Source organism: Ciconia boyciana, chromosome 2, assembly GCF_034638445.1.
Source record: "Ciconia boyciana chromosome 2, ASM3463844v1, whole genome shotgun sequence".
NCBI classification, from domain to species: domain Eukaryota; kingdom Metazoa; phylum Chordata; class Aves; order Ciconiiformes; family Ciconiidae; genus Ciconia; species Ciconia boyciana.
Genome location: NC_132935.1, coordinates 163,929,514 through 164,217,871, shown reverse-complemented (window position 1 = coordinate 164,217,871; position 288,358 = coordinate 163,929,514). Strand labels below are relative to the sequence as shown.

The window sequence follows — 288,358 nt, the reverse complement described above, 5'->3', positions numbered from 1 at the left end:
CTTTCCCACTTCTCTCCCATGCCCTTAATTTGACATTCCAGTGTGGGAAGTCACTGCCTGTGGTTAGGACTCCAGATTGTTGTATCTTGCTACCATTCAAACCTTTCTCCATTTTTAACTGCTTTTTAACAGAATTGGTTTTCAGACAATACACACAAAAAACAAGTCTCAGACCTGCCGATTAGTCCCTTCCATCTAGTTCACCTTTGTTCCACCAGATACCAAAAGAGCTCTCTGCTCTCCTGGTTTTGGGGCTGGAGCCTGGGGACTTTACACTCATTCTAGTCTTGTCCACCAGGCTTACACATGGCTGCTGCAATAAAGTCCCATACTGTGTTTCTTGATATTCAGCATTGAATCACCTTTCTGAGTTTTATTCTATATCGTGAGACCCTCAGACTAATTCCTTCCCCTGCCTTTGGGTTAAACACTCCTGCTGTGTCCCAGCTAATGTCACACTTCAGTGGCAGCAGAGGCACAGCCAAGCTGTACATATTTAGGTCTTTTTGCCTGTGCCTGTGAGTTTCTGACTTTCTCTGGTGCTCTCATTTCGGGCATCCCCCCATGCAGGGAGCTGAGTGCTCAGGATAAAGCATGATATAGAGTCAGACAGAGAACAGGCGCTGTCTTCATGTGGTGAGATGTCTCTGGATTCACGGTGGTTTTGGTAACCATCTGTTCTGCTCCCACCTACATTCCCAGTTCTCTTCTAGCATTACCAGTCCTGAGATCTGTTTTTGTTTTTCCTCGCCATCTCCTTTCAGATCTGCTTTTTGTGCAGACATCAGTTCGGATTTCCCTGAGGAAAATCCCATTTTCCTCACTTTACTGACAGGACACATCTATCCAGAATTACTCTAAGTGTTCTAACAGTGGCCATCTGTATCAGATGGTAGTTGTAGCTATCCTCACACCACCTTTATTATGTCCCATTTACAATACCTTCCCCAATTTCCTTCCATCTTTCAGGGGATATTGTGACTTGCAGACTAGCACAGTAGCCAGGATCTGGGACAAGGGAAAGGCAACTGTCACAGGGAGCAAACTCTCCCACAGATCTCACTTATTTCTTCAGTCTGATGGCTTCTTGCACATCTTCCAGGAAGGAACTCTGGAGTCCAGACACTGCTAGATCTGCACTCAGAGACCACCTCTATCCGTCTCACAGTAGTCCCCTTACATAGCTCATCGGTTAGACTTTTCCTCTGTGCCAACATGCTGATCCGACCCAAAAGCATCTTCTCCAAGACCAAGAGTTAATTTAATTGATCTGAGGTATAAAGCAATGGGAAACAAATGTTAAAGTGAGGGGAAGTGAATGCACAAGGTTTTATTACCTACTCTTCCTTAAACGCATGCAAGTTATGATAGGTTGCACTGGTGCTGTTGATTCCCTTTCTGCAGACTCTTCTCTGTCATAGCTTGTGCCAGAGACCCAGAGGTTACTCTCAGTACAGTCTTCCTCTGCCTTCTTGGAGGAGCATTTCAGATGTCCTTGGTCTTCCTAAATTTTTGGGTTTCAACTTGTTAACACAGCCTAATGGCCAAAAACCTCCATCCTCCCAGGCTGTGACCTCCGTTAATGTGCCATGGAGTCTCGCAGGAGCAGCAGTCAGGCACACTGACACACATGCTGGTCAGAGGTAACACAAGGCTGTCCTTCACTTTTTCTGCCACCCTGGCAGAACAGCCACCGGCTTTGTGGCACACTGAAGCCTTTTTGGTAAACAGTCCTTTAGGAGCACCTTGTGCATTTGGGATGTAATCTGCCCATGTGGTGGTAAATCCCAGTTAATTTTTCTGCCGATGATGTTTTTTTGTGATTTTGCCCATCACCTTGCACCTGGCAGAGACATCTAGTTATTCTGCAGTGGTTATATAGTTCCATGACACCACCTGAATCTCAAGCTGCTGCCAGTGCTTTCCGTACAACCCTTCAGCTGGGTTTTTCAGACCACAATGTAAGATTGAGATTAGGCCAATTTAAATACAAGTTGTGTGCAGGACTCCATTATGTGGATCACAAATACGCTGCTGAAGTGCTTGTATATTAGACCTGCTGCACTTTCTTTAAGTATTCATCTTATTGTGCTATATTGAAACGTAATCGCATTTTTAAATGGGTCTGCATTTAAAAAACCTGCCTGACAGCCTTTATTCTCCTTCACTATGTGTCTCAGCACACCCTGCATGCATGGCATTTCAGTGTAATCAAAAAGGTAAAATGTATAAAAACCTTCCTGAAAATAATGGAACATCTTATTTTTCACGATGGCAATAAGTAACTTAAACAAGTTGCTACTTACAAATTGATTTTAAACATTCTTTTACTTTTTTCAGTGTTTATTTGTGGCATATATTTGAGTCAAAAAGCTCCCAGAAGAAATGGCCTGGTGTGCTGAAAAATTTAACTAACAATATTCAATACTCAGCCCAGCCTTGCTGTGGCAGATTGCTGTCACGTTTAATCACCCAGCCCCATGCAAAACAGCTGTTTGGATGTTTTGTTTTAGTGCAAATTTGTTCCCACATCCAGCCTTCCCCAGAGAGAGGAGCAGTGGTCCCCGCAAGCAGGACTCATGCCATCCTTGTGAGCAACTTGCAGTCATAGTGCTTACCAACCATGGACATGAGCCAAGGGCTCTCTCTGGTGTTGAGGTTTGCAGGAAAGCCACCATCCCTTTGGAAAAAAAAAGATCCAAGTAGCCTTAGACACCTAAACCAATTTCCTTATGCTTCTTTTAGAGTGAGTGGGCAAAGAAATCGTTAGAGCAATATTTATATCTGACCTGGTTTAGACATCTACTTTAATATAAGCTGAGCTATGCTTGCAGCCAAGGGGAGAGCATGTAACTGTGTGTTTATGCTCATTGAAATTTCCCGACAGCCATCAAGTGAGCCACCTCATCACAGAGGAGACTGTTGGGGAGGCTGGTCCAGCCCAGACTTGAAGTGTCTCAAACATGAGTACTCCACTACCAACTGGGAATGGGTGAGAAGAAGCAGTGGACAATGCCTTTTCTCCATTGCTGGGACTGGAAACCATGGGAAGATAGCTCCTGAGACACCATCTACCTGTGATGAGGACTACAGTGAATAAAGAGAAATTTTGAGGGAGGAACTGGGGTAAAAAGTCATGGATGGGTATGTCGGTCTGGGAAAGAGCAGAATATCTACAGCATGGGTTGATCGGGGAAGGAGCAGACTATCTGCAGCAAGGCTGAGCAGGGCTTCCTAGGGCTTTGGGGTTAGTCCTCTTACCTGCAATTTCTAGATATACCCTGCCTATTCTGGGTTTATCTGACCACAGCATGGGCTCTGGTATAGAGAAAGATTTGCCCACAGGCACGCGAGTGACACCAGAGAGTGCAGTCACGTCACTGCAACATCTGGATCAAGATGGGAGTCCAGGGGAGCCCCTGCTTACCCTGCCTGGGGCCAGACCAGGGTCTGCCTCACTGAGGGGGAGCTCTGGAAGACCTGGGAAAATGCCAGACGAGAGGCAGCAAGAGTCCCTGGACATGCAGATCCATGACCAGCCCCTAGACTCTGCTTTTTGGGAAGCCCAGGAGAACTAACTCAGAAGCACTGCTCCCTTAGAGATGCCTATATTTAGTCAGATGAATTTCTGTTTAAGAGCAGAGAGTTGTCACTAGCTGAGCTGAAAGCAAAACAGATGCTCAGCCCAGCCAGGAGGCCATTACGCTGTGATTATTATTACCGTATGCTTAATTTCCAGCTCTCTAGTGCTTGTCAGTGATGGATGCTGTGACAAAAAAGTCCTCAATCCTGCAGATAACTGAAAGCATACAGAAACATAATTCTCTCCCTTTATTCTAGTAAATCTCTATTGTTCAGGTAAACCATCTGGTCATTATCACATATCCACGCTTAGGTCCTGGAGGCTTAAACCCAAGTTAAGATAGTCCACTGCTGAGCTGACAATGAGGGGTGACGTGGTAAAATTATTTTTTTTTATAGTTAGAGGTATTAAAAAGCCAGTCAGTGAAATGAAGTTGTTGTTATCACAAATAAATTACAGTTCAGCAGGAAAGAATTATATTGAAAACTGATTGGCTGTAAAATTAATAATGTTTTGGGCAATGTGCCTGCTTCTGGCACTTCAGGGAAGTGTCAGGCTGTGGCAGTGATCACACCAGTCCCAGATAGTTCTCTACATCTCACCTTCTAGGAGTGATGTGTTAAGTCTTGCTCCTGGGTATCTGGCATGGATCCCCATATATTGTGGAAGAAAAAGGCACGGTGCTTGTGTGCTGCCTGGGCAGATCTCTACGGGGGACATTTGCCCATGTGGATGGCTGGCAGAGTGCCCACACACCTTTTCCATTCTCAAAACAGGGAGAAGTAGACCCTGTATGAGGTATTTCCACATCGACTGTTTCTATTTTAATGTGTGGGTGTATGACAGGAGGAGAGGAGTATTTTGATTACCCAAAGGTGAATATTAGCTTGAGAGTCTGGTATTTCAGTTGTAGTGATGGCTCTGAAACAGTTGCCAATAATTTGAATAGTAGTGGCCACATCTCCCTTATGCCAACAAGTGCCCTTATATAAACAATTACAGCAGCAAATTAGAGCCAGCACAACTTTCTTCACTTGGAGAACTGGGAGAAGCTATCTCAGATCCTTTCTGTTGGTATACGATGTGTCTTCATCCAAGGAAGAGCCAATTTTTTTATATAGACCCTAGTCTCTTTGGAAAAACTCATGCATGAATTATTAGTGGAAGAGCCATGTACATCTTATTTGCTGAAAAGTCGGTCCTACTCAGAGTTGTGCCTCTGTCATATCTGTGTGTAGACAAAAGTTCCTTATGGTTGACATTGGAGCTGATTGCTCGAGGACAGCTTGTCATTACATCTTCCCTGTGCTCTAGATAGGGAAACTGTATTATTTGGTATGCTTCAATGAGATGATAAAAGACAAGTGTGTTGCACGTGCTCAGTTTTTTTTGTCCCCCTGTTCCATCAGCCTGTGCCCATTTAGGATAATGTGAGCAGGGTTTTTGCAAGAAAATTTCTTTTCATGATGAACTCCCATTTCCCAGCACTGAGAATGGGTGGGAGGTCAGCCACGGACAGTAGTCTTGTTAGGAGGGGATGGAGACAACCAATATCCTGCCCCAGATTCAACATTGATAGGTTATCTCAAAAATTTGGTTGCTTCCAGTCTCTCTCTCTCTGTCAGCTCTATCTTGCTGCCCATCCCATTAAGCAGGAGTGATTTTAACAAAAAGTCCCCAGTGGACTTCCTGATGTCAGAAAATCCTGTTACGAATCCAGATTGCATAGATATAGCAGATAGATACCATGGTTATAGCCTCATTAAAATTGCATAGAGAATGAATGGGTTCTAACGAGACTCTTTGGAATACATGTAACTGTGTCAGTTGATTGTCTTTCAGCAAATATCAAGTCATAAAAATGTCATTGAAGGTTATATATAGACAAGAAAGAAACACTAAGTACCTTCTGAGTTCACAAATCCTGTCCTTCACAATAAAAGTCTTATCTGTAGTGATCACTCATTTTTAAAGTTGTCCAAATCTAAAGTTGACTTGAAGTTCTTGCTTGTTTCTTTCACTTTGAGAACCAGCTGCAAGAGATTTCTCTACTTTAAAAATGTCTTTGCAAAGTATCAGTCCCCAAAAGCAATTAAACTAAAGCTCAGTGAGACATGATGAAATAAAAAATAATTAGAAAATGCATGTTCCAAAAAAAGAGTTTTCTGGCAAAAATGCATCTGTCTTTAAATTCAGATGTGGTGCAGCAATAGAGCTGAACTGTTTAACTCCACTTGTGATATTCTGATGAGAAGAATACCACAGTATGAGACAGTAACATGGTGGGCAGGTGGTAGCTGATCATGTATTCTGGAAAGTCCATCTCCTTAATTTGCCTCTGTAGTCAGTGGAGCAGAAGGCAGCTTCTGTGGGGCACCAGCTTTGAACTACGTGTTGCGGGAACTCCTCTTCCTTCACTGGCACTTGAGGGAGTCTGGAGAGAGGAGTCTTGGGTCTTACACATCAAATACCAAACACAGACTAGAGTAGGGATTTAGCATGATGGAAGTAGTACAACAAAGTGCATTTCAATGGCAATTGTTTCAGTGGTATCAAGGCACATCTTTTTAGAATCACCATTTCAATTTGGAGAGAAATTTGCAATTTTATTCCCCAAATCTGAAAGAAGAAAAAAATAAATGATGGAGCAGGCATAATGGTTCCCAAGCCACTCCAAGAAAACCCCACTCGTAGGACATTTCTTGTTCGTAGGTTTCAATGTGGATCTGGGATTGTAGAGAGGAATTCGGGGCAGAGCACCTAGCTGAGCTAGGAGTGGACCCTGAGTCTGTGAGTCCTTGCCTGGCATGTTATCCGCTGAGATGGACCTCCCTCATTAAACCCATGACACCAAATGATACAGGGTCTAGCTTGCAACTCTGTTCCCTACTACTTATTTCAGTACTGCAGGGAGGCCTGTAAGTCCAGGTTATATATCAGATTTACAACATCTGGAGCTGAAGTGCATCTTCTCAACTTCTAGAAGGACACAGCCTTCCATGGCTCCAGTTGTGTGTAAGAACGGTAAGAAAACCAAAACTGAACAGGCTTTCCAAATACTTTATAAATATAAATGTATCCTCAAGCTGACATGTTGTGTGTGGTGAATGTGCATATGCTGTGTGTGACTAGACATACAAATTTTTAAGCTGTTGATGCTATTACATAAAATCCAATCCAGGCTATTTTAGGTGCTGACAGCATGGGCAAAGTGTTTTTCCCCTAGCCTGCTGATTTTAGGTCCAGCCTTCTCAGCAGACACCTCTTTTCTTGAAAAGGTAATAAATATCAAATTATGGGACTGCACACATGTCTACGAGGTAAGGAAGGAAGACAGCATGATGCATCACCTTGACTAGGTTAGACTGGATTATATTCTTGAGGACACTGGTGTTTTCTCGATGTCATTTCAGGCTCACCGTAATTGCAGATTCAAGAAGCTCTGAAGGAGACTAGAGTGAGGATCTGCCTTCGGATAGTGCATACATCTGCATGGCAATGGAAAATTACCTCAGCAAAATGTGTTGTCACTGAGCAGCAGGGTGTTGATGTCAAAACAGAGCTAATTGCTGTCCCAGCTGACTTACATCAGCAGCGTGCTCACCTCCCTCCCTGCATTTTCCTTCTCCCTGTACCAGCGTCAAGGCAGAGGAATGAATCTTTCCAACGCATCATTACAGCTGCAGTGGGACTGGGAACAGCACACACCAGTGATGCGGGAGGAGAAGTGACTGTCAGGGCTGACATCACACCATTGTTCTCATGACATATTGTTCCCTGCTTCATGTGCACTGGGGTCTGTGAAATCCCCGGTGCTGTTCCTCCCAAGAGGTTGTGGTTTCAATGGGACTGAAGGGATTCATGCAAAGAACATTAAGTCCTTTGGGACCGCTCAACACCAAAGGGTGGTGAAAATAGCAATGACTGATATCTCTGTTTCAGTACTATAACAGTTTATTTTGCATGTGTTACCCAGTCCCTAGAGTCTTACACATTTATAGCCAGAGGCAAGACTGGCTGTTGGCAGAGGGAGGGAATAAAATACCATAGACTGCTGCTCTTTCAGCAGCGTACTTAGATTGCTCATTTGTACAGGGCTGGTGCTAATGCCAGAGTCAGATCTACCTCTGTTTGTGTGCTTCCCTGAAGTTAGCAGTTGGTGTGTCATCCCCTCATTTTGCACAAATGCAAATGTGCAAATGCAAACTCAACCCCTAATTTTGCACAAAAACCAGACAGACCCTATGTCTTCCCAATCCTGTCTGCTTTGCTCACTCTTTCTGGAGCTCTTTGCTCCTTTCTCTTTTGGGTTTATTGACTATGTGATCTCTCATATCTCGAACCCCAGAGTTTAGGGCTCTGACCACTGTCTCGTGCTTCCCTCCAGATATGCCATGGCTCATGCTTTGCCTTTCAGCTTATGGTCCCGTAGCCTGTCTTTTGCTTGCTCCCATCCACACTCAGTGGTTTGGGTTTTTTATTCCCTACCTTATCCTTGATATAAAGATGTCTAGTGATTAAAAGATCCCAACTTCAGCCTGTAAAGTGATCATCAGACTGCTAGCTCTGAAGTTACATTGGTTCAGTTCCCCTCACATGAGAAATCTTGGCATCTTTGTGAGAGGGCTTTGGTACATGTATCTGCACACATGTATATTGTATATAAGGTGTATATTCACACATGAGTTGTCATGAGGGGAGAATAGGGAGGCTCCAGAGCTGACAGATTATCATGGAGAAGAGGCATAGTGAGACAGGTGTTGGGACCCACACTCAAGTCCTCTAAAATCAAAAGATTTGCAAAAAAGATATGCAATTACCCTAATTATTCCCATATTCAGAACTATATTTGTAGAAGGAAAAGGATCGAGCTGTGACAGCAGCAGGGCTGTAGTCAAATGTGCCGTCCTGGGTTCCTGATCCATGCACAGCATATCTTGGTTTTGGCTGTCCTTGGTTTGCTCTGTCTCTACAGACTGTCTGGAAGTGTTAAAGTGGGACAGTAGTGAAGAATATTTGCTGTGACCAGCAGCAAACCATGTGGCAAGAGGAAACACTGAAAAAAAATTCTGCCTGGTGTTATGAGTGGGATCAACACAACCATGATAGATAGTTTCTGTTTGGGAACCCCAGCAAGCAGGTCAGTGTCCTGTGTGCTGGAAATTTAGCTAACATCTCTCAGTCTCTGGCTTAGACCTGTGTATCCTGTTGCTGCTTACACCTAAACTGCATCCATATGTACTGAACAGTGATGGGAGGATCCCAGGGTCTTCGATGGAGATGCTTTACATGAGCTGGGCCACTCTTCTTGGCATGCCATTTATTTTTCTTTGTTGACTTTATAAAATCTGTTCATTTCTCACAGGGAATTTGTATTGGATTATTTGTGTTTAGGATGCTGTCCTTAGGCTGGAAACGCCCTTTTGAGCAGCAATGCTGTACAGCCTTTTCCATCTGTACTGTGTTCAGTGAGGAGGCTGAGCTCATATGTTACACTGAATTAAAAGCAAGAGCCTCCTTATAGCTATATCATCGCTGTCTCGCTGCCACGTAGCGGGTGAGATGGAAACACACTGCGGGCAGCTTGTGGTCTGACAGAGACCATCTGTGTGACCACTGATACAAAATTTAAGCACTTTTTCACTGTTCCCAAGTTATGTTGCAAGAAAAGACATGCAGAAGATGTTGAGGAACTCTAATACAGCACAATGATAGGGGCTCTACAAGCACGTGCTGTCTGGGCAAGAAATTTGCATCTCCCATGCTGCAGGTTTATTATAAAAGGTACCTTCATGGCTTCTTGAAACGCCCTGTCCTCTCCATGTGCCAGTTATTTTTAATGAACTGTCAGCATTTGGCACAGCAAGCAAATCCAGGATTAATAATAACCTGGTGCACAGGCTGATTTGAAGAACTCTGCTAAACGTCAAACATCAGGAATAGGCAATATGAAATAGAGTCACTACCAGGGTGGGCTGCTTTCAAGCACAAAGCCAAGCATGAAATGCTGAGCTGGCTATACTTTCTGTGTTTGTTTAAAATACAGCTTTTAAAACCCTTCTACCTCAGAGGCCATTTTCCCCTCCAATATCCTTCTTGGGATAAGGGATACAGTCACATTCTTAAAATGCTGTTAGTGACAGATGGAGCGGTGGAGTTGTTTCTGGCAACCTTACAACTGACAAATGCCTGGAGAATATATACAGTACCTTGCTGCTGTCCCTTATGGTAATTCTTCTTCCCCTTTCATGGAAGCAAATGATGGGCAAATGACAGTCTGTCTTGTTGCATAAGCACTGATCTGCAGAGCCTTTCCACAGCGATATATGCAGGACTACAAATTTAAGGTCTCCATCCTGCAAGCTGCTCAGAGCCCTGCCAGCATGAGGAGTGGAAGGAGTTCGGTCTTGTTGTATGTCTAGGACAGACAGCAGATTGGTGACATAGCTGGCGTGTGCACAGATTTTCCTAGCTTTTCAGACTCATGTCAAGAAAGCTCTTCCAGTGCCCCTGCGGAGTCCACTGTGTCAGTGACATTGTGTCATCCAGATAAATGCCAAACATTCACTTTCACCTTTTCACAGCAATAACAGCCTTACCCCATGACATCTCTAGGATTAATAACTGTCTAATTTGCAAGATAGCAGAAAAATCCATAAATTACCGATGGGACTCACACAAGGTTGCATAAAAAGACTTGGTCCTTCAGAATGACCAGGGAGGCAACTCTGTCCCACAGTGTCCAAAGCCAATCCTCACTGACATCACCAGCTGTGCAGCCAGCTGTTGGGCAGGTGGAAGCACCTCTTCCAGGCTGAGCCTGCCACTGTGAGCAGAAGGAACACCATACTTCACTGGCTTAGGTCCCAGCTGCCTACCACCTAACAGAGCTCAGCACACCAACAGACTAGCCAAAAACCCACCTAATTTTACACACCTCAGGATGCGGCAACATGTACAGGTAACCATCAGCAGATGCCTAAGCAGGCCCTGTACCCATACTAAAGTTTTGGTGACGTGAACAAATAAAAAACTTTTTGATTCTCCCATTCCATCATGACACAGCTAAAGCTGAGGCATGCACTGATTGCAGAGAAAGAAGTCATGCATGCTGACAGCCAGCTTTGGGAGGATTTGGGATAATATTCCATGTTGTGTAAATTGCTGCCTCAGGACACTTTTCCATCAGTGCGTCTCAAAGGAGGAGGAGGTCCTAGGAAAAGAGAAAGAAGCAGCTTTCTATTTTGGCAACATCTGGTACCAGCATGATCTTATGGTCGTAACACTTTATTAGTTGTGTTCAGATCAAGACTGCCCAGTGCTGTGTAAAGACAAAGGAAAGGAGCCCTCCTTCAAAGAGTGTAGGCTAATGGATGTCCATCTCCTTGAGGAGCAGCTAAGCATATTCGGGGACGTTCTCTCTGTAGCATTTTGGAGGCAGGAGTGAACTGTGCATATGTAGTCAGGACCTTGGTGTTGAACCTGAGTTAACCTGGTGTTGAACCTGAGTTAATCAGACTTCTCCTGGGTGTGGGTTGGAAGCCATACAGCCAAACCATTTTGTGTTGGGCCACAGCAGAGCTTTAGTGTTAGGTTGTGTGATCAAGGGTTAATCACCATAAATGCAAAGGCCTGGTAAGGAGCCAGACTATCTGGCAAGCAGGATAAGAGGTCCAGGAGCTGGGTATGGGAGAGACCGTGGCCCAGGGGCCAAATACTGGAGGAACCAGAGGGTCTGTGAGTCGGCTACTGGAGGGACTCTAGGTCTGAGCCAGCTACTGGAGAGACTGTTTGCATTTGTATCTGTATAGGTCTGAGTACCAGCAGCTGGACTGGAGCTGCAGACCTCGGGGGCTCATAGGTCCAGGTACCAGCAACAGGGGAGACTGGGATCCAGGGATCAGCTGCTGGGTAGACTTAGTGTCTGAGTCCAGTTACTGGAGGGATCCACGTTATGTGTATGTATTCCACTAACTAAATATATATATGAATATATGTATTCCACTATTTTTATGTATATATTTGTGTATATATATTGCACTAACAGACTTTCATCCTGATTAGCAAGAGGAGGAACAAGGTGAGGCCACTGGTGCTTACGGTATTTGTGCGAGTGCCGTGTTTTCTGTCTGCACTGACCTGTGTGACCAGCTGTGTGTATATATATGTATGTATATATGTATGTATACATGTAGTATACATGTGTTTGTGTGTGTACCTGTGGGGAATACATGCTCAGCCTCACTACTGGCTGGATCTGGGGACTTGAAGCTGCAGCAGCCTTGCCTCTGCTAGGCTACTGGATTTGGCAGCTCCCAGTAATCAGCACAGCAACTCATGTCTTCCTAAAAACCACACATACAGTCTGGTCTCTGCAGAATGGCTTTTTGTTTGCTTATTATCTTTTTACTTAGATAACTCTTTTCTTTCTTGCTTTCTTCCTCCCATTGCTGTGGTATTTGCCTTGCAGTGTCACCCTGTGCATGAGGGATGGTTAGACCCAGTTCCCTTCTCATTCTTCCAGACAAATCTTGCTGGGCTGTCAATTCACAAGGTCTTTTCCCATAGTATTTTCTGCTTACCAGAGTTAGAGGGATCTAAGTTAGCACTGATAACTACTACTTTTGATATAAAGGCAGGCAGTCTGCCCTCATTTGTACATGCTACTTATACCAAATTGCATAAACTAAAAATCAAACTGATTTACAAGTTATGATGACAACTTAATCATGAGAACAAACTGCAACTTTAAAACCCTGTGATTTAAATCTTCTCTAAGTAGGATTTGGATCTAATCATCTTCCATTCAAGGCTGAACAGCTCAGTAATTGCAGCAGTACACAGAATACAATAAACCACCAGGGAAAAAAAAAAGAAAAGCCTTATTCAAGACAACAATGCCAGAAGAAGTAATTACCATTGCAGCTCAGGCACTCCTAGGTGTTAGGCACTTCTGTAGCAACATAAGCTCTTCCCAGATGACTGTGCTTAGCAGAGCTAAAATTGGGAAGAACAAAAACCAAACCAAAATAGGAATAGGAAGAAGCAGCAATCCTCTTCATTCGATCGAAGCAGTAGAAACTGGTGGTTGAGGCAGAATAGCACATACTTTATGAATTTGTCTGGCTTTGGAAGGCTGTTTTCTGAATTGGTGTTTGAAGGCAAAGATAGTCAGTGCAGATTTAACTTCTCCAGTGCAAGAATGAAGTGAACAATCTCACTGTAACCTGACGATCTCTGCTTTGCCTTGCATTTCTGCGCATACATTTCTGGTGCTTAGTTAGTTCAGAGATCATTTTATGGCATGGCTTCTTTCCTCTTGGATTTGACGTATTCTCCACATATTGCTACTCCAGTGGTCCACAAATGAAAGTGATATAAGATTTAGTAGTTACTCTTTTTTGCAGGACATAAGTTAACGTTTTCTCCCGAGCTAAGTGCTGTACAGCTAGAGTTCAGTCCTGCTTCTACTGAAGCTGAAGACACTTTGCCAGTTTTCCTTCAGTGAGACCAATCTTTCTGTGGTTTTGTTCACACTATGGTCACTTTAATTGCATTGGAGATGTTATATTTCAAGAAGCAGCCTCTTGCTTGGGGCATAAACTTAAAACCGGCTTTCCACAGTACTTATGGCAAAAAATGTTTTAGGCTGTGCATGAAAATGTTAATACTTCTGATTTTCTAGATTGCTAAGAAAGGATGCACTAGGTCATGCAGACTGATCTGCTGAATGCCATGTTGTGTATCCTCCAAGTCCAGGACCAAGGGTAAAACTGAAACATTTCAGTCACCAGGAGAGAGAGAGACATTAAGAAGAGAGACAGACATTATTTGTGCAGTATATGACAAGAGGAAAGACTTCAGTACAGCCAGATCTGAAGAGGAGAGATTAAATGACAGGCCTAGGGATAATCAGAAGGTTATCCCACCAGGTGAGTAATCTTCTGATCATAAGCCTGGATAAAAACACACCAAAAGAGAAGCTATGTCTTATGGGGAAGAAGAGTGGATGTTTCCAGTATCAGGGCACAGCAGAAAACAGTATTAACAGATTAAGGATATGCAACAGAGAAGCATGAAAATGAGGACAGGGCAGTTGTTTTGATATTCAAGGACTACATAGATACAGCAACAGAGAAAAGTCTAACAGAGAAGAGCTTATAGAAACACAGGACCAGGGAAAGAGAAGTTTAGCAGCAGCATTTGAAATCTGGAATCAACGAAATGTAGGGATGACAGTGACCACTCTGTGCTGTCATCCACCCCTGCATACAGAGGCAGGACCAAATACATCAAGGGAATCCCTGATATGTTTGCCCAACTGTGAAGGAACTCCCGGCCTCCTCAGTGCCATTAATCACTTCAAAACTTTCCTCTGACTCCAATCCAAATGTTCACATGGCATTTTCCTTCCATTTTTTTAGTTCAGTGAATTTGCCTTCCCCCTCTCTACTGTAGCAAAGGGTTTCACATTGACACATGGGTCAGAAAAATGCCAAACACACAAGCCCAAAGGTATTTGAAATGGTTGGGTTCCACTTGGACTTGTTCAGATATGTTGAAATTGCAGACTTTGTCATCATCTGAAACCAGGTAAATTCAATGTATTTTAGGGGTCCAGAATGAAAGTGGTATTTAAGCTGAGTCTCTAAACAAACTCAGCCTCTTAAGGTTGTGTGTCCATCTGTCCACAAGTCTGTCAGTCTTCCTTCCAATAATTTTTTAATATAAAGAAACCAAGTTTGAGAGAGCATTTTGAAGTTTAATAGATAATTTATTTCAAGTGTTGTAAAAATTATCACCTGGCTGAGTGTCAGAAACCCAAATTAATGGTCACTAAGAAAAAAGCAGGAACTGCTCAGCTTTATACTTTATTTTCAGTGACTTTCCAGTTGGCACGTGTGTAGCTCCACATCAGCCAGAGTACTTGCAGTCTTGGGGCTGGTGGGGAGGACTGGGGCATCTGGCTTGGTTGTGGTGGGTTGTGGTGGGATGGTGTAAGAGCAACAGGCTGCAAATCTGGAGGAACTTGGGCTTCACAGATACCACTTCTTGATTTTCATTCTCAGGACATCTGCCCGTCAGAGAGGCATGTGGCTGCCGGAGGAACAAATCTGCTTTGAAAAGCAGAAGAACAGTGGAAACATTTGGAAATAATTCTGTTGATTTCAGGAGGCAGAAACAGCTCCTTTGCACCCTGGGACTACTCATGTTTCTGAGAAGACAGTGGGCAGAGGTTTGGCAGGCTCCCCTGACAGTGATGTGAGGGTACTTTGAACACTGTGAAATGCACATCCTTGGGCAAGTGATACAGAGAAACTGATGCTGAAGGGGAAAAGCTTATGCAGTTTGCCAAGTTGAAGGTCAAGCCTGATATTTGGTTGAAAATAATCCCTTTTCGGATCATTTCTGGTGGAGGGTTTATCAGCATGGTTTTATTTCAGTTCCGTTCTTTCAGCCTGTGGAAATAATGCTTCCAGCCTCTACTTACCACTTTTTAAGCATGAATTAAAAATCTGACAGCTTTTCTTGTATCAGCACTTCCCTCTGCATTGCCAGAGTGAAGTAAAAGAAGGCACAAAGGGTACTTAAGAGAGTGAAGGACTGTTGTGCAGTGAGAGGAAATAGTTTGCTGCTAATGCACATGACAAACTGAAACATTAAAAGTAAAGGTCATTTTGGGGGTTGTCTTGAAAAGAAATCAGTGCATTTCTAACTCATTGACTAGTATGCCTTAATACAACTGAATATCCCAAGAGACAAAAGGCATCTGGAGTATTTTCTAAAGGTCTGTGGGAGAGCCTCATGGGTGGAGCCGGGTAATGAAGCTATCTTTCTACTCCAGCCATCCTGGCTTGTGTTGGAGACTAAAAAGGACCCTACAAATGTGTCTCTGCCCAGACAGCCACCTCTTCAAGTGGCCTCGGAGCCACAGCACTGCCTGGATTATACATGATGGCAGTGTTACTGTTTGGCCAGAGTGGTCTGAGGTAAGCAAGGCTTTTAGGGAAAGAGGCTATCTTTTACTGGACTTTTTTTGGGAAAAATGGACAAGGTTTCAAGTTCAGAGTCTTTTCATTGCATCTGACAAGAAGCAAAGAGTCTATGTGGTCTGACTGGAAGATGGTTTCATGTTAAGCATCATGAAAGCAGCTCTTGGGATAGAAAATGATGAAGACTTCAAGGAATTTTTTAAGAGAGGAGCTGGCAAAGGTTATCCAATTATGAAGAGCATTTGAATAAGTAACTAAAAGGCAGTTCTGCAATGCCAATAAACTAAAGATGAGAAACTATAGCTGGAAGAGAGGGGAAGGGGAGCTTTTAGAACACACACTGTGCAGCATCCATGAAGCAGAGCACAGTGGTTCAATGTAGTCCTGAGTGATGAGACCAGACCTTAAAAGAGAGCTCCAGGTGGATGGGAATCCTGAGCAGGAGGATTTTGACTTGTCAGAGAGAAGGACCTGAGGGGAAGACCCCAAGATGTACTCAATTTGTGGGTTATCTTTTATCATATTTGGGAAGCATTCCTTCTTAAAAAAGGAGACAAAAGACAGATGCAGTAAAGCAACATGTAAAAGTTTAGAGAACTGACTATGCAGAAGTGAGACCAGGCTGTGGTCAACCTAGCTACAGCTGTAGTTTGCTGCCTTAAGGTAAACAGGACTTGAAAAACACGGTCCTCACTGGGTAGCATGGGCTGTGTCTTCTATGTGGCCTTTTTAGCACAGAAGCCAGTAAACAGTGGATGAGTTAGTGGAGGGTCTCGGTGGCATTGACCATGGGCATCTCATGCTGTTATGTCAGCTGAGTCTTCACTGAAGGTCTCCTATCCAGCAGGGTTGATTGGATCAGGGACAGGGACTTGCCAACTGGGAATGCTGAGTTACTACAAGAGGAGGGCAGTAGCCTGTGGGCTGGCAGTTGCTTCACCTAAAAATGAGAGGAGAGCTTTAAAGAAGTACGATTGTACTCTGGAAAATGCTTGGTGGTTGTCACATATTTGCCTGCTTGTCTTCCTGTTGGCCTTTTCTTCCCTCAATAAAGCATTGTTTTGTTCAGCCATTTGATTTACTGTTTTGCAAGTAGGAACTGCACCTCAACCAGCATCCAGATGGCTCAGGGTGGGACCCCAAGATGGTATTTGTTAGTGACACCTAAGAATTGAACCCAGGCCCTTTTTGCTGTCCACCTACATCTGCCTGCATAACATTTTACATTAATTAAGGTCAAGCATAAGGGGGCTATTAAGAGTGAAAAATTTTCTGTTAAGTAAGAAATACGTAGATCCTCACTTGGGTATTATTTTCTTTGTTTTATATGAAGGTTAGTGAAATTTCTTTGCATTTGTAGAGGTAAAGTGGAATTTATCTGCAATCTGCTGCTTCTATTTCAATCTCTTTTGTCAAGGCTTCTCATTTTTATGCTCTGGTTAGTGTGTTTGACACTCGCTTGGAGCAATACGCCCACACCCTTCATTTTGACCTTGTGTTCTTACAAATTGAGTCCACTGGCAGCACAAGAAATTGAGTGTTAGTGTTAAACAGGGAGTGTGGAATCATTTATTTCTATCTCAGGTAAAAATTCTGAACTGTGTATGCAGGCAGGCTGGCGCTGAATTAATTGGACATGTAGATTTGTTCACACAGAGCAGCGTGAAACTGCTGCCTTTCCAAGCAAGCCCCAGCCTAGCCACCATTGTGCTCCCTTTCTCACCAGCGTTCCCCGCTACCACCACTCGTATGATTAAAGATTACCTCTCTGCTAAATTTACAAGGCTCTAAATCTTCCTCTATAACTTGCCTAAGGTTGGTTGGAAAGTTTGCTAGCAAAACAACGTGACTTTTGGACAATAATTAAAAACACATAGGTTCATTCTCCTCCCCCTGATTATACTGGGGCAAAGGATGATGATGGGCTGAGCTCAGCTCTGCAGTCTGCTGCTGTCCTTTTCACAAGTGTTAGATGACTGAGACCCGGCACAGTCCCTGAGTGCACTCTTATCTCTATTTCTAGTAAACTCTTCTTTCAGTGCAAGCCCAACACTTGACCCTGGAGCTCCTCTGGGGCTCTGCCCTGTTGGCTCAGGAGGTCTTGGTGCAGGACCAGACCTGCTGTCCACTCATCCCCTAAGCATGAACTAGGAATTAACTAGGAATATTTTTTTTATTTATTTATTTTTTTAAATTGAGGAAGCCATCTCCAAGTGCCAGACCTCAAACCTGCGGAGGAATGTCCTCCAGCCACCTATATGATTTTCCTAGAGTCCCATATACTGCCTTTGAGGGTCTCATAGTAAAACAACATTTTTATTTTTAGTTTAGAGTGTTTCTGATTATTTTGGTTCTTTTGAATATATTAATATAGTAGTGCTTCAAATCGATAAATATAAAGTATGTCCCATACATGAAGCATTTCATGATTTATCTGCCATTAGAGGTTCCAGTCCATTATGAAAAGTACAATTTAAATACACATTAGCAGCTGACAAAGGAATCTCCAGAGTAAGACTTCCCTTAATATACTTTTTAAATCACTTAAAAAAAAAATACATTCTTCTCAAAGGTTTTGTTCAGCACAGTGGAAAGTAGGTCTGGGCAAATACAAGATATGAATAGCTCTGAAGAGAGATCCTTTATTCATAAAAAGAAACTAACATGGGAATCTACTTGCTAATAAACAAGTATTCTGCCCCTCTCACATAAAATATGGGACCAGTTAAAGGAAAAAAAAAAGCAGCAAATTTCAAGAAACAATGAGATCCTCTTTAGAAGTGTTCCACTTAACTGGGTCAAGCTATTTTGAGGCTTAAAGGGTGCTAGGTTTTACTAGGAACATGAAACATTGATATGGCCAGATTAGCAAACATCATTGATTTAGAGAATTCACAGGCCAGGAGTTGGAGATGCAGTGTAAAATTCTGTTTATGGCCATCTGGCCAATCACTTGCTTTCCTTGGAGGGTGCAGCTATTTCAGGAAGTTTTGATGTATTGGGAATAAGATATCTAGTATTAGATATTAGCATTTAACATCCTCCTATTTTAGACATCTTTATGATAATTTCAGAGGGCTGATTAAGGATGCTTGCTAGACGGGAAATCCATGATATTGCAGGATTAGGGATTTGAAGAGGAGGTGAGGAGGGGCCAGTGCTGCAGGGTCTGAGACTGTACTCAGAATGGAGGGCTGAGAGATAGGAGATGGGAGAAGGAACATCAATTAAAGCATTTGTTTCCTTTTTGATATTTAACTTTCTCCCACTTGCAAAAACTGCCATGCTCCAGCTTCTGCTAAATATGAAAGGCTGGGTGCCTCAGGCACCCACAGCTTAAGCGGCTGCTTAAATATTGAGTTTTTACTTCATCCATTTACCTTTAGGAACCCAAAGATTGAACATTTGGCCTGAAGTTCAGCCTAATACATGGTGCTATGCATGGGACATATATGCAATAGATCTTTGAAGAAAACAGATATCTATTTACTAGCAAGTATATGTATTTGAAAGTAATCTGTGATTGACTGGAATTATGTTTGTGTTAGGCTTTATAGTTAAATATTATAATAACACTGTCCTGCCTTAATTGATGTCCTCACCAAAAACTGCTGAAAATGTATCATGTTTACAGCTCTTGGTTGTATCTCCAAGGAAATTTGAAAGCTCTTTTTACAAGAGGCTTGGAAGTTGTTCGTTTAAAGAGACAAAAATGGTTATGTTACATCTCTCTTGTCAGACACTGTGATTTGACCAAGAATAGCTGAGATGTGTAACTTTGCTTTAGCCCAGCATGCCTTCTCCTTGGATATCATCCTTGGTATTTCCCATCTGATTTTCCCATGGCATCCAGCCTCTACAAACTGAGTCATGTTCTCTTTATGCAATAGTATTACCTACTCACACAGACAGACAAAATCTGACAGAGAACCTTTCTGTTGTGGTTTGTTCACATTCTGGTAGCGTCCTTGGCCAAGAGCTGGGTCCTAAGTATATATTGATGAGATAATAGCCAGATTATGCCTTAGATGACTGAAGCCTCAAGCCTCAGCCTTGCAGCTACTTAGATAGAGGTCATCACTAGGAACAGAGACCATGAATCCTTTTTTCATTTTGTTTTGTTTTTTGTGTATCCAAGACAGACTGGAGTGGAAGATAGGAATGGTCTCTCTCTCTGTTTCACAGTTTGAAAACTACTGTGTTCGTAGACATCTAGACAGACAGCAGCTGGGTTAAAAAATGATCTAGATATGACAGACATAGAAATTAAATTATTTGTCTGAGGTTACGGATTATGTCTGTGGAAGAGCCATGGTTTGAACTGATTCTGATGCTAACAGTTTAACTGAATGTCTCTATCTGTTCCATAATCCCTTCTCCCAAGTAAGTTTTTTGAGCTGCTTTTTTTAACTAGCTTTCAGTGAATACCACATCTTAGCTCCCACTAAAGCTTTCTTTCATTCTGATATACCTGTTATTTGTAGTTGTACAACATTTATATTAAGAACAAGAACTGTGGCAAACAAGCCATTTGCAGCATGCATGATTAGGCATGTGGTACTGCTTCAGGTCCCCAAAAGGTTTATGAAGTAATGAGTAGTTACTGGGTACCACGGATGTGGGGAAAATCTTATTTTATGGTGTTTTTTAGAAATCCTCCCTTACAGAAGTCTTGTGATTGTGTGTGTTCTCCATTCTTATCAGGAAAAAAGAGGCAACTTATAAGGTTGCTAGATGAGTAGAGATGCTAGGTTCCTAAAATGGACTAAGAGGTGAATGACTTATGTTTCCTGAACATGTTCCCTGATAAAGGTTTTTCTGTTCTTTGACATTCACATACATTTTTCACTCTTGAATTTTATTCTTGGTGAGAATTGCCGGCATTTGGGGATTGCATTTTACATTTCATAAATCTCGAAATATCCAGAAATGACAACAGCACACATGGATATATGTGAGAGTACATGCACACATTATTCATGGCACTAGCTGGATAGAGAGCTTTACTTTTCACTCCCAGTAATTCTTAGCTAAGGCAATCTCACAGCCATAAATTCACTACAGAAAACATGCTAAAACTTAGGCGAGAAATGAGAAGTGTTTAATTCTGAAAGTGTAAATGTATTCAACTTTAACTGTGTGAGCAAAACATGTCTTTTAAATTTTTTTCTCTGTCTCATTTTATTGCAACCACAGTTAAAAGTGGTAGGTGCTTCTGAATATAGGGTTTTTAATTGTTACAAGAAGGCAATACTGCAGGTTTCAGCTCTTACTAAATCATTTTGGTTGAGGCTTGGCTGACCCACAGGACCCCATGTAGCCATCCTTGTGCCAGTCAAATGTTCTGTCCCCACCACCCTGTTTCTATGCTGGTGTGACTCTACAGATGCTACTGTTGACTCCACGGCAATGATGCTGTTTGAAATGCCAGGTAACGTGCCAGTGATTCAGGTGAAAGAGCTCTTTGGAAGAGCTCTTATTTTGATCCTCATCATGTTGCTTTTTGCCTTCATTTTATTATCCTGATGTATTACATTAATAGATCATAACAGGGCCCTCACTTGCCAGGTGCATCACTCTACACACATGCTTAAAATGCATAATAAAGTCATTATCCTTATTTTCATAGAAAAGTTGCGTGGTTCAGAGAGAAAATGGCAATTTCCACCATTATTTCATTTGCCAGATGTTTTTAATGAGTTTTTTACTGCTTTTCCTATAGCTTATCTGCAAAGCATGTTGTTTCTTTCATTTGTCTCCCAAGACCATGATCTCACTGCAGGTAGGCATGGTTTCAACCTGGTTAGCATTTATACAGGAGCAGGTGAATTTCAACACAGCTTCACCATTTTCAAGGCCAAAATAGACAGTTATATTTGTCCTGTGCTGCTCCCTGATGACACAGACAAGCTTTCTTCCTCCACTCCCTCAGAACAGAAATCTTCAGAAGTTTGATTTAGAATCAGCTCTGTCTGACATGAAAAATAGGGATACATGGTGCTTTTAAGACAAGTGCACAAACCTTTCCCATATAGTTTGGAGGAAGTCTTGCATGCTTTTGGTCCGTCAAACCCCACACTAGGCAGTGTGACACAGTTGTCTGAAGGTCTTTTTTGTAGCAAAGGAGGAAACAAGTGGTACTGAATGAAGTAGAAAATTTTATTTCCTGAAAAATAATCAGTGCAAATATCACTGAGAAAAATGTGGTTTTGCAAAACACATTTCCCAGTTAGGAAAAACCATTACAATGTGACTTCAGGCAGCTCTATTAATTGCCTTATAGTTATGAACTGATTTTATATTTAATAATTGAACTTGTCTGTTTTCACTTGCTGGCATCAGGAGATCTGTGATGGCATAAAATGCCATTCACTGTCAGATATCTTCTTCAGAGCAAGTCCACGTAGTCAGTCCTCTCTGATAAGCTGAATGGATGGATGTCATTAATCCAGGCATCCCAGTGTCTTCTTCAGCCCCTAAACTTCACATGGCCGCTCTTCTTTCTGTGATAAGATTTTATTTCAGTGAGAGCAGGAATGACCCAAATCTCACTGAGGTTTTAAAATCACCTATGTATTGTTCAGCCAGCAGTAATCCCTTTGGCTTTACAGACTTGGCAGCAATTGCTGCATTAGCTGATTCAGAACAAATCACTGATATTAATTAGGAAAACCTCCATGGGCAATTGTCTAATTTAGACACCATTTCTATTTCCTTTCATACCTTTATGAAAACACTGGGGCATCCTCTTCCTATTGCCTGCACTGGTGTTCATTAAAGTATTTCAGAAAGGAATCAAAATATATTTTGCCTCTCCGTGATTGTTCTCATCAATAACAAGAAAGACATTGCTTGGATTCCAGCACATCACCGTGAGCCACAGAAACGCTCCTCGGTGATGCATAAGAAGGAGAGGGAGCAGATGGAATTATGATATTTAAAACCAATTCTATGGGGAGTTCTCAAATGATAGCAACCTTTGCTACTGCCGTTCATTATAGATACTTATTGTTGAATGTGTAAAGAGACATAATTATTGATTGCTCAGCAGGCTGCAGATGACAGCTAGTAAGTAGTATTAATACCTCGTATAAAGTAGTGAATAAGAAATCATTTTTCTCAGAGGTTAGGTTTATTCTGGAGATGAATTGCAATTTTATAGCCCTTGAGAAAATGAAGCATAGGAACAAAAAGGTCAGCTCACACTTTCTGCCTGAAGAAACACCGAGATACAGCATATTGCTTGTAAGTTAACATTCATCAGTGAATGCTGAGCGTTAACATAGAGCTGTTTTGGTTTTTTCTTTCACTTATCCCAAGCCATTGGCTTCAGTGAATTTACAGCTGATTTATGTCTTCATAAACAACTTTTTAGTGCTCTTGTAACCCTCTGTACAAACTATAATTATTGCAAGCATCGGGAAAGAGACCCATGGCTTTAGGTCTTGCAAATATTTCAGTAAACTATGCAGTAAATTTATTGGAAAATAAAGTTTAGAGAGACTAACGCTATGTCTGGCTCTTGGTCAAATTTGGCAAATATCTTCGGCTTGAAAAATGTTAAAAAAAAAAGTGAATAGCGAAGTGTGGCACTCAGATTTGCTAAACAAAACATTTTGCTATTTCATTTTGAGAACAGTGTCTTGAATTGAAAATTGACCATAAAAAAAATTGTTTTAATCCCCTTAAATTCATGGAACTTTTAATTTCAGTTCAAATAAAATGATTCAAAATGAGCTCAAATGATTCTTCTTCCTGTCCATTTCCTTTTCATTTCAGCTGGTTAGAAAAAAAAAAAATCCTGTCTCGTTGTGCTCAGCCCCTGAGCTGAAACATCCACACTCCTGCCAGCCCTGCGTAAATCCTTGTGCATTAGATTCCCCATGTAATCAGTTGGGTTGCCCTGGGATGGTATGAACAGCACTACAGGATCTGGCCCATAGCATCAGCGGAAAAGGTTGACAAATTGCAACAGTAGAAACAATTATGAATTTACAGTAGGATATTGTGGATATAAACCGGATTAATGTCCTGCAATTCCAGGACTGTGGTCTGATTTGCCTCTCTAGGCTCTCTGTGGCCAACTGGAGAATGACAGATGCACATCCTGAAGGCATCTCACATGGCTTAGCCCTCACATGGGGTAAGATGGCTGCAGAGGGAATGAGCAGGCGGACAAGTCGATACTTAACATTTAGATGGCTAACAGTAGCTGTGGGGGGAGCCCATCCTTTATGGTTGCTTTATGCCACAACCTCAGTGAACTCCCTGAATCTCAAACTTAGAAAGTGTAGGTCTTTACAGAGTTATTTTTAGCTCTGCTCAGGTCTCACCTGTCAGTTTGTCATTACTGGATATCTGATTTATTTTCATTGAGCTAAATGCAAACCAAAATTCAGATAACTTAAGCATTAAGTGTTAATTGGCATTCAGCACCTTGGGGGGTGTGATGTGACAACAAAGCAAACAGCTTGTTCATCAGTAAATAAGGACTAATACAGATGGTTTTCTTACTGCTGCAGTTCCTTTTACTTTGAAAAATTAATTATTTATTCTATTACAACATCTATCTGGAAGTACACTTTATTGAGTTATTGGCTGGCATTTTGATTTCCCTCACCAGGGGGAAATGAAATTTAACACATAAACACTTACTAAAACATTTCCTTTTGCATTCAGCAGTATATCATGAAGGTCAAAATGCAGTTGCTATAGTTTTTTCAGTCTGGTATTACATTGTTTAAATAATGTCATAATATTATTTCTACATAGTTTGCTGTTTATGGGTTCTTTGTACTCAGGCTGTGATTTTTGTATTTCCTGCTATGCTTGATCATTATTTTAATACTTTGATGTCAGTAATCAACTAGTGTTTTTTTAAAAGCACATGAATCTGAACACATGCAGCCCAATTCTGTAGCATTTATCCATACAGAATAGTTCCTCACTGCATCTATAACAACTGGGTCTTGCTGTGAATGCTCCCAGAGCAAGACATAACCCCAAGAATGTAAGTAAGTGGTAGAATTAAAGCCATAAAGTATGGCTTTAAAATTAAGCATTAAAGTGTGTTGAAGTGGTTCTGGAGTCTTATATCTTTTCGATATTCAGTGGAACTCAGATTCTTAAATGCCTGCCTGACTTTTAAAAAATGAGACTTACTCACAAGATTTCCAGAAAATATATATTTGTCAGGTATTTTGAAGCAATTTGCTGTATAATATAGGACCATTCCAAAGGGGAAAAAATAAAGTAATGGGTGCTATTAAATAGGTATGAAGGTCATGAGTTGTTCTCCTGCCACACAGCAACATCTAGTCTGCCTCCACCTCCCAACCCCGATGTAAAAAAATGCTGAAAAGTTCAAACCTTTCTCCTCTAGGTGCTTGAAAGGTGTCACAAGGCTCGAATATTGAACATCAAAATGGGAAATGTGGGTTCTCTTGCAGTCATTAGAGAAAACCATCCCCAGAGGCTGCCATGAGTTTGGTCATGGGAAGCTCTAAGGACCATTTCCCATCTGACTGAAACTGGGGTGCCTAGTCAAACTGCATCTTGTGTCTTGCAAGACTCTGTCTTGTTAGTAAGTTAAGCAGAGCCAAGGGTTGCTCTTTCTCCTTGAAGACAAATGGTGTGGCACGGCTTTCATCCTTAAACAAAACTCTGCCCTGTCCCTTCTCCCCAGAATATGGTGGCCTCATCCATATTGATTATTCATCTGTTGTCTCTAAAAGCTCGGGAAAGGAAGAGCCATCTGTGCTTATCATCCTGCTCTTTGGGAAAGGAGGAAGGTCTGACTTCCCACATGGAGTGTCCTTACCTTGGGCTTTTTGACTCTGCCTCTTGTGGTGCTGGCTTTTATAAATTGCTGTCTGCCTAATATTGAACACAGATGCACCCAATTCATCCTCCTCTGGCTCAGGGCCTTCTTCAATAGATGACAATGGTGTTTCTGTTTGCCTGATTCCTTAATCTCCATTTTTGCATGTGTTGCTGCACAGTGAGCTGTTTAATGGGAGGAGAAATTCCTCTTTGCCAAATACCTTGTAGCCTGTTTGATTTTAGGGGTTGTGGGTCTCCCAGAATTTTTTGGTGGAGGGCTTTTTAGTCATCCATGCAATCTCTGATTGACTTTGGAAGCACTGGACCATCTCTGTTTGTTCCTTAGTTCCTGACAGAACGGTGTCGCTGGGTAGGTGAAAATAAACGTCCAGGACAGCTGTCATCAGCTGACAAAGCATCAGCTACAAAAAGAAAGGAAACAAAAAAAAGATTTATTTAGCATTGCTGTCATTTTTGAGATATTTGACTATTCTATGCTCAAAAAAATGAAATGGTTTGTTGTACTAAAGAGAACCAAAGCCCTTTGTCAATCAGCACGTCTTATGCCTGGATGCCCCATTTTAGTGACTTAATACACTTATTTTTCACAGGTTTCTAGAGGAAGTTTCTTTTAGCTTTCCGCAAGGAGTGAATTCTTGTTGTATTTTCTGTCTTCTTTAATTTGATAAAATAAGAATAGATCAAATCAATCATCAGAAAGGATGTCATACATAAAAGCTCAAAATGAGATGGTGGGGGAAACAGAAAAGGTGGAATATTAGATGTGTGAGTTGCCTGGAAAAACAGGAGGGTACTGAGTCACACTGCTGCACCTTGCTGCATGTTGGATGCTCTCTTTGCTATCTGTTATCCCATGGTTTGACACAACCCCTGCCTTGAGTTTCGTGCTCTACCACCATGCAACAATGGACACGATGGGCAGAGAGAGTACAAAGCCTTAGTGTTGAATTCAAGACTGGTGTCAGACTCAGCACCTCCTTCCATGATAGACTCGCCACCTTGCCCCAGATGCTCTCTCAGGATCTCCTGCTCTGACAAGTTGCTTTGCAAGGCACCTGGCACCCTGGAAGATATGGTTTGCAGGTTAGCATTTTCCTCCCTCTAAATAGTCTTCTGTGACTGACAGTTTAATTTTGAACCTAAATGAGCAATTTCAGGTTCTTGCTGAGATATGATCCTGCAAGTTAAATGACTCTGATTAGCATCCAAGTGAATCCTTAGGATTCAGTTAGACACTACTGCAGCCCTAGCACACGAATCCCAGAATTGCTGTGGGACTCAAAGAGCCCTCTCAGATACTGAGCATGCGTGAAGACTTTCTGCTTCTACCCAGCTATGAGAAGGCCCTTGGCACCATGGAGGTGAACATGGAAGGGAAGGAGCAAGCTCTGCCATGGCTACTGCATGCTTATGGGCAAGAGAAAATGGGGGAACTGAGTAGTTTGGGCTGTGAGCTGTTATCCCCAACTCCAGAAGCCCGTCTCAAAGACTATCACCAGTTGTTTTATGAGTAGGGCCCAAGGGTTGTCCTGGGGTAAGCAGGTGTCAGATAATCTGCCCACATCCTGTTATCCCTCTCCTCAAATTTGCTGTATTGGCTTAAAAAAAGATAGTAATAGCTATAATACTGCAGGATACCCATGTTATCTTTGTACCTCCTTGAATCTTCCTTTATTCCTGGCCTGTGTGTATCCTGTTACAACTGGTTTCCTGCACCTACGTGTTCATCAAGTGGAAAACTATTCCTTTCTCTCACTTCTCAATTTGATCTTTTGGCTATTTTTTGTATAGGTCTTCTCCACAGCAAGAGAGAAGTGATGTGTCTGAGATGTATTTCCTTTCTTTCTGAGTAAACACAGTTTAATGCTGGCCAGTATTCATACTTTACATTTGACAATTCATGTCTGGCAATGGAGTTCTACTGAAATCACTAGGGATCCATTAAGGAGATGGCCCCTTTTGTGTGAAAACACCATGTGTCCATTTCTGGGGCTGGAGCAAAGGGTCCTCCTGCCTTGAATAACACCCAGGCAACAAAGTAAAACTTCTTTCTTAAAGCTATGTGAGCAATTATTTGGGTGATCATAGGTGACTTCAACCCCTCCTCTGTTGTAGAGCCCCAGAACCAGAGGAGGATCCTACTGCTCTGCCTGAATGGGGCAACTGCAAATCCTGAAAATCAGCTCTTTGGATGCATGTTTCCAATGCAGGCCAGCTAAGCTTAGTTTGAGACAGATGCCTGCCACTTGCAACTGATGTGGGTGATTTATCTGGAAAGCAACCTAGGCTTTTTTATTCTGCCAACACTGGGCACATGACATCATTGACATTGCTGTGAAGACAGCAATGGGTGGCTGAAAGTTAGTAGGTCAGGAACAGGGAAGGGGCCCATCCATGTGACAGATGCTGCTTAAGAAGACCCCTGGGCAGCCTCCCATGCTCACAGCCATATCCTAGAGCCAGGCCCACCTTCTCTAACCAAACTAGGGATGCCAGAGTCTTGTTGACATCTTACCTCTGTAAGCAAGTTCTCTCTAACAGCAGGTGCATGTGGCCTGAGAAAATTCAGTAAACACCACCAAAATGTCAGATAGTAACCTGTGCCTTAATTTTACCACACTGTACCTGTTTTTTGACTGAATGACGAAAGCCCTCTGACCAGGAAATAAAAAATGGCAAGTGATGTGTAATGAATAGCCACACTCTAACTAATCTTTTTTTTTTTTTTACAGCTCCATGACTGTGTCCCTGAAGAACAGAGGTGCCTACATTTCTGTTTGACACTCGGATATGAAGAACAGTAAAGTATCTAATCAGAGACCTGATGCTCACGTTACAGCCTGTAAATTCTGTTTAATATGAGCTGAATCCAAATAACTAGTGTGCTTCAGCTCCATTTACATAAGAAATAACCAGGAAGATACTGGGCTATTCCCGTTAGGAATAACAAGGGTGAGATGTAGTCTAGGGCAACAAGGAAACCATCCTGGATGACCTTTGAGGTTTTTTTTCAAGGTCATTCTGGAGTCTTCAAGTTGCTATAATTTCTTTCTTTTTTTTTTTTTTTCATAATTACTGGGAAACTATTTGTACTCTGGCCTCAGAGACAGGGAGCACTGGGAAAGCTTGGCAACTTATTATTCAGTGAAGGAGACTTTCAAAGGAAGTTTGAATGTATAATGAACTGTGAACATGTACAGGGATTTCTCCTTCTCTCTCACTCTTTTTGTGAATTCCCAGCCCTTTGTGGATTAAATGCAAAATATGGGGTCAAGACAAATGTGGCTGTTAAACTGTGCAAGTAATAACTGTGATCCCTTATAATAAGGCCACATTCCTGAACTGCATCTTCTTAGCACAAAATAATTATTTCTGCAATAGGGTGTCCCTTCATGCAAGCTCTGGAATATGGTATTCTCTTAAACTACTGTTTTCTTGCTTGCATTGTCTTCTTAGGTCGACACATGTCCTGAAATGGAAAGATATGAGAACAGGCATGTTAAAAAATACAGGGGCAAGAGCAAGTCTAAATATGAGGGGATTCAGGGTAGTGACCTCAACAGTAACTTCTGCACCAAGAGTGTAAATCATATGCCAGCCTCACACCAGATCAGAGGTGGATTAGTTTTAAAAATTAAAATTCACCTTTTATAGTCCCCTGATGCTCGAGCTCCCATCCATAGTGAAAGAGGATTATTAGCTGCCGGAGGAGAAGGCAGGGAAGATTTAGAATAAACCTATTAATCTCCAGCAGCTCTCTACAGGAGGGAATTTACAGATCCCTGAAAAAATGCTTACTCAGCCTGCCAGAGTCACAGCAAACAGCTTACCTGTGTGTAGAATCAGGCATCATACGCGCTCATGTAAAGGGGAAAGAGTTTATCTTTGGTGATCTCAATGCCACCCCTAAAAAGCAGTGTCTGGAATAAGCATGGTCAGGTCTGCCTCACCCTGACTTGATTCAAGCATTGCCTTGCAGAGCATCCTGTATGGAGCTTGTCTGGGTGGTCCTGATGAGGGACCTCTCTCCCTCTGTGTCCAGGCACACAGGACATCTTGAGTTTTGGAAAATTTCCTTTGGCTGGGATAGGTGCAAACCCAAAGCGTTACCATTCTGTTCCTCTTAACAAACACAGGAGCTTAGCTAATTAGGCAAACTTCAGTATTGAGGCTAAAACCTGCTTTAAAAGACACATCTCCAGTTATAGGTTGAGGTGATGTATAAAGTACAAGCAGCTTGGTGATTAGCTAGTATTCTATGATCTGGAAGTAAATTTTAATAAAAAATGTAAGACTGCAAGTAATCATGCAAATTAAGGAATGAGGCATGTACATCTAATTTTAATGCTTACAAAATAATAAAGCTGAAAAATACAAATCTACCATAATAATATACATCTGTATGCATAGACACAGACTCAACGCACAGTGATCCCATATATCTTGAATGTGCGGTGATGAATGTAACATAGAATGGTAAAGGAAATGCTAATTTGACTTTGTAACAAAGGAGGAAGGCAAAATAGAGGAATATAAAGTACAGGGCTTCATTAAAGGATATAAAGGACAGATTTGGTATTTTAATGGAGAAGGGCAACTCACCTTAGGCTAGCGTCCATCTGCAGCTCAGTGAAGCTGTAAAAATGTGCATAGTTGATAAGATCTGTAATTTTGTATTGCCTCATTATTTGTACATGATGATTTATCTTTGGCTTTGTTGCATCTATACTAAAAGAAGCACTGGTATCTCCTAGATTGCACTCTTCTCTGCTTCATGACTTCTCCCAGTCTTCATCTTCAGGTTTCGTGTGTCTCTAATTGAAGGAGACAAACCTCATAAATTATGGAACCTAAAATCAGGTTTTAATTAAACTCAGTGGTCTAGCTAACAAAAAGTTCAGTCCTGAGGCGGGGGGTGGAGGGGGAGGTTGATGTCCTCCCTTGTGAGTAGTGTCAGCTCTCACTTTCAAACAAAGGTCTTTCAAACATGGTTGAGTCACTTCCCTAGCATCAAAAGAGCTAATAATACTGGAAATTCAGGGAGTGCATAACTCCTATAGACTCTCTTCACAGTCCTAATCTCAGGACATCTGTGGTCCCATGGAAAATGGACAGCCCTCATATTTCCCTCTGAGAAAGTGTTAGGAAAAAGGTCCAATATCCCTTCCAAATCCTCCTCTATGTCAGAGGAAATCCAAAATGACTTTTCAGTTCCTGACCTGTGTAATGTTATCTCCAAAAGAGATAAATGACCCAAGGAAAATGGCTTGAGTTATTCAACCTGAGGAGACCATCTGCACCCTTAGGCTACCAGCCACCAGCTCTCACTGGTGTAGAAAATTTATTTTGTGCACTACAGGAGTTGGTCAAGCTTCTTATCAGGGGTCATGGCCTCACGTGCTGCTGAAAAGCAGTGAGAGATGGCTTCTGTCTCACAGAGTTTGTAATCATAGCCAACAGAGCTGATAAAGGAAAAGTGTCACAGAAAAGCTGAGAGATCTGTCAAGCTTGCACAGCAAGTCAGGAGCAGAGCCTTGAGCTGAGCCCAGATGGGTTTCAGTGCTGGGTCAGGCTGGTCTGGTACTTTTTAGAAGCAGTAAATTCAAACCAAATTTGCATTAGCCTAGTACAGAGTCGACAGCAGAGTGCACAAGGAGAGAAGTCCAGAAAGGAGGGCAAACCAAAGGCAATGGGGATCTGCAGCCGACGTAATGCAAACACAGTAAATCCTGGCTATTTGCATCCTCTGGAATCAGAGACATTTGGTTTTTGGTTGCATTTGATGGGGTAGTAAGTAGCTGGTTTTACTCCAGTCTTGAAAAGAGCAAAACCAGGACACTGTGTCGGCATTTTGTCCTGCTGCAAACTTTGGTAGGGTGGATGACTCTGTATAGGGGGAGGCAGCTCCATCCCTTGCTTAGCCTGGGTAGTGCTGTTGGACCTCTGTTGGGACATTGCAGTTCAAAACAGACAACATTCTTGTCCACCAGCAAGTAGCCTAACAGAGAGGGGATACGTACCCTCCTCCTTCCCTCCACCTGCCTCACCCTACTTTAGCTTCCCTTGAGCTACAATAACGACTTGTCTTTGGTGGCAGGTGCCAAGTCCCAATTTTTAACAAAGAATTTGGCAGGAACCAGGTGAGAAAAGGTTCAAAAGCTTAAGCAGAATGACCATGAGTCGTAGTAGTCAGTTTATTTTTATTTATAACTCCCCCTAAAAGTCCAGCTGTTTGATACAAAGGCAGCCCGGGGATTACACTGTGTTGCCCCAAGTTCATCTCTTTGGTAGCTGGTGAGACTATGGAGCTGTGGGTAAGCAGCATGAGGAAGGGTTGTATATCAAACCTTGACAAACCACTTCAAACCTCCTGAGGTGTCTCATTTCAATTATCAATTTAAAAATAGAATTGTGTTTCATTCCCTGATCCACCGATTCCTGCTTGGGTTATTTTAGAATCACTTTGATGCTTAGGAGTAGAAAGCATCTAATGAGGATTTAGCTAAACGGATGCTTATCTGGCTATGTGTCTTCTGTTCTTGAAATGCCATAAGCTATCCTACACTGGCTGAACTTTTAAAAATATGTCACCACGTTGCTAGTCAGTAGGTAAAGGGTTAAAAAAAAAAAAAGCCAGAACATATAACAGTGCTTAAAGCTTGGTCAGAAGTTATTTTACCCAAGGTTTATACTCAGTCCCAAATTCTGCAAGTTGTAGATGCTCTGTCTTTTTTTTCCAAGATCATTTCAAGAGCTGCCTTCCTTCAGGAAGAAAGGGTCAAGACTTTCCTTGGAAATTTGGCTTTGATGGTGTCTGACCCTCACAGCTCAGGTACCGTGTCATGGTCACCCCCAGCCACTTCTGTATGTGGCCTCGGCCATCCACTTTATTTGCCTGTTCCCATAGTCCCAGTCTCTACCAGAAAAGATTTTAGGAAGCAACAACACCATCTTGGCTTTCTATGTGGGAAGTGAGATCGATAACTGCATCAATTATACATTTCCCAGCCTCTTCCCACTGGCAACAGCATGTGCAAGAACAAGTGGTTATGTAGGGCCAAGGGGGTGCAAGTTTGAGGCTGTTGCAACCTAAGAAGGAATCGCTACGAAGACAATCAGGAGATGACTGTTTCTCCGGGAAGTGACTGGGGGGATTTCTGATGCATGTAAAAGACAAGTCAACAAATATGCATGTGCTGACGAATACAGTAATTTAAAGCCTCATCAGAAATGAAGCTTTCTGTAAACATGGAGGACAACATGAAGGAATTTAATAGCCATGTGGTGTTTGTCTGCAGACCAAGGAGAATATGTGGAAAATAATATTATTTCTGAGAGCAGGAGGTCTGAGGTGTTTGGTAATTGGGAGGGTTTTTGGTTTGGTTTGGTTCGGTTTCATTTTTTGAAGCAGTTTTCAGGCGATTCATTCAGAGAAGTCTGCAATACAGATCTCTCAAGAATGTTAAGTCTCCATGTGAAACTGAACCGGGTTTAATGTGTTTCTCTGGCAGTCAATAAAATGGGAGGGAGAGACATAGAGAAATTGTGATGTTGAAAAACCTCACAAAACTGAAGAGCCAGGGCTGTAATTTTAATAACTGAGGGCAGATAAGGAGACCATCACTTTTAAGGAGCCTCGTTAGATTATGTGATTAATGGCTTTTTCCATACACACAAAGGCGCACAGAGACACATTGGAGGGTGACAGACCCCAATAACCTACACAGAGAAACAATCCCTGGACCCCGCTGGTCCCAGGGCTGCCCCAAGAGAGCATGAGGACAAGACGCTCCTTATGGGATATTTAGGGGAGGAATTAAAGGAGGGGAAAGGGAGCGATCTGGCTGGCTTGGGAAGGAACAAGCATGGGAAAATAGTGGTATAAAGGGGCAGATCACATGTAAACAGTTTGCTGGCCTGGCCATGCTTGTCTGGCCATGCTCTGCTCCAGATCAGTGCAGCCTGTCCTGTCTCCTCATTAAACTCCATTTCTAACTACTGCCCTGGGTGAGGGGCTCCCTGCATGCATATGTGTCCATGGGGAGTCTGGAGTCACTGGAGTCACACCACGGGCTGGAGGACCTGTGTGTCTGTGGTGCCAGCAACGAGAGAGACCAGAGTGCGTGCATGTTGTGGGAGCATGTATGTTGGTGTGCAACCGTTAGTGAACACAAGCCAGACTAGCTGGTGAGAGGGACATGAGACTTGGGAGCCAGGTGTTGGGGTGGCCATTAGTCTGGGCCAGATACTGGAGAGGCACAAGACTGGCGAGTTGGCTGCTGGAGGGACAAAGGGGTCCAAGCCAGCTACTGGGGAGACCATGAGGTCTGGGGGCCTCCTGAGAGACCTCTTTGCATGCATATGTGCCTGTGCATGAAGCAACTGGAGATGAGAGGATCCAAAGGCCAGCTACTGGGTGGGCAGTGTCTAAGGCCAGTTACTGGAGGGATCTATTTTGTATATATGTATCGCTATAGGAGTCATCTTGCTCTTGGAAATCTGTTTCATATACTGGAGGGACTGGTCTTTTCCTGATTTTCGTCTCCAGTCACATTCTCCAATTGCCATCACCCGATGGTCTCCTTTCAGACTAAAATCCATCCCCTTTCAATTTCCTAGAACTGTCTTAACAACTAATGCCTTGTCTTCTGCTGCTGGCCCCCACCCAGTAGTGAAAGTCCATTCAGAAATATCACACCAGTGACACCAGGTATCACTGGATTATTTCCTAGTTGTTGGCTCATCCTGATCCTCCAAAAACTGTTTGCCACAGCTTGCTTGATCCAAAGAAAGTTTTAAACAACAAACTTGAAATAACTCCCCACAGACATCCATCTAAAAGTAAAATTACTGTTTCTGAACTCTGAATATCCATTTGCAGTTTTTAAGGATCATTTTGAGATTTGGAGGCAGGCACAGTTTAAGAAGGAATTAGACAGGCAGATGTTTATCTGGCTGTCTCTGTCTAATTTCATTCCTGAAAGCTAATGCTCTTTGTTGTCTGGATATGGGTCTTTTAAATGAAGAATTTAATATCGCTATCGTTTACTCTTTTTTTCCTTTTTTTTTTTTATGAAGTCAAACCAGTTATTATTTCACAGTGCATTACTGAGCTTTTCTGTCATATTTTTCAGTTTCTTACCCTAAATTAAGCTTAACTGACTGGTGGGTAAGTCCAAATTCCATACAATGGGGCAGGATCCATTTCTTTATTACACTAGTGTAGGCAGACTGTTGTATGTATAGTTTCAGGTTATTATTTCTGATTCAACAAAGGTTTTGAGCACTTCTTTACGTGCTTTACTACATTGGATTTATGATGGTTATGCATCTTTTATACACGAAATGCTGTCTGGAGTTTGGGACAGCAACCCAAGAGTCAAAACTGCTAGATGGGTCATCTAAGGGTTAAGGCAACTTCTGGTAAATTGCTGTAGATGACTTCTGTCTTCCTTTCTTCTGATTCCTGCTATGGAAACAGGGAAGATAATGGAAGCACTTTCCAAGGAAAGCCATGGCTGGTTAGACAGCTATCGGTATTTATAGTCTACATATTAGTTGAGTGCTTGGAGATCTTTGGTGAAGAACACGAAACACAAGGTCAATAACATATTCATGGTGTGTGAACTGTTTCAGTTCTGAGACAAAGGTTTGTCTACACCTGAGTGCCCAATGTTTCTATTGCCTAGTTCAAACAAGTCAATGATAAATTCATAGCTTGGAAGCGAGCAGTATTAGGCATCTGCTGGGGAGAAAGGGACCCAACTGGAAATGATCACTAATCTGGCCTGAAACATGAAAATCACCGTCCTTGGAGATATTCAAAACTCAGCTAGATAATGTTCTGGGCAACCTGACCTGACTTTGAAGCTATCTCTGCTTTCAGCGGGAGGTCACACTAGAGACTTCCAGAGGTCCTTTCCAACCTAAATTATTCTAAATTATTATGATTCTCTGTTCAATTTATCTTTTATATTTTATTATGTTTTGTGACATTTCTGATATTTTTCTTAATGAAATTTGGAAACTGTATAACTTTAATAATCCATTAAACTGGGGTACACCCACAATACTGATCTGTGTTTGTGATGGGTAATGTCTGTAATCTAATACCATAGCCTATAGCCCTGGGTACAAAAAGGTCTAGATGAAAAAGAAGAGCTTCTCTCTGAGATGTCTCTCTTGGGCAGCAAAGTCTGCATGTGGTCTTGAAGATCACGGTGCCTCCTCAGGGGAGAACAAATCTCTGAGGAACAGGAGTGCCTGCTAGGACTGAAGAGTGAAGACACTCATATTGTTGGGTCAAATGAAGTTTGGATGAAGCTTGCCTGCTAGCCGTAAAAGGTAATAAAGGCCCCAGAAAATATGACTATTATGGGACTACAAAAGAGATGAAGCAGATATTTGTTCCCCTCCAGAAAGTAAGAAGTAAGCTTTCAAATTGTGATAGAAGTACTTTGGTGTGGTGGGTTGACCTTGGCTGGCTGCTGGGTGTCCACCAAGCTGCTCTCTTACTCCCCCTCCTCAGCAAGACAGGGGGAGAAAATAAGATGAAAAACTAATGGGTCGAGATAAAGGCAATTTAAAGGGGGAAAAAAAAAAAAGAAAAAAAGAAAAAAGCAAAGGGTGCACGCAGAAGCAAAGCAAAATAAAAGATTTATTCTCTACTTCCCATTAGCAGGTGATGTCCAGCCACTTCCTGGGAAGTAGGGCCTCAGTATGTGTTGCAGTTGCTTCAGAAGGCAAACACCTTAATAACGAATGCCTCCTCCCTCCCCCTCTCCTTTCTCTTACCTTTTATTGCTGAGCATGATGTCGTATGGAATGGAATATCCTTTTGGTCAGTTTGGGTCGCCTGTGTCCCCTCCCAACCTGTTGCCCACCCCTAGGCTACTGACCTTTGGGGCTGTACGTGGATGCTGTGCGAGCACTGCTTAGCAACAGCCAAAACATTGTTGTGTTACCAACACCTTCTAGCTACAAATACAAAGTGCATGGGGAAAGTTAACTCCATACCAGCTAAACTCAATACATTTGGAAATGGGGGACTTGTTTCATTTAATTTATTTTATCTTCCCCTTCTCATTTTCTTTTCTTCCTTCATAAAGTACTATTTTCTGAAGCTATTTAATTAATTGCTTTAATAAACAAGGAGGTGTCAGTCACTAAGCAACATCCTGGCAGTTTACATAATTTTTCCCAGGTTTCTCAATTGGAACATGGGTTGGTGCTTTAAAATGATCCCTTTAAGTTCGATTTTGCAAAAAGACCACATAGATGAGAATGTATTAGCAAAACATTTCATACAGAAATTGCTAGAACAGGATGTTTCCACAGTGTTAAATCACCTTTTCTTCTCTCTGTTTTATTTTGAAAAAGCAAGATTTTTGGTAAATCTACCTAGCTTCTCAGGAAGTTTCAGTTTTGTTCTAACAGCGTATTTTCATGGAACATGCATCAGTTTAAAAAAGAGCTGGTCTACTGATGGTGCATTAATGAGTGTGACAGGCCCAGCTGTCTTCCAACAACTCAAATAGAGCAGAATAAGTTGTTCCCATGCCACAAACTTTTGTGATCTTCACCTGTTCTCTGGTAAACCATGTAAAGGTGAAGACTTAGATTCAAAGGCAAAGTGTGGTTTTCCTCCACATATATTTGAAACCAAGATCAGCTTTCTGCAAATCCTGTAATCTTTAAGAGCTCAGAACAGATAGGAGCCTTCCTGAAAAATGTTCCTGAAAAAAACAACCTGCCTGTTGTTTCATGCAGTTTTTTCCATGTCAGTCTCATGACTAGGAGAAATTTAAGTTGGCCCTGCGCTCAGGGAGAAGTTTGAACTCAGTCCTAGACGTGAGAACATCTCTGCTGTTCTAGATCCCCAGCTACAAGCACAGCGTGTGCTGCTAAAATTCTTTCACACTGGGCTGCAAAAGTCTGTGACAAAGTATACACCTCTCAAGGAATGATTTAATTTCTCTTCCTTTTATAAAATCTTTTTCTGCCTAAAGATAAACATGAAAACACTAGAAATGAGGAGAGGGCCACAGGTCCACGTGAAGTAGCCATGCTGGAGGAAAACTCCTTTAGAAACCTAAGAGACTCAGACACTACAGCCCTAAATGCAGGAGCTGAAGAAAATCTCTTATTCACTAGGAATGTTTCCTTACCCCTTGCATGCCTACTTTGCTATATGCTTTGCCTGTCTTGTATTAGAACTGTAAGCACGTGCTGACTCTTTATAAAATTCATGCAGCGATCTTGAGAAAGGCTCCAGTCCCTCATCACAGCCCTTCAGCCCTCCTGAAGTAGGAATAGCAATGAGGTAAGGAATGCCAGACTGCAGGAAGCAAGTCTTCACTATAATGCACTTTTTATCCTCGGGTTTTATTTTTAATGCTGTGGAAGAATCTGCTCTGGGTTTAAAGGTTTGAGAGGATTTTGTTTAAAGACTACAGATAGATATTTAAGGGCTTGGGCCAGGTAATATTCAAGCAAACTGTTGCAGTTGGTGAGATCTGGGCTGGACTCTTGCCTCATGACAATGGTAGAGATGAATTTTGTGTATGTTGGTGATGCTTTTCTGAATACAGAGGAGAGTTAAAAATGGACCAGGTTTCCTGGTCTCTTAACTTACTTGCTAGAAGAAAACATCCATGAAGCCTGTGAAGCCCAGTCAAGATGCAGATGCAAAAAAGCAATAACAGGGGTTTATTTTTTCCTTCTTTCCTACTACTTCTTTAATTGGTATTAGTGTGTTTCTCAGACACAAGAAAAGATCTGAGATTTTAAAGGGCTATTCTTCTTTCATTGAAGTTCACCATTAAGTGCATTTTGCAGATCTTATTATGCAGTAAAACCAAGAGCAAAAAGATTCTGGCTTCCTAGTTTGTCCAGGTGACAGTATCAGTGCTTCAAAGGAGAAACAAAACTCTGGAGTCAGAAGCCAGCAGATAAATATACCTGCAAATTTGAGCTTTAATGAGAAAAGTGCTTTATTTCCCTAGTAATTACCATACAGCAAGAAATGATCTCACCTTGCATGTTCAATGAAAAGACCTGGGTTTTCAAGTGAGCAGCACCACTCTGCTTATCAGCATTAAGTTGCAGATGAGTTTGCAAGTGTTTAGCATGCAGTAACCTCCTATTCTCGTATGGGGAGGGACAGAAAAGACTTAGGCCCACAGACCTGTCTTTGCTTAGGGAGAAAGTATTCCACCCAGCAGTATTTATTTACACAGACACCGTAATCTTCCAGCTGACTCTCCTGTCTTCGCCAGCCTCTGTTTATTGCTCAGCTCCAGAGAACATTTTGTACCTCTTGGTCATTCCTGGAGTATCTTTTGAGGGCAGATGATTCCTCTCTAGCCCTGCACCAAACCAGTGCATTGTGTTATCAGGTTGCCCTGACTTTGGGGATTAAATGGAGATGTTCTCTGAAATGCTCTGTTGTGCATCAAAGGTGACTGACCATCTGGTTTTTACAAGGTGTGGAAATCCTGGAGAAGAGCAGTGCAGTGTGTCAGGAAATAGGATTTGGCAAAGTTCTTCACTGAGACGCTGTCTGGTGCTCATGGACAGCAAAGCTGCGTGGTCTGGGAAAGACTGATGGCTTTCACTCCTGCAGTAGAGGGGACAGTCTACCAGAGAACGAAAAATTTAGCAAATAGAGACTTAGGTACAGAGACCTTGCGGAAAAATAAACAAACTGTTTCATTTTGCTTGCTTAGAGCAAGTGCTTGATTTTGTCCCCCAGACCCCAAAGAGCATTCCTGTCCCTGAAGACGGTTAATCAGGAATGAATCCCAGTATGCTGTTCAGTCCATACTAGCTTCAGGCCCCGAACTGGATACCGAAGCTGGAGCCAAGTAGGCTGTTGTTGGCTGCAGGGCTCAGGCGAGTGTAATGTGAATGGCTCCAAGGAAACCATGCCAAAGTCAACAGCTGTCTCTGATCATCTTTTCCCACCTACGGGTCTTAGAACGAACACACGTTACTCATGATCGGGGAAGCTGTCCTTCCTAGCTTTTGCTGTGACAGACAGAGCACGCTTTGCACCGAAATGTCATTGTGAAAGTCTGCAGACTGAAAGTAGTTTGTGCGAGCGGGTTCTGTTTCCCATTCCTGAGCATGGTGTTGAAAACATAATACTTGCTGGGTTGAAAATTCTGATTTGTCAGGAAAGCTTCCATCAGTTCGTAGTGGTATAGCGGGGGGGTGGACAACACGGACAACACCTACACAAAAAAACAGTATCAAGTGTCCACGTGGCTTTCTCTGTGGAAATTTCAGCTAGGATAATGAGTGAGTAACCTATTTTATCAGCAGAGGGCATTTTGGGAATTTAATGGCATATAACCTCCTTGTTCCTGGCAGGTGTCCCTGTCTTAGAAATTAAGTGATAAGAAGCAGAGAGGGACATAAATCCTGCAAAACAGAACATCAGGGACTTCAGCTAGGTGCATGTGATCAACACATGGAATCCGATTATCTTTGGACCCAGTAGGCTTCATTTTAATAGAGTAAATCTGGAGAGGAGCATGTACAAGAGTAGAAATTCCGTCAGGAGACTGAAAAATATAGTAGGTGTCCTCTCGTCTGAGACAGAAACTGAGCCCAAGACATGCAGACAGAGATAATTTTTTGTTGATGGAATGTACAGAACACATGGTGCAAGTACAAGGAAATTAAGTCTTAGTTGGGATATTCGTGCAAGAACAGGGTAGAATCTGGAGACTGAGTTATATTGGCTCTCACACCTGACATGAATTTCAGTAAAGGTTATTTACAATTGCAAGAGTACAGAGAGAACAGCACCAACATAGTTTTTTAAAAGGTCTGGTATTTAAATTAATCCAGTGGGAATGGGTTTCATTTCGTAAACTTCAATTTAGAACTTGATTGCGGTCTCTTGCTGAAGGGTTATTCCAGCTCCTGTACAGCATGTCCAAGTCATCTTCACAAGGCAAAGTTTCTCAGACAACAGGGTTTTGTCAAGCTGAATGGCAACTTAATTATTTTTAATTGTTTATAAATTTGTTATTCTCCAGAACTTGAAACTGGAACAAAACTGAGGCACTGAATGGGCATGTGTTGCTCAAACTTGAGGAATATCAGTTTGCATTTGTATCTGCTGAGAAGCAGGTAAAACTAGCAACCCAGGACCTCAAACCACTGCAGAAAGACTCTTTCTGGGACCCAAATTAGCATGTTTTAAGCTAAGTCAGGCACATCTGACACCATTGCAAGTATAACCTAAGGTGAATATGAGAGAGGGGAAAAAAATAAATATTAAGAACTATTTCTACACATTTTTAATTTAGTAAGACATTATTAGCAGAAAAATAGTGTAGGAAAACATTGGTTTTGGCTTTGTCATCCCATTTGACCAAGCTAAGAGCATTTTAAAAAAAGAGCTTATTTTCTCTTTGATGCATTTTCATTATATTTTTAGGTAGTCCTGCCTGTACTTTTCTTCTAAAGAGACCATAATACAAACACCAAAAGCATTTTGAATTCTCCTTTTCTATATTTATATAATAAAAGAGAAACTGGAAAAAGCAACCTTTTAAACAGAGAAAACAGAGTGTGTCTGCTCCCAGCTCTTCCCAGTCATGCTCCAGCTGCAGGCAACAGGCTTCCTGGGCTCTCACTGTTTCTGTCCACTGCAATTAACCCTCCAAGAATTACCTGGGAATATTTGGTTGCTCTCAGGGACTGAGCAGTCTCCTCTCCAGGAAATTTGGCCTGGCCCAGAGAGATGCACAGAAGGAAACAATAATTGCTCTAGAGAATACCAACTTTAGAGAATCTTGATTTATTAATTTAATTTTTATTTTACCTTTAGCAGTTGGCTCTTCACTGCCCTTCCGTGTAAATCTCTATAATGGCAAGGAATGGTTTGAGTTTGTCTCCTTTCTTTGTTGCAGACTGGTATTCTTCAATATTCATTTATCTTCCATTTTTATTTCTGCTATATGTAAGATATATGAAGATTGTCTTGTCTGGTCACATGCAATTGAGAGGCTGAACTTTTGATGGACCTGTTAATATGAATTTCAGTGGCTGGAGGTGAAGTGTATGTATGTGAATTCCCTAGTGTTTATTTAGCTTTTTTATTTTGTAAGTGAAGGAACAAATAGGCTATGAAATCCTCCAGACAATTTGAAGCAAGGACTTACATGCACTGCAGACACCATAATGGCACCAGATTATGTCTGGTGTCTGGAGCAGAGCTGGTTCTCGATCAAGAACAGACCTTTTGTGGAGTGCACCAGGGCACTCCCATGGTTGCATGTGCAGGGATCTTGACTGTTGGAGACCAGTGGTTACACTAGGCATAGTAGAGAGAGGCTTCCACACAAGACGCAAAGTGGAGAACAGCCACCAAGAGTCTGAAAGAGAACTAAGTAATAACCAAAGGCTGATGCAAATATATGTCTAAATCTATGCTTCTGAAGATGTTGTGCTTTGCAAGAATTGTTGACATTTGAGTGGCAGTTATGTCATACATCAGGGTGGAGTTAATTTTCGGAGGAGGGATGGCAGGGACAGAGAACTGTTGTCAGGGACTCTGCCATACCTAGCAGCCCAGGACAGGAGAGCTGGGGTTGATTTCCTGCTTTGAATGAGGCACAGTGGGAAAGTGAAAAATGATCCACAAGCCGATGGACAGAAAATTAACAGAAATAAACAGGAAAAACAAAGTGGATTTACGCTGGGTTAAAATTACCTTGTAACTACAATGAGTGCATCTCTGTCCTAGGTACACGTTCGGAGGGGGGGGGTGTGGAAGGGGGGAGGGAGGTATCGTAATGGAGGGAAGGTGAATAGATAGTCATATTTACCCACTGTTTGAGACTTCAGAAAGAATCCTCGTCCATATGTACTGGAATGATGCATGGGTTTAAAACCTCCTGTTCCACCTAGAATGGCCCCAAGAATTACCCATAAAAAGGGGTTTGACTACCTCAAGCCAAATCATTATAGGAACAGAAAACATTTTTTCACAGTGAGATTGCCAGATATTGGAACAGGTTTCTTGCAAGTTTTCACAGCTTGACTGGACAAAGCCATAGGCAACCTACCATAACTTCAAAATGATTCCTGCAGCCAGTTCAGAGATGTCAAGACATCTCTTCCAATATAAATTTTTCTGTGATTCTAGAATAATAGCTTGTTGGTATTTTCCTCAAGGCTTTCATAACGCCTTTTTAAAACAGAACAGGATTTTTTTTCCTAAATAGCTGGTGGTCTTTTCTGCAATTTGCATAAAAAACCCAGAAGTTTCAAGGGATTTGGGTATGTATTTAATGGTGAACTTGATGCCTATCTGTAGTAGTTCATACCCCAACACTGCCTCATGCTGCCTAGCAGCCTTCCCTTTAGATAAGGGTTACCTCTGCGCCTGCTATTGGACATAGAAGATCTGGCTGAAGCTGTTGGCTTAGTCAGTGGCTTTAAGATCTTTTCCTTTAATATCCTGGATAAATCACAGGAAGTTTTCTAAGTGAATCCTAAAAATCACTTAGAAACTTTGGGAAAGGCTATCTTCTATCCCTTCATCTGCAGCTACAGATGATAATAATTTTCCATGTTGCAGGAAGAATTGTGGGAATTCATGCACCTGTGTTTGTATGCCATGCAGCTTGTGGTGATAAGTGGCTTTATAAGAGTGCGTATAATTCAATTAAGTCTATTCAGTTTTGAGTGTAATGTTACATGCTCCATAAACTCAGCCATGTGGAGATGCCAGCATTTAAAAATATATGCTCACTTCAGAAATATATCCAGTATTAAAAGTGGATTAAAAAAATTTAAAGCTTGCTCAGAAATTCTGTACACAGGATAGGGAAGGATTCATCATCCTCTGTAACTCCCATCAAGAGGTCACCTCTCAAAAGCAGCACAAATATCATTGGCATGGCACCAGAACTCACTCAAAAAAACTTAGTCCTGGCTCAGCAGGAAGGGCAGAAAAGATATGTTTGTTCATTATCAGCCCCTCTTCAAAGCAGACAGAGAAAAACTTGTAACCCTCAGTCTTGACAAGAAGTCACTCCAGTACAAGCTCCCATCAGTGGAAGCTTGTAAAGCACACATGGAGAAGGAGAGAAACATGCCATTTGCTGGGGTAGGCTGGGGTAGACCTTTGAAATACTGATCTCAGCAAAGGGGGTGTATAAAGACATGATAGAAATTAAAAACTCCAAATGGGTCCAAACAGAGTCAGCTTGAAAGATCTCCTTCATTCTGACCATGTCTCTCTGGTGGCACATTGTTAGCACTGCTGTTCAAACTGTGACTGATGGGAAGCAGCAGAAAGGAGTTTTGTTCTGTCTGTACTACAGTGTGGATGCAGAGCAGCTAAAGGGCATCAGTGGTTGGAGCCCAGTGACTGTCAGGTCGGTTGTGCTGTGACTTTGGGAATAGTTATAGCCAAGCTGACAAAGGTGTTCCTGACCAGCATGGGACAGAGAGTTGTCACAGTCCTCAACTGATCAGAAAACCTGCAGATCCTGCAGCTTGGCTTCCAGCCAAAGTGACACTTGGGTCCTCAGGGAGAAAGGCCTCAACAAATACAAAACTGATCACATTAAAGACCTGTACAGAAATGTCAGCATTCATGTGGAACTGTGGCAGGAGAACTGATTAACATCAAGGTCAAGGTCGGTCAAGGAAACTGAATGTCATTGTTGCTTTTTAACATGGCAAACAAGCCTTTAATCTTCCTGGAGTCAGATGGCAGCTGCAACTAGCAGAGTAAAACAAACCACTGCAATGGCATTTGCAGAAGGGTTGGTCCTGCTCAGTGACTCCTGGGAAGGAAGGAGTAGGAACATCTGGATCATGGAGTCATTCTGTAAACTTACTGACCAGAAGAGCCAGATTAAATAGGGCTATGGGTTTCAGGTCAAACCTATCTACCAGTCATGCTCAGTCCATGACTGTGAGGCCTGGGAAGTATGCACTGAAAGTCTGTGGTCACGCCAGGTGAGATGGTCTGGCAGTAAAAATGGGTCCTTGTATAAGAACACCAAGGCCAGATCTAGCTGAAACATGAAAGACTTGGTTGACCAGAAACAGATCATGTTAATGTACATTAAAAATTATGTAGAATTTCTTTCTGTGTAGTATATTCTTTGTGCCAAGCATCATGTTTAGCAGAAAAGTCAGGCATGAAGGAAACCTATCACTGCAGCAAGGATGCCAGCATTCAGAAGGTCATTAAGGAATGTCTCTTTTCTTCCTTTCACATACAGCAGTTCACTAAACAACAGTACTAGAGATGGAGTGCAGGGTGTGATGAGATTCATTAGCTCCATCCCCATATGAAGGTTTGCTGTCAGCACAAGATCACCCTCTTCAGTAACATCACAGTCGGCCAGATATCTTTGATGGGGGAGTAGGGAAGGAACTTGAGATACTGTTGCTGGAAGCAAAAAAAGAGGAGGAGAGACCTGGCACTGAAAGTGAGATGCAGAGATACGGGAGTCAAACTCTTCTTGGCACTGGCAGTGGATGTAACAAGGGCAACAACCACAAATTGTGACTTGGGCAGTTCATGCTGGGCACTGAGTATGACATTTCCATTAGCAGGGAAGGGTAGCAGCAGAATAAGTTGCTAAGAGAAGTTGTCAGATCTCCATCCTTGACTCACCACCCAAGACTCGCCTAGAAAAGACCACATCTGAGTTAATCTAGTGTTTGTGATAGTCCTGCTTCAAGCAGGAGGTCAGACTGGAGGCATACAGAGGCCTCTTCCAACCAAGGAGGAGAGACTTAAGGCAACAGATGTTCATGAAATTTGATAGATTTCATTGACCGTAGTTCCATCTTCACACTCTACAATCATTACAAAGTTCTCCATATCTCTTCTCCCCTTGTTTATTGCTTATCTTTTTGTTTGTAGACTATGCATGGTAAGATATTCTTGGAAAAGCAGTGTTCAGCATATCAAGATTTGTTGCAAGAAACTCCTAGAAAACCTTGCAAACATAGTTTCCTGACAACCTGGAGAACAGAACAGAGACATTAACAGATTCCTCACTGCCTGCCACGTGCCTCCTGTAGAACCAACAACTTCAGTGATGGAGCCCAGCTCTCAGCTCACGAAATCTCACATGGCACCATTACAGCCCACAGAGCTGTTGCTATGACTATTTTTTATCTCCAGTGTACATTAACATATCTCCTTAGTCATGAATTATTGGGGAAGGATGTTATTTTTTTCTGGAGAAGGGATGAATGTGTTCTTCAGTTGGTGTGATTTTGGACAAGAAAAATCAGCTGCAAATGTGTTCTTTTATCTTGCTGGCTGACACTGTACTTGTGTTGTCTTTCCTTCTGTACAGCTCATATAGAGGTGTGAGTCTTGTTGGAGAGAATACAGGACACTTCATCTTTGTTTGTATTCCCTTCTTATGACTATCCTGAGGACTTAAAATGCAATCAAGTTACCAAGGCCTAATAGGTTATCAAACTTCAGCTGAGTTGTCCGTGCACTTGTTCTTATCCCAGGGCAAATGGCAGACAATACAAATTATTCCAGACTCCCTTCATTGACAGCTGTGCACCAAAATAAATTACTTCCTTTTTCCCACGGGCTCTGAGCGTGCACCATTACCACACAGCTAAAATGGGCAAGGTTGTAGATATCTGCAGCTGAGCACGTTACTTGGTGCTTCATTTGTCAATGCAGAGAAATGGGAAATTTTAGGGCACAAGTCACCTGTCATGTTTTAAAAGTCTGTTTAGGGTAAGATGAATAACACCCAGCAAGCACCTATTCCTTCCCATTATCTATGCAGAGAATCTAGGCAAAAGCTCAAATGTGGCACTGTGGTCATCTGTATCTGGCTTCGTGAATCCTACTCACTGTCACTTTTTAAGTCAACTTAATTGTATGTCTGACATCTAAGCTTGTGAAGAAATAGGAGAAAAAGAGGTAACACATCTACTGTACACGGCCTGTGCCAAGTGTTAATACCCTGGCAAGGACTGGGTAGACAATCTGAATGGTTTCATTATCAAGTTACTGTTCCAAGTTTGGTTTATAAATACAGCCATATGGTATAATCGACATATATTTCAAGGTGCTGAGTTGATACTACATGACATTCTAACTGAACAAAATGGCACTGTACAGGACCCATAGGACACATCTCACAAATGAAGAACAAGTTAAATGTCAGAATTTGGAAGTCTCTGTCAATAAAGAATCACTATTATTTATAGGATATTTGTAGAGTTTTTCAGGAATTCGTGTTGGTCCTGATGCTGCTGAAGATTTTCTGCCATTTTCTGGCTATAGATAAAATGATGGCTGACAATAAGGAAAGATTAAGACAGGACAACAGTGCCCAGACTTGTCCTTTTGATGCTTGTTACAGAAGATCATCTTCCTTTCCATCTCTGGGCCTGTGCTCTACCACCAAATCTGAGGTGCATTGCCCGTATACCACAGCTCTATCCATCTGAGGTGGGGGCGTGGAGAGGATATTTGGCTCATTTCCATCAGCCTTTCACAAAGTGGATCCCATGAATGCAGTCCAAGCAAAGCAGGACTCTTTCCAGAGCGGCATGGAGTGCAGTCTGGCTTCCCTGATGGGAACAGCCAATATCTGGTCTAGCAGCGCTGGTTTCTTGGCAGGGCTGTAACAGAAGACAATTTTGCATCATGGACAGAAAATATATTGAGGGCTTTTTCCTCCACTCTTCTGCTCAAGGAAAGATCATGGTCAATTCAGTTTTCCATTAAACTGTTTCTTTGGTAATAAATGTTGACAATTAAATTTTAACACCCAAAATATATTGTCTTCTCTCTGGTATCTAGTTGAGGGACCCTCTTACCTAGTCCATGCTGTTGCCTGATGTCCACAAACCTTAGAAAAAGCTGAGATTTATGTCAGTTCTTCAAGACTTGTTCCTATGCCTGCTGTAGTACCCTTAACAAATTGAAATCTTCAGAAGGACCTTGCTGATCATTCTGCCAATGAGTAGAGAAATCTCCTAATGCTTTCTAGCAGACAACTTTTCTTCAGTCCAGTTCCAGTTATTTTTGCCAAGTGAAGCTGATTTAAATATTGAATTGGCCATAGTGGCAGTGGTGTACAGAGGGAAAAAGAAGCTGTGACGAGGCCTTGTTTGAAGCATGGAGTGCCTGGGGAGTGGGAGACCTAGCTTGCACTGAAGTTTGTGGCAAGTTTTCCTTGTGGCATAAATTGAAATTTGATTGACCTTAACCTGAACAGTCTGAATAACTGACATGAAATATTTTCTATAGTCTGTCTCTTAGGGAAGATGACAGGTTATAAACTATTTCTTGCTTCTGTAACTAGCTCCTACAAGAAGGTGGGGAAGTAAGGTAGTGTAGTTGTGAAAAAGGAGGGGCTAATTGGGCAGTCCAATGTCAAAGAGGAAGATAAAATCATCTGCTATGCTTGTGGGAACAAAACAATTTAGGTTAGTACTCAAGCGTATTTGCAGAGAGCATATTTGAAATTTGTAAACATAATTATTCCCTGAGGAAATGCAATTCTAATAGCTCTGTTCCCCATGCAAAGAACCAAAACGCACAGCAGCTACCCAACACATCCTGAACTTTGAATCCCTGTGTTCAAACCTACGTAATGAATGCTTGTAAAGAAAGTACGGACCAAAAAATCACTCACAGATGTGATCTGACAAATAAATTCTTTCTCTGGACTGTTGCGCAAAGCAAATATGGCAGGAATATCAGGATAAGCCAAGGTTAATTTAAAACCAGGAGCAAATATTTGCTGAACATCTCTTGAATATTCGTAGTTTAAATTACGGAAAATAAAAAGTATACATACTCAGTCTGCTCTGCTGTTTAAAGATTCTTCATATTAACAAATCTACTGTATTTTTGGTATTGCCTAAAAAAATTGATTTACATCACAGTCAGTCACATCCATAGCTACATGTACGCTGAAATAAAATAGTTCTAACCTTTGGTTTATGCATCATTCCTGCAGGGGAATAAAGGTTTTCTCAGCATAGCAGGCTCAACTTTTTCACTATTCCTGAAGTACTTCACAATTGAGGCTTGTCAACTGTTGACACTGAGGCAGCAAAATGCTACTGTTGTGGGTGGGTGTGGAATTTGAGCCAGCTGTCTCCCACATCCACTTTTTAAAATGATGAATAGGGAGGAAAACAACCCCAACAGGGCTGGAGAACCTACAGATCTGTACAATCACTCCCGCTCAGCATGAGCTGGAGCATGTGAGGTGGACCCTTTCTGCAGCTGTGCACCTGGTGAATGAGTACACAGGATGTTAGGCTGTATTGATACGGGGGCTTTGTTGCAAGCCTTGTTTTCAGATGTCAGCATTGGATTATGGAAGAGAATTATGAATATCCTTACCTTTCAGCATTGCCAGAAACACTGTAATTCAACAAACATAAGAGCCCCCAGATTTAAGTACAAGATTATATTCTTTCATGCTATAGCCCATTGGCGTCACACACAGTAGTTAGATGACCAGAAACTGTAACTTCTCTTGGATTCGATTTTTTCATGTGGCCTCTTGTGTTTTTTTGTTATGGGTGAGTAAATGCCATTGGGTTCTTTGGTAGTGCCCAGTACCCTGGCATCACACCACATACCTCTCTACACCAGTGCCATGCCAGACACCATCAACCTCATGAATACATATTACTGTCTTAATCCTGGATTTCATGGTATCCCAGAAGTTTCATTAACCTGTCACTAGAACGTTCAGTGAGGAGAGAGTGATGGATTGCATATGTAAATTACCTCTTGACTGCAGGAAACAAGCAATTTCTGGTACATTTACATATCTATTTGGAGGACTCTGGTTTGTGCTGCAGCTTCACTAATGCTTACATGTGGGACCAAATCATATCAGAACCCTTCTCATTTGTTAACTGACACCAGCAAACAAATTAGATTGAGAAAAGACCTACAGACGAGATTACTCTGATAGAGGCTAATGGGATCCTAAGAAGGTCTGGTCAAGAAATTCCTGGCAATTTTTTTTTTATTTTCCCCGCAAAAGTATCGGGTTTTTATGGAAATGAGCGTAGCATTTCAACAGGGTTGTTAGGTCTGGTCAAGGAAGGATCTAACTAAAGGAGCAGTAGTTCACTGTTTATTCCAGTAGCTTTGGGACTGCAATTCAAGTATCTCTCCTGTCAGATTTAGACCAGGGACTTGCACTCAGACGCCTGTCTCACTGAAGGGTGCTGGTGCTGAGTGTAAGATTTAGTCTTTAATCAGTCAGTACGATCTAAGAGCACTTTAGTATAATAATTCTTTTTTCTCCAATCCATTCACTGTCGTCTAGACACTATTTGCTTTAGCTTTCTGCTTGTTTTCAACCACCCAGTTTTCATTTTAGCTGAATAACAATAATAAAACAATTATCAGAAATAAAAGAACAGCTGTACCATTGCCCAGGAGAGAGCATTGTGTGGGTATGTGTGTGTCTGAACAGGCTAGCAGTAATAGACAAATGACAGCTCTTCTCCCAGTCAGTCACAGTTCTTAGAAATATAAAGACTCAATACACGGAAAACAACATCCTGGTTTCATAAACACATACGCACAATATAAGAAAGCTCTCTGGAAGGAAGCAGAATCAGACTGCCACAGGCAGTTACTTATGAACTAGCTGCTGTTGTTAGTATTACTACTGCAGGACCCTGTTGGTACCTGAAAAACCCTGGAGGGAAATTTGTCAGGAGATATGGTGCAATAATACTGCTTGAATAATGGTCAGGTTTGATTACCAGTCCCTCTGGCCTGTCCAACAAGGCCAAAAATTGCCAGCTCTGTAAATTGCATAGCGTTCCTGCCTGTCTGAATGTAAGGAAAACCACAGCAGGAGGAGAACTGCACCTGCTCAGGGGAGTGCTGTGAGCAAGCATTTACCCTCCACAAAAGCATGTGGGGCAGGAGAAGGATTGGCTACAGCAGAGCAAAATCCTGTGTCTGGTGTCGACAGCTTGTGGTCACTGCTGTTCCAAATCCTTCACCCAGCACATCTCAGCACTCATGGGGTCCCCCCAGTAGTTGCTGGTTACCCTCCAGATGCTACAGCAAGTGTGGAGGCCACCTCAGTCACATCACTCTGCTGACATCTCTGGGGCCCTTGTAACCCAGTGCTGTAGTAAAGAGAAGAGTTATATATAGCTGCCCAAACAGGTCTATTTTTTTGTCTGCTGATGTCTATAGCAGTGTTACTAAATATAAGAAGGGTTGGAATAGCCCATTTTTTAATGAATATTGCAAAACAATCCCAACAACAACAACAAAAATTAATGACTGGTATTAGCCAAGTAAACGCATCTGACAGGAAACCTTACACAAGAACTGATATAAAACATCACGCAAAAAAACTCCTCCCTCCTCAGCAGGCTCCAGTAGCTTGGAGGACAAAACAACTGCTTGTTCTTCAATTAAGCCTAGTTCTTAGAAGCATAAAAGCTCATTACGCAGAAGAGACTATTTACTGCTAGTTGTTCCTTTCAGATTTGTAAACATGGCTCTTCACAATACAAGGATAACACATCTGAAGAGTTATCCTCTTCCAAGGAGGACACAGAAAGCTACCGCAACAACTTGTCCAAACAAGCTGATTCATCAATATCGTACATTGCATTCTGGCAATAAACTGCTTGTGAGCAGGCTAGAGAGCATGGATTACTTCCTTAAATGTTTTGATAGGAATTTCAGGGAGGGGGAAGGGGGAGAAGGGAAAGGAGTAATAACTGTTGGACCAGGACAATTTACAAACAGAAACAGGATAATAAATCACTCATTTAAGGTTATTGGTTCATTTGTGATGAATATGTTACAATTCCCTTTGTGCTCTCTTTCCCTGAATTGCCCTGATCAAGTTATGGTTGACCTTCTTTGTCTTTTTAAACAAGGCATTGACTTTGTTTCTATTTTTATTGAACTATATAATCCCTTTATGGACTTGGTGACATTAATATCCTCAGGGGAATGTCTCCATTCCAAGTCAGTGAGCTGTTTTGCTTTCCTTTTCCCATCTATAGACAGCAATGGCATTACTACTGACAATTAATTCAATAATCCACTGGATTGAGGAGCACCTTTCCAAGAATCTTGTGTGAAGTGTCTTGTGAAAATGTCAGGCTTGATTAGTCTTTTAAAGTGAGCATTCAGAACTGACAGTAAGATTTGTGGTTTAGCAAGCATAAACAAATATGCAGATTTCATCTGCCTTAATTTAGAGTTAAAGGATTGTTATGAAACTATGAAAGAAACTAGAAAGATATCACATGGTTTTTATTCCAATAATTGGGAAGATTATTTAGTTAAAAAGATCAGTCTACTGGTGCACAGCATAATTTAGTGACAAAGGGACAAATCCAAGGTTGGGACAAGTGTTGGGACATTGAGATTATTCAAACTTCCCATGCTGACTTGCATAACAGTTGCAATTCAGACTACTCACTGAGCTGACCAGTAGGAAACGCTGAAGAGCATAACACATCAGAAACACTTTCTCCTCTTGATTCAAGCACTTCTAGCTGTAGTTAAGTACTGCCACAAAAATAGGGTTCAGAGCCCAGAGGATTCCTGGGGACAGATGTCTGAATCTTACATGGCAAGGGGAGACAGAGGAATATTTCCTTGGATTGCTTCTAGGATTTGCATTAAATATTGAGTGGAAAACCGCCCACTGACTTCAAGGTCTGTCAAGGTTTTCACCCCAAGCACTGCACAGTGGTTGGCTTGTAAGGCAATTTAAGCAACATCTGGGGCAGAGCTGTATGCCTGAACCATCCTGACTGTTCCTTGCTCTGCTCCAGTTTCTTAGAGAACTCATCCCTTGTCATTGGGCTCTTTCCTGATGTTCAGATGAAAACAACCTGACTTTACCCCTGGTGAAGCCAATGCAAAAGGTCTGACCTTCAGTGCTGCATCCTTACCTCCTTTAGTTTCTCCTACACTAAGAAATTAAAGCATGCCAGGAAACAGTTTTGGAAATATAATGGTTTATCCTGTCAAAGGAGAGTTTGCTGCTGAGCACAGCTGAGGCCTGAGCCAACAAGCATCTTCTGGACAGGTCAGAAATTAACAGCCCAGTGTCTGTTCCCAACAGGCTCTTTGGCTGTGGGCCACTTATTTAATACAATAGATTTGGGGTGTTCTATGCTGGTTGCTCCCCAGAGCCACAGAATAAATTTAACTTATGGATATAGATGCCTGCTTGGACTCCATTGTACTGATACAATGCAGTTTGGAAACGATGACCACAGGTATCCCAAAAAGAAAGGCACCAAATGAGTGGCAGAGAGCTGCTTTCTTACCTGCCATATCACACTCAACTAGCCAACAGCCTTGTTTAGCACTCCCTGGAGGTCATTACACACAATCATTGTTTTAGACTATGCTAATGTGTTAGACAAATTGCTTTGGAGCACCTGCATGATTACAGCAATCATGTATAACCAATCCTTCTCTTTTCCCCAAATTTTCTGTCCAAGTGACCTCCATTGTCAATGGAGTGTAATTTGTCTACCTAGTTTTATTTTGTGCTACTCTCTGTCACCACAGCAGCAAAACATCCTCTGTATAAAATCAATAGCAGTGGTAAAATCTGACTTCGACTTGAGCTGGAAAGGAATTGTGATGCCTGGATCTGCTGTTGCACAGACTAGTTTAGTGTCTTCATCTTCCTTTACTTAGCAGAATTTACCTCAAGTTACTCCTGGGTAAAGGATGACAGACTTAGACTTTAAAGCAGCCTTTCTAAAAATAAATTGACTAAAGCACTCACCATGAGGGTCGTGCAGCTGCTGGGATTTCAGTGAAGAATTTGAAAGTCTGGCTCCACCTCCAGGGTCAAAAGCCTCATGCTGACACAATCGGGAAATGCAATGGTGAGTATCCTATGGCAGGGACAGGCAGGCATTGTTCCCAAACACACACTGCTATTTTTAAAGGAGAGTTGTCTTATGAAACATATGACTTAGTGCTGCAGTTTTAAACAGGAAATGTGCATATTTGTTCTGTTAACTGGGAAAGTAGAAAGATTGCAGTAATTAGTGTATTTGTGAATGTTTGAAATGGAGAGACAGTGGAGTGGACACAGTACACCAGGCTAGAAAGGGTCGCTGGGATAGAACAGAATCAAGTCAATGCATGAATATCCTGGATGAAAAAATGTCCCTAAATCTCCTCAAATTTTCATGGCTATTATATTTCCATTACAAACTCTGAAAACCTGATCGAATAAGCTTTCTGGCTTTCCCTGGCTGGCACACTGTAGAAAGCCATCAGTGACTCACGATTTGTTACATAAAGTCTTTGATAACTCTGTGCTACCCACCGATATGGAAGAGCACATTAATTTCATGCACAATTCAGTGCTGCCAGCTCACACCCTTCACTGTGAGTATCCTACTAGTTCACACTTCACTTATTTCTCCAGCTTCTGCAGCAAAGCCATTGGAAAGGTACTTAGTGAAGAAAACCTATAGAGCCCTCCAAATTTTTTCTGCCCTGACTGGTTATGGAGAGACTCCTGAACATTTGATGCAAAGAAACCATATAATCCCTATATATACAGGGAAAGGCTTGTAAATAAGCATCTTCAAAACCCCCCTTTTGGAGGACTTCGTATGATTTCTAAAAATTTAGCATTAGCAACACCAATTTTTAAAATCACTTCTGATCTGTGTACTTACCAGAAACTGCCCAAGAACCAGGTCAGATGAGAGTGTGCTAAAGCACAGTGCTGGCTTAGCGGGCTGTTTCTAACAATATTAGTTCTGGGATAACATTTCATCAGATCTTAGTAATTACAGTCAAGATTAGCTAACCCTAATAATTAAGACTTTTTGTTTGTTTGGGTTTTTTTTGGTTTGGTTTGGTTTGGTTTGGGGGGGGGACACGACACGTTGGTTTGTTTTTTCAAAAAAAGTCTTTCAAGGCTCTTCAGTGATGAATGCAAACCCTGATTTATGATGCACAATGGAAGAAGGAGGAAAAAATCCCAACCTATCTTTTCTTTTTTGGAGTTGATTCATTACCTGCTGGGTATCCAGTAACCTTGACAGTGATCAGTATTTCAGAAGCGTGATAGTTATATCTAAGCAGAAATCATGGTTCCATATGGCATTTTCTGCAGCAGCAAAGATGGTTCATGCTCCCTCACTATTCACGTCCATCTTTATGTAAGTTCACCTGCACCCTCATTGAGCTGTTATAACTCTTTGTGAGCCAAGCTGCAAGCCAGGTCATTAAATCAATTGAGGTGAGAAAAAAGCACCAAATACAGGTAAACCCTTTTACTGACTATTTCTACCACTTAGCATTTCAAAAATACCACCTAAAAGCTCCTCAGGTGTACTGTCTTTCAGGACGATCATATAAATGTCTTTTTTGACCATAAACTCTAAATGCTTTGGGATTTAATGTGGAAAATACTATTGCCATGGTTCAGGCTGATTTGGCAAACATTCTTCAGCTCCATGATCAGTTCAGCCTTTGAAAGAAAAATACATGAAGTTAGAGACCATAAACTCTTCTTCCAGTAAGTGCTAAGCAATTCAAGCTTCACTCATCTTGTTACAGAACTAAACAGCTGTTTATTGGAATAAAGGAATTACAGTCCCCTGCTAAGCTCACTTCTTGCATTTGCTGGATATATAAGTATATCCAAACCTGATCAGCCTGGGTTCATTCAGTTAATGTTGCCTGGCTGAAGCAAGAGAGGGGAAAAAAATACCTGTTAATGAATAACGATATTAAAAAAATCCATTTTAACCTACTGGTAGAGTAATGCTTGACTTAAACATCAAAAACTTATCAATATCACTTATAAGTATATAGGCATAAGTACTTCATAGGGGATCTTCTAATTACTCATTTGAATATATGCTCCTTTTCAACCTATTCTACAATTTTGTTCTTGCTGCTATCCAGTGGCACAAGATAATTTTTGTTTCCTTCATTTATAAAGGTCTCTCTCTCTGTCTCCCCACAGATGAGGTTATGTCTGCAGTGGGATTGGTCGCCTTAGGGCTTTGGTGCTATGAGCTGTTCAACATGGCTGCTGATTAAGCCGCATCTCAAGTAATGAAAAATTTCTCACCACTTTGTGGGGGTTTGGCAGTCTTTGTAAAGAGTTGGTGCTGTTCCAGGTTATAGTAGACAGCTGTCATGCAACAGCACGAGCTATAAAATGCCTTTGTCAGGGAGCAGCAATGGCCAGCTGCTCCCTGAGGTGCAGGGAGCCAGGAACTAAGAGTGATAAACCAGCCAGCAGGGCTAGGGCCTCACTGGCCAAGATCCTGCCTTACAGTGCCCCAAAGTGAGGCAAATCCAGAGATGGCACCAAGGTTCAGCCAGAAGTCCAAATCATTGGGCAAGTCCAAGGTTAAGCCAGGAAGTCAAGGTTAGGATCAGGTCTAGCAATAATAACCAGAGTCAGACATAGTCCTGTGATTGCCACACAGGTCCATGGTGACAAGGTAGGTCCAAGGTCAAGCTGGGAAGTCAGCCTGTGGGTCAGAGTCTAGATCAATGGTGTCTATGTCCAGACACAGCTATGACTGAGCACAAGACAAATATTCCTACAACATAACTCAGGCCAAGGCTGAAGGACCAGGACTGAACTTAAATGGAGCCCATGAGCAGGGGGTGTGCACAGAGGCCCCAGGAGAGGTTAGTCAAGATTGATAAGGCCCATTAGTGCTCTCAGGACCCTGTCAGCCTGTTTCTGTCCACTGATTATAAAGGGAACAGAAAGAACAAGCTCAGACATCTGCAGCTGATCAGATGAATCTCACATCAGATCTAACATCGGTGTTTTCCTGAGTCTGTCTTGATTTTTGGTGGACCATAGCCTACAATCAGGTCCTGCTTCAGACAAAACTTTTCATCCCAGTCAGAAGCAGGGCACATTTGAAAACTGGAATTTAAGTTATTGAGTACTATGTAGTTTCCATAGGAGGAATATACTGGTTTCTGTATGCAGAAGAGAGTAACCGAATTAGGTAATGCCTCCTTAAGAACTCTTAAGATCAGTTTGGTCTTGCCTGAAGGGTGGGAAGCAAGTTGAGTCTGAAGAAACCCAACTTGATGCTGCTGAAATACTAGAATCAGAGAGTCAAACAAGAAACCGTCTCCCTGAAAAACATAACAAGCCTTATTTATGAAGGTGGTATGAAGCCTTCCAGCATAGTCTGACTCCTCAGTCTTGGATGATCCAGATTTTCATATTGTGGTACTTCATTCTTACTGAGGATTGCCATCTTTTCTCCTGATAAGCCTTGTAATCCATGCATTTATCACCTTCAGGCTATGCTACAGGGACTCACCCATTGTTACCTGGACACCAGCTAGTACAGAACATGACTATTTGTATCCCCATGGCTCTGTCAATTCAGCAGTTCTCAAACCAAGGTATGTAAAAGCCTAGGAAAAACTCCTGTGTGCCACTGATATCTGTCTATGGGACAATCTGCTCAAGAAGTTCAAGCAGCTCCATTTCCTCATTTTCTTCAGGAAAGATTTCAACACCTCAGTCTTGGAAAAGATCTCTTCCATTCTGAAATTCTCCCACACCTTCTGTCACCACCACAAAACAAAATAACTGAGCCAAAAAAACATTGTAGCCTTAAATACATTCTGAATCTAAGAAGGAGAAATGCCAGAAAATCTGTACGATACTGCTGTTGCTCTTGATCATATATGGAAAGCAATAACATATTATTGTGGTAGCTGACAGCATCTGTCTCCAAAGCAGATAGATTATGGGTATGTCTCCTGGGAAATATCTATGTTCTGCAATGTGCTGCCAAGGCTGAGATATTCAGTCTAGTCCCAACCAAGCTAATTCTGGACATGGAAACAATATAGTTGTGGTAGTAGGATGTTCCACTCAGATAAATTAGCCTTGCTAATTGACCCATCATAGCTCCATTTTGAGAGGGATACGGCCTGTGACAGAATGAGTTTCCATGACTGTCATCCAAAGCTTCCCACAGAAAGGAGAGCACACATTACTTTAGGAGACAACAATGGTAGACCCATAGGTAAAACAAACTAGTCTCAGGAGTGAAATATGCCAAATTACAAAGAGATTAGTTGTGGCTTCTTGTTTCATTGCTAGAATCAACCTAAGTTTATGCTGATCATTGCACTGGAGTAAGCCCTGGTAGCAGTCCACACCTGCTAAGGTTAAAGTGTTCATGTCCATGAAGATTTTTGTGGAGTCAGCCAGATTCCCAAGATCAGATATGTCTTTGTATTTAAAAACCCTTATAAACTTTTTCTTCTATCAATTTGACCATTTTTTTCCATATATATTCCAATATTCCATATTTAATTCTATTTATCTGTGTTTTCTACAGTTTCCTCTTCCTTTCTGGGAGTGTATAATGATGAAGAAAATATACTTCTATCCATTCTCCCCAGGTTAAGGGGGGAATAAGAGTCTGATTTGTCTGCCCCTTTCCTTAGCTAAGAATCTCTTGCCACAGCAACACGCTGAGTCCTCAACACCTCCCTGAGGGGGAGTGGGAAAAGATCTGGAATTTTAGGCCATGGTGATGTTATGTCATTCCTGAGAACAAATGTGCTTCTTCTAAATCAGTCTTATTTTTGACCTTAACTGTAGCTATTGAGTTGCAGGTAAGGAGAGCAGGGAACTGAGCATAGCATAAGCAGTTCCTGCCTTCAGTAGACTACACAGCAAGACACTGAGAAGCACAGTAAATGTGAAAATCCATGGCAATTACACAGGGGTGCACTTATGGATAAAATCCACCTGGGAGAATGATTTGGAGGGATGTGGACCCAAAGGCACAGTTTATGGAGGGAATGCTGTCATCCTCATTTGGACTATTTTTCTTCTTTTTTTTTCTTCTTCTTTCCAGCCCTGTATTCCTACCACAACTTCACAGTACCTGTTTTTACCCAATTTAAGAATGCTTGCAGAAATTTAATCATTCCACTTCTGATCAAATCTTTGGGAAACACATGGCTTAATTAAAACTGGAGACAGAAATAGATTTTCTTTTTCGCTTGAAATTGTGACAAGTGAAAACAAAATTAAACTTTAAATGGATAATAGAAAAACAAATTTCCCCATGAAATGAAATCAACAGTAACACTGAATGCTGTTTGTTTGGGGGCATTAAAAATGATTCATTATGATTTCTGATCTCTTTTTTTCATGGGAAATAAAGTAAAGTAAAAAAAAAGCTGTTTTAAAACGGAAAACAAACCCTGCTGCTCCTGAAAGACTGACAAGAGAATATTTCTATGGATGTGTTCTATTCTGATTTTTCAATACAGTGTTTTATGAAACTTGACATATTCCCATCATACTTTTTTTTTTGACAGGTTGACATTTCCCAGTGGGAAAACATTCCCTAGGAATGTTTCTGATGGGTTGTTTCAGAAGATCTGCAGTTCTTAAAGTAAAGGCACAACTTGTGGGACACTGAAAAGAGTTATAATTCCATGGGGGGTTTTGGAAGCAGACAGATCACTGCATTTTGTGTTCTGCCTTAATGAATCGCATAAACAAATACTAGGGCTTAATGAAGCAGGTAACCTGATGCTTCTCTATCATGAGAACACAGCCACTGTAGAAAATCCTTAATGTGAGACTTAATGTCTTGACTTTTAATAAGCATTCCCCTACTAATCTCTTAAGACTCCAGATTTAAATAGCTGCTCAGAAGCTCAGCAGACTGAATTTACTATTAGTGAAAAGCACACTTATTGAAAGGCATTTATTTCTTGAAAACAAATGAGCAGGATTGGGACTCAGCTTTTAAGCAGAGATGCCCACTGAGACTGATGAGAATTACTGCCTTTTACATGTAACGATGGCAAAATCTGGCTCAGTAGTTAGACCATTTTAAACCTATGAAGCCATATTCTCACTGGCACTAGTATGAAACCAGAATAATTTCAGCAAAGCTGACTGCTCCACATTATCTCTTTTCTGCTTCAGATTATGTTCTCACAAAGGCCTGTATTTTTTCATAATTTAAAAAACCCACAAACTTATGTGCAAACTTTTTTGTCCTCTACAAAATGACTACTTGTTTGTGCTATTGCTTGTACCAACAACCTGTCTTTAGACATTGAACTTTTTACTTAAATGCATGAACCTGGGAATCATTATGTCCTCAATTCTGAGACTAGTAGAATTATTGATCTTAGATCTTGAACTATCAGAGAAGGACAGGAGAGGTTGTTAGCCAGTGGACTACAAATGTGCATGGCAAATACAAAAAAAAGTGGTTATTTATTTGCTATGTTATCCTATTTTCACTTCACAACAGTATTCTGTGAATTTACAATGGGCTATATTGCAAACAACATGGTGTCTGAAAGATTTGGAGCCTGGAGAAGGTGGTCAGAGAATGATTGTTTACTGTTTCTTTCAATTCAAGAACTAAGAGTTGTAAAGCAAAACTACCAAGGGTCAGTTTCAAAACCAATGGTAGAAAATGATTCTTCACACTGCATGAACTGTGAAACTCCTTGACACAGCATGTTGTGAAAAGTAAGAGTTTACATGGGTGCAAAATAATGGGCATAGATAGAAATAAATATGGAATATGGAACATATGTTGAATAGACAAATTAATAAAAAAGCTATTTTTAAAAATAGTTTTTAAATGCAAAGACATACAACCTGACCTAGGAAATTGCTGGGACAGAAATTGCCAGAGGCTGGGTAAATACTCCAGGAAAGTACTATCTGCCTGTCCCATTTTGATGGTAGTCATCCAGTCCTAGCCCATGAAATGGAGCTAGGCAGCCCTTTGTTTTGACTAGGCACAGCCATAGTTACACAGTTATATAGCCTATGGAGCTTTGACAACGTTGCAATTTCAAGGAGGCTACTCCTCCTTTAACCTGGGGGTCACTGCTGTGCTCACATAGACCTGTCCAGGAGTCAGTGGCATCTGCACTTTCTGTTCATTGCAGTCATTTTTTTTTTCATAAACATTTATGCCTTCTCACAGTTGAGGAGCCAGGTACCTAATTTCAGACTTCAGTTCTGGAAAGAGAGTGTGTGTTTACTTGTGGAGGTTTGTGAAATTGAGGTGAGTGGAGCAGATGTGCTTGAAGGATGAATCTGAGATACAAATGTTTACTTAACACATTTATCCTTATCCATTTTCCATTGTTGTGTTTCCTCAAGCTCTTGGAAAGTTTATCAACATGTTTGTTATTGAAGTTTCCACTTACTTAAAACACCACTGCCTGTTTCTACATGAAATTAATCCAAAGACTGCAGACCTATTCACCTGACTGCAGACCTATTAATAACATTCTTTGCATGCTTCAGTAATTACAGACAAGCCATACATCTAAGAAGTGCTTTTGAACTACTGTCAAGCTCCTTTTTAAACCTCATTAAGATTGGATTACTTGGTTATATTAATCCTGGTGGTCTTATGCCAGTGGTCCTGACTCACACTGGTTATTGTAACATATTGGTCATAAGAATACAGGAAATGGCAAATTCAAAACTGAGGCTGAAAGAAAGAGAAAAGCAAGAAGCTGCCTCCATGGCACTTCTTGTTTCGTAGTACTGTCCACAGGTCAGATGAAGTTAGAAGCCAGCATCCTGTGCTTTCAGCATTAAATTATTACATAGTTGAGACACATAAAGAGTTGCCTTTAGTTCACTTCCAATAAAGTCAGTAATCGGTGCACCCACCATGCAGTGGAGGTGAGCTTTCTGCCTGCCATCCAAGCACAAAACTATTTCTTGTCGATATAAACACCACATTCTCCACGCTTTGCTTACTGATGCTGCATTTTATGGTAACCACAAAAACAATTTGGGTCTTTCCAACTTTACAGGTAAAGAAAACAAAGAAGAGAAGATTTGACTTAAAACACAACTTGTCAGCAGTGGAATGTGTGAGATTTGACTTCCTGGCTCTCATGCCCTTGCCCAAGCCAGTAGACCAAGGCAGTCTTGTGTTTTATGTTTTGTGTTTTTTTCTGAATCCAAGAATTAAGACATCTGATACTTGGTTATTTTCTGATTATTGTGGGAACTACACATCCCAGAAAGCCTCATACTGTAAGTCTTGCTGTATGGAAAGAGAAAGGTTAGAGGAGGCTGAGAATCAATGGGCTTCCTACACAGAAAGACTGGTGTAGTGTGAGAATGCAGAGTATTATATGCTAATGCTTGGCAAATTTGAGATAATCTACCATTCGCATTCTGACAGTCACCTATCATAGGCTTAGCATGGTAAGTCTCCTTTACTGAACAGAGGAAGGAGAAATGGGCATTCCCAAATATTGCTCTGAGTCCCCTTGGATATCACTGAGGAGACATGCTGTTCAAAATGAACCCTTCTTGAAGACAGCACCACAGGGGAGAGGTACTGCTGAGATGGCTCATCTGCTGCACTCGCCACCTCAGTGGCAGATTAACAAGAGGCAGATGTCAGGCTTATTTAAGGTTGCCTTTTCTTGTTTTTAAGCTTTACTTCTGTAACCTAGAGTCTTATTCTGTAAAGGACTTCCCCACTGGGCTCACTAGACTAAAGCCTGCTGTCTTTGTTTTAATCCTGATTGCTGCTTAAAGTAGATGAACATGATTCAGAACTCTGCTACAGAAGTTATTTAGATGGCAGGTATGGTCCCATGCCAGAAAAGGGGATAAATCCTCTAAAGCAGGCAGTGCTCTGGAGACAGTCACTCAGCTATGGGAAACTCCCTGTGCCATAAATGCCTTTTCCTTTCTTTCAGTAAAAATATTTTTGTCTGTGTTTCACTCTGTGGCCTTGTGAGCTCTGTTTATCTTCTCCACAATTTTATTTGTGAGCCAGATCAGACTATTGACTCACTCAGCTTTCTCCTAATTCCATTTGGTTGATACCACCCATGGCAGGGATGTATGTGGAAAGCAAGTCCAAGTATTCGAGGCAGCAGGATGTGAAGCACATCTATGCAACATCTGGCTCCTACTGTAAATGACATAGGTAAATGACAGGTAGAGCATAGCCTGACAATGACTGCAATCTACTGATGGTAACTAAGGTTCACCCTTTTCCCCCTCAGGAGTTCTACAAAGATTTTTCCCAAAGGAAAAATGCTGCCTCTGTATGTAAATTAAATGGCAATGAAATACAGAATCATAGAAAAACTTGGGTTGTAAGAAACCTCTGGAGATGTCTAGTCTAACTGCTGCTCAAAGCAGGGCTGACTTCAAAGTCAGGCTCAGGGACTTGTCCAGTGAGGTGTGGAAAATCCCCAAGCTTATTTTCTAAATAGATTAGTTCCCTGCAGCACTGATAGAAATTCTTTGAACCTCTTTTCCTTAAATAATGAATATATTGGAGTTCTTTCCAATTTGGATCAGAAGAGGTGTGTTAGCATGGTACGAGACAATGTTGGTTTCGTTCTGCTGCTTGCTTTCTGCTTCCATATAGGGAAATTTCTAGATTTTTAATTTTTATGAAATATTTTGGTGTTCAGTAGGTCACTGCAAAACTTAGAATTCTTGTGGAGCACCTGCACTCATATCTAAATTTTAATTCAAGCTTTATAAGGATGATGTGATTTTGCAATCCAGCTGCACTTTATCGTCATACCTATCACTGATTCACAGGTTGGTATGCAGGAATCAATGTTTTCAGGACATGTTTGTATTTGTACATTTCACCAGCATCCTGAATTTTTTCGTGTGGACTGAAATAAAGGTCTGTGGGGTCTGTCTGCCATTCAGCCAGTATTATTGACAGCTGCGGGTACTTGGGGGAATATTATTCTGTCCATCCTTGCATGCTTCACCCAGCTGTTGCAAAGATTTCAAATGAGAATGAATAAAGCCTTTGTTAAGTCTGTCAGACACCTTCTGCGTCTGTTCTTGGAGTCGAAGAAAAGTTGAACTATTTTATACATAAAATTTCAGTCTTTCACAGACTAGAACTTGTTTTTTCCTGGAAAGTGCAACATTCAGTCAATTGCTCTCATCAGCTTATCTGGAAAAAGAGTGTCTTGCTTGCTTTCCACCTGAAAAAGAAGACAAACAAGACAGAAATTACACACCCTTAAGCATTTCAACTGCAGGTGCCTTTAGCTCAATCTCTCTACCTCTGTTTTCATTACAGTGTAAATTGCATTAGCCCTGACAATAATCTTTTCCTTTCTTTTTCATATCTTAGTGTGTAATGCAGCATTTATGGACAAACAGCCAATACCCAGGGAACTCAATTTTTGAGCAAAAAGAAATTCTTTATTACCAGTTCTCTGATAAATAAGCATGAAATGATGCATGCCTTTTCTGCTCTCATAACTCATTCTTTAATATCTTCATAGTAGAATTAGCTACTTTCACCAATACTTCAGCATGACTTTAAATGAAAACCTTCCTTTCATGAAGGTTTTGCCTTCCTTTCATGAAGGTTTTACCAGCTGGTTCTTCACCTTCACACTTTATGGTGGGAAGATGAAAACCTGAATACATATTAATTCTCCACTTAGAATAAACAAGGCCAGGGTTCCCCTTCCATTGCCAGATAGTGTGGTACATTATGTTCTTCAAGTTTTTCTTAAAAAAAAGGATGGAAAAAGTCATTGATAGGAACATGTTACAACTCTGTACTCCATTTTGAGAAGATTACTGTCTTTCTTACAGAGTGGTCTCTGTGGTAGAGAATGACAGTTATGGAAAAGGTGAAAGTGGAGGCAGTGCAAAGGGAAATGGATGGGTCTCTGAGCAAGCAACAAGTCCTGCTGAATGATTTCCAGTACCAACCAGTGTGGTGTTGTGCTCTGATGTATCATTTGCTTGTCATCATTGAATGCTATGCCCTTTTTTCCTATAGACAACACATTTTCCAATTGTGTTTGTAACCCTAGTTTCAGCCATCTGGTGAGACAACCGCTTTTTGTTATTACTTACCAACGTGGCTGCTCCTTTAGCTCCTGTGATAGAGGTCTGGGATGTGATGCTGAAAGACCAAGGATCCGAATCTGAGCCCACTGGTAACTTTACAGAGGACAGGTAAGAGGATCAGGGAAAGTAAAAAGTGGCTGTGGAGGGAGGGATCACCATTTGCTTATGTTCCACAGCTTTTCAGCCTGAGATCTGCAGAGCCCAGACATGCTAGAGGAAGACAGGGCTTGGATGGCTCAGTTTCTCCCTACAGATTCTCTAGAATCAAAATGCTGCTGTGCAAAGGACAGTTTTCAGCTGAGACAGCAGCTCAGCACTGTTTGGATTGGAGAATTAGGAGACTAGATGGATGAAAAGATGGTTAAGAAATGCAGAGTGGTGAGCAACCAGCATAAAAATCTTTTCTCTGCCTTAAAGAGCTGGAAGGAAAAGTCTGTAAGTGATTCGATAGCTTCATCTCTGCTAAGATGAATAAAGTGTTGGAATTTTACAGGAATGCCTTTACATTTTGATGAGATGTTTCCCTTGGTAATCTACAGGCTGCGTCCACCCACTTTGCCACCTTTTCTGCAGTGTCCATGGAAACATCAGGGTAGAGCTAGTAACGAAGTACGTGGACACCAAAAGCCAAATCTTTTTTATTGATGATGTGCACAGCCTTGTCCTTTGGAGGACATTGGAGGATCCACTGCTAGCTTCATCTGACCCTTCAGGTGGGAGGTTTCAATACTGACATATGATATCTAGCCTAGAAAAGGTTAAACCATCCTAATCTAAGGTAGCATAAATAAGGCCATTATTTTTTTGTAAAATAAGTTGTGAGCCCCCCAAAATGACTCTTAGTGAAAATGGAAGCTGTGGGAGCTAAAGACATCTGATGCAAAGAACTCCTGTGGAAAGGGATTATGACTGATTGTCAGAAGGGCTAAAGGAAATGAACACAAGCAATCCTGGCTGAGCCACAGTAAGCCCGCCAGCATGTATTTTAATTAGATACTGACTGAGTGCATGAAGCATTACTCTGTAAATTTCATACTCGAAGCTATCAAATTTGAAACTGCTGTAGCTGATTGCTGAAATATTTAGGAGTGAATTAACATGAATGACTAAAAGGTCCTACAGCTCTCCTGCCTATAAGAGCTCTCCTATAAAATGAGGCAACACATGCAGCTTTGATTCAGATTCTGGGAGACAGATGTTCATCATAGGGAAGTATTGCCAAAGGTGACACTAATTAATTGCTGTGAACAAGATGGGCGTCAGAAATCAAATACTCTCGTGCCTAAAGATGATGCCTCTCAGGATTTAAGCATGTTGGACCAGATCTTCAGTCACTGTAAACTGTCATAATACTGTGGCAATGAAGAACAGCTAAGTATATAGCAAGTAATAAAACTTGCAGTGTAATTTCTTCTCTCGTGAAATATTGGATGGAATTCATCTCATCTAACTTCAGTTCTCTACAATGCAGCTGTTCCCATCTGAACTCACTGATCTCAGCTCTTTTCATAGTCAAGGGAAGAAACAGACAGAACTGGGATGTGAGTCAACAGACTGACTGTAGACATTGAGTTTAGGGTGTTTTGAAGTGAAGCTGGACTTCTCTGACTGTATTGATTAGATGTCCACTAACTATAAAGGGACAGTGGAGAAACCAGATCCTCTGTAGGTACATTATAAATAATGACTTTTATTCAGCCCAGTCTTACTTATGATGGCAGTTTGTCAAGGCAGAAAATTTCCTAGGAACCAATGTCTCATTTTCTATGTGCTTTTTTAAAAGTTCAGTGTCCTATACTGGACATGTTATGAATGTCTTGCGCAGAGACTGAATTATTAACAGGAACCTCTGCTTAGTCTGCAGTCTGTCTGCCTGCATTTATTTCTATTTATCAGCATAATTTCTAGACCTATTGTTTACCAAATGGAGTATTGTACTGCTGCTGACTGTAGTAACTAGCAAAACTGAGATGACTGAAGGGCAAGAAGTAAAATGAAAAAAACATTATGTACAAGTTCCTTGTTTTTCTTTCCTAACAGAAGATGTCATTTGTTTGACTATCAGTTTGTTGGCAGTTAGATTTCTGCAAGCAATTTATATACTAATGCAGATGTTGCAAAAGCAAACTCTATGGTAACATTCAGTAACTTCAGGATAAGTTTTATAATTATGCATCCAGTCTGAGAGTCCTAACTCACAGAGATGATACCTAATTCTAATTTATTTTGCATGGATACTTAGCTCACTGAAGTAAGGCTAGTCCTTATACACAAATGCATATGCTTACATGCCCAATATGGATTCAAGTGGCTAAATTTAGGCACCTAGAATGGAAAAAATGCAGCAAGCAGAATTCAAAATAGAAGTCAGTTATTCTTGGGAAAAGAGTGATGCTTTTCTTCAGGGATGACACAGCACTATTAGGCTACAGAGATGAAAAGAGATAAATTATGTTGACAGCTGAATTATAGGCAAATGTATGTAGAAAATCCCCATTTTATGCATTCTTCCACTCTCTAAGCCTGGTTCTCCTGTATATACCTCCAGTATTACTTCACTGAAATCCACATGGATACAAAGTGTAAAACTGGAGTATTATTGCTGTGACTGACAAACAAATATTTATAAAATTGCTTCAGATTCATTTACCTGCCAACTCCTGAGTAAAATTTTAGAAGCTCCTGCACTAAAGCTGACAGTGTCAGGCAACTATGTGAAGAAATATCATGAACATTTTTTGCTTGTTTGTTTGTTTGCTGTGCTGTGAGCTCCCAGAGAGCTTGCAAACAGTTCTCGGGGAAAAAGAAAAAAATAAGTGATTTTCAAGTATTTCACTAAATGTTAAATGAGCAGTGTTGTCAGATGATGGCAAAAAAATAAAACAAACATTGCATCAGCAAAAAGTTTTTCTAAGGAAATTCCTGACATGCTGAGTGTGGTGCTGTGATAACCCCCCACAAGGAAATCCTAAAGTGACTTGGCAGTTCTGGGGCCAGAAATTGCTGGCAACTCAGCTACTAAAATAATTGAGACCTCAAAGAATTCAGAGCAGCCTGCTCAAGGGAAGGATCCTCTCAAAACTTCATCTGGTGAAACTGCACTTCAGCAAGGAAGCTTTCAAAGGCAATGATGAAGCTTGTCAGAAATGACAGACTGAAATGTAGGGAAATCAGTGAAGACCTAATCAAACTACCATGTTCTGGCTGCAGTCACCTGCCATGTGCGTACACTCAATCCACAGCAAACAGAGAGTAAGCACCTTAACCTGTCTGTTTCCCTGAGACTTGTGAAGGGCTGGGAATTGCAAACTGTGAAAACATGGGTCAGCTGACATGCAGTGCGGGATTCAGTACAAATATTAAGACACGCTGTATTTAGGTGTCTCCACGTGAGCTAGGTGCCTCACTCTAGTTAAAGGAGATCTACTCTATCCAGCCAGTGGAACATAGAGAGTGAGACCCAAAGAGATATCTCTATTAGACAGAAAAGTACTTCCCAGCTTTCATTGGGTTCACTAGATCTCCACTCTCTATTATATGAGCCCAGCATTAAAATATGGAGACACCTACATTTATTTTTCTCAGTCCACGAGAGAAGTCCTGTCCATAGTAACGCATTTAAACTGCAAGACTTAGTTGGGTGTCTAAGCCTCAGTTCAGAATGGAAGCTACTATAACATGAAAGGTGACATTGAAAGCCACAGGTGAACAAGTTATTTCAGCCAAACACATATCTTGCAGAAAACAAAAACCAAGACAGATTAATTGAATCAGAAAGATCCAAAGAGAAAGGAGAAATGGGAGAGGAGAGAAATAAGTTATATGAATTTCTTTGCAAACCTGTCTCTCAATTGTATGCTGCATGTTCCCAAAGGTATTGTAATAAGAGTTCTTCCTATTAAGGCCTTAACAGTAACCTATAAAAATATTTCAAGTTAAAAGTATTGGGGGTTTGGCCCTCAAGCTTTGTTATTTATTTTTCTTTAAGACTGCTGATACAAAAAATTCACACCTTGGAGAATGAGCATTGTTTGAAGACATTGCTTGTGAAGTGGGAAAACAAACAAAATTTAGGAAACAGCACTGAAAGCTACATTCTGCAGAAAGCACTACAATAGAAAAAAGATGAGTCAGATTCAAGTGTAATCAAGGGATTAAAGTTGTATGCAGAAAGTGTGGGTCTCAGTCTTCATTTGATTGTCTACAGTCAGATCTCTTTCAGCATCAGTGAAAATACAGTTTAACACTGCAATCTAAATGGAAAATGCACAATATATTTCTGATAAAAGAGTGAAAGAGAGAGGCTAAATAGACATTCCTTTCTGCTATGTGAAAATCCAAAATTTACTCCCATAGAAGTAACTGGAAAGTTATTTGGAAATAATCAGGTTGTACTGAGGATCCATCAAAATGTCAGATCTACTTAGAGGGTATCAGTGTGGCTTGAACTTCTGAAGCCAAATTAGGCAGTTGCTCTCATGACACATTTTCCTCCTCCCCCATTTGTAAAGGGAAACATTTCCTGATAATACATTTAACCATATTTTTAAGTCCCACTGTTTTAATTGCAACTATGGCACAGGTTTATAGAGGTTTCACTACTTATCTAAGTATGGATGGGCCAAAGCAAGTGCAACTAATGATTTCCTGAATTGGGATCTGTGTTGTCATTTGTGTAATCAGTAGTTCCTCCTCCTTCATGTGATCCATGCGGAAAGGAGTAATTTATCCTTCTAGTGAGACACAGGAATAATTTCTTGGATAATGTAAGAAACCATGGGAGGAGGACACCTTGAGACTTGAAATACAAAGATAGCTGTATCAATAAGTACGTGCCACAGATCTCTGGATGATGGGAGTATCACTCCACGTTTGCCCTGTCCTTGTAATCATCTCTCTGCAGTAGATACTGGTCCAACTATCTTTTTTAGCCTCTTCCTGACAAGTCCAACTACCCCTCCCATCACATATGATACGGACCAGCTAGGAGTGCATTGACCTAGGTACTTTTTCACCTAGAGAAAGGTGAAGGAAAAAGTGTTGTCCTGTAGTCAATACACTCAGATTTTTGCACAAGATGTCTGCCAGGCACTGATGTCTAAAGTCCCTTCCACAGGACAAGGACAGAACAGGGCTAGTAACAGTGATGATTTAATGACAATTGTGGTCTGTGATAGGATCTTCTCCCTCCCCTTGCCCCAGGGTGGGACATCTGATCTTAAAACCTTGCCGGGATGTATTGCCTGTGTTTTCCCTCCAGGAAGGTCCTGGGCTGAGAGGAGGCTCCATGCCTGCTTGTTTGGACAGGAAATTTGTCTCTGAAACTGCTTTGCCAGGGACCTTTGGGATCGCCTCAGAGCAATGGTGTCCAGGCTGCCAGTTGTCCTTCACAGCCTGACTGTCAGCTGGAGCAAGGCACCTGAAAGTCAGACTGCAAGGCACCCAGATCAACATCCCCTGATGTGGCAGCTTTGCTGTCCCCCAGCCAGCTAGGGAAAGAGGAGCATCTGGCAGTGCCTGCAGCCACCAGAACAATTCGCCCAGACTATATGAGCTTGGTGCTAGCTTAGGTTTGTGGGGCTCTAGGGAACCGGTGAGCTGATTGCATTGCCTTGGCAATAGGATGTGCAAAACACTGAACTGGGGATACTGTCACAAGGAAAAGCCCTGTGTTATTGCATGAGAATACTGTGTCTGCATGAGTTCCACGGTAAAGAAAGCCAGAAAATCTATTTTATGCCTAAGGGGTGATGCTTCCACCTCATTTTCCTCCTCTGCCCCCAATCCTAAGGTTTATACTACACCCCAGAGACTCACTATTATGAACCATTTCAAACAATGGAACTTTCTTTAAATATCACAATTTTCTCCTCCATCCGACTTACATTCCTCATTCAAGTGTAATTGCAAGTACTAGCTTGCTGAAGAGGAAGAAAGTATGTGCCTTTACTTTGTCAGAGTGATTTCTGTTATCCTGAGCTGTGCTCGTTACCAACTCTGACCCACCATTATTTAAGGAAACCATTACATTCATTATTAATAAGAGCCTTCCAGCTAACTTTCCTCCCTTGCAGACATTATTCTGGTTTCAAATGTCATCGTGTGCTCTTTTCCCTATGGCATTCACTCACTCTGCAAGAAGCAGGGGGGACTCCTCCCATTCCTTTCCCAGCCTGACCTTTTTCAGATCTGGCATACCTAGATCAATTCACCTGCCTCTTTGAAACAGAGCTGAAACTGATGCAGTCAAAAGGGGACAGGGCAGTACAACATGTTCAGAGATTTGTAGCTGTTTTGAGCTGTCACAACATCTCTGGAAGGAGTTTAACTTTATTAGCTTAGGGGATGAATAAAACCTCCGATACGTACTTAAAATTGGATCCACTCAGATCCTGCACAAGAGACCTAAAACCTACCTGAGGTCCCAAATGGGGATCCAGTCTGTCCACCTTCCCCAAAAGCCTGCATCATTTGATTGATGACAATAGGAGTAAACCCTGCATTTTGCACGGAGTATAGAGAAAGCCTAGGTAGAGGTTGAGGCTAGGGTCAGAAACAGAACCTAGGCTTTTTGAGTGTTTTGATCCACTGAAGTCCTAGCAAAAAGTGCAAGCACCACTCTGCATCCAACCATATGTCTGTGATCGCCACATACTCATCTCTTCCTGATACCAGAGTTTTTTCAGTCCAGGTTCAACTTCAAGAGGTGATAGAGAGTGTGCTCATTCAAGATACTCATAGGACAGATGCAGCAGCTGGAGCTCAGCCCCAATAAACTGACCTTAAGACTCGTGGTGTCCCACTTAGCAGATGAGCAGTCCAGTCATCATCCCTGCCATTGCTCTGCTGGTAACACATCCATAGAAGAGGGCTCTGGATCTCAACCTGGAGGGACGTATTTGATATTTTCTGTTGGTTCCCTTTACTCTAACTGAAAGACATCTCATCCCTCTGAGAGGTGATGCAATATTTCAGAGAGACAAAGTTGGCACCTGATTCAGTCCGATTCCACCCTTTGGGTACTTATGTCTTGTGTGACGTTTGTTATTATTATTAAAACTGTTTATCAAGTTACTTAGTTACTTAGTTGTATTGTAGAAACTCCTCAGGGTTCCAGACATGGCAAGGACCTTACTGTGTTAGATGTTACACCAAGAGCTGGCCATGCCTTTCCTCCAGCGAGGATGCTTTCTGTACAGTTTCACCACTGAGAGCAGTGGGAATACTTGCAGGCTTAGAGTTGAAGATATGTCTAAGTCCTTTCAGGAGCTTTAAAAAGAAAAAAAACACACCACCAAACAAGCAAGAGGGAGTCATCCTTGTATGGGCATGGTTGCAAGCAGTATCTGAAAGTCATTCGGGCAAGAACTGAACAATTGGATCCATGCCATGATCCCATATGGAGACTCGCTCCATCCAATTGATCAGAATTGTCACATTCTTCTCCTGCATTCCTGAATATCTGCGTATCGATCTCATGGGTCTTAGTCTGTTTCCTAAAAGAACAAGGCTTATGTTTCATATGCCATATCCACATGCACGAGTGTGTGTGTATATCTGTGTCTGTATATGTCTCTCTGTCTCCATTTTAAGTCTTTGACCAATTTCACCCATAAAGCCAGACAGTATGATGAATGATCCTACAAGTTTTATAGAAGGAGATGACGGGGAGAAGAGTCCCCAGGCACACCATGACTGAGCGAAAAGCTGCAACATGAGCTCAGCCCTTAAAGAACACAGGGATCTGAAGGGGAGTGACCTTATAAGCAACACAGCCAACGAAAAGCTTTGGTTGGACTTTGCAGTCAGCTGTAAGGGGAAAAGCCCTGGAAACAAGACTGAGGGAATGATTTGTTTAATCCTTAGATAGTCACAATTTGGGGTTGGTTTGTTCTGTTTCAATACAGCTTTTAACATTATGAGGCTTGGGTTCTGGACAGTGCAATAAACACAGATAAATTATATCAGAAAGCCATGGAGCAGCATGCTGGAAAACCTTTCTGGTTTCAGGGCAAATGACCTATGTCTGTGCACATGCAGCTTCAGGCTTCCTTTACCAATTCTCATGAGTTCATGTAATCCTGTTGCATGTGAGTTTCCAGTCCTGGAGGTGGACGTTTAAATGCAGTAAAAGATTGTGCTGGATTTATTCCTCCTTTTGCATTTTCATGAAAGCATTCATATTAATTGGAAGCATGCAACTTTGGGTTATGGTTTTGTTTTCTTTTAATAATGAAAGGAAACAAATGTTGGTGTGCAACTGACAGGAGAAAAAACTAGGCAAGCTTAAATATTTAAATGCATTCAAACCGTTGAATAGCCAGAGGAAAAAAGAAAATGCTGCGTTGTGAAAACTTTTGCTGGTGTGTGAGGCGGATTCCAGGTCTACTAGTGTATATAAGTGCCCATCTCCTTGCTGTGATATTCACGCTATATTAAGTGGGTTTCCTGCATGGGATTAGGGATGTAAGCCTCCTTGTAGGTGTTTTAGAGAGGGGGAGAAGCTGTTGTTTTAAGCCTTTCTGAGCAAATGACAAAAGGCAAAATAATTCAGCAAGGCCCCAGAGAAAGATGTCCACATACTTCTGCTTCGAAGTAAGGCTTGCTAAGCTTTTGCAGACCCTGAGAATTTGTTGGGACTCTTTCCTCTGTGCCACCATGACCTTTATGCCAATCGATTTTGATTTAAAAAAGAACCAAGGAGGGTGGTGGAAAGGCAGCATCTCAGGGAGGAAGAGGCACCACTTCCCTGAAAGGAGACCACTGGCAACAAGTGACTAGGGCAGGCTTTGCCTCTCAGAGGTGATGGGCAGTTATGACACTGCTCCCTGTGGAAATCCATCATCTGGGCTGGGAAGGAAGAGGTCATGTCTGCTACTGCTCCAGAATTGTGACTGAGGCTTGTGTGTCCCAGAACATGGCTGGCCTTTTGGGAACAGCCCCAGTTGCAGCTGTGGGCAGGTACCAACTGTGATTCACAACACAGCTGGCTGTCCTCTGAGCAGATGGGATGAAGCAGAGGAGAAAAAAAAAATCTTATGCTCATTGCTGGCACTGGAAAGACCAGGGCTTGGCGTGATGCCCACAGTCTAACAATACCACAAACACATCCATTGTATGGAGAGGCCTAGCTGGATGCAGAAGGCAGGAAGTAATTAGACTCTGTTAGGCCCAGGAGCTTATGGGCCCCAACAGGGTCAGGTGTCCAAATCTGTAAGACTTCAATTCCCTTAGCACCAACAGCCACCCTAAGGCAAAAGAGCAGAGGGCCAGAAGCCCCTTGGGCAAGTGTGTCAGTGTGCGTATAGCATGAAGATATGGGATGACCTTGTTTAGCCTTCACTTGCATAGGGGTCCAGTCTGGCAAGTATCCATAGATGAGAAGAGCAGGACAAACGTCTCTTGTTTCAGAGACCAAGAACACAAGAAACAGCCACGCAGGCTGCTTTTGGGTTGCCTGGCTAGGAGGCTGTACATTCCCAGCTGAGGCATGCTGTTGGGAAGTCTTACAAGGCTTGGTGCTGTTGAGGAGAAAGGGCTTCCCGTGGCAGCAGGGGAATAGCAAAGAGGAGGCCCCACAGGCTTGGAGATTTGGAGGAAGGTGTGCTGATGAATTTGGTGACCAGCAGGCTGGAACCCTTTTGCCTCTGGGGTACCCAGGAAGCCTGGAGACTTATTCCTCATTATCTTGGAGGTGGAGGTCCTCATTGCACCTAGTAATATTGCATCTAGGGGTGGGGGATGTCCCCTTACTCCTGGAGGACTGGCAAAGTGGTTCACATTGCACATAGTGTCAGAGAGGATTCCCCCTTCCTTCCTGAGGCTTGTAGGGAGTCCACAATGCACTTTGTGCCTGGGCAGTGGGGGAAACCCATTGTTCCTGAAAGTTTACGGGCAATTGAGTTAACATTGCACCTAATGCCTGGCGGGAGGGGGTGGTGGTGAAGGGAGGATTGCTTCTGGAGGATTGTGGGGGGTGTCTGCATTGCACCTAATTTTGGAAAGGGGTACCCATTACACCTAGAGCCTGGGCAGTGTGAATCCTCTTGTTCCTGGAAACTTTGAGGCAGTGGAGTCCCCAGTACATGGGGGGGAGTGGGGGCAGAGGAGGATCCCCATTATTTCTGGAGGCTCGCGTGGAAGGTATCCCCACTGCACCCAGCGCCTGGGGAAAGGGATCGCCATTGCACTTAGTGCTTAGGAAGGGGGTGACCCCATTGCTTCTGGAGGATTGTGGGCAGTGAAGTCCTTATTGCACTCAGTGCCTGGTGGAAGGGGGAATCCCTCTTGCATTCACTGTAGGGGCAGAGGAAGGTCCCCCTTGCTTCTGGAGGCTTTGAGGGTCGCGCTCCCCCGGGGAGTCCCCAGCCGCCTCCATCCCCCAGGCGTCCTGGGCGGAGGGCGGGCTTGGCTCCCCCGCCCGGCTCCCTCCCTCCCTCCCGGGGGTTTGCCCTGGGACGCGCCGGCGGCGCCGGGGCTGGCTCCTCGGCGGCGGGCAGGGGTCAAGGGCAGCAGCGGGGGGGAGATGCCAGCGCCGGGGCAGCGCGGAGGCTCCGGCTGAGCGGGCAGCGCCAGCGCCGGGAGGACCCCCCCACCAGCCTCGCCGGCCCCATGGCGGGGCGGGCGCCGCAGCGCAGCCTCCCGGTGGCGGCCGCCGCCGCGCTCCTGCTCTTGCCCGTAAGTGCCGAGGCCGGGGAAGGGGTGGCGCGGGGGCAGGGAGGGAGGGCGGGGAACGCCCCACGACCGCGGGGAACCCACTCGGTCTGTGAGGGAACGGGGGCTGTGCCCCCGGTCCCTCACAGGTCCCGCCCGCCTCCGGGTGCTGAGGGACCCGTCCCGGTGACCGTTACCCGCTCCCTCACAGATCCCGCCCGTTCCCGGGCTCCGAGAGACCCCGTCCGGGAACCGTTACCCGCTCCCTCACAGATCCCGCCCGTTCCCGGGCTCTGAGAGACCCCGTCCGGGGACCGTTACCTGCTCCCTCACAGATCCCGCCCGCCCCCGGGTGCTGAGGGACCCGTCCCGGTGGCTGTTACTCGCTCCCTCACAAGTCTCGCCTGTCTCCAGGTGCTGAAACACCCCATGGCCGCTCACCTCTGGATCTCCTCAGATCCCCTGGGCTGAACCATGGCCCTTCTTGATCTCCCCTTCTCTGTGAAGTAGCTGTCTCCCCGTCCCCTTTCCTTGCCAGAAAAGGTCCAGCACAGGGACCCCACTGGGATCGGAGCTCCCTGCCCCAGAGGAAAGGGGTTTTTCTGCCACCACCCAGTTCAGTGAGGCAGTGGGTGGCCATGTCTGGTGCCTGTTGCCCCCAGCCTCTCGCCCTGGTCCCTCTCCTCGCAGCATGTGCTCAGCATCCATCGCTCTTTCACCGCAGGCATCAGCAAACAGCGGTGGCGAAGGGCAGGGCTCAGCCCGCACATCCATCCAAGTGTTTGCTCCAAGTCTCTCTTGAGCAAAATGTAAGAGAGGCTTTTGCTCATGGTCCTTCTTCATCACCAGCTTCCCCCTGGGTGATGCTGGGATGAGGTGGAGATAAGATTGGCCTGTGTCAGACTGGACTTAAAACAGCTTTCCAGCCCACGCTCCTAAATCAGACTGTCTTCTTTGGTGGCTTGTTTTAAGTGATGGTGTGGTATTAAGTTTTAAGTGTGGTAAGTGATAACTTGGAAAGCAAATGTGAGAGATTAAGCAGGAGGTGCATTGGTCTTGCACAGAATTTGTAAAGGCTGTTCCCACCGCATTAAAAAAGTGTCAGTGACCCTTCTGGACCATAGTGTAATTGGCCCATCTTTAATATTTCCTTAGATAAAGAAAGAAAAGCTGTTCTATTTCCTTATGTTCTGTCTTCCCCCCTCCCCCCCCCCCCCCTTTTTTTTTCTCTCTGTCTAATTTACAAAGAAAGATAGAGGGACGCCAGGTCAGGAAAAGCAACAGGCTCCAAAGGCAAGCAACAATTTAATCTTAAAACCTTTGTGGTAGCTTTCTTAGAAGACAGAGAATATTTTATCAGCTCCGCCAATGTCTTTTTTTCCCCAGTCCGAGATCAGTGCACAGGGGATCAGAGTGGCATGGGTCTACACCCTTGCCGTTTTAAATCCCAAGCCAGTTCTTACTGATCTTCGTTTTAGTCCCTCTTCTCTTCCAGGCTGTTTTCTCTTGATTTCTTAATGGGTTTCTTGATCATCCCTTGGTGATTTCTTTTGGTCCATAAAAATATTTCAGTTTACATTTAGAGAGGGGGACTTCTTGCCAGTGAGGTTATCAAAAGTACCTAGGTACCAAGAACTGCCAGACAAATTCTTTTTCAATGAGTCAAAAAATGTCATGCGCTTCCCCTGAAGATGTGATCTATGGACAGTTTTCCAGTTCCCCTGTAGATTTTGGTAGTTGGGTTGCTGCTTTAAAAACAAAACAGCTGCCTTAAAGAAAGAAAGAAAGAAAAAAAGTTGCACAGACTAAGAATCAAAATGTAAAGTTTCTATAAAATGCATTTAGACTGAGAGAAATGTGTACTTGGAGTGTATTCTGAGTGTGCTTATATGGAGGAGCCTGTTTGGATGTAGCATACTTGTGTCTGATACAGACTCATGTGTACGCCTGTGCGGTATGTGGAAATAATGTGTTGGAAGACAATCTTCAGCCTTCTGTATAGAACAGCTCTTGTTGCTCCAGTTGTAGCAAAAGCAGAGCTTTTACTGTTCCTTTTGACGTGTGTTTTCATCTGCAAATGTTGTTGGTAAATCTGTATCTCTGCTTTACAGCTGGATGAAACTCGGCACCAAGAAGCTTAAGAGAAACGTTTTAAAACTTTAGCTCAAATCCAAAGCTCTTAAGTTCCTGTTTAACTTGAAAACACTTCAAAGTTGACTCGAAGTCAATGGCTCTATTCACATTTGTGGATTTGAGAAAAGGCATAGCTACTTGTGGGAGCAGGCCCTTATGCGATTAAGGAAGCTTAAGTTTTCACAGCAGCTGAGCAGTTGTGTTTTATGGGAACTGCAGGTTTGCAACACTTATGAAATGAGGCAACTTTCTAGTACAGAATTAGATCTGCCACATGAAAATGCTGGTGCAAATGACCTGTCAGATTTCACAGGGCTGGTCAGCAAAAGGGTGAAGACTTGTACAGCAGGCACTGAGATTTATGTTCTCTTAAAGGGTTTCTGTACATACGATACACTGGAAAATGCATTTACTTGAATGTGAAAAACAAACAAACAAACAAACCATAAAACAAAGGCAAATTAATCTTTTGACATCTTGATATAGAATCCTTGCTGAGTTCACATAATTTGGAGGAGGGGGGATTATTCATCAAAAACAAAAGCAAAGCTTGCTGTAATTCATGTGCTCTCCTGAAGCTGTTAAAACAGCTGAGCAGTTTGAGTATATCAGCCAGCGGGGACAAGTTAAATAATATTCCTGGTCTGAGACTGCCAAAATTCAGTCCTACTGTGAATTAATGCAGTATAAGCATCTCATCATGAGAAGCCTTTCCTGGGGTAGTACTTTGGCAGGGTTTAAATCTGTAGCCATCTTGTGGTAATTACTGGCTGTTTGAAGGAGGTAGTTGTATGCAAGGAAGAACGGCTGATGTTGGCTGACTGGTAGTTTTGCTATGAAACAGTTCAGTGATATTCATAGCTGCCTTTAGCTAGAAAGAAAGCAGCCTTTAGCTTTTGTTCATATAAGGCATCTGTTTACATATTATTATCCTGTCAAGAGTGGATGAGAAATAACGATTAAGTCCTCTAAACTCTGTGGTCTTCATATTGCAAACCAGAGTACAGTTGTGCCTGCCCTGCTTCTTGCATGCCTCTGCTGAAGCTGGTGGAGGAAGACAGTGCAGGGATCTCATTGCAGGGTATGCACTATCAGGTGCATACTTGTTTAGTTTCAGTCTCATAGGTTATATCTCTACTCATACATTAGGATTGCCAGGACAGCTCTTCAGCCTTCAGGCCAAATGCCAGAGAGTGGCTTGTGCCCATACTATTAAGCTCCTTCAGCTTCTAAAATGGGGAGACTGTGTGCAAACTGCCCATTGAGAATGGTCCATGGTGCAGCCTAACTCCCAGATCATTCCCGGGAACTGTTTGAGATACCGCTAGATTGCTTGGGGCAAAAACGTGGCCAGGAACCATTCTAAAAATTTAACAGTATAAATGATTAAGTACTTAAAACAGACCTTTGCACTGTTTGATTTATTAGCTTAGATGGAGTATGCTGTACTCCCATTGCTCAGGGCTCTCAATGAGTGCCTGAGGGAGGCATTTTCCTCTAAGGCAAACTCTTCATTGCTATGAATTCAGCAATCAGCTTTCTTTGTGTTAGAGATTACTGTGGGATCCTGCTGGTGATGTGATGATCTGAGAGATTCAGGACGAGAAAAACAGGGTAGTGGATAATATCAACTTTTTAAAGAAGAGTGTTTCTGTTTTCTTTTTATTTTCATTTTGCCCTATATATTAGTAAACCAAGTATTTAAAAAAAATTATATTAGAACAAACATTTGCACACTTCTAGAATTTTTTAATAGTTCTGCAGATTCTATTTTTTTGAGGGGGGGGTGTGAGGAAGTGTGGGTGGTAAAAACAGGCTACACACACTGCTGAATTTGATCATTTTTAGTTTATGGCACTTTCAGGTTTGCAGCACTGCAAACACAAGAAGGAGGCTTTGGAGAAAAGATGGTTTAATTTAGATAAAAATTTTATCCAGTAAATGACATTTCTGCAGGAATTTACTTTTCCACTCTGTCTATAAATTGAAACAGATAGATCAAATCTTGATCACGTACATGTCCTTCTTTCTTTCAAACTACAGCGGTTTTAATCCCAAATGTAGTCTGTTCTCCCTTAAATTCCTTTCCAACCTAGATGATTCTATGATTCTATGAAAGTGCAAACATTAATTCTTGGATGTAAAGCTGGAGCTGTCCAGCGAGCCACATGGCACCTCCTTGCCTCCTGTAGATACGCAATGATATGTATCAAAGCACTGCATAAACATTGCCTTTGCCTCCTTATCTTCCTATTCATAACAACCAGCCTTGAGAACTAAACACTTCCTGCTGGTTTGCTTTATCAAACTATTTCTTCATACAGAATTACTTTATTTTACTGCTAATCCTTTTTTTAATAGCTTTGAAAATAGTGATTTTTGATTTGAGCTGGCTACTGTTGGGTGAAGAGCTTTATGTGGGGTTTTTTTTCTCTGAAGAGCTGGCTAAATTTTGCTATGGCCCTTATTACAAGAGAAGACAAATAGAAACTAGTCATTTACCATCGCAATCAGTCAGCTAACAAGTAATGTCCTTCAGATGAACGGCTGCTTGAATTTCATCAATCATGTCCAAATGTATGAAAATTTCTGGTTTCTGGTGCCAGTGTGGGGATAATTGTTAGATGCTTCCTGCAGTGCTCTTTGACATATAGTGCGTCATGCTTTCGTAAGTACTGATCAGTTCTCTGGGTCTGGGATCCTTTGGATTGGCTCTCACCAGCAGAAGTTCTGCTGGCTCTACATGATCTTGACAAAGGCTGTGCCATTTGGGAAAGTGCTGTGGCAGTGACAGTGGCGTTCTGAGAAAGCCAGTTCACAGAGATGTGTTTCGACATCCTGTCCTGACCTCTGGCTCACGAGTACCTCATTGCTGTGCAAGTGAGCCCACGTTGAGAGTCAGGTGCTGGGAGCGTGCTGCTCCTGCCCGTGCATGTCTTGTTCCCCAGATTGACAGCTCTATTGTGGAGCTTAATGGGTGGAGAACTTGGAAGCTGTCCTTCTCTGGGAATGATCAATTAAATGGCATGTGTTTGTACAGAAACGCAGCTTGTTTTCACTAAATAAGAAAGAAAATCCATTTGGTATTTCAAGAGCTGAAAAGTACTTCTTTAACAGAGCTGGAAGAAAGTGAAACTAATTAAAGCTCTATAAAATTTTGCGTAATCCTGGCTGAATAACTATCCACTCCGGGTTGTGTATGCCGGGAAAGTAAATAGTGAGCAATGCAGCTGGAGATTAAAATACATTAGCTGTCCCCACTGCAATGCTAAACCCTTGCCCTGGTAATAGTAGCTGAAGTGCCAGAGAACTGGAAGGGAGCCATCTGCCTCTGGGGTCTATGGGATAATCTCTCTTGCTGTGACCCAGGTCCTGGGACGTGAGAGGCTTTCTGAGTGCTGTTATCTCTGTGCTGCCTTAGTTTTGGGAGTGCTGTCCTCCAGCAGGGGTGGCTTTTCCTGTGGAAAGGAAGTTCTGGGAGGAAGGAGGAAAGAAGGCGAAACCGAATAAAAGGAAGTGTGCTGATGAGTTTGAACAGGTTGCCTGCAGGGCTGCCAGCCAGGCTCTGCTAGCAGGTCTCCCAGTACATGGACTAAAGTATCAATTCCCTTTGAGTGGCAGTAGCAGACTCCCACAGCCCAGACATAGCTTGGGTTTCAGGAGGCTCATGCCAGCAGAAGCAGAGAGATGGCCCGTGCCCCAGCACCAGTGGCTGTACTTTGTAGTGTGGCCACCACAGGCATAACCTTTCTGCTTTCTCAGTTCCAGTCCACAGGGCTACTCAGAGGAGTGCTGTGCTCCTGCTGTTTCCTTGTTTTGGGGGTAAGGAGGTCCAGGGACCAGTCTGCTCCTTCTGTTATTGACTGACTCAAAGCAGAGAGGAAGGCCAGGAATTCTCTGGCTGACGAGAATGATGTCTCAGAGCACATGACAGGATTTTGACTAGGTGAGTTCCAAATCAGATGGAATGAGGATCTTTCCTCATCATGGCTCATGTTCTAACTGCTGGGAGATCAGCTATTTAGTCCATCTTGAACTTGAGAGACCGTCCCAGGTGTAACAAACTCCTACTTGCTCAAAACAAGTGTCTTTTCATGAATATTTTCAAGTCTTGTCAGACTTTCAATGTTTCTTTCTTTTGGACAGAAAAAAAGTTTAAAAGAAAATTCTATCTTTAAATGTAAAAATAATTTAAAAATACCTTTTCATAGTATTTGGCATAATATTTTAATTACGATTATGTGAACAGAGTCCAAAATATTAGAAACATGAGTGAAAAAAACCTCAAAGCCTCTAGATTTCTGGTTATTGTTCAAGATACAGTCTGTAAACTGTTAATTACAGCATTGCCAATAGGAAGGGTTTGGTAGTAACTGTTACGTATTATTATTTTTACCATAGGGTCTATATGTCCTAGAATCAAGGAAAGAAAAAATAATTTATGCTGGAAGGGACTGCTAGAGGTCTCTTGTCCAGCCTCCTTCTCAAAGCAGGGCTAATTCCAAAACCAGATCATGTTGCTCAGGGCCTCATCCAGTTCAGTTGTGAAAATCTGAAAAGATGGAGATTTCACAACATCTCTGAACCTCTTTTCCAATGCTCAGCTCTTGTCATGGTGCATAATTTTTTCTTCACGTCCTGTGTGATTTTCCCTTGCTGCAACTTGTGAATGATGCCTGCCTCTTGTCCTTTTGCTGTAAACTTCTGAGAAGAGTCTGACCCCTCTGTAATTCCCCTTCAGGTAGTGAAAGATTGTTGTTAGAACTTCTCTTGTTCCAGTCTTGGAATTAAATTTCACTGTGATATGTGCTTTTCAAATACTAAAGGTGGGCTCCAGCCCAAGAGTTAGCAGTTTAAGGAAGAAGCAATGGATGGAGAGAAAGGCAATTAAGAATGAGCCAGTGAGGTGACACTGGTCATCAGCAGTGAACTATCATGAAGTTTTGGGTCAAACGAACATTTTATGGAGGATATAGAGGTACCATTGTTGACATTCCATGGACAGTGAGAGCAGATATCACTAGCTGATTGAAGTTTTGATCCAGAATGGGAGATGAGTTTTTACCTTTTTTAGGTGGGAGCATTCTGGCAGAGACCTGAAAAACAAAGATTAGGAGCTCACATTTGATGATCTAGTATTGGGAGAGCCTGTGAAGGGAGGCCTTGAAGTGTAGTGGCAGTGTGATAATGATGGATGGGTGAATGATCTTTGCAGAGACTATTAAGGTAGATAAGAGTTTGCCTGGGAGAGCTAGCCAAGATACTGCCATTCATTTGGGTAAATGTGACTTTTAAACTTTTGCTACTCTGGTTTCCCTGTGTGTTTTGTCTCCAGTGCTTAAGTCATCTCATCCTAAAGTACATGTTTAAAGCAGAAGTGATGGATTGTTCCTTGATAGTGCTTCCTTCTTCCACTGAATATTAGGGAGCCTAAAGCAATGCCTTCTGAAACAGGTGAGGTGAATCACATTTGAGCTGCGGAGGAGATTCATAGTAATGGGATTTGGGTGGAAAGGGTGGGGAAGAATTAGTCACAGGTTTGGTGTGAAGACCTAGCAAAAGGGCAGACATGAAGGCAGGAGTGCTGTGAAGGGCTTGCTCCCCTTCCAGATTCTGAATATGATATCCATAGATATGGGGAATGAAGAACAAAACTCCTCAAGACTGTGAAATTGGAAAGTCTTTCCATTAAACAGTTTTATTTGAAGACAGCTGTAGCCTGTGATTCAAATGCTATTTTGCTCCTTTTTAATATCTCATGTTCCTTTCAGAGGGCATGGAGGCTTGGTGGGACAAGTCCAGCTCATGGGTGGTCTTAAACAGTTTTGCTTTTTATGCTGTGACTCAGAAAGGCACTTAGCACATGCATGGTTTTCAGTGGATGAAGAACCTTCCCTCTGCACCCTTATTCAGCAGAGCACGTAGGCAAATGCTTAATGAAGGCAAATCTCCAAGTTTCAAAGACAACAGTGAAGTTCAGTGGTGGACTCAGTGTAGCAGATGCTTGAGTTTTTAAAATTTGTTTCTGAATAAAGAATTTAATTGCATGCTTAGAACTGAGATGTGTTTAGTTGCTTTATTGAACTGAGGTCCTACTACCCTTCCATGCAGACTTATATTGTCTTTCTCCAGACTTCCTGGAAGAGCTGCAGAATATATGCTGGCCTCTAAAATCATAGAGCAATGTCTCCTGGATCATTTGGGGTTCATTAGCTAGTAGCACTATTTTATCTAGCCGCTTGGATTAACTTAGAGACAAGTAACGACAGGGAGTTGAAAGAGCTGAAGGATGACTTGAAAAGGAGACTGTTTTTCTTGAACTGTGCTAGCAGTCTTTCCTTCTACTGTAACCTTAGCTGTCTTAGGTTTCAGGTTGCAGGTTGCTGTGAAAACTTGTATTTAGACCTTGTATCACAAATGGAAATTATTTTTCTAGTGAAGCAGAGCCAAACAATTGTATACTGCCAAATGCCACTGCACTAGCAAAGTTAAGTTACTGAGTTGGAAAAGGCCAAAGATATCTTGAAGCAGAGGATTGGACCTTTTTTGGTTCTTCAACAAGCAAAGTATTTCCACCATGCTGGCTCTCTTAGCACTGTCCTTTAATAAGCATCTCTTTTGCATACATCTTGTGTACAAAGTAGCAACATGACAGTGTATATAAATCTATCCTGGCCACAGAAAAGACTGCCTTCCCCTCCTCTCCTAGGCTGTTCTCTCTTTTCCTAAGTAGCATTCTTCACTTTCCTGGTTGTGCATATTCCTTCAGGTGATTAGTAGTCAGCAAATATTCTGGCTCTCCTCACTCTCTCCCATGTATTGTCATCTCTTGTTAGAGAGAAAGAGCTGCTCAGATTAATGTTGGCATTTGTTATAAGTGCATTCCACTGAATACCTGGTGTTTTTCCCAAAGCATCTGTTTTCACACACAAGTACTGGTGATGGCAGGAACCCCTGCAAAACTTGCCAGATGCTCACCAGCCCTAGAAACCCCCTAGCTGTATTCAAACAGAGTATGGGTTTTGTCAAGTGTGGGGTTTGCTTTGATTTTTCTGCATCAGGCTCTTTCACTAATTATATTTTCATGGTGAAGTTAGATTCATGTGTTTCCTTAAACTGAGCTTCTGTGGACACAAACTAACAGTTGTTGCATTTAATTGGACCACTGCTCTGAGACAGTCCTTCCCAAACGTTCAGGTGAACACTCAGTCTCATTGTAGAAATGGTGCATTTGGAGAGCTTAACTTAGTAAGGTTACCTTTGAGCCAGGAGTATTTCTCAAACTAATTTATTTGACTTTTCTAATTGAAGAAATAAAAATTAAATACAGATTTTCCTTTTTTTTCTTTTTTTTTTTTTTTTAGTTCTAGGGCAAAACTACAAAGTAGCAGCATTCTTTGTGCTGAAGGCAATTTCACTCCACTGTTGATGTTAAAATGAGGTAGAATATTAAGGCCTCAGCACTCCCAGATGTTTTACAGAAACCCCTGGGAGGAGGTGCAGCAGGAGTCTTAACAGCAGTGCTGCTTCACAGAAATGAAGGGTAGGAACAAGCATCCTCCTCACGTGATCCATGCCATCACCATAGATGTCTACTCAGGAGGGGAAAGTGCTTTGACTTTATAAGGAGCACAGATGTCTGTTTTAGACTGAGACTTCACTTTTATGTGGCAATGGAGACATGAGATGGATCCTTCTCTTGTCAACTGTGGACTGAGCACATGTTTTGTGGTTGATAACTACAAAATTGTTTGGTGTTGGAAGGTCACTTCATCTTGCTCAGAAAAAGAAAGAAAACAGTAGCACTCCAGATAATTTTATAAGATGGTGATGTGTTCCTGTCTTCTGTAGCCATCACCTCTAAGAATGTTTTTATCTCTCCTTTTGTATATAGTGTCTAAAGAAAATTTAGGAAGGATTCATCTAAGTTACTCTGTCCTTATAGTGGGTGAGACCCAGCTAATGCAGTCAGTGGACGTCAGGGACTGATTCATTTCAACTTAAAGATTTAAAATATGGGACATGAACTGCACCTGAAAAAATCCTACTTCTCTTCCTGAATTGCAAAGGAATCCCCAGATGATCAGCTCAGCTGTTGCTCTCTTTATTTTGAAGTCTGAGCTATTTGAGATAAATCCCACTGCTTTTCTGTGAGTGGCTTTCTGATGAGATGCTGTTATAGTTCCACAGGATGGATTTCTCTAGGACCTTGTAAGTACTAGACACTACATTTTTTTGAAAGGGAGAATTTTTGCTCTGTTGCTTTGAGACCATGTCTCAGATGTCAGCACCTTTGCTTTTGTTCAGCATGCCACCAGTAGCTGTTTTACAGGGAGGCGTAACAGCTTTTTCTAAAAAGCTGGCTTTTATTAGACAACTAGAATATGGTATCTGGGAATTCTTCTGTGAGAATGGGACAGCAGAGTGTATGCATCTGTCCATGTTTGGCAGCATTCACTGCCTCCGAGCTCACCTGCCACATCTTGGCAACAAGTGTTGCGCTGTCATGTGTCATCCTTTTCCACTTCAACTCTTCCCTTCAGTTTTCAGTCATGCTGACTTCATCCGCTCTGCTACTTCTTATTGCTAGATATTTAAACTTACAAGATGCTGTCCATTGTATCTCTGTGGTAGCCCCATGCCTATATTGACACTTTTGGATCATAGCTTTGGGGGCTTGTTTATATTACTGTAGCCATTTCTTACATGTTTGAGAGAAGAAAACAACCTCTCCAATGCAGGTGAATTACAGTACCAGTGTTTATTTGTTATATATATCTATATATCAGTACTTAGTGGAACACAATAATCTTTCAAACCAGGGCTCTACGTTAGCTGTTTTTAAAATGAAGTTACAAGTCCTCTCTAATCTGCATAAAATAACCACAAATTCTGGCAGGAACTGGGAGGAGGAAACACTATAATGGGTCAGATATTTTTCTATGCCCAGAGCATAGACATGGAGACCATATGGATCCACTGAGGCATGTTACATACATCATATAATGTTGCATATGTGTTTTTATGACTTCATGTTAGTAATTTATGAGAGTACTTGTGTGACAAAGAACAAATTCTGTATAAATAAATGTTTGCAAGATTGGAACCCTTCCATTTGCAGAGGAGCACACACTACTATTAGTGTCTTGCAACTTCTAACAACTTAACAGAGCAGTATGTTACTCTCTGTTAGGTTGTTGGCCTTTTCATCAGCCCTTCCCATAACTAGAAGTGATCTTATGGTGAGTTCCTCTGATTGTGTCTCATAGTTGTATGCCCTCTGACAGAGATGAAGACCTTTCATGGATTAATGAAGAGCAGTGACCATGGCCAAGGGGAAAGGTCTAACAAAATGACCATGAGAGACACAGACAGTGATGCGCTAAAACAATTCATCCACTCCTTTCCTGAAAGTCCTCTCACATGTGAACAGGACGTTGACCAAAGGCTCCATATATTGTTCTGAAGAGTCAGAACTGGCCTGCAGACTATTACTTGGTGCCCCTGCTTTAGAAAGTAAGGGACTCCTTTTCACCTTAATCTCTGGCTCAGTGCATTGTTTTTATAAATGTCCACAGTGGCTCAGAGAAATTAAGATAGACATTTCTGTGCATGTTTCAGGTGAATGTGAAAGACAACATAGAACTGATTTGGTGGGAAGAGGTCATGGAATAGTAGCTGTCTTCTTAGGAGAAAAACAGTTTGAGTAAAGTAGTGCATTAGTTACTCAAAGCAACTAATATTTCAAAATATATACACAGTCACAGGCCCAATTATTTATCTTTAAAATTCCACATTACTTAAATTATTTTTTTTTTGCTGTTCTTTATTATTCTTAAGAGGATTTTTTAGGCTTTTAGGCTTGTCTGCTTTAAATAATACAATTTTTCAAAAGTATCACACACAAGAAAGCTGTTCACTGTGGTTAGTGGAGAGAAAATGAAAGCAAAAGTAACATAATATGTGGAAGGCACTCTTCCCTCTAGCCAAATGAACCTAGGTTGACCCTAAAGCAAATGTGACATTTAACCTTTCTTGTTCCTACACATGCTGTACTAAGCTTGACCTCTGTCTGTTCTTTCCCATCATCTTACGAAGCGGACAGCTGAACATGCAGTGTATTTACAGTACATGGAGATGTCTCAAGTTTCTTCTTTGAAGTGAGACAGTGCTTTGGCCTGTGAGGTAGCAGAGGGGTGGAGGGATAGAAGGGAAGAAATGCCTCTGCTATGTCAGCTCACGTGACTGGGTCTGACATGGGACATGACCACTACAGAGTCTGCTTTCTGGCAGGCTTGGCTGGAGTTCTGTGTCTTGTAAGATGGCATCTGCCCTGGCTACAGAACAGAGCTGCTGCCTTTCTCTATCTCCTTGACCTGACCATGCATGGTCAGTACCCTGGAAGGCTTTGCTATGGAAGGCAGGAGTTCGAGTCTCCCTGGAGGAGAAACAGCAGCTTCATGGTGTTTATTTGAAAAGAATGAAGTCTGAGAAAGGCTTTCTGTTTGTATTTCAAGACTTCCTATTTTGTAAAATAACAGCAAAGTGAGAAATAGATAGAAACAGTATTGTACAAAGAACAGTTGTTCTTTAGAGACCAACATTGCTCATGAATTCTATTGTCATGATCATTTGCTCCACTTCTTATTAAGTGACAAGGAATTCAGTGATATAAAAAGGGTTCTGCAATCACTTAACGCATCTTAAAGCACTGAAATGTAACGTCAACATTCATGGAGTATGGTTGTGTCCCTGAGTAAAAGCTGTCTCTATTATGTTAGAGTCATTCTGTGTAAATAGAAAAGCAAAGGCATTTTGTGTGTTACCACGGCTTTATATCCCCTCAGAAATAGTCAGGAAGATTTTGTTTCATAGTTTGAAAATGGAAGTTTCTGTCATTGATGTGTCACTCCTGAATTTTCTCACCACATTTAGTTCTGCCTTTCTTAAAGGGCTTTTCAAGAGCTTCTCTTGCTCCAAGCAAGATGTACAGTTCTGAGATGTACAGTTCTGTGGGCTTCTCTCCTATTATCTAAACCTGCAGCTTTCTTGAAGTGCCCATGTTGATACTACTGCTCCCTTTCTTGCTAGGATTTGCCCTCAGTGGAGGGCTCAGCGCTCTGAATTCTGAGGGTCAGAAACTTGTGGCTTTTTTACTGGCTAAAAAGAGCCAAGGATCACCTTACAGGGATGCCTACTTTTCCTATATAGTCAATGGAAGCACTTTCCTCAAGCCTTCTGAATTGCTCTTTGCCAATTGCTGTCTCTCTTGAATGTGTAAGGACCTTTAGCACCCATGTAACCGTTAAAAGTTAGTTGAAAAAATTCCACGTGTGATCTTTAATGGGATGTGATTAATCTTCTCTATTTTAGGCATCTACTTTTAGGTGAGATAAATTGTGTCCTGAGCTTTGTTAATGCTATTGACTAGCTCCCACAAGAAGAGGTCCAGGATAGGCGGTTCATTTGTAGATGCCTACATTTAATCAGATGAATGCCACCTGATGTCATGGAGCTAAGCAAGTATAACCGTATCTTCTCTGTCATGAGGGGATATCTGTACCTGAACCAATTATGAATAGGAATGGCTATAAAAGTGCTGGGGATTGTTGTACTCATGAATAAGAAAATCTATCTTGTGCTGCTGCTTTACTGTTTGTTTTGTTTCTGTCTATTCATCCAGATAGTTCTTCACTGTGAATCTTCTGTGAATCTGCCATTGTCTGTTCTGCTGGAAAAGTACTGTGAAGCTTTGTCAGCCCACACCAATGTCACAGGTATTTATTTCTCCATTTCTTGTTGGCTTCTTGTTACTGTAGGATCTGTTTTCAAAGTGTCCTTGCTCCAGGAACATCTTTTCCTGCTGAGATAAACATAGTGCCTCCAGCCTTGGGTTTTCATTGGCAACAAAGTACAGTGGTGTGACATGGAAAGAAAACTTTGAATTTTGCACACCTGGAAAGAGCTTCAGGTGAACTAATAATGACAGCCCATTTTCATAATTTAATCTGTTAAACTGACTATACTCACCAACTGATATGACAGTTGAAGGTCAATACAGTTGAAGTGTCTGTATGCAGGCTGGTCCAGACTCGTTGCCAAAGGCTGTCTGCAATTCTCCAAGTGCAGCATGGGACATGCAGGTTGGGCAGGCAAAGACAGGTGGATGTGCTAGTAAAATCCAGCCCTTGTGTGGCATTCACTGTAGAAACCGGGGTGCTCTGGCCAGACTGTCATCTCATATAAGCTAGGGATGAACCTTGCACCAATTCAGTCAGATCAATGGAGTATTTACCATGAAAAACACCAGTCCTTCAAATCAGAACACAGTACATATGTTTAACCTCAAAACGTTATCATTTCTGTTTTCTGATCCCACCATCAAGTCTCCAAAGCCTGATTCTAACGTTTTAGGTAAGGACAGAAGGCTTTTGTGACAGAGAGGTAGGGCAGGGGCACTTAGGGGCACTGGGGTAAAGGGAATTCCACGTACTCTCTAGAAGACTAAGGGCAGACAGCAGGAAGGAGTAGGGGGAACATGGTGCCTTTGCTTTCCTCATACCAGTTTTTGAAAGCAGGGCAAAGCACTGATTCTTGTGTTTGATTCTTGGCTAAAACGCACCAGCACAAAAATGATACTGTAAGAGATATGAAACTGGATCCAGCTTTGCTTCAGAAGTGGGAGAGGCACACTCACAGCCACTCCTCTGTGCTGCAATGAGTGATGCTACTAGGGGAAAAAGTAAGTTTGTTTCTTTCCCCTTCACTTCTCTTTCCCCCTTGTAAATCTTCATGGAGGGAGAAGTTTAAAATGTCTTGTAATAATGTAGATATTATAATTCAGCCAATTCTTCAGCCCTGAGAAATGACAAAGGAAATGAGGCTCAAGGAAGAAAAAATCTTTCAGTATAATATATCAGATCAATTATGTTTTATTCTGACTGTATCAATTCCTTAAGGACAATAAGCTGATCTAGATAAGCTGATCAGACTGAAGTCTGAAAGTTGTGTTGCCTTAACTGCCTCTTAATTTGCATATAAATGGGTGTGTTGACCTGTATTATGAATCTAGCCTGAGCTCTGCAACTTGTGCCATTGTGTTCCAGGGAGCAACTCTGCCTCATGTGGTATATTTGCTTGTATAAATTTTAATGACCATCTATTCCATTCTGTAGCTGGAAGCAAAGGAAAGATAGATGAGGTTCTGTGAAACCTTCCCCAATTTTGGACCTTTCTTTCAGGTTTTCTTTGCCTTTTGAATATTTTTGTGAATATTATTGTAAAACTTGCCATTAATTTATAATGTATTTTTCCTTGTCCAGAGCTTCTATTGCAAAAGAACCAAATTTCACACCAGGCTGTCTTAGAAGCTGGAAAACAATTTACTTCTCAATTGTTGGCAAAAAATAATTTTCTGGGCTATTTACATCATACATGAACACAGGGCATCTTCTCAGGCTGAGTGCAACTACTATAATAGAATTTTAATATGAAAAGGGAAGAGAGAAGTCACAGAAGCCTCTCTCCTATTGCACTATCATTGTAAGGTATCACTGATCAAAAAGGTAAAGCACTGCTCTGAAATTAATGAAACTTGATTGTTATATGGAGACAATCCAATATGCAGCTTTTCTAGAACATACCTTCCCATGATGCTTGTGACCATAGGCCTTTCTGCAGCATGCTTCAAAATGAACCTGTACTCTGCTTTGAGCATGGGCTTATACATATAGTAAAACCCAAAGCTGCTTCATGTTCGGACCTGTTGGACATAAGCCCAGACTCAGCCATAAGCATGAAGTGAACTTTGGGACATACTAGGGACAAAAGTTCACTTTTTTTCTTAGCATGGGCCGATGTACTTTTCTCAATGTGGTGGATCATCAGCATGGTGCTTCTAACCACTACATGTTCTTTTTGTCTTCCATGACAATTGCAGGATCTTCACAATGGTCTGGACTATTCGGCTATGAGTCTTCTCATTAAAAATGGAGGTCTGCAATATAGTGATATCCTCTTCATAGTCAGTAAAGTTCTAGTTGATACGGTTAAAATCCAAAGCATGATTTCATCCTAAACCAGGATCTAAAATGGAGCAGAAATGAAATGCTTTTTCTTTAAAGGGATCCAAGGATAACAAGCTCCTGTGACTAAGTCTACTCTAAGTTTTTGATGTCCGAAATTAGGTGAGCTGTGTGCATCCTTCCTTTTGAATCCTCATACCAATAAGGATGTATCACATTGAAACATTGGTGTGCTCCATTCAGCAGCATCGATGTATAGAACCAGACCATAGAGTCTGCAATAGCTGAGTCTTTTCTCTGGCTCATGTTCTTTGACACGGTGCAGATATCATATTTTATAAGGGAAAAAAATCAACAAAAAAACCCCAAGGAGAGCCATATTGAACAATCTTTATTTATAGCTGGGAGAACAGTAAACATTAAAGTTTTGTAATTGGTTATCTTCCCTGTCTCTTTTCCAGAAGATGCTGTTAATTAGTCCAATATGTTAATTTCCTCCCCTATAATTACTAACTTCACCCCCCAAATATGTTCGCACTAAGTATCCCAAACAGATGGCATAAAATGCTTTTGAGAATTTCATGTATGTGTAATTTCACTGAATTGCTGAGTGAGTGACATTGTAAATTCAGTCTGAAGTTATTTAAACCAAGCAATACTTTTTTCAGAGTTGGAAGGCAATGTAACTTACTCTCTCTTTTGGGCATTGTTTGCTTGAAAAATCCCTGGATGACACCTTCATGATTGCTTGGGTGCAGCTTTTGAGCTTGATTGGAATGTATGTTTGTATTTGTGGACCTGAAGAAGAATTTTATTTAATTATTAGTTTGCTTTCATGTATGAGAGGAATTGGTTGAAATGGCAGGATTTTTCTACACTGACTCAGCTGAAGATGTTTCTGATGTTGTAATCTCCTGATATGGTTTGGCTAGAATTACAGTAATCCAGGATGACCGGGTGACTGTAATTCTATATATCTGTGTGATATATGCACTGAGTTACAGCTTAAATTTCTACAGGAACTTAGAGGACGTGGGTCCTCAGTTCACACTGATATTCCATGGGTTTTTTCATGCTTCCCTTCACATCCTTTGACTTTCCAATCTTATATGTTTCCACTAGAGACTACAAGTCTTGGCTTACATCTGATCCTACTCAACTTTGATCTCCATGGAAACCTCTTGATCCCACTTTTTGATCCATTGACATCTTTGGCCACACCATCTTTTTAAGACCTTGTCAAAAGACAATTCATCTGAAAACAGGAATTCTGTCCAAAAATTAAATGAGAAGGTGGATGACCAGTGCCTCTGTGCTGATTGTATCAGTATAAGAATTACGTTCTCTGTTTTCCTTCTCTTTCTTACCCTTCAGTCACTTTGAAGGTTGTAATTTGCATTTATGGTGTTTAAGGCTATTCGGACAACCCAATAAAGGAGAGAAAGTAGATTAGTTGTCATGCATTTCATTTCATGAAGTCCTGGGATACACTGAAAGGAAAAATGATTTGTTCCCCCCCTGGTGACTGGATCCTCTTGAGGTGGGGGTTGGTTCCTTGCCCTCATTCTGGTCACTTTCTAATACGGTGAAAGACTGTTGTCTCCCAGAAACGGTGTAAACCTCCTGATTCTGAGTGGTGCAGGATTCTACCTGTACCAATTCTGGCTTATACTGGCTTATACAACAACTACTCTGATGTTGTTTTCTCAAGTCTCTGGGGAAGCTCTGGTTTAAGGAACATGTTGGTGGGTGTGGGAGGAATGTATCCAGGGATGGATTACAACACACAACTCTTCAAAAATGTTCGTCAAGTCTCCAACTAACCTGACATCACTTGGAGGCTGACATGATTTCCCCTGTTGCTGGGACACACTAGAGCTTCTCCAGTACTTACAATAGCACAAAACTGGGAAGGTATGAAAAGTGGTCTTCTCCTTCTTTGTTGAACCTCATTGTCATGGTATAACCCTGGTGGGCGGCTCAGCACCACACAGCCACTCGCTCACTCCCTCCCAGTGGGATGGGGGAGAGAATCAGAAGAGTAAAAGTGAGAAAACTCGTGGGTTGAGATAAAGACAGCTTAATAGGTAAAGCAAAAGCCACGCACACAAGCAAAGCAAAACGAGGAATTCATTCACTACCTCCCATCATCAGGCAGATGTTCAGCCATCTCCAGGAAAGCAGGACTCCATCATGCATAACGGTTACTTGGGAAGACAAACGCCATCACTCCAAACATCCCCTCCGTCCTCCTTCTTCCCCCAGCTTTCTATGCTGAGCATGACGCCATATGGTATGGAATAGCCCTTTGGTCAGTTGGGGTCAGCTGTCCCGGCTGTGTCTCCTCCGAGCTTCTGGTGCACCCCCAGCCTACTCGCTGGTGGGGTGTGGTGAGAAGCAGAAAAGGCCTTGACTCTTTGTAAGCACTGCTCAGCAGTAATGAAAACATCCCTATGTTATCAACCAACACTGTTTTCATCACAAATCCAAAACATAGCCCCAGACTAGCTACTATGAAGAAATTTAACTCTCCTAGCCAAAACCAGCACACTCTTATAGATCCCACACCAAATCTCATCCAACACATCTGACATAAGTTTGCACTATTTGTCCTGGACAGGCATTGGTGTCAGAGTCCAGTACCTTCTGACTAGGCTCTTTGAAATATTCCACATGTGGGGGGTATGAAGTTTAATGACAAATTTACTTATTTCAAGATATTTGATATTCTGATTTAGAAGAGTATACTCTTCTTTTATGTCATTTCAAAATATACTGAAAGGACAATACAAATGTAAGTTACACTTAGATTTATACACTTAGAAAAATATAACAATTGCAATACACAGTTCAGTCACAATACCAATGTGATCCTCATTACTGGTCTCTATAATATGCTCACCATCAGAACACTGGGTATCCCCAGTAACTGAGAAGGAATATGTGGGTTGAAGCCAGCTCAAGCCCATTGCACTCTTCAATGTTAGCTGTTTAGGTTTTATACTCTCTGTTGGGCTGAGCCATGTATACACTCCGCCCCATGCTGGTCTGGCTAACTCTGGGAGACATTCACGCTCTTTTAATGAACTCAGGGAGAAACATTTACACCACCAGTTGATCCACTCAACTGTTGATAGCTGTTTATCTAAAACAAAGGCCACTCTCCAGTCCCCTTTGTGTTGAAATAAAGTCAGCTTCTTTGTAACAGCTGTGGTCAGTCACACCCTACCTTATTCCCTGAGCTTCATGGGCACAGCACTTCTGCCTGTCTCCTCTGAGCTTTCTTCCATTGTAGGGGTTTATTGGTCAGTCACAACTGGCCAAAGCAAGGTTCATTTGCGAGAAGGATTTATGAAATCTTATGCCATTCTGAAGCATGAATCAAACTTCCTCTCTGGTCACTGTCAGATTTCAATTAACTTCTTAATATGGCTATCAATGTTGAGCTACCAAAGACTTCTAGCCTAGAGGTCTCATGTAAATGAACTTCAGATAGCCTTATGCTCAAGTGCTGTGCAATAAGTTATTATCACTTTTCAGAGGAAACTGTTCACAAGTATGCTAGACAGCAGTAAAAGCAACTTAGGAGAAGGGGAGAGAGCATGTGTACTCGTGTCTTTGCAGGTTACTTTTTAAAGTGTATCTTGAAAGATAGTAGCTGATAGCTGTGTGTTTGCTGCATGATCTTTGTCATTCAAGCCTAAATTAATGAGATTAAGATGCAAAAGTGCTCCCTCTGTGACAAAAAAATATGTGTATGTAAGGGTTACTTCAGTCCTTTGAGTACTGCTTCAATGTCATGGATCTGGTTCTGTTTCCAGCTATGAAAAGTACATATCTACAAAGTAAATAAGAGTGTGAGTGTGTGTGTGTGTGTCTGTTGGGGGAGTATATGGATGTGTTTGTGTTTTTGTATAGTGGTGACAAAACTACACAAATTGGGGAAAAGTAGCATCCTAAAATGTGGGTTTCTTGTTGAAATGAAAATTTGACATTTCTTTGGAGAACTAATTAAATATGTAACTTAATTTTATCACTTTTTTATAGATATTTATCTTAACTTTAATTTGAAATACTCATGCACAAAAAAAGTAAAAGATTGTAAAGCTTCATTTCAAACATTAAAAACTGTCAAATTAATTTTTCAGAAAATTATTCCCCATCATTTTGATAAGAAAGAGTTTGAAGGCTTGATGCTCTGTTTGTGCAGTGTTTCTGCCACCTTGAAGCTGACCATTCATTAGAATGTTTTTATTGCCATCATTTTTTGTTTTGATGTTGTCCCCAGACAGATTTGCCTCTGTGAACGTGGCACAAGTGCAAGTGTCTCTAAACAAGGTTTTGTAACTATTGTGAGATAGTGGACCTTGCAGACTTTGTGAATTATTTCATTTTAAAATGATTCCTGTTTTCTTGGAGCTTTATTCAAACAAAATATGAGATTTCTAGGTTTTGTTTATGGAGGATTTATCTGTGCTACTTTACTGGAAAGGGTTCTCTCATCTGTGGCTAGAAGACTTTCTCTTTCATCCAGATTCTTTGTACTGTGTTCGTTTCTAACCCAGAAGCAACACAGGCCTTTTCTCAAGGCAATCTCCATGCCTATTGTAAGGGTAGTGATCCTGTGTATGGCCTTTTTGTCTGTGGGAAGGATATTCAGTGTTAAGTTGTTCAGTTCAAAACTTGGTAAACAGGAGTTTACTACGGGGTTAGATTTTTCCCTTGGTTCACTCTTTGTATCTGATTGGGTCTTCTACTGATCATGAATCTCTGCAGATCAGACAGGTGTGACCATCTTGGGCTTGCAGATGTTTCAGTATGGCTTTGTGTGCTGGTCATAATACCACCATCCTGATTTGCTGTTAATACAGGCTTGATTGGGTCATTTCTGCTTAATGTGTGTATGGAGGTCACCTCTGTGAACGAGGCAGGTGGGACTGAACCTGGAGTTTCAGAGCAAAAGCTAATAGCTGAAATTGCTGAATAATAGCACAAATAGCTGAAGTGCTTAGGAGCCATTGCACTGTTACTGGGGGTCTCGTGGATTCATAGGTTGGGACTCATCTCACACATAACACATCTAAATATTTGTGTCTACATGTAAGTCTGAGCTCCCATTATTGCCAGTGGAATGGGATTTAGTTGCCCTCATATCAGTGCCCAGTGCCCTTCGAGGTGCTTTAGGGTAACCAAGACCTGCAGGGCTGGCAGATATGACACAGAATCTACAAGAGTCTTGTAGAATAGCTGCTGCTGGCTGGAGGGATATCTCAGGGCACTAGTGGCACGAGGTGTCTATGTGTGGCCATAGGAATCCTTCCTTAGATCTCTGTTGACTGCACTAGATGAACTAGATGAGTTGAACTAGATGTTCAACTCAATCTAGACATCCCTATACAGGCACTTCCACATGGGAGTTTCATAGAAATCTGCAAATTGAATGCCATATAGCATGTAGTCTGCAAGATGGGAGTTAAATCCACATTTATAGCTCAAATGCATATATGAAATCTTCTCTGACAATGTGATTTAATCACAGATGCTTTGGCTATCCAAAAAAAAAAAAAAGTCATGAGTGTTTTGCCTTGATGCCTCTGCTGCTGAGTGCACATAGGCTGTAGACTTTTCTTGGCTGACTGTTGTTAATTTTTAGTAGTCAAATTCAATCAATCATTCTTTTAGTAGATGAAAGTTTCATGACAGACAACCATATTTGATAACTTGCTTTCTATCCAGAACTGCAAAGGTGAGGCAGTCACCACTCCAGGGGTTATTTATTTCTGTACATTGCACTGTTGTGTTTCTTGGAAACAGAAGATTTGGCCTCATTACATCTCTAAATATCCCTCCACAGTAATGGCATGGCAGCAATTCTCACTGTTTCCCTTCTGATTTTCCCAGTAGGTCACATCAATGAGCACTTCCATTTATAATGACACTTGGATGAGCTATTCATTTTAATGTATGCTTTGCACTCTCTTGGCGTCAGCCTGCTGGCTGAAGCTACGTATGCTGCTCCTGCAGCTGCCTGTGGGGCACTTAGGAATGTGCTTTCATCACATCCACACAACCCAGTTACTGCTCACAGGCATAAAGTTAACTATGAGCATCAGCATTTGCATGATCAAAGCTCGAGCTAAAGACACAGGCAATCTTCCTAGCGCTTCCTATTTTCAGATGTTGCAATAACACTATTTAAATAGAGGTGACGATGTTGGTTTACTTTCCCACTGCCTCAAATGACATACCAGGCAGTCTAGCACCGCTTTCTTGTACTTCCCAAAATAAAACTGGCTGTGTTGTATGTTGTTGCACAATTTGTATTACTGATACTGGTCCTTATAATTTAAAAAGTTGCATTTCTTAAGTCTGGTGCAGTTCTAAGCTGAGGATATGGAAAAACTCTCATGTATTAAGAAACTCTGTAGACAGTCCAACAAGTTCTGTGGTCCACAAGAGAAGATTATTTAGAATCATAGGATTGTAGAATCATTTAGGTTGGAAAAGACCCTTAAGATCATTGAGTCCAACCGTTAACACTACCATGTCCACTACTAAACCATGTCCCTAAGTGCCACGTCTACTTTGTATGTTTGCTGTACAAAGAAAGTATTTATGGTGGTTTGGGGTTTTTTTGGGGGGTGGGGTTGTTTTTGTTTTGTTTTGTTTTGTTTTTGTAAATGGTTTATGGATGAGATTTATAAACATATCTAAAGGTTCCTACATTTACCCTAGGTGTCCAGAGGCTGACAAGTTCTTCCAAAATTTACAGCGAAAAATCTCTTAGCTGTGTAAATGAGGCTTTAAAGTGCTCAGCTATTATAGTGATGAGAGCCACACAGAGTTTTGGGGTTTTTTGGGGGTGGTGGTGGTGGGTTTTTTTCACATGAGTAGCTATCATTTGTGATCTGGCTTTGTGTTCTGATTCTGCATGTGAAATGTTTCAGTAAGAAGTTGCTCCAGTGCCTTGATCCCATGAATGGGTGCTTTTGCAGAACCTCAGGAAACTACTAAATGAAGTAATGTTGGCTTAGAAGAGGGACCAGCTACACTGGAAGTGGTGCTAGTGATGAAATATCAACTCCCCTGATATCAGTAATCACTTTCCTCAGACTTTACATTATACAGGAAGGTAACAACTCTCTGAACATCTTCATTAAAACAGTCTCTCAATGGCATCAGCTCTGAACTGAATGAAAAGAAAATCTGTAGCACGTCTGCCTGTAGTCACTAAGATGTTGGGTATGTGGGTCTGAGGGCGGACTGTAGAACAGAGTTGCTGATGGTATGAAGTCAGGGCAGATCCCATGCTCCTGTTAGATAATAGAAGCATTTAGAATGATCAACCTGATGGCATTGCTGTGGTGGTTCCATGCTGCCAGGCTGGGATGCTGTGAAGAGTAAGGAAAGGAAAAAGAGAACAGTGTAAAATTTTAGAGGAATGCAAATAAGACAGGCATAGCTCATAAACAAAAACATGTTACAGTGGGAACATGCTATTGAGTTTTGTTTCATATTTCAGAAGAGTGGCACACCTCAATCCTGGATCTGTCACTTCTGCATGATATGTTCTCAGCAGACTTTTGGTAATGACTGTTACAATGCCACAATTCATCAAATATACTTAAATTTTTGAATTTATACAGTTGGTACAATAAATACCATTTGCTGAATGTGGGTTCTAAATTAGATATAATTTTTTGTACACTTGGCAGATAAAAATATACTCTGTAGAACCTCTCATTTTGTCAAGTTCTACTAAACAGATGGAGTGCCTTTTCTGTTCACATGGAATCACGTCAGTGAATCTGGTCTTAAATGAAAACACCTCCTGTCCTTTAAATCAACATTTCTCTCTAGGTTTGTGGGTTGATGAGCCCTTCAAGCAGTGAAATAATGCTGTGGCAAATCTACAGAGTAAACCCACGTAACAATAGTGATACTGCAAACTGCACTATTTGGAAGGATGGGTGGTTCAAGAGGATGTCTAAAATATATAGTGCTGGAGGATAACTATTATTAGGAAATGGGAGAGGTGGGCTAGAACGGGAATTTTTTGTTGTGGTTGTTTCTGATTTCAATAAAATGCTCAAGACCTTGTGACCCCATGACTAAGTTGGCTCTCCAGTTTAGGAATGAGCCTCTAGATGTGCTCTTGCTGACATGCAGTAGTTGTCTTGCCTTTTATCTCCCTGCTTTTGACAAAATGGATGTTTCCATGCTTCTTTTGTGCTCAGGAGTGTCCCTGAGCCACACTCAGAGCCAGATTCACCATACAGACAGACCAAGGTGAGACTAGGCTCCATCCATTTCTTTGTGAAGGTATAATCGTAAACTCTGTGTGTCCTAGGCCCCTGTGTATAAACTCATACCTGCCAGCACTGCCTTACTTCACTAGCATCTACTGAAAGCAAAAAAAGAGGGTGACCTTGTACTATCTGTTATTAGTACATTGCAAGATGTGGTCAAAGCTGTTTGAGAATCCAGTGGATGGTCTGAGGAAGAGAAAGTGGTAAGATGCTTTATACTTATAGATGCTGTCACAGCCTAACGTGGACTAGAATGTGAATATAGACAATGGATCAGAGGTTCAGCTTGCATAAATCACCTATTGTAAAGTTGCAGCTGGCAGCTCATCCCTCCTTGTTTAGCTCTCAACTGCATCACTTGGTCAACCTTTTCTGAATAAACTCTGTTATGCATGGAATTGATTTGCCTTGGCCTCCAACCCTGAGGTGGGGATATCTTATTGTATAGTCCCATGTATGAAAAAGTAGTTAAGCATTGAAGCTAGTCAAAATGCAAAGCTGACCTGTAAAGCTCTGGCTCTATATTGTTCAGCTTTCTTATTCCATTCCAAAATAAGAACTGTGTGATTTTCTTTTTCCTCCAGGCATTCATCTTACTCATTAAACTGTCAAAGTGTGGAAGCTGGCTGTATAAGAAAAAGATAATGGAAAATGTTAACATAGTTTATGTAAGCCACTAGGACCTGAACTGTTCAACCACTTCACTCTGTGTATATCTTTACTTGTATGAGAAGGCTCATTCACTACAGTGATACACTCCACTGACTAACGTTACTCGTGTGTGTAAACACGTTAGACAAAAAGTTTGTTTATGGATGCAAATATTTCAAGTGCACATACCCATAGCTAAAAGAAAGAGACAAATGAGAAACAGATTTCTAAAGGTGTAAATGCTATGTGGTATTTCAACTCCATTAATGTGCTACAGGAATTGGATTTCATTACTCTAAATGGCACTGCTGTAAAAAACCTGCTAGTCTATCTGTGGATTTGTTTGTCCTCCCTAAAACCCTCTAAAGAACACCATAGGGAACTGTACCATTGCAAGGCTCTGTCTTCATCCTCTTGAAACTCCATCTTGTGCAGATGTCCATGGTACATAAGGCCAAGCATTTAGAAGCTGATCCCTTGACTGCTAACACTGTTAAATGCACAGAGGTTTACCATACCAGAGAAACCTTGCCTTGGTCAGGAAATCCTCTGAGAAGAATGGAGGCTGGGAGAGTGCTTATGTGTCTTCTGTTCCTGTGTTCTTCCCTAAGCATCCACTTAAGACAGGAAGATGTAGTAGGTGGACCTTTAGTCAGAACCAATAGGGCTGTTCTGGTGTTTTTAAACAAGCCTATTTTATCATTGGGTATAGAGGCAGCCTAAGGCCTACTCAGCTGCAGATGTCTACTTTGCAATATCTAGAGTTACAGGAGATTAATCATACTCCTAAGAACCTTCTCTTTCTTTGAACGTATCCCTGAGGTAATTTAGCAGCATGTGGAAGACTATTACTTTCTGCTTTCTCTGTTAATAAAGGGGAAAGAGTTAATATCAGAGGGGAGATATGGTTGCAATTTCATTATTAACCTGCTCAAGGAGACTGCTTGTGAGTTCATCACTGTGAATGTGGGTATGAAGTCTTTAGATGAATCCTCAATGTGTAGCCACACTTCAATGGGCATCGGGGCTTTCAAATTTGTATTAGCGAGCTAAAACCAAGATTTCTGGCTAGGATGGGTGGCTTCTTATCTGAGCAATCTGTTGTGGTTATTTTCATATAAATATATGTATATGTATAAAATTATATACATATATATGTATAAATATATATAAACATCTGATTATTTTAAGAATAAAAAGTGTCTTTATGCTGAAATTGTCCTTCTTCCAGTAGCCACTGGGTGAACTTTGAAATCTTTGAGTTCTAGGATTTTGGAGTGTGATGGCTATTTTTTGCTTTCATCTCCCCAGAAAAATATATCCTGTTCTCTTGTTTGAGTTACTTTAAAACTTTGAACAAATCTCCATGTTCTTCATGGATAAATAAAGTCAATGATTTATGCAGGATGCTCACCAATTTTTTTCCCCTTTTCCTCCTAAAGGTTTTAAAAGTCTTGAGTTTCAGAGGGGGGAAATACTATTTTAAATGCCACAGTTGCTACCTAAAGTGCTTGCCATTTCTGCTTCGGAGAGACTGCCCAATTCACTCAGTCTGGGCTGGTGTTCTCTCATGTTGTTTTGATTGATTGCTGTTCTTCTTTCACTTAATTTCTTATGAAGCCTTCTCAGATCCAAATGTAAAACTCTTACTAGCAGAAAATATATAGTTTTCCGGGTTGTTATAAAATAGCTTGTTATGCTAGTTAGGATACAAATCTCTGAGATAAGTGATATATAAATCCATGCAGTATATGTACTTTTAAAAAAAGCAATGATTTTTTTTATAAGATGACAATCAAAATTAATATAGCTACATATGTTATTAAACTTTTGGCTACTATTTCCTTAACCTGGAAGATACGATTATATGACCATTTTCAACAGGGAGACAGAGAGCTCAGGGGCATCAGTGGAAACACGCACAGTAGAAATGATTATGCCTTCTATTTTTTTATTATAATCATTAGAATTTCATCAGCATTCACAAGAAAATGAAATAAACGTGTCCATTTTATTTGAGAAAACACACAGTTGAGGAAAAATGTATGCAGCATTACACAGTATCTATTACTTTGTTTTTCTGCAGTCCCATAGTCCACAGATGAAACAAGCAAAGAATACTTGATTTTTGATCTGCATTGCAGATTTCAGAGCACTTTTTAACTCTTCATCTCATTTCAGGAGGCCTGACTCTGTTATGGATTATTTTACTTTAAGTCCACCATTTTCAGTTATTTCTTTTTTCCAGAGTTACAACAAATAGGAATATTTTGTTCTAGTTAGCTTTCCACAGTTTAAAATTTAAAAAATTAATAGCGAAAACATTCTTACAGAATCCATGGAAATTGAGGAGTGGATATTTTTATCTCTGTTTTATATACGGTGAAAAGTTAAATGATTTGCCAAGAATTCAAAGCCAATCACTGGAAGAATATTAGAACTTGAGACATTCTCGCTCTGCAGCCTGCCTGTGGTACTTGTTTGGTACTAAAAACATAGGAATTTAAAGTAAGCAGATGACATTTTTGCATTGCAAAAGTTTTAAATATTCCATGGTAGCCTTGCAAGCCCACATGCAACATGAGAACCTTCTAATCGATTGATGTGACTGTTCTTGCTTTTAGCTGGAGCTCTTACGTGTTGATATTTTCATTTGATCTTCATAAGAAATCTTGGAGGCCCAAAGGTGAAACTTACAGTTATACCTCCATGGAAAAATAAGGGTTTAAATTTGGATTTTGGTGGCTGGTATGGAGTTCCAGGGAACAGAAGTAATGATTTTGGGGAAGGGAGTGCTGAGGTATTCACAATGAATAATTATTTAGTGCCTATTGGAAACACAAGTAAAGACAAGGGAGATAACTTGCCCGAGATCACAGCATTAGCTAGAAGTGGATTTGAAATTCTTCTCTCTCTGCCTCATGCTCTAACTACTACTCTCTTCCCTTACGAAATATGGCACTTGTATATTTTGCTGTAGAGAAAACAGGGCAGATAGATACATGTTAGCATGACACTGACAGTGGCTGGCATGTTATATGCTGTAGAAACATCTTTATGCCATACTAGCTTGCAAAAGACCTGATGGTATTTAAAAGGTTTGCATTTGTATGTAGTAAGGGTAAAGTGATCAGCATAATAAAAATGCCTGTCCTCTTTATATGTTACATGTATACAGCTCTTGATTGATATGTAAATGCTGCTTATGGATGCTCTGAATTGTCATGGTTGTTGGTGTGTTTATTGGATAAATATATTAGCTTAACTAAATAATAGTCAGTGTAGACAAGACTGTGATGGAAGAGAATAATGATGTGGGCAAGTGAACAACTACAGAAGTCTTACCTGACCATGTCCAGCCTTCATCTGATCTACAAAGTTGGCTTTGAACGGTAGCTGGAAATTACCAAAAACGTGAAAAAAACCCTGACAGAAAAAAACCTGAAACACAGGCCAAGTGGCCTGAGTTAAAGAAAGCTGTTGAGTCACTCTGGTCCTGAAGGAGGACCACAGTGAACTGTTGCAGGATATTCTGGCACAAAGCCTAAGAGGGGGTCAACTGTGAGATTTACATCAGATATGTGGCCAAACACCTCAGCACATGCAGTTATAGAGTTTAATATGAGACAAAAATGCTTCTAGCCTTGTTACCATGCCAGCCTTTGGTATGTACAGCACTTTTCTTCCTGGAGTCTCTCAGAGTGTCTCTTAATAAGCACCAGAAGTGCTGTGTTCTTCAGCTCTTTTTTTATTTCTCTGCATGTCAATACAGTCTGAATCAGTGGTTGCCTTCACCTTCTACACACTGTTCTTGGTAGCTAATTTTTTGTTGGGCCAAGTGTGCTGTGCAAACATAGGGGCTCAATTCTGCTCCCTCATAAGCAACATTGTAGGCCAAACACCCTCTTCTCATTAGTGCTTCTTGTACTTCTGTGGCTGCCAGCAGACTCCATCTTGGAGTGCCACCACCTCTGCCTTCAGGCAGTGGAATACCTCTCCACATGCTTTTTTCCTCCTATGCTTTCTTTATTATTTTCAAGGTGACAGTGTCTGCTTGCAGATAGGCATCCTTGTCCCTTACAACTCTGCAGCTGCTGCACGTGTTGGATAGCTGTACTTTATTACTCTAGGTTGTGTGATTGTGATTGCCTGTGGTGAAATAAACTTGCTGCTCCTTGCAAATGAAAAGATTTGGCTGAGCTGGTTCCTGATAGAGAGCAGAGAGGGTAAGAGTTAGTGCTAATTTGGAAATTTCACTGCACGGGAAGGGGCTGAGAAGTTGGAAGGCGGACAGACTATGTATCTTTCCCCTCTTCTCCAGGCTCTTCCTCTACTCTCTCTCCTCTTTCGTCCTGCTCCTTCATAGACTACTGAGATATAGGACATCCTATCTCTCACTCCATCCTCATCTTTGGACCCACAGATCCTCCTCTACATCTTCCTTGTTGCAAGTGCCTATAAGTCCCCCCTAGTCCTTATTCATCTTACTGAGCCTGCTGAGCTGTTAGAAAGATGGGGGTGATGGAGATGAGATAGAGCAGGATCTAGAGCTGGGCTTTGCTCTTAAGATCAGGGCTGGGATGGATACCTGGGAGATGTTAAGGTTTTCTTCTCCTGCTGCCATTTCTGCACAAGTTCATTGGTTTAAGACTTAATGGAGAAGCAATTGCCATGGGATATTGCAACCAAGATTTTTTTTAAAAAAGTGCTTTTAAAACTTATATTTGTGTTTATTGGATGCTACATCAAGGTCACAGTGTAAATCTGAAATCTTTTGGTACGTCTAGAAAAGCAATACTTTCAGTAATTGCTAGCATAGCAGAGTATTCAACAACAGACACCCTTTAAAAGTGTCAAGAAGCCCTTAAACATGATCTTGTTAGTAAATTAATTTCTAAATATGACCTAGATTAAAAATAACAGCACATAGTAGCAGAAAAGCAATATAAAGCTAGTAGTGTGAGTATGCACCTAGATTCAGTGCCTTTTCTTTCAGTTCCCCTAATATACTGAGGGATTCCCAAACATTAATGTAATTACAGTCAGAGTGTTTGCTATTCCTGTCTGTTTAGAAAGTTCCAACACAAATTCTTAAGGCAATGATAATGTAAAATTTCCCATAGGCAAAAGCAAACTTAAAAAAAATCCACTTAAAATCTTAATACTGCTGATTGCTAGTAGATGTCTAAGTGAGAATAAAACAAATTTTACCTTTAGGAAGATTTTTACTTTATAAGATTTTGAAAATATTTTGGAAACTACTTTCAAGAGTATTAAAACCTTCAGAAAAGATAAAACAGACCTCACTTAACTGGCTAATTTTTTTTATTAAAAAAAAAGAACATTAGCCTGGAAGAAAAGCAGCAGGATGTTTTAGTTAGGGTACAGTCAGATAAGTACTTGTTATCACAGCCCATTTTTAAGAAGGCATTTCTTCCCTCTCTTCCTTTCTTCCATGCTGAAACTGATTTAGGCAAAGACAGTTTGCTTTTCATTCTAGCTGATGGTCCTTTGTTAGGTATCAGAAGAGATGGAAACTTCTCAGTCTGTGCTAATCTTACCATGATTGACCACGTATATTTTTCAGTAGTTGACTCATCTGTTGACAGCCAAGTCCAGCAAGAGTATAATATATATGGAGTGAAGACCAAATAACTCTCAGGGGGATCAATAATAATCTGATGGGCTCTTCATTTCCAGGCATCCATCAGCCATTGGTGGGTGGTGGAACTCCCTCTGGAGCTCACCAGTTCTGTTCTAGACATATCCCAGAGGGGAAGTCTGCTGACTTTCAATACCATTTAGAACAGGGTGAATGTTGTCTTTCAATATTCCTTTTAACTCCAAAACATACAGATTTTGACTTTAGGAATGTGTTTTATTTTCAACAACTACTGCCAGAGGAAAAAAAAAAATCTGGATTTACATAAATGTATATGTTTTATTTTGAGACGGTAAAAAAAAACCCCAACATTTTGATGTGTTTGGAAAATCGATATATTAGAAAAATCACATTAAATCCATAAATGAAACAAATCTCCTTCAAATCAATTTTTTTAAGTTATGCCTAATCAGAAAATGAAGGGAGGGGCTTGTCTGAGTAAATTCAGACATTTCCACACTTTAAAGTAAGTAGGAGAAAACTCACCCTCCACTGTGGATTCCTGAAATTAGGTGAGATTAATTCTACCGCACTTGTTTGCACAATCACGCCTTTTCTCTGCTTACATTGATTTCAGTGCTATTAAGGTATCGTAAACATTTTCTTTTTGTAGCCTTTGGCCTGCATTTTGTTGTGTTTCTCTCATAAGCTAAATAGTAATTATCCAAGTAAAATGCTGTTCTGGAGAACTATGGGGTCCAATTAGGGAAAGCAGCAAATGCATTTCTAAGAATGATCATAGAATCATAGAATCATTTGGATTGGAAAAGACCTTTAAGGTCATTGAGTCCAACCATAAACCTAACACTGCCAAGTCCACCACTACACCATGTCCCTAAGCACCACATCTACACATCTTTTAAATACCTCCAGGGATGGTGACTCAACCACTTCCCTGGGCAGCCTGTTCCAATGCTTGACAACCCTTTCAGTGAAGAAATTTTTCCTAATATCCAATCTAAACCTCCCCTGGTGCAACTTGAGGCCATTTCCCCTCGTCCTATCACTTGCTACTTGGTCTGTAACATTTCTTTCCATTGCTATGGGCTTCTGTCCTGCTCCCACAATTTGTGTACCAGTGAAGATCATTTTCAATGAGTCCTAATGAAGGAATCTACTTTAATGTTGAAAAGATACCATTTTTTTATCATCAGCACGCTGTAGCGTAGATTATGTAGTTCAGAAACATTTACTTCGTCTTGGGGTCATGAAGGTAGGGGCTATTCATACTTCTGGCTTCTGAGAATTGAAATGGTTGATGAAGTGCAGATAGGCTTCGTTGAAAACATTACAAAATCGCTCTTTTATCAGTAGAGAAAAGGACAATTTGAGTCACATTATAAAGACAAGGAGGACTGGTTATGTTGCTGCAACTGGGAGAGGAGGACACGTGATATCTGAAGGCAAGAGCATGGCCTGTAAGTAATTGAACAAGGACAAGAAAGATGCGGGGTATGTTTCTGGTCTTTTGGGGCCTTTCTCAAAACACTTTGCCTTCCTGGAGAGGTACAGTTCACCCAGGTGTCTGTCTACATCTGAACTAGTCACTATACAGACCAGTGGTACAGTCAATATACAGAAACAGGCACCTCAAGAGGGATAGTTGCCGTCAGGAGCAAATCACAGGATAAAATGAATTGACTTGTGGAGGCATTTGTATTCCTCTGCTGGACATAAATGGAAGGTTACCAGCTCTGTCTTGGAAACCTTAGTTTTCTATACCTTGCTCTCTGCAAATCCATGTACACCCTGTGTATGTAGATTCTCATCCGCTTTCTAGAATAATAGTTTTTCCTTTGTTTTTGCTGTTTCAGCCTGTTAATGAAAGCTTTTAGGAGACCAATGAGTTGTCATTTTCTGGGGCACTTCTAATCTCAGAAATGAAAACTCAAAGTCTGTCTTGTGGTTATAAATCATATTGTTTTTGTTATTATTCATTTTCTTACTATGATAGTGTCTAGAAGCTAAATCAAATCAGCATGTCTCTTGGGATAAACACTGTGCAGATCTCAACATGCTCAGAAAGGAAGTGTTTTTTATCCTTTAAACTGTAAGAGTTTATAGCTGCTTGTTTGCCCCCTTCCTTCCCTTTGTGTTTATTCTCGAAAGCATGGGCTTCAGTGAGATTTTCTGCTCTTAACTAATGCTCTTAAAATTACATCAGTCCCGAACGGATGGTCTGTATTAACAGTAGAAGTGTAAACTCTGAGAAATCAAAATCTATTTTCTATGCAAATGGAATCTATTCAGCAGAAAATCCCCAAACTCAGCACTTTGCAGTAGTTGGATGTTTTCTGAGTGCTTTGTAGGAATCTCGTATTTTCTCCAGTGATGCCGAGTTCTTATTCCTGACCAGTTTGACTCCTACTTGCTCCAGAAAATGGGGAAAAATGGGTTGCTTTGGTGCCGTTGTTCAGCTCTTTAGTTTGTTACAGCCTCCCACATGCTCAATCACAGACCATGAATTTGTGAAGTCAGCAAATACAGTTATGGCCATTTAGCTCACAGCGTAGAAACATAGTGTATAGGTCCAGCTGCCTCAGGTTTAGCCCTGTGTCTTAAGATGGGTATTGCTTCAGTTTTCTCACAGTGTGTTTTACTGGGCTGGGTTGTAGCATGAGACAGCTTTGTTTCCAAATTTAATTAATCTTAGGCTTAAAGCTAATCACAGAAATGTCAGTCTCACATGAAAGATGTACAGCCTGCTCTAACTCAGTGCTACAGGTACTGAACACATTAAAGGTGCATTCAAGACACCTTTTCATTCTGCCTGTGCCCAGAGTTGGGTGTGAACAGATGTCAGCTGGGTTAAATCATTTTAGTTTGGTCTCTGCAAATTCCTATGAAGAACACTAATTCTTCTGCAATATAGATAATTATCTGCATGAGTACTTCCTACTTCAAAGACCCTGGTAGTTATTTTGGGGAGCGGGACACAGCTACACATACCAATGAAATTAAAAACTGCACTTGATCTCTTGGAGAAGTGCTGGTTCTGTTGTCTGGTTTGTGAAGGCCTATCCATCAGGAGGCCCCAGATTTAATGATGGCTAGTGTTAGCGATTAAAAAGCCAAAGTCATGCTGTTTGAATTACGTGTAAGTAAAACTGTGGAAGTTATTTCTAATTCATTGTTCACTTGTCTCTTACTCAGTGCTATTGGTTGATGAAAACTAATCATTCATTAAATAAAGACACTGTGATTTGGAGCAGGATTCCTGTGTAGCCATAATAAACATCATCATGGAAAATTTTACAAAAATGAATCCAAAAGCAAAGACCCAATGGAATTGTTCAGCTCTCCACAAATTGAGGCTATTTTTACAGGAAAGATTTTCTAGGCCTGATTTTTCTTTTATTTTCTCTACAGATGGGATTCCTGTCCCTAAGTTTAGACATTTATAGTACAGACATGTCCCAGTGAGCAGGTCAGCCCAGGTTGCCTTTATAGTTAATGGTAAGAAAGAGAGACTTTTAGAAGACAATTTATCTGACCCAATTTAAGTATCTTCTTTATAGTGACAGAAATCACCCCGTAGAGTCCACTGACTGCACTGACTAGATCCCTCTTGGCTTTTAAGGGAGCCTAGAGATTTCTCTGCCACTGACAGCTACTCTATAGACTATTAAACTGAGACAAATGATCCCATCCACATCATCTGCAACTCAGAAGAGAACTGGCCTAAGCAATGCCCATCTATCAATTCTTTTATGGACTGTTTGGTTTATATTTTCTACAGATTTTGCCTCCAGCAAAGACTTTTAGGGAACATAATCCATAAAAACTAGTACAGTTCTTCTGATGAGGAGTGGTGTTTTCTTCTAAAAAATACAAATTTCTTCATATTCTTAGGAGTTTCTTATAAGGAGGTCATTAGTTTTTATCTGAAGAGGGTAAAATGGGCTGTTCTTTCGTCTCCATAAAGTAATCAGTTATTTCAAATGAAACCATGGCTTTCATGGTGTGGAGGAACACTCAGCTATTGATTTCAGTGGAGACTGGAATTTTAACAATAAACTCACAGGACTGTATTGGAGGAATAACCTTTGCTCATAGTCAGAGGTGGAAAAAGAATTCAGCTCACCTAACATTAGATATGCATAATGTAGACAACTGCAATTAAGTCAGACACCTCAGGCTCCTCTTATAGGCAACTGCTAGTGTTGTGGCGTTTATAATTCATCTGATTTAAATGTACACTTTATAATGAGATGTGCCTGGTTCTTTCATTGGTTGTTAAGGGAGTCCAGGTTAGCTCACAGGCAGAGACTCCTGCACATCCACATGGTCAGAGTGTTCTCACCCGGAGCTTCCAGTCTGTGTTTGCAGATGACCTACTGCAGGTCCAAGCACAGAAATATTATTTTTAACTGTAATACACCAATGATATCATAAGGACCTTTAGGATAAGCTAATCAGCATCTAAAACTGAAGGGTCCAAAGCATTTATTTAATTCAGGAAACTGCAGATTTCAAAAAAGCCTAGGAAACTGATATAAACTCTTGCTCTGGATTTTTCACCTTTGTTCTTCTCCTGTCTACATTTTCTGTCACCTGGCAAACTAAAAATTCAGACCAAATAATTAAAGTGTAATTTAAATGACCCCTACGGTGTTCCAGCCTAACCAGCTAATCTTATATTCAAAGACAGAAGCAGAGTCACAGAGGCCAAGACAATCCATTTCTCCATTATCATAGGTAGTTTTTCTATCTGTCTTAGAGTATCTCAAAGGATCTGGGATAAAATGGTCACAGCCAGGACTGTTTATTCAAGCTGGTGTCCTTCTGGAGGTGGACATCTTCCCATGAGGCCTGTGAAAGCTGCTGTGCTCTCTGCGTGTAAATAAAGTTCACTTTAGTAGTGTCAGGGAAAAGAGAAAAGAGATTTTGATTCAGGATATACCTAAGAGTTTGGTTGACCGGTGAGTGACAAAGATAGGGGGCAAAACTGAGTGAAACAGGGCTCTACAGCTGGGTTTCCCTCATCACAAAGGCAAGTCCACTCCCAATGTTTATTCTGGGATGGTCAAAGCTACTTGTCTCTTATTTTGGCACTGTCCTAAGAGAAGATTTAACAAACTATTCTATTTCCACAAGACAATTTATCTTGAAGTAACTCAGTCCTTTTGATAAACAAAACAAAACAAAACAGGAAAAAACAAGAAACACTGTCAGAAATTCTCACCTGGCAATAGTCTGTAAGTAGTCATGGCAGTGTGGACATAGTGTGCCTCTCTCCAAAGGGGAATGGAAAACCTTACATGATCTCCTCTTTCCATGGGAACAGCATTAATGTGAAAAGGATAAGATGACTGATCCATCAGTGTTTCCATCAGGAGCAAATTGAACCAGCCTCAGGAATTGGTCTCGAGGTGGGGAAATAAGTTGGAAATCAGATGACAGAGGTCTGAAAGCACACTTACTTGAAAAATTGAGTTGTGCAGTGATTTCAGAGTGAAACAATGTGGTATGGGGAGGAATGGGTGATGAGGACAGACTTTGCTGATCATCTGAAACCCATAATCTCTTGTGCAGCTGATAATCTTGTGTGTAAAAGGAAATTTTCTGTTCAGTGAAATTCATCTCTTACTGTAGTGAAATTTTTGCTGTTAAAGAAGAAGGGACACTAAAATGCACTTTGTCCACATGCAGATCTTTGTATGAACTAGTGAACTCTCCTCTTTTGGTTTTTGTTGGTTTTGTATTCAGGTAACTATAAACAGGTTTTCTTTTATAATGTTTTTAAACTCAATTGAATGTTTCTTTTGCGGTAATGGAGAATTAGGAGAGCCCTCCAGTGGCCAAGCAAAAGAAATCAACATTGCTCTGGCAGTGAGCCAAACAAGTCTAGAATCCAGGGGCAGAAATATGTGCTACATATTTCAAAGGTAGTAACTTCGAGTCCTGTTAGGGATGACTTATATCCTGCTTACATTGGTCCTTTGATCCAGAAGAATTCCATAGCACTTGACAAACTCTCTGTCTATCCCTGAATGAAATAGTATGTATTTATTCATTCATCATTTCGGCCTAGGAAGGGCTATTTGCATGAAGGGGAAAATACTTTAGGGATAAACTAATAGGTTTTATATTTAATAACTTTACAGGAAATTAAAAAGAAGAGAACTTGGTCCTCACTGAAGTAATTCTTAGTATTCAGACTGCAATAACTGCAGAAAAATAGAAAAATCTCTTCACAAAAAATAATTATTTCTTCATTAAATAGCCCCCAAAGGCAAAGTCGCGATGACCAGGTGCTTGTTGCATGAAATATTACTGTAAATCATGATTCTGATGATTTTATTAGCTGGGGAAGGGAAGAAGTGCTGAAAAATAATATCTTTTCCAATCATTAGACTGCAGAGTTTGACATCTACTTATGATAACTGCCAGTTAGCAACATCGTGAATGGCTACTCTGATTGGAGGTAGGAGATTTTGAAAGGTTAATGAGATTTGATGAGTCCATAAGAGAAGCAGCACTTGCTTAGCAATAAGATGCTAAGTTTTCTGCTCCTTGCAATTGAGTGTGAGAGCATATGAATGACAAAATGTTTAATCAGAATGTTACATGTTTTCCCAAAACTCTTTCTTTAATAGTCATTGGGGTGAGATGTGCAGTTTACAAAATACAAAACAGATTAACACATCATGGGAAAAGAAACCCAGCTGTTCTGTCAAGTAGATTGGAAGTGCCACACTTCCCAGGATTAATTTTTTGCTGCACCTGTTATTAAAATATCTATCACAATATCAGCTATTTTATTTTACTTGATGACAGTTACATGCATTTTACATCTGTGCTGAAATGACTCTATTTTAATGTTGGTGCTTATTTCAGTCTTCAACTGTTTTGCATTGAATTCTTGAGGACTGATCCTTGGCTTTTGTAAAAATCCACTATAACCAATGCTGATGTAACCACCTATGGATTGAGCTCTCCTTAACTAAATACTTGATAAGAACAGAAAAACATTGAGGCTTTAGACTGTTTTCCAAGGTTTATGCTTCTTGTGAAAGTTCTCACCCATAAAATGGATGCAGTCAGTTTACAGGTGGTTCAAAAAGTATGTTTCAGAATAACAAGCTTCTATAAGCTTTATACAAGACCAATAAAATCCAAGGAAATATATAATATTTGAACAAATATATGTGCATTTCAACCAAAGCAGCATTTAAGTCCTAGTTCAATAAACTACCTTTACCAAGTCACTCAAACTCCTCCTTAATACCTGAAGTCAGTGAAAGTTAAGTATGGGTTTAAAGTTAAGCAATGATTAAGCACCAAAGAGCCGATCAATGAAACTGACTTTGAACAAGGAAACAGCCTTTACCAAAGAGCATATCCCCCAACAATGGACATGCTTAGAAAAACCCAACAAAACTAATGATAAGCCTAATGCATATTTTACACTGTGTCACTATAATGTGAGCAGGGCATTTTTATTACACAAAATTTTAAGCTGATGTCTGTCACACAGCTTAAAGGTGTCAAAAAGGACTGTCGTGGTTTAACCCCAGCCGGCAACTAAGCCCCACACAGCCACTCACGCCCTCCCTCCCAGTGGGATGGGGGAGAGAATCAGAAGAGTAAAAGTGAGAAAACTCGTGGGTTGAGATAAAGACAGTTTAATAGGGAAAGCAAAAGCCACGCACACAAGCAAAGCAAAACGAGGAATTCATTCACTCCTTCCCATCAGCAGGCAGGTGTTCAGCCATCTCCAGGAAAGCAGGGTTCAATCACGCATAACGGTTACTTGGGAAGACAAACACCATCACTCTGAATGTCCTCCCTTCCTTCTTCTTCCCCAGCTTTATATGCTGAGCATGTCGCCATATGGTATGGAATAGCCCTTTGGTCAGTTGGGGTCAGCTGTCCCAGCTGTGTCCCCTTCCAGCTTCTTGTGCACCCCCAGCCTACTCGCTGGTGGGGTGGGGTGAGAGGCAGAAGAGGCCTTGACTCTGTGTAAGCACTGCTCAGCAATAATGAAAACATCCCTATGTTATCAACCAACACTGTTTTCATCACAAATCCAAAATGTAGCCCCATACTGGCTACTGTGAAGAAAATTAACTCTATCCCAGCCAAAACCAGAACAGACCTGAATGATCTTAAAGCATTTTTCTGTTACGTAGTGTGCAACAAGTGAGTATGATCACACTGACTACTTTTTTCAGAAACTGCTGTATGTGAACATGAGTGTGTGTGTGTACAGTAGAGTTCCCCAACACAATTCATAATACACAAGGCACAATGAAATGGAGGTGTTTCTCTGCTGTCAGTGGAATTCCCCCCCATCAAACCATGTCTATGAACAGTAGCTAATATAATGTATCTTGTAAAGATAGCTTAATATAGGCATTTTTGTTTCTGCTTTGAAACACACTGTGCTGCACTGCATGATTTGTCCTCTTCAGTTTATACCTAACATATATCTACAGCTCCAATAGGCATCTCTGATATGTGATGTGTTGGCAGGAGAGAGCTCTATATAAAATACAGATGTATCTAACCATCTCTTGGATGGAATTATCATAGAATCATAGAATGGTTTGCGTTGGAAGGGACCTTAAAGATCATCTAGTTCCAACCCCCATTCCATGGGCAGGGACACCTTCCACTACACCAGGTCGCTCAAAGCCCCACCCAACCTAGCCTTGAACACTTCCAGGGATGGGGCATCCACAACTTCTCTGGGCAACCTGTTCCAGTGCTTCACCACCCTCATAGTGAAGAATTTTGTCCTTGTATCTAATCTAAATCTACCCTGTTTCAGTTTAAAGCCATTACCCTTTGTCCTGTCACTACATGCCCTTGTAAAAAGTCCCTCTCCAGCTTTCCTGTAGGCCCCTTCAGGTACTGGAAGGCTGCTATAAGGTCTTCCCAGAGCCTTCTCTTCTCCAGGCTGAACAACCCCAACTCTCTCAGCCTTTCTTCATAGGAGAGGTGTTCCAGCCCTCTGATCATCTTCATAGCCCTCCTCTGGACTCGCTCCAACAGGTCTATGTCCTTCTTATGTTGGGGGCCCCAGAGCTGGATGCAGTACTCCAGGTGGGGTCTCACAAGAGCAGACTAGAGGAGGAGAATCACCTCCCTCGACCTGCTGACCACGCTTCTTTTGATGCAGCCCAGGATACGGTTGGCTTTCTGGGCTGCAAGTGCACATTGCCGGGTCATGTTGAGCTTCTCATCAACCAACACCCCCATGTCCTTCTCCTCCGGGCTGCTCTCAATCCATTCTCCTCCAACCTGTATTTGTGCTTGGGATTGCCCCGACCCAGGTGCAGGACCTTCCACTTAGCCTTGTTGAACTTCATGAGGTTTGCATGCACCCACCTCTCAAGCCTGTCAAGGTCCTTCTAGATGCCATCCCTTCTGTCCAGCGTGTCAACCGCACCACACAGCTTGGTGTCGTCGGCAAACTTGCTGAGGGTGCACTCAATCCCACTGTCCATGTCACCAACAAAGGTGTTAAAAAGCGCCAGTCCCAATACTGACCCCTGAGGAATGCCACTCGTCACTGGTCTCCACTTGGACATTGAGCCATTGACCACAACTCTCTGAGTGTGACCATCCAGCCAATTCCTTATCCACCGTGTGGTCCATCCATCAAATCCATGTCTCTCCAATTTAGAGACAAGGATATTGTGCGGAACAGTGTCAAATGCTTTGCACAAGTCCAGGTAGATGACATCAATTGCTCTTCCCGTATCCACCAACACTGTAACCCCATCATAGAAGGCCACCAAATTTGTCAGGCACGATTTGCCCTTAGTGAAGCAAGGCTGGCTGTCACCAATCACCTCCTTATTTTCCATGTGCCCTAGCATAGTTTCCAGGAGTTAGCATAGTTTCCAGCTCCATGATCTTGCCGGGCACAGAGGTGAGACTGACCAGCCTGTAGTTCCCCAGGTCTTCCTTTTTTCCCTTTTTAAAAATGGAGGTTATGTTTCCCCTTTTCCAGTCAGTGGGAACTTCACCGGACTGCCACAACTTCTCAGATATGATGGATAGTGGCTTAGCAACTTCATCCACCAGTTCCCTCAGGACCCGCAGATGCATCTCATCAGGTTGCATGGACTTGTGCACCTTCAGGTTCCTTAGATGGTCTCGAACCTGATCTTCTCCTACAGTGGGTGGTTCTTCATTCTCCTAGTCCCTGCCTTTGCCTTCTGCGACTTGGGCGGTGTGGCTTGAGCATTTGCTGGTGAAGACTGAGGCAAAAAATTTGTTGAGTACCTCAGCCTTCTCCATATCCTGGGTAACCAGGTCTCCTGTTTCCTTCTGGAGAGGGCCTACATTTTCCCTTTTCTTCCTTTTATCACCGACATACCTATGGAAGCTGTTCTTGTTGCCCTTGATGTCCCTGGCCAGATTTACTTCTGTCAGGGCTTTAGCTTTCCTAACCTGATCCCTGGCTGCTCAGACAATTTCTCTATTCCTCCCAGGCTACCTGTCCTTGCTTCCACCCTCTGTAGGCTTCCTTTTTGTGTCTGAGTTTGTCCAGGAGCTCCTTGTTCATCCATGCAAGCCTCCTGGCGTTTTTGCCTGACTTCCTCTTTGTTGGGATGCATCACTCCTGAGCTTGGAGGAGGTGATCTCTGAATATTAACCAGTTTTCTTGGACCCCTCTTCCCTCCAGGGCTTTATTCCATGGTACTCTACCTACCAGCCAGATCCCTGAAGAGGCCAAAGTCTACTCTCCTGAAGTCCAGGGTAGTGAACTTGCTGTGCGCCCTCCTCGATGCCCTAAGGATCTTGAACTCCACCATTTCATGGTCACTACAGCCAAGGCTGCCCTTGAGCTTCACATTCCCCACCAGCCCCTCCTTGTTGGTGAGAACAAGATCCAGCATAGCACCTCTCCTTGTTGGCTCCTCTATCACTTGGAGAAGGAAGTTATCATCAACACATTCCAGGAACCTCCCGGATTGCTTATGCCCTCCTGCATTGTCCCTATCGGGGTGGTTGAGTCCCCCAGGAGGACCAGGACTTGTGAACTTGTATCCTGCAAAGTAGAATATCTAAGAGTTATGAATTTGAAGAAGGTATTTGTCTCCAAATTAAATGAATTATCACTCTGAAAGTGGCCATTTCCCTGGAGATTGTTAGAGAGCCTAGACACCTGGCTTAGTCTAGACACCCAAATTTTAGATGGCTGAAATTAGGTGAGATGAATCCCTCTGCTACTATGGACCTCTCAAATATCCAGCCTATACCTATGCAAGATCTGAGTTACCCTGTGGTACAGAATCAGAAATATTGGCCCTGGTAATAAAAAGGTCAAAGTGTAGTGAGTCAAGCTAGGGAAGAGATCTGAAGGGAGGCATATGGATTTGTTATCCCTGGAGGTATCCAAAATTATGTAGATGGCAAGGGTCACTGATTCCAGACACGGGCACAAACTAATGCTACAGAGATAATGTCCTTCCATCCATTCTATTCTTCTGGGGCTGCAATCTTATATGGTAGCAGTTCGAAAGCGCTTTGCAAATCACAAATCAGGGGGTCATTAGGTTCTTTTTCCTGAGTTATCATGGCCCTAATAATATTATGATAATCCATTTTCATGCCTGATCTTTCCATCTTCTGTCTAGTGTGACTGGACCCTACCTCACTATCTGTTCCAGAATGCTGTTCTTGAGAACTACTGTCTCACTTCCTGAAGTTGGTGTGACTGCTCATGATTTCTTCCACTTAATTTCCAGGCATTTTCTCTGGTGGTTGCTGACTGTCCTGGAGTCCTTATAATAATCAGCTGGCTAGCAGAGAGATACAAATCAATTTTACAATGTTTGTATTGTATTGGTTTCCTCTTGTAAATAATTACATTAAATTTAAGACATGGAATCTCTAAACATAATGATATGTTGCTAGCATTGTGATAGTCCTGTCATAACAGGACATTTTTATCCTCATCTTTATTCTTGATGTGTTTAATTTAAAATATTTTTGTTTGATTGCCCATGAAATTATAGGCCCAAATTAATGGGATTACAGTTGCCAAATGCTCTAGGGTGCTGCAGGACAGTGGGGAAAAGCTCAGCAAACAATTTGGTCTTTGTTCTAGGCATCTGGAATGTCTAAATGCAGACATTTACATCCAGTCCAAGTTGTTATATGTTCCTCTTACAGACAGCAGAGATCTACTCAGGGTATTGGATGGAGCTGAGGGCAAAATCAGGCTCATCCTAACATAAGTGATTACAACAGATCAGGTGAATTGCATTACTAAAGTTCCTATTTCTTTCCATTGGCTGCAAAGGAAACCTAGGTTGGCTGGCACCTCTGCAGACATCTGTACTGGAGATACCATAAGAGATATGACATGTCCGGAATTTGTTTCTTCTATGAGAGGATGTTATAAGAATAACAGTTCAACCAAGAGAAGAAAATTGTCAGGAAGGATTCATTTGCTTTACAAAGCTACCTGTGCTTTGTATTTTTTTTTTGTTTGTATTTTAGGAGGTTTCCCACATTTATGAACGATTCAAGCTAGGTAACTCAAGGAATAAAAATCTATTGCATAGGGTAAAGCTGAAGCAATAATAGTGAAAGACTTTCCCTACTGACATGCTGATGATGGGCTTCTTCCCTTCTGTGGAAGGTCCAATTTTTGCTCAGTCTAATATCCAGTAGCCTGAGTGGAGATACATGTTTATAAGAAAATTTGCTATTGTTGCTCCTTGTTGAGTCTGACAGTGGTGAGGCACTTGTGGGGATTTAGAAGAGAAGTGTGCACTGATATTGTCCTGCTAGCTAGAATTCAGATTAAGTTTTCAAGTTCATGTGCCCATGCATACATATCTTCAAGTGAGATCTGATCAGCCCTTATAAGGAATGGATATCTGAGGCTCGATTTGGTTGCTTAGATATGGGTGTCCCAGAACATTTGAGATGCTTGAGGACAAATTGCCGGGCCTCCAGCTGCTGCTTCAGAAGGGGTGGATCTTCCCTAGGTCCCGTGTTTATCTGCCAGCCTCATGTGGCTATCTCAGATATGCTAGAGTATCTCAAATGGTGCTGGACATGTCTTTTTGGAAAGTTGAATCAAAATCTAAGTCCTCCTTGGCTGTAATGGCACCTTAGATATCTCATGAAAAGCAGAGAGTCAAAGCAATCTGAATCTGAGAGCTGGCAACTTTGCAGTGTTTAAAACTGCAAGTGTCCTGGATTTTGCACCTGGGTTGGGCAGAGATGCCCAAAGGAGTATGTAAGCCACTAGACCAAGGTCTCAAAGCCAGACCGATGATGCTTCTCAAAAAACCAAGCAAATATGAGTTGTATGGTTTAAAACTATGAGTTACAGCTCTGTAGCGACAATGCTGTATGCTGGGCAATGAAGGCAAGACCCATAACCCAAAGAATTAATTCTCTTACTGCATATGTTAAAGTTGCTTAGGATGCCCTAGTAATTAGATCATGGCAATTTGAAGCAGGATGGTTTTGTTGGTGGGCTACATTGTTTTCTGAAGCATTTGATTTTGGTTATTGTCAGAGATGGGATACTGGGCAACATGATCATATGTTATTTCTATCTTGGTCTCTGCTTTCTGAGCTATATGATGTTTCAAAGCCAGTTATGCAGAGTGTCTGTGTATTTTCAGAGGAAATGGGGGATTGACTTCTGAGCATTTTATTACCCTCCACCTTTTTGTGCTATGCTTCGTCCCAGCTTAAGACCATGTGAGATGACTACTCAGATCTTCCCAGCGTGCACTGAAAGTCATCACAGTGAAGTGGAGTGGAAGGCAGGAAGAGCAAAAGCTTGACTGGAATGGCCTGAATTAAGCCACAAGAAATCTTGCTGCCTAATGTGTTGTAAGGAGGAAAGCAGGGCAAGACCCTTGATTCTATACATCTTATTTGGCAATAGTCCCATTGTACCTAACAGAAAGAAAGTGGGACTAATGAGACACATTGTCATTGTCATCATTTGTTCAGATGTGACCTAACCCCCATTTTTTTAAAATTTATTTGCTTATGCTGTAAACAGAGGACTGGGCCATTGTCAGGCATAAATAAATATATAAAATGGGTCCTTTGTGTTCTTGCATGTCTGTGAAGCATTGACCCTGAATTTGACCTTGTATAAAATCACTGTTATTCTGGAATGAATGTTTCTGTGCTCTCATATGGTAGATAGTGTTCTGCACATTCATCCAAAACACCTCACTTTAAAAAAAATAACATTGGCAGTTTATGAGTGTCAAGGTTGGTTCTTCTGTGTATTCTTATAATCTCTCTGCAATGTCTCATCATTTGTTTCATGTAACATGATTCACTCGTACAGGTTTTACAGCTGTAGAGAATGACAAGTGTATTAATGTGCTGAAAGAAATATATTAATGTGTAGCTACAAGCCATTTATTATTTATGCTGTTGAATCTTTTTACACCCACAGTAAATATTTTCTAACATCAATAAAGCTGCAAAGATTCATCACCACAGACCTGCATTTTTGAATTTTATCTTTGCTCACTACAGTCATACTTCATTTCTAGCAATAAAGGATGTCTCCTGTTTCTAACAAATGAGTCTATCAACTGAAACAAAGATCTGTATTTATCTATGTCTGATATTCCTCTCCACATACAACAATTTGCAACTCTGCACATTTTGTGTAAATCTCAAGTATATGCAGTAAGGACCGGATTTTGATTAGAAGTGTAGCACTAAATTTGAGAAGTGGTTTTCTTTAACAGTCTACTCAGGTAGCAGAGTATAATTCATTGTGAGAAGCCGTAGCATGGTGTAGCACAGAAGATAGCCATATATGACATTCCTATGGTAGTTCTAGAGGTGTACTGTCTGTGAAGATCTTTAAGCTGTCATCAATCTCTTTTGCTGCTTGAATTGTCTTGCTCCATATGGTATGAGGCTGTCCTGTTCCCACTCTGAAAATTGCCTTTACATTCATTGCTGGCATACTTGGAATGAGAAGGAAAGATAAATATTTTACCAGGTAATGGTCATGTTGTGATTGCATTTGAAAGTGCAGTCAGATCAGTTTTGCAGAGCATGTTGAGAAGGAGGGCCTTCAGGTTTATGGTCCAGAAGCCACTCTGGTAAATTAGTACCTTCCTTAAAGTGTATGGTCTTGCATTCCTTACCTAGCTGAATACTCCCACTAACTTTAAAGTCAGATGCTGAAAGGTCATTGCAATAATTAAGGATTACTGGGGGACATTTTTGCCAACAGAAAAAGGAGAGATAAGAAAAACCTTATTGTGCCATTTGAAACCCTCCTGCCTCATATTTAAAGGTAACAAAAATGTAGAGGTAGACGAATGCAGAGGTAGACACTAAACTCCAAACTAGAGCAGCTGGGCTGTATGAGCAATTAGTTGATGACCCTGTATTTCTGCCATCAAGCTTAATCCTGCCTCTTGATTGTCCTCTAGGGATTTAAAGACTTTGTTTCTACAAATAAGAGATATGTTTCTTTCTCCTCCTCTTCCGTCTCCTTCATCTTTCTCGCTGTTTGCCATTTTTCCGTCAAAACCAGGGTAGAGAATCCTTTCTTTGAGATTCACCTGAGTCTTTCCCTCACTGAGGATGTGATAAACTTCACAAAGTGTTCATGGCATTTCACACGAACCTGCATTAACTCCATAAGGGCCGGACAGAAGTGAGGTTCAACCAGAAGGCATTGTACTTGGTTGGCAGACCATAGCACACTTTTGAATGTTATTTGGGTATGTAGCTGTCTTGCTTATCCCATGCTCCAAACACAGATCCATGACTGTGTTGACAGACCAATTTATAACATTAGATGTTAAGTATGGATGTGGATTTACTTGGATTAAAAGAAAGAGACCTAAAGAGCCAATACTCAGATTGTGACTCCATGGGATACTTCCGTATTGGTGAGGTAAATTCCTGAAAACCAATGGAACAGAAGTAAGAAGGGTATTGGTGTAACCAGGTTGTTTGACGAATGATGTGCATTTCTTGTCCTAAGCTTTGTGCTGCATACCAGAAGAGATGGGTGACTATTGTGCCTGGAAACCATGACCTCTTCGCATCAATGGATAGGGAAATGGGTGATAAAACCATCACTGTAGTGGGAAGAGAAGGCTGGATGAGGTACAGTGGGCTTTTCTTTCTCTGAGGAAGGGAGATGAGGAGAGAACTGGTGCTTTTTTCTTTTTTCCTTTTTCCTTGTTCCTTTTTTTTTCTTTTTTTTCAATACCCATCTTGGGTATTGAAATATATAGTGGTCCCTTGATTTTGTGGAGGTTGCGTGTCTGAGGAGAAGAGGTCCATCTAGGAGACATGACCAAGGAGCAGTCAGCTGGTTCTGGAGGTACTGCCACCCCACACAAACATGTGTGTTGGCTGCCTGAGTCTGCACAGAGCTGAGTTTTGGTGTTGCTGATTAAACAGCACAATATCATCTTTGTTAGTCACTGTTAGTGGGGCAAACTAAAAGCTATCTTCTGGCTAATTCTACCAACTGTGGGTTGGGTTGGGTTGGAGATTGAGAAACCAGCTGTGTAACAGTGGTGCAAGGGCTGGCATACAAAGATTTCTATTACCAGGGAATATTGTATCCCATTTATGAGCAGAGCTCACTCCTTTACTAGAAGAGCTGTAGGTCACTTTCCAATATCTCTTCCACATAAGAAGCTTACTGAGCCGTGTATGTGCTTACATGTTTATTTGTCTGTCTTGTTCACTTCCATAACCTTGCAATTCAGATGTTCTTATAGAGATTGGTTGTGCATATGTCTTGCATATGCACCCAAACAAACCAATGAATACCACCACCACATAGGAACAAGCCCACTTTTAAGGTGGCAAAGTTTTTCTGCATGCCAAGTGCAATTATTAGTTTTCTTTGGTTGCTCAGTAATTCATAAGGCAGATCTCTGCTACCTACTGCCTGGAAAGATCTAGTAGTTATTTGTATCAAATGCATCATGGAGGGGTACTGCATCAGCAGAGAATCAGCAGCGTCAGCAGCTACAATATTTCTGTCAATCTTTCGTTTAATTGGATTTGCTTCTTTTATAAAGAGCAACATTTTGGTATCAAATGAGTCAAATTGACATGGTCAGGATTTGACTAGATCCAGCCAGAGGGAAACTTTCACTAAGAAGTTAATTGTACCCAGGGAAAGTTACAAAAGTAGCTTTTCATCAAGAGGCCACAGAACTGGGAAGAGATTGTTAAACAATGGTGCTAATTTGTGGACTGAGGAACAGCAAATTATTTTCTTCATTCAGACTTACTCCTAGACAATTTGTTCATCACCTCTATGTTTATTTTTTGGGGTGGGGTTTTTTGGTTTTTAAATATATGGAATGCAATAGTATTATCTGTGCAATATGTACTGCTTCTGATTTTCTAAAGCTAGATGAACTGAAAAGACGGAGGGAAAATTCAGTTTAGATTGAAGATTTTCTAGCTCTTCTCACTGAAATGAAGAAATCATTCTCTGAATCCTGAAGAAAATATTTAGTTTAATTCAGGGATGTTGTTTTGAGTGTTAACCACTATAAAGAACAGTTTTGAAATGAAACCCAGCTCAGTCTTCAACTCCGTAATGTTTGAACCATTTGAAAAATCTTCAAGTGTTTATACTGGAAAATACAAGGCAGCATTTAGGAAAGCGAAACATTTACCAAATTTAAAAGTAGTTAATTTTTTGAAACTGTCTTTCTTTTTGTAATTTATTAAGTGATGCATTCCTCCAAAAATTCAGGAAACTCTAGTGCCCAAAGCCTTCAGCCAAGTTTTTGATTCCAGTGTGGTAGGTGCTGTACAAATAGTGTGAGAAAATAAACAAGGCAGACAATAGGTGAGAAATGAAGTCTTTTGCCCAGGCTATGTGATTTTTGCCCTGCAGAGAGGCAGCAAAACCAGGGGAAAAGAAATCTTATCAGCATCCTGGACAAGTGCCCTACTCACTGATCAGTTCTGGCTCAACTGAAATGGCCGGTGGGCTCAGTGATGCCATTGGGCACTTACAAATGCTGTCTTATGAGCAGATCTCATAGCCATCACTGAGAGGCTCTGCTTGAGGAACAAAAATAAATTTTCTGAACTCAACTGCACTATCAGGAAGAAGCAAAGTAACTTAAAGTGTAGAGTTGAAGATACTTTGAGGGATAGATGTCTGTGAATTGCTTAGAGGTTTAGAGCACCCTTTATCCCCCTCACTTGAAAGTTCCAGAAATAGGCTTTTCTTCTCAAAGCCCTGTTTAAAGACAACCACTATGTTGGTCATGGTCATGTTGTGTGAGTGAAGCTAAAGAAATTTTCTCTCCTGCTTTTTGGGATTAGAGATGCGTGGGACAAAGAGATCTGGTGGTGTTGACAGGGGTCAATTTGTCGAAATGCAAATTTCTCAAGAAGGGCTGCAATTTTGGGAACATTCACTTGGGAAGGAGCTCATGGCTCCAGAAAGAGAAATGGAGAGATGCATTCATTTGCCTCAGAATATCATGCTGCCTGGAGACTTAGGACAGTTGTTATTTTTGTGGGGTTTTACATATTTAAAACAAAAATACTCATTCCTAAACCACAATGGCACTCCTCCCCTCTCCCTCCATTGCAATCTGAAAATGTTAAAAAATCTCCAGATTCCCAGATGGCGAAATAGCTTTCTGGCTAGCTCTCATCAGTGCATATTGTTAATTTATTTGCCCTTCTAACCCAGTGATTTTTTTCTTTTTTCTTTCTTTGAATAACACAATTCTTTTGGTCCTTGAAGAGTAAAGAATGAAGCCCTTCAATCTTAAATATGAGTAAAGGGAAAGTCCAGGCTATTGCAGGGTGGGAGACAGATGTTGTCAGAAGTCCTATACCATTGCTTTGAACTCAGTGTAAGTACCATGTCCACTCTAAAGCTGTGAACACAGACTGTACACAGGACTTCATTTCTGGATACCTTTTTTTCTGTCAAAGTTTCTTTATTGTCCTAGCCTTCTGTTTCTGCATCTCTGCTACTAGCATATATACTTATCTTGCTTTTCTCCCTTACAAGTCAGTTTTCTGTATGCTTCCTAAGATCCTTCAGAATCTGTGATCCTAGATGATCCTCCTTAGCAAGTTTTTGCCACTTTTTCATAAAGATTTCCATATATCCTAATGTAGCAAGTCAGAAAGGCTGGTTAGGTCTAAGCTGCTCTCCAACGTGTCCCAGAGTGCAGAACTTCACCCAGTTCCCATTGTACTGAGCTTTGATTTCCCAAAAGATGACCAACCATCTGGGCAGCTCCCTCCAAACTTCTTCTCATCTTTCCCCTTCCCCAGACCCTTCTCATCCTGTTCCATAATGACCTCAGTCTGTCAAGCCCTTTGCTTTTCCCTTTCTCCCCACATCATGGTTTCCTTGCTTAGAGGCTCTTCCTCCTGCTTCCTGGATCACTCTGGGTGCTCATCCTTTCTGAAGTGCTTGCTCCCTCCTGCCACTGGAAAAAGAGACAGTGGCCTCTCTTTTCTTCCTTGTCCCCTGCATGGCCCATCCTTCTCTCCAAAGCTCTACTCTGCTCTCTGTACCTTGCCCTACTAAACTGTCCAGCCCGTCCCATCTGCATGAGGGGTGGAAAGATGTGTTGCCTCTGTGCCTTGCTTTTCCCAGGCTGGGTTCCCAACCCTTCTCTCAGTCTCCCCACTCTGCCTCTCCTCTGGATCGTTATTCTAGATTCCTTTGTTCTCGTGCCTCCCTTCTATCAGACCGTCTCCCTCATCCCAGCTTTTATTATTTTTCTTCTTTCTCAAGGCCTGCTCAGGATCCAGTACTGCATTTACAGGACTGGGTCCCTTCTTCCCCCTCCCTGTCCAAGCATCTCTGCTCATCCTCAGTTCCATACAGTAAAGGCAGGAATTGCTTTGCTTCACAAAAAGCCAGAGGAGTTAGATTCATCTGATGGCTTTTCCTTTTTTCCCTGGCTCTTATTTGCGCCGAGTATTTTTGCAAAAGTGCTCATCCCCAGAGCTAACAATAAAACTGTCTGTGTGTGTGTGTGTGCGAGAGAGAGAGAGAGAGAGAGAAGAGGGAGGGAGAGAAAGCAATACAAGAGTCTGGCAGTGTGAGGCGGCATTGGAGAGCTGCTAGACCAGGGAAGCTGGCTAAGAGACGCAAGCCCCTTACTCTGGGCTCAGTGTGATCCCATTGGTTCCTGAGCTGCTGTTTTAAAGCAAAAAAGAGCTTGGAGGATTGAACTGCACAGCCAGACGCAGACTCTCAGCCAAGTTGTCAGCACGCTGGGAGGAAGAGAGGCTTACACGCACGAGATTGCAGGGTGTCCGCAGCTTGATGTTCATTTGTTTCCAGAAAGGAAGAAAGGAGAGGGGACAAAAAAAAAAAAAAAAAACCAAAACAGAAAAGGGGGAAGGAGCCTGATCCAGTCCAGCAGTCCCGGGGGCAATAATGGATGTGACCATATCTCAGTTCATCTTAGAAGAATTTGATGTCAATTGCAGCCTCCTGGATCGTTTACAAGAGACTTTCTTAGAGAGTTCCTCTATCCCTTTCCTGGGCTTTGATGGTAGGAAACATTACCTAGTGGAGGGATGGGAAAAGCTTTCTAACTGCTAAAATTCAGTTTGCTTTGTGATGCAAAGTGTGTCGCTTTTGTGCTTTCTCAACTGCTTCTTTTTCCCTTTCTATCTCCTTTTTTAACGCAAAAGGTCCGTATTGCAATGCCACAACTGATCAGATCGGGACCTGCTGGCCCAGAACCTCCGCGGGGGAACTAGTTGAGAGACCCTGCCCGGAGTTCTTCAATGGGATCAAATACAACACCACAAGTAAGTACAAACTCCTTTCCTTCTCCCACAGATCTGGTATTGAGAAGGCACCTGGGGAGACCAAAAATATATTTTTATTTTAAAAAAAAGGAAAATAAAAGGAAAAAAGTGTTTGCCTGGGAATCAACATTTCCTCCACATTCCAACCTGTATATTCAAAATTCCTGCTTGAAATGATGCAGATTTCTCAAAAGCACAGACTTTTGGACACTGATTCCTCTTTACTTAAGTGTATTTAGGTAGATCTGGACAAAAATACCCTCTGCAATCTAAGGAGGGTAGACTGTGCTTTGTGTGTTTGTTCATGTGTAGATACGTATAGCTGAATGTATTTGTAGCAGTGCTTCAGCCATTTAGATAATTAAAGATCCTTTGACTTGTGAAGTACTTAGTCTTAACACCTAAGAACTGTATTTTGAAAGGACTCTCCCTTTGAGAGGCTGTCTGTGTGAACAGGGGGACAAACTGAGCTGGAAGTTGTATCTAACAAACAGAAGGCTGGGGTCTGGAATCTGTTTAGTAACTTCATCAGCGGTTGGCTTATGAGTCTGGGGTGGCTGCATCATTACTGCAAGGGAAACAGTAGTGGATATTATGAGGCAAATAATATTCAAAGCAAGGGAGTATGGGGGGGTCCTTAGAAATCTCTTGGAACTGATGCTTTAGTCTTAGAAGTAAACAATCATGATGACTCACTAAAAATTTATTATTCAGGCTGTCGGACGCAGGCACTCATTTCCTTTTCCTTATCTGTCAATACTCTTTGGACCTTTCATTAAGAGTTTTTAACATATTAGTTCCAAATATGTGTACCCACTTGTTTGTCAGTCATTTTTTCAGACTACTCAATGTGCTTTTGGCTGTGGGGACATTTCATTCCATGTTTCACTCTGAACTGTTGCTCGGGTGTTAGTAGTCTAATTTTCAGGTAGTGTTAATTTTGTGGGGCTAGCATTCTCAGTAAGTCTTGTACAAGAATGACCCTGTCATCTTAGACTTTATTTTTTAACTTGCTGAAAGTGAATTTATTCTTTCCCCAGCTGTAGGTGTCAAGGATCAGATAACTACACAAAAGTTCTGCATATTTGCTATGGAAAACAAAGCCCTCTTCCAGATTTGTTCTTAGGGACAAGTTTCTGGCCATCCTTGACTTTGAGCAGAGTAAGAAGGTTACCTCAGAGAACTGCAAGATCATACTCAAACCCTACATTCTCTGACCTGTGCTCTTTGCAATAAAATAGGTGGGAGCATGCAAAGGGCTGGGTTATGTTGTCCTTGATTATAGCAGATAGTCCACTACATTTACAGTCTCAGTTGAGATCAGAAGAAAATTTCTGAGAATTAAGGCAGCTCAGACAAGAGCAAGTGTATCAGAATGGACCCTAATAGAGCCGCCATAGAAAAGGTACCTCAAAGAAGTATGGCTTTTTTTTTTCCATTTCCTTTTTTTTTGTGGAGGATGTCAGTATTTCCACTGCCTTATTTTTGTTTCTCCAAAAGGAAAGAGGGAAGGAAAAAAAAAAGAAATGCATTATGGATTATTCCTTATTTATATCATAAACACAGTGGAGTGAATTTAAATGATTTTCCTGTGCATAGAAGGAAAAAAATCTTGAATGCTTGATTTTGTGTTGATAAACCCTGTTAATGCTTTCAGTAGTTCATCAATGACCTGATTTAAAGTTCTTCCCTGCTCCTCTCCTTCTCGATGGTGGCTAATGCTTGTATTACAGTGCTAATAAATTTTCTTAAATTCATTGCTCTTAAAACAATGGCATGTCAACTCAATTAAAGAAAAGACTGATGAAAACGTGTTATTGAAATGCTGAAGCATTATTTTGTCACAGTCTGGGGAAATGGACATTTTTCTCCTTTCAACATGAAACGTGAGTAGTCACGATGAGAAAATGTGTGTCTGCAGGACTGATTGGTAGTGCAGACTGGTGCCCAGATGTGGTAGTGTATGTAGCTTGAAACAGAGAACTAAAGTACACTGAAGCCACTGTAGGTGGCTTTCAGTTGATCTTATACTCTTCCATGTGTGTAGTTCCTCCAAGTTGTGGTGTAGAAAAGGAAGGGAAGGACTATACCGAGATTTGAGTCAACTTGTAAAATAAGTAGCTTCTTGGGAGAGAGTAGTTTGTGATTAAGGCTTGGGAAGGCAGTAGGACAGCAGGTTAAGATTAGAATACAGAGGTGCAATCTCTTTTGTGATTTGAAAGATGTGGCAACTAGTCCATGAAGAAGATGTCCAGAGTTTGGGAAGGCCAAATACTGACACAGTCTGACTACTTTTACGTGCATGATTTCACCAAGTTAGTTCGTGAGTTGCCTAGAGGGCCATTTTTAACGGGACTCAATGTGCTAAAAACCTAGACTGTGCACCTCGTGCAGATAATAAAATAAGCACAGACAACTGATAAAAAACAGGAAATGGATCTTGCAAATTTCAGAGGTGAATAATCCAGCTGCAAAGTGAAGGTTTGATCAGGAGATGGCTTGGATCAACATAAGATGTCTGCCTAGGACATGTAGTGTAGTTTTGTCCTATTTTGTTTTGCATTTTGATGAGGCAAAGGGAGAAATGATGGTGTGTAATATTGTAGTGAATTGGTTTTGAGAGCAAAATCAGACAAGTTTAGAGAAAGCACTGTGCAATGCCTTCCTTTTACTAAGGGTTTATCCAGTTCTAGGTCGTAAGTCAGCTATTTATTATACTACCATGCATCCCATGTTTGTGAGCTGCCACCTTTTAGGAACTATACCGTATCTTTAGTTTGGTTTTGTATGACTGTGAGTATATTTCTCATTGTAATGTGTATAAAACTTTTGGATCATTTTCAGTAATTATTTTTTTTTAGAAATGAGGATCTCAAAGATTCCAAGTTCCTACCAGTTTCATAAAAGTAGCTCATCAGCTGGAGGGAATGAACCCAGTAGCATTCCCCGTAAATAAAAGTTTTTGCGTTGTATTTACTAGAAAATCCAGACTTGGAAGTGCCCGAACTGTATGAAAATCTTATACTAGACTCAGTCAAGCACAAGATGCTGATCCATGGCAAACCAGGCTGCCCAAGTTCTGGTACTCATGGGGCTATTTCTGTGCCTTATTGTAGTCTCTGTGCACATAGTGTATGGAATTCAAGACAAAATGCAACAAGTAGGTCGCTCCACAGACCAGCTCATCAAAGGCTTTGGATGAACCTACCCTGGCTTGGTAGCCGTCTTGTCAACTATCATGCTTTGATTGTCTCTCTGTCTAACTCAGAACCTCTGAGTGCTTGGATGGGGAATGCTATCAAACCCTGCAGTATACCAGCAAAATTTAATGAAAGGGTATTTGAGTCAAAAAACTTAAGAACAAGAACTGGTGCATAAAAAATCCCCTCCTGTTTGCCACTACAGAATAAATTGTTTGCATAAAATATTTCCATTCTAACTGCAAAAAAATCCCGTGGTGATTTTGTGCACGTGTCTATGTTACTGTGTGTCTCTTGGGAACTGCTGAGTGACTCAGATTAGTTTCAGCTGGATTCGTGAAACAAAGTCTGCCAGTCTGTGAGCATTTTTCATCTCCGACACTTTGTTATTTTGGTAATTTATTTTCTTCCTCTTTATTTGGGAAATAAAGTTGTGCTGACAAATCAGGATCTGGTTACCCCGTAGTGTGTTTGTGAATATAGACAAAATGTTCTTTGACCAACGATCTGAAAATGATGCCATCCACTTACAACTTTGCAATTTTGCAGCAAAGCTTATGTATTATTCTCAAAGGGAAGAAAAAAAAAGGAAAAATGTATGTGATGGTGCAGTGTGTGGCTGTGCACTTCTCTCTGCTCAGGATCTATATTTAGCTAAAGATGACAATATCGTTGCTGCCCTCTAGATGTGTTTATACTTTGACAGCGTGAAGCTTTTATTCTTGTTTTAGGAAACAGATTAATTAATTTATTAGGATATCCTGAAGCTTGATTAATTCAGCAAATGGGCAGTAATGAGACTCTCTTTGCTGCTTGCAAAAATGTGGTCGTACATGTAAGTACTTAAACCATGTTACAGGCTAAAGTATGTCTACTTTAGCTCTTGCCTTTCCCTACAAATTGCCCTGTGCAATGAGGAAATCCAGGATTAGATGTTCATCTGATGCACAATAAGGGTTGACTCTTGTAGCCTTAGCTGTCTGACTTGAGTTTGTCTACAACAGCCAGTGCAGCGGAAGGGTATTCTATGGTGAGATCTGTCCATCAGGGGCTTGTCAGCTTGGTTTGTGCTGGTTGCAGGCAGGAGGTGGAAGCATTGGAAGGCCTCTGTCTTGCAGATTAAGACACACAGATCTAGGTATTTCCATGTAGGTATCAACAGCTAATTTAAGTATCGAAGCTGTAATACAACTTAGTGGAGCTCTAATTGATATAGGAGATGAAGCCTAGAGAGTTACTCAGCTCAACCTAAATGTACAGATCAGTTCAAGAGCCTATGCAGAAGTGTTAGTGCCATTTGATATGTCCAGGGGTATCATCTTGCCTGCTATCTAGTTCCTGTTTCAGAGGGACCAGGCCTTGTGTAGGTTTGTGTTTTACCTTCCAGGCCACATAGCTGTTGCAGATCTCTAAGACAAATGATATGATGCTTGTGTTTAGGCAGCTGAATTCATCCCTGGGTGTCTATTGAGCTGAACTGAACCCACACCTGGGGATTGGCATTAGGAGGCCAGACTGCTTTTGTGATCAATAGGAACAAAAGGTCTCTATAGCTCTACCTCCCTCTCTGCAAATCCCCCTCTCTATCTCTCAGTATAGGAAAGCTCTTTGACTGAGATAGCCACTTCAGATGAGTGTTTTGGGTATTGCAAAAAGCATCCTCATCTTCTCCAGGGACTCCACTGCTGAAAACAGGCACAGAAGCACTGCTAACCTTGCACTGATGGAGATTTGGTCCCTCCTTGCCTACTCCTTGTTCTGAGGGTGTGTACACCACGGTGTATACACCATGTCCTGGGGTGCATCAGGCACAGCATAGCTAGTTGGTCGAAGGAGGTGATTGTCCCACTCCACACTGCACTGGTGCGGCCCCATCTCGAGTATTGTGTGCAGTTTTGGGCACCTCAATATAAAGAGGACATCAGACTGTTAGAGTGTGTCCAGAGGAGGGTGACCAAGATGGTGAAAGGCCTCGAGGGCAAGGCTTACATGAAGCGGCTGAGGTCAGATGGATTGTTCAGCTTGGAGAAGAGAAGGCTGAGGGGTGACCTCATCGCAGTCTACAACACCCTCAGGGGAGGCAGCGGAGGGGGAGGTACTGATCTCCTCTCTCGGGTGACCAGCGACAGGACACGAGGAAATGGAATGAAGCTGCATCAGAGGAAGTTCAGATTGGACATTAGGAAAAGGTTCTTCACTGAGAGGGTGGTCGGTCACTGGAGCAGGCTCCCCAGGGAAGTGGTCACAGCACCAAGCCTGTCAGAGTTCAAGGAGCGTCTGGATGATGCTCTTAGTCATATGGTTTAGTTTTAGGTAGTCCTGCGAGGAGCAGGGAGTTGGACTCCATGATCCTTATTCGTGCCTTCCAACTTGAGATATTCTGTGATTCTATGATTGTATGATGCCTTGGTGGCCCTAGAACCAGCTGCCTTGTGGAGAATGATTTGGAGAGGGTTGGTGGCTTAGCAACTGGACAGTTCACATGGATGGACATGGGAGAAAGAGCCATTGGCACAAGTATCACAGTTGTACCTATTGACATGGGTTACTCCACACTGAAAGAAAAATTCCTGCAGTTCTTTGTTGTCTCATCTTGAACAGAGGCAAATAATCTTTTGTGTGCTGAGGGAAGGGTGAAGAAATGAATTAATAGCTCTTCTGTTTTGCATCTTCCTTCTTTTGAAAGGGATTAAAGAAATGATTTAATTTTTAAAAGAGCAAAAGAGCTAATTTTAATAGGTTAAACAGCCATTCTTTTACCAAAATCTAACCTCTGCTGCTTTTCTTTCTGATTAATTATTGTTCAAAATTCTTCTGGAGTGGTGGCTTCAGCTTGCATATAAAACATGAGCCTTGCTTGGAAATCATTGGTCACAGAGTCTTGTTCATGCTATGTGGGTAAGACCTGTCCTGATAATTACAGAAATGTGCACTTTTATAAGTGGCTAGCCTAGAGGCTCAATTAACATTTTCACTTGTGTTTTATCTCGTGTATTTTAGTGTCTTGCGCACTTCCGTTGATCAGATTAGCATGACTTACTTTTTCCTCAGAGGTTATTCTGGCTTGATTTCTAAAGGGTGCATTTTTGAAAGCTAAGTCTCTGTAAAAGACAGAGACCCTTTATGCTCTGGTGGCCTTTCATCTTTATTGGAGAGAGAGAAATAAAATGCCCATCAACACAGCCTTGTAAGCAGGAGTGGTGATTTCTAGAGGTACAACTGGATGCAGTGAGGAGGTGCAGCTGAGGTGTGGGCTGGGAAAAAGGACAAGGTGAGGGGAAGCATCCCAGCCTGAGAGGCAGCAGATGCTAAGCAGTTCTGGTGCACTGCCATTTGGATTGAAGGGCTCTTTATATATTTAAAACACATTTCTGAAAGAAGAGTTTCAAAGATCAAATACACAACTTTCTCTTTTTGCTAGGCAATGCATGTGTGTTTTCAGACTCAGAAAAGTACTATGAAGCCCTAAAACTACTCCCACCTCATCCCTCTTCTGTAACCTTGTTGGATGACCAGAAGGCTTTTATTCCACTGTTTAAAGACAGAAGGAGATTTGGGGTAAGAAGAGATGTTTTGTAGCCAATTTTAATTATGGACTCACTACAAAAAGGCTGTAAAAAAAAAAAAAAAAGAGTCTGCAGTCTTGCAGAAGCCATTTTTTAGCCATCCTGGGGTGACCAACACAATATTTGTCAGTTATGGAGTCAAGACTACATGAAAGTTAAAGGAAGGAGACAGATGAGAAACCAAACAAACACGGCAGAGGAAAAAGAAGGCTGGAACTGGAATTCTGGGGGAGGGAATAAAACATAATTTTTAAGCTCGTAAAGCTTCTCTCTGAGGAGAACGAATCTGCAGTTGATTAGGTCAGCTTGACTCCAATAGCGCTGTATCCAGATTAAGATTTCAACCATCTTTGTTCATTTGCTCTTCCTAGTTTAAGTTGAATTCATCCACAAATACAGCAGTGGGAGGCTTTTGATTTCAGTGCATGCACAGATGGGAGAGGCTTTACTTTTTTCTCCCTCAAGTTTTTCTTCTTTTTTTCTTTTCATTGTGAAGCATAATTTGTGGTAAAAGATTGCTCTGATTTTTCAGTGTGGAAAAAGAATGTTGAAAACAGTATTTAAAAGGAGGAATGAAAATAACTCATCTTTCTTGCTCCTGCTACTATCATCCTGTGCAACGTGCGATTTCTTCGTTGCGCACAGAACAGAAGTTAATTGCATGTAGTAAAATAAGAAGATTGTTAATGTTACTTCAGTCATGTTCAGGGACCTTTTCTCCAGCTAATTAAACACTGATTAGTATTTTTCTTCTTCACTTGTTATGTTATGAGGTGGCTTTGCTATGATCCTATTGTGTCTGATTGCAGTTCTCTCAAGTAGGCTTGACTTTTGAGGAAGACTTCACACATTTCCCAGAGCCAGGAATTGCTGCTGCTGTTCTGCACCAAACCCATCTGATCCTCTGCCGAAGTCAATCAGACCTGACAGCAGTAGCAGGAGGCCCAGTCCCTTGCTTTGCCCTTCAGGGTGGCGACCCTGAACTTGTGGCAGAGGGGTCATCACCCAGGATTGCTGGGGAAATCCTGAGAGCAATGACAGGTCTCTGAGAGGGCTCTGAACCTTGTGGGCTTCAGGAGCGTTAGCAAACACAGGGTTGTCCACGTTATTTTTGGAGGCTTCCGTGACCCTCTCTCTAAGGAAGCTGCACCATCCACCTCTCTGTCCCTTGCATCAGATTGTGAGCTGTTGTCTAAGGTGACAGCAACTACCAGCTGGCGAACAGATGGACTGAGGTTCAGTTTCTTCCCACAAGTTAGGAATTAGATACTTGCAAAATTGTGTGCTGCTGGGGCCAGGGGAGGATTGGAAGAGGGAATGGCTCAGGAACATATGGGGAAGGAAAAGAATCAAATGCATTACAAAGGGAGACAAAGCAGGAAATCCTCATCTCATAATGTCAAAATGAGAGGAAAAATCCCACCCAGCTACATCTAAGGTAGAGACTTTTGTGGATGTGGGATTTCTTGTTTTACTGTGCCTTATGACCCATTTTCCATCCAGCCCAGCTGTGGGAGGATGAGGTCTGAAACGCTGCTGTGGAAGGTGGAATGAGGGTGTTCTCTCCAGTCGCTGAACCCTTGAGACTGTCTGCAACTCAGTGGGTTTCAGCCTCTGCGTTTATTGTCACAAAACCTTAGGGAGAGTGTCACTGAAGGAATGGTCACCCGTAATTCCTCCTCTCAGCCACAGGGTGTCACTTAAAGTGCAGGTAAAGTTAAGTGTCCACAGGCATCCGCACTGAGTCACTTGCGGGTGGAAACGATGGATGGGGTGAAAGAAAACTGGTGTGAATAGTGGTCCTGGTTTTTGCCCTGCTATAATTACCGACAGTGCTGCTTCTGCAGCTTCCCTATCCTGCTGGCTGGTAAAAGAGACTCACTGAAGTGAACTGGGGACAAAGACACAGTGGAGGAGGAGGTGGAGGATGTTCTGGAAGGAACTCTGCTGTCTCTGCCTTTGTGGAGCACTTGCTTGAGAGCAGGTCACTGGCCAAAGGAGGGTGGTCGGTGGTGGTCTCACCAGGGCTGCTCTGAAAGGATAAAGGAAGGGAAGTGCTAAGCTTTGTTCCCAAGAAGGTGTGTTACGTTAGAAGATGTGGAGCTATGCAAAGCATAATGTAACCATTCAGGGGTGAAGCACCGCCATAGAAGAAGCTTAAACAGTCAACAAGAACCTGCGTTTGGATCATACAGGGGTTCCTCCTTGCTGTATACACCATGTTCCTTGCTGTACTGCTTCCTATTGTATCAACCTGATCTCTCCTGCCTGAGTGCTGTCCCCTGGCAGGTACTGTTAGATTCTCCCTGTGGACCCTCAGGTACCTGACAGATGCCCTAGGTGCTCCCACTTAACAAGAATATCACATAGGTATATTAACAGTGAGACAGTACCTTCCTCAGCTGTGACTGCTGAACTTGCCTGTTGCTCATGGGAAGTGTTCTGCAGATCAGTAATTCCATTGACCAGATTTAGGTTCTTTGTATTTTCCTCTGTGTTCTTCAGTGGCATAGAAGTATCTTTGCTGTTCATGTAATGGTGAATCTTTGCAAATTCTGTGGCTTGGAAGAACAGTACTTCAAGCTGTGTCCTGGTCTCAATAAAGTTCTCAGACTCTGAAAGTCATGCAAGACTGCTCACCGTCTGCTGTCCTGTGCAAGGGAAACTCTTACTCAGTTTTGGACCCCAGCATTGTTTATGACTTGACATCCAGATTAGAATAGCCACTCTTAGTAGCCTGGGAAGGTGATGACAAATATGGTTTCCCATGGAAATTGGAGAGGAATGGATTTTTAGTAGATATTTTCCTTTTCCAGTGCAGTTTCATTCCCCTCAGATGTTATTCATGGAGTTTGTAATTGGTAGCTCTTGGGACAAATTCATAAAATCAATAAAACTCGGATTGCTTTATGCTGACTTCTTTCTCTGCAGTGCTGGGAATAACAGAGGGCCAGATGCTGCTGCTTATGAGTCTTGTGCAGTGAGAAGCAATCCATTGAAGCAAATGATAAGAACAGAAACTCAGTGTTTAAAAAAACCCAGAAAAAACCTCTCGAGATCTCAATAAGAGTTTTCCCTGGGAAAAGAGAAGAAGAAAGAACCATTCCCAGTGTGGTTGCATTGTCCAAAACCACTGGTGGTTGGAAAGCACTGACCATACAGTGACACAAGAATTAATGAAGTTCCTTATCCTCCTGACTCAGCCAGGGAGCAAATAGACATTTGGAAAACAGAAAATGTGTCATGGAAATGAAACAAACAAAGAAAATAGGAAATTATTTTGCTAGTGCATCATCACCATTTTAACTAAACTTAGATGTGAACTCCTAGTGATTATTTTTCTCACTGCTAAGAATTTTAATTTAACTTAATTATTGCTGAATTATGCCAGTAATACCTGAAACATCAGCATTTGTGTATTTCAAAGCACATGATGAACAGTCATTACTTCTTGCAGAATCTCCAGGCTTGCCACAGTGATTGCTGCTTTTCAACTAGAGCAGCTAATGCCGAGTTCGGAAGCAGAGGGTGGTCGTGATTTAACCCCAGCCAGCAACTAAGCCCCACACAGCCACTTGCTCACTCCTTCCCAGTGGGATGGGGGAGAGAATCGGAAGGGTAAAAGTGAGAAAACTCGTGGGTTGAGATAAAGACAGCTTAATAGGTAAAGCAAAAGCCACACACCCAAGCAAAGCAAAACAAGGAATTCATTCACTGCTTCCCATGGGCAGGCAGGTGTTCAGCCATCTCCAGGAAAGCAGGGCTCCATCACGTGTAATGGTTACTTGGGAAGACAAACACCATCACTCTGAATGTCCCCCCTTCCTTCTTCTTCCCCAGCTTTCTATGCTGAGCATGATGTCATATGGTATGGAATAGTCCTTTGGTCAGTTGGGGTCAGCTGTCCCGGCTGTGTCCCCTTCCAGCTTCTTGTGCACCCCCAGCCTCCTCGCTGGTGGGGTGGGATGAGAGGCAAAGAGGCCTTGACTCTGTGTAAGCACTGCTCAGCAATAACGAAAACATCCCTATATTATCAACCAACACTGTTTTCATCACAAATCCAAAAAATAGCCCCATACTAGCTACCATGAAGAAAATTAATTCTACCCCAGCTAAAACCAGTACAAGGTATTTTCAAGGATCCTAGTTTCTGTGCTGATCTTAATACAATTGACCAATCTAATGCTCTGAGCTCTGCTTGGAAACCAGTGAGGACAGCAGGTGTTTAACTGCTGGAAAGAGATTTCTAGTTATCGTAAACTGGGGACCCCCTATTCCTTTCCAAGACAATAGAATAAAAGGCAGGGGATGATGGGGGTGATGAAAAGCAGGAGCACTTCAGAGAGACCTCACAGTGTTAGGCTTCCATAGAGAAAGTGCATAGCAGGTTCCTGCCTGGTAGGAGTTTCTTCTGTCCCAGCAGCTCTGAGGGGCAGAGAGAGAGAGAGAGACCTCTGACTTGGGAAGCACTTTTCTTCAATGGCTTACGTTCCTGTTCTGCAAGCTCCCTGCCTCAGGATGTGGATGGTGGTGGGAAGTTGCAGGGATTTGCACAGTTGTGCATCTGTCCTCTGAGTGGCAAGGGACTGTGTGGGAGCCAGGTACACTGCCATCAGCTCCCAAGACCTCTGTAGAGTGAACTCCTTTCATTCTTCCTTGTCAACGCTTTGTATTAAAGAAAGCTAGGTTCCCACAGATCCACATTTGGTTCCTTTTGACCATAGAATCTGATCTTCTGAATTTCCCACTTCACATAAACCTCATGTATAAACTCAACCACTTGCCCCATTACTGTGCCAATATTTAACAAATGTCTCCCTCTTGTTAGGCCTCTCTAAAAATGAACATTTCTACCTGTCAGCTGGCAGCACTGCGCCAAAGCTGACTGTGACTAAGGAAGCCTTCTTTGCAGCACTAAAATAAGAAGGTTTTTTGTTTGTTTTGTTTGAGAAGTGAGGGAACAAAGTACTATTTGGATCTGCCTTCTGTTTCAAAGCCTAAGTCTCAAAAAGGACAGGGATGGATCCAAAAGCAGCTATGGTGGTGCATTGCATTGCCCAGTCCAAGGGAGAGAGGCTGTAGCAGTATGAATGCTGAGTTTTGCTGCTGTTCTTATTCTTTCTTGAGGGAGAGCTAAAAGATCACCCCCGAGGTCTTATCTTGTAGTGTCATCCCTATCCACCTACAAACCTATTCTCAGCCAGGCTTTGTCTTTTTTGTCCTAATCTGTTCTTAACCCCTTCATCTCTTCTGTATTCACTGCACATTTCTTTTGTGAAGTAAATTCTGGCAACAATAACAACAGCAGTTTTATTCTCACACAAGCACTTTGTTTTATTCCTTCAGTGAATGCTGAGGGGAATAGAAGTATCTGTGAGCTGAACGGGAGAGGCGAGCGTGTCAGAACAGCACAGGCATCATAGTAGTGTGTTTCAGTTTATAATGTCATAGGATTATGTAAAATGCTCTCCTGTAACTAGAAATATGATAAATAATAGCTGGATTTTTCAGCAAATGGGTGTAAAGTATTTCCTAGAGATTCCTGTTTTATTGATTCTCTGTTAGATCTCAGCAGCAGATCCATGACTGAGTTACTGTGATTACATCAGCACACAGATGAGCAGAGGTGGAACACCTGACCACGCTCATTCCAATTACAGGGCCTCGAGAGAATTTGTGTTGTTATTTTTTAATCACTTCTTTGACTGGTTAGATAACTGCATGCCTCCTGTCTGTCTTCAATGTATTACCTCTTCTAAGCTCTCTATCAAAACCCCAGTCCTGTTTTCCCATTCCCCGCAGTAACCTCACTAGGCACAGAAAGTACTGTAAATGGGGCAGACACATGAGTGAGTCACTGATGCTCTGGGGCCATATGGAAATTGGCTGTGTGTGCACTCAGCTTCTGGTAAACCTGAGCTAAAATTCACCTTCTGAAATCTCAGGGAAAGAAATTGATTTCACTGTGGTAAGTCAGTTATGTGTCAAGTCCTTAAGTTCATGAGTAGCTTTGAAAACTTTACTCTGGTTTTACCAGTTCCTTCTGGAAATGAAGCATTTCTAGTGATTTCGAGCACTGAGCTGAGGAAGTCCTGGCTTTGCTTGGTGAAAATAAACATGGTGTGGCGACACAACATATTGCAAGTTGGACTAGATGAACTCTACTGCTCCTTCTAACCAGCATTTCTATGGTTTTGTGATATCCCTACGATTTCAAATGGATCTTTCAGTGGTCTCTGTCATAAATCTGTTTTTCTTCATGGACATCTGTGACATGGCACTTAGTGGTGGTGTTTTTTAGTTTCTAGGACACTTGAGCTATAAGCAGAATATGAATAATTTGTATTATATGATGTGCAACAGAGTGAGAGTAGTCTCAGTCTCTTGTTTTGATTCCATATGCCTATTGATGTGTAATGTGTAATTTTTCTGCACCATTTTACTTGTTTTAGTTCATCCTTTGCTTGCTTTTAGGGGAATCAAGTGAGACTCACAGGGCACTGACCTTTGTCTAGTTGCCATGTTACCTCAATGAAAATCAGCTGGAAAAGGCAGGGCTAATTGCTTTGATTTAATCCTGAAATGTTGATGACTCATTGATGTCTCATTCAGAAAAGCTATCTGCTCAAGGTAGAAGGACTGGATAAAAATAGCTTTCTTGAGATGAAGTTAAGCAGTTTAAGTGCTGGAAGTTTCAAATATCTAGGTCCTGAGTGTTGCATACTGCTGGAAACTTGAACTCTGACTTTTGTATCCACATCCTCTTCTACCTCGGGGTAAGAGGAATAAACCTTCTGCTCAACTCTCAGAACAGAGCACCAGTGACTTGGTTCAGATGTCCCTCTGACAAGCCTGGAGCTTGCATCCAAGCAGGATGCTTGGATGTCTAAATGCTAAATGTCTAATGCAGGATCCCTGCCACACCTGAAAGATGACACTTTCTGAGACCATCTGGGAAATTTGTAGAACAGTTCTCAGAACTAAAAGATTTTTCATCTCACTGGGACTGACTGGCTTTCACTGCTAATTTATTTATTTTCTGCAATTACAAAAGGTTGCAGGAAGAGTGGAAGTATGAGGAAAAAAGGATAGAGGAAGAGCAGAGCATCAACCAAGCAGACTGGGAATGGAAAGGGAGGTTACTGGTTGAGGTGAAAGTGAGCAGAGAGACAGAGACCTTGTGCCTGGAGAAGAGCATGAGTTAAGAGTCACTGTGGGAATGGGTGAGGGTGGAGTTCCTGCAGAAGACTTCAGTAAATGGGTTAAGTGATTTAAACTGTAGAAATGCCATTGTGCAGGAGTAAGAGCTGGCTGTGTAGCATGGCAGGTTGTACAGAGGTGAGAAGCAGCAACCAGCTCCTAGACAATTAAGGACAAAGTGTTGTGAGGTTAGGCAGAAAGATGGTATAACAGAACACAGGTGAGGAACTGTTCAGATGTTAGTGCTGTCTAAGACTGCAGTGCATGAACCCTGACAGAAGGATGGGGCAAACATTAGGAGACATGCAGAAAGCATTTGTGGGGAAGAACTGAAGTGCCATGCAAGCTGGCTGCCAGCTGTGAGACAACAAGCAAAAATCCAAGTTGCCATCCCAAAGAACAGCACGTGAGAGAAGAGAATTATTGGTTAAATACCAGGTATAAAGAATGTGTGATACGTGCTGTACTGCACCCAAGGTAGGCAGCATAGAATAACAGACACAATTACCGACAGCAGTGCCACCAGAGTCTCTGAGCAAATTAAAACTCAACAGAAGAAGATGTCAGAGCCAACATATCTGTCTTGTAAATGAAAAGGTGATGTGCAGCTTTATTTTTAGCATGTTTGGCCTAAGTACTTTCTCTCTTTCCATGCTCCTATGGGAAGACATGTTCATGACTAGTTTCCTTTATGATCTTTTCTTGCCTGTCTCTCCTCTGACTTTCTTGTCCCCTGAGTTGGTGGGCAGGCATGTGACAGAACCGCAACCTCACATTAGAACCACTTTGGTTCTGACTATGTTGCCTTGAAAGAGCAGCTTTCAGTGTGAATGCAAAGACTTGCCTGACCACAGCTTGCATTGATCCATCTGGGACATCACTAATGTGTGGGGTTGTTCTGGTACCCTGCTGTGAAGAGACAGCATTTGCGGTTGTGCCAGTTTGAAAGGGATAGGACTAGGGTAGTTTCACACCGAATATAGCTTGTAACTGTGTGCTGGTTTTGTCTGGGATAGAGTTAATTTTCTTCATGGTAGCCAGTATGGGGCTATTTTTTGGATTTGTGATGAAAACAGTGTTGGTTGATAATACAGGCATGGTTTTAGTTACTGCTGAGCAGTGCTTACACAGAGTCAAGGCCTTTTCTGCTTCTCACCACACCCCACCAGCGAGGAGGCTGGGAGTGCACAAGAAGCTGGGAGGAGACACAGCCGGGACAGCTGACCCCAACTGACCAAAGGGCTATTCCATACCATATAGCGACATGCTCAGCATAGAAAGCTGGGGGAAGAAGGAGGGTAGAGGGGACGTTCGGAGTGATGGCGTTTGTCTTCCCAAGTAACCTTTACATGTGATGGAGCCCTGCTTTCCTGGAGATGGCTGAACACCTGCCTGCCCATGGGAAGCAGTGAACAAATTCCTTGTTTTGCTTTGCTTGGGTGTGTGGCTTTTGCTTTACCTATTAAGCTGTCTTTATCTCAACCCACGAGTTTTCTCACTTTTACTCTTCTGATTCTCTCCCCCATCCCACTGGGAAGGAGTGAACGAGCGGCTGTGTGGGGCTTAGTTGCTGGCTGGGGTTAAACCATGACAAACTATTAGAACAGACAGTAAATGAGACCTATTTCATACCCTGCAACTGACCTAAGGCAACGTGCTTCAGTCTCCCGTCTTTCAGTCTTGCCCTTTGTAAAGTAACTCTAATAAATCAGGAACTCTGAAGCCTTCTAACTCTATAAAGACTTCTCTCCTGCTTTTTTGGTTTAGAGTGCAAAAAGTTCCCTGGTAATATGTCACCTCTATTCCTCAGTGCCGTTAATTTCTTTGGGGCTGAGCAGGACAGTTTTGAGGACAGAATCTGTGTTTTGCAGTCATTTATAAGAGTTTTCATACACAGATTTTCAGATGTACAAAGTGCTAAGCAGGGAGTTGGATTTCAGTATCTTTATATCGTTGTCTGCAGGACTCTCAGCAATAAAAATCTTCTATTTTCAACACAAAAACATGAACTGAATGGAAAGCATCCCTTTGTGTGGTCTTGGAAAACTGAAGTTATTGTAATTAACATCTTCAGAGTTGCAAAAATATCCATGAGGTTGGATATTTAATCTGTGTAAGTGATTGCCACAGTTACCAATATATTTCTATGTTTAACCATATGTTTTCACAGCTCATCTGTATCTCTTTATTTTCATGCTTTATTGTCTTGGTGCAGATCTGCTGGTCTGTAGCACCTGCAGTTTTTCTGTGTGCCAAAGGAAATGCTTAGTTATCAAAATCACATTTATTCAGCTATTCGGTGCTCTTCTCTGCAATGCAGAGTTGTTTCGTAGGCTATATTTGCTAGTATAATACATATTCTGTTGTCAGATATCCCATCCAGTGTATTTTGTCTCATTCCTTGATCCAGTGAAGATAAATTATTGAACTGTCCTGCTTTATCAGTGGAGATTGTCTTCATTTCCTATAAGCTGAGTTTAGTTTTTCAAATATTTTTTCCTGAAAATACACTTCAAATACATCATGCAACATTGTAGCACAAATGAAGAAGAGGAATTCAAACTCTCAGGCAATGATGGGAGAGAGGCAATATGTTAGAAGAAAACAGCCTTTGATCAGGCTCTGCATTGCCTTTTCGTGTTAAAACCAAAGTAACAGTATATTGATTCTCTGAAGGCTTATTGCCTGTTTGATATCAGCGGCATGAATGCAGTTGCAACTTGTCTGTCTGTGAGCAGTGCAGGTGTGTGATGGAGTGTCACTAGGGTCTGAGCAGCCCACAAGCATAAGAAATGAAGTGGTAGTGAAACCAGTAGCTTAACTCTAGGTTAAAGAAAGTGCAGAATCAGGGCTTATACTTAAGTAAGTAGTAGAAGGAGAAACAAAGCTATTGTCAGGACAAGGGGGAAAAGAAAAGTAAAGAAAACTAGGAATGGGGAAGGATTAGTTTTTTACTGTGCGTAGTGGGTCTTTGATGCATCAGGGGGTCTGACATAGCCTAATACAGAAGCTGAGGATACTGTCTCTAACTGTTCATCCCATACTCCAGCTTACAGACACTAATCTGTTTACAAGTCAGCTTCTGGTTTGCTGCAGTTTACAGCAGGTATTTGCTATAAATCAGTGTCTTTTGAGTGCCTCTAGTTAATGGTCATCTCAACTCTCTGTGCTTTGGGACAAGACAGCTAGAGCCAGTCAGTTTTACAGTTGCAATCCTTATTCGTGAATGGGTATCATTAACTTTCCCCTCTCTTCAACCTTCACAGCTATTTCCATTGCCAGCAATGACTGAGATGAGCTAATTACATAGATTATGCAATTTTGCTCTACATAATACATATAATTTTGTAATGAAGGAGTAGTGCTATGTAGAAAAGGTTCACATAAACCTCCCTTTGACTACAAGGGTTTGGCAGGAAGCTTTGCAAGAGAAACTTTGCATAAAAGAGTTAAATAAGAGTCAGATCATTGATAGGGAAAAAGATCTTGAGACATTTCTATGTTTCTTTGGAAGTAAGTGCTAATATATCCACAAAAACATTTTTTAATAAGTAGATTTCAGCTCCAATATTAGCAATGTCCTGAATGCTTAGATGAATCTCATGAATGCTTGCAAATGTAAATGATCCTTTGCAGTTTTAGAAGAATTGATTTCATTTTTTTGCAAGATCAGGCAAAACATTTTTTTTCTTTGTTTGTTGTGATAGTGTGGTTTGTTGTCATGGTGTTGTTTATTTGTTGAAGTATATTTTTGTTTGTTTCTTCCTGTATGGACCAGATTATTGATGGTTATTGGTAGTAAAAGTTACCTTCATTTTGCGTGCATTGTTGTGGTGCCTATGGACCAGATCTTTTTTTGTTAGGCTCTAAGCAAATTCTGGAAAATATGTGCTGCCCCAGGCAAATACTAGGAGGGTCTAGAAGGCCAGAAAGTGTGAGAGAGGAAAGAGAGGAGGTGTATTGGGTTTATGTGGCAAGCTTTTGATAGCAGGGGGGCTGTAGGAGTGGCTTCTGTGAGAAGAGGCCAGGGGCTGCCACCATGTCAGACGCAGCTAGTGTCAGCTCTTTCTTAATTAAACTATCTTTACCTTGACCCATAAGTTTTTCATCTTATTTTATCCCCCCTGTCCTGATGAGGAGAGGCAGAGAGTGAGCGGTCTGGTGGGCACCTGGCAGCCAGCCAAGCTCAACCCACCACAGGAGGATATGAAATAAATACAGCAAAATTCATTCTGACTGATTTTTTTCAAAATTCTTAAAGCTTGGAAATATTGTTATGGGGACTGAATGCTACAGAGCACAGGCTGTTGTCCTAGGGAGGTGCTTCCAGAAAGGAAAAACTGGGTCATTTGAGTGGAATTTGCAGATTAAAATTTCTATGCAGTCTACCCAAGTTGACTTAATTTTTAGTGACATATCCTACCTTGAATATGGAAGGAGATCAGTTATTTCTCCAAAGAGCCGTGCAAAGGGATAGGTCTACTCTGCAGTCAGAGGTGTGATTTAAGTTACTGACTGTTACAGATGCACCTAGTGTAGCTTGACTTAGTACTAATAGCATCAAAGCTGTAACAGCACAACCATCAGTTTCTGATGCTCTAGCCCAGCTGGGACTAAAAGGCAGAGATGTCAATGCTTGGGTATGCTACTGCAGTCTCACTGCCCCGTTTGTCTTGGTTGTGTTCCCATAACTTCTCTGTAAATACTCCGTACAGTCATGATTCTCATATAGCTGTTTTGGTGATCTCTGGCTGTATTTTCAGCCAGGTGTAAATGTTTTAAATTCAACACATGGTCTATAGCTAAATACAGTAACTGTTTTTTGGTCTCAGAAAACAATGAGGATTCAGTGTGCTGACTGAAAGACATTTTTATCTTGTAACAGCTTAGTGAAGTCATATGGAGAAATTCTCTCTGCCTGCAGCACATATCCTTTCCCAAAATAGACACCAAACTAAACTGACTTGTTATTTTTACCTGAAGTTCTAGGTTGGTTGTCTGACTTCAAAGGATTTCAAAATTTATCTTCTTTTGTTGAAAGAAACTCACTGTTCTGTAGTAATTATCTTAATTCCCTACAATATTTTTAAACTTTCCTGGAGTTTCTGATATCACGTCCTATTTAACATGGTCCTTAAAATTCTGCAGGGCTGTGAAATCTGGATGTATGTTTCTACCTTCTCTAACTTAGCTCCAAAGACGAGGCTCTCTATTTTCAGACAGTCTGGTGCCATCAGCTGATTGTCAAGGAACTATACCATGACACCTCCAGGCTTTCATTCACTAACTGCTCTCCATTCAGCAGATCTTGAGGGAATTCATTTTCCACTGTTTCAGCAGCATTTGTGAATCCATTTCCCTCACAGTTATCACAAGGGAAGTTGTCTTTTTACACTGCTGTTTCACAGGATATCGGAAAGGGCAGGTGGCGAAGCTCTTGCTCTTCAGCATTTTTTTTCTCTTTAACTAAGTAGGACTCTCCTAGAGGCACTCTGAATGTTGCTAAAGGAACTAGCACTGATGTATAACTGCATCAACTGCTCGCTTCTATTGATCCAGGTGTTTCATCTGGTTACAGAACGAAGAAGTGTTTAGAAAGCTGCAACAGTTAAGGATGTGTTAGTGCTACTATATGGCTCACAAAATCCTTCTACAAATGTATGTGTAACTCAGTGTTTCTTAGATCAGTTATTTTGACTGATCATGAACAACAGTATTTCAGGATGGAAAAATGTATAAGTGGAAAGTAAGTGGTAAAAAGGGAGAAGGTAGAAAGATTTAAAGGAGGATTTGTAAACTGGCTGTGGTCACATGTAATCAAGTAGCATTCTCTGCAGTCTGAAGCATCTTGTGAACTGTTTTCATAAATGATTTTCAATACTAGGGTAACAGAGGCACTTGAAGTAATTGGTATATGTGTACTGCATTGAAAATCTATTTAAACAGAGATAATGAGCTATATTCTTCTCTTAGACTAAACTAAATCCTGAGTAATTCTCTGAAGCTAAATGTTCTTCCTATCATATTCTGGATGTACAATCATGTAACAGCTAATTATAGCAATTAACTGAATTTCACAGATGATGACCAGAAGAAACTGTTACATGATGTATGTTGCATATCCTTCATGTTTCAAAAATAATGAGAGCAAATTTTACTTAACATTGTACTCTCATTAGAAAGTCTGCTAACCTTCTTCTATTGATTGATTCAAAGATGAATTCTTGTGCACAGGAAAGGAGAAGACATTTTATCCTAAACTCTTAATGTGTAATTACAAAAAGAATCTTCTATCTATATAAAGACTTAGATTCTATTTTAAGAGGAGAAGTGTTAAAGGGTAGTGCATCGAATGATCTCATTTTACATGATACGATTAAGATCACATAGCTGAGAAGAAAAAAATTCTTGGTGATGATTTCCTTTAAAAAAACTTTAATGGGAACTACTCCAGGACGTTGTAACTGTGTAAGTGACAGTAAAGTTGTCTTTTACTCACTATCATTTCATTTGGGAAGTGTTATGCAGCAAATCTCTGTAAGTTACAGCAGGTGAAATGAAGGTTCAGCTGTGAACTCCCTAATCTGCTTTTTTGTTATGGATGGGTTGAGCCTGGCTTTTATATGAGCATCAGGAGCACTTACTTAAAAGCCATCCTTCCCTTGGCGTGCTGGCTGTGATCATTGCTTCTTTGGGAATGCAGGTTTGTTCCATGCTGTGTGGGTTTGATGGAGGCTAATGGCAACTCTGTCCTGGAACAACTGTGTTCGTTATTAGCTGTGATCTGTGACTGGTTTTTTCGTTATGCTATTTGCAGTCTTCTCACTGTCTGGCTTGGATCCTGCACCCTACTTCCAGTTTCTTCTTACACTGTTTCTTCATAAACTTAGCTCATAGAAACTTAGCAAAGGTGCTGTTTTCAATTTCACCTGAGTACATCTTATAGCACAATGAGGGCCTGGGTCTCTGACTGAGGCTTCTGCTACTGTAACCGAAGTCAGTGCTGTATAAAACCTCCAGATGCCACTTCAGAAGAAAGAATCTAATTTGGAAGACTCAAAAATGTTATTTTGTGGGTATTAATTTGTCACTACTCCTGCTAAAACCATGGAGGGATCAAAGTCCAGATACAGGAACGATTAACTTCTCTTCTGCAGCTATGGCTTGCTTCATGTTCTGTATGCACCCTAGGTGACCCTCCCATATCCTTCCTGAAAGGAGGTACAATTCTATTTAGATTTTATTACTGTAGAATTTTTCTAGGCTCCATGCTAGAAAAAGGTAGCGTTGTACTTGCTGAACCTCAAGATCCAAAATAAATTCTTGTTTGGACCATATACATAAGGTGGGATTTATCTCACTGAATTTTAGCCATCTCTGAATGACGACTAATCTAAGCCTGTCATCTCAATTCCATTTCTAGTCAACAGAGAAAGATGCATAGACCAAATCACCCTCTGGAGATGCCCATCTTTAGTAATAACCCAAGAAGGTTCCACATCTGTGCTGCTTCTATGACTGAGAGAAGGTACATGAGGAAAGCCTGTTTTACCTTGGCTTGAAGATGGAAAGACTGCTTGAATGGGCTTTTGGAGCTATCATTGCAATGCAAACAAAAGAGAGAGCTCAAAGAATTCTTTAGGCGTAGTTTGTGACAGCTAATTAGACAGCCTTGCCAGACTGGCTGAGATGCTAGGATGGCTAATTAGAACTTAGCACTATGGATCTTTGTACCACATTTTTTTACTTTTAAAAAACTGTTCCTTTTCTTTATTCCTCTCCTTCTGTATTGTCTAGAGATAAGGTCTGACCCACATATGGAATTATATGCCTTCAGGGGTGGCAAATGCATTACTGAAGGAAAAATTGCAGGTCTTCCAGAAGGTCTTTGCCATTTTGCATTACTCTGTGAAAGGGAGATGATAGAGCAGTTCGAGATAGACCGGGTCTCCCTATTGCAGTATTTTAAAATAAAATTCATAGAGTAGAAATGAAAACAAACACAGTGTTAGAGCTTAATAGAACAGCACTTACTTAGTCTCTTGAGGCACTGGGCCAACCTGAACATTTCCAGTGGAAACTGTAAGTGACTGCTTGTTTTTCTTACAGAAGGGGCTTCAGGATTTGGATGCTCATTTGTGCAGAGGTTTTATGTTGCACTGCAGATTTTTTCCTGTGCACGTGAAATTAAAAGTACATTCAAACTGTCAAGCTGACATACTTTTCAACAGTATTATGTAGCTTTTCTGTACCTCAATCATAATGTGGACATGAAGGTTGTATTGCTATAAAACGTAATTCACTGTTCTGCAAAGGCAATCAAAGTTTCATCCTAACTTAAAAAAAAAGAGTATAGAAGTTACATTTTAATTCATCTATCAAAGAAAACAAGCCTAATAGCACCTTTTCCACATTTGATGTATAAGCCAGCAGCTCATTGTTATTTGGCAGATGAAGTCAAAGCTGTGTTGCTTTGAAAAGTGTTATAAATTTAAGACACTTTTCCATGCACTTTGGATTCTTTGAAGTCCAATGCAGTTTGTCTGCCCATTCACACATCTCTTTGTTTTGGGTTGGTTTTTTTGTTTTTTTTTTTTTTTTTTTTCTCTTTCTTCTACAACACAGTTGTTCATGGCAAACTTGGGATTTAAGATTTTATGGTTTGGTACCAAGCAGAACATGAATTGAGCAGTCCTCATTGAATACCCAATGCACACTCAATTTGCACTCGGGGGGTTAATTCTGTGGATGAAATGGAAATGGTACTGTGGATAAATCTGCTGCAATGTAAGAAATGTAATGTATGAGTTCTCAGTAATGTGTTTCTTTTCATAAGAGAAAATCTATTATCAAAGAAGGTAGTAAGTATCTAAAGGGAGAGTCTCATCTAAATGGAAGTGAATGATGAGCACTAAATGCTTCTCCTAGGTGAACAAGCACTTTCAGACATATTTTACTTGATCTTATTGCTCCCTTTGTTGAAAGGAAATGATAAATCTCTTTAAAGACACCTTTTTTTCTTCTGTTTCTCATTTTATTTTCTAAAAATCCTCTTCTTGCATTCTCACTGTAAACAACCAGTCTTAGTGCCTGTCTTCCATGTCAGCATGACAAGAAATCTGCAACTATTTAAAGAGCAAGCAAATTCAGCTACTGAATGATAGGAGCTTTCTACAGCATCCTGCCTTATGGTCCTTTGTGCAGTTATCTGCAATAAACTGTAAATCTGATGTGTGCTGAAACATCTCCAACTCTTTTATCCTCTTTGAAACACCTAGAGCATTTTCCTCCACCTCAAGTTCTTGGCTGAGGTCCTTGCTGGATGCATCGTTTGGGGATGGTGCTGGGGTAAAAAGACTGCCTTGTTTTCCTCTCACCTCTTTCTTTCCATCTTTTGTTTCCCCTGTGCCTCATTCATGCTTATATTGTCCTTTGGGAACCACACTAGGCTCTGCAGACTGACCTGGATTAAAAAAAACGAAACAAAAACAAAAAGGCAAAAAACCCCAAAGCCTACACATGCCCCATTTTTATTGGTTACTTTCAGTCTGGATGCAACTGATGGTGTTTCTTCAGAATCCCTGGAGCCAGTGTTTTCCCCAGGAAGGTGGTGTATAAACCTGTGGCTGATGAAACCAACAGATTTGGGTTCTGAAAGCCTCAATTCTAGAACTAAAGAGAATACCCTCATAATCAGCTTCAGAAAAAGATAAAAAGTAAAATATAGGGAAAGGTTTTCTTTGTCGTTGACATAGTCACCTTTCCTTCTTGGTTAGAACAAGCTCCTTCTCAGCAATCACAAAAAGTGGAAGGGGAGTTTTAGCTTTTTGGGACAAGGATCTGATGGCTTGGAAACAAGCACAGACAAGCCTGGGCTATAATATTCATTTATAGTATACACCCTCCAGTCTCTTGCAGGACTGGAGAAATTAAAGAATAATAATTATAACTAGAAATAAAATTTACAAAGATGGCCTGAAGGTGAAGAATTAAAGGTATCAATAGTATGACTTCAAAGCAAACTAAATAATGTCATTCCAGATTGGTACAGAGTAAGAGGAACTTGCTTGGAAATGAATGAATGTTGAGGAAAAACCTGGGCTAAGTTGAAACAATAAGAAGTGAAATTTTTAGTGCTCTGAGAAGTCTCTAGAATATTATTGGGGCTGATCTGTCTTTTTTTGTACTGGGAGGAGAGTTGTATCACCAGCATAAGATTAATGTCCTGTATCTAAAGCAGTGCATATAACTGCTGAGAACTGGATGTGCAGCATTTGCAAGGTGTGCAGTGTTTTGTGCCAGCATGAAATGACTTAGTCTTTCCATCCACTTCCTTTTAGTCATGGAACCGTGTGGCGAATTAATCAAAGGGGATAGTGTTCTTTGCCCACTTTGGTAGTACCAATTTTGGACACAGAGTATCACCAACCTTCACTTTTCAGACACTTCAGTACCTGCAGGCGACACATAACTGACTCTGGGAAGTTTGCATAGTGGTATCTATTATATAGTTCTCTTCTGCTGGGTGATTGAGCTAATTCCAACGGTGATCAAGGACCTACAGCAGCGCCTGTTTAGAGAGCATCTTCTCTTCCTCCGCAGGTTTGGGAGAACAATTTCTGTTCTTGCTGTATGTAAATCCATACCCCTGCTTACTGCAACAGTTCCCAAAATTTCCAAAAGTCTCTGTTGCCTTTTGGCACTAAAAGGCTGCCCAGATGCTTCTTTATTACCTTGACTGGTGCTGGGAGAGAAATACAAGGACGTCTTCTCTACAGAGTAGACATGATCTTTCCCTGAGGCAGGCTTCCACCAGAAGGTAGTTTGCATTCAGGGGATTGAATGCACTATACCATTATAAAGGTGGCTCTTGGCCTGGTTTGAAATCCTGATCCTTTTCATGGTAGGGCTTTATGAAGTGTTACAGACAGCAATGAGATCGCATGTATATGGGTCTTAAAAAGATGCGTGCGATGATGTTGAAGCTGCCACACCATGTTTGCCAGGCTATGGTGAACCATGTGGAATGGTTCAGAGATGGCCTACTAATCATTCCTAGTCAAAATGATCTCAGGCTCTTAAGATTCATCAGAGAGCTTAGCCAAGAATGAAGCTGCTGAAATGCTTTTCTTAGACTGTCACAGCATGAGCTGACAGCACCCATTATATGCTATAAAATTATAAGAGATTTTAAAATCCCCTTTCTCCCTCCCATGCCATTTCAAACCCCAAAAGAGACAATAATTATCAGGTGATAAGAAAGCACCTTCCCACATAACAGCAGGTTTTCCAAATGAGTGATGCATTGTATTAATAAGGTTATGTCAGGGGAACAGCCTCTTTTCCACCTGCCTGAGCTTTTGCAGATTATTCATGGTCTTCCTGGCCAACATGTGATCACTCAACTCCTTGTGCACAGGGGGTTTCTTGTGAGGAGAAAGATCACTTGTGTGCAAGCTGGGAGATGTCTTGGGAAGATGGACTGAAACAGAGAGCAAGGAGCACCACAGACAGTCCCATCTTGCACTCAGAGTGCCAAATACATATCTCTGATCTGCCTTTTTGTGATTCATAAGATGGTGTGTGCATGAAAACAACCTTCACAGAACAATATGGTTCTTCACAGTTCCCTCTCAAAATTAATCTCTTACTTTTTCACTTCCTTTTTGATATCACTTGCAAACCAAATTTCCTGGTATCTATCCAGTACTATCATACATTAGATGAAATATTATTTCTCTCAGGTTTCTGATCTCACTTAAAGTTTTGACACATGCTGTCGTACAGGAAAGCTTTGGCACATGATTCATGTTTCATGGTACATTTTGGGAAAGCATACAAATGCAGCAGTGTTTACAGCAATGGAAGCAGTAATATAAAGCATAGGAAGTGGAGCCCTGGGTGATTTAAGCAGTTGGTGGACTTTCAAATTCAGGCACTAACAAGTAGGTACATTATCAATGTAGCACATAGCATATCTACAAAGTCAGCTAATGCCTGCCGTCCTTCTTACCAGATAAGACATCTTTGGACACAGTGCTCTCCATAGCAGTGCTGTGCTTGGTTTATCTTATTTATTCAATAAACCTTTGGCACTAGTTTCAAGGATGGGAAGAGAAAAACTGATAGACAGGGAGGCAAAACTGGAACTCAAGCCCAGTGCTCTTTAAGGTAATTTCTTTAATGAATGTTTCCTGTTCCTCATTGTGGCCATGTAAGAAAGAAGATCTGAGCTGGGTGTTGCTTTTCTCCTGACAAGTGTTTTCATGCAGTTGTTTTTAAACTTTATTCTGCTCCCCAGTAGGAGAAGGAGGGTGTTTAGAGGAAGAGACAATCAACAGAAAGTGTAGTGCTATTATTAGCTGTAATAAGGACTTTAAGACTTAGAATTACTGTTGTATTTCCCTGTATCTGCAGGGACTTTATTTTCTCATCTCAAGCAAATCTAAGCTGTGATGGCTTAAAGAAGGTATTTATAGCCTGTCACAGCAGCAGTCATCTCCACAATCAAAATTAAGGCTCTTGGTTTTGCTGAATATTTAGCTCATCCTGTAAAATAGTATGATTATGGGGGATTTTGTATTAAGAAGAATCAATTTGACTTCACAGAAATTGGGAGAACTTGCCCATTCTTATCCCCTTTTTGGAGTTACATTTTTAGAAGAAGAATTGTGGCTCAGAAAAATTGGCTCATATCTGCCAAGAAGCATCTGGAATTTTTATGCTCTTATATCAGGTTTAGTTATGAAAGCTGGCAAGCATGACTTTGGCAAATGGTCATCCGTCTCATGCTTGCAGTCTTTTTTTTTTCGCCTTGTAGACAGTCTGTTTCTTCCCTGAACTCCCCTGCTGGATATGTAGGCTTAAGGAAGACACGGTGCTTTCTGGCAACTAAACACAGCATAAGCTGACAGTAGCGTATGTTGTGTTTTTGTCCAGACATCCTAAGACGTGTAAGTGTGACAGGATCTGTCTGAATCATCCTGTAAGACTGTAATTTTCTAAAAGGCAATGATTCTTATAAAATGCTGGATCTATGATCTGGACAAGAGTTTGACATGAAAAAAGCAACCAACAAGAAAAACTCCTGTAAATCCGAACAACTGTTTTGGCTCCTGATGGACGTTACTGTGGTATAGACAAAACCCCAATGCTGACTCTGTGATAATCAGGTTTTGTAGATCCTCTTGACCTTTTAGCAAGACTCATTCCCTGTCTCGTGTGTGATATCTTTCCTTGTGTTCCTGCGTTGCTCTTCTTTTCTGAGGGCCCTTGTCTCTCCTGTGTGCTGCTTTCCTCTCACAGCCTCTGCTGTTGAACTGGAGGTTTCATCTGAATTCCATGTCAAAAGGTATTTGAATCTTACCAGGCAAACATCACATGAATGGGCGTATTATGGAATCCAGTCTCATCCCTAGCCACCACCTTGTTCTTTTCTTGACCACCTTTCTCATTATTTTTACAGAGCTCTTAACTGGGACCAGGTCAGGATTCCTGGTGAACATTGGCTCTATGCTCCATCATGAACCATTCATACAGCTGCTGTGCTTTGCTTATGTGATTGCAACTCAGATTTCATAAGGTCACCAAATTCCTGAATAAATTCCAGGCAGTGAAGGTTCTGTGAGAATAACATTGCTCCTCACATTCCCACTTACCTCAGCAGAAATTAAACTAGAGGGAGGTGGCACGCTGGGACTCATTTACCTTAACAGGCTGTACAAATGATCTTCTCAAGTCAGCTGTACTAGGATAACTCCAGCCTTGGGCTCCTTTCCCCTCTCTCCCACTATTGTATTAATCAGATCATAGTGCTTCTCAATTCCACTGTGCTTTACTACAGGTAATAAAGTACAGTTACACCTCTCATTGTCATTGCCATCTCTCTGTGCATTCAGTAATTACGGCAAGTGACTAATTGAATTCTGAATTTCAACTAAGAGGCAATTACTAGAAAGATCAAACATCATTATCAGCCAGTGCCCTGACAGCTTTTCAGAAGGGGGTTAGGCAGGGAGCTTCATAGCTCTGTGCTCTCCTAGTCCATCAGGCTGAGAAACAAACTGTGCTTCAGCCCTTGGTAATGACTTTCCTCCTCCAGTCTTAGTGCTTTGCAGAAACTCACTACCACTGCAGAACAGTGGGGAGAATTAATGACCTGTTGGTCTAACCAGCAGTGAGAACCTTTTCTTAGGTGCACCTTTCTCACTCATGTTTTTTAAGTATCTACGTAGATGGATGTTCCCACGTGTTCTGGGCCATAGAAGTTTTCCTAGCAATTTGTGCATGATTCCTATGAACACTAGTTGGATGATAGCCTATATTTCTTAAAACAATTACATCATGGAGACTTAAGCGAGGGAATTCTTTCAAACAGACATAGGAGTGGTTGTTCAACATCAAATTACAGGCCCGTCCAGGCCAATATTTTGTTTAGTTCAGACACCTACATTTAGTTGTCTATATGAAGATGCTTATATATGCTCTAGGTGATTAAGTTCCCCCTATTGTGAATAGAGATGTAGTAGTCAGTGGAAGAACGATTCAGCTTCATGAGGTAAATGGCCACTGATCAGCTGAATCTCAGTCTAGACTGTGCTAGCTGCAATCACTAGGAGTCAATTCAATTGCTTAAACTTAAGAATCTAGCACTATTTGGATGCCTTAGATTGAGTAGATGCCATGGACACCATGGCCTATTTCAAATAGTACTAGGTGTCTACCTAGCAGCATGTACATTATAACCTTCACTTACATATGAGCATCTGCATCATGACATGGGAATTTATATGTCTTAATCCTGAGCTCAACTCCATCTGTAGGGAGGAGTATAAAAATAGGGAAACCATGAAGAAAGATTGGTCTTGGGTGCTGTTTTAGTTTCCAGCGATCCAAATTTCTGTGGCTCGCTGAACTAGAGGTGATGTCTGTGCATATTAAGTGAGTGACAAATGTCTGGTCTTTCTTGTGTATGATATTTGGCCTTTCAGTAAAGATTAATTTGAATAGGTGTGTGTGTAAATGGTAAGCCCAGCAGGAATTTCAGACTTTTCTCTCACAACAGATTCTTTGGAAGTCAAACAAATTCCAGTTTCTGTTCAGCTAGAATTAAGAGGTTCAGTATTTTTTTTCTCTTTTTTTGCCTTTTTTTTCTTTTTTTTTTCATGTGCTGACAACCACGTGAAAGGAAAAGGTGATAACTTGAGGAACAGTTCAATACAGGTTGCTTCATAATCTCCCTCTTTTATTTTTCTGCTTAAAGATACATGCAGGTCTGAGTTGAAAACCATTGGATTCCATGTGCGTTCATGTTTGTGCGCATGCTGTCTCAGGCAATTGGCTGCAAAGTGCCTTGGGAGGTTGCAAACTCACCCTGCATCTTCATGTCAAGTTCAGCACTGTAACACAATACAGAAAGAAAGTAACCTCCATTTGTTTCAAAACTATGAACTTTGCAGGCTATCACAAGGTACACTTTTAATTTCAGGTAATGCAGCAATTTTTGACAGATGCTGAAAAGGAGGGATTATTTTCCTTTTTGACATTTTCCTTTTCCTCCCTTCCTTAGTGCTTTTGACACACGTGGCCCAAACTCTGTCGTGTCAATCAGTATGAGGAAAAAAGCTGTGCACTTGCATGTTTGTGAAAGCAGAGTTAACTGAGCATTTACAAATTCTAACGAGCCTGTTCACTTGTCTCTCTCTCCCTGTCTTCTTGATGTTCCCTCAGCTGTTTCTGTAACAGCATGGCCCTGGCATTTCAAAACAAGAGTTTTCTTAATCACAAGCCATGAAATAATTTCCTAAGGAAATTAATAGTTTATAGGGATAATAATTACAGACATGAATAATAATTCTGTTTTGTTGAATGATTAATAGAAGGGTTACAATAGGAGCTGTGAGGAGATGTGACAAAGAAGGCAGCTTCCAGGATAATTCCCCAATCATCCTTCTGAGGAGTGATCGTTTTGGGAAAGGGCAACCATTTGGGGATTCCCTGCCACTGTCCACACCTCAATCCTGAAACAGTTCAAAACGAAGTTGTAAAGAAACAGCATATGCACTGTCAAAGAGATGTATTTTATGAAACAGTTTTTGTTAACCCTGGAGGAATGAAAAGAGTGAAAAATATTGCAAGAAATTGTGTTTTTCTTTTCCTGAGGAGAACTGTGTGGGGTTGACTTGCAAGGGATAGGAAAGTCAAAAGGAATGTGTACTTTCTTTTGTGTATAGTTTTATATTAACAGGTATTTCATTGAACAAAGTTAAAAAGAGACACTTTTCTGACAGCTTTGCACATTTCAGTCTGTGGGATCTTTCTTAAGGTGCTAAAATGGCAATGCTTGCTGCCAGGCAGCCCCAGCCTAGGACAAGAGTGACCTGCTGAGCAGAGTGGAGATACATCAGAATCAGAAACTCTGGATTGGGACCTACTTAGGTCAGTAATGGGAGTGTGGAGAAAAGAGGTAGGGACACAGAGGCCAGGCTGTGGGTCCTGGAATCAGCTGTTGTTAAGAAGGTGAAAGCATAGCCCGAGATCTAGCCACAGCTTAGCACTGAGGTGCATCTCAGAAAAGAGAAGCAAGGGAACAGCTGGCTGGCCAAGGAAGGACATGCCCGTGGGATCCAGGTCGTAGTAGGGTTTGTAGTGAACAGGCCAAAACACCAAGTAGGTTCCTTAGCCAACCTGTCTAGGAGGCAGCCAAGGGTAGCCTAGAGAAGATTTAATAAAGGTTGATTCTTGGACCTCAGCACTTAGGTGAAAAATAGGAGATGGAGGAAGAGGTACAGACAAACAGAACTGTATACCTCAGTTGCCCCTTTATGCACCTGTAGACCAGGAAGCATTAAACCTGCTCAGCTTGTCTAGGGAAAGTTGGGTTCAGAAGTTCTGTATACGTGAGTGAGAGGATCTGTGTAAGAGTGGGCACAAAGGTGTGGGCAAGACTATAATCCTTATCCGTATGCCTAATGGAGTAGGCCTTGGGCTAGAAATCCAGAGAAATGTTTTTCTAAACTGAAGAAGTCTGGAAAACTTCTAAACTACTAAAAGGTTCTGTTCCTGCCTTTGCTTTTGACGTGTTATGTGACCTGGGTGAATCACTTGAGCTTTTTAGCAGATAGGAAATCGATACAGAAAGTGAGCATAATTAGACTGCTTGAGCTTCTCATAAAGCATTTTAGGACTTCTTGGCAAAGGAAAACGATAGAAAGCCAAGCGAAGCTTATGTGATTGAAAGCCTGGAGAAACATCAGGTTGGTGAGCTAGACAGAGCTGAGGTCAGAAATATTTTCTAGGAGACCATTTCTTGACTAAAGTATTATTTATCTGCCTTCCAAGACTCTCTTATAAGTGCATTATGATTCTACGTAAATGTCAAAAAAACCCCAACCATGACATCTAAGAAAACCTCTCTTTGCACAAAGCTTGGCTTTCAGGATGATGTTGGCTGATGTACAAAGTAATAAGCATTGGTTGGATAACTGTTCTTTCCTCTCCTTATTTTTGTCTGAATATCCCTCATTCACAAATAAAGTGTGTGGAGAGATATTTTTCTTTTCAGTCTCATGGACGTCTGACTGCTGTTACAATTATACCACTGTTACTTACAATTTCTAGAAATAGCAAGCAGTGTACTGGCGCATTGTGAATCCTACCTGGCTCTACCTTGTCACTGCAACAATCAGAAGAAACCCACCAAAGAGGAAGGATGGCACATGAATAAATAATTTATAGCCCCATGATTCAGTCCCTATTTTTAGATGCGTGATGTTTTTCTGAGACTTTGAAAAAGAGCTAAGAATAGTGTATACATGAATAGTATATACATGAAGTGACATATCCTTTATGCAACACAGGTTTTTTCTGTCTCATTTGATCCGAATCCTATGAAATCTAAGTAGCCAATGTAAGGAATTTATATCATGCAGTTCCTGTTGGATTTATTGGGGATCATTGCGGATAAGTACCCAAGAGAGAAATTTTTGCTTAATACCAAGCAAAATGTCTTATTTTGAACATTAAATGAATAAAAAATATTTGGAGGAGACATTGGGAGAATCTTGCAATATCCAGTGATTAGGACACTCTGAAAGGACGGAATCCATTGAACCGGGTTCAAGTTCCTCTTGAAGTCCAACAGTGGAAGGACCAGAGTAAAAGTACTCCATGTTGTGAGTAACTTATGACCTCCAATGTTCAATGCTGGAATGTTTTTTGTTTTGGTTTGTTTTACTCTTGTGTTCTTTGAAGTTTTCTAAAATTTTTCTTTTTTGGGGGGTAAAACCTGGGTCCAATTTACCAGACTTCACAAGTGATTCTAGTTGCCCCAAAGCCATGTATTTCAAAAATCAGCTCAGAAATCAGCTCATTCAGCTCAGAAAATGTCATCCAGCTTTAGGCCTGGCAGTGAGAGAAGACGGATTTTCTCCACTGTCTCTTCTGATTTTAAAGGCCAGCATTTCACAGAACCTATTTTAATGTTACATAACTAAGGAAGAACCTCACTTATTTGTGCTTGCTTTCCATTGGCAAACTTAGTATAAATACCTCCATGTTGGGGGCACCATTGACTGATTGCTATACAGACTGCTTTGCTGTGCCCTGAAGCCAGTGTAGGACTGGTAAGATGTGCTGAACAAGGCTAGTTGCAAGTTGGTATTCTAAAATTACAAGGTTGAACTCTGCCTGTGGTAAATATGCAGGTCTAACCTACCCTGAAAAGGAAGGCAAGTTATTCAGCTTGGTCAGAGGGCAATACAGAGGCAAAAAGAGTTTAATAGTTGTCTTAAAAAGGAGGGGAAAGAAAAGTTATTTAGCATATCAGCAAAAAAATTCCCAGTGGAGAGATTTAACAGACTGCCTGAAATAGTTTTACAAAGCAATTACTAGAAATTCTTGGGGCTTATGCTTTTTAAACTAGACTGAACAAATCCTGTTGGTAGGGAGATGGACGACATGACCCACTGTGCTCTTTCAGTTGTTTGCTGCATCCATGATTCTCTGAGATCACCATAGTCACTGCTAACTCCACTTTACAAAGCTTCGCACTTTCTAGGGAGTTTGTTCAGTGGGGGTTCTGGTTTTCTGGTTGATGGACCCTTCATTTCAGCTTGGCTGACAGCTAACATGGATCAGCAAGCAGTCAAAGCAGTCAGATACCCTTAGCTGTGCACAGCTCAGAACTTAACAGACTGTGTTTTATTTATTTATTCATTTGCGTATTTATTGTCTTCACTCCAGTAGCAGATGAACTTGTCTCATGATTATAGGGCCACTCTGTGTGCATGGGATCCAGGACGAAAGGCATAAGTAGTTGGAGAAGGCAGATTTCCATTTTAACATTGACTGGAAATGTAAACCTTGTCAGAAAGTCATCTACACAAGACACAGCAAGATGACTAAAATGTTTTGCAAAACCAGCTTAGTTCCAGTTGTCAAGGACAAGATCCACTACAGCAGTGCTTGCATGCAGTGTCTGGAATTGTCTTTCACCTGCTAATAACTGGAAGGATGTGGTTAACTTCCTGCTGAGAATTCGTCCACTTATCTTTACCTTGTGCTCCTGTCTCTTGTTTGTTTCATGCTTTTAATGGACTTCTACTGACTAAATACAAGCCTGCCACCAGGCCAATCTATACAGATTGAGTTACCACTACCTAAAACGCTTTATGTTCTTCAACAGGGTCAATAAAAAAACTAAATTTAAAAAATGCCACTCATCAAATACTCTTCTTTGCATATTCCATTCAGAAATGCAATGTCATCTGCTGCTGGAAATGAAATTAAGGTCAAGGTTTTACCTCTCAAACTGATGTAAAACATTGAACCTAAGCTGTGTTTTAAAGTTGTTCCAGAGCATAACAGTGTCCTGTTAATCAGAGAATCACAAGATGGTTGAGGTTGAAAGGGGCCTCTGGAGGTCATCTGGTCCAACTCCCCTGCTCAAGCAGGGCCACCTAGAGCCAGTTGCCCAAGACTATGTCCAGACAGCTTTTCAATATCTCCAAGGAGGGAGACTCCACAGCCTCCCTGGGCAACCTATTCCAGTGCTTAGTCACCCTCACAGTAAAAATGTGTTTCCTGATGTTCAGATGGAACCTCCCGTGTTTCAGTTTGTGCCGATTGCCTCTGGTCCTGTCACTAGGCACCACTGTAAAAAGCCTGGCTCCATATTCTTTGCACACTCCCTTCAGGTATTTATATACATTAATAAGATCTACCCCAAGCCTTCTCTTTTCCAGGCTGAACTGTCCCAGCTTTCTCAGCCTTTCCTCGCATGTGAGGTGCTTCAGCCCCTTAAGTCATCCTTGTGGCCTTCCATTGAGCTCTCTCCAGTATGTCCATGTGTCTCTTGTACTGGTGAGCCCAGAACTGGACACAGTACTCCAGAGGTGGCCTCCCCAGTGCTGAGTAGAGGGAAAGGATCATGTCTCTTGACCTGATGGCAATGTTTTACCTAATGCAGCCCAGGTAAAATTTCACCTTCTTTGCATCAAGGGCACACTTCTGGCTCATGTTCAACCTGGTGACACCAGGACACCAGGTCCTGGAAAGCAAAGCTGCTTTCCAGCTGGGTGGCCCCCAGCATATACTGGTGCATGGGGTTGTTCTTCCCCAGGGGCAGGACTTTGCACTTCCCCTTGTTGAAATTCATGAGGTTCCTGTCAGCCCATTTCTCCAGGCTGTCAAGGTCCCTCTGGATGGCAGCATGACTCTCTGGCATTATCAGCCACTCCTCCCAGTTTGGTATCATACAGTCATAGAATAGTTTGGGTTGTAAGAGATCTTTACAGGTCATCTAGTCCAACATCCCTGCAATGAGCAGGGACATCTTCAACCAGATCAGGTTGCTCAGAGCCCTGTCCAACCTGACCTTGAATGTTTCCAGGGATGGGGCATCTACCACCTCTCTGGGCAACCTGTGCCAGTGTTTCACCACCCTCAGCGTAAAAAATTTCTTCCTTATATCCAGTCTGAATCTCCCCTCTTTTACTTTAAAACCATTACCCCTTGTCCTGTCGCAACAGGCCCTGCTAAAAAGTTTGTCCCCATCTTTCTTATAAGCCCCCTTTAAGGACTGAAAGGCTGCAATAAGGTCTCCCCAGGGGCTTCTCTTCTCCAGGCTGAACAACCCCAACTCTCTCAGCCTTTCTTCATAGGAGAGGTGCTCCAGCCCTCTGATCATTTTTGTGGCCCTCCTCTGGACCCACTCCAACAGGTCCATGTTTTTCCTGTGCTGAGGGCCCCAGAGCTGGACGCAGTACTGCAGGTGGGGTCTCACCAGAGCAGAGCAGAGGGGCAGAATCCCATACCCGACCTGCTGGCCACACTTCTTTTGATGCAGCCCACGATATGGTTGGCCTTCTGGGCTGCGAGCACACATTGTCGGCTCATGCCCAGCTTTTCATCCACCAGTACCCCCTGGTCCTTCTTGGCAGGGCTGCTCTCAATCCCTTCATCCCCCAGCCTGTATTGATGCTGGGGGGTTGCCCTGACCCAGGTGCAGGACCTTGCACTTGGCCTTGTTGAACCTCATGAAGTTCACATGGGCCCACTTCTCCAGCTTGTCCAGGTCCCCCTGCATGGCATCCCATCCCTCAGGCATGTCAACCGCATCACTCATCTTGATGTCATCTCCAAACTTGCTGAGGGTGCGCTCGATCCCACTGCCTATGTCATTGATGAAGATACTAAACAGTACTGGTCCCAATACAGACCCCTGAGGGACACCACTTGTCACCGATCTCCATCTGGACATTGAGCCGTTGACCACTACCTTCTGGATGCGACCATCCAACCAATTCCTCATCCACCGAACAGTCCACCCATCAAATCCGTATCTCTCCAATTGAGAGAGGAGAATGTTTTGGGGGACCGTGTCGAAGGCCTTACAGAAGTCCAGAGAGACAACATCCATAGCTCTTCCCTTGTACATTGATGTAGTCACTCCATCATGGAAGGCCACTAGGTTGGTCAGGCAGGACTTGCCCTTGGCGAAGCCATGCTGGCCGTCTCGAGTCACCTCCCTGTCCTCCATGTGCCTTAGCATAGCTTCTAGGAGGATCTGTTCCATGATCTTCCCAGGCACAGAGGTGAGGCTGACAGGTCGGTAGTTCCCAGGGTCTTTCTACCCTTTTTAAAGATGGGTGCGATGTTTCCCTTCTTCCAGTCACCAGGGACTTCACCTGACTGCCATGACTTTCCAAATATCATGGAGAGTGGCTTGGCAACCACATCAGCCAATTCCCTCAGGACTCTGGGATGCATCTCGTCAGGTCCCATAGGCTTATGTATGTTCAGGTTCCTCAGGTGGTCACAAACGTGAGCTTCTCTTACAGTGGGAGGGACTTTGCTCTCCCAGTCCCTGTCTTGTGGCACATCCACTCCAGAGGTGTGGGAAGAGAGGTTGCCAGTGAAGACTGAGGCAAGGAAGTTGCTGAGTACCTCAGCCTTCTCCTCGTCCATTGTTACCAGTTTGCCAGTCTTGCTCATCACGGGGGGTATGCTTTCTTTGACCTTCCTTTTCTGGCTGACATACCTGTAGAAGCCCTTCTTATTATTCCTTGCATCCCTTGCCAAGTTCAGCTCCAGCCGTGCCTTGGCCTTCCTGACCCCATCCCTACACAACCGGGCAGCATCTGTATACTTTTCCCAGGATACCTGTCCCTGCTTCCACTGCCTGTGCATTTCCTTCTTGCCCTTTAGTCTCAGCCATGCCAGTCCCTTGCCTTCCTTTCCTGATTTCTTACACCTGGGGATCGAGAGTTCTTGCCGCTCTATGGAAGGTGTCCTTAAAGATCTGCCAGCTCTGTTCTGCTCCCTTGTCCCTGAGGGCAGTTTCCCAGGGGGTCCTATTGACTAATTCCTTGAAGAGCTGGAAGTTTGCTTTCCTAAAATTCAGGGTCCTGACTTTACTCTTTGCCTGACCCACATCCCTCAGGACTGCGAACTCCACCAGTGCATGATCTCTGCAGTCCAGGCTGCCTCCAATCTTGACGTCACCAATTAGCTGACTTGCGTTGGTGACCATCAGGTCCAGTATCACATGCCCTCTGGTAGGGCTGTCTATTACCTGGCTTAAGGAGTTATCCTCAATGCATTCCAGGAGTCTCCTGGATTGCCTACAGCTCGCCATGCTGCGTTTCCAGCAGATGTTGGGGTGGTTGAAGTCCCTCAGCAGGACAAGAGCCTGTGAGCGCAACGCCTCCTGTAGTTGGAGTAAGAGGGCTTCGTCAATAGGCTCCCCTTGATCAGGAGGCCTGCCATAGACACCAACCACAAGAAGGTTCCCTTTGTTACCTTGGTCTCTGATTCTTACCCACAAGCTTTCAACCTGCTCGTGGCTATTCTTCGGAGACAGCTCTTCACACTCTATCCACTTCTTGATGTAGAGGGCAACCCCTCTGCCCCTCCTTCCTCACCTGTCCCTTCTGAACAGCCTGTAGCCATCGATAGCCACGCTCCAGTCATGGGATTTGTCCCAGAAAGTTTCAGTAATGGCAGCTAGGTCCTAGCTTTCTAGCAGCACGGTGGCTTCCAGCTCCTCCTCTTTGTTGCCCCTGCTGCGTGCATTGGTGTAGAGGCACTTCAGCTGGGCTGTCGGCCATGTCACCTTCTTAAAGGAACAGCCCTTACTTCCTTTGAGGTATTGCACTGGTGTTTCCCTGTTGTCTCCTATTACCTCAGGAGCCCCTGGCTCATCTCCGTAAGACTTCAAGTGTGTTCCAGTGTAGCCAGCATGTCTCCGAGCAAGAGGCTGAGGGCCCTCGCTAGCACCCTGTCCCTCTAACCTTGGCATGTCATCCCACAGCTTGTCATGGGCAAGTCTGATATTTATATCTGCAGACTTGCTGAGAGTACACTCTTCCCCATCATCCAAATCATTAATGAAGGTGTTAAAGAGGACTGGACCCAGTATTGATCCCTGGGTCCGCTAGTCCCTGGCCTCCAACTAGACTTTGTGCCACTGATCACCACCCTCTGGGCCTGGCCATTCAGCCAATTTTCAATCCACCTATTGGTACAGCTTTTGCAGCTACTCTGTGTGTGTGTACTTTTGTTGTCTGGTGTTAGTGGTTATCAGTATTGTAAATGTAATCTTCGTGTAAGCACTTGCAGTTTTGAAGCAGTCTGTTTACACTGAATACTAAGAGTTATCACAGTTATCCAAATTCAGTGGTTTCTAAGTAGCAGAAAAATCACAGTTGGGATGACAAATATTGACTGTTGCTGCTCCATTTGCTGGTTAGGCAAAACACTGAGGTCTTTTTACATGAGTCGCTAGCAGTTAATAAAGTGTAACGTTGGGGAGGAATTCATTTTGCATGAGTTTAGATGGCTAAAAGTCACACTTCTGTTCTGGGATAAAGGTCCCTGAGCTTATTTGTGAAAAACTGCCCATGCAAGTTTTCCCAGAGCTAATCTTGCGATACCAGTACTGAGTGGCAGGGATGATGAGGAGGGTTATGGGCAAAGCTGTAAGCAGTTTGGATGTCTCCCCCCTTATAAAACACCGGCTATCCTGAGTGTGAGGAGTCCTTCAAAATGAACAAAAGTCTGCAGGCTTCTATCATGTCATTCCATGTCAGATCAAAATCATTATCCATTACTATTGGTGTATGGGCTGTTTGGGGATACATTGCTCAAATCTGGGTTGATCAGCTTCTCTTTATTTAAACAACAGATATGCTGGGGTTTCTTAAAAATCTTGTTTTCCCTAAAACCAGTCAGAGTTGTGATTATCATGCTCAGTTTTTGGATAAATGCAACACTGTCTTTTTCTTTTCCCTTCAAGAAGCTTTTGATCTCCACCTTGGAATTTCTCTCTTGCTCTTAAATGATTATACTCCACTAAGAAAAGATCAAGTTCTGTATAGTAGCATGTGTGAGTATGTGGGTATGTATATACAAACATATACAAGTGAGACATTCCTGTAGTTATTTGGTTGTTTCTCTGACTTTATTCAGAGAAGAACCATAAAAAAATAGACTGAGCTGGGCACGCCTTCCCCAAAAGCTGGAGTGAGGGAGATTTGGCACCATACTGCTACCTACAGTGTCCTTATCACACTGCTCATTCCTGAACACTTACCAACAGGAGGTCATTTCTGAAGACCCTGTGAAATCTGCAGTGATAGACGTTCCCTGCTTGCTGAAGGGACTCTTAAGGACTATTTAAGCTAAGAGTGAACAGTGACACATTGCTAACAAAGACTTTATGAAGTGGGTTGGAACAGTGTTGTTCGCTAGGACTTTTCGGCAAGTATTGCTTTTACAACAGCTTTGCACTTCGAAGATTTGCTGTTCCTGCTATGGGTAGCTGGTTGTAAGGAATAGGGTTTCCCAGTTCTAGTCCTGTCAATGCTTTGTTACAGTCATGCTCAGATCTCTTACCTACCTTTTTATGATGTGATACAAAGTTTTTCAGAAATGGAGATCCCTTTTACATCAGCTTAGAGCCCATGAGAACTGCAAGTGTTGGTACTTCTACTGTCTTTGTGTATGTGTATCTACATTGTGTATGGAGCTGAAATGTTGGCTGGTGTGTAGCATCAAGCTCTGGCATTGAGCTGTCAAAACAGCAGCCACCACTACAGAGCAGGAACCGTAGTGGAAGGTATTGCAGTATGCTGTCTGAGGGGCTATAATTGCTGTGTTTGACTCTGGGAATACTGCCATTGCTGTCATCGGCTTTATTGATAGAATATGACTATGATCAGCATGACTGAATCAGCCCTTAGAGGAAATATTAAAATGAATATGTTATACTGGCTGGCCTGGAGGGGATGAAATACATTTTCTGGAAGTTAGCAACCTAAGTGACAGTCTGAGCACTACTGGGTATTTCTTTCTATTCAGGGAGTTCCGTTTTACCTCCTTGCCTGTCCCCTGGACTGATGGTTAAGCAGAAACAATCAAGTGCCACAAATGTTGCTAATAATCTACAACAAAAGGAAATCAACATTTTCAAAGTCAACGAAGAGGCCATAGACTGAAGCATAGAAATGAATATTGGATGATGTGTCAAAAGCTATGTGTATAATGGCTGTGTGTTGCCTGGGTCATGATGAGTCATCTACTGCTTATTATTTGTTTGCATGAAGATTAAATCTGCTTGTCCAGTTGTATTATATGAGTTCAAGTGCACACAGAGCACAAATAACCACAAGTTATAACCACCAAAAATCTCTTTATTTTATGTATCTATCTGTTCTTTAGAATAAAGTCAATAAGGAAGGAGAAATTATAAGAAGAGAATGTATACGGAGTTCTTCAGTATGCCATTTGTCTGAGGAAATGAAAATTGGCACTTTTTTTTTTTTTTTTGACTAGGAAAAAAATAAATAGTGCTAATAGCTCTCATTAGCTATTGTTGCCCTAGAAAGATCATGTAACTGTTCTTTTCTTCCTGGGTGTTCATTCTTTGTTTCTACAACGGAGTTCTCCATCATGACTCTTCCATTTTCTCCTTATTTTTAATGACAAACATTAAGAACAACTGAACTTAATCCAGTCTCTTTCTGTGCACAGTGCTTTAAAGCTTTAAAGCAAAGGGTAGCAAAATGCTTGTAGCACAAAGCACTTTAATCCCAGTTCTCATTGGAAAACCAGGTGAGAAGGAATATTCTTCAGCATGTTCAATCACCAAAGAGATGATAGAAGTCTCTTGGTAAGATCACTGGCTGTTGGTTTCCGTCTTCCTCTACACACTCTGAAGCTGGGGGACATATATCTTCCATTGCTGTCTTTCGTAGAACCAATGTATCTGTCATCTTTTTGGCATCTCTTTGCTGCTTTGATCACTGCTACAATTCTACATGTCCCAGTGACTCAGCCTGTCCTTGAGTCCAGTGTCTGTTATTTCTTCATCTTCTCTGTGCTGCTTTTGACGGTAAGTAGGCATGCTATGAAGCAGCTGTTTGCTGCTATGAAAAAGACTAAGGCAATTATTTGAAGTTGCCATTATTTTATCCAGGGTTTTCTATGCGGAGATATACAAGCACGCACAAGAAGTTCAGCACATGCCAGATGTGACTGACTGTGAAGGCAGTGAGCCTCTGTCCAGTGCGTATGTGATTAGTCCAATGTCCACAAGAAATGCTAGACTCACTATATGCCATGGGATTCATCTGTGCATGAACAAGAGCTGCTTCTTCCAGATGCCTGCAGTGAGGCTCTTACTCTCTACTATTACCTCACTCACTAAATCAGATATTTCTCCTTTAAAGCAATGGGTAAAAGATCTGTATTATGTTATTAAAATAGATACATGAAAATACGTTCAGTATGATTGGAAACTTGTTTCCATGTGGCTATTAAAACTAATGCTGTAAGGCATTTGGAAGAAAGAAAGAAGACCTTTGCTTTGGGGTATAAATTACTTATGACTACTAGAGTTTGGAATGAGACATTCCCAGAAGTCAGATCTACTTGCTGCTTTTGTTTCTGAGAAGTGGCTGATACTGGAGGAGATTCTAGACTAGAGAAATTCAGAGTTTGATTTTATCCTCCTCTTGTTCAGATACTCAACATGTAAGAGTCTGGTGTGACAGCTCATAAACCCAGATCACTGTTTCTCAAAGAACTGCTTTATTGTGGGTGTTGTATAGGATTCCTGCATTTTCACTGAAAGAGAGCTCAGAGGCACATTTTATGGCTCCTAATATTCTAAGTGGAGGAGTTACACATCAAAGTGGAGGGGGAAATGGATGGCATTCGTTACACTCGATCTTGCTTTGCTGATCATGATCTGTTCTCTAATAATTATTTTGGACAAGAAACATGAGACACACATTTCTCATTCTGCAAAGAAGGTTTTAATGAGCAGGGAAGATGTAGTGCAGGAGACAGAGGCATCGTGGCCTGATAATATAGAACACATGGTCTGTGATGGTTCACAGCTCTGCCATGGTTCTGCCACGTCATTTTCAGGAAGTCATGTACACACGTTTTGCTTCTGTTTCTATACCTGTAAAATGGAAATAACAATGAGAAGAGCAGAGGAAGAAGTTAGTGTGGATGGGGGGAGCACTCCTAATATTTGCTTTCTTTTTCAACTAACAGAAATCTTTGAAGGGAGCCTTGGAGTCAAAGGGGTCTTCTTTCCCTAGTTTTGACACTCCCTCTCTCTTTCACCCGACTTCAAGCTATTTTTGTTTTCTGTCAATTTCTCATCTAGAGAGAAGTTGGAAAAAGAAGAGTGGTTTTCCTTTTGCATGGATAAATAACTCCTTGATTCAAATGCAGCTTTCCCTGTCAAGTATTTACACAGACCCAGCTGGACGTTCTAAGTGTCTCATAGTGTTGATTGTGTTTGTGGTCTCCGCACCCGAGCTGGAAAGATATGGTGAGGGAAAGGAAGAGTCAGAATGACTAAAACAAAGATTTCTTGTGAGCGCTATCCTGGAAGTGGGATTCGATATCCAACTAAGCACCAAAGCTTCCCATGCAGTGTCTGGAGAGTCAGATGTTTGCTACAGAGACTCAAGATCAGCAATCATTCTGCACAGAGAGCTTCAGCACTGGCCAAAAGGAGGGGCCAAATACAAGGACGTTCAGGGATGTAACTCAGATCCAACCACCTGAATCCCACTCAGGCCTGGTCTCAGAGGAAGGAGGTAAAAGACGCCCCAAGACATATTTAGTTTGGGATGTTGAATAATAATAAACAGAGCAGTGAGGAAAGAAGTCTAATCACCTGTTCAGCCTTCAGGGGAAAATTGCACAAAAAAATTGCACAGAAAATGGTAGTCTATACCTGATTCTCCCATAAGAAAGAGAGGGAAGTATGTGAATTTGTTTGTAAACTAGTGATAGAAATGGAAACTGAGGTCCTCAACCTTTAGCACAAATTTCTGTAGTTGACCCAGATGTTACTAGTCATTTTATTTTATTTTATTTGGCCTTGTCACTCCAAGAAGAAACAGTGAAAAAGTGCAAATAGACAATAGCAGTATGAAAGTCAGTGATCTGTATGGATATGGTGTAGTGTGGAGCATCTAGGTGAACTGTTCCTTGTTGCTTTCCATGTGGACTTTCCTTCTCTGTAGGAAAAAGCACCTTTTCAAAAGTCTTTCTACCATTTTCAATGGCTGTTGTCAACAGCACTTTTAGAAATGTTCAATCTGATGCTTTTATTTGATATCTTATTTTCCTGATGGCTGGGTGCTGAACTAGCACTGAATGACCATGGCAAAGGCCCAAGAAGAAATTGGGTAAAGGGCAGCAAGAACATCATGAAGAGTTCATTAGGAAGTTGTTTATATGTGTCCTTTGGGGATCTTTCTGAATTTCCTGTTTTATTTTAATCATCTTGTTTCTAAGACAGTTCAAAATAAGCATGGAAAAAACCTATTGCTTTGGATTGGATGTGCTTTTGATGGCTGGAGGAAGGTAGTTTGTACAGCAAAACTGCATAGTTTTCTCTCTGAGTTCCTTGTGATGAAGAGGAGTGCTTGCCAGAAATTGAACTCCCCTCCTCGCTACCAATATTACTATACGCTATTTCCCAGAGCTCCTCAGGGTGACGTTGCAATTGGACATGAAATCTCTCTGCTTCAGTAAAGTAATTAGTGATTTTCACTCACATTCTGGAAGAACTGGCACCTTGGAAAAAGATCAGAAGTGGTTTCATTTTCACAGAGGATGGGTGAACACATCCTAACCTAGGTGTACGCATTTCTGAAATCTGTTCAGAGACATTCTTGTGTGGCGTCCCTAGCCTGCCTGCCCCAGGGCTGGGAGATGTGGTTACCTTGCTCCTTATTCAGGTTCTTTGCAGAAGTTTCACCAATAATGTTGTTGCGTAGGAAGACTCTAGAAAACCAGTATCTCCAGGAATGTTGCTTCTAGTTTACAGTGTGATAAATGGGAGGGGAGTAGAGCAGTAAGTTTACCATACACATACCATTCTCCTAGATGGAGCACTAAAGACCTAAACTTTTCTTCTCATTCCTGAATACATCATTTAACTGCTTTTTAAAAGACTATACTAACATTAAGCTTTCTCTTGCAATGCTCTTCTTGCTGTTTTCTGAACCCATATGCTGTAAGAAAACATTATCAATAAGTATCTTTAAATACTTGTTGTCTCTAGGTGTGTTTATGTCCTTTATTTATCCTCTTCCCTCCTCAGCAGGCTGTTCTAGTCCTCACAGAAGTGGGATAAGTTGATTTGCCTTGTGAATAATCTGTTCTTAACCTTTTCTTAAATCTGTGAAATTGCTGGGCTGTTTAAAGTCCAGCAGAGTGTTCATCTCTCTTTTATTTTGGTCTGTACCAGGAAATGCCTACAGAGAATGCCTGGGCAATGGGACATGGGCTTCCAAGATAAACTACTCTCAGTGCGAGCCTATTCTGGATGACAAGGTCTGTATTTTTCCCTTCATTCTTCTCAGTGACATTTCTCAGCATACATGAATGCAAAGCTAAGCTTAAGGTTAACATACTAATTTGGGACTTCTGAGACGGATTCCATTTCTGTCTCTGTAACAAATCCTCCCTGTGAATTCAGGAAAATCACTTATCCTCTCTCCATATCCTCTACTGATATGGTTTTTAAAACAGGATGCTTTATTACACTCTGTCCCTGGTGATGTATGTTTATGCAGATCCTTCCTAGTTTTGTTCAGAGCCTACAGCTGCTACAGTAAATGTTAGTAATAATAACAATAAGACCAAAAGCTTCTTTGGCACTGAAAAATAAGCTTTCACCAGCTGATTCCACCTGTACCTATCAGTTCTGAGGTCTCATCAGCTGGTCTTTCCAGATCTCAATATCATTTTTCCTTCAGCTAATATGTACAGGGGCAGCAGCAGAAAAATACATAAAAAACAGACTCGGGTCACAGCTGTCTTTAAAAGATTGAGCCAGTCTTGCATAATATAGGAGTTTACAGAATGAGATTAGCATATAGGGTTAAGCTCCTTCAGAAAGTCTGCAAGCAATTATGCAAAGTCCTTTTCTTGTCAGATGTCTCAGCTTTTCTTGGAGGCATAGACATTCATCCTCACACAGTTTAAACCTTCAAGCCTTTCATGCCATGTTCTCTTTCTCTTCCTCCTGTTTTGAGTGCTATGGTGGGACACAAGCACACATAGGCTTTGTGCTGTCTCTCTGCCAGATGTGACTTTCCCCTCTAAGAACCAGGGTGGAGCCCAGCAGCTCAGGCCTGTTTATGTTTTGGGGTTCATTCCACTCATTCTGTCATTGGAGTTGTGCCATGCCAGTTGCAAACAGAGAGGAGGAAGACAAGGTCTTACCTGCTGAGGGCTGATTGCAGAGCTAATCCAGATTTAGTACGCGGGAAGTATCTGGACTAGTGCTGTACCCAAAACAGTCATGATGTGCTTTGGCTGTGGTCCAGCATCCATCCTGTAAGATCTACGTTGTTGCTGAATGTGGGCTTTGACAAGTGAATCAGAAAACAGATAACTACACACCAGCTGCTGAGGGGTGCCTACTCTTACCCACTGGTTAGGTAATTTGGTGGTAGCCCACCCCCCACACACCTCCATATGCTAGAGGCTTCTAGAAAGTAAGAAAAAATGTACCAGTACGTGACTGCCATCCAGAGGGATTGATACACATTCAAGGTGGTCTAGTATAGTGGAGAGGCTCCCATGGCAATTTAAGCTGATCTAAGTTGAGACCACCCCAGTGCAGCCCCTCCTTACATTTCTTTCCCACTTAAAATGAAAAACTAGCTTTTTGCTGGGTCATTTTTTGGATGAATCAGTTTCCTAAACCATCTTATTGCATTATTGCAGGAGTGCTGAGGCCAGCACAAGCAAGGGGAGTGAAAGCGTGGCTGGGGTTGAGCGGGACAGCAGACCACAGTAGCAGACCTTCTCTGACTGAAGTGGATTTGCACTTCTGTGAAACCACCCTCTTAAAAATGAACAAGAGGGGGGTGTATGTATCAGCCAGTGCTGATTTAGAGAATGGGAAACAGAGCTGGGTGAAGACTCAAAATCTTTTATGTGGTTTAGCTGATATGGGAAACCTGAGCTGATAGTAGCAGTCTGCTGTACCAGCTCAGGAAAATGCTGCTGTATTTTGATGACACTTTTTATGTGTTTGTCTGCATGACTTGAACAGTTGCTGTCTCTGCACAAGCAAATACAGAGTTTTATTTGAAGAGGCTGGAGAAGTGTTGTGACTAGAGGACAGGACTATTTCCTTTACTCTGTTTTTGCTTTTAAAAACTTTGCAGCTATGGTGATAGCTTAAAACTTCTTAAATAGCATGTTCCTTAAACAGATGAAAGTGCAGATGTTCCCCCACCCTTGTTTGCAAAAGCTTAAAAACTCATTTATTAGATCTTTAAAGATTTGCAACAAGCTTTGCAAATACTAATATTTGTGAATATTTTTGAAATCTCTACATAATGCTCAGTGTTACAGATGAATACTTGGGTTGCTTTGTGAGCTCAAAAAAAAAAAAAAAAAAAAAAAAAAAAGAAAAATCCCCACAGATTTCCATAATCCTCCATTTTGATTAAAGGTGAGATGCAAGCACACATGTGGGTCTATTGTTATTTATTGACTGATACTAGCAGATGCTAAGCATCAGCCAGGAGGTATGCCCTGTGTTTCGTGTTTATTTTTAATACAGAAAACAACACTACTTTCAAGCTTGGCCACTCACGGCCAGAGTGCTAAAGAATTACATGGTTTGACTTCAAATGCAGTGATTGATCCGTGGGACAGGAACAGGACTTTTCATGATCAACCCCATGTCCAGTGCTACATGCTTTATGACAGAGTGTTGGTAATGTAGCAAGGGAAATGTTGGGTTTTTTCAGCTGTGGATCAGTCTTAGGGGGCATAAGCTCCTGTAACACACATTCACTAGATTACATTAATACATCATTGCTTTCCTTGTGGTCAAGACCTGTGACAGTAGCTGATAAAACTGTGCTCTGGGACTGCTTTGCTCCTAGAATCCCACTTTGGCTGGGATCTAGTTGCCCACACGTAGTTACGCGGTGTAGTTTGAAATGCCCCAGTGTGTCTCCGTGCATCTGCCAGGTGTGACACAGGCCTTCTGGAATACCCATGTCCTTCAGCAGCAGCAATTGGAGGTCAGTCACCAGGACCAACTAGGAAGCACCGTCTCCTGAATGCACCTCAAAGGGCACTAGATGCCTGTGTGTGCATAACTGTTTCTAGCCCTTGCTTCAGATATTGGTTCAGATGTTGGGTAGATACCCAAATGTAGTGTCCTAGCATCAACCTGAATCCAATCCTCTGAACAATCAGTTAGCTCCTTCTCCAGGCACAGGAATCAGGTACAGAAATCATTTTGATCCAACTGGCTGTTTGATGGCATAATGTGTGACAAATGGAAAGCTTCTACTCAGCCTACAAGCTCCTGTGTCAAAGGGACCTTTGCTGCATCTGGCACAAATTTGTGCTCTTGTTAGAAGACAAATGAGAGTCTCGGGCAGCAAAAAATACATCTTAGCCTCCAAAAAGAGCTATAAATTAGGAACTTTGGACTTGTCTATGTGGCCTATGGCAGCTGGATATGAATTTGGTTCTGCTAATGTTTTGAGGTGGCTTCAAGCTGTGTAGTTGAGTTAGCACCATGCTGGACTTAAGCTAATGTATCCTTCTTAGGAGCACAGTCACATTAGCCACAGCTACCCAGCTTCCAGCTGGCTCAGAACAGGAAAGCAGTGAACTCAGAGGCATCTTGGATGACAAAGATACTTCCCAGTTGCTTCTGAAAGTCTTTGGAGAGGAGATATGGTGTCTTTAAACTGTACTGGTGATGAGATCATCCTGGCAACAAGAAGAAATCTAAAGTGACTGAACTGGGAATGGAGTGCAGAGCCTCACAGGAAGACATGTGCTGTAAGCACTGGTAGGACCTGTCAGGAAGTTCTGTTAGAGGGAGAAAGATCCTTGTCTTCTGGAAAGCTAAGAGTGCTGTCATTAGGTGATTATTAGTTCAAATTGTTAGCTCATTCGGTTTGGACTGGTTAGCAGTCTCATCCTAGCTAAAGCAAAGGAAAAAGTCCTCTAGACAGAATGACTCCATCATTAGCCTGAAATCTGACTGCAGGGAGCCCAGTGTGCCTCCGATTTGCAAAGCTGGTGCAGGTAAAGACATAAAACTGTGCTTCCTCAGCTTACCTGGTAGAAGCTGGCTAGAAGATAACTCTGCTCTGTCTGATGTAACATGACTGTCATGCATAAAGTACGGCATGGAAGAGGACTCCAGTGATGTGACCTGCTGTGGTCCGGAGAGCAAGGCTAACAGAGTGTTCAGACCATCTCCTTTTCTGTCTCCTTTCTGATGCAACGACCCTCCTCCTAAGCCTAAATAGGATTTAGATCTGCATTTTAGTGGAGTGAAACATCTTCCTGGAAGCAGAGGAATATTAGTAAAAGGTTGTTACCATTTTAAATGTATCAGTCTTCAAGAGGGTGAGACAGAAAAGAGTTACGCAAGTATTTTACACAAACTGAGCTTTGGCCAACACATGACTGATTCTGGGCACGTGTTTTTCAGCCCTGAAGGTGTTGTCTCCAATTCTACCAGAGATGCAGATTGCATGTAGGCTGGTGGAAAGTGATCTTGCCACCCTGTCAGCTTAGTTTTTCATAGGCACCAAGGCAGTTCTTGTTTCTATGATATTTGAATTTGCCTTCAGGAAACCTTGTTAGTGTCAGCAAGAGAAAAAATAAAAGTCGTGCCTGTTTTTCCTTCAGCATCAGTGCGTCAAAGAGGAGCTTAATTATGGTTTTTTTTCCAATTAATTTTCTCATGTTTTGAACCATACCTTCTTAAAACTTGAGTGAAGTTGAAATAGTGGTTAGGAGCCAAAGGAGGGAGCTGGAGGGTCAGATTCAAAGAGCAGGATCCTTGGCCTGGGAGAAACGTTGTCATCTTCTAGAAGATTTCTGGCACTACATGAGCAATTCTGGATGACGCTCTTAGTCATATGGTTTAGTTTTAGGTAGTCCTGCGAGAAGCAAGGAGTTGGACTCGATGATCTTTATGGGTCCCTTCCAACTTGAGATATTCTATGATTCTCTGAATTAAGTGGGAAAGTAAATAAGCAAGGCAGTTTTGCCAGGGCACTAGCTGAACAGTACAACATTGCATTTCAGGTAGGCACATCAGTTCAAGTGTGTTTTCCTCCCCTTTAGGTGTCCCCATGACTTAAGGATAAATAAAAGTCAGTGTGGAATTCAGATCTTGTGGGGGTTTTTTTTCTCCTCAAGGCTATTCAGAAAATGGGCCTGTGCATGGGGAAGTTTATTTTAGGGGATTTTATAATAGACTTAAAAATACCTTACATGGTTGAGTTCTGTCCAGAAACAGCACATTACTCTATGTGCTGAAGGTATAGGCAGATTTCATCATGAAAATGATTCCAAGAGGGCATGCTTGCTCTCTGGCAAAGTGCTGGAAGATGCTATCTTCACAGAACAATGGAACAGATTAACTACAGCTGCTGGTTGAGTTTCATCCAACCATTCATTCACTAACAAATTCCTTTGACTGGAATAAAATGTTAAGGGAACTTGTTAGAAAAAATGAAACAAAGGAAGTTCAACCAAAATTAGAAAACTGATGCCATTTGTAGGATTTTACTTTTATTTTTTTATCACAAGGGAGGAAATTTAGGTGGTTAGTTTTCAAAGGTCTCATTCTTCTGAAGGAGGACAACATCCCAAAGTGGGGAAAGATCTGCTTAACCTGAAAAGAAAGAAATGTCAAAATGAATAAATAAAAAATACCTTTTTCTCAGGGAGTTTTATTCTTTAAGTAGCAAACCTCTGTCAATTTTTAACCAGCTTCAGTATTTACCTGAATAGTGTTTTCCTACTTCTTCCTATCCATCAGGCAAAGAGAGGAGATGCTTCTCTTCTCTCTGAAGCCAGCAGCAGCCCACCAATAAAGAGTGTTCCAGTTAATTCAAGGTCAAATTTTGGTCACGTCACTACATTAACTGATTTAGGTGGGAGCACTTTTGTACTTAATTTTTTGTTGACAGGATCAAGAACCTACGAATAATCTCAGCATCCTAGGAAACAGACACTAATACATTAAGTTTCACCACATACTTGGGTCGCTGCTAAAAACAACAGAATCTCTGGTTCATCAGGCTCTCTTAAAACTGAAAGGACACCAGCAGATTCCAGCTCTTTCAGTCTGCATTGGTTCTGCCTCAATTTGAAAGATAAGGATCGTAGCTTGCAAGGAATGTACCTCAGAGAAAAATCTGCCTGTATGGAAAGGGCTTATTATTTATTCTTACTGACAACTGATTCATTTTTGTATGAAAACCAAACCACTTGAGTAGGAAAGTAGCATAACCTGGCTCATTAATACCATGCAGTTTCCTAACAAAATAATGTTTTATAACTTTGGAAACTGTTAGAAGGTATCTTTGGCAGCTTTGTTACCCTAAACCAACAAAGTTTTAAAATAGCATAATAATGAAAATAAGAAATCTGAGGAAATTGCAGAAAAAAAGGGGGAAAAACAACCTTTTTTGCTGAGATTTGTAAGAAACTCTGGACAAATCCCAAACTGAAATTAAACCGAGCCTGTACTTCTGTGCCTGGGCAGCATGTTTGGCTTATACATAGGCATCAGCCCTGGGGCTATTATATCATTTTAAGTAATTACTGTTTCCTAAACTGATTAACTGTTCCTTAATGTCAGTGCTTAGAGAATCATGCTGATTTAATCATGTTATCTCTTTACCTCCAGAGGAAGTATGCGCTCCATTACAAGATTGCTCTCATCATAAACTACCTGGGGCACTGTATATCAGTAGGGGCCCTTATAGTTGCCTTTATGCTTTTCTTGTGCTTGAGGTGAGTAATCTATTTGCATGCTTCTAACTTGGTTGGGTGTGTGACAGTTACCAGCTTACTCAAGCCCCCTAATAACACTGTCCAAGTTGTGTATGGTCTTGAAAAATTGTCATGGCTTTTACACTCCCAAGCATGTACATGGTTTCATTGACTGATGCATTGGATGAGCTGTAATGGTGGCTTCTGTGCGTAGGACCTAAAGCCTATTTGTATTCAGGAAGAGAACTGTACATGATTTATTGATGCAGCAGAAAATTCAGTGAGCACAGAGTGCTTCGTTAAGGGAAGCTGGGATTTGAGTGTGTTGAGTTGCAAGTTTTGGGGGCAAGTTTTCTTTTTTACAAAGTAGTGCATGATAACATAAGGCATTTTGCATTCCCTGACAGATAATGCCCAGATCTAGGCCAAAGGAGATAGAATGAAATCTTTCCATTTTGCTTTGGGTTAATTTCAATTTTTCTTCCATTAAAGAACTTAGAAGTTTTCTTTAATAACAAGAGAAACATCTTTAGAGGAGCTTTATCCCCACCAGTGCTCATGAAATGATGAATGCAAATCAATGAAACTGCATAAAAACACTTCCCTTCTCCGGTTCAGTGCTACAGAAGGGAGCTTGTCAGGTCAAATGGATATGTCCGTGTAAGGAAGTCTGTGAAGAAGAGTTAGGGCTACAGGGAGAAGAGAAAGGGCAGGAGGGAAGGAAACAGTGGAAAGTAATAGGTAGATGTGCATCAGTCACCATATGTATTGTGTGTACACAGCCTGAGTCACAGGAATATATTTTAATAGGAGTAGCCTGGTTGGATATTTCTATATTATTTGTTGGATTATCTGACTGGTATTTCTGTACTATTTGTGCTGTCTTATCTAGGAGTGTTCAACCTGATCTTAGAACCAATTGCACTAAGTACTATGCAATGATAATCCTTGAGGAAAACCTTATACTAGTAGCAGAGGAGAAACAGGTAGAGGACCCCTCACCCCAGGATTACAGCAGGATGACTGACAGTGACCTAAGTGAAAGAATTACTGCTTTCCTAGAGTGGAACATCCCTACGAAGTCTTACGCTAAGTCTTCCTCTTGAGCATTCATAACAAGAGGGTCTTTCTTATTAACAATAGGAATCTTCTTTCACCCCAGCATCTATAAACAGAATAATCTGTGCTAATGGGAAGAAAAAAAAGCTTAAAACATTCAACGGGAACATTTATGGTTCATCAGTTTAAGCTTCCATTTCAGCCTTTTTACTGTGCGTATAATGCTAATTCCCATAGTGCTTGGAGACCTGAATTAATTTACACTGAATAAAGAATGCAAATTATTCATTGTAACTATATTCCTGCCTCGATGCTGAATCTTTTATAAATGCTTGAGTAAATAACGCAAAAACAATTAGATAATATGGTATAAATGTATCCAGCTTCTAACACAGAAGTGGCCTCGCTGATCTCTTCTAAATTGTTCTTCTGGGATTTAAACTTTGACTTTAACATTTAAATTTTGCAGTCAGCTTCAGCATTAAAAATGACTGCAGCAATTAAGTGCTTCCCTGTACATGCTGTGAATTAAGATAGTCCATCTTTTCAAATTCCTACTGTATCATGCAAAAAAACCCTAGTGTCCAGCCAGCGTTAACCAGCGTAAGCTACCTCAGTGTCTGTAGAGTTACGCCTGTTTCCAAAAGTTCTAAAGGTGCTCCATTGAAGGCACTCCAGATTCATGTTGCATTACAGATTTCCCCTACACAAATTCTAGGTTATGCACATCTTCATCACACTTACCTCCTCAAAGTGTCCCAAGAGCAAATCAGTTTTGATAATTGAGTCCTATTACTCGGGGCTTTTTTTCCTGTTTTAGTTTGGATGGAAGAAAGTGCCTACTAATTGGGTGAAATGAGAGAATTTAGATAATTCCTGGCAAAAAAAAACAAACAACAGAAGACCCCGAAGGCTAGATCTGATAGTCCTACATCTTGGCCCAAAGTAGAAATCTATCAGTTCTTCATTCCTGCCCCACTCCACCCATCTACCTCACTCCATGAGTGCCTGCTGAGAGTGAAGATAGAGGAGACTTCTGGGAAGGCTCAAGTTCTACAACTGCTCCATATTTTTATGCTTCTCACCCATCACCTCCTTGATTTTCCTTTGCTCTGTCAGTGCAGATGGAGTCTCAAAGGCAGTCCTGTCTGAAGGAAGATACCGGAGCACACCTGCTGTATTGGAACACAACTGCTAGGAAGGCTGTGGGATCTCTCACACTGGAGGTTTTAAGAGCAGGTTAAATATCTGGTTGGCATGGCAAAGAGTATTGCTTTGATGATCAACTAGTGAGATGGATGTTCTGGTTTTGGAGATGAGCTTCACCATTACTGTTGCTGCCCCAGCCCAAGTAGCTGCTGCATTGATGAGAAGCTTAGTCCTCAGTTGTGCTGAAATGGGAAGGGGAAAGAACTGGATCTAGTCCCTGTTCTTCCAAATCTATCCTATGTCATCTTGTCCCCAGTTCCTGTCTTCCTCAGTTCCTTATGCAACCCTCTGTCTTCCATTCACAACCTGCCCTCCATGCCAGTAGAAATGTTCTACTGTCCTAAACTCTAAGGAACCGTACACCAAGATATTTTGAGGGTCGGAAAGCTCAGATGTTGCAGCAAGTAATGAAATCATCTGCCATCTGTGTTTGTGTTGCCAAGAGACCCCAACACATCTGAGAAGGGAGAACTCAGTCAGGAACTCCCTTTTACTGCGAAGACCTATTCCAGCCTTGTTTTCTCCAGTTCTGTCACAGATTAATCAATCCTTCTTTCTTGGCTGTGCAATGAAAAATAAGCCAGTAAATGTTTCATTTAGTACCTAAATAATAAAAAGTGAAGCCCAGCTTATGGGAGAGGACTTGATTTTTGTTGGCATGCTGACCGAATGGCAGTGAGTCATGGAGATAGCTCCTAAAGGTCTAAGTCAAGGATGGTTCCTCAAGGTCTAAATGTAGGTGGTCTTAAAAGTGTGAGAGCCATGCTGTCTTTACAACGCAAAACAAAACAAGCACACAAACAAAACCAAATATGCTGAGAAGGAAAAATGAGGCATTTGTGCATAAACCAAATGTGCAGTAGAGCTGCATCGATCTCCAATGCAGGATCTGAAGAGATTTGCTCAGGGCACTTCACAGGGTATTGTTAAATGTATCTGCACTGCTGTGAATCTCATAGTCTGTGTGTTCTCATTAATAGTAAAGGTTTTATCCATCCCTCAGGTGCACACAGGCAGTTCCTGCTGACATGGCTCTCATCATCCCACATAATCACATTCTCACACTAGTAAAGCAGAAAGTTTCCATAGGAGGAATCCTGCTATCAGTAATACCAATCAAGCTGAAGGGGAAAAAAAAAAAAGGCAAACGGATTAAAACATTTTTTCTTTTGTTCTTTTGAATCATATTTTTCCTTTACTGTTGCTGATAATGCAGAAACCCAAATTGCTTTGTCCTGGCTTTTTCCTTGTTAGTGTGCTGTTATACCAGCCTCTGAGGTGGAATAAGAGTCCTTTGTAAAACTCCTGACTTGTTATTAAACAATGTGCTGGCAATGGCCAGCAGTGACCTGAGTGGATTCAATCAGAAGATGTTTTATTTGTGCAGTAGTGACCGAAGAAGAAGTACAGGAAGACAGGTATTTGTTCTGGGAAACATCTAAGTCTCTGATGAGTTTTGAATCCAGTAAAGAGGGATGGTGCTGAAAGGAAGATAAGCTGAAGATTAAAAATGACATGTCCTTCTGCACAGGTTGCTGGATAAAGGCAGTTCTAAAAAAAACCAAACCCGCAAACATTGGCATAACGTCTTTTGTCACTAGTATGGTGGTAACAAAAGCAAATTGAAGTTTTGAGGGAACCTTTGCTTTCCTGTTGCCCCTAAATTTAACTCTTTCTATTTCCCCTTTAAAACATCTGGTTTTTTTTCTCATAGGCCTAAGGCAGTGTCCCCTTTCTTTCTCATTATTATAGCCAGATTTCCTAAATCTCACATATATTTTCTCCCAAAAGACTGAAACATTTTTTTCTTGAAACAACATAGTCACTTTTTTGGTCTTTTTTTCTCTCTCCCCCCCCCCCCCCCCCCAATCTCCCAGGATTTAGGAGAGGAAGATCTACTTTCCTTTATCCTCCCCTGTTCCAAGCTCCTTTGAACTACCTCTTGATCTTCAGTCTGGCGTGCAGTTGCTAAGACTGCTGCTGCAGGCATCTGTTAGAAGAATGGAAGAGTTTGATTAAATGATTTGTAGAAGCCTGTCAGAAGAAATGTAGAGCATCCATACAGAGCAGGTTTCATAGAGCAAAGTGATCTGACACCTATCAGAGCCTAGATACTGAGGATATATCAAGTGGGTAGGTGATTGCACAATCAGTACCGGTTTGCACTTAGAAGTTATGTGGTATCTGATGTGACTAGAGCAGAGCAGACTCCAGATGTAAGGCACAGTCCTCCCAGACATACCTTTCTGTCATGGAGCAAGGGGGAAAAGGGCAAGTCCCAGGACAGGGCATCAACTAACTGAATTCATGAGTTCATGTCAGTATTCTATTTTCCCCTTTATTTCCTGGCTTTCCACCTCGCCTAGTTAAGTCTGTTCTATCTGCCACTTAGAACAGCAGAGCCTTAGATAATGATTCAGGCACATGCCATTTTTTAAACTTCATCATAAATACTGGTAATTGCAGAGCATGTGTTCGGTGGATGCAATGGCTGCAGGTTTGGAGACTGCACTCTGTCCCTCCCTGTACTAATCCATAGTAAAGTTCTCAAAGCAAGGCAGGAATGAAAACAGTGGAGCTCTGTAGATAAGCACACATGCAATGAGATGGTCTTCTTTGAATACAAAACATCTGAAGTGCCTGTATTGCCTGAAATCATGTGAAGTGTCTCATCTCACGAACTCAGATAAAGGACAGAAACACATTTCCTATTGATTAACCTTAGGCCAATGTCTTTGCTTCCCACTGCCTTTACTCACCCCCCTCTCACAGTTCCTATCTGTATGACTTGTTCTTTAGACTCTTTGTACAGAGCCTACCTAGCACAAAAACCAGAGGAGAGCAAAGCCCTCCTGAAGTCCTGGAATAATACCAGTAATTAAAAGTGTGCCCAGAGAGCTATAGTCTTAAAATGTGGAAGGTTTCATAAGCTGTATCTGAAATAGTGGTATTGTAGCCTAGAAATATGAAGGCTGGCAAGGAGTATTAGTGCTGCCTATAAATTCATCACCGTTGGATAAACATGAGAAACTGAAGAGCTACTTACAATCAAGGACAAAGTCAGTGCAAGAAGAAATGGGTATAGGCACTCTACAGATAGACTTGTGAGTGGATATTAGAGGATGATTTCCAATCCACAGAGCAGAGGGGTCCAGGAGCAATGTAATGGAGGAAAAATTTAACTTGGAGTTAACCTAGAGTTTCAGGAATTTATGAAGGGCTTTTACTGAATGACTTTCTTGACCTGGGGTTTGGAGGATCAGAAAGCCACTTCCTATCCTGTGCTTGAAATATGTTCCTAGTGGTGTATTTCTGTCATTGCCAAGATTTTAGCTGTGAGGCAATGTTTTTGGAGGTGGACACTAAATTGTTTAAATTCTGGTAATAGAACTGCTCTGTGCAAGATTAGATCTATGTTGACTGACTAGTCAGACAAACTTGTCTGTGCTCTGTTCTCCTTTTGATGATGATGGAATGTTTTTTGGGAACAGTGGAGCAAGCCTTGCAACTTTTCCAAGGTTTCAGAGGAAGGAAGAAAGTAAAGTTTGGTCTTTACAGTTTAGATATGAATCATGCTCAGGAGTGCAATTTACTTCAAAAAAGAACATGACCTGGGTCATCTGGGAAGGAGAATAAGAGAAGATGTTTTCAAGTGTAGATGTTTAGTTACCCACTACAAATGCACCTGCAGATGTTCAAGAACTAAATGGTTCAATTTCAGTTTTCATCCAAGGAATTGCACATCTACATCCCTCACTAACTCCACTGTAGTTGTTCAGCACCCAGCCACCTTCTCTTCTGTCTAACCTAAAAGACAAATACTGCTGCTTCACATTACTCTGTCAAGTAAAACACGAGAGAGGTGGAAAATCCCTGATTTGTGGCACCCCTAAATGGGGCATGTACACTCCTGTTAGCATGTGGACTGCCTCTGCATGTTGTGGACACAGCAGCTTCCTGGGGGAGGTGCCCATGTTGAACCACTGGAAATATTTCCACACACACAGTGAGCACCATGAGACTAATGAATTTAGACTAAGCACAGGAATGAATATTTGGAAGGACCAGGCTATGCATGATCCTATATGGTCTTTCCTGAATTCCTGGCCAAATACTCAAAAATAATGAGAATTTCACACCATGTTTTGGTGGAAATGAGGCCAAAGAGAGTGTGAACAGCAGCATCAGTGCCTCAGACTTTCCTCCTTGGTTTATCCACACAGTATCTACAAAGGTGGATAATTTAATAAACATTGCTAGTTGTGCAATTGTATTAAAAGCAAAAAAACCCCCATAACCCCTGAATTCCCTAGCTGGTCATTTAAATTAATTTTCTTTCAGATTTTTTTTTTGTATAATCCCACAAGGGGATTATGAATGAGGACATGCTGTGCACTCTTACATTTCCCAAACAGTAGCTGAAAGCCAGATCAACCACTGTTTGCTCTCAGTGTCTGGCTTCTGAAGTCCTAACTCTAATTTGTGCAATCCAGCTGCAATGGTCACTCATCATAGAAAACATTCACCCTTCCATAGTCTGGACTGATAACTACAACCTGTGTCAACACGGCAATGTCTTAGATAAACCCCAGAGGGCTGTAGCCACATACTGTGCCCCTGCTACTCTAAAGCTAGTTTGTTATGGGGTACTAAAACCTGAGCTGCAAGGTAGCTTCTCCTAAAAATATACTTTACAGCCCTGTTTCCTGTTTGGTTCAAAAATGACTGACATCTGACCCCCATTTAGCAAAACAAATTAGAGCAGATTCCTAAATCTTTTTTCAACCAGCTGAACCACAAGCACATACTGTACTAAATGAAGTAATCTGTATCTGACTTTGTCATTCCTGTGAAAATAACAGGAATTTTCTCCAGTGGAAGAGCTGATTGCACAGTCCAGATTGGAACCATATTCTTAGCCTGGAGTATCCAGTGACTGGGTTTCAATTAGCCCATATGTAACCACGTAGTTCTCAGGGGCAACATTTCTCTTTGTACACTGACTAGGAACAAGGCACGGGCTGATGTAAGTGTCCTATAGTTATCCATACTGTCCATTGTCAGTGTGCTCACGGGTAGTTTGCAGAGGGCCATTTTTGACCTCTTTCCACCATGCTACACAGGCAGACAGTGCTGGGCACAAACACTGACAGTGAACACAGTCAGTCTGGTCCTGCCCTGGGGCTGTCCTACCTGTGGTCCTGTTCTGTGTTGCTGCATCCTTCCAATCCTAGGAACATCAGTGCTTTAAGCCTTTGTGTCTAAAGCAGGCAGAATGCCCTGTGTCCTGTGATTAAAAATTGGCTTGAAGGCAGGAGAAAGAAGCTTTGGAAAAGGCTTAGTGGAGCACAGATGGTTCCACAATGGGTTTGTTTTTAGGATCTATGCACATCCTAAACACTAATGGAAGCTGCTGCTTCTCCTCTTTACCTGAGCATTTCACCCCTGTCCTTGTAATAAAGCTGTTACTCTCTTCCAGGATTTTGTTCTTCCCTTGCAACTGCCCCTTTCATTTCCTGTGCGAATATTTATATTTCCCCAGGCAACTGCCAACAAGAAGCTCATTTTCCCTGCCATCCTCTCCAGCTGCTTTTCCCATCTGTAAGCGTTAGTACCAGAATATATGCAATGATTGAACATGAGCATGCAGGGGAAACCATGAGGACCTCAGGGGAGGCCTCCATGTGGATGAAAGCAAATAGGCCATGACCGGCACAGAGCCTGGGAAATAGCTTGCTGTTAGGTATTCTTCCCACTCCATGCCATTTATGGCTTGTCCATGAGCTTTGCCTGCCCTAGAAAAGACTAAAGGGGAAAAATATTTTTTTAAGTATTGTGCATGATTATCCTTCCTGCTTGTTCAACAATCATGGAATGGGAAGGACTCCAGCAAAGTGCTCTCAGATTTCTCCTGCCAACTGTTTTCAGACAGACTTTGGGACAGCTGTCTTAATTGAACATCATTATTAATGGAATACTACATGAATTAATAGAAGGTTTCCAAGCTTCTTTAATAAACTTATCATTTGCAATTATTTCCATGGAGATGATTCAACTAATTCAGCTAGCTTTCGACCATGCTGGCACATTATTATGATTGTTAATGTTAATTGTTTGTGTCATGCTTTGAATCAGAAAATAGTAGCTCTGCACATCCCAGAGGAAAAATACTGCTGTATGGATAGTGAGGAAAAAAACCATGAGTCAACAGAAAGGCTACTTCGAGTTTTACCAGTGCTATTTTAGAAACCCTTTTATAGAACTCCATTTCTGAATCAGTGAGGCCACCTGTATAGAAATAGTTGATCAGATTTTCTGCCTTTTCAGATCTCAGCATTTCCCAAGTCAAAAGAATGGATTTTCTAATTCTCTGCTTTCTGTATCCAACCATACAATTAAGGTATTTGATGGAAATAATTAGCAGAGTGTGCTTTCTCTACCAACAATCAGAAACTCTTTCTGCCCACCTCTGGCACAGGCTGCAGTCAACTGCTGGAGAATTTGGGGGTTTTTTTCATTTGCTGCTATCGTTCCTAATGTGGAAGCCCGGTTGTGACACCCCTCACAACCAGGCAGTTCAGGATGCCAGTGGTATGATATAGAGTCAGGGAATAACATTTGGACTTGAAACATGCTCTGTTCTCAAATCAAATAAAGAGGTCATTATGTGTAATTTTCCACCATACACCTGGCTTTTGATTTACTAATTAGGGAGGCCAAAGAGAAGTATGTTTGCTTTTACCTTAATTGCTTCTTTGTGTCTAACCTGCTGCAGAGCTGAAGCTAATGCTTTTAGGGGGCTCTCTGTGTGTGCAGTGAGGGGGAGGTATGTGCTCCCAGATCATCTTATCTGGTTTTAGCCAGCACAGCCAGAGACATACTCTGGGACTCTCAACTCACCGTAACACACACATTTTCCTGTACCTTTGTCCCCAAATTCCTGTAAATATAAAACAAGGTACTTCATAACTCAATCTCCCGTGAAAATATGCTGTCGCTTGCTACACTCTTCTATCCAAAGCCTCACATCATTAGCCTTGAGGCAAGTGGCTGTACTCCAAATCATGACTCCTGGCAAAAAGTCCTGCCTGCCTGACATGAGGATACCTCTGCGCAAACCAACAGGAAGAGTGGCACAGCAGCAGTACTCTTGTGTGGCAGGCCCTCAAGCAGAAACTCTTGCCTTGTCAGAAGCAGTCATCTGGAGATCACGCAATAGGGGGCAAAGCACTGGTTCTTAAGAAATCATGAGGAGCCAATAAAACCTTTCACTTACAGAACCAAGATGCTTCCAGTGGCAATATCTTTCCTCCCTCCAAGTCAGAAACTGTAAGTCCTCCTTTTCTCTCCTTTTCAAGGAAATCCTTTTCCTTCTGCCCGCTCCTTCACTCAATATAATATACACTGCTTGCATATGCCTGTCTGACACTAGTTGCTGTATTTCAGGGGGATATTTCAGGCCAAAATCTTCTGTCAGGCACAGCAAGAAGTGAAATTGCTGCATGAACTGTGCTACTTCAGGAGCACGTGTTGGAGATGATACACTACTAACCACTCCTCCCAGCTTACTCCCGCGGCCCACAGGAGCAGCAGTTTCCTGCTGTGCAGTTCCAGGCTCTTTCTGTCCCTCCTCCCTGCAACTCCCAAGGACAGGAGGGAATGTAGTTGTGAGGAAATGCCTCCTCATCCAGCCCTTGGAGGAGGACAGGCAAGCACAGAAGAGGAACCAACACAGACTAATGTATTTTACCATGAATAACAGCTTATGAGCTCTTCATTCCATCATGTGAGTAGAATAAGCTATGGCCTGACCCCAGTGAACGTAAACCACAAAAGAAGTTCAGTGACGCCTGTGAGGAGTTGGGGCCACCAACGGGGTGATTTAATGTGATTAAATGTGACCTCTGAATCAGGAATATCTTAAAACCTCTGACTGCCAGAAGCAAGGAGGTAGGAGCAAGGAACAACTAACAGTCTACCTCCCCTGTTTCCCATACTGTTCCCCAAACTGTCTTTTACTGATCACCACTGGGGACTGAGTCGCAGCCTTACATGGCTCATTGGTCTGAATGAATATGGAAGTTCTTATGTCTTTATGCTGTGGCCTCAACCTTTAAGTCCATTCTGACTGAATTGCTACAAGCTCTTTTCTTATTCCTTCTGTTCTTGGACCCATGCACCAGGGAAGAGTTAGTAGAAAAGTCCCGCCAAGGCCTTGACCAACACTTTTGTCTGAAAAGGATCAGGACAGGAAGCAAATACAGGAAAAGCCTCTTTAATGGAAGCCCATAGCCTCAGTCCATGGTGTCTTGTGATGTGCCAGCCTTCAGGCTCTCTGGGATGGTGACTTGTGCTGCTGTTCTTGGAAGTTGGGCTACACTTGCACCATGCAATCCACATCAAGGGTTGTAAAACAAGTGGAAATGGCATAAACAGTTACCTGACATGAAGATGAATATGAAACCTTCTATCATCTGATACTTTACACTAGGGGACTTTAAACGGCTCTATAACTCACAATTTCTTCCTAGCAATGCTGTAATTGTGTCTGAAGCAGCAGTTCAGCACCCAGTCCCCTCATCTCTCATTTCTCCCCTCTCTCCCATGACTCTTTGCCCTCTTGAGAAGACAGCTCTCTGCTGTCTGTGCTCCCATTTTCCTGATGTTGTCACTGTCACACTCTCCAAATTGTGATATCTCCCTACTGAGGCAAGAATAACCCCAAATTTCTTAGCTTCTGAGTTGTGAGGGAATGCATTCATGCCAATCACTGTGACTCTAGGAATGCTCAATTCACTAACTTATAAAACACCTCAATGTGTTTCAAATTCCACCTCCTGCCACTTACAATGTGATGTGAATTCCTTTTCAGTGCTGTCAGTGAGTACGGGCAGTCATTGCTGTTTCTGGAGCACACACTTGCTTACTTTTTCACTCCACAGAGTGAAGGCAATAATTACTCAAGGAGAAAGGAACTGTGGAGCTCATTGTCATAGAAGACAGTTATGACTGTTTAACAAGTTTTCAGAAAGGGACAGGTCATTTTCATGAATAACAGGAGTATTAAATTTAAATTAAAGCTTATAAATTTAAGCTAGCTTCCATCTGTTGCTGAGGGCTGCTGCTCTGGAGCTGGCTCAATCCACAGCAGAGCAATCTCAGTGCACCCAGGGTTTTCCTGAGGCAGGGGAACACCAGGGCAGCGGAAAGACCCTCCAGGAGCCGGCAGCTCTCATGGGAGATGCTGACCTGACAAGGCCTGCGCATTGCCAGAGCAACCACAACAACCCCCATGCCTATAAAAAGCAGCATAGGGAGTGCTAGCGGCCAGGAGCGCTGCCAACAGAGCGGGCAAACAGAGCGTGGTGCGTCAGCCAGAGCGTGGCACGGCAGTTCGTCCGGCAGTTCGCGTGGCAGTTCACACAGGAAGGGCGTAGTCACCCTGCCAGCTTAAGAGGCAAGTTCAGTTGGTGGTCATCATCCTCTCAGAAGGAGCTTAGCTATGGTATCCATCCAGCGGAAAGCTATGTCCTCTGCACTCGCCAGAATGGATATGGCAACCCAGACAAGAGCTCCCACGAAAACATGCAGCCACCCAGGCCTCAGGCTGCAGGGCGTGCCAGAGCCTTTCCCTGGTAATGGATAGCAGTAGTGAGAACAGCTGTGTGAGGTATGACCAGGTGGACGATCTGCTCAGCCTGGTGGCAGAGCGACCAGAGGAAGTAGAAAGGTTAAGGAGCATCAGGGAGTCTGAGAAAGGGATAGACAGGTGGAACCATGCTCTGCCTTCCCTGAGACAGAAACAGGAATAGCCACCAAGATCAAGGGGATCCTGTGTCCTCCCCTCGCCAGGCTGAAGGCAGTAGCTTAAAGGAAAGGAGTGAGTGGAGGCAACCCCACACTCGGGGCGGCAGGTGAACCCCTTCCTTGCCCACCTCGCCTTCCCAAGTGCCTCTGTACAACAGGTATGAGGCTCTGGATGTGGAAGGCCAGTCAATGGATGATGTGGATGATGGTCCATCTACACCAGAGGTGTCGCCAAGGTTAGAAAGGCCTACCCCCCATATCACGACCACCTCAATGAGGAAGAAAAGACGGGTTATAGTTGTAGGCTAATCCATTCTAAGGGGAACAGAGGGTCCAGTATGCCAGACAGACCCTCCTCTTAGGGAAGTCTGCTAACCTCCCTGGGGCCTGGATTGAGGGCATCACTAGGAAACTTCCTAGCCTAGTACAGCCCTCAGACTATTACCCATTACTGCTCTTCCATGTGGGTGGTGATGAAGCCGCAACACGTAGTCCAAGGGCAATCAAAAGAGACTTCAGGGCCTTGGTACAGTTGGTAAGGGAATCTGGAGCACAGGTTATTTTTTCCTCTCTCTTTCCAGTTGCGAGCAGTGACATTGGAAGAAACAGACGGGCCCAGTCTGTAAATACATGACTCTGTGGCTGGTGTCATCGCCACAATTTTAGGTTTTTCGATAATGGGATGGTCTATGCGGCACCAGGGTTGCTGGCATCAGATGGGATTCACCGTTCTCAAAGGGGGAAGAGGGTCTTTGCTCACAAGCTAGCGGGGCTCACTGACAGAGCATTAAACTAGACTTGAAAGGGGAGGAGGATAATATCAGGCTTACCTATGATGATCTCTGGGATGACATGCCAAGGTTAGAGGGACAGGGTGCTAGCGAGGGCCCTCAGCCTCTTGCTCGGAGACGTGCTGGCTACACTGGAACACACTTGAAGTCTTACGGAGATGAGCCAGGGGCTCCTGAGGTAATAGGAGACAACAGGGAAACACCAGTGCAGTACCTCAAAGGAATTAAGGGCTGTTCCTTTAAGAAGGTGACATGGCCGACAGCCCAGCTGAAGTGCCTCTACACCAATGCACGCAGCAGGGGCAACAAAGAGGAGGAGTAGGAAGCCACCGTGCTGCTAGAAAGCTAGGACCTAGCTGCCATTACTGAAACTTTCTGGGACAAATCCCATGACTGGAGCGCGGCTATCGATGGCTACAGGCTGTTCAGAAGGGACAGGCGAGGAAGGAGGGGCAGAGGGGTTGCCCTCTACATCAAGAAGTGGATAGAGTGTGAAGAGCTGTCTCTGAAGAATAGCCACGAGCAGGTTGAAAGCTTGTGGGTAAGAATCAGAGACCGAGGTAACAAAGGGAACCTTCTTGTGGTTGGTGTCTATGGCAGGCCTCCCGATCAAGGGGAGCCTATTGACGAAGCCCTCTTACTCCAACTACAGGAGGCGTTGCGCTCACAGGCTCTTGTCCTGCTGAGGGACTTCAACCACCCCAACATCTGCTGGAAACGCAGCATGGCGAGCTGTAGGCAATCCAGGAGACTCCTGGAATGCATTGAGGATAACTCCTTAAGCCAGGTAATAGACAGCCCTACCAGAGGGCATGTGATACTGGACCTGATGGTCACCAACACAAGTCAGCTAATTGGTGACGTCAAGATTGGAGGCAGCCTGGACTGCAGAGATCATGCACTGGTGGAGTTCGCAGTCCTGAGGGATGTGGGTCAGGCAAAGAGTAAAGTCAGGACCCTGAATTTTAGGAAAGCAAACTTCCAGCTCTTCAAGGAATTAGTCAATAGGACCCCCTGGGAAACTGCCCTCAGGGACAAGGGAGCAGAACAGAGCTGGCAGATCTTTAAGGACACCTTCCATAGAGCGCAAGAACTCTTGATCCTCAGGTGTAAGAAATCAGGAAAGGAAGGCAAGGGACTGGCATGGCTGAGACTAAAGGGCAAGAAGGAAATGCACAGGCAGTGGAAGCAGGGACAGGTATCCTGGGAAAAGTATACAGATGCTGCCCGGTTGTGTAGGGATGGGGTCAGGAAGGCCAAGGCACGGCTGGAGCTGAACTTGGCAAGGGATGCAAAGAATAATAAGAAGGGCTTCTACAGGTATGTCAGCCAGAAAAGGAAGGTCAAAGAAAGCATACCCCCCGTGATGAGCAAGACTGGCAAACTGGTAACAATGGACGAGGAGAAGGCTGAGGTACTCAGCAACTTCTTTGCCTCAGTCTTCACTGGCAACCTCTCTTCCCACACCTCTGGAGTGGATGTGCCACAAGACAGGGACTGGGAGAGCAAAGTCCCTCCCACTGTAAGAGAAGCTCAGGTTTGTGACCACCTGAGGAACCTGAACATACATAAGCCTATGGGACCTGACGAGATGCATCCCAGAGTCCTGAGGGAATTGGCTGATGTGGTTGCCAAGCCACTCTCCATGATATTTGAAAAGTCATGGCAGTCAGGTGAAGTCCCTGGTGACTGGAAGAAGGGAAACATCGCACCCATCTTTAAAAAGGGTAGAAAGACCCTGGGAACTACCGACCTGTCAGCCTCACCTCTGTGCCTGGGAAGATCATGGAACAGATCCTCCTAGAAGCTATGCTAAGGCACATGGAGGACAGGGAGGTGACTCGAGATGGCCAGCATGGCTTCGCCAAGGGCAAGTCCTGCCTGACCAACCTAGTGACCTTCCATGATGGAGTGACTACATCAATGTACAAGGGAAGAGCTATGGATGTTGTCTCTCTGGACTTCTGTAAGGCCTTCGACATGGTCCCCCAAAACATTCTCCTCTCTCAATTGGAGAGATACGGATTTGATGGGTGGACTGTTCGGTGGATGAGGAATTGGTTGGATGGTCGCATCCAGAAGGTAGTGGTCAACGGCTCAATGTCCAGATGGAGATCGGTGACAAGTGGTGTCCCTCAGGGGTCTGTATTGGGACCAGTATTGTTTAGTATCTTCATCAATGACATAGGCAGTGGGATCGAGTGCACCCTCAGCAAGTTTGGAGATGACACCAAGCTGAGTGGTGTGGTTGACATGCCTGAGGGATGGGATGCCATGCAGGGGGACCTGGACAAGCTGGAGAAGTGGGCCCATGTGAACTTCATGAGGTTCAACAAGGCCAAGTGCAAGGTCCTGCACCTGGGTCAGGGCAACCCCCCAGCATCAATACAGGCTGGGGGATGAAGGGATTGAGAGCAGCCCTGCCAAGAAGGACCAGGGGATACTGGTGGATGAAAAGCTGGGCATGAGCCGACAATGTGTGCTCGCAGCCCAGAAGGCCAACCATATCGTGGGCTGCATCAAAAGAAGTGTGGCCAGCAGGTCGGGTATGGGATTCTGCCCCTCTGCTCTGCTCTGGTGAGACCCCACCTGCAGTACTGCGTCCAGCTCTGGGGCCCTCAGCACAGGAAAGACATGGACCTGTTGGAGCAGATCCAGAGGAGGGCCACAAAAATGATCAGAGGGCTGGAACACCTCTCCTATGAAGAAAGGCTGAGAGAGTTGGGGTTGTTCAGCCTGGAGAAGAGAAGCCCCTGGGGAGACCTTATTGCAGCCTTTCAGTCCTTAAAGGGGGCTTATAAGAAAGATGGGGACAAACTTTTTAGCAGGGCCTGTTGCGACAGGACAAGGGGTAATGGTTTTAAAGTAAAAGAGGGGAGATTCAGACTGGATATAAGGAAGAAATTTTTTACGCTGAGGGTGGTGAAACACTGGCACAGGTTGCCCAGAGAGGTGGTAGATGCCCCATCCCTGGAAACTTTCAAGGTCAGGTTGGACGGGGCTCTGAGCAACCTGATCTGGTTGAAGATGTCCCTGCTCATTGCAGGGATGTTGGACTAGATGACCTTCAAAGGTTCCTTCCAGACCAAACTATTCTATGATTCTATGATCTACCAAGAGCCAGGAAAATATCTGTGAAGGACAAATTACCTCTATGAGTATTATGAGTTTCTCCCTCAGGGTTTAAGATGAGTGAGTATGACAAGTATGACTTTGTCCTTTCACTAAACATTAGCTGCACTGCAGGTCTCCTATTACTCACTAGCTTTGTTGCCCAATTTGGGACATGTCCTTCATTCACTGTCCACCTCAAACTTCAGTCTGGCTACATAGATAAACTTTGTGCACAGGGTTCGCTCCTGAGCCCAGAAGAACAGTTTCATGTGAAGAGTGCCTGAAATGAGGTGACCCTCATCTCAGTCAGTATCCCTCTAGATGCTTTACCCATACTAAATTACAATAATAACATTCACCAGCAGTGCCTGTAAATGAGAGCAGCTTTCTCAGGTGGCTGGCAGGAGATCTTTCCCTTGTTACATCCTCCACTGCTGTGCCCTGCAGCCTCCACACACTATGTTAACCCTGCTGTTTCTCCCTTCCCGCTATGAACCTGACACAATTATTTCTCAAGCTTTTCTTGCCCTTGGCTATGAATTGCATTACTGCCACTATGATTTCTGTGCTAGTAGTAGTTAGGAGGCAGAAACAGACAGAGACCATACGCTCTGGGCTCTCTACAAACAAAAACAAACTTAGAGTCTCCAGTTGGGACTCATATTAAAAGAAAAGGAAAGGGAAAAATAAAAAAAGGGAAAGGGTTAAAACCATTCTGTGCCTGGGGTCATGTCACTGCCTGAGCCATTAAGAAACTCTGTGGCACTTTCAGAAATGTTTCTCAGCCTGACTATACTGGTGTTTCCATTAAAACCCTAACTGCTATTAACACCAGCAGAGTAGCGGCCCAGACATCACAAAAACAAATCCTACCCCTCACCTGTTTGTGCTGCTTTGCCAAGGCAGTAGTGTGGTGGGGAATGTGACTGGGGAGAGACTGCAGCTGGAAAAGCAAAATGCTTGCTCTGCAGCCTCTTCTTCCTTGCTCTGTTAGACCCAAAGACATGAAACTTTTTAGGAGGTGAAAGCATCTGCTTACCATCCGTGCCACACACAGAATGTCTCAGAAAGGGAATGAGGCCATGGTACGAGGTTGCTGATACCCAAAGTATGGCTTTTGCTAAAGGTAGTGGGACATGGGAGCCAACTGTCCCTGTTTCATGTCCAAAGCATTATTTGACAAGGCTTCAGGCCTCACTTTGGTAAATTACAGCTGCTGGTCACATTTATACTTAATTTTACACCAGGAACACATATTCCCTCAGCACATGTGGCTTTTTGTAAACATGGAGAGTTTTGATCATAATTATCTGTAGAGCCTGGGAGTTCCCAACACAGACCAGACCCTCTTGCTCTGGATCCTGAACACACATTACTAAAAGTTTGCCTCTGCCCCAAGCATTTTACAATGCAAACAAAAGTCAATGGCTAGGTGCAGACAGATGGGCAAAGAAGACAAAACAGTATGACCAAGAAGTAGCAAGGAGGGCAAAGATCATGCAGTCAGTAGATGGTGAGGTTGTCTTTATATTCCAAGCCACAGAAGAGAATGTGATTTTGATGGCTAGGATCCTACTGCAGGGAAAAGCTCTTTTTAGGAACTGAACCAAAAAGTATACAACTATTTGTTTGATCCTATTTGCCTCTCCAGCCAGTCCAATGTGCTGCTGTAAATCTTGTGGGATTAAGGTTTCTTCCAGCGAGATTTAGTGATGTTCCAGAATATGGGTTGATTAAACTACATCTAAATGGAGGCATGCAGCAAGGATTTTTTGTTTTTTCCACTCCTTTATCTTCTATTTGTCAAGAAATACATTCAGGTGGCAAGTGCGCTGGATCTGTTTTGTTGTTAGAGCTCTCAAAAGCAATTAATTTCATACCAGTAAGTCTACAGTTTGACCTGAATTTCCTCAGTTTCTAGTCCCCTGCCTCCCTCTCCCCCTAGAAGCAGTGTTTCATACTCCTTCCTTAACCTGCTAATCCTTAACCTGAAGGGAGTGAATAAAACATCTAGATGAATAGCAGCCGCAGGACATTTATGTGCAGAACAATCAACAGAGAACAGACCTTAATAGCATGTTTCAAAGACTGTCCAGAGCCAGATGGGTTCCTGGGGTTCAGCATGAAAGGCAGTAGGTGTTGGTTGCCTAGTTTCTTTAAAAGCCTAACCGTGAATCTTTGCCTTTTGTTAGAAGTGAAATTTTCAAAGTGAGACATGTCTCTGACATGTCCCCTGCTAGCACAGGTTACACTGAGAGCCAATGCTTTTGGGTTTTGTAGCCTAAATAAAAGTGAATGGATCTGAGCAGCTGGAGATTTGTTTTCCAAATTGACTCCAGTCATGAGTCACTGAGGCTCTCAAAACCAAATACCAATTTCATACCTGGAGCCTGAGTTGTTAAACTCAGCAGCTGTTTTGACATTGACTTAGTAGGGTTATACCTCTGAGCATCTTTCTGTAAGTTGCCGTATCTCATATGTGGGAGGTCTTCTATTTGTCTTTTTGCTGGATTGCTGTGAAATCTTTGAGAGATTTGTGAGGCTGAAGGGTATCACAAAATTGCTTCTGGCCCTAAAACTGACTAATTGAGTCCTAGGAAAAGTTCAGTGTTTTATGATAGCAAAATAGCGTTTGTTATTAAGAAGGCTGGCTTGTTTGTCATGCAAAAGACCTGAGACAACAGCAAAGTTGGTTACTGGATTGTGCCTTCTCTTTTTGCTGTGAGTGCAATGAGCACAGTCAGCTACAGCTGAGCAGGTTTGAGAACACTACTTTCTGTGTTTGTCCGATGTTATTTGACAGCTTCCTTTGCAAGCAGGGAGACTGATATGGCAAATGCAGAATCGTAACCTGGTGATCCCGGGAAATGCACTGGCCCATTTGAACCCCTGTGGAAGTGATTTTACTAACTGAAGTGTTTTGTGTTTAGCTGAGAAAAGATCATATAATTGCAAAACTGCAACTTGGCACTCACCTTCCTTTACCATTTCACAAAGAATGAGAAGACAAATGATCTTGTCTCAGATGACTGAATTAATAACTTTCTGTCTAGCTTCAGTGATACTTTGGTTGCTGGCATCAGCATCATGCACTGTCTGCCTCCTGGAGCCATTTTCAGCAGCAAGCACTATTTAAGATGTCCCTTCTTTTGTTTTATGGCACTGTGTCCCAACTCACTGTAGCTTATATTTTACATTGTGCTCAGATTTTACATTGCATCTGAAAGGGGGCTGGGAAAGGACTAAAACCAGACACAGGTATTTTCTGGTGAAGGAGAATACACGGCTCGACCTTAAGAAAGTTTGGTACAGCCAGCTGAGCTCGGGACTGGAAACCAGGCAGTCCATGCTCTCCTGTCACATTAATGGGTCTGAAAATTTTGAACTTCACACAGGCGAGACTGTTCAAGAGACTGACCAAATGTAAACTATTCCAGTTTTGCTACTCCAGAGCAGATATTTGTCACCAAATCTCCTTCTGTGAACAATGCAACAGACTCCAGTGCAGCCTTGTTGTTTAGGGGCTTATCAATTCTAGTTGACATTATAATACAGCTGATGGGATGGGGTAGAGGGGAGCAAAAATGATAACAAAGGATGAAATGACCATTTGAATATTTGGGTCTTTCCAGTAGATCCTGTTTCACTTGCTTGAATTGATTATTGTGAAAGGGAGCTCCTCATCTTATCAAGACAAATTGTTGTACATGGCTTTGCAGAAGTTAAGCTGTGTGGTTTCTGGAAGAAAGGTATATAGCAAGGAAAAGAAGCACAGATTTTGCCATCCTTCTGTTGCTGCTTTATATTTACGTCATTTATTTGTGTTGTGACTACACTGCAAAATCCAAGTTTTGTCTTCGGCACTGGCTGTGCACTTTACTCTGAGAGCCAGAGAATGGGACCAGACCCAGATATGCTTGCTGGTAAAGACAGAAGCTACAGACAGGCTCAAATACTGTTATTGCTGACCCGTTGGACAGAGGAACCTCCTGTTTCATAGTGTAAGAGAGGTAATGGAGGGAGATAAACCATGAGAAATTTTGCAATTGAACAGAATTAGCTTGTTTATTTTATATAATAATTAATGTGTATGTGTATATATTCACTATATATGATGTTTTAAATGTATTTCCCTGTTTAGGAGTATCAGATGCCTGCGGAATATTATCCACTGGAATTTGATCACCACATTCATCCTGAGGAATGTGATGTGGTTTCTGCTTCAAATGATAGATCACAACATACATGAAAGCAATGAAGTAAGTGCTTGGAGGTAGCATGTCTCTGCCATGTAGTTTTGGGGCAGGGAGGGATGCTGAATTTGTTCAACTGATAGAAATATTACAAAGGGCACCTATCCACATGCTCAGAGTGACTTTCATGTAATTTCAAAAAGATTAAGAAAGTGAGCTTAGATTTTCTAAAATTTCATTTATTTCCTCATTACTGAATATAAAAGGGTTTTTTCAAAGTAAAAATCCTGCCCAAATGCTTCTCTCTTATCGTCATTGACCATAGATACTTTCCAAATTCATATACTGTGAGACACAGTGTTGTGCGAGACACTAAATTTGGTGATTCTAGAACATTTTTGCAGAGCATCTTGTGGTGATGTGCACTTGTGTAGGGAAAGTATTCATTCCAGAGGGCAACATCTCCATGAACAAGGTACAGAAATAATAGATTTGGCTGTTGAGGCTCTGAGTCAGCTACTTTCTGATGACAGTGAGCACCTTGCTGTCTGGAGTCAGTGGGACTCCCAAGAAAATAAGAAATAGGGCCTGAAAAAGTACAATTTTTGCTTGTTGATATGTTTGTGGGGTTTTTTTTACAAAATTCCATTTTTCTGCTAATCTTTTCTTCACCGTGCTGGCCTTGAGGATGAAGTTCTGTGATAAGGGCTGCATCCAGCAGCAACTCCCTGTCACTGAAAGGGATGGCTCATTCCTCCAGGGACCCAAATGTTTCACTCCAGCTCCTACTGCTTCTTTTGCACTAGCTCTGTTCCTCCTCTTGATCCCTTGGGGAGGACTGAACCCTTGGAGACTGAACTCACTAAACTGATGGAGAGCTAACCTAGCCAACAAAAAAGCAAGGAAGAGTTTTTTGCTGGCATAGTGATCTAAGTCAGCTTTCTGATGGGTGATTGAGAGTCAGAGCTAGTTCAAAGGACTGGACAGATTCACACAATAAAACATGGGAAGGCAGAAGGGGGCAAGAAGTGGGACATCTTCTTTGCGTGGCATTGAACACTCTTAAGAAATGCAGTGTGTCACCATGCTCTCATTTCTCTTACCTTCCATGTAATTTCATGTTCATTCAAGTAACTCCCAACTGCAGATGCTGGTTTGAGTGAGGATATTGAATCAGTCCCTCTGTAAGTATTGTAAGGCTTCCCCCTGTTTGGTCACCAAGCAGCCCCAATAATACAAGGATTTTGGAGTGGATTAAAAACATCCACTCCAAAAGAAAAAACATTTATCCTGATTTTCTTGGGGAGTAGTTCTTTTTGATAGTCCCTTGGCAGAGGTTTTTACTGTTCTCATTCCCATTGTAATATTCTTGTAGTGGAATATTCTTGTTTTAGGGTTGTCCCCTGATATTTACCTCCATAATCAAGAAAAACCTAACAGTGTGCTACAAACACACGTGCACACACGTACACCCCCCCCCCCCGTCTTCATACTCTCTCTCTTTGGAAAGCAGGTGCATTAAAGTGCCTATGGAATATGAGCTGGATCCATAGCTGATACCAGTCAGAGCAGCTCCACTCACGTAGGAACTGGTCCTGTAGAAATTGAAAACCACCCCAGGAGCCTGGATATCCATTAATTTTAATGTCAGCTGGGCACTCATCATCCTTGGTTAACTTTTCAAATGTAAGATTTGGCATCTGAACTTTAACCCCATACTTTGGGAAAACAAGTAGAAAAGTCATTAGTACCTAGATAAAGAAGTCTAAGATTCTAAGTTTTTTGAGACATCTATGCATAACTCTGTATTATTATTCAAGCAGATGCTCCTTTGAGAAGATGTAGCTTCTGTTAATTCACTGTTTGCTTTGTCTATGTTTCAGACATTTTCAGCTACAGAAGATGGTAGTATATGAGCTTTACCGTTGACAGTTTTATGCTGCGTGATTTACTCTCATGACAATACTGCAAATCTTAATACAGATTTTTACAGTTATTTAGGAAAAATCAGTTGGAGTCAGGCACTCAAATGCCTTTTAGAATGTGACCACAATATGCCAAGGAAAATATAAATGTGCAAATATAAGGACAGATCCTCACATAACTCAGTTTTCATTAACTCATCTTTTCTCTGCAGAACACTGCAGTCTTTTTGGAAAGGTGCTTTATACAAGCTTGTGATAACTTCGTTATGTTCTTATTGTGGTGTAAGTCAGAGTCAAAATAACACCACTGAAATCAATGGGAGCAACATCATTTATGACAGCTAATGATGTGATCTCTTCTGTGCTGATCGGTAATAATGCAGTAACAGAAGCATCAAGGACTCAACATGGAAACATTTATCATGAAGTTATAGTGCTTATGTTAATAAATCAAGAAGGGGAATTGCTGAAGATATCTGGAGCCTAATGGTGGATACATATGGGGATCAAGAATCCTCAGTCAAATAAATGAAATGGTATAAATTAATGAGTTCTGCTAATTGGGTTTATTATTTAATAATAATAAATCCACAATTCCAAAAGGAATTGCTCAAAATTCATTTTATTCTGGTTTCCTATGGAAACGATGCAGAGGGAGATCTCACCACCATCACGTGTATTTGTCTGTATCTGTCCCACTACCTTCCCACTGGCCAATTCCACTCAGTTCTGACACAGGAACAACAGGCTCAGATAAAATTATTTTTTACAGTTCTTGTGAAAATGGGCAGCTGTGGAGAGGACAAAAACTGTGTAAGTGTTGTAACTGAGGGAGAGAGGGGAACAAGACTCTAGATGTTACATCAGAATATTTACATGAGACTAAGGCCACAGGGAAAGATTTAATTCATGCTCATACATTCGAAAAATCATATGTGAGACTTAGAGTCTTTGGAAACCTAGTCTTACTAGTTTGGGGGTCAATCAGGAATGGAGCCAAAATATTTATTTGGTAATAGCCAAAAATAGGGGTTTTTTTTGGTTTGTGGTTTTATTTTCCTTTGCTCAGGCCAAAAGGATTAAAAAAAAGAAAATTTCATTTGGTTTAAACGAAACTTTGAAAACAAAATGTTCCATCTTCTTCTGAGTTGTTTTGGGTTTTAATCCTGTTTTAAAGATGAAGCCAAACTAAATTTCAAATCTTAATGAAATAATACAGAAATGAAAGCTTTAACACATTCAAAAGATATCTTCTGTTTATTTCAGCTCAATAAACAGAAGTGATCGCAACTTGTGAACGAGCTATCATTTTGTATCTCTGTTTCTTGTCCAATAAATTCTTAGTCCACAGAATTTTGCTGGGTTTGATAGTGCATCTGCTGCTCTGTTGACTGCCTAGAGATCATCAATACCTTATGTATATGAAGTCTGAAATAAAATTAACTGAGGATCAAAAGTTTCAAATACTTTAGTAGAGTTAATTAAAAGGCTGAAGAATGGTGAAACCAAAATGACATCAATGATACCAGCTAACATAGGTAATTAATGTCATGCTTCAGGGAATATGCTGAATGCCTGCTTGGACAGAAAGAAATTTTCCCAGAGTTCTGTGTGTAGCACTATGGAAATTACCATCAGCAGTTACTTGTGATTTATTGATGTGATGTTACCATCTGCCTCTCTATAGCTAATTGTGTATTCCACAGCTGTGCTCTCCCTGCACAGCCATTAGGAGAAGATGCCTTTACTGATACATTGAGCCTGACCAAAAACTCCTGTTGAAGTTATGGCAAAATTCAGAAGTGATGTGTGTAGTGGTGTGACTTACAGACTGAAGCACTAATGGCAGGAATAGAGGGGATGAACCAGCTGATAAAAGCATATCTGTAAAGTAAATATCTTTTTTCTAAATGTCAGTGGTGCTCCTTCCCTTCAGTGGAAATGAAGCAAGACTGTGGCATTAACTTCTATCTATCTTATATTTTCTTTGAATTGCTCAGCAGGTGGGTTATACTGCCTAAGATATGCTTAGATTCTTATGTCATCTTTGGATATAACCCTAGGCTATGTCTGTACCTCTCTAAAAGATCATCTGTAGTCAAATGACTTGCCTCCTCTTGTCGTCCTTCCACATGGCTACTTCTTAAACTCCTTGCAGACTGCTGGTGTGGACGTGCCTTATGGCATGTTAACTTTCCAGACATGTTCAGGTACAGGAGATCCTGCATGTTGTGCTCAAAGCCAAGCCTCAGCAGAAAGTCACAGACATAGCTGTGAGTTCCCAACAGCACCTAAGATATTCTCATTCCAAGTCACAGGTATAAATCTGCATCCTGTGAATGAATTCTACCATTGATTTTTAAGGGAACAACAAGATATAGAATTTTTTAAATATTATCATGATTTTAAAATATTCTTTTCTGTTTCCTTTCCAGCCCTGGTGTCGATGTATTACCACTGTCTACAATTATTTTGTAGTGACCAACTTCTTCTGGATGTTTGTGGAAGGCTGCTACTTACACACCGCTATAGTGATGACTTATTCCACAGATAAGCTGCGGAAATGGGTCTTTCTCTTCATAGGATGGTGTAAGTGCCCTGTGTGTTTAAAATGGTGTTATGTGGTACCTGTCATTAAAGTGATTAAGACAAGGGCAGCAAGAGTAAATTTTAAAAATCGCACTGTGGTGAAATCTGACATTCAAACCTAACTTTGTCAGAACAACATGAGATCAGGTTTCGTTCTTCACTGTGGTGATGACATAAAGCTGATAGGTTATTGCTAGATTTATCTTCTCCATTTAGAACCTCAGGCACCTGGTGTTAAGGAAAGAAAGAGAGCTCCCAGGCTCAGCATTTTGGGAATGCAGCAGTTCATACCAGGTCCCTTTCAATTTGATCAGCAAAGCAGTGATCACAACCTCTTATATACTGCTGCTCTACAAGGCATGAAACAGAAAAGGCACTGTCCATGCCCTGTGGACCACTCAGTCTCAAGAGACAGTTGAGACACTTCTAAGTGAGGAGCTAACTAGAAGAGAAGACTAATTATCTGCCAGTCCAACCTTACAGCTGTCTTTTGGACTGCTGAGGGTTTTTTTCCTAGAAAACAGCTCTTAACAAAGAGTCACATGTCACCTTTGTACTATCCTTGTGGCTATTCAAAGACAGAAAAATAGCTCATTGCATGCCGTTACCTCCTTTCTACTGTGTCAGCCTGGGCCAGAGCAAAGGATGCTCCTTGTCCCTAGCTGCATCAATATAGGCTGGTCTATCAGTACAGGCTGGGAACCAACTGTCAGAGTAGCAGTTCTGCTGAAAAGGATGTAGGGCTTGCAGGGGATGCAGGCTGAGTATGAGCCATCAGTGCCTTCTCATCATGAATAAGGTAAAGCACATACTGTGTGGTCAAAAGATTGAGGGAAGTTACTAATACTTTCTACTCAGTTTTGGTAATGCTGCCTTTGGAATATTGTGGTCAGTTTTGGGTCTCTTAGGTCAAAAGGGATGTGGAAAAACTGGAGATTATCCAGTAGAAGGCTGTCAGTATGATCCACGGTCTAGAGGATATGACCTGTGAAGTGAGGCTGAAGGACCTGAACTTGTTTAATCGGGCAACGAGGAAGCCAAGGAGGCTGTTAGGTACCCAGAATGATTTGAAGGCTAATTACAAAGATGATGGAGCCAAATTCTTCTTGGTAATAGTGGATGTTATAAGAAGGGACAATGACCACAAATTGCAGGCTGGGAGGTTCCAGTTGGACACTAAGAAAACAGAAAATTTACCAAAAAGGTAGTGCAACACTGGAACAGATGACTTAGAAGCTGTGGAATCTCTGACCCTGGAGGTATTGAAAATTCAGCAAGGCTAAGCCCTGGCTGAGGCAAGCAGTGTTGATAGTTCTGCTTTGAGCAGGAGATTGGGCTAAATTGGACTGGATACCTTCAGAGGTCCTTTCCAACCAATATATCCATCATTTGAATTTGGCCAGGAGAAGTTTGGCAAGACAAGCCCCATGCGGGCAGCTTGTCCGCTTGAATGCAAAATCTGAGGTCAAACAGAACTAGTGAATTTGGCAGTTCTTTTCTGTTGAAAGAAGAAAGGTGGAAAAAAGTCACAAATATTTTCTTTTCTGAAAGTAGAATGACATTTTGTTCAGAAATGCCTCTTCCTCTCAGAATTGAGCAGAAGTAATTGAATTGCAGTTCTGAAGGCAGAAACAGCCTTTAAAACAAAATACGTCATTCAATACAAAATCAAATGGGAGGAAAGAAGAGTTGTAGTAGAAAGAAAATGTTTATGTGGGGAATTGATTCAATTTGTTTTTCAATATTTTTCAGTTCTGTCACCAAACTGGAAAATCAGCTGCTCACACAGCTCTCACAGACCCCCTGACTGGTTTGGTCTCTAGTATTTTCCCTCCCTACCTCTCTCAGAGCCCTCTGGGTGTCTGATTACTAATGTAGGGGTGGTGTGAGCTGAATATGCCTTTCCTCTCACCCTTTTTGGGTGCTTTCTGGCTCTGCTTTGCCTTCCCATACACAATCTTTTACCATCCTCATTCTCAAATCCCTGTTCTTCGCTTCATAAGGAAAAGAACAATGTTTTTCTCTAGGAGAAAGGACATGGCACATTTTGTCTGTTCATGCCTAGCAAGAACATGGGAGAAACAAGTACACTGGACCCTGTGAGTTAATGGTGAACAAGAAGGAAGACAACACAATCACTTGCAGGGCACAAGAGCCACCAGGGATGGTGGTGCAAGAGATCAGAGCTGCACTATACTTCTTGCTGAGGTTAAAGATGACCACTTAGCAATTCAGTCCCTTCCCTACTGTGTTGTGGTTCTTTCCACTCTGCTTCATCTCTTTAAAACATCCATTTCCCACAGAAGAGGCAACAAATGGGAGGTTAAAAGGCAGTGTTAGATACGAGGCCGTGCTGACTCCTACATGAGGGTTTAAGTCATACTGAGTCATGAATTCACCTTAGAGAGGCAGTGATTTCAGAGGGACATGAACCTGGAGGTTGGAATGAGGGATGGAGCTGGAAAGGCTTGTCTTGTTTGGTTTTGCCTGAGTTGACAGGTTAAAGGTAAAGGGGAAATGGAGAGGGGAAACTCTCCTCCTCCAATTTCGACATCAATCCAGTCTTTCCTTGGGGAATGCCTGGGTGAAAAAGTTCCTGTTTCCCCCAGGAGGTCTGTGTCAAAAAGCCAGCTCTACTTGTTCTTCCTCGTTTCCAGTTTCCTGCTCCAGCAAATCCCCCTGAAACTCTGAAGGCCTAACACAAAACAAGCACAAGGGCAAGGCTCTGGACATGAGACTGGTATAACAATAGAATTGGAAAGCAGAGGATATGGCACTGCAGGGACATTAAGTGTACAAATACACCTCATCTACTGCAATAAGGTTGCACGCCCAAGGGGCACTACTGTAGCACCTTCTGGGTATAACTGAGAAAGCAAGCCCTGTGAAAAAATGCATGGCCTTGATTGATAAGAACTCACCTGCAGACACAGAAGACACCGCACATTATAGGTAGAATGATATATATAAAGTTAAGAGTAGCTGGATCCTTTAGAAAGGGCAAACAATGAATGAATTCTGACATTGCAAGATATCAAGACATTATTTCTCATAATCCTGTTTCCCAGGACGAAGACTCAACTAAAAAAATTGTTGAAAATGGGCCTCATCCAAAGAGCCCAATAAGTTTAGAAGCTTCTTGCAGCCTGGGAAATAAAAATCTAAACACCCACCTCCAAGTGATGTCTCTAAGGTTTTGCTGTATCAACTGCAGGAAAATTAAAAGGGACCAAAATTGCTTTTAAGCCAGCCAAAATTGTTCTGATCACTTATATAGAAATATAGGTATATATGTGTGTTTGTTAATAATTTTATTAACTTTTCTTAATAGTACCAGAGTTTTCTCTTTTTGAGATGATGTTTTTTATATATACATAAAGAGGTCTTAGCAATTGCGATGTCTCACATATACCAAGATAGGACCACTTGTAGTTAAAGTCTTCCAGTCACACAAATCTGACTGGAAGAATCATCCATACATCCAAATCTGTATCATCCATACATACATGGGTTGTGATTAACTCCTGATTTTTTGCTGTTGCAGGTATTCCTTGCCCAATCATCATTGCCTGGGCCATTGGCAAACTATATTATGAAAATGAACAGTAAGTGACGTTAACATTTGTGTTTATGTGGTTCTCTAAATAAATTAAGAAATGCCTGCAGGCTCTCTAAATAAATTAAGAAGTGCCTTGAGGCTGAACTGGTAATTTAGAAATAAGGCTGATTGATAGAAAAGAGTAAAGGTCACATCACCTCCATCCAAATCCAGACCACCTCAAATTTCAGAGCACTACTTGAGTCAACTCCTGAAAATACCTTTCCCAAATATCCTTGGCCAAGCCCTGAAGCTCTCAGTTGATAGCTTTATACATGATTTACAGTCAGGGTAGTCTCCTTCAATAGGAGTTTTGCTTGAGTAAGACCTGGGTAAAAACTACAGTTGAGTGCTAAAGGATTTAGCCTTCTGGGTGTGCAGAATTCAGTTGACGGTCTTCCAAGAGTAGTCTTGTGGCTGGATTTTTTGCATTTCTGTTTCTGGCTTTTCCAATTGGAAGCAGTTAGGGCATGAAATTGAAAAATATGGGAGATAAAGAGGCATCTGTGTTTTGGGAATTTTTTCCCCCAAACATCGATACTGGGCAGATATAGCTCAGCTTGTACTTTTCAACTAGTGTTTGGATCAATGTCTATTTTCTGTTACAGCTCCCTTCCCTAACCTTAAAAAAACCCCCTTTTCTCCATGAATCTGTTTTTCATATGACCACACTGTTTGTCTTTCTGTAGCGCATCTGATTAAATGTAAGTGTCTACCTTGTAGGTGTCTGCATCTGCACTAATCTGTGGTCTCTTATGATCAGCGGTGATCAGTCAAAACAGTAAATGCAGTCTGGGGCGCATTTCATCTCATCTGGAAGGAGATGTCCAAAGTAGGTTGGATGAATTAGACTTTCACGCACTATTTCTCCTGACTATAAGGGAGATGGATAGGATGACTGGCTGAGCTTTGGGCATCCATGCTGTAGGTATGGGAGGAATTCTGTTATGCACTACTAAGTTCCTCTTCTCTGCTCCCCACAAACTTTTGAACCCTTGACCAATCTCTGTTCTGTAGCTTTAATGGTGACTTTGAAGGTGATAATCTCATTCCCAGGAGTTACACATATTGGCAATCAGACAGACACCCTTCCACTGACGGAGAAGTTGTGTGTGATTCCATCCTTGCCTATAATAATCATACAGGAGAATTCCTACTGTAATCTCAAAATGGCAAGAAAAACTTCAGTTGGAACTTGTTCCTTGGGTGTCCAAGTCAATCAGCCCTGGGAGATAACCTCAGATCACCAGATTTCCCTAATTTCTTTGTTCACAGACCTTCTTGTTTCTGGATGAGTCAAAGATAACAACATTCTGGGTCTGTTTCATGGTCAGGTTCCTTGTAGTTGTTACCTTGCACAAGCCAGGGCAGCATGGCAGCTGTCTCGTGCTGAAGTAGGACTTTCAGCTCTAGAACTGAAAGTCCTAGAACTAGAACTAGAACTAGAGCTGAAGGGACTAGTCAGCTTAAAGAGCACAAAGCAAAATAACCAAAACTTGTGTCTTGAAACCTAGAGAGGCAAAACACCACATGCTTTAATAATGGCAATACACATTAAACATTCCTGTTTGAGTGAGTTCAACACCAAGATTTGAACACCTCATTTTGGAAGACTGCTCATCACTCCCAAAAGAAATAATGGAAGATAGGACCCCTGATAGAAACATGCCACAACAACTGGCATTGCACCGCACACAAGGTGGATAGATGGAGAAACCACTTGCATCATCTGTACCACTGCCTCCTTTCACCATCATTGTACACCCGCAAAGTGAACGTGAAAGAATCTCCTCTTGATGTATCATGGATATGAAGAAAGACATGACATGTTTACATAGGTATGTGTGCCACCTTTCACCAGCAAAGGTGTAACTGGCCCAGATCCTGCACAACAAAAGAAAGGAGGATAAAAAATACAGTCAGCAGGGCGAGAAAGACAAAGTGATCCGATTTGGTATGGTATGCAGAATATCCAGGCTGTTCCTGCTGAGTCTCTAGGCTCAAGCTCTCTGCCTTGGGTGGATTATCAAATGGTGCTCATGCTTTTAAATCCATCCTCACGTGCTTACTGATAAGGGAGGTGCCAGGTTATTCTTGGTCAACCCAGACAATTAAACCTAATGTCTTGGGATGTTTTCACCTTTCTGTCTTTAAAGCTGGTGTTTGCCTTGGAGTGAAACATTCATATACATCCTCACTGCACATCACAGCTGTTCCAAATGTGTTGTGCGTTGAGAAAGTGCAGAATTTGGCTTCTTCCCACCATAATGTGAGGTGTAATGGCCTGGAGCCTCAGTGTTGTGCTCACTTATTGTCAGCAGTGGGGCCAAGATTCATGTACTTTACTCTGCTTGAGAAATCAAGACTGGATGCTTCAATAGTGCCATTCCTTTGTTCTAGCACACGCGCCCAGGCAGACAGGCAGAGCTCTTGTAAATGAAGAGCTGATAAGGGCATTAAGCTGTAAGGCAAAGGTTATTAAATGAAATCTGCTTTTTGCATTTGTAGTAATGTCATATGCAGAGGAGACTCAGTAAAGTAAATGAAACGAAGCAAAACAAGAGATTAATAAATTGCTGAGGGCCTGTCAATTGTCCTAAATATTCAGTCATCTTCTCAAACATTAAAGTATGTGATACTTCAGATAGTCCCTGCTCACTGCCTCCCAGATGAGGGAAGGAGCAGATTCTGCTAAACAGTCAAACTGAAGCACATGTAGGAATGCACCTCTGGTGTGTGAGATGTGCATATGTGTGTATTTAACTTACTTATGGTCTAGTCTCCTCTCCAGTCCATCAGCCATTGGGACAGTTTAGACTAAACTTTGTGGCATTTACAAAATTCTTTCTCTGTGTTGGGATGATATAGAAATCATGCCTTTAATTTGAATTTTGTAAGTGTGTGCAAATATAGACAGATGAGATAAAACTAATCCCTGGCTTTGAGAAATAATTGCCGTGAGGATGCTGGAGCATCTCTCGTGAGGAGAGGCTGAGAGGGTTGGGAGTGTTTAGCCTGGAGAGGAGAAGGCTCAGGGGGATCTTATCAATGCTTGTAAATATCATATAGGAGGGTATGAAGAAGGTGGAGCCCGACACTTCTCAGTGGTGCCCAGTGACAGGACAAGAGGCAGTGGCACAAACTGAAACACATGAAATTCCATCTGAACATCAGGAAACACCTTTTTACTGTGAGGGTGGTAGAATGCTGGAAGAGGTTGCCCAGGGAAGTTGTGGGGTCTTTATCCTTGGAGCTGAGCTACTCAAAAGCCAACTGGGCACAGCTCTGAGCAACTTGCTTCAGCTGACTCTGCTTTGAGCAGGGGGTGGACTAGCCAATCTGCAGAGGTCCCTGCCAACCTCAGCTATTCTGAGAAAACAGGGTGATCTCCCCAGTCAGCCTAGATGTTATGCTCCGTTTATCTTGACCACTGAGGAAATCATGTGTTATTCCCCCATGAGGTCAGACCTAGCAATCTGGGCACATGCAGAAAACACGTACTCTTCTGCAGCTTCCAAGACTGTTAGGATGTCCCAGTAGAGAGCCCAAAATTCAAGACAAAATGGGAAACTTCTCTTCTTCATCTGAGTATGCATTTCAACTCTAACTTAATTTGTTTGGAGGTTGAACTGGGGTCAAGTTATGAAGCTCATAATAGTTTAAAAGCTCAAAATAGCATACAGGAATAATGTTAAGAAAATTCTTCAACCAACTTCTTAATTTTTTCATTTTTGTACTCACTAGAGACTGTGTTCTGCATAGTGAGGCAAATATAATTGGTGCTGTGACAAATACCCTGTCTGGGGTTTAGCCGTTCTTTAGCAAAGTCTGACAACTCTGAAAAAAGTACTGTTAAGTCTCAATAAAAAAACCACACAAATGATTAAGAATTATTGTAGTAATTTCATTGATAGGCAGTCAGTAAGGAGAAGAACATCAGTAAAATCTAATTAACAATAATGATAAAACCAGTGGTGGTTTTTGTTATATAAAGAACTATCAGAGAACCATGAAGAATATTAATTAGTGGTATTCAGTAGAATTGTGTTTACATATCTAAGTCTAATCAGAACTGTGTTCCTAAATTGTCCTCTTCAATATTCAGGGAGTGTTTGTTTATTCTTTCAGAGGTAAAAGAAAAAGAAAAAAAAAAGAAAATGGCTTTTATTTCACACAGATGGAATTAAAATTCTGATGCACCAAGTAATTTTCAGTGGCTTAGGTTTCTCTTTTTGGTTTTAAAGAAATGTGCCGTGCTGATTTTATTGCAGAAATAATGGCTTATGTTGGATTTAAAGTTAAGATGACAGTCAGAAAAGTTTGCAATATCTCAGCTAAGGTCCCAGTTTGAACAGTTAGACTGTAAATATGAAACATAGCTAATCAAATGCAGCAGTATGTAATGTCACTGGCAAATATCTGTCCTCTCACCCTTACTCACCTGATTTAATGGGTATATTAGAAATGTTTAGGTTACAATGTAACAGATCTGTTTTATAGCCCAATGAGATGAACACCATCCTAGAAAAGCTGCTTTTTTTTTCTCCACTAACTACAAAAGGAACCTGGAGCATCAGGCTCCCCTGTAGATGCCTGTGTTGTAGAAGTCTGCCTTTGGCCACAACCTTGTTTCCTCAAATTGTGTGAAAGTGTGTATATACACATGATGCTTCACTCAGTGCAACTTTGGTCTAATACTGGGCTTCAGATAATAAATGTCAGCATTTTGCTCTTCAGTATGGTCTTACAGTTGAGCAATATTTAAATTCCAAAGAGCAATGAGCAGCCTTTGCCCTGGAACCTCATTTGTGCTCTACCATCTCTGTTCCAAATTCTCTGCTGACTTTTTCTAGCTCACTAAGTTCTGCCACATGACTCAGTCTTCTTCTTACTAGTCCCTCTCCTAGATTCCTCTGCTAGAACAGCCAGCTTCCCAGAAACTCCTCTTCTAATAGCTCTCGGTTCTCTGAGTTTCAGGCAATATATACTAGTTGTCCCAAAATGCCCTTCAAAAACCTCTCTCAAATGTAGGTCTTGTAAGTTCTGGAGAGTTGTGTTTCCTGCCTTGGCATATCTTGTAATTCGTTTTTCTTCATATCTTTCCATCTCCATAACAAAAAAACAAAAAAACCCCACCCAGTTTCATTCATTTAAGGCTGCCCTGGGGATTCTTCTTGGATGATAACTTGGCTGGAGGAAGTACCTTATTCCAAGTCCCGCTCTCATCACCAAATTTTGGAAGATTAATTGCAAAATTATCAATTTACACTAATTCCAGTCAGTGCACCAAGGAATAACAGACATGTTTTATATTTATAAAATATTCAAAGCTTTCTCATTCATTTGGAACTTAAAAGATGTAGAAATTGAATCAAGAAAAGACAAACAATTGTGTGATACTGTATTGTGTTCCTAGATACCTGCTGCATAACTCAACATTTCTGTACCGTCAGTTCAATAAGAGCATTTTGCAATTGGCAAACAGCTCCTTCTGTTTTAGCACACAACACATTTTGGAGAAAGGCTTTGGGGGCATTATGTGATTCAAAAGAATTCCATCTGAACCATAGCTTTCCTTATCTCAGTTTATTTGCCTTGAACTTGTGAGGACATGTCTTACAGACTGCAACCTCTTTGAGGCAACAAGTATTATTTCTTGCATGCTTGTAAAAGTGCAAATCTGCACCTGTCTCCATGGTCTCCTTGGCTCAGGAATTACCCTTGTTTTCATGTCTCCAGTGGCACTAAACTTATCTTTTGTCACAAGGCAAACACAGGAAAGGCATAATTTTTGTTGTGTAGTCTTGTTTTGTGGTATCCACAAAAGGGAAGAAAACTCTCAGACCCTTCAACTCCAAAATCTACTTCCTGAGGGATCTGGAGCTCCAATGACCTAAACCTTAAGGCACTGTGATAGCAAAGTTGTCTCTGCTTGGTGGAACCAGGACCCAGACCATGTGGCTGTATCTGTAATATTAAATTAGCTGAGCCTGGAATCGTTCCTGGGGCTGGAGTCCAAATGGCATGGAGTAGTTCACATCCATATTATTAAACCCTCTTGGCCTCCAAATCAGAGTAGCTGCAGTTTGTAGACTACTGGGAATGTCCTCTGGCTCATGCTAGCTCCAGATTTGTTCCCCAGGAATAGTTTTGGAGTTGGCTATTGTTTGGCCTGGGCCAAAACTGCACCAAGGAAAATGTAATGGTGTAAATGATTGAGTCCGGACCTGAGCCCAGTTGCTGATTCATTTACTGACATAAATATAACTGATTTATTGCTCTCAGTTAAGAGAATGAAGTAAACATCAGTATGGGTTGCTGTGAAATCACAGGCTTAGTCTGTTGTATAACACAGCAGGGAGAAAAACACTTGTAGTTAGTGGAAGTGAAAGTCAAGCCAGCACTCAGTCACATGACACATCCAGGTTCTCTGCCTGTTTGATGCCCTTCAGTTTACGTGTGGTTTCACTTAACCTGAGTTGATTTCCCTTTGATGTTGGATCAGGTATTTCCTAGCTTCACATGATGTCTCTGTACTGTATGCTGGATTTGGTGGTCACCAGCTTGGTTCAAAGCCAATGGGATGAACTCCTTATTCATCCAGTACCTTATTTAGACAGCATTTCCATGCAACTTGAGACATACTTGGTGTAGGTAACAGCCCTTACTTTATGGAATTCAAGTGTCTCTAGGCACTGCAATAGATAACAGATTTTTTTTCCTTACACAGAATATTTCTTTCAGCCCTTTTCCAGACCCAGCAGGACACATCTTCTGCATCCTCCTATTTCTTGGGAATATTTACATGAGCAATACCAAAACCATAGCAGGCACATGAATGGTCTAATGGGAGGAGAAAACAGGGCTCAGATCTGTGTCCAAACAAAAAGTGTCTTTGTAGCAGAAAACTCAATCACTTGCAGATTATGTATATGATTAAACAGCTCAGGGAATAAGGGAACATCTCTCTGTGGTGTCCTTGATATTACAATCTAAAAGAAGTGTACTCCCCTTTATAAATTATTTTCCTATTTGTTTTGTTTCTTACAGATGCTGGTTTGGAAAAGAGCCAGGGAAATATATCGACTACATATATCAAGGGCCAGTGATTCTTGTTCTTCTGGTAAGCATGTATGTGGGTGGAAGGACACTGCCATCTCCATTGAGGGATAATTTGATAGGCATCTGTGATGTTCCACGTCTACTTTTATGTAAAATAAGACACAAGCAAGGTCAAACGTCTTCAGCTGTTCTCTGAAGTTGCCACAGTAGCTAACACTAAGTCAGAATTGCAGTGATCTGTTTTTGGCTGTTTCCTTGACCTTAGGCCATTCTTTCCTGCTCCCTCTGTAATGCTGTTTGCCTTCCTTTGTACAATGTTTTGAGATGTAAGAAGGAAAAATGTTCAAAAACAGGAGGTACGTTACAATATCTGCTCATCCACTTGAGGCTCTTGAGAACTAGGGCAATTCCGTCACGCACATTGATTAGAAAAATGTAGTAATCATGTTAAGAAATTGCATCTCCTCGTACAGTCATCTACATCTTCTACATCCCCATCACTGCTGTGTATTTGTTTGTTAGCTTTCCTGTTAAATTTCCTTGTCAGTGCCACCTACAGTTAACAGGCTGTTTATCTGTTTAGCCAACACGCTGTCTCTTGTGCCAATGAACAGTAGGCAGAGGAAGAAGGAAGCTCATTCATAAGCCATTTTGAACCTTCAACTAAAGTGCAGTGATGGTTTCCCAGAAAATACTGGGTGTGGATTGAAAAGATCAATGCTGTTAGAAAGGACAATGCTGAAAAACGTAATTCTACTCTTCCACTCCTTTGCAGTAAAAGCCACCTAGGAAGAAGGCAGATGTCCTAACAGAGAATTGACAGGGCTCAGTGGGGTCCCCTCTCTTAGGGAACAGAGACTCGGTAAAGCTGTCCCTTATGCCACTCCAATACCCATGGAGAAGGTGCAAATGCTCCAGAATAGGCAGCCACTGACAGCTTTTTCAAGGCTAAGAAGCCTTGCAGTCTCACCTTGTCAGTGCTGTGCCTTTCATGTGATTCAGCATGAAAAAAGCTTCTCTGTTGCCTAGGAAGCCAGCTACTAACTTGAATGTTTCCTAACCTGAAATCAGGAGAGTTAATTTCTCTGTTAATTGTTAAAATGCAGCAAGCAGATCATATTGTGCATAGCTGAAAAGAGAAAAAACGTAGTAGGAGTCTGTTTTTATGTGAAAATTATTTTCTTTATGTTCTAAGGAGAGAAATACAATTGGTGTGATACACACAATAGAATTGTGTGTCACTAAGGGAGCCATCCCAAAAACACAAACAGCCTCACAGTAAATTGACTCACTGATATAAAGACTAACTCACAAATAAATCCTATTTAGACAACACAAGGTAGCAGGTTTGCAATACTCGCAGCATTTAGTTTTCACATCATTGCCTAGAAGTCTGTGAATCTACCATAACCCCTTCAGTCAACAAGATCTGTAAAATCCTTGGACAGCATCTCTGGCAGATACCATAGGTAGCTTAGAGTCATGAAAATAGCTTTGTTCTCCCCAGAACAGCACTTTCTATTTAAAGACCCCAAAGAGGCACGGAAAATGGAGGTACAATTGCAGACTGCCTCTTTATATACAGGTCATTATATCTGCCTCTAATTTACAGCAGCCTTGAGACCCCTCGAAACCAAGCCAATAACTATACCACCCTGAACTGACATCGTGTATCGAACCTTTCTACACTGGCCTGCACTTGAGCTCTGATTAAACCATTAATGAGGTAACACCAGTAATTGCACTGTGGGGTGGAAAGCAGATGATATAATTTAGAGAAGTAACATAAAATCAAGCCCTTCTTTCCCTCTCTTTATGGTTACTCCCATCAGAAAGCACTGCTGGATGAGGAAAGGAGCTCTCTGGAAATACAGTCCAAAAGGCAAACCTGAAAACTCCTGTTACAAGACACTCCTTATTGCTAAAATGTGCCCCACCCTTTTGTTTTTTAAACTGACTGATAGTTGAGTCTTGTGTTTATAATTAAAATACACAACTCCACAATGTGTTAAAGCAACTTGACAGGCTCATTTTTTGATCCTTACACGAGTAAAATCAAATCAAATATAATGACTCAAGCATCACTTATTGTTATTGGAGTTACTGACCCTTTCAAGGGTGCCGTGAGAAATGCTGAAGTAAGAGCACTGAAGTTTGACATCTACCATGTACTCAGGGCAACACAGTCAAACATCACCCCCTCCCAGTATGTCAGTATGCCTCTGCCTTAACATAGATGGGGACAAAGTGCTGCTTTCCTCTTCCCTCCAGTGAACAATGGTCACCAGAAATGGAAGACACAAAGATTTCAAAAACAGTATAACTCTGTGACCTCTTTAAGACACAGCTAATGAGTTGGATTTTAACTAATGAAGAATTAAAATGTTCAGTTGAAGTTCATGTTTTATGAAAGAACATGCAGGACAATTTGTGAGAGAACTATCCCAGCGTACTGCTGGAAAGATGAGAGACATGAAAGTTACTAGAAGAAATTAATGTTATTTCCAAAAGAGGGCTCACACTAAAAGCTAAAAGTCTAAAAACTCCATCAAATTACAGTTCCTGTCCACATGTGAGCACTCAGACTGTGGCAGTTAAAATTGGTTCCACCCACTTCAGTTAGTTAAGAGCCAAGTGCCCAGTGTACAGCTCAGCTGAGATTTGGTTACCTGTTAGAAAAGGTAGCATCACTATGTGTTCAAGAGGCATCATTATACCAGCCAGGGGCAATACGATTTGAGTACTCTTGTTGGTAAATATTCTTAGTTCCAGAGGGCTAAAACCTGCTTCTAAAGATGCCAAGTCTCTTTAAAAGATAGAAGGATTTTGTCTGTCAAAAATTATTTCCACTGGTTTTGATTTTTCGTTTCCTTGCCTCTATGCATTGAACTCCTGCAGCACAACATAGCATAACACCAAGAAACAGGTCATGCAGAAGTTCTGAGCTTCACTGGGAAAAAGCAGATTGGCCAAAAATAAAGCCCTTTGATCATGGTAGCAGTCCTCAAGTCCATCCTTAAACCATATTATTCTCTGTTATATCTCAGGGTACAAAAACTTTGAACAGTGCAGTAGAGAGATTTGTTTGATTGCTTTCCTACTTGTCTTTAGAAAAAACTTGAACATTGAATTGGGCTGAAAACAGGGAAACAATTTCAGAGACAATTTCAGAGGCAATTTCAGAGGCAAAGGAAATTAGGTATAAATGCTGATCCTGAATATTGGGCGAGAAACCTGTATTTTTATTGACAAAAAATGTGAGGGAGATACTGTAGGTAATCATCCTTCTTTGTTTCATTCCTGAATGGATTTTGGCTTGAACATATCCCAGGAGAGATCTAACCATTCAATACATTGGATGCTTTGAAATTCAATTTCTGATAGCACTAGAAAAATACACTCTGTTAGGTATTTTCTCTTCAAACCAGTGTTTTTTTTAATTCTGGTATCTTTCCTCAGAGTGGCATAACCAAGTTTTAATCATACAGCCCTCTCGGAAGGTAAAGAAGGGGCAAAGGGTTGGAAATACATGCCAGGGAACTGAATTTCAGCCTGATATTATTAAGAAAAATACATTTCTTATGTGCAATTTTAAATGTAATATCTGTCAAAGAACTGGTGAACCATGAAAACACAGCAAGAGCAGAGGACAAACCTCAGAAAATAGCCACCAGTGGCAGTTAACTGAGTTGCTTTTTTTCTCCATGCCTACTGTTGTGAACTGACCCCACATATGAACTGCTCTGCAATATTTCTCAGAGCTAAAATTGTATTACATTTTCAGTTTTTCAAACAGGCAGATCAAATATTTAGTTTTTTTCAAACCTTACGTTCAGCTTTAATAGATGTTTTTTCCCTTGTGCTTGAGAACTGAACAGTTTTCTAACCTCCACTTTTTGGGTCTCGTTGAAAATAACTCACCACAATCAATTAACTGCTGGCACAAATGGGTATATGAGCTGATAGGAAGACCTGGAGTTCACTTCTGTCTCTGCCTTCATCAGCTATTTACTTTTGAACAAATTAGATTGCTGCTCTAGGTCTCAGTTTCCTCAGCTATAAAGCAAGCTTAATGATACTTATCTTCCTTTGTAAAATGCTTTGAGATCCCTGGATGACAAGTGCTGTAGAAGAGTTAAGTGTCCTTAAGAAGACAGGCTCATCCTTATTGCAATGTGGAATTTTGCTCAGAAGACAGCTGACATATACTGAAGTGGTCTTTATGATGTGCTAATCAGTAATGTTGTAGCATTTTTGTGATGGCAAGATCAAAGCTTGCCCCACTGCTCAAGGTGTGACCACACAAATGGATTTTTATAGCAGCATCCTGTTCTTGGTTTTATTTTCTTTTTCTTTCTCAGGAATTCCAAACATTTTTTATTTCCTTTCCTGGGTATCACTGGGAACTGGGATGAAGTTTTCAGGGAGCTAGCTAGTGTAATTCCAACATTTCTTTTGTGAATGAAAATATCCAGAGCTCATAACTCTTCACGTAAAGTTAAGATTGCTTTACTTCCCCATTGTGTTACCTTTATATCATGTGATTTCATGTGCCTTGTTATTGCCTGGTCACTTAGTATTGTGAGTCCCTATACAGCTCTTCGCAATCAGCTTTTATTTTTGCTATCCTGAGTAGCTTAGTGTCACTAAAAATCTATAAGCCTGCTCTTCATTCCCTTTTATAGATCACTAAGGTCTATGTAAAACAGCACAGATCTACTGGTAGCCTCTCTCCATTGAGAAAACAGATTATATATATATATATTCCTACCCTTTCTTGTATTTCTATACATAATGCTCTTCCTTCCAAACCTGTAACAGCGAAATTTCTATAGGAGCCTTTGGAGAAACAAATTTGGATTCCTTTCAGAACCCTGAGTAGACTATCAGCTGGATCTCCCTTGTCCCCATGCTGACTCTTTCACAGAACTTCACAAACCATGTAATTCTTCCCCTTTACACCTTATTTCTACAAATGCCCTTCTTTACAGTGCTTGCAAAGAATTTGTCCAGCTCAGCTTCAGGTTATGGGATATAGCAATATCCTATATATAGCAATGACTGGCTGATGTTTTGGAAGACTATGTCACGGAGAAAGTTTCAGTAAATATCTGAGTTTGTTTAGTTTTTCAAAACCAAGACTGGAAAGGTACGGTGTTTTTTATAAGTACGTCACAGAGGATAGTGGAGGTACTTATACTTAATAGTATTATTGACAAAAAGTATTATTGACATTCATTGTCATAAATGATCATTAATATATTTAAGCTAAATTAACAAGACTTCTAGCATTCACAGAAGTAGGCTTCACTAGCTGTATTCCAATAGAAGTAAAGGAATAGTAACGATGTATTTAATATTGCCCACTTGTGCAAAGGATGTTTCAATACAACTGTTTACAATAGCTATAGGACTTGACTCAGAAATTCTTCCCATCCTGTGTCCTAGTTTATCAGTGTAATGAGACCGTACACTGTTCACGCTTTGTACTTTTTTTTTAAAATATGCTGCTCTATGTTTTTGCATGATTATCCTACCACATGGGTACTTACATTTCCAAAGAGCACAGCTGTCTTTCTGCCATCCTGTTACATACATCTTTTTCCAATATGTCTTTAAAAGTATTGCAGGTAGGGGAAATAGGTTTATTAAGCAACTTAACCAATATTTATGGAATCCATTCCTTTCTGATACCATCCAGTAAGATAAAATTTGTAGTGCATCTTAATCCTGATCTTCACTTCCCTTTGCTTGACTGTAATGCTCCCCTCAAAATGTTGCAAACCACATTGCTAAAGTTCCTTTCTTTTGATCTTCTAAAAAAGTCATAAAGATTTGTCCACTTGCCATTTTATATATAGAAGCATTGCACCTATGTATGTATCTATATGCATTTCATTTTTGTTTTCCCTGAAAAGCATCCCCTAGTTCTGTGCAAACTTCTTCCTTGCTGATATAATTGCATCTCTGAATATTTTCTTAGTTTCCGCTGACTCTCTTCACACTTCTGCTTCCACTTCTGCTTTGTTCTGTTCAGAGAGTGAGATTTTTTTATTATTATTATTGATATATCTTTTTCATTTTCCCTTCTCCTTCCTATCTGACTGGCTTTGTTTTTTCTGAATCACTGGACTGCTGACTAATTTAGTTTTCCTATTGATTTTTTAAATTTTCCTTCTCTCTAGAGATTCCCAGTTCTTCCACTGCTAGCAAGGTTGTCATACATGACGTGTAAACTTGTGACATCCCTGAGTTTTTCTTACAAGACATTTTCAGTGGTTTGCAAGCATGCTGTCATAGCTACACATAGGATAAAGATAATATGCTAATTTGATTAGAGTCCATCCGGAATTTATCTCCAGTTCTGCCATCATTGCTATTACTGTCTTCCTGTTGTTTACATTTTGTAGCTGTGGAGTCAATAGTGTCAAACAAGGTGTCCAATACCATGTACACTCCTACAATGTCTCTTTCTTTCTATAATTTCTAATTCTCTTAGTGAGATGTTCCACAGCCAATAAGAAACTCATATGACCAGAAGCAGTTGCCCAGAAAACTTACTCAGAACACTTTCCAGATAGGAAATCACATTTCATCAGCAAGTTGCTGGATGGTTCCTCTTTGGAGGAAGACTCTCTCTTGAGTCTTCTCTTGAGGTGCTTCCTATCAACACATGGCAACTTGAACCTGCCCAGCCTGGGGAGCTTCCAGGTGGACTATTCACAGCAGTATGCCTGTGTTTTAGGCTGTCATGTCATCTTGATCATCTTGAATGTGCTGGTGTGATGAGTTGGTTGTTGAGGTGCTATCACTACCTCCAGGCAAGAACTCTCTGTGTGCCATTGTTATTTTTGCAAGGATATGTGTTTACTGGTGTTACAACATTCGGTGTGTCCCTGGCTTGTCAGGTGAAGTAGTTGGAGAGAAGCCTTGCTGAGTCACATGTGACTAGAGACCCCATGGTAGTTGACTTGACTGGGGAGTGACCTGCTGTATGTTCTTTAACAAAGCTTTTTGAATAGAAGATATTTCAGGAGAGACAGAAGGACCAACACAGTAGTGAGAGGATCACAGATGGGATTGTAAGATTGGAAAAGAGTCTGTGGACATGCTCATGTATGATCCAGGGCTCTAGTGAGGAAATGGTGTGATCCCAACTAGGACTGGAGTTGTGTTTGGACTTGGGTTTAGGTGACAGTGTGCAAAAAGGCAAGGGTCTGTGTGCTGTTGTGTAACACAGACATTAGGTAAGGAAGGTGTCTGTTCATTTACCACTCTCTCCCTTCTCCACCAAAACACAACTCCATCCCGTACAGTCTTCAGGATGTGTATAGTCCTGCTATGCTTGCCTGAAGAGTTGGTCTTTCACTGCTGCCCTAAGGAGTCTCTTCCACAGACTCCCTGATCGTGACCATCCACCACATTATGCCTCTCTCTTCTTAATTGCATCTCATTATTTCTGATCAGATAGCATTTTCCAGCACTTTGCTGTATGCCAAAAGGAGTCATTGTGGTGCCTGTGACCTTTGAAAGGGAAACTTTTGTGATAAAAGGCCTTGTCTGAGAATCACGTCAGGACAGTATGATAGAACAATTAAAACGAGGCATTAATAAACTGGCAGACTACTCATTTGAGGTCAGGATGACAGTACATAATGCTCCAGCTAAAATGACTGCTCTGATTCCAATTTGGGTTACTTAATCCTGAGGTGGATTTTACCATGTTGCATAAAAATGCAAAGTCTAAATAGAATAATATTTACATTTCCTGGGAGTGAAGAGGAGCAAACATTCTAGGAAGCACAGAAGTACAAGCTTTCTGTGAAGCATAAGATAGAAAACCCAGCAGAAATGAGCAAAATAAATGCTAGTTGCCCATTAAACTCTCAAAAGAGAAGGAGAAGAGCTTAATGACTTCCCATTTAAACTCCTGAGCTTAAGGAAAACTGCAAAGAAGCCTTCACAGTCCTAGTTCCCTCTTTTGTGCATCTTGGAATATCTTGGCTATTTCATCTCACTAAGGGAGATAAATTTCTTCTCAAATGGAGTTTGGTTTTTATGACAGAAAATTTTTATGACCGAAATCTTTCACTGAAGAGTTTCTTTTGGTTCAAAAGAGCTTCTGGGTTTTGGTTCAAAAGAGCTTCTGGGTTTGTATGTTCATATTATAATTGATCAGTGCCAAAACAGGGGTTCCAAATGCTGTTTGGATCACTGGCTTATAACTCCATTTTGGGGCTCTGAATTTTCATCCCAGTTTAGAAATGGAAACACTAAACCTCCAAAGCCCTGGCAAAGGTGAAAACTACTTCTTTCCCATCTGTAGTTGGAGAGGGTCTTATTCCAGCAGTAAGGATTTTCTTAGCATATCATAAATGAAAGTAAGAGAATAAGAAATAAGCTGGTTTATTCTGTCTTCAAGACCTTACCTTTGGATTCATTTTATCTTTCAATAAATATCAAGGGAAAAATCCTTAGTTCTGTTTTCCATTATGAAGCAGAAAACATGTATAAACAGAAATTAGTAAAAATATCAAGTGAGATTAGAGATAAATAAAAAGGATGCACTGCCTGTCATCATTACTTCTCTTAAATATCCATTCATCAGTCTCCATTTATGGAACTGGTGTGTGGGTTTTGTTAGAGCTGTCCAGGTCTGAGAGAAATTAATTTGTTGACACAGAGCTCCAATAATAAAAAGAAAGTCCTTGACAAATAATTGTGTACTTTGCTAGATACAGTACAGAGGCTCTTTTCTAGGAAAACTCACTTTACAATAGTAAGATCTTTCTTCCTTTGAAACGCTACTATATATATATAAGAAATAAACACCAGGGGCTTCATCTTCTTTGCTTGTAAATCACAATCAATCTGGTACTCACTAGAACTGTATGGATTCTCTCCAGCTAGGAAAATAGCTCCATTTTCCTTTCAAAGACTCCAGCTTTTGCAAGCTATGTGCAGCAGCCTGTTGCCTGTTTGATTCCCAGATTGTGTCTTCTGTCCTGAACGAACTCAAGCTATCATCCCTGTGAGCTGTGGTATCAGGCCCAGTGTGGACAAATGGAAAATAAAAATCCATCTGATTATGCGGTGAAAATTCATCTTCAGATTAGAGCTCTTTGAGTGCTACTAAAAGGTCCTACTGAGCCAAATGTTTTTCTGAAATGAAGGAGTGTTCTTTCAAAAGAGATCATTAAAATTGAACACACTGCAATGTGTTTCTAGTAGACAAAACCAGAAACAAGTATTTTGATGTTACCACATTTGCATCTTTTGCCTTGGAATTTTTTGCTTGCTAAGCTCTGCCTTTGAGAAGTTATCCTATTCAAGTCTTAAAGATCTCCTGGAGAAACCTTAGTGGAGACAAAAGGGAACCCTTGATATTGGTGCCTCAAAACATTTTTTAAGCTTTCATATAATATAATGTCACAGATCTCAGTAGATATAGCCACATTCATTCCATTGAAGCTCAGGTAGGATACCCCTGGACACTCTGAAGATCACTGGATGATTTGTGTTGGCAACTGTTTCAAGTCCAAGCACTATTTATCCCAAAACACTCATTTAAAATAAGTCAAATGAACCACTGTTGAAAAGTGCCTGTTTCTCTCCACTGAATATAAATAGAGCCTGGGATAACCAGCTGCCTAGAAGTAATCTAAAATGAAATTATGCCCATCCAACTCAGCTCCTTATGCTTTTACTCTTCTTAGCCTCACTGTGTGATGGAATCACTTTATAAGCAAGGCCAAGTCACTTCACTTTTCTCTCTTAGGTAGCTAATCTAGAATGGGGAAGAATTAGTTATTCTGTTTTCCTGAAAAAGCCTGTGGGATGAAGCCAGTAACAGGAGCTTTGTGTATAACAAGCCAAAGGCTGCACTCGTGTCCTGTCCCAGTGCAGCAACAGCTGTGGAAAGTAGCCCTGTGAGAAAGTGGAAAACCAAGCCTTGAAAGAGCTGCATACATTATTCATAGATTCTAAAGCCAGAAGGAGATGTGAATTATTTTTCTAACCTTACTTTATGCATAAAACAGGCCATAGGATTCTCTTGACTTGATGATCCTCTTTGCATCCCAGCCATCATCTCTTGGGCTGATATATATGATTCATTTTTCCAGTACCTTCCAGCCAGCTCAGGATGCTCTACTTCCCCCTGTCCCATTTACCAGCCCTTTTAAAAAAACAAGACTCTGTTTTGCAGGGAAAGACAGATCAAATTTTGGTGTTACTTTTTTCCGCCCTCCTTCTCTTGGAATGGGTTTCTCTTTGCTTTTCAGGCAAATTTATTTTCTTTTCCAATTTTCCTCCCTCCTCCTCAAGAACTGCTAAAGTGTGGTACTCACTGACACTGGGTGTTGTAAAGATGAAACCAAGAGGAAAATGAGTTAATGGATTAGATCCATTCAGGGAGGAAAAGCTCATTGAGGCACAGAGATGAGTCTCTAATGCCTATCTCAAAAAGTCCTCAGAGTTGCCTGTTGCTGAAAGCTAGGACTCTGTACTTAGGCGGTGTCATTGAATATTTGTCCTCACACTCTTTCTTTACACATCAGGGTATGCAGGGTGATCAGATGACTGGGTGTCAGGTCTGACATCTGTCCTCAGGTGACTACCAGGGCTTTGATGGACATTTTAAATGAATTTATTACATGTTAGCAAAGTGGAATTGTGTGATTAAATGTCAGGTCTGGAGTTTGAACCAGTTTAAACTTGGGACCCTTCCTAAGAATCCAGAGGAGTTTGGATCCAGGTTTGCTATTTACAGAGCAGCCATTTATGAGGAACAGAACAGGAAATAAAACTCCCAGGTCTGAGTTTGTTTCTGCAGTTAGGTAAGGTGGAATTTGGGATCAGTGTTTCTGGAGCCTTGGGTGAGCAGTGGGACAGATTTTCTGTAAATGATAGTTATTACTGTAGCACCAAAGTGCCAAATGGATTAAGGCAGCTAACCGTTAGCCAAAGAAGTCTTCTGTTCCTTCGTGCTTTTCCAAATATCAGTGTGACTTTTTATTCACAGCTGTTCCATTGGGAAAATGTTAAGACTATCAAGATAGGATTTATTTAATCTAGCTCAGAGGAGAGATCTTTTTGCCTAAATGTAGATTCATAGTACCTTTTCAGATGCTCTATCAGCTCCACATGGGTCTGGCAGAGAGGATACAGATCCTCTAGAAAGCCCATGCCATTCTGAAGTAGTAGTTTGAGGTCAGGCAGGATACACCATGGCACCAAAAATGGCTCTCAGTGACTGTGTTTAGGCAACTAAATGGAGCCTTGTAATACAGCCCTGTAATCTATGCCCTCCCAACAGATCTGTCTCTGCAGGTCACATAAAGAGGCACTTCAAAGTGGGGAGAGTCATCTCATGCTGAAATAAACATCTCAAATAGACAGGAGGGACTATAATGTAAAAGTAGCTATTTTTCTCCATTGGTTATTAAAAGAGTTGGTGGTAACTAGCTCAGGGGTAGATATCTACCTTAGGGCTGTCTACAAGACTACTCAATTTTATTGCAGGCATGAGACCTAAAGCATCCTCTTCAGTGTTTGAAAGATTGCACACCAAAGGCGAGCTTTGGGAGAAAGACAGAAGGAAAACAGCATAACAATAAGATGTTTGCAAGACCATCCACCTTGTTGACAAGTACATGACTACAAACATTAATGGAAGAGGCAGGGTGACAGTAACTCTGAAATGCAGACTTGAGATTACTGAGTACATCCTCAGGTGGATTTTAGTGTCTGTCTTCAGACCCACAGGCTTGAAGACTGCCCAGTGTGACTAAGGATACGCAGCATATTCAATGCAAGAACTAGGAAGAGGACTCGGCGTGAGTGGCCAATGCCCCTGTTCTGGCTTCAGTGTTCCTCTTTCCTAGAAAATGTTGTAGAAATAATGTCCCTAGCAGGCTTTCCTCTGACACCTGGGCAGCTTGTTAAAAGTGACCACCAATGTATCTGCCTTCCTGTTGCTGCTGTAGACAGTTGTGGTCTCTTATCAGCCCTGTGAGACGTGTATCAGTGCCACTCATAGGCCTTAGCTATGGAAAAGTGCCTCAAATGGTACTGTGGTCTGTGCTTGGGTAGCTGAATTGTCTGCCTGAATGTGGCCTCCATAGGGATGCTCAGCTTTTGGTGGTATCCAGCACACAGTGAGCTTCAACTGAGACGATCAGTATTAATGCTGCCAACCAGATGAGCAGCCACCTGTCGCCAGGGATCAGTGCAAACATACATGAAAATCTAGGTGAGAAGTATTAATACATCCTTTCTGTATGTCATCATTGTTTTCCTTCTGCAACCCTTGGATGGGGGAGCTTAAGGGAAAGAGTGGGAGGATGAAAAACTGATTTATATAGAATAAGAGTATTTCTAGTGAAGTAACTCCCAAACTTTTCAGCTAGCAATTCTCCTTCTGGACTGATGAACCACACTTCTGCAATTTAATTTCAAAGATCAAAATCCCAAATTTTTCTGATGCAGCCTGTGGCAATTTGAATTTCCAGTTCCCTGCTGCCACATCAAAGTAGGACTCATGAAACTTGAAATGCTTTCTCCAGTCCAGTTCATCATGTTAATTCCATGTGATTAGTCTTTTGGAACTTGCCCTTGCCTAAGAGTCTATAATTCCATCTGGCACCTTCCATTATGATTGCAAAAGTGGCAAGTTTTGGACTGGTGCCTTTTTTGCATCCTCGATAGAAGTAACCCAAACCTGGCTCTGAGCTGACGAAGAACCTCAGGATTTGGTAGCAGAATTTCAGACGCAGAAGTTTTCTTTCTATGGGTGAAGGACACCCCCACCCCCCCAGTAGACACTGCCTGAACATTTCTCTTTCTGGTGTTGAGGAATGGTGCAATCACCAAAGTGAGGAGTTTAAGATTCGCTTTATTTATCTGTCTCTGATAAATAAAGTGAGAGCCAGTTAACTTCAAGCTCTTAACTATGACAAAGTCAATTCTAGCAAGAACAAGTATACAAACTGCACTGTTTTATTTATTTCTTGTACTCCCTAAGGCCCTGCTCTGCTAAGAAAATAATTTCAAAAAATGTCACATGTTAACTCCTAGAGCAGCATTTTTGTATCTCACATAATAGGTGTTTAATGTACATAATTCCCAACGCTGCCAGTGTCTATTCAGGTGCTTATTGCACCATTTGTTGTAAACCATGTTACAGTAACCACAGGGAATGATATGATGGATGCCAAGATACTGTAATCATTGAAATATAGCACATTGCACAGAAAAAAAAAGCATATTTTAAGAACACCTTTAAACTGGCAGCTCTGCTACAGTGTTCATAAATAGTTGGAAGTCAATCACAGATTTGTTACATTCATAGACTGCAAAATGCCAGGACCCCTGGGACTCTCTATGTGCTTGTGAGATAAATATCTTCTCACAAGCTTAGGTTGTGACCTCAGCAATCCTGAGATAACAATTCTGTACTTCTGACAGTGTACATCACCGACAATTTTGAGATAGATCAGTATGTTGTAAGCTACCCAACTGTATGTGCTGAAAGCAACCCAAAATTTGCTCCTAGGTGCCAAATCCTTCTGCTGATTACAGTCTACAAATCAGAATCTTCTTTTCAGGTTTTTTTTTTTCTCTTTCCTGTTTACACTGAGAGGAAACTTATGTAAGAAACTCGCTAGCAGATGCTACAACAGTAATTAGAGCAAATCTCAATTCTCAGTGGTGAGATTGTAACAGAAATAATAATTACCCAGCTCAGCAGATTAAAAAGGGAAGTGGTAAATCCATCATCTCACCTTTAAAGACAGTGCAAAAAAATAGGCATTTTTCAAGTGTGATTCATCTGCTCTGTTTTAAATGTCTTTTGTGGAGTGCAATATATAGCCTCCACCGAATACAAAGGGAGTCCAGTGTGACTAGCTCACATTCAGATCTCTGCAATGCAGTCTTGCACTTTGGGTCTGGGGAGCCCTACCTAGCCATTACAGCCTGCTGTGGAATGGGAGGATGGTTTCAAATGCCTGCCATATCAACACAGCACAGTGCTGCCAAATACTCTACGCAAGGAGCCTTGGAAGAGCTGAGCCAGAGACAGATGCAAATAGCCAAAAAAATCCCACCCTTAGTTCCTTGTGGCACCCAGGAAAGGAGTAAAAGGGAGTAAAAATAAGTTCCTTGCTGGGACCATTAATTTTGTACTCCATTTTCATTGCTGTTTTGAAAACATTGATAGCTGTTGGATATTTGCTGCATATTTCTAGTAAACTTCTGAGTCTGTTGCTATCAATTTTAAAACCAAGAGGCTGTTTTCAATCAGATGGGAACTGCAAAATGTGCCTTTTAAAGTGTATCACATCCTTTAAGCCATTATTTGACTCACTGGTCTTATTTTTTCCTCTCCCTTTTTTTCCAGATAAATTTTGTATTTCTATTTAACATAGTTAGAATTTTAATGACAAAGCTGAGAGCTTCAACTACTTCAGAAACAATACAGTACAGGTAAGTCAGCTGGTGCTTCTTGCTGTTTGTGGTGATAACAAAGAACTGCCTTGCTTGCCCTGTCCTTGTCCCATCGTCATGGTTTAACCCGGCAGGCAACTAAACACCACACAGCCGTTCGCTCACGCCCCCACAGTGGGATCGGGGAGAGAATCAGAAAAAAGGTAAAACTCGTGGGTTGAGATAAAGACAATTTAATAGGACAGAAAAGGAAGGGAAAATAATAATAATAATTAAAGAATATACAAAACAAGTGATGCACAATGCAATTGCTCACCACCCGCTGACCGATGTCCACCCACTTCCCAAGGAGCTGCCACACCACCCCCCGGCCAACTTCCCCCAGTTTTTGTTCAGTATGGCGTCATATGGTATGGAATATCCCTTTTGCCAGTTTTGGTCAGCTGTCCTGGTTGCGTCCCCTCCTAGCTTCTTGTTCACCTCCAGCCTCCTCACTGGCAGGGCACTATGAGGAGCAGAAAAGTCCTTGACTTAGTGTAGGAACTGCTCAGCAATAACTAAAACACCAGTGTGTTATCATATTATTCTCCTCCTAAATCCAAAACACAGTACTATACCAGCTATTAGGAAGAAAATTAACTTTATCCCAGCCAAAACCAGGACACCCATCTTTGTCTTTCCGGATGCCACAGTTGATCTCAGAGGGTGTCTTTCTTGACCCTTGAGTTCATACAGTTAGGTACACAGTATTTATTTTTTCAGGCTAACCATAAAAGCATGCCTGCATCTTTTCTGACCACTCCATTTCAGTGTCCAAACAATGCAAACAGCCTAGGCTTACAGGCATAGAGACGTGTACTGCTGCAGCCACCAGCCTCTTTACCTCCTTCAGGCTTGCACATGCCCCAACACACACATGAAATTTCCCCCTTAAAATGAAATCTGAAGGGTTCGATTTCAAGTGATGATAGGAACTTTATCAATTTCTATATGTATACAAGCATATGTATTATATTATATAAATATATCGTAACTCCTTTCACTGGTGACTAGTCCATTCATTCAGCAAATCTGGAGAATCAGTGAAAAAGTGTTCACTCCCTACTAGGTTGCTTCTCTGTCCCAGTCTCTAGCTTTGTAGATGTAGAACAATATGATATCAAGACTTCCCAATAAATCATGTGCATATGCATATTAAGATCCTTGTTCATACCAGTATCCTAGCAGAGTCAGAAGTAAAAGAAGAACAGAACCTGGGCCAAAACATTCATATCATATCTGTAGTCAATAGCGGTATCATTACTGATGACCACTGTGCACATAAAGGTATTTACAGTAGGGTTCAATGTTCTTTTTAAAGTGTAGGGTATGGGAATGAAAGGCGATTGTGCCCCCTCCCTTCAGCTGGTACCAGCATTAGTGTAACCACTCAATGGGTTGCATCACGGAACTGATCCTTAACTAATCATTATGGGGTGGATCAGTTTCCTGAGCTGTCTGGCTGTGCAACCTCACAAGCACCAGTATGGCAGAAAGAAGACAGGCATGTTTAGCCCAGGGCAGCAGAAGGAAGGTGGCCTGGCCCCTTCCAGCAGCAGTGTGGACTTACATCAGCCTAAACAGTCCTAAAGGAAATTCTTAGAGATCAGGAGGTGCTCACTGCCCTTTGTGTTTTACCGTTTACAGTATCTTGCAAGGTGTTTGGAGCATTTATGGAGAGACAGGTCCTCACACTGGGAAATAGCACAGGTTTTGTGGAGTAAGGTTGGTCACAATCCTCTAAATTATTTCTAGATACAATCTCAGTGTATCAAACTGAGGCTTGAATCTTGATGTCCTCAAATTAGCCTGCTCTTGACTTTGGAGGCAGTTTTTCTGCAGTAATGGGGTTTTGTTGTTTTGCCTGATTCCTTGCTTTTACTCCTGTCTGAGGTTTGGGGACAAATGTGAAGTTAATGCAGTGGTATGACTTTCTTGTTCAGACTCTTCTCTGCACATTTCCTGAGAAATGAAGAGGAAAAATACCCCTTTTTCATGCTCAAACCTCATGCCATAAAACTAAAACTAGCACGAAAAAACCCTGATTCAAAGCTCAATACATTTTTATCCTTTCCGCAGTTTGCAGGGAGCATTAGAGATATTAGGTTCTGAGGCAATCTAAAGTAACTGCCTTCATCTTTGAACAGATGACGGTGATCTCATCCTCGCTACAAGCTCTGTGAGGGAACCTTCTTTTTCACAGCCTAAATAGAAAGCCATATAATTCCAGCAAAGCCTGGGGCAAGCCTCGCTGCTCTAAAGCTGAGTACTCCAAACATTTGTTAAGCAAATATTAAATGATGTGGCAGCTACTTCGTTAAGACTGTCACTCTATGGCAATAGACTGACACTGGCAATATTTTTGTGCTCCCCTGCCTGCCTACCTGCCTGTCTTTATCTGCCTCTTACTGCATTATACAGAGTTTTATACAGACTTAGCAAAATTGCAGTGTTCTGTATTTGTACAGTATCTAGCACAATGAAGTGCTGTTCTGCAGCTGACATCCCAAGACATTATTATAGCACCAATAATAAAGATTAGCCCCTAATAATTCTGTTAATAATCACTTATGCTTCATTGTGCACCACCTGTTTGTTTATTATTTATAAGACAGCCCTAAGCAATTGTGTTGGGTGTGCAGGTGTTGCAGAGGGAGAGAAAGCATTTACACTCCAGACAGAATCAAAAGATGGGCATAGAGCAGGTATCATGGGCGCAACATTCCTGCCCTGCTCAGCAGCTAAATTGTGCACTTGCCACATCACCCTGAGGTATAAGAAATCACTCACCAAACCTGCAGAGAATCCCAAGGCTTCCGCCTAATGCGAGCCTCATTGATAGGACAGAAACTGTATGGAGGAAGAAGAGAGAGAAAGGGAGGGATATAAAAAAGGTTCCCATTTGTCCCCTGGAGTTCAGAGTGTGGGGACAAACAGCAGGATTCAAAGGCAAAGGCTTTCCCAGAACACATTTCTCCAAGTGGTCAGGCACTGGTCAGGAAGTGTTAACTAGCAAACTCACCTGTGGCTTCACAACCCAAAGTGGAGGCTGTCACTCTTTCCCTGGTCCCCTGCTAAACTCTATCCAGCCTTTTGGACATGCGATCAGGCTCCTTCTTAAATATCCTTTTCTGAGCCCTAAGAAACTTGTGTTCTTCATTGCCTGAGGACCCTGGGAGCCTCCATCTTGGGTTACACAATAAGCTGGTCATGAACCTTCGGACTGTTCCTGTGCAGGCAGGCTGAGAAGTGTCTAAAACATGGATGTCCTCCTGGGAAAAAGCTCAAATTATTTGGCCATTATGCAAATAGAGGCTTCCACTGCTATCCTCAGCAAATGCTCTAGCAGCATGCCTCGAGAGATGGAGGTACCCACAGGGAGTACTTGTGTTCCCTAACTCCATTCACTCATGTTAGACACTGGACAGAAGTTGACACATGAATTTCTCTCTTAAAATGCTTCTTTCCTCCAGTGACTGTATCTATTGGACAACCCTGAGCAGACATGTCTTAGGCCATCCTTTTGTTTTCTTCTCACCCTGTTTGACATGTGGAGGTGCTGAACTGTCTTAAGGAGGTACCTCAGTTCCCTCTCTAGACAATGTAGGTACTTCATTTCCCTCTGAATTTCTCTGAGACTCATCCCCTCTCCCCACTAAAGAAGTGATTTGTTTGGATTGGGTATATCTACAGTGGTTCAAATAACACAGTTTTTCTTTCTTGTGTTCACTTGTTTTCCATTTCCTGCCCACAGGAAGGCAGTCAAGGCAACGTTAGTTCTTCTGCCTCTGCTAGGCATCACCTATATGCTTTTCTTTGTCAACCCTGGTGAAGATGACATTTCCCAGATCGTCTTCATCTATTTCAATTCCTTCCTGCAGTCTTTTCAGGTAAGAGAGCAAGTTTACAGCTGCTATCAGCTACTGCTGAAAGGATCTTCAGTGCTTTTCAGCCATGAAACTTATGGCAATGGAGTCCATAATAGAAATATTAGTCAAAAATAGCTCAGCTATGTTCATGCTTATGTAATAGATATATAAGCATCTCATATGGAGTGGAGAACTCCTCTCAGGTGTGTACTGGAGAGATTCATCTCCCTTAACACCAGCGCTATGTTCAGTCTATAGCTACAGCTCCTCACCTGGGCTCCATCTAAAGTCAATAGAGAGAGGTGATGTTTCATTCTGTCCTAAACTACCTGAGAGAGGATGATGAATCACCTTCCCAAAGTATCTCTCTCTTCACAGAGCACACAGTGAGCTGAGACTTAGACTAGATGTTGCTAAAACAAAGGGAAACAACTCCTACCTGTTGGGCTCACTTGATTAAGACATTAGCTATGTTGCCCACTCCAATGGTGCATGCACTCACCCATCAAACCATACCAACTGAGAACTCATACCCTATCTCCTCCCTCCCCTGAATTTAATAGGAGTTCTGCCAGGATGTAAAAGGCAGTGGAACATGAGTGATTGCTCCAGCTTTCTGGATTTGGCACAAAACCAAAAGTGCCTGAAGACCTTGAATGGTGTTTAGCCACACATTTCTGCTTAGGTGTGTCCTACAGCTTTACCTCTTCTTAAAGACCTTAAACTAGGGTGTTTTACCTCTGATATCTGCAGGAACAAGCACTTTGATACCCAGGATATCAATACAAATATACAGCACACACACTGTCAAGCCAAATCTAGGGTTATGGATTACAAAAGTTTTGAGCTTTGGATTACTGTTTTTATTGATTGCATGTTTAGCTTTGAAACACAGAACATCCCACCAGAAATCGCAACTGAATATCCAAAATGAAAAATGTCCCTTTTAATCTATGAACAAAGGAACTTTAGCCTTTACCAGGGAACCAATCCACATTTTTCATTCCCTAAAATTAATTGTATTTTTTATCTGCTGATGCTCAATGTCTCAAAAAAAATGCTACACTGCTTATTTTATTCTTAGTGTTATGAAGACATATGTAAGAAAGAAAACACAGGGAATCTCTCCTTTATTGTGACAATAATTTCAGTCCATTGCTGAAAGCAAAATGAGTAGGATTCTGCTCACAGGTTTAGAGACGAAAGTGTCATCATGTTGTCATCTGAGCTTCCATTATAGTCATTACAATCTTTGCAGTCATTACAGGGGTCTAGTCACTGCTGTCAGTAGATTTCACACAGCAATTTAGCTCAGATGAATGTAAGCAACCTGGTGATACACTTGCCCACACAAGACCATCTAAGGCCATTTGACACCCCCCTGTAAGTGCCTGAGACATGCATAATGCTGGCAGGCATGACATAGCACCTGTGAGGGGTCTGTGCCATTTCGGGGAGGCAGCTGGAAGCTGTAGATATGCTTTAGCACAGCTGAAGTGGCAATCCCCTCTATCAGTGGAAGAGCTGTCTAGATTCTAACTCTCATGTCTCACCTGTGAGCTGCAAGACACTTAGTATTTTCTCATGAAGTAATAGGGTAAAGTTTTCATCTGTCTGGAAGAGGATGATCTCAACAAGATTATGTTTTTGCTCAGGATGATACCAGGATAAAGCTCAGTCCCCAATTCTGCATGTTAAAATACTTACCTAATAATTGACTGCTTTCTATTCTTTCCAGGGTTTCTTTGTGTCAGTATTTTACTGCTTCTTGAATGGTGAGGTAAGTAGTGTCCCCTGCTGTCAGTGTAATTAATTCTCGGGAGGTGGAACCTACTTGAATGCCTGATTATAGGAACATGAGATGTTTTTACGTGGGGTCCCATCAGTCCGTTGCTCTTGCACAAGTTTCTCTTAATGTACATCTGAGTTTCCCAGCCCTCTTTGTAGGTGTCCTTTGTTCACAAAGCTTTATCAAATTCAGATTATTACCTGGGAAGTCAGGGCAGAGGAAAAGAAGTCTTCTCAGATTATAAAATTATTGTTCTTCATTTTAAGACTTCTTTGAAGTTTCTCATTAATTACAAATATGATTTCTGGGCATACATGAACATTACTTCTGAGTTGGGCTCTTGTTAAGGATATGCTGCAGGATATGACCCATTTTTATAGTGGGATTGCCATGCTGAGTTGAGTGAGTTAGTTTTTGTATGTGGATATCTATCTCTGAGTAATCAATACCTGCTGCATTCAGAAAAGAGGGTTGGGAACAGGGTTGGTGGTGTTCCTCAGAATTAATTGTAAGTACTGCTACTCAAGCAAGAAATGTTTCACTAATATCCCTCAGTGTTTAACTTACACCCCGAAGTGTGAGAGATTTGTAGCTTTTCCCCTGCTTACACTGCCAGTGTCTCTCATTTGCCTGCACTTAAGCGTGTCATCTTTGTCCAGTTAAAATTTGGGTCTCTGCAGAAATTAATTCAATGTCTTAATTATTCCTGCTGTATCAGTATATATTTTGTTTGTTCTGCTTCTTAATTTCATTGTGGGCTCCCTGTGTAGCACTGTGAGAAAGAATGGGCATGTCTTCTCAACCAGCTGCTCTGCAACATTTTTCTATACCTCAGCCAATAAAACACCTTTTTATTTTTTTTTTTTTGCTTTTCTTCATTTCCCCTCTCCCTCATTAAGTCTGAGGCATTGTTAGCAAGAAGCAACACTGCTTTCTCAGGTTAGGCACATGCTACTTTTATATACTGGCAGCAGACTGTTCTCAGTTCTCTTTCCAACTTCCCTTCAATAATTTCCGACCACTCTGTTTGCTTCTTAATAAATAGGGAGCTGAAATCATCCCCAAAAAGTACAGACATGTTAACTGTGTGACTACGGTTACCTCAAAACCTTGCCATATATCTGAGTTGCTTTGTGACCATACTTTTTTTTTGTGAGCCACTGTGCTGCACAATCTGATGAGGTTAAAGGCACCAGAAGTCTGGCACGTCCCTTCAGTAGTACTTGTCATATTAATCAGGTTTACACTGTTAATGCAGAAGTAGAATCTTCCATGTAGACAGCAAGCTTTTTTTCTGTCTTTTTTTTCTTCTTTTTTTTTTTTTCTCTGGTGCCACAGTGAACATCAGGGGCTGGAACCAGGACCACATGATTTCACAGTCAGTCAGGACTTTGTATCACCCTAGTGCACTTCCATTTTGTGCACTTGGGCTAGGACCAGTTGGCTGTTCATACCAGGCTTTCACTCTTTTGTCTGTTCTGGGATTCTTTCAGCTGTCTTGTAGTGGGAGAAATATCTCCTTCACTACAGCAGTCTGAAGTTCTCTGTCCAAGGCCATGAGCCAGCTTCCCATCTCCTGTAACTTAAATGAGTTCAGACATAATCAGGGTTGTTGAAAGGCAGGATGATTCACCTCATGTACTTCTATGCTTTGATAACAATCTACTAGCAGATCTGGAATTATTTCAAGAACAGTGATTTTCCCAGCTATATCACACTACTATTATAGTTTGAATGGGCATTTCTGTGGGCGTCAGTTCAAGGTTAAGACACCCAACTTAGGTGGTCTAGGTGATCTTGATTCATTTCCTTAAACATAGATATCTAGTACCGCTTGAGAGGCTATAGAGTGTCTGAGGCATCCACATGGGTCTACCAGATATGATACAGGATCTACAGAAGATACACACCTTCTGACTGGGAAGTGGGAAGCCAAGTGGGATACAATGGGGCTTCTCAAATGGCACAAGCTCTCTATGTCACTAATTCAAGCCAGTCAATACAATCTTTTTCTCATCAACTTAGCCTACAATAGACACCTCTGTTTGCTCACCTGGACAACTCTAGTATTCACTGACAGTATGGACTAGCTCTGCACTCACTATAATGCATGCCTAGACACTCCGCTCACATGTAGACACCTACAAATAGCTGAATTTGTGAGTAAAATCTTCTCTGTAGCCATATGTTTATATCTAATGTGCAACTTCCACTTGACTGTCTAAACCATGGCAACTCCCTAACTACTTTGAGACATAACATACGTCTAAACCCCCCAAACATGGCAGCATTGTCTGCTTCAAAATTATGAAAGGACTTTGGACTCATCTTAAGGTACTGTGGGAATGTTTTTGAAGTATCAAAGGTTTTAAAGGATGGAATTTCCTGCTCTGTTCTAGCTTCAGCTCTTAGAAACACATAGCAAATTCAGTGAATTTTCAGAGCTTTCTGGGCTTTTAATCATATTGTCCAGAAAAAAAATTGCATCTTATAGTATACTATTATAAAAGCTCTCCCTTGTGATAGTACCTATCTAGTACTCCCTAGATCTCCACATACTCACAAAGCATTCTAAAAAGAGCTTACGTTTCCCATCCCGAAGGCCACATCACATCACACTGCAAAAGCTTGCAATAATGCTGTGTCTTGCCTCCTTGTGAAGTGAGAGGCCTGTACAGGCTACATCGTCAACTGAGGCATATATGAGGGCCTTAGTTGTTAGTGTAGCAAAAGTGTGTTTTCTTATTGTAAACTTCCATGTCTAAGCAGTGAAAGCCATACTGATTTACTGGTCAGTTAGATTTGCAGTACATTGTTTTCCTCCATTATCTGCTATGAAAAAGCCTGTATTTCTTAGTGCATGGGAACAGCATCACATCAGAAGTACAGAAGAACCGAAATATCATTTGCATTCTCCTGACATCAGTTGCTCTCAGAGAGGCACCACCTCTTTTAGAGAGGTGATAAAGGTAATGCCACTCAATCTACATGAGATACCAGCACTCTTTAGTGAGATCCACAGCAGATTTTGCTCTAAAGGAGGAAAATAGCTTGTAAGTAGTAGCCTTTCAGTAGCCTGAAATCTTTATAAATATCACTGAAGCCTTGTTGAATTATTATCTCTTCAGTGAGTCCGATATTCCTGTCTCTGTGATAGATGGGCTGATGACTTGCTATCTCAGAAGGTTTTAAATACTTCAGGTTTTCCAGTTATGACAGAGTTGGGTTCTTTGAATGCATGTAATAGTCTTTAACAAGTTATTCATCCCGCACAGTGCCAGGCCTGCTCTGAAAGATGACACAAGCAAAAAGGCTAGAAAATCCATTAATTTAAAGCTTTAATAATGCTGTGATCTCAGCTGCATCTCTACCATTTCATATTTGATACAGATGCCACTAAGTACTTACAAACTTCCAATAACTGTAGTAGACCTCAAACAATATGGATCGCAGATGAAAGTTATCAAAGTTTCTATCTTTTTGTCAGTGTTCTATCTGTGAAGTTTGGCAAATGAAACAGAAAAGAGTTTTTTCTCTGTAATGTCTTGTAGCTTCCCTTGATTTAAACAAACATGTCCTTATGACTTAGAGTGTTTCTCTTCCTACGAGCTCTTTTACTCCAGATCAGAGGAGTTATACAGCTGTGCTGCTTGCATAGATCTGATGTTCTAGTGGAGAAGGCAGCGCGTCCAGCACTCTAACTGAAGATTGCACCTTGGTAATACAAGATATCACCATAAAAGGTCTTGGTCCTGATTTTGCAGTGATTTGGTCTGACAGTTCAGCAGTGGGATCACTGAAGGAAAAGAGTGAAGCTATTAAATTGCAGTCCATGCAAAGAATTTCAAATGGGACGAGTTTATTTCCTTATGCTTTGGAGTGGGCATTTGACCTGGGAATACGAACATGTCCTTTTCCCTCATTTCCACAACACACAGTGTTTCACACAGATCTTGGACTAGCTTTGTTGGCTGCAGTGAGAACTAAGGCAATGGGCGAGGTCTTGAGAGAGTTTGTATCATTTGGGCCCCTCTACTGGAGATATGATCCTTCAGATTTTGAATATGAATGTCTTTCAAAGCCAACACATTATACACAAGTTATTCCAGTGAACCTAAGGAGAAGAAGCAGTTTAGATACAAAGCTGACAGTTTTTTGTGTTTTATTGCTTCTAAAAAGTTCTGAAGCTGTTTTGAAAAAATCGTATGTGCCATGGATGGGCATGAGAGGCTCTTGGCACTTGACTCATTTTAATTTGTCTAGAGACTTTATGGAAAAAAAGTTGTATTTTTTGGACACAGAGAAAATCTACTAGCACTAGAGGGCAAAATTATGCAAATTTCATTTAATCTGAGTGGCACAGAGCAACTCTGGACTTCCAAGAAAATTAAGGATGAGAGGTTTCTGAGAATTTAAGATGCTATTAAAAATGGCATAATGAAAAATATGTATGCATTTATGTTAAATGCCACTTAAAAAGAATGAATGTAGGTTGTGAACTTCTTTTTCAATGACTGTAAAAATCAAAATGCTACTCAAAATTTTTTCTATCAATCAACTCACAGATCACAAGACTGAATCTAATTTCACATAACACTGGATAAAAAAAAAATTAAGATGGATTTTTTTGGAACAAGGTTAGATACAGTGGCTTGAAACTGTGCTGAAGAGAATGCATTTCCACAAAACTCCTGTTAGACAATTTTTATTGCAGTTCACTAAAAAGTCTTTAAGTTTTTTTAGTTGATGAAATTTATTCTACCTAGATCAGTTTGCTTATAACAAGATAATAATGTATAATCAGGGATAAGCTTTCATGGTATCTCATCCTTAATGTAAGTTTGGATGAGAGTATAGATCCATAGAAACCACTAAATTGTCTCTTCAGCCTCTATAGTACAAGCTGATGAATTCAATCCAGGAACTGAACTTGATAGCATGTGTTTAATTAAAGCCTGTCTTTCAAAAGGGTATCTGGTGTGAGATTCATCTCACATGGTACCTCTGATTTGTCTGACAATGATCTTGAGAACTAAATGCTGGATAAGAACATCACTATCCTATCCAGGTCACAGCCAGACCTGAAACTGAAAAAAGACTCAGTGAAGGTTATAGTCTTTAGGCATGTGTAGAGTAGCCTTATAATTGTTTGCATGATATGAAACCCAGGAAAAATATTCATTATAGTTTCAGTACCAAAAGAGGCTCACTGTTATTAGGCCAATGGAGACAGTTGTCACCTTTGGCTTTTCATAGGAGAGCATCCAGGGAAGACAACAGAAGGCAGTAGTGACGCTCTCTAGCACTATAATCACTCATTGTCGATCTCTAGACTCACAGCTCACTTCGAGGTTCTTCATACTTTTGTCTCCAGGGTCTTCTTTCAGTTCTTTAGTATACACCTTCTTCTCACAGCATTTCTATTCTCTCTTTGACTGATTCCAGATAAAGCATCTTTAAAGGAAGATGGAACTTCCCTCCAGTTCCTTTTCTAGTATGGTATCTACCTTCTCAGCCAGACCTCCTTGCTAGTAATGTTTTTATCCTGAGAGAAAATGAAGTATTTCAGAGAGGGAAAGAGTGCATTTATAGTGTTTCATATTCCAAATATATCTTTCTGTACGGTTGTGTTAGCTTTGATCTTATGGCTGCTGTTTGTTGGAGTCTGGAGGGGAGGAGGTCACATCTCAGATGCTGCAGCATCCCCCAGAGAAGGAAGTTAAATATTTCCAGCCAGCCACTGGTGAAACTCCAGAGGAATGAGAACTTCACTGATAGGCCTGTCTCCACTCCTGCTACTTCAACAAAGGCATGATGGAAACAAGAGGATAATGGGGGAAGGATCCCTGCCTCCAGAGAACAATTATCCTTGTTATTAAGTGCTTCATGTCATTTCCAGTAACCACCAGTGCTGATCCCTCAGAGAGTTCTGTGATCCTTGGAAACCTTACCAACCATAATGGGAGATAATAACACAGCTGTACCATAACAGGATGCTTGTGAATGAAAGTGATGGTGTGTGAGAATGACCCAAATTTATAAAGCGATAGTGCTTGATGAAGGGCTAGGCAGAGAAGAGCAGTCTCCACTATCAAACTAAATGAAGGAAACAAAGGAAATCCTAATTAAACATGGTGAAAAAAATCATAATGAGAGTGTTTAAGCACTAGAAGAGAGGCCTAGAGGTGTTTTGACATATCCGTCCTTGGATGTATTCAAAATGATTCGGTAAGGCCCTGACATAATTTCAAAACTGGATATAATTTCTACGCTGGACTTGCTTCGATCATGACATTGGACCAGAGGCCTTCTGAAGTTCCTTCCAACCTTAATTATTCTATAATTCATGAATCCTATGTCCATAATAAGGTGGCTGTCCTTGAGGTATAACCATGTCCTGAAGGGATACATACCTAGCAAGGCCTGTGTCTGAAATCATCCTGCAAAGCATGAATTCTCAGCTCAAGCAGGCCTCAAATTCTAGTATTATCTGGTCAATATCGATAATCAGCTATGAATTAACATTTAAAATGGAAAGCAATTGGCTGACTTAGAGAGAAACTATAACCAGAGACGAAGACAACAGGTTACTTCATTAGATGGCACTGTAAATTATTCTCACAACAAGGTGCAAGGCAAGGATAAATATATTTAATTTTTTGTGTGTTTACCCTTTACTTGGGTACCATCTGCCTCTCAAAATCTATTAAGCTCAAAGTGGCTTACTTTGATCTGATCATCTTGGGAGGCTATTCATTATAATTGCCAGCTATGAATCACCACCTAAATGGTTAGTCATCCACCTGCCCATCAATCTAATCAGACTTCACATTAATCATTCTGAACCCAAAGGACGTGCATTAAGCATTCCTTCAAATCACTGAATAAATATGAATATGGGGGTGGACTAGAGGGCTAAAGTTTAATTCCATCTCCCACAATGATTGCTTTCTGAGCAAAGTTTTCCAACACTGTGAGTATGACTACTACTCCTAAATGCCCCTGAGGATGCCTGGTCAATATAGAGGCAACTGAAGGGATCAAACCTTCTGTATGGGACCACCAGGCAGCGCTTCATTACAGGGCTGCAGTCTCCTCTCAGTACCCATCTCCCACACCCAGATGTGTTCTGGTAGAAAGTCACCTTCATTGCTGTGACTCCAGTAGGTCTCTTCAGACTGGGGTCCTGCCAGAGAGAGAAAAATGAGGAGAAATCCAGGCATGGTGAAAGGTTGCAACTGGTCTTAGGGTCCTTCCCCACCTCATTTTCCTTTTCACTACACCACTGCTATTGTGAGCGTGCCTCCAGAGCACTCCACAACAAAATCACAGAGGCTTGGGGTGGGCTGATTTCATTCATGGCCTCCCTTTCTAGTGGTTAGTTCTGGTCCTTTGTGGCCCAGAAAAAGTGAGCAGCATTTACTTCCACCCCAAAATGTGTGGCAAATCTTTATAGCTCGTCAGAACTGTTCTAGCTTCTTGAATAGTTATATATGATAACAAAATAGCACTGTTGTGATCTTAGAAATAAAACTTCAACATCCCAGTAATGGCAGGTGCTGCAAAACTATCCACCTGTTACTGGGTTGTATGGAACTGCTGCTAAAGACTCAGCAAAAAAATTTAATTGCAGACCAGTTAAGCAGGCTATTTTTCTTAGGGAGAAAAAGAAACTTAACAATGTTACATGAAATAGTGGTGTGATGTAGGCTATTTGGGAAAAAAAAGTTCCACCTGAGCTTCATTTTTGTAAGATTACAGGATTTATTGCCATGTTTCCTTTGAGCCTTACAGATTGTTTTGACTACATCCTTTCCCTACCTTAGGAGTATTAAACACTGGAATGGCATCTTTATAGAGACGCTTGGTTCATTTTTTTGTCTAATGATAACATGGCCATCTTTGGCCTGAGAGTTTGGCTCTACTGGGAGCCTTGTAAAGCCATACCAATAGGGCAAGAGGTGGCTGTAGGACGTAGGTATAGTTGCTCAGTGATATACTTTATTTACAAGAAATAGATAAAGACTCACTCCTATCTCTCTGAGAGCATTAGCAGATGAGCGTTCCTCATCTGCAGATCCCCAGGTCTGTCAGTCCAGTGGGCTCTGTGTTTAGGCTGTTCTGTTTCTTTGATTCCATTCTGCACCTAATCCTTCCAAGGATCTGGAGAGGCTTGACCCACAGGCTTCTTCACAGCCTTTACTATTAAATCCAGCATTTACTGATCCTCCTCCCCTGAGGTACACCCTAGCCCTTTAGAAAACTTTCAAGGTATCATGTAAGTTATCACCTTACTTTAGTTTAAGTTCTGTTATATAATGGATGGGATTTATCCCCTTAACATTAGACATCTAATACATACACATATGCGGTTGAGCTGATCACCCTCAACTCCCTGTACAGGCAATGATTCACACAAATGAGGGTAGAATTCATCTGACCTATTTTAGTTGTCTCTTTTTGATGAACTGTTGCCAATACCTTATGGCCTTTCCTATGTCTGTGCCGGATACAGAGAGAGGCCAGAGCTTCAGAAACTTCATGGAATTGGATTACACTGCAGAGTCAGACACAGTGAGACCGGTGTCTTGAAATTTAAAGTGTGCATAGCCAGTTTCCTTTTGCTGATCTGGACATTGCCTGAAAGTCCCTCTTTCTCATCTCTAGCTTACAATAAAATTGAACAAATCTTCATCAACTTTTCCACAATTTGCACCGCTGTTCATACCCAAAGATGTTTAAAGCCCAAAGTTATTCTCCAGTTACCTCCAACTGCAGCATAAGAATCTGAAACATGGCACAAAGGTGCTTAAGTGTAGGTGGAACTTGATTAATTCATCACTGAAACCTATTTTCATAGAGCAAAAATCAGTCTGTTTCAAAGGCTATGGAGATCTGTATAAACCTTTTTCATTTATTTCATTTGCCTTTGGATCAGGTTTTCTGGGAGTAAAAAATTGCATATGAGCAAAGAAAGAACTTAATTAGGGTTTAGTAGTCACAGACTACTGAACACCATGATTATTCTATAGTCAGAGAGTACCTGTTGTCTCTCTGCCCCTCACTTGTTAACACTTTCCTGAGAGAGATGTTCTCTGGGGACTGGGTATGGTGGCATCCCAATAGTCTTACTTCCAGCTTCCATTACCATGACAGCTCCTTTAATCCTACTCTTCTTATCAGACCCTTCCTTTTTACCTACATTACTACTATTATATTTTAGTATTATGTCAAGAAGTCCCAAGTGAATGAGCCCCTTTGTTCTAAGCACTGTGTAAATGGTTCATGCTTTCTTCCTCTCTGATAATAAGACACATTTTTTCCAAAAACTGATTTTTAATGTCAGTAAAGGCTCTTTCTTCAGCTCATTTATAATTGATGGCTGCAAGAAATTAGCCAGCAGCCACTGTATCAGCAGCCCCTGTCTAGCATAAGTCATAGCAATACAAAGTTGATGTCTGTTTTATCAAAAGCAAACCTTCTTTGCATGTTTTCATCCTTCTCTCCATCTCTTTCATTCTTTTCATTGTTCTGAGGAGGAAGAGGAGGAGAGGTTTTTAACAATTTTTATGAACAGATGTGGTTTTTAGTGATTTTCAGATGTGATCTGAAAGTTTGAGAACTCCTCGGTTAGTTGATCCAATCAGGAAAGAAAAACTATCACCCACTGACTTATCTCCATCACATCACCTGAATTCTTTCTCTTGACTGTTCTTAAGCAATCCTTCTGAGACCAGTGCCCACACTCTGTAGGCACAAATATGTTGGTAAATCTGATTTGACCACTTGTTCAGAAACTGTGATTATTCACAGCAGGCAAAGTGCAAAGAGCTGAAAAGGGTAATTCTGAGAGAGTAACTGTTTGCAAGAAAAAGACAGACCAGGGGTCAACACAGAGAACTGAGCTCTCTGCTCAGCAGCACCGATAAATGTTGTCATCTCAAGCTACTAAAGTTACGTAGAGCTGAAGCTGATAATTTGTATTCCCGAGGCTCTTTCTTAAGCTTTAACAACTGATGATAGCCTGTACGCATCTTTGGGCTATTACAGGCAAGTGCTGTTAATTTCAGGTCATAGATGTGCTAATGCTGACTCTAAGACATGGTACTGACTCTACAAATGCTTAACGGATAGAGGCAGTTGCTCTCATGGAGATTAACCACCAGGTTTGAAGTTGCTATTTTGCTTTATCTTTTTCTATTACTCTTCTGCTGTGTAATAGCTTTTTTGGTGTCTTTTTTAACATGCTATTATAGCAGTCACAGCCGGTTTTCTTTTTTCTTTTCTGACCTAAAGTTAAGCTAGTATTTTGTTTCTGAGTTCAATTGTAAGAGATACATTTCAGCTTAACCTTTTATGCTTGCGCTCTGGTCACATCCTAATTGCAGTGAATTATTCTGTCGTTAAGAAATGCTTTGCACTCACCCCTGTAAGTGCAGAGTCTGTTTCCATGTGCCCAGTCCATTAGGAATGGCTCCAGCTGTACAAGAAGACAGCATTTTTGTTACTACTTTTTATCCTTTCTCAAAGCTTGTAAGCAAACCATATCATAAAAGCTATTCGGACAACTGCTTGTTTAGACTCACGTCTTTATCTCCAGGTGACTCTTTTTGACTTGATTGGTTTGAAGCACAAATGATAAATCTAATCTGGCTTCACTGGCTGAGTAAGTATCCGTTCACACAAGTTGCTCAGAAACACAAAAAGCCCACCAGGTGACTCTCCCTTTTCATGACCCAATGGAATGCTGCTCTAGGAGTACCTGGGATACTTGAATTCATAGGAATGCCAGTCTGCTATTAACGTCTTTAGCAAGACTGTGCTGTATGCAGAGATTTATTCTCTGCTTTTCCACCAGAGATAAAGAAATTCACCTCTTTGAAGGTCTTAAGTGGATCACAGGCTCCCTGTACAAGGGTGAATTTTGCTCCAGCAGAAAGGGAAGACAACTTTTTCTAACAATGTCTCAGCATTTGGTGACATCTGAGGAGAAATGAGCACCTGAGAGGCAACATCCCTCTGCAGATCAAGTCCTATGTTCTTCATGGGACAACTTCCCATGACAATGGTTACCCTTCTGACACTTTACGTGTTACTTATACCATTTGCCTTAGGTGCCCAACAGCTAAGCTGGTTTTGTACTCAGAGGAGCAAGATGGAGCAAGGACTTATTCATTCCACATATCTAAGTCACCTTCTTAGGGGTATTATCTCCCTTTCTCCATTGTCTATATTGAAAGCACAAATAATTGGCCAAGACTAGATCGATATCAAACTTTCAGATGAGATGCATCCCCCCTTGTATATAGTCTGGCACATGTATTTTCCTTTGGTTGTATATTACATGCACCCTTAAAACCAGAATCAGAAATAAGTATCCCTTGGCCACTCCAGGTAGAACCATGATAGGTTTGCAAACAGTGGGCATCCAGGAAAGTGCAACACCACGACACATCTTCTTTCCACTGTTTCTCATGTTTTAACAGAAGGGTTCAGTGAACCAGTGAAGTCAGTTTGATGAGACAGTGAAAGTCAGCAGTCCAGGCTGGCTTCTACTGTAGTAGCATACAGCTGAGTCAGCCCATCCTGACTCTGGCTATCATCTCATATAACTATCTCATTTAAGTCATTTTGTAAACTGCCCAAACCCCATCTTGAAACTAGGGGACGCGTTTTCTACCTACTACTTCATAATGAGAGGCTCTTCCAGAAATCCCCTGCACTGTTGTTTAACCACATTATTCTCATTCTCATTGCAAATTCATTCATGATGATCATGCTCCTCCTGGCAGTGCTGTCTTTTAACTTTGATTCTTCTTTTATTGGGTGTTCACTCTTCCCCTTTTCCATGCAAACAGTCCTATCCCCTCATAGCCTTTATTTTTCTAGGGTCTGTCCCACGTATTAAGTATAAAACCCATTATTTTATGTTGAAACAAATCATTGATTCAATATCAAAAGAAAGAAACCCAGTGTGGCACTCTTCTCACCTTACTATAAACATCTTCATTTACCTGTCTTAAGTGTCAGATCAAGCAGCACAGATCACACACAGATGAGAAAACAACCAAAGAAAGAGATCCTCAGGTCCATTTTGCCCAATCTGCACCTTGTGGAAGGGCTCTGATAGAAAAGCCAGATTTCCAGCTTCAGGATTCTCCTGACAAGGCACCAAAGATGGCAATTCCAAAACTGTTTTCCAAGTTGATACTCACAAACCTGAAATGGGGTGTATTTCATGGAAAAAGCTGGTGATGAGAAGAGGTTGTTGGGTGCCAGACCACAACAGTGCAGAGTTTCTAACTAGTAGTGCTATAGACTATGGGTCTAAGTCCCTGAAGGCCCACCAAGAAATGGGAAGATTGAAATCATCTGAGAGAAGGAGTACAGATGCCCCTTTCCCATGTCCTCCTTATGAACTGTTGTATGTTTTCACTATCAGGCCAACATTCCTGTTCATCTAGGACACCTAATACTGACAGTATGTGGTTTGGGTGGGAAATACCTCTGCTACTACAGCTCATTTGAGCACCCGTTAGCATGTTGGAGCTGGTCTGAAATGGGTTTGGGAAGCGTGTCTTCCTCATGTTTTGAGTAGACTTCACACTGCACCTGAAGACAGGCCCCAAGTTTTAAAAGAAATGGAGAAAAGCAGTGGCTGTGTACCTTTGGACAATTTGTTTCAACACCATCTTCCCTGCAATCCCAGTGGTGATTATAGATACACCCAGGATAGCTTTGATCTATCTCAGGTGCTGATAGCTGAGAAGCTGTTTCAGCATGGGTTTCACACAGGCTGTGCAAGCTCATCCCAGGCCTTGTACAGTTGCTATGGTAGCTGATCCATGTTGAGGTCTACTCTACAACAGCATCACTGCTATTAATACCCAAGCTTTAGCCTGCTGGAGGTAAAATGGGGATAAGAGCACTCCTTTACTTTTGAGGGATACAGTGAAGATAAGTACATTAAAGACTGAAAAACATTCCAGGTAAGATATCAATATTGTCTAAATTTAGATGAATTTATAATCCAGACATCTAAAGAAGAGCTAATTGTCTAGACTCACTTTATAACTAATGAAAAGAAATAGGTATTTTTCATCTGACCACAGTATCTGGCCTACTTTGGACATCTGCTTTAGGAGGAGATGAATCATACCCTTTGACCATACTGACTGGTTCTCTCTTGGTCAGGAAGAGAACTATGGGTCAGTAGCTGAGGTGTAATGTCTACATTATGTTATTTATAACCCCACCTTCTAAACAAATGTGTTTTTGGCAAAGGAGGCCCTGGCTTGATATAGACATTGTATGTAAAAATGCTCTTTTTTCAAAGTTGACTGGATTTCAGGTTGGCAGCAGAATGTCAATGTCCTTTCCAAGTGTCATGAGTACAATTACCCATTGACTGTCCAAGAAGCCGGGCCCAGATTCATCTCACCTGATTTTGTAGGCTTACCTAGCTGCCTAGGTTAGAGGTCTGAATTGCTCTTGTCTCTACAGTAAGCAGAGATCAACAAGAATAACCAGAAATTGGTCTAAATGTTTCATTTCAGCTTCTGACTTTGAGTCTTCTTTGCCAATGATTTGGCAGGAATTGATTACAGTCTATGTTGGGAGTATCTCAAGTTTCCCTCCCGTTGTGTTTGAGGATAGGGTTCCTATCACCTGTCTTTCTCTTGCTTATATACATTATATTTGAGCTAGAGCTCCTGGGCTCTCTCTTTGGTTCATGCAACAAAATATGTACTTAAAGTTCAAGATTCATCTGGCCTATTTGTAAGCATCTGCTTGAGGATGACCTTCTGTTGACTGTAGAGTAGCTCTCCACTGCCTATACAAGATGCTCACAGGGATTAGGTCAGGTGTGTCTGTGTTTACTTAGATGACCTGTGATTCCCCTTCATATACAAGGGAAGCAGGGGCAACTACAGGCCCTGTGATAGGTATCTCTAAGACCTCCATCAGGTGCACCCGTCTTGAGAGCTTGATTCAATCGGATAAGCTTAGGCATTTATCGCTATTTGAAATGCTCTGGGGTATTTAAGACATCAGATATGAGACATGAGATATGTGAAACCCATGCTTTTCCCAGAGCGCAGTACCCAGGAGAATATCAAGAGAACTAGATGCCCATGTTTACACAGCTGAATCAAGCCCTGTGTGTTTCCCTGGCTTGACACATATCATCATTTGTCTCAGAGCTGTCCAGTGTCCCTTTACAGAGGACACCGGAGTATTCCAAGTGTTCATGTTCTTTCATTTTTTTTTCACCAGGTCCGTTCTGCTGCCAGGAAAAGATGGCACCGCTGGCAAGACCATCACTCCCTCCGAGTGCGTGTGGCACGTGCCATGTCTATTCCCACCTCTCCGACACGAATCAGCTTCCACAGCATCAAACAGACCGCAGCCGTGTGATATGCCCCGCACATACACGCACCACCTGGTGGCCTTCAGGGTTCTTCTTTCTTCAATCTCCCCAAGTCCCTTTCTTCAAACTTTCTTCCTTTATTCTGCACTGCTCTCTTTCGCAATGAGGTGCCCATCATGTTTTTGTGGACTCTCATCTCCCATATTCATGATGCTGCTTTAAGGCAACCAGGTGAAAGCCTCTTGGAGCAGGTGGTGGTGAAACAGATTCAAAGAAGAAAGAGATTCAACACTGACTGCACCTTGTGGAAGTTCACAATACAAAGTCTAAAACAGCACACTGGCAGGAACAATCAATTTTTTTCTCCTTCCTTTTTTTTGTTTTTCCCGTCTGTATTGTGGTGAACAAAGACTATTTTTAACACACTGCCCATCTCACCCTGTACATTGATTCCCAATGATTTCAACAGTTTGGTGTATAGATAGCCCATCTCTTTCTTGTTTCTTTGTAAAAATTTCTTCTTTGCAGAACTGTCATTTGATAATATGTGGCAGCAAGAAAAAGAGCATCTGAAAGGCGGTGTGAAAAATCTGAATTTATCTGCCTTCCCCATTTCTCCCTTTGATAGAGTGGGAGTTGGCCAAGGCATCGCTGGACTGTTTAACACAGGGCACTTTGCCTTGCAAGAACCATACCCTGTTCATACACAAAATTTTGAAAAGGACAGCAATATCTCTAGATAGCTCTATAAAATATCCTTATTCCTCTTAGCCCCATGCTTTCGACACAATGTAAGTAGCCTTTGGAAAGTCTTTGGTTTTTTTCAGCTAAGAGGATTGGGGTGGGGAAGGACAATAGAACATGTTTTCTGGGTTTAAAAAATATAAAAGGGAAGCACTGTAAAAATAATAATGAGGAGAGGATGTTTGCATTATGAGGATAGTGCTACATGCTGCAAAAGTTTATCTGTTGAGCATTTTGAACTAGAGCAGATGTATCTACTAGGCTTTTTATGTGATGTTCAAAAATACTGTATATTTTCAATAATAAACACTACTCTGGGTTGGTTTCAATAAAACCAGGCATAATTTTCTTTATGCTGGAAAGGAAGAGGACGCCTATCTTGAGAGTGTTTTTGTATCTAAGATCAGGGAAAGAAATCCTGTTTGATAATGAGCCAATAAGAAGAACAACCTCATGATAAAATCTGAACAAGAGGGCATTTAAATGCAAGATTAATTGTCTCCCTTCTCAGCTCATGGTGTTACACCGGATCCCTGTCCCTCTGCACTCCCCTTCCCTCCATTGGGCTTTGCAACAGCAGAAAGAAAAAAGCAAGTTGTGTAATGTATTCTCCATCACCTGTATCTCACCAGTGCTGGAGTAATTTGCTCTTGCCACTTTAGCATGCTTATTCTGAATTTTCTTCACATGTTTTAGAGGACTTTCCAGCACAAGCTGGATTTAAATCTCCAGATTTAAATTCATCTGTCTCTAGTTTTCAGGACTACACAGGGCTGGAAAATATCTTGGAAGACACTGATGTTAGTCCTCTGCTTTTGGAGGCATCCTGTCCCAACAGTTCGATCACATTCAACTTTGAGCTGATTGGCAATGCACAGCAAATTTAAATTAACAAATTAAAATTTTGTAACTTTTCCCTCTCCTAACTCTCATTTGGATTCATGTGCCTCAATGAGATAACTGAGGGAGGAGGGAGGAGGGAGATTTGAGATTCTGTCTAGTTAGACCTATCATCTCTGCCAAAAAGGAGGAGCAGGGCAGAGTCTTCACGCTGCCTTCCATGTGGCATGCCAACTAGCATGATAGATCCCAGCGCGGCAGAGATACAAGACTGGAAATGTGCCTGCCTATGCTACTCACTGTTGTCAATGCCCAGAGTTCTGCAAAGTGATGCAAACTGTCTTCATGGTAGCTGGGAAACAAAAGTGTCTGATGAGAGAGGATTCTGTCAGTCCTTTAATTCATTGCATGCATCACAATAGCGATGCACAGCCTCCTGGCATTCTGTTTGAAGGGACAGATATATCTACAGGTTATAAATATGTGGATTGAGTACCTCTGTGTTTGTTCTACTTCTAGGCCAGTCTGGGATGAAAAAGGGATTTGCAATGCAGCAGATACTGTCAGAAATTGCAGGTTATTGTTGCTACCAGGAGTGTATTTTCACAAAAAATAAAATCCTTTTCCAGTTAGCATTTGTCCAAACCAGAGATTTTCAGTCCTTCCAGCACTGGGCCCTGTTTCAAGCCAGCATGGTGGACATACACTATTAATGGGATGCTGCTTATGTTAATTTTAAAGTGATTACCGTGCTAAGACATACACTACCTCTATTTGTTTTGCCATGGAAGCTTTCTGAAGTCTGTCATGCCTGAGGTACTGACAGCCACGGCCCATTTTCTCTAGAGCACTGTGATGAAAAATCAAGCTTGAATTTCTACCATCAGCCTCCTAAGAGCAAGATTCCAAACCATCCCCAGAAGAGCAATAAAAAGTTATTTTTAGGGTGGCTTTTTTTTTGTCTTCTCAAAGAGTGCAGAGCAGTGGAGAACAATGGAGGTAGATAGGTGTGTAACTGAACACAGCATATCTGCGGGGGGGGTCATAAAGGCCAGGATTTGAGAAAAAAAGGCAGGGTCTAGGTTATATCAGGCAAAGACTTAAGGGGTGACTGCTTTGTGGTAGCTAGTGGAAGGAATATCATTTACACCAGCTGAGGGTTTCCTATCTTAGATTGGATACATGGAGCTCAATCCAAAGCTCTTCACATTATATACAGTGAGCTCTAGCTTTTCTGCACATGGCTGCCCTGTAGACAACCTGTGACTAGTTTGTAGGCTGCCTAACCTTTCAGTGGGCACCAAACCCTCCTGGTTGGCAACAAGAAGTGGAATATCTGTGTCCATGTTCTGGTTCTGTGCTCATGTTCTGGTTCCTCTGGAGCCACAAGCTGAGGCACACAATCTGTGGGCTCTCTGCATTTGCAAAGTGGTCACTGTCAGTCTATTTTCTAGGCATACATTTCAAGTCTCTGGAAGGACTCTCACTGGTGTCAGTAAATTGGTGTCAGGCTCACATTTGCCCTGTCAGTGTCCCTTTCTGGTTCCCAATAAAGAGGCAATTCCTATCTTTGCCCTTCTCTCCTCCACATCAAGGACCAGGCAGACCATAGGGCAATAAAGATCTCCTGATGAAAGCTGCCATAGAAACAGGGAGTGGAAAGTAGTCTCCATGGAAATAGTGCTTTGAAGGCTCTTTCTCTTTCCTCCAATCTGTCAACTGATCAATATCATCTTATTGCTTCCTTAAGTTCACCTGTCTGCCTGTATCCTTCATTTGGTTTTATTAGGTGCAGTAAGATCCTACTCAATACTATAATTATGAGTCAGTATAGCCCATGTTAGCTGTGAAACCATTCCAGGGTTGAAGAGCTAGGATTCATCCTGAGTTTTCCTCACTGCTGTGGACATGCACCCAGCTCTGAAGTACAAGTGCAATGCAAAAACACAGCAGCACTTTTGCTGGACTGGTTTCTTTCCCCTATAGTGGGGTATTTTCTTTTTCTTAATAGACACAAAACACAACTTTGTGTGCATCTGCCCTTGGAGTGCTTAGCTAGATTGACTTACTATTATCCTTGTGCTGTGAAGCCTGCCCTTTGTCAGATAAGGCTTCACTAGTACTGTAGAGAAGGGATCATCTTAGTCATGTGTATCTCCATGACACCTAGCACCGTATAGTTCTCAGCCACAACGGGAGTCTCAGGGGCAGTGTAAATAACCAGGGTGACTGTCACTGGAAGGGGGGGACGTGTCCTGTAAATGGAACAAAAGTACAATCTAGGCACAGGATACTATTCTTCCAAAGACCATTCTAGCAGGACTCACTTGACTTTATGTAGCTCTTCACAAGTCTGAGCTGGAGCTAGTTCCTTCTGTAATCATTGGAGAAGTGCTTAATACAGTCAATGGAGTCCAAGGTATAAATCTTCTGATCCTAAAGTAGATGTCTACAATAGGGCAGGGAAATTGCACCCAATGCCTATTTTGTCCCTTGACCATAAAGGCCACCTGAGTTACTGGCTTTTGTAGAGACAGACACCATGCAAAATTTGGTAGCCTGAATCCCACACCAGTGACGTGGACTGGGATATTGTAGCCAGTAAGCAATAAGGGGGTGGTAACAAGTCCTTTTCATGCTCTTCACAAGAACTAAGGAGTCCAGGTACCAGAACTGGAATTGAAGAATTGCCAGTTCTGTCTAGCCCTGATCTAGATGCTGTCAGCCATGTGTCTTTCTAGTCCCATGGTATAGCTACAGAAAGAAGTTAGTCTTATCTAGACCCTATGAATTGGACAACCAAACTTTTGAAGGACTGTGGTGTAATCCATATACCTGACCTCAAATCAATATATATATATTGTCCAGATCAAATCCAGACATCTAGCAGGTCTGAGCAGAAAAGAACTTTGGCAGCCGAAGAAGTGAACTAATGTCTCTGGCAATAGACATTCAACCGCAGGGTTTGCTTTCACAAGGTCCTTTAGAGCTTAGTGTCATTGACCTCACAGTAAACTACTGGAATATATCAATGCCAGGGCACCGACCTTGTACCAGTGTTTTAAGGGCTATTTCTGGGATGCCCTGTTTTCACTCACAATAAATATTCACAAAACATTTAAGATCAATAAGTAGATGAAGACACCTAAATTTGGTCTCTGTCTCAGTAAGTCAGGTGTCTGATCTCCCATTAGACTTGGTGCATACCTAAGAAATTTGTGCAGTGAAGTCTGCAGAGCTTCTTAGCTGGCCTTCAGGAGGCATCTGCTTCAGGAAGAGCTCTTGGCCTTGCTGGATGGAACACATCTCTTGGCCTTGCGGAGGGCTTGAATCAGTTGCTTAAATTTCATATGCCCCAGGAATCCCAGCTGCCTTCTAGTTGCCAGTCCAGAAAAGCAGTTGTATGGCCTGTGCGGATGTCCCACCTTCTCTAAGCTCTTTCAGATGGAAATAGATACTTATGAATGTCTTGTACACCTGTACACTTACTCAACTATTTCTCTGATCTTCCCCTAGGGAGAAATCGAATTGGACAGGGTCAAGTCAGCTAATCCAGGATCCTGCAAATAAGCTTCTATTAGCTGCAGACAGAGGGTAGGGAGACCTAGTTAGCCAAGGAAGCTAGGAGTGACTGTGGTGGTTTTTTCTTCCATGAATGAGTTCAATGCAAAGTGCACTGAAGTCAGTAAGATTTGCACTGAGTTTAATGCAAAGTGCACTGAAGCCAGTAAGATTTGCAGTGACTAAAGAAATGAGGCTATGAGGGGCTCTCTCCTTTCTCTGCTCTTAGGCATTGTTCAAGGGTAAAAATATGATATTCTTTATTTTATGGGTGCAAACAATTTGAAGAAGATAAAAATAACCTTTTTGACTCTGCAAGTTCTCACCCATAGGAGTTTGGAGGAAGTTCCCAGTTCACTTGACTGATAGCAATGGTGATACTCTTGTCTCTGCTATACTGTATAGTCCCACTGGTGAAGAGCTGACTTCTGTCATCAACAACATTTGGCACATCCAAGCTGGGATGACAGAATGCTCACCATTCCTTGAAACACCAGCCAAGGTAGCTGCTGATGCCATCCCAAGGCATGACATGGGATCAAGTTATGGGGCTGCTCAGAACTGAATTCATTTGAATTAAACTGTTTGGAAAGCATCCCAGGAGAAAAATACCTGGGGGCAAATCAGATAAGCAAGAGCTTCCATTTTCCCTGGATAACCTTTGATAAAAATGCTGGCTGAGCGGGAGATGAGCCACATGCCCTCATCTCAAGAAGACAAGCATTTCCAAATTTGCATTGGCACATGCAAGTAAGCCTATGGCTGCCTGGGAACCTAAGGTACCCTTCAGGGATCATCCCAGCTCAGAGACCAAAATCCTGGCTGGACAAGAGGGCGGGAACAGGAGCGTACAGGGAAGCACTGGCCAAGGTGCACTTCTGGGCCAAGGTTCCTGGGTTTCTACAGGGAGGAGCTCCCATCTCTGATGACAAATTTGCCAGTCAAACCCGGCTTCTTATCTTATTGTCAGCTACACCTTCACAGATTGGAGTCATGTCTCTGAGAGAGTTGTCTCCTCCCTGCCTTCCACACCACCCACGTCCCCCAGTGGTGTTTGGCCTCCAGTGACACTGTCCATTTCCAAGGTCCAGGGGGGCTGTGAGTGATTTTCATGCTGTCTTTCAATAGTGACTTAATGATTTGATGATTATTCAGGATACCTGTGAGCAGAGCTACTGAGATGATCCACAGATGTCTTGGACATCAAAGAGGAGTCCCTTGGCTGCGTGTGCCGTGTCAGGAAGGTGAGAACCAACTGGCTGAAGAGCAATCGTGTAGAAAAGTACCCAGGGACCTTGGTGGATGCTGAAATGAACCCAAGCCACACATGTGGCCTGGCAGAAAAGGTGGCTAACAGCAGGCTGGGCTGTTTTGAGGGAAGTGGTTACTCCCGTCTACTTTGCACTCATTAGACCACATCTAGATGCTGTGCCCAGTTTGGGGCCCCTCAGTACAAGAAGACATTGATAAACTAGAGCAAGGTCAGCCGCAGGCCACCAAGATGCTCAGGTCTGGAGCGCTTGCCATGTGCTAGAGGAGCTGGTTCAGCATGGGGAAGAGGACACTTTGGGTGGACCTAATAACAGCCTGCCAGTACCTACAAGGAGGTTACTGAGATGACAGACCCAGGCCTTTCACAATGGTGTGTGGCAGGAGGACAAGAGACAACAGACGTAAGCTGAAACAAGAAAGGGACAGATCAGATATAAGGAGAAAGTTTTTCCTCAGGAGAACAGTCAAGCAATGGGACAGGTTGCCCACTGGGGGTGTGCAGTCTCCATCTCCAGAGATTTTTCAAGACCCAACTGGATAAAGCCCTGAGCAACCTGGTCTGCAATCATAGCTGAGCCTGCTGTGAGTAGGGAGTTTGGACCAGAGCCCTCCTGAGGTCTCTTACAACCTGAATTATCCTATTGTCCTAGTAGTAATATTGTCAGTCATTCCACTAACACTAGGAAGGAATGAACATGAGCAAGTTTTGGCTGCTGTATTTTTTTCACGTACACCTCAGAGGTCTTGGAAATATGCTCATGCCCCCTGTATTCAAAAGAAGTTTCTTCCTTTGTTTTCTCCTGGCAGGGATGCAAAGATGAATAAAGTCACATCTTTTCAGGGAAAACTATCTCCTTTACATCATGATGCCTTTTAAAACTCTATGTCCCTTTCAACAAAATAATCATTCACAGCACAGATCTGGGATGATTCAGATGTAGCTTTTGGATCAGCAGGAAAAGTCTCAGCTAGGCCAGGAAAATGGTTGTGGATATGATGGACTGACAAACTCTGTGTGTGTGTGTGTGTGTTTATGTGTGTGTTTATGCACATGTACGTACATGTCCGATAGTGTGTGTGGGTGCGAGTGTGTCTGTGTGTCTGAAGAAAACTGGTCAAGATACTTTTGATTTATAGAATATTATGTAGGAAGAAAACAAGGCTTCTTGTGTTCAGTGAATCATTATGGAAATGAACATCCATGAACACTTAAGTACTTGAAACAGAACTCATAAAGCTCTTCCAGGAAAATGTTTGCAGTGCTGAGTGTTGCAGATCATGCATGTGCCAACTGGCATCTGAGAGCAAGTGTAAGCTTACTTTGGATCTGGACTAATTGCTTCCTTCTGACACTATTTAAATCTTTTCACCCTCCTCCTTTGCAATAAATCCCCAGTCCCAGCTTCCAGTGGAGACAACACATTGCCTCATCGTGGCTATTCTCAGCGAAGCTGCACTGCAGTTCCTTGGATGTAGGGATATCAGCTTAGGGATTGGGTTTGAGTGCCATCACGCGGCATGTACAGGACAACCAGGTGATCAGGCCCAGACAGCATGGATTCATGAAAGGCAGGTCCTGCTTGACTAACCTGATCTCCTTCTATGATAAGGCAACCCACTTAGTGGATGAGGGAAAGGCAGTGGGTGTTGTCTACCTAGGCTTTAGTAAAGCCTTTGACACCATTTCCCACAGCATTCTCCTGGAGAAACTGGCTGCTCATGGCTTGGACAGGCGTACGCTTCGCTGGGTAAAGAACTGGCTGGATGGCTGGGCCCAAAGAGTGGTGGTGAATGGAGGTAAATCCAGTTGGTGGCCGGTCACAAGCGGTGTTCCCCAGGGCTCTGTGCTGGGGCCAGTTCTGTTTAATGTCTTTGTCAATGATCTGGACGAGGGCATCGAGTGCACCCTCAGTAAGTTTGCAGACGACACCAAGTTGTGCGGGAGTGTTGCTCTGCTTGAGGGTAGGAAGGCTCTGCAGAGGGATCTGGACAGGCTGGATCCATGGGCCAAGGCCAATTGTATGAAATTCAACAAGGCTAAGTGTTGTGTCCTGCACTTGGGTCACACCAACCCCATGCAAGGCTACAGGCTTGGGGTAGAGGGGCTGGAAAGCTGCCTGGTGGAAAAGGACCTGGGAGCGTTGGTTGACAGCTGCCTGAATATGAGCCAGCAGTGTGCCCAGGTGGCCAAGAAAGCCAATAGCATCCTGGCTTGTATCAGAAATAGCGTGGCCAGCAGGACTAGGGAAGTGATTGTCCCCCTGTACTTGGCACTGGTGAGGCCGCACCTCAAATACTGTGTTCAGTTTTGGGCCCCTCACTACAAGAAAGACATTGAGGTGCTGGAGCGTGTCCAGAGAAGGGCAACGAAGCTGGGGAAGGGTCTGGAGCACAAGTCTGATGAGGAGCGGCTGAGGGAACTGGCGTTGTTTAGGCTGGAGAAAATGAGGCTGAGGGGAGACCTTATCGCCTTATCTCCTCCTACCTGGAAGGAGGTTGTAGCGAGGTGGGTGTCGGTCTCTTCTCCCAAATAACAAGCCATAGGACAAGAGGAAATGGCCTCAAGTTGCACCAGGGGAGGTTTAGACTGGATATTAGGAAAAGTGTCTTCAGCAAAAGGGTTGTCAAGCATTGGAACAGGCTGCCCAGGGAAGTGGTGGAGTCACCATCCCTGGAGGTATTTAAAAGACGTTTGGATGAGGTGCTCAGGGCCATGGTTTAGTGGTAAATTTAGCAGTGCTAGGTTCACGGTTGGACTTGATGATCTTAAAGGTCCTTTCCAACCTAAACGATTCTGTCTATGATACTGAGGAATCGCTATGGAGACTTGTATCAGATGGCAAATTCCATTTTAAATGTATGGTTTCATAGCCTCCTCTGTCATCTTTTGCTTACAGGCAGAGCTCCAGCCCCTAGGAGATACCAGTAAAAATCCCCTGCATCTGACACATTAAGTATCAGTATCGGCCATTCCAGTGGAGCACATGTGGACAGTGCTGGCCACCAGACCACAGTAGCACAGTTTTCAAGGCTAAAATGGCACAAGGAAAGAACACAATGAAGTTTTGCCATTCTTAACATCACCTGGCAAAACTGGCCGCAGTCTGTTAGAGGATGAGGAAAAGAGAGATTCACATACCTAGAGCACCCATATGCTGGAAGAAGGGAGGATGTGCCTCCAGGGCATAGAGGTCAGTATGGCTTAAGGACCAGAGGGACAAAAAGGGAACCTGACTCCGTGATCAGGTGGAGGTCCAATTTCAGGTGAGGGTCGCAAGCATGAACACAGCAAATAGGCAGTGTCCACTGGAGGACTCTTCCCAGTGTGGGGGAAAGCTCAAGGGAGTCCAAGGAGAGGCTATGCCAAAGCTTCTCCTCAGAATAAGGTTGCTTCCTGCTAACTGTCTTCAGTGCAGCATCCTGAGATGAGCAGGTATGAGAAAGAAGATTTTGAACATCCTTTTAAAGCCTCACACCTCAACAGAAATTCAACTCATTGACACTGCCACATCTCTCTAGAAGATCTTCTCCTTTCCTGCTGAAAGGAGGGGCTGGAAGCAAGTCCCTCTTAAACCCTTTTCCACTATGAACATGTTAGCACTGACTAACAGGGTGATGCCTTGGATGATTTTCTAAGTGTTGCCCATTTAATAGATAAAGAAGTCTTGCAGCAGGCTGTTTTGGGGATGGATCATCAGTTGGTTTGGGCTGAGGCAAATGGTGTGGTTTTCCTGGCTGCCCCTTAACTTGCAGAGAGATTTTCTTACAGAGTGTTAAGACAACTTTGCTGTCGCCAACACTGAGCATTTGGATGCACTGTGCACAAAGATGGATATGTTCATGGCATCTTAAAGGAAAGAGGAGTTTGCATGGCATGAGCTCTGAGCTGGCTGGAGGGCAGGAATAGCACAGCCCTGAACCCATGGTATGTAGTACACAGCTATGACTTCCAGCAGTGCTCTTCACCTTGGCTACGTATTGCACCATTGGTAATGTGCTCTGCAATGCGAGAAGGTGATGTGCGCAAGCGAATGGGTCTTGGGTAGAAAATGTGTTTTGATGCTGAGGCTGAGTCACTCAGGACAGCGTGGAACAGGAGGCTGGGCAGAGAGGAGTTGCAAAGGGATGTAGCCAGCTTCTGACCGCCCTGGTCTTTGGTCAGCCTCACTGTTTCTGCAGTGTTGCTACCTACTTCTGCAGAGAGCCACCACAAGGCTTTCCTTTTAGTCCATGGAGAGAAACAAAGCAGTTTTGGGATTACAGTCCTCTGAGTTCTCTACCCAGAAAATGGTATTTCCCTGTGTGGAAAGGATATTGGAGGTTCATGAGTGTGAAGGTTTCATGTAAACCCTTCAAATTTTCATAGTCTCGTTCACTTTATTCCCTTTCTCATTTAATGCCATAGAGCTGAAAGATAGCAAGCATCTCAGGATAAACTTTTGGAAAAGAAATAGACCGTATCTATAAATTGTGGACTGATGGCAAAATATGTAGTTAAAACAAAAACATGCATCATCTGGATAGTCCTGTTGGATTCTACATTGGTTTCTTAAGTTTCTCCACTTGCTAATTAGTGTAGTAGAAAGAAGATATTTCTGATTAGTATAATTACCATAGAGCAGTGCTATAGTGACCTTAAGCTATGAGAAGCCAAAGCTTTAAAAAAGAACTCATAAAACTTTAATGAGTTTCCCAGATTCTAACGAGCAAGCCAGCTTCCATGAAGGCTGTCCATGCTCAGCAGTCTCCAAAGGCTGTGAAGTGAACCCTCCGACCCTTTTGACACATCTTTCCTCTGTGTTCCCAGGCTGCAAAGGGTCATGTCAAAGGCTGAACCAATTAATTGCACTCTGGATATTGGCATATGTCAAATGAGTGATTCAGTCTTCTGAAGTGGAAAAAAGACAAATTATAAAGCTGCTGGCAAGGTCATAAGAAACAGCACTAGCACCCTGCAGGGATGCTTTCCTCAGGGTCCAGCAGTATTGTGTTGATTATTGGCACGGTGGCTAATGAGCTGCCCCATCCAGGCTGAGGAGGGAATAGTGGTTAACCAGGGTCATCCCAATCCTGGCCAGCCACATCCAGCCTGAAAGCACATTTAGACAGTAGAAATTCTGAATGTCCTTCAGCTGGCTTGCCTGTGATTTAGTGGTTGACTCATTTTGACCTTGAGGTGAAAACTGATTGCTGACTTACAGCTCAACAGTTCAGCCAGAGGCTAACTGATCAGCTGCTGTGTCAAACAGTGGGTCCTGACACATTAACTGATCACCTCCGATGTCTGAAACAGAGATTGCTTCTTCCTAGTATAAGGGTGAGGCAACATCTAAGCTGACTCAGGAGCAGTATGCAACCAAAGTCATGCAGGCCACAAGGTCAGCCCAACTGCTTGTTTGGGAGGTCTGGTGATTGCCATGGTTTTATATCTCCCAGGGATCCCTGCAAGTCTCCTTGCCCAGCAGCTAGATAGGGATTGGCCTCAATTCTGTAAATGTGTGCAGGTATTTCAGATAAGTCATCAAGTCTAGAGCAGCCTTTCTTTAACAAAAGGATTGCACAACCTTTTGAGGAAAAAAACCAAACCAAACCAAAACACAAATCTAGTCATCCTATGCTGTTTTGCCACAATAATAGCACTCAAGTGAAAGTTGGAGTTCATTTTGAATATCTAGTGATGGCTTTTATTAGCCTTCGACTTGTTTGCATGCATGTATACGAGCACACAAGGGTTTTTGATCCTTCTGTTTGCTTAAGAAGATATCTTATGGCTACAGAGTGACTTACAGACCTAGAAACACCCAGCAACCAAATCAAGTGCTGGATTGGGAATAGGACCCCTACACACTCTTCCCACCTCTCCTGTAGACTTCTCATGTCACTTCAAGGAAGTTTCTTTCCATATCTGCTTGAATTAATTTCTCCCTGCATTTGTCTAGCTTGAGCACTTAGACTGGAAGCCCTTTGGGGTACAGACTTCTCTCAGTGGCTGTCCATATAGCATCTAGCAACTAACACAGTGTGGGCTCTTTTTTCAATGTGCAATACCAAAATATGAAAACCCATAATAATCTGAGAGGTTTACAGTACATCTGAAACCTAGCGTACAATGCTGGGTCAATATTGTCCATCTGTGATTTAGCACAGACATCAGAGGTGTGAGTTGTATACATTGTGCGAACAACAAGCCCCTGTTAGAGGTGGCTGGCTAATAAACACTGTCATCCAAAAATAATGTCCATTTTCCATGCTATTGGCCAAATGTGTATTGGGTTCTCAGCATGCAGATAGGCACCTAATGGGATTTTCAAACATTCCTGTACAGGCTGAGTACTTAATTCCCATTGATTTCTGGTGGAGTTGAGTGCATATCAGAGTTAATTGACTTCGTAAAAGCCTTGCAGGTGCTCGTGTATTTTTCAGTGCATACATGCTTTTTTGAAACACGTCTGACAGGTCTTCTGCAAATATCCCTTGAATTGGATAGGAAGGCTCTCCTGGACCTCAGCAGGCTTTGGCTGGACACATCTCTGTCCCAGTGAACAAAACCAGCCATGACAGCCGGCAGTGCCCAGCTGCTGAGTGCAACCACTGGTGCCGAGTCCCCCACGCGCTGCAGAAAGCTCCATGGCTTCATCGATGCAAAAGAATTAATCACAGCCACCAATTGGTTTCTTTTCTTTTCTGTTTTGATAATTTAAATCTGACCCACTGAGAGCTTTGAAGACACAGCTCAAGCTTTTGAACCCAATATTATATACCTTGGGAAAAGAGCAAGTGGGAGGAACAACGTTACTCTTTTTCCTGAAGCCATTTTGGATTTCTTTGATGGTGGTATATATGAAATACAAAGAGGAAAAATCTCTGTTATTTTTCACTTGCTCTTTTTAATTTAGATGAGTGGGCTTTTTTTTTCTTTCTTCAGATTTTTTTGTAGGCAGTGTTTCCATTTTGCAGGGATAAGTATGTGCAAGGGCTACCATTTATATATCCAGCTACATCACCAAATCAGTTTAGGTTGCTGAACCAGAACAACACGATATTTTTCCAATAGATAGCAAATTCATGTCTCTTTCCCAAAAGGGAATTTCACAGGAACTGAAGCTATTTGCAAAACTGGGTTAGATGAGGCAATAATTTTGACTGAAGGAAAACAGGTTGTTCAAAATGCTGTTACTGATGACTAAGAACTGCATTTCACATTTTAAAAAATGATCTTTTTTATTTTAAAATTGACAAAATTCTTTAAAAAAAAAAAAAAGGATTTTAAAAATAACTCCTAAGTCAAATCACAGGAAGCTCTTTACCTGGTGCTTCCTTCTGTTTTTCCCAATTTCTCCAGCATTTGTGGGTCAGCAGAGGAGGCTGAGATTACTCCTGCAAATGCCTACAGACTCTAGTCCTACCATGAACACCTTGTAAAGATGGGCTTTTAAAAATGGGAGATTCTTACTGGTTTTTCTTTTCTCCCTTAGACATCACAGATGAAAGCTGCTTAACACATCTGCCAATTGATCTGACTGCCACATACTGCCAGTTCCCAACAGGACTCAGTGGCTTTCCTTATGCGAGACTGGCAGCCCATGAAGCAAACGTCTATCTATCACTTCAGTGACCATGGTTCTTATGTTTCCCCTCCAACTTGCCCAGCCAGCATGTAACAAAACACAGATTTATTTCAAGCTCTAAAATCTGCATCACCTTTGGACATACTGGCATAAAGATGCTTGCCTGGTTTGTATGGCTTCCTGCTAAGGACAGTATCTTTTATTAGACCCATTCATGCCACTGGAAAAGGTAAATGAGCTTTGGGCACATGAGTGCCTCTTCTTCACATGTAATAAAGCAAAGTTTTATTTGTCTGACAACTAAATTTCTTCAGAAAAAATGGAATTTAGCTTTTTTAAAAAATCTCTCTCCTCCTCTCTCCTGTCAGGCAGTATGTAGCACACTTGTCTTTTAAAACATTCAAGGTATTTTCTCTGAGGTTTTGCAGTCAGTTGTCATCTGAAGAACTGATAGTAGCTTCCCTCATCAGAAAATGAGGAGCTTGCTAAAAGCACGTCTTCCCCAAGCCACATTACACTGGTGATCACTGAAATGTTGAAAGCAAAAATGACCATTTTTGGAGACACCATTTTGGAAATGACCATTTTGGTCCTTCCAGAGAACTGGAAGGACTGGCTAAATGGACGGTGTCCATTTAGCAGCTGCCCATTCCATTGAACTGCTCTAAAATCCGCTTCCTTCCAAAAGCTTCACTTACAAGACTCACAACCCTAATTCAGTTCAGTGCTTTTACCCTACAAGTTATCTCCACGTGTTTTGGTGGCTGCTTTTGGCTTCAGTTTGACTGGAGGTTAAGTGTGAGTCCTTGGGAGAAACTTGGATGCATTTTCTCCCCTGCGTGTGGTGATAATACTGCTGTGAGCTCTGCTAGGAGTCTCTGAATTCTGGCCAATTCAGCATCCACTCACTTTATCTTCAATTTCTATTTTTCCAGAAACGTTATGCTTATTTGTTGATCCTTGCTTGGCATTGTACTCTTCATTTCTCACATGCCTACCTCCAGAACAGAGACAGCTAAGTCTTCCTTTGCCAAGCCTACAGCAGCTCTGAGATGCCTCCTCCAGCTGGTCACAGGAATGTGCCCAATGTGCCCATCACCAGGGCATGATTTTTTATTGGGAGTGCAAAGGTTATGAACCCATCTGGATATGATCCTGCCAGCAGGATGTTCTTCAGGGAAGTGAAAAGACTGAGTGGCAGAGAGAGGGATATGCAGAGAAATAGTGATGGAACTTGTAGAGATTTCCAAGGAGCAGTCAATTCACAGGCTGCAGCAACAAGGACCAACCTGATGGGCAAGATGATTTAGTGAACAACCTGCCCAGAGGAAGGCAGAGATGGTTGATCTGGGGAAAGGCTTGTTGAGACCAGAACAAGGGCTGGAAGTAGAAACAGTGTAGATGGCCTGCTACCATCGGTACATACTGCAAAGACTAAATGGTTTGAAGGCATAGGAGTCTGCACAGAAAATAGTCAGTCCTGGGGTTGGAGCAGGAAAGTGATGGTCTTGCACTGGTCCTGAGCTCCATCCTGTTCATGGAAAGTTCATTGCCTGGGAGAAGTAGCACATGACAACGACACAAGTATCCAATGCTGTAATCAATGGGGTTGCTTGACAGTTTTGTTTCAGCTTTGCTGATTTGCATTTTCTCCTTCTATTAGAGTTACTCACTTTGCACGTTTTACACATATGATAAAAATCTGTGACTAGCAATGTGTCTCCACATTTGTGCTGTTCTCCAGGCTAACATCCACCTTGTTAACAGCTGGTTTGCTCATCCTCATTCTTTTCCCTCACTTGGTGTACACAGGCTTTCAAAGCATTTTTGCTTTGGTCAGCATTGACAAGTACTGGGAAGTTGCTTGCAAAGCAATAAAGAGAAAAAGTTGCATAAAAATGTTTTATCAAAGTTGCCAACATCATAAATCTTCTAGGAAGCATGTAGTTCCCTCTCCTGCTGAACCCATAAAGGCAGAGATGTAAAATGAAACAGATCCAATCTGCCACCCCCTCCAACTTGCTGTGTGCCTAAGGATTGAAAGGAAAGCCTCAAGCTGCTGGAGACCTAAAACTCATCATGTGACTCCTTCAATAAATCAGCCCTTCCCACACGTTCTGAAATTATATTAGCTTCTAGCCACAAGACATTTATGATTCATATGGGACAGGCTCCTTGCGAAATGATTACAAGCAGTCCCATCTGCAGCATAAAACCAAAAGACTGTGCAGTCAAAGTCAATTAAAAAACAAATATATCAAACCTCCTGGTCCCTGTTTCAGCAAGGAAGGATCACATGCTTTTCCCTGTCAATTATTCATCAGCATAATTTTGAATGGTGTTATTTATTAGTTGTTCCTATCTGAATCAACAACCCAAACAATCAAACTGTCTCAGCGCAGTTATTTTACTGTTTACAGACAATTTTGTTGGCATGACAGTGTCTGTATACCCCTCGAGTATGCTATATATATCCCATCTGTGCCCATATTGAAATGAGAATCTTTTGTTTGCCAGGGCCAGATTAACATCTGTATCCAGAATCACATGAAAGACTCACCTTAAACTCTGCAGAGACCATGCCGAATGTGTGTAGCTGTTATCGTACAGAGAGCATTCACTGCATGAGATTCAAAATGGGCTTTCAAAAGGGTGACAGTTTCCCAAGTATCTTTTTGCTGTATGACAATGCAGCAGGCTTCCTGGCTCACGTGTCCCAACCCAAGGAGTCATCTCAAATCCGCTGCAGGAGCAGCGTACGAAGCACCCCACTTCTTGCCCTTCTCCAAGGGCAGGTCAAGCTCACAACTCTCCATCAGGATTCACCTCACTGAGAAGGACACCTAAGTTGAGGTGTCAGTATGCAGGTGTGTCCGAGGAGCTGGTGTGTTCATCCTCATGGTAGGCAGTGGAGGTCTCATCCATGCAGTGAGCACTGCCCAGAGAGTTGTCTATCCTGTCCATACGCAGGTGTTTGCCTTTGGGTGACACCAACAGCTCCCATGGGCTGTACTGACAATATTCCCACTGGCTGTGAGAGGAGCTTGGAGGCTGGCTTAGACACCTGTGGGTTAAAAAGAGGTATCTCCTGAGCTAAACCTCAGAGCCTGGTTGACTGACTTGTCTAAACATACCTGCTAAGTGCCCCCTGAGATGGCCTAGGGTGCCTGAGACCACATGGGGTGGCAGGGTGAGAAACCAAACCAGGCAGAGCTCCAAAGGTGCTAGACACCAGTAGGTGAATCACTTGTGTGGAGCTTTTCTGCATCACAAGTACCCCATCACATTATCGGTTTATATCAAGCCAAAGAAAACTGCTTTGTATTTACTTAACCTCTCCTGTACCTCCTGTTCTTCATTTGCAGTTAAAATGCTCTGATTATCCTGCATTAGTCACCCAGTTTTCTTCTCTTTGTCATTTCCTAAATGAGGACGTTAATGTATTTTGTTCTTTTATCACACCATTGGACAGCACTAGGAAAAAGAGAGCGAAAGCCCACGAGGTTATGTCTTTTTCTGCTGTGATGACTGAATTGGCACAGTGCAGCGAGCAGAGAGCAGCACACTTGCAAACCAAGACAGAGGTAGGCTCGGTGCTGCAACGAGACAAGCTGCCTTGAGCTTCAGCTCACAGGCTGGCGGTGTAAGGAGAGGAGAAGCAGCAAAGAGCAATGATTGCGAGGTAATGAAGGGACGGACAAAGAGGAGCTCGCTGTTATGTTTTCTATAGTACAAGTCGGTGTCGCATGGTGGGATCTCAGCCCTAAGGGCTGATTGCAAGGATAACAGAAAATGGCACTGCCTCCGGTCCACTGTCATCAAATTACTTCTCAGGAAAGGAAAATAATATGTGCACTTCTTTAGAGAGCCAGAGCGTGGTGAGGACTTGAGTGTGGGGTTTTTTTGCTGTTTGCTTTCTATGCCCCCTGCTTTTCTAGTATGATTAAGCTGAGAAAGGGGGGGGAGGGTTGGAAATATAATTAAAGCTATAAAATGGTTATAACACATACACAACACCAAGGAAATCATTCCACAGTTACAGTACAGTTTTCTATTGTAAAACCACTGGATTTGGCTGGAGAGCTGAAGGAAGAAAACTCTGTCAAAAGTAACTCTGAGCCTTTTCTGACTCAGCTTTTGGGCTGGGATGTGTCATAACCTCTGGAGCAGACACATGACTGGTAGGCAAGTTAGAAGGTAGTGTCTCCTGTGAAGACAGAGACGAGAGAAGCCAATGGTCTCACCTCCAGCAGTCCTAGGGCATGTCACCCCTGTGTGTTCAAGCAGCGTGCAGGTGGGACATGGCTCCCATCTGGCCAACCTGGGAAACTGACAGAGCTTGCGTAAAGCCTCCTTTGGGGAAATCTCAAGGGCATCACAGATGTTTCTTCTTGGGTGACCCTTTGCACTAGATCCCACCATTCTGATGTGGGAACAGGAGTCTGATGGGTCTTGCTGTGCAATTTATAATCCCAGATATATCCCCCATGATGTTTCCATTTCCCCTACATATATCTATTCCCTGGGGTTCCCATTCCCTGCAACTCACCTGTTACTAGCCCGAAATGTATTCTCTGATGTGCAGGACAGTCGCTGTTCTGCTGTCCTTATCTCTCAGAAGCCAGCAAGGAATATTTTATTAGTAGCATCATTACTGTCCCTCATTCACAGTTCAGAGTGAAGAACAAAGTGAACAGCAGGACACTGCCGCTGGGAAGCAACAATCTTCCCATCAGACCTCTTGTCCTGTTCATTATCTCCCATTCTCTAAATTAAAATCCCAGACCATGCTGCAAGCACTTTGAATATGATACTTTATTTACTTGCATAGAGGCTGCACATACATAATACCTTTTACATACGAGATCCCCTGGGTTACCGGTGAATACTTACCATTTTTCCACATGTTGCAGAAAATAGGTTTTGCAGATTTGCTACCTCTCCACCTAACTATGTTTTTGGACACTGCTAGAATCTTCCTTGTGCTCAGGTAATACATTTCAATGCTGAGCCCTATTAGTGAAAAAATAAAATTGCTAATGTCTCAGCTAAGTTACAGAAACCTCTAGTGTAGCAACCTTTCTCCCTAAATAGACTGGAGGATTCACTTGAATGTTAATGCTTACAGCCTGCTGCTGTATTTGAGCTAGTCAGCCCAGACTCTGGTCTGTACAGTCCATGGAGTCCAGGCTGCAGAAGTAAGTGACTAACAGGCTCTGCTTGTGTAGAAAGCTTAAAAGTCAGGTCTCATCAGAGGACAGCGAGCTGCCCTTTGTCCATCCCTTCATCACTTTGCAATTTTTCAGGTTTGCCACTGCTGCCTCTCCTTACACTGCCAGCCTGTGAGATGATGCTCAAGCCAGCTTGTCTCATTACAGCACGGAGCCCACATCTGTCTCAAGACACTGGCCATGACAATCTCCATCTGACTTCGGTTTTCAGTGAATTTCTCTGCTTCTTTCACCTACAAGAAGGTAAACAAAGCAGGGTTTCACATTATGCCTAACATAGGATTTATCTGCAGTCTTCTCTTATGGGTTTATTAGCTAATTCAAACACAGCCTGCATCAAGAGTCATTACAGGCTCATGTTATTCCAGCACGCATTCGCTGTAAGTAAAGAAAAATCAGTTAGTCGCATTAGTGCTCAGCAGAAAATTGAAAGGGAATTCAAGTTTTGATACGAATTAGTAAATGCACACACAGTGGCATTTTAGAGTCAGACACAGGAAAGTTAAAAAAACCTCTTCTGTCTTTTTCACATATGCATATTTTATCTGTAGCTCTTTGGAGAAACCAGTGAGTTTAACTGACTCTTGGCCATACCATCTTGCTGGAAACTACTTGTCTAATTTCATAATAATGCAGTCAGGAGACTTCAGCAAGTGCCCAGCTATCAGGTAGAAAAGATCCAGAATCCTCATGTCCCCGTACTGCAGTTTTTTCCAGATATTTTTCCCTTCTCTCCTGATCAGGAATATATTATTATATACCTATGTATAATTGATCCATCATCAGGTTTTGCAGGTAAGTGCACTTTTCCACCTCTTTGTTTTTGTCTATTCATTGCTCCAGCAACTCTGAGAGCTAAGACATGTCTTTGTCTGCTTTGGTGGAGGGGATCAGAGCAAGGGATTGAATCAGATTCTCCATGCCTCAGCTATCCATAATCTGAAAGGATAGATCTCACCATGACATAGAAAGATTTGAATCTCCGAAGTGAAACAAAAGATTCATGAGATTGGACTTAGTAAAGTAAAAATTCTGGCTTATTGGGATGGGAAATGACCACCAACGTCCAACGACACAGTGGTGTTTGCTTTGAATACATGATTTCTTCTCAACTTCATTCTTGACCATGACTTTAATAACTAGTAATGAAATATGCATTAATCGGACTAATGTCTTTCACATTTATTTTCTTTTTGTTGTTCCTGGCAGAGGTTGTGTGTATGTATGCAGGTAAAGTGGATTATTTTTAAGTAACCTATTAGCGCTCTCTACAACGACCTGAAAGGAGGTTGTAGCGAGGTGGGGGTCGGTCTCTTCTCCCAGGTAACAAGTGATAGGACAAGAGGAAATGGCCTCAAGTTGCGCCAGGGGAGGTTTAGACTGGATATTAGGAAATTTTACTTCACTGAAAGGGTTGTCAAGCATTGGAACAGGCTGCCCAGGGAAGTGGTTGAGTCACCATCCCTGGAGGTATTTAAAAGACGTTTGGATGAGGTGCTTAGGGACATGGTGTAGTGGTGGTCTTGGTAGTGTTAGGTTTACAGTTGGACTCGATGATCTTAAAGGTCTTTTCCAACCTATACGATTCTGTGATTCTGTGATTCTGTGCGCTTCTATATCCTTGAGATTGAAAGCAGCCTGGGCAGAAGGTGGTGAAGCTTGTGGAGGCCATTAGTTCATGCAGAAAGTTCGTTCCAGAGCTTTAAACTAGCTCCCAGCAATGATTGCTCTTCCAGAAAACTTTACTCTTATTATGGAAAGTTCTCCTTTGCCAGAAGTTAACCACTGGATGAGGTCTCAGATGTTTTCCTCCAGTCCTTGCTTTTATCATGTGTGAGAGATCAGAAATGTGGACACTTTGATGACCAGATAAAGACTACTAACCTTCTAAGACAGCTTTTTTTCAGACCTTTACCCTGTCAGGCACCACTTTGTGGTTGAACTAGACCAAACCCCAGCAATTTACAATCACAATGAAGTGGCATTTCATACATTGTTTCCAGTTACTGCAAATAATGGCATTGCCACTAATAATAATGATCTTGCTGTTATGCTAATTTTGTAGTTTGAACTGATTTACCTTCATTTCCCAGGCTGCAGATCTGCCTTTGCTCGTGTCTACTTTGCTGGAGAGCCCTGTACTATCAAAAATCTTTTGCTTGCAAATTTTTCTCTAGGTCATGATCAGCTCTTCCTTTATCCTCTTCCTCCAAGTAAGCAGATTCAACATCCCGCCTGGCATTCCTCTGAGCAGCTGTGGTTGTGCGCTTTACAATGACAGAGTTCATTGAATTTATCATATTGGCTTACTCTCCGTTCCTTCTAATGGTCACGTAGACGTCTCATGTGTGGACATCCACAGTGCAGGCACCTGGGGTTCTCCTACTGCTGGTCAAGGACAGTCCAGGCCTTTTGGCTTGCTTAGCACTCCCATCACGTATGCTATTCCAAATCCATGTGCCTGATGGTACAGAGCATCTCAAATGTTTAAGCAACCGTATCAAGAATTGGGAGTTAGTTTGAATTAATGTGACACCCCCCCACACCCCTCCCCTGGTATTATTTGGCCAAACTCTTACACATCCCTTTAGTCCTTCCTCACCTCTTCCTAAATCTATTTCAGATGCAGGTGGTAGGTCTTTGCACTGACTTCATTTTCTGTGACTTCTGTTCATTTTGCACAGGAAGATAGCACTGAGATGCATGCCAGGTAACAATTTACCTGTAGTTTTTCTGAAGATTTTCCTCTCTGGCCTGAATAGCTTATATAAACTTAATCTAGGTCCAAAGGTTCTTTGGCTCTGTGGAGGCCAACCCAGGTTTCTCCGTGAGGATCACAGTAAAATTGTCTGGAGGCCAGGATAAGAAAATAATTGTTTAAGGCACTATCAGCAGATGTACAGGTGGGCCATAACATTCAGAGATGGAGCAGACGCTGCTCTAAGCCCTTGCAGAGGTAAGAAATGTCCTCATCCAGACCTTGAATAGGCATCTCTCCCCTTTGCCTACACCCCCTGCTCCACCTTCGGACAAGAGGTTGAGGCTGGTGTGAAAAAGAGAATGAAAATACTTTAATTGAGCAACATTTGAAACACGCATAGAATCTGAGGAGGTTATCTGGACTATGGTTTTTGAGAGCTTTTTTTTTGTAGCTTCTCTCTGCTGCCTTTTGCTCTAGTACATGAAAACTTACAGCTGAGCTGTCAAGTTTCAATATTGACTATCAAACAGAAGATTTGATGTAAGCTGTGTCTTGAACACATAACAACTAGGAAATAATCCTTAGGAAAGTATTTACTGTTTTCAGTTATCAGATCATGAGCTTATTCCACTATTTTCCTAACCATAGTCTTTAGTAGCAGCAAGGCAAACCAAGCCAGAGAAAATTTTACATTTGGTTTTAAGTTAAAGGCTGGCAAGGATCATGCCCTCTGTAGACAAACAACCCGACCCTGTCTGAGACTGAAGAGCCACAGGGATATAATTTTATTTCATAATTCTCTGAGCTTTACAATAAAACCCATGAAAACCCAGCCTAAGAGAAATACTTATCTAACACAAAGGTGGCATCAGCTATTTTCTGTTATGGCTCTAGGGAAGCCATAAGCCTTCACCAGGTTGATGGCAGAATCATTTGTGCTAGCACATAGGGTTGATATTCACTCCCAACCACTTCAGCAGGGAGAAAAGAAAAACTAAAATCCTTTCACTCCCCATGGCTATAGCAGATCTGTCTATCAAGACTTCACAGGAAATCTGTCATTACTTCATAATGCAAATGAACTTGACTAGGAGAAAAAAGTGGAACAAAACATATATTTTGCAAAATGTTCATGAACTTAATGGAAAATGAAATTTCATTTTGATGTTAGCCTTCTAAAACTATTGTTTTTAATGAATATTAATTCAGACTTCTGAACTAAGAATGATTTTCAAGAGGAAAAATAATTCATACCAAAATGGGCAATGTCAGGAATGTCACAACAAATTATATTCTGCTATTAATAGCTTTTATCCCTTAGGAATCTTCAAAACTAATGACTTCCAACAATCAGCTCTTCTTTCAATGACTTGTTACTTTCTAGAGAGCAATAGTTTGATCAGAAAATTCAAGGTCTTTTTAATCCATGGTTACTGCGTGATTTAGCCCTTTCTTAATTTAAGCTTTTGCCAGAGGAATCTGGTTAACATTGAAATAAAACCCTAAATAAATTTGTATTACTGACTCAATCCAAGACAAATGGGCTTCAGGGAACAGGAGGAGTCTGGGAAGCTGGAGGCAGGGATGTGACTACAGTACATTTGTATATGCACACACTAAAATAATTTTCTAGTGTTGCAGGACCCCATGGCTGTAAGCAAAGAGAGGTCAGGAAAATGTGAGTGCCATACTGGGTCCAACAAAGGTCCGTCTGACCCAGGATGGTCTGTTTCCACTTACAGACACCAGTGGATGCTTGAGAAAACTGCTCTGTCTGTACACAGAGGCATGGCACTGTCTCTGAAGTCTCTCAGAGCCATACAGAGGTGAGCATGTGGCTCCTACAAATGATCTCATCTGTGGTCCTAACCCTGTCAAGGGCAATATGTGCGCCCATAGCACTCCCCTCGATTCACCTTTCCTGAGCCCATTCTTCTTGTCACCCTCCTTCTTTTTCCATGGACAGCAATGAGGAAGTGAGGAAGGAGTGGAAGATGGCAACAAGTGCTTTCCTGAGGCTGTACCACATGCTCTTGGTCTTGTGGGAACATCTTCCCCATTGCATATCAGATGCCTTAAATATTCAGCTCTTACTACTGTTCTGGGATAAGAAATGGCAATTAATGCACACTAATATCGGGGCTGAAATAATGTAAAAAGCAGACCCTCTCTAACCTCAAACTCAGGTTAACCTCAAACAACAGGTCTGTTGGTTGGTTGGTTTTCAGTGGAAAGACCTGTTTTGGAGGATGTGTTTTTATGTGGGTATCCAAGTGGGGAGGAGTGCATCCTTAGTTGTATCTCAGCTAAAGCAAAGGCTGCACAGTAAGTTCGCCTTTATTAAACCCCCTCACATATTGCTGCTGTCTCACAAAACACTTCCCTAAAGATCTGGCAGGAGGAAAACATCTTGTGCTTTCTTAGGACGAGTGGTAAGTTTCCAGGTAAATGCACAACAATTAAACAAAGCATGGTTACATCTTCCCAGAGCCCAGGAAGGCAGGGAGTAACCTTGAACTAATGCTGCAGATCTTGCAGTCTTCATGCAAAAAGTCTTAGTGGCCCCCAAGGGCCCACTGCCTTGATTTCCTCTTTCTTTTTGGCCCTTAAGGATAGGATAAACTAAAATCAGCAACTTGAAGCCAATTTTGTGTTGTTTTAGGATGTGGTCATGCCCTATGGACGACAAACTCCAACAGTTACTGTAGGTACAAAGAGGACATGTATCCTATAGATATTGGAGGCAAAGGTATTGGATAGAAGGGTTCATCTCAGCTCATGTGGGATGTCCACAATGTAGAAATCTTTGAGCTGCTCACTCAACACAGTGGAGAGGAATGGGCACTTTGAGGCCATGACTCACCTGTCCTCTTACAGACACCTTCCCTAGGCACAGTGGACTCCATTTACTATTCCATCAACGTCTCTGTTTACTATAAAGGGAGCCTCAGTGACTAGTGAGATTAATTCAGCCTTTATGTCTCAGCACAGAAATTACCCATATTCTGAACCCGCTTAAATCCACTGGGATTATTTCATTGGTGTATCACTTTGCTTTTGTATTAGTATAATGTAATGATGAATCACATCTGTTGTTTTCTATGGAGCTCCTTTTGATCCAGAGTGGCATAAGTGGGAGGAGAAAACTACTGATGATATCATTATCCTTCTAGAGGAAAACATCTCCTGAATCAGACTGTCACTACAAATTTATTTTGCAAAGTTGAACATTGAAATATTTATCTTATGCTACCAACTGTATTACTGAAATTTTACACACACAAAAGTACACAGAAAAAAAAAAAATTAAAAACATCTATCCTCAAAGGAAAGAGGAGGGGGAAAACAACCTCTAAAAAAAAAAAAAAAACGCAAACCGCACAAGTACTCAAAACCGTCATTATTTACTGTCTCTTTTTCATTCCATTTTTACAAAAGCTGACAGCAGGAGTGCTGTTCTTTCCTGTAAATACACAGTTGCCTCTGTCTCTTCTTGCCAAAACACGGGTGCCTCCTGCCATAAGAGCTACCCCAGAGCTTCAGAAACATAATCCTGGCTGGCCGATATGACATGGGACTTGTATGTGGACTTTCAGGGGAAGCAGCCAGAGGCCAAGAGGAATACCTCAGGAGGTCTTAAACGGCAGGGGATGTGCACGTGCTGGTAAGCAAATGAAGCCCTTCCATTTGAACAGTTCTTGGTACCATTCAGAGTGTGAAATAGATCTGCACAAACTATAAATAGGAGCTGGAAGTTGCCACTAGAGGCAAATGTCACTTTCATATTCTACTCTTCTCTTCTACAAGTTTACTCCATTATAATCCCAATGAATCATCCTGCTCTGATTTATATCAGTGTATACCTAAAACATTACCTGAACACCCATAGGATTATTTCCAAATCATACTGGCGTGAATCACAGGTGAATTTGGTTGTGGAATCAGCTCTAATTCAAAGAATATATGGGACCAGAATAAGATCCAGCACAAATAATGCTCACTCTGCTCTTTCTCTGTACTTCAACCACATGCTTCAGTAATAGAAAGCAATATTGTACCCTTTTGATGAGGTGCCTCCTCCTTATCTACATGTCTACATATCCATCTGCCTGAGGCACCAAAGAAACATAGTTCACATAGGTATCTTCTATAGGGGATGAGCAGAGAGAGAGTCTGCCATAAGAAAAGTAATCTTTCCTGGTGGCCTGACTAGTTGGCAACCTATGCATGCATACACTTGAGTGTGGATACAGGGAAGCTATGGAGATGCTGGTACTAGCTTCACCAGCATAAAGCCTGGTCAAGGTATGCAAGTCACACAATGCTACCCTCATGTAATCCTGCTCTAAACATTGGAGCAATACTGTTGAAACTAAACACAAGATGGTCCCACTGCAGAAATTCCTCTCTGCACAATACTTTCTTCTGGGCTTGAAGAGACAAAGCATAACACAAATGAACACCATAGCAACTCAAGCAGAATTCTTTCTTTTTTTTTTTCAAGAAAGAAGCAACAGCGTGTGGAGTGAAGTCAAATTAAAGAAGAAAAGTTAATCAGAACAAAGAGGTGACCTTGTATTTCATCTCTGATTAATGGAGGTTATTTATTGTTGAATAACACCACTAAAGACTGTACTTTGTGTTTAAGGTACTATTCTGTCTATAAATAGACAGTGCTCACAGCTGTTTAAAAAAAATATAAAGAAATGCAGAAATAAAATTTCCCAATAGTTCATGTCTTGGACAGATTAATCTCAGAGTGACTTGCACTGGAATAGAGCTCATGGAAGAGAAAGTACATTGAGATTTTAGAGGTGTGTCCTACCTCATCCCAGGATACTGAGGTCACTGCTGTTTCACTGGAGGGAAGCAATCTCTGTGGAGAGATCTGAGATGACATCCTTTTTAATGTATGGCCAGACCTTTTAAAGCCAGATGTTGTTACCGGCTTGAGGTCTCACAGCCTCCTCAGCTACTTGGTAAAATACCCAGACCCAAGAAATCAGAGTGTAGGCTTGGTACCTGGATCCCAGCAGGACTAAGGTGCTTGCATGAATAATCTCTTTGTGAAGGAGTCTTCTGCAACAAGGGCTCACAGCAGACGTTGTCCTGCGCACAGCACAAGGGGTTACCTGGGGGTGCTCTGAACAAAAATAGATGCTTGTAGACACATGTGATCTGCCCTTTTTAGACACCTGCTTTAGGATGAGTTGCAGCCTAGATCCTATCCTATGCATTGTCTCCATCTCCACTGACTGTAAAAGAGGCACTGGGACATCTATATTGTAGATGACTGTGTCTTATCCTGAGCTTAATTCATGTGCCTGGAACTGGGGACCCATTGCCATTTGAAATACCCCAGGGTTCTGGAGACCTCCACATGGAGCTAGGAGGTATGACAAATAACAGCCAGCTGGGATAACCCAGGTGGGATACCCTAGGGCTTCTCCAATAGCAGGAGATGCTATGTCTGAGCAACTGAATCAATACTCCTGTGTCTGTGTAGTATACTGTCTTCTTAGCCTCCTCCACATGGCATTTTTCTTTTTCTGTTAGCCCCATAGAGCCAAGATCTGTTAGGATCATGAATTGGCATTGACCCCAAGCACCTCGCCACCTTTAACATGTTTCTCCCAGGAAACAGCGTTGTGCTATTTTCTAAGTGTTGTAGATGAAGTGGAGACACACAAGGGCTCAGAGCATTTCAGGTACCTATTTCTCTCTGGATTAGGTACCTCAGTGCCTTTGAATATCACAGTCACTTACTCCAAATCATGCGGGAAGTCTGTGATAAGGAAACAAACTAAAGCCATGTCTCCCAAATCCTAATCAGAGCTACCCCTTCCTTTGCTAACCGAGGCAATGGAGAACAGCACTATGGCTCACGGTTTGACTTAGTAGAAGAGGAACATCTGCATTAGGATGACTCCCTTCTCACCTGCACAGGTGCAGACGAGCAGCACCACAAGCCATGTTGCCTCAGGACAGATGGAAGCTTCCCTCTTCTAACCTAAGGGAGTCCCTCAGCAGTGCGAATCGCCCAGGCCCGCTTCAGATGACCTCCCTGCACCAAGGCAAGGGATGCCCCCTCCTCACACATGGTTGTGAGACCGCGCTCACCATCATGGCATCATGGCAGAGACACGGATCAATATGCATGCACCGTGCAGGTCCCTTGCATGAGAAGCCAGTCCTAGGAGACATTGGGCTAAGCTGGCCCTGCAGAAATGTGTGCAATAGAGACCCTGCTCAAGACACTGTGCACAGCTGCTGCAATACTCCTTTGAAACCCTTTGGCCCTGGGAGATGCCAGCAATCCAACCCAGGGAACTACTCTGGCTATGACTGGATCCACTCCATCCTAGCTGAAACGATCTTTCTCCAGCACCAGAGATGCTGCATACATCATGAAGACCATGACCACCCCAGTTAGAAAAGAACTGCATTCCCTGAGGATGGAGGGCATTTGGTCTGGAAACACTGAAATACAAATTCGAGCAATGGTGATCTTCTGCAGAGTCACTTTTCCCCACTTGCACCACTGTATTTTTGCCCCTGCAATTTAAAACTGTGGTTCAGCAATTTAGGATTGTCTGCTACACTGCAACTACTTCACTTACCAGTCCCTGCTCTCCCAGAGAGAAATTATTTGTCTGTGTGAGAAGGACATAGGAGAGGTGAGGTGACAATAAAGTGCTCATTATCTGGAGAAAACATGGCAGTACTAATTGAGAGCAAACCAGGAAAAAAAAAGAAAAAAAAAAGGAGGAAAAAAACAACAACCAAAACCCACCAAAATAAGACAGTCCTGAAGACAAGACAGACCAAACCATGGTAAGCAGAGGATGGGATCACAGCTTTCTTGCATTCTGGCCACTCACAAATCAGCAGAGCTGTCACTGCTGGCCTCACCTCTCTTTCCCATGAAGTGTTAGCCTGGTCAAACATAGGTTTTCACTTGCAGGTCAGGTGGGTTAAGAGTAAAAGCACAAGGCTACCATCCATCAGTTGAACCTTGCTGCTGGATTGCCACGTTCAACCCTGTAATTGCAACCAACAGACAGCTATGCTCTGCCTGCTCTGCAACGGCATGTGTAACAGCTATAGCTGACTGAATCACGAGCAATAAGGCTTTTTTATGGTCAAATGTTGCTTGAATGGCTTAACTGGAAAGCCTGGTTCTGTCAAAAGTCAGACATTTCTACTACACTTTGGCAAAGAAACACTGCATGAGCATCCACAGCATCCAGCTCATGGCACTTACCTTGGGTAGAAAAGTCTCTTTTAGTTAATTGCCCTATGGTCAATGTCCTTGTGGTCAACAGAGCGCTACTTAACATTGTCAAGAGTCCAGAGCATGACTTACCTTAAAAGAGGCATCTGAAAGAGACTTTTAGGCCTCTACAAGTGTCTGTTTCTCTCTGTTGGCAATAAAGGAAGCTGAGGGGGACTGGTCCAGCTTTAGACATCTAGCTGAGGTTGTCAGATAAATCATGCCTGATGTGTCTTTTTGATGTGGTTGTGCACAGCCCGCATGAGACCTGCTCCACACACAGTTGAGGATCCAAAGCACTTATTGAGAGAAATCTGTGATAACAGCAGCAACCACCACCACAACAAGGCCTAATCTAAAACTGCATAGCTATAACACACAAGTAAGCACGTGCCAGAAAACTGTAAGTAGCAGCAATTTGCTTGTATTGAAATGCTTTGCTGACTTCAGGCTACAGTAAAGGAGGAAAAATAGTCTTGAAAGCTTCTTTTTGTCAGTTCAAGGTCTTGTTAAATATTTTCAGTTCAACAGGGCTTCAATGCAGCCAGGAAACTAGTCCTGAAAACCCATTTTTCCTGGAGCATCAACATACTGTAGTCTAAAGAAAGGGAGCAAGAGTTCTCAGCAAAAATCCCAACCTCTTTAGGTGTGACAGTACGTGCAATTTAAAATCCATTATCCACCAGTATATAAGCTGTGCTTCTTCCACCACTTTTTCCAATGAAAAGTTTATATCAAAGGCTGGCATCTGTCATAATGCTTTGATCCATGTTCAAATTGCCATTCTGAATTTAATACGAAATTGTTAGCTGAGTCAAAGCAAGAGAAATTTCCCTAACTCCAGTGTTTAATAACCTTTCTGTCTGGTAGCCATCTACTGACAGAGGAACAGGGGAACGGTCACGCTAGAGTCTATTCTTGGATTTATGTTCCTGTGCTCTGTGATAGACAGTGGCCTAATCTTTGTGTTTCAGAGAGAAAAGTAAACCAGCAATATAAGCCCCCCTCCCCATCCTCTGAGACTGTTCCCTGACTCACTTTTTAAAAATAAGAGATAAACAGCTTTGACAATATAATCCTATTCAACGCAACTGGAGGAGCTGTTTCTCCAGTAGCTGATGAAGCCAGAGCCAACATGTCTGAAATAAGCTGTTTGCCACCAACATCCAGTACAGTGAGATCTACAGAGTAGTGGTAGCATTGCACCTTCTGACACCAGCAGCGTCGCAACGTTTAATGTTTGCATTTTCCATGACATTTTCCCTGTGGAGGAGGAATCAGGAGCCCAGAATTAGCTTTGTGGAAGTATTGCCTAAATGTAACTCAATGCACTCACATGCACACTAGTCCTGAGATCAAATAGCCCTACAGTTTGCAGGGCAAGCCCTTGGCAATCCCAGCAGAAACATTTTGGTTTCAACAAGTGACTCTAACCGGAGCTTGACAAAATCAGCAAACTCACTCCCCGCTCACAGGGGTCCATCACTGCCCAGGTTGTGAGTGCATTTTTGGAGTAAAATAACATTTGAGTAGCTTGCAACTAGCTCCAACACAGCGCGGAAAAAAATTGCTTGTTCTAACACCTTGTTCTGATGTATAAAAACATATCGTGTAAGTATTCGTTATCTTTCCATGTGAATGGGAACAGTATAGGAAACAGAGACTGTGCAAGGAGATTATGGAGGAATTATGCTGTCGTTTAGTCCTTCGAACAGCCTCAGTTGGGACACCAGCTAGCCTGACTGTGAAGCCACAGCAAGAACATGGATGTTTCCTGGAAACTGCAAGGGAAGGATGGGTCAAGATTCCCCTTGCAGGAATATTCACACTTATTTACACTCGGCTTTCTCAGAGATGTCCTGGAGTCAATCCCAAGAAAAGCACATAGAAATCAGGGAAATGAGGAAGTCACCCATTAAGGCTAAGGACTGAGTTTTTCTTGATGCTTACTTACTAAGAGACAACAGGAGTTTAAGAGGGAAAGGCTTACTGGCTGCTCTCTGGTTTATACAGCCGACAAATTGACACATCACCCATTTAGCTGTCTGGAGCAAGTGCTAAAACATCAGAATGGAACATAAATTAGTCTGGCGAATCTCTAAAAGGAATCAAGGTTAAAGGACAAAAATGAATGCATTAAACTGCTAAGCGCCAAGTGAAAAATGCAAAATGCTAAACACAAATTACAGATATATACAGAAACCAGCCATTCCTCTGCACTCCTCTGTCCCATCAGAAATGCTCAGTGACAATAGGACATTCTCTATAAACATCCCTTTCCCAAGCTTGACTTGTCACACTCTTGACTCCTTGCCATCCAGGAGGTGTTTATTGCCCTCGTGAAGGCCTCAGAGCAAAGCAGGACAATCACGGATTCCACAGTCATCCTGGTTTCATCCCAAAATGCTACAGCTTTGTCTCCTCCTGATCCTCCACTTATATCTTCTGGGAGACAGTAGCCTGCTATAAGAAGCTAGGAAATGCAAAACCAAGAAAAGATCCATCCTACCTAGGGTAGGTGCACACCAAGAAAGCTTTGAGAAGCCACTCCCATTCTACTACTGAGTTTGAAATCCTTGCAGGATTTGCAGAATTTAACATACTGCAGGATCCGTGCTTAAGGGGCCATCAGCTGCATTGGACCAAGGGCGATTGGCATCTTCTGTTGTCTCCCCATTTACCTGCGAACATGGAAGCCGAAGGTCTGCAAACTAGTTCAAGCGGGCATTGGTCTTCCTGTTCCTGACCCTTTCCACATCTGCCCTTTTAGCCTGTCCAAGAAGACAGCTGCAAGGCCTCCTTAAGGATAATCCTAGCTGGCATCTCCTCAAAACACCTTGAAAAGCTCTTGAAGGGACCCAGATCACTAAGAAAGCACCAAAGACAAAATTCCATGGCTCCTGAGACAGTCCTCCTCTCTGCAGACCAAATAGCTTCATGATCCGTCTGCTCCCCTCCTGAGGGTGTATCATTACCCGTGCACAAGTGTTGGGAAATTTGCTGTGTGGTTTAGAAACTGCTACTGCTGGTTATGGGGGGGGACGGCCTATATCTCCCCTAGCTCAATGTGCTATCCCTGATCTAATTCCAGCATGTTTGCAATGTCTCGGCTGACTGCCCCTGCTCCAGGACCCAGGAACTGGATCTCCCACTGCATTTGCAAGCCCTCTTCTTAACCTAAGACCCTCTGCAGGTCCAGCTGGCTCCAGCTTTTCCCCTTTCTAGTGAACAATTTCCTTCTTCACGTCCTCTAGGGCCTCCTGAGGAGCTCTTCAAGGAGTTTGCAATGTCAAAACACACTCATAAATCAATCTGCAGCTTTCCCAAGAATGAGCACACAGGCGCCGCCATGTCCCTCTGAGTAATTTGCCACCGTTCTGTTTGAGACACGAAGCTGCTCAGTGGATTCTCAGCCCCCCAAAATTCCCTCAACTCTTTCTCATTGCATTACAGAGTGCACAAGTAGGTGTTTGCAAGCAAGCCCAGCCAAACACTAAGCCCCATTCTCCCCCCATCCTGACTCAAAGCAGGCATCAACAGGGAATTTGACAAGCTGTGCAACGTATTATCTCATCCCTGCAGTAGCTTTCACCCACGTCTTGTCCGATCAGAAGCCAGTTTCCCCACTAAAAATGTCAAACCATCTCAGAAAAGGATGCTTAAAAATATCTCATTGCTTTACATAATCTTATGTTGTTCATAACTCTTTTCAGCAAGTTTTTTTTAGATTGTTTCAGCATATTGACAGTTCAGCTTGCCCTATAAAACTAAACGATCAGTTGAGTAGTCAGCAGCAATGTAGCAACATTTCTAAACTTGTCTTTCCAGTCTCCAGGGCCTGATGACTGTTGGTAGCGAAGTGATACCTCACACCTACACAGCTGAAATCAACTAATAATTTCCTGCTGGGCTATTGCTTTCTCACCCATTGCACTGTTTCAGCAGCAATACTACTGAGTAACTCCACGCCAAAGTAAATGCCGCTGAGAATTATATCTGTCCTTCCCTGGACTTTTCAGCACAGAGTGCCTTGAATAAAAAAGTGGCATCAGGAGAGGAAGGGAGTCTGATAAGATATCCATATCTGACCTTGTAATTGCAAGGAGTCTTTTGTAATATGCAGGGAAGCCAATCAACACTGGAGAAGACAAGGAGGAAAGGGGGACCATATGTCTCACCTCCATGGCTGCCAGCACATTTCTGACTCATTAGAAAACCTGGTTCCTATCCAGGATGCTCTCTGTTGTCACATTTCTGGGCAAGACCTAGAGGACACATCCTTGCACTGGCAGTCCTTCGTTGAGTGTGAGATCCATGCTGACTCCACAGACAGCAAGAAAATGTCCTCAAGAAGTGCAATCAAAAGAGATATGTGGCTTGGAGTTGCTCTGATAACAGAGTAACCCACTGAAAAACCAAAATCCCGCAGCCTGAAGAAGGTACTCTCAAATATAAATGTCAGAAATCTCAGCAGTGTCTTTGTATTCATCCCTCCATCCTCTAAATTTATCTCAAATTTTAGCACAATGCCAGCACAATGGGATGCGTAATGGAGAACATGTGTCCATCTGTATTTTCATCCTGTAAAAATGTAGACTCAGGCTTGAGACAGGCTGTTAGAAAATGGCTGGTCTGTCACCCCAGTCTCTAGTTTCTTCCAAATGCCAACTTGCCTGGGGAAAGGTGAAAACCCACTCACCTGTAATGATACAAGCTGTCCCATAATTCCTTTCCTGGTGTCTGGAGGAAACTCATGTCATTCAGCTGTGCAGGAGAGACTCTTAAAGCTTTAAATTAGATAATCCCACCCCAGAATCCTTATGGTGAGCCAGACGTTGGTGCATCTGCCATAGCTTCACTGGGGAATGCCTCCATCATCAGCTGTGCAGCCCATACCCCAATCAGTTAGGACAGCAGCTTTGCTTTCCCTCACTTGAGCTCCACATCTTCATACCAACATCTTCTCTATTGCCCTTCTGCCTCTGTTGTTCAGTGTCCATGCTCCTGAGCAGCCTCTTAGCATACTACCTGTATTGCTGGAAATACTGGAGTCTATAAGAAACCTTGAGGATTTTCCCTTTACCAGACCACAAATAAGTGCTTTCCTAAAGGAGTAAAGTAGTCATGTCTTTTGCTGCAGTAAGACATGCTCTAAGCAATGCATCTCCACAAGGGCAAGTGGTTCTCCCATCTCCTCCTCCCAAAAGCCTGGCCTCATTTCCAGGTCACATCTACTGGATTAGGTTGACAAAATTAAGGTGATGGATCCCCTTGTCAGGGAAAGGATGGTGAACAGCTGCTGGGACCTGCCCACAGTAGTATCCTGACCTGTCCTGTCCCAGAAAGCCTTAGTCCTCTGTGCTAGTTCTGAGTGGAAACCTTTTAATTCAAATTCTCCAAATGGGCCAAGCAAATGGGCCAAAGGTCATCATATCAAGTAATAAACCAAATAAAAGTCCTCTCTCTTCTGCTCCCACCTGCCTCTGCTTTTTCTTCCCCTGTATCCATTACATTACACAAACTTGCTCCAGCAATAGGTTGAGAGCTCGTTCTTGGGATCAGTGCACAAAGCCTAAGCAAAATCCATGAGGTGAAGCCAAGTGTCTGTGCACCCCTTCCTTTTTTTTATCCCCAGTGCAAAGCCAGGAACCATCGGAACTCTTTAGCCAGTGAGAATATAAAGGAACAAATATCCCTGGCCAAAAAAACTTTAAACACCTGCTGAGCTAAGAAGAGTGTGTAAGTCACGTTGCCTGGACTGTAAGCTGTGGTTTTGTATGCCCTCTTAGTACAGGTAATAAGGTTCCCACAAACCCTAGCTTGGCCTTAAGATACTGCAAAGGGGTCCCTGAACTAGGCTTAACCTCTGTTAGGACAGCTGGTACTTCATAAACAAACATTGTCTAATACTAGCACTGGGAAGCACAGAAGGACTGTCATGAATAAAGTTCATAGGCCAGAGAAGAGCTGGAAGTAGAAACAATATCTTTTATTAAACTAACTGGAGCATCTAGAGAAAGTAGACAAGCTGTTGGGTACACAGGCTGCTTCTTCCTGAAGCAGATGCCTTCAACATGCTATTCAACCTTCAAAACTGAACATGATTTTGAGCAGTCGCACAGATTGTAACCAATTGCTAAATCTGGCAGAAAAACAGGGCTTCCTTGTTTTCCCAAGTTCATATGAAATTCAGGATGCTTGCCAGGGAAGGGAGTAGATATGTCTGTGAGTGTGATGTGTTGGAGTGACAGGGAGAAAGCAAAATGTTTCATGTTTATTTTTATCTGGGGTCAGTGTTGACTCAGAAGGAAGTCAATAGAAACTTAGGCAAACAAACAAAAAAATAATCAGGGTTTCTGGTGGACTGGAATTGCCTGTGTAGGTGCTGAGGGAAGCCAGTATGCTCATTGGTCTCATTAGTCATTTAGAGGTTGTGAGGGCCCAATGCCCTTGGCCCCTTATCTGCAAACCAACATGGGGCTGGGAAGCTCACAGCTTCCAGCACCTAAGGCTTGAAGTTAAGACCCTAGGGAAAGTTCATTGAAACCTTGATGAAATACTTAAGTCTTAGGCTGAAGATATTTTTAGACTGAACTTTGTTTCACTGGAAAGTCTCCCACAAGCTCTTGGCTTGAACAGCTCCCTTAAGGGATCCTCCATCACCTTTGAAGCCACCAAAGGAGGAAAGACAAAGAAAAAGCTCCCTACAGGGTCTTTAAAGCAATGCCCATACAGTTCTGCACAAGCCTGAAGTGGCTTAGACATACCCAGACCAACAATGAAAAAAAAAAAAAGCCCACAACTGGGCAGCTTACTCTACAAGTCTGTAGAGCCCTGAGAAGACCTTGATTCATTACATTGCGATCCATGCAAAAGGGACACAATCCTTTGCTCCAAAACCTCTGTGTACCCCAGCTTCAGACCCAGAATAACAGAGCCATGAAGGAGAATAAATCAGTTTGGGAAGTGCTGAGTCCATATCGCTCCTGGGACCTGGGCTTACTTATTCAGACCTAGCTGGTTTCTCTCTTTTCTCCCCTGGAGATATGAAGTTTTCTGGGCTGTTCTGCCACCTTCCAGACTTCAATAGTTTTCCCCTCCCAGGAAGCCCTAGGGAAAAAGAAATCCATGCTCACCTGCCTGTACAAGGCCTGGAGACATCTCCTTGGCAGGCAAGCAAAAGTCCAAGGGTAAAATTTAATCCCTAATGTAATTCTTCAATTAATCACTTCATCTGCAATTAGGCTAAAGCAGGCTTATCAGCTATCTGGGTCAGACCTCCCAGTTCCACTTCCATCTACCAGGCTTCATCTTAATCAGATACAGAGAGTGATAAGGGTTAGTCTCCAGTGAAGGGAACTCATTTCTTTATGGTAATTAGAGATATATGCATTAAAAATGCAGTTGTACTTCCTCTCACAAGCTTATTGCTTCAAATGACTCAATTCCAGTGAACCCAATACAACCTAATGTGTTCATTAGTTTCCATGATGATTTTTCAGAGCTGTGACTGTGCATGAAGCTCTTCTATCTGTCCATTTCCATTGTGTTTATCTCTGATGTGAAAGCATGTGAGAACGGACATGGCCACAGCATCACAGGATTAGAAAGGGCTCCAAATAATGCCACAGATTTGTTTATTTCTATTATTTCTATCACACAATCAGATGGTGGTGGGATCAGTGCTGTGCTGTGCCAAGTATCAGGCAGGAAAGCAGAACAAGGAGAGCCCTGAGGCAGAGAGATCACAAGGCAGTGTCTGATAAGGTGCAAGAGGTGGATAAATGAGGTGGGATGGGATGGGAGAATTATAAAGATGCAGCACTTGGGTATATAAAAGTTTTCCAGGGAAAAAAAATGTTGCAGGAGGTCAGCAATGTAACTGCTGCCTCTCAGATCATCACACCATCAGGGATTTGGATCTGGGATCAGTATCTTTTAGGAAACTTTCTGGTAGACTCCCTGTGGAACTGATCTTTCCACATTTCCAGAACTGCTTTAGAGAACTGGAGAGAATTTCACCCTGTTACACAGGGCAACTTTAAGGCTCCTGTGGAAGGGAGTTTGCCCGGTATCCACCTCTCTCTATCAGGAGGACATGCTCAAGAGGAGAGCAGAGCAGGTGAGGCACTTTGCACAGACTCTCCCCTCTCAGGAGCATAGAGGTCAGGGGACTGGAGCTGCTGGGAAGCCACCTGGTCCGAACTCTGATACCAAAGGGCAGGTGATTCGGAGGAGAAGACAGCAGATCCTGTACGCAACTGCAGCGCACCTCATCCAAGAGGAGGGATATGATGAAATGTTCATCATTACTGGTTGTTGTATGGATTGGTCAGTGACTGTTTGGCTCTCTAGTTCTATATACACCACATATGCATATATATATACATACATATATATATATAGTCTATTACATATGTCGAGAACATACAACATGATATATTTTATGTTTTTTTCTGTTATATACACTCAGAACACCTAAATATCAGCACAGCCCAAATAAAGTCTAATCCAAGGACCCATGGGTACCACTACAGAGCTGGCAGGCACCTTGCTTGGCAATAGCAGTTTCCAGCTCTGTGCCAAGTCATGTACTTCTCTGAGTCATCTCATATAATATTAACAGTAAACATCTTCCTCTTTGAAGTACTTTTCATAGGCTGTCCATGCCGAAAGCCGGGATGAAGATAGCAATGTCACTATTTAGGATAAAATTGCCTGGGTTTGATGGGAAGAGAAGACATGCCACCTCTGGGATTCCCCTCCTGCTGTCACAATTAAATCTGCGTGGAAAGAATTTTAAGAAAATAACAGACTGAAGTAAATTGCCGAGAGTGTGACAGTAGAGACAGAAATACTTCCATAGAAATATTCTCTGTCAAAATAGCCAACCACATTTGGGTAAATCTCAGTCTGCTCTACCAAACCACACAAAACTCATGTGAGTCTTTGCTGAGAAGCAGCACCAACTGGAAACGTATCAGAGGAATGAAGTCTGAGTAAAACACCCCAGAAAACTTCAAGTTCCACCTCCCCAAACTTTGCAGCAAGCATGGGTCAGGTCAGCTTGCTCTTTCCCACACAACTCCGGGACACCATTTGGAGGGCAGCACAAGGTGGAACACATCCCCAGGAAGTAGTCTGGACACAATCATCCTCTTCGGGAAGGGAAAAGAAGAGTTTAGCAATAAATACACATGCCAGAGGGTGTCAGAGCTAGAGATCAGCCTCTAGCCCATTTAATTTGCTAGCCCAGCCAAATAACACGCTAACCCTGCAGTGTTATTGTCCAGCTGCATGAGAAGGGGGTAGTTCACCTCTCCCAAGGGCACAATGCACTCCGTATTCACCCAGATTAGACTAGATTAGTGTCTTCCCACAAAAGGTAATGTTAAGAAGCTAGTGAGAAGGGTTTGGGAGTGGATATAAGGAAACGGTACACCCTGAATTGCTCATTAGGTAAGTAACTAGAAAGTTAAATAGCTAGTGGGACAACTTTCTCAGCCCTTAGAGAAATGGGCTTTATTCTTTGATAATCCAGCTCCTGTGAACATTGTCTTCCAAACTGGAACCCTAACCAAGAGTAAAGGTTTACCATAAGTATACATGAGTGCCACAGAGGACAGCAGCAGATGAAAAGCTATCCCTGTGTATTTCCAGTAATGCTGAATCATGCAAAGTAATTCAAACATTATATTTTCTTGCAAATTCCCTTCTATTGCAGTGGTCCGAATTAGTGCTTGAGAAATCAAACCTCTGGCTGGGCAGAGCCAGGCCTGGCTGGGCCCCAACAGAAACAAAAAGAAAAAATCCATCCACACCATGCATGTGGACAGGCTGCATCAAGAAGATGGTGTTCATCCTTTTTATCAGACACGTGGAAGGTCTTTGTCTCAGGAAGGAGTTAAGTTAGGAGCTTGAGGGTTTTTTTTCAATTAAGCTGTATCTTTTAAACACAAAGAATTTTAATCATAAAATGATACCTGCAATGTCATAGAGCAATAGATGTTTTTTGCTAGTCAGGATTTTGCACAATAAGACTTTTTGTTTGGGAAGGAAAATAATGATTCTTTGCTATGCCAACCTTAAAAAAAAAAAAAAAAAGAAAGGAAAAATAAAGATATATTCCATTTAAGCTTTCATAGAGAGAGATTATTTAAAAAAATAAAAATTTATTTTTAAATGTAATCATATTACTTGGTTCATTTTGTCTATTATGAATTGATATTAACAACTGAAGAGCATGGCTGCTTTTTTCCCCCTTTCTTCCTGTGCATTTATATACTTTTGTCAAGGTCAAAGCAATTAAGCTTTACTCTTCCGACATGACCAGCTGCCTGGAAGCCCAGGAGAGGAGCAGGCTGGCAAGACAGAGTGTGATTTCAAAGGCGGGATGCTGAGGAGAGCCCAAAGAAGAAGCACTCAGGTGCCATTTCTTCAAATGAAATGGCATGCTGGGGGATGTTCAGCCCTTGCTCACTGCAGAAGTGTGTATGAAACCTGTTGAATTTTGCCTTTATTGCTTACTTTTAGTGACCGCTATTTTGATCAGCACAGCAATGACTGAACTGAAGACCTCCAGCATACAGATCTATAAAACTGGAGTATTTGTGGTACCTGCTCTGGAATATTTAAGTTAAAGACTGTGACTGTCTACAGAGTAAGGTAACAGAGTGGCTCATAACCAACATTGCCTTAGAGGTGGATTCATCTCACCTGAGTGCAGTGGACTAAGTGCCCATGGCTCACCTTCCTAGACCACAGAGGCCTAGGATCCATCTCCCGAAACATAGGTTTTGGGTGTTATTTGGGATGACTTAGAGCATCCTCCCTGGCTGTTGATCCAGAAGGTCAAATGGCTCCCGTGGGCAGGTGTCATCTCTGCCAGCCTCGTATGAATGTTTCAGAAACCCGTAGTAATCTCCAGCAGCACCAGAGTCCTTCGTTAAGGTGACTGAATCAAGCCCTTGGACTCCAGGAACTATCATAGGCACTTGGGCAACTAACTCATGAATAAACTGCATTTGGCTTTTGCAATTTCTTCATCTCTCCCACAAGCTGTGACATGTGCAGTACAGGCAGCTTCAGCTGAGTCAGATACCTTTGGGCCCCATTTGTAGTCATCAGAGAGAAATACGCTCTTCTAGAGTATTCATTTTCTAGCCTGGTTTTGGATGAGAGAGATCTTCTGAATGTCTAATCCAGGCAATATAAGCTTATGAGTGACTGTCTCTAGCTACAGGAAAATTGCATATTCCTTTCCCAGCTATTGTGAATTATTTTGGCAAACCTTTCTGAGAGTTCTCTTCCCAAGAGAAGGGTTAGTTAGTGCATTGTATCCAGGACTCAGTATTTCTTGGCTAAGAAGACCTGTAAGTCACAAGCCAGGGTTTCATCCAAACCATACTGCTTCTGCATGGAGTAGGTGCCTCTGAAGTAAGCTGAATGACAGCACCAAGTCAAGGTAATGGAAAAAGGTATTCAACAGGATGCTTTAGAACACACTCTGAGCTCCCCACCACACAGTGGAGGTATAAGGGAAGGAGAACGCATCAGCCAGGGACTGGAGCTCCCTTCCTGGCTCTTGCTGGCTTTCAGCATTATATTGGTGGGTCCTTCTCTTCTCTGTTTATTTGCTTCCCTCGCTTCCCAGGTGAGCCGTGCTTCCTGGGAGGAGAGTGATTGTCTCTCACTGAGGTCTTCATCCCTTACTGTGGTGCTCTCAGCTCTCAACTGGAACCTATAAATGTTGTAACACTACAAATAATAAAAACCTGCTAGAAAGGCGCAGAAGTCCAACACATCATCTGAGCACACAAACTCCTCAAAAAACCTTCCCCAAGTGATTCCACCCCCTATCCTCATCTCTATCACTTCTTAAAATCTGGACGAAGGGATCAAGTGCACCTTCAGTAAGTTTGCAGATGACACCAAGTTGTGCGGGAGTGTTGATCTGCTGGAGGCGAGGAAGGCTCTACAGAG

At 42.0% G+C, this 288,358-nt stretch overlaps 1 protein-coding gene across 1 annotated transcript; it reads left to right on the top strand.

The window, feature by feature from the left end:
• Positions 1 to 74,832: 74,832 nt before the first annotated feature.
• CRHR2 (corticotropin releasing hormone receptor 2) lies at positions 74,833 to 248,151 on the top strand. Its single transcript, XM_072851554.1, has 13 exons — positions 74,833 to 75,017; positions 88,810 to 88,903; positions 126,416 to 126,535; positions 170,785 to 170,870; positions 177,238 to 177,344; positions 197,445 to 197,562; positions 201,857 to 202,010; positions 205,555 to 205,615; positions 212,659 to 212,731; positions 227,072 to 227,157; positions 230,912 to 231,047; positions 232,765 to 232,806; positions 247,093 to 248,151. Exons 1-13 carry the CDS (start codon positions 74,952 to 74,954, stop codon positions 247,231 to 247,233), a joined length of 1,284 nt encoding a protein of 427 aa, XP_072707655.1. The 5' UTR covers positions 74,833 to 74,951; the 3' UTR covers positions 247,234 to 248,151.
• Positions 248,152 to 288,358: the final 40,207 nt, after the last annotated feature.

What these genes read in the sequence shown, in the direction of transcription:
- CRHR2 (XM_072851554.1), top strand. Translation starts at nt 74,952, where the DNA reads ATGGCGGGGCGGGCGCCGCAGCGCAGCCTCCCGGTGGCGGCCGCCGCC. An exon ending in AGCCCACACCAATGTCACAG is followed by an intron (nt 88,904 to 126,415) that starts GTATTTATTTCT and finishes TTAACGCAAAAG; the next exon opens with GTCCGTATTGCAATGCCACA. An exon ending in CCTTCCTGCAGTCTTTTCAG is followed by an intron (nt 231,048 to 232,764) that starts GTAAGAGAGCAA and finishes TATTCTTTCCAG; the next exon opens with GGTTTCTTTGTGTCAGTATT.